Raw genomic sequence first — 288,358 nt, forward strand, 5'->3', positions numbered from 1 at the left:
CTAGACATGTATTGAAATGAAGGTGGCCATGCCCGCCTTGATTGTGCAAAAATAAAATAATAAGATAGAATAGATAATAAAATAGATATGATAAAGTAATAAGAATAAAATACAATAAAATACAATACAGTGCTAAGCTAAGAAGCATTGTAACCAGGCATGTGCACACATAGAGCCCAATGGGTGCGCAAGCACCTGCCCTTTTGTGCCTCATAAAAAAGTGCCTTTTTATGCCAATTATTTCTTTTTTACCTCCATATAGAGAGAGTGATCTGCAAAAATTCCTAACAGCCTCAACCATATGGATAAAAGTTCCCATATTATGTGCATTACACAAACTAAAAACAGATATTACATTACACAAACTAAAAACAGATATTATGTGTGTTTTACGCTCCTCACGGGAGTGGTCGATCCAACGGAGGATGGCCTCGAACACCGTCTCCTCATTCTTCACGTTCAGGTCATCCCTCTCGATGATGTCCACCATTTGCTGCAGGGACAGCTCCACAAACTCCTGTGAGACGTGCAACATCTCCTCAAAGTGGCACACGATGATGAGATGGGCCTTGCGCCTCAGGTCAGGGCAGCAGTAGCAGTCCGGCAACCTCCAGATGCCGACACAGTTTTCCAGAGACAGCTGGCCTTCTAGGAAGTCAGAGCACGCTCCTACTATGCCAGTGACTTGAAGCTGGTCTGCAGCCACCAGAAGCTCTTCCACGTTCTCTGCTGTCACCGGCACAAAGCATGTGTAGGCATACTCTATGATGAGCTGCATCATACCCGGGGACACCCCAGGGATAGTGTGGACTGCTTTCTCTGAGTCACTCCAGCGATTGAAGAGGGCTCTGTGGGATGCAGAATATAGAGATATGTGATGAGTAAACAGTAAGCAACATTCTGTCCTGTGTAGTAATATATTTTCACTGTAGAAGTATAGGGTCTTAGCACAGTAGAAGTATAGTATCTTTTTACAGTAGAAGTACAGTATAGTATCTGTTTACAGTAGAAGTACAGTATAGTATCTGTTTACAGTAGAAGTACAGTATAGTATTTGTTTACAGTAGAAGTACAGTATAGTATCTTTTTACAGTAGAAGTACAGGATAGTATTTTTTTACAGTATAGTATCTGTTTACAGTAGAAGTACAGTATAGTATCTGTTTACAGTAAAAGTACAGTATAATATCTGTTTACTAACCAAGCTAACCTGAACCAAGCTAACCTGAACCAAGATAAACTTAGATGAAATAGTGACTGCAGTCACACAGGATTTTCTTGTGGGCGTTAAACTCAGTGCTGTTGACTTTAATGACCACATCACATAACATTCCCTCCTGACACAGTTCATTCATTGTACGGGACATTGTTAATTAAATTGTATCTACAAAATATATTCAAGCTTACAGACAAGTAGCCGGAAACAACAAGTGATATCTTCACTTGTCTTCTGAGATCTGAGATCTTCTGAGAGAATATGTTGACAAATGTTCTAGAATGTTCTATTATGACATCATACTGTGACATCACAAATGTCTAGAATGTTCTAATATGACATCATACTGTGACATCACAAATGTTCTAGAATGTTTGATTATGACATCATACTGTGACATCACAAATGTTCTAGAATGTTTGATTATGACATCATACTGTGACATCACAAATATTCTAGAATGTTTGATTATGTCATCATACTGTGACATCCAGTGATGGGAATAATGGCATTATAAATAACGGCGTTACTAACAGCGTTCGTTTTTTCAGTAATGAGAAAATCTAACGGATTACTCTTCCAATCTTAATAACGCTGTTACCGTTACTGCCAAAAAATGCGGCGCGTTACTATGATTGAAGCTGTTTTTTTAATCAGACAGATCTCTGCGCAGAGAAGCAATACTTTTTTTCCTTGGTTAGTGGGCAGTGCGCGATTGGCTGAGGTTGAGTAAAATGTTATGGTAAGCCAATCAGAGGTAGAGGTGGGCGGGTGTTCGAAAGAATCCAGAGTCTGACACACAGCGACAACACAAGCGACTCAGTCAACGACAGACCGCGGTTCTGTGTACGTTTTAATAGTTTGTTTAGCGAGCCCAAATAATCCAAAACTAATCCAACGAACAACGAGCAGTCAACGACAGACCGCGGGTCCATGAGCGTTTTTTGTTCACTCTTGTGTTAGTTGTGTTGCAGCGCAGGACACTACAGTAGTGGAGGCTACAGCCTTATCAACAGTACTGCACTTCCTGGTTTAATAGCACAGTCTTCAGGTGCTCAGAGATATATATATATCTGTATGTCATTGTTATGTACCAGGAGCCTGATCACTCCTGTGCACTGTTCAGGCAGGCCTGATCACTCCTGTGTCACGGGGCATGCAGGTGAGGGCTGCCAATTAGCAATTAGTGCTGATTGGTTACCTGCTGGGAGCTTTAAAGCCAGGCCTAGTAACACACATGCAGGTCTGTGCTTAGAGGGAGAGCTGTCAGGTTCTTCCAGTCCTTGTCCGTTGGGTTTACATTAGTACATTAGTTTACAATTACATTAATAGTTCCTTGATATAGTAGCACGTTGAGTTAGAGCACAGGGTTTTGGTGTCGGTTTGCACATAGGTTGCGTGCCCATGAGCCAGGGTCGTAACAGTTGGGCGCTCGTCCGGGATCTTTACCCCTAGAAATTTGTTTGGTGTTTTTTTTTTTTGTGTTACACGGGGTGTCATGGTATTATGGTTTGGGTGGTGTTCGTTACATATGGTGTAGCGTGGGGGCTTGAGCCATTTCATCAAACAGGTGAGTATGCCATATTTGTTTGTAATTTGATGTGACTACTTATGCTGTTAAAATATATAGTTTAGTGGGCACCACATGTAGATAGGGACATTATTTTCTGGTTGTTGGTTAGCGTCCTGTGCACCACGTACTCCTGGGGCAGTCAGAGAAGGGATTAGCACCATCTGCTTGTCTGGTACCGTATCATGTACTGGACGGGTGGATGGTCAAGTATGATCTTTGACTGGTAGCAGGTGTGGTTGAAGATGGTTAGGTCTACAGGGCATTAGTTTAAGGGTAGGTAGATTAGGGCGGCCAGAAAACACAGGTAGTGTGGTAGGGCTTGATTTAGTGTTTCTTAGGGTAGACATGTGGTGGGCCGGTTTTGACTGCAGTTTAGACGTAGAAGCATATGTAGTCACATCAGGTTAGAAGGCGCACCTGTTTGGGATTGTTTGTTGGATTTATTTGGTTTGTTTGAGTGTTTGGTGAGCATACCTGGTAGCACCTAACACCCTGCGTGTATGACACGTCTATTTAGGGTGGGTGTGTTTTTTTTTTTTTTTTTTTTTTTTTTTTGCAACCTAGAAAGGTGCGCTCCGTAGAGCTCACATTTCCACCGTGTTCCCTTCTGGTTGTTATTATTGGCATTTAGCATTCTTCAGTGGTTCTTCAGTGGTTCTTCATGGTTCTTCAGTGGTTCTTCGTGGTTCTTCAGTGGTTCGTTGGGGGGGTCTTCGTGGTTCGTTAGTGGTTCTTTGTGACCGTGAGGTAGGGTGTGTAGCTTGGGGTGGCTGGTTCAGTGACAATGGCTTCCATCAGGGACTTTGTTGATCGCCCGTCTCATGACTTGTTAGAGAAGTTTTCCAAAGAACAACTGCTAGAACTTGCTGTACACTACAGGGTGGAGCTTTCTGCAGGGGAGAAACGTTTGAAGCCGTCTGCCTTGAGTGCGTTAAGGGTGTTACTCGTTAGGGAGCAGGTGCTTGAGGAGAGGGTGGAGGAGCCTGCTTCGTCTGGCGCGTCTCCGCTATTACCTGGTGTGGAGGGTGAGTAGAGGATAAGGGAGTTGGAGTTTAAGGAAAGGCAGCTAGAGCGAGAGCGTGAGGAGAGGAGAGAGGAGCGTGAGATTAAGGAGAGAGAGAGGCGTGAGGAGCGTGAGTTTAAGGAGAAACAAATGTTGTTGGAGCACGAGCGTGCACAGAAGGAGCTTGAATATAAGCATGCTGCCTTGCAGGCGGGTGCTCTGCATCCAGAGTCACGTTCCGGGTTTGATGTAGGCAGGAATATTAGGATGGTGCCACCATTTTTTGAGAAAGACGTGGAAAGATATTTTCCCCTTTTTGAACGGGTGGCAACCACATTGAAGTGGCCTGATACCGCCTGGACACTGCTGCTGCAATGTGTTTTAGTTGGTAGGGCACAAGAAGCCTACACTGCTCTGTCCCTTGAACAAAGCGCTGATTATGAGTTGGTTAAAGCTTCCATTTTGAGGGCTTATGAGTTGGTCCCCGAGGCCTATCGTCAGCGTTTTAGAGGTTATCGCAGGTCGGAGGGGCAGTCTTATGTTGAATTTGGAAGGGAGAAGGAGAACCTGTTTGACAGGTGGTGCACTTCTCAGAAGGCAGAGTCAAGAGAGCAGCTTAGGCAGTTGATTCTCCTAGAGGAATTTAAAAGATGTGTTCCTGATACTGTTTCCACACATCTAAATGAGCGTAAGGTATCGAAGATAGGCGACGCCGCTGTCTTCGCTGATGAGTTTGTGTTGACACACAAGTCCGTGTTTTTGGAGGACTACCGTGTTGAGTCCGGGGATAGGCGTCCTGTTCAGGGGGGCCGTTTCCCAAAACCTGTGTCTGCTGGTCAGTTAACTTCACCTCCTAGGCGGGGTGGTACTGCTGGTGCATTCCCAGAAGGGATTATCTGTTTCTACTGTAAAGAACCTGGTCATATCGTTGCTGGGTGCCCGGTGCTTGAGCAGAAACATTTCAGAACCGTGGCTCTGGTAGAAACCATATGCAAAACGCCTATGCCAACGTTAGATGGGGATGGGGGAAGTATCAAACGTGTGGACAAAGAGCTCGAGGGTTCCTCAAGGTTTATGATGAATGGATTTGTTTCCCTGACTAATGCACTAGAGTCCAAACAGGCTATAACAATTTGGAGAGATACCGGTGCTTTTCAGTCCCTCATTCTGGAGGGGGTTTTGCCGTTTTCAGAAAACTCTTCTTTGCATTCCGGTGTCGTTGTTCGGGGCTTTGGGGGTGGATTTGTGGATGCACCTTTGCATGAGGTCACGCTCAATTCTCCCTTAGTATCAGGCAATGTTGTTGTGGGGGTATGTTCTCACATTCCCATAAAGGGGGTGTCCTTCATTCTAGGGAATGATTTGGCTGGTGACAAAGTGTTGGCTACTCCGGTTGTAACTCCCATTCCTGTGGTTTCTGAGGTCCCTAATGAGCTGGCACAGAAACATCCAGGAGTGTTTCCTGTGTGTGCTGTGGCTCGGGAAATGTCAAAGGACAAAAGTGATGTTGTTGATACTTCGACTTGGGACATTACACTTAGTGACACATTCTTTGTTGAATTAAAATGTGTACCTGTTGAGAATTTTGGAAAGCACACTGTGGATCTACCTCTGCATAATGATTCTCTTGATTGTGGCTTTGAGGTGCTGTTGTTTCATGTGACACCGTTCTAGTTGGAGAGACTACTAAGCCTGACTTAGGCTGCCAGCCTTCCCACAGTAGCTATATTGTCCCTAATGTTTCACTTGTGGGCAGGGATGGTCCCAGTATGTCAGTTGATGATTCTGACATTGATCCACATGTCCACACTGATTCTCTGCCATGCACTAGGTGTGATGGTCAACCTAGTTACCTGTGTCCTGTGGAGCAGGAGCCGCCTTCGCGACCTGGTCTGTCTAGTGGCAGCCATTTTGATTTTGATCAATACAATGTTATTTTGGGTGACGCCATTTTAGATGGTGTTCCAGACGTTTTTGTGACTGTCGTACTGCCATGTTCCAGGTACGGTGGGGCTGTACCTGAGGCGGTACATCCTACTCTGGATGTTCACGGTTTGCAGTATCCTGGACTGCCAGTGCCAGGTGGGATGGATATGGGCGCGGTGGTGGTATCAGTGATCTAGGGTTTTTGTTTTGCTGTGTTCTGTTCTGTTGAGCGCAGTTCTCAGGTTGATTTTGGTTTGCAGTCTATTTTTGACAGGTCGGTATCGGTGGAGGGGCCTGTTGAAAGGGAGCATACAACACGGTTGGTGGTCGTGTTCGACAGGGGCCGACCCGCTATCACTGTTGTGGTGGTGGCCCTGACAACTAATGGGTTTTTTTTTTTTTATGGTTTGTTGTGTGGTGGTTGCCTCTGGGGCAACCAGTTTGGTGGGGGAGGTGTTATGTACCAGGAGCCTGATCACTCCTGTGCACTGTTCAGGCAGGCCTGATCACTCCTGTGTCACGGGGCATGCAGGTGAGGGCTGCCAATTAGCAATTAGTGCTGATTGGTTACCTGCTGGGAGCTTTAAAGCCAGGCCTAGTAACACACATGCAGGTCTGTGCTTAGAGGGAGAGCTGTCAGGTTCTTCCAGTCCTTGTCCATTGGGTTTACATTAGTACATTAGTTTACAATTACATTAATAGTTCCTTGATATAGTAGCACGTTGAGTTAGAGCACAGGGTTTTGGTGTCGGTTTGCACATAGGTTGCGTGCCCATGAGCCAGGGTCGTAACAGTCATGCATGTCTTAAATGTCATGACGGTTACCACCATCACCACCATCATCATCATCACCACCACCACCAGCTAAGTACCTATCTTAGCTTCAGTTTAGCCTAACCTGAAAAGACAGGAAATAAGGGAATATGCCGGGACTCGGCTCTCCCACAGAATGTACTAATTGCTTGAAGATGAGTATGAAGATTGTAGAGCTGGAGGCTCGGGTTTCTACCCTGTACCAAATACAGCAGAATGAGCAATTCCTTGACTCTATGTTTGAAGCTACTACAAATATAGCCAACAATACCATGATTGAAACCTGGCCTATGCTAGTAGCTACAGAACAGCACCACCCAAAAGACGGTCCTTGGCACAACCAAGGAGCTAGACCAAAGCAGTGGATCACCGTCAAGGAAAAAAGGAGAAAAAAAACGAACCAGGACCTCACCCCCGGTACCGCCAGGAAATAGTTTCAACCTACTCTCAGAAACATGCATATCAACACCCAAAGCAAAGAGACATAGAAGCGTGGCTAACAACGCTAACGAAGCAAACAGCGGGCGAAACGGAGCTCACGCTAACGACGCTAATAGCAAGAATACCGGAGCTCACGCTAACACTAGCGAAGCAAACAGCTGGCATGCCGGAGCTCACGCTAATGCTAGCGAAGCTAACAGCCGGCACATCGGAGCACACGCTAACGACGAGACGACGAGGAAAACAGAGCCACTAGCGACACGGCTAGCAAACACGACCCAGACCGAGCGAACGGCTAACAGCGAAGAGACTATCATGCGCCGAGAACGTTGCGGTAGCCAACGCCGAAGGTACGGGACCAGCGTTAACATGCCGGCTATAGAGAAGGCTAACGAGGCTTCACCAAGGCCACAGGACTGTGGAAAGAACCGGCAGACTAGGCCTAGCCCAAAAACAAACTGCCCCAAAACTGTTGGAAAGAAAAATGCTAACCTCACACAGAAAATAGACTGTATACTGATTGGAGATTCCACAACAAGGTATGTGGAGATGGCAAACACAGAAAATATCTGTCTAGACAATACATCTGTCAAAGAGCTGACCGAAAAACTTCCAACACTAATCAGACCGGGAATAACAAAAATTGTCATTCACTCTGGATCGTTTGACATCCTGCGAAAGAAGACTGGCACAGAGACTTTGAAAGACGATTTCACACGTTTAATGAACACACTAGACAAACATCAGTCTGTGTACACAAACACTGATGTGTCCATCAGTGGACCAATTGCATGCTTTCGCAGAGGACAGGAAGCATTCAGTCGACTCCTAAATTTTAATTCATGGTTAGGGGCTGCATGTCTCGTACACGGCCTGAAATTCATTGACAACTTCAATGTTTTCTGGAATAACCCAGAACGTTTTCAAAGAAATGGCTTCTTCCCAAATCGCTTAGGTTCAAAGCTCCTATCAGCAAACATGCGTCATGCCTTGATGGCCTCCAAGAATATTAAGCTCATACCAGCACGAGAGATAGTCATGAAGGACACAATCTCACCACGGATTACAGCAGCACAAGACGTCCCCCCCCCCCCCCACCCCCCCATATCACACAAGGCCATCTCGTCTGATCAAATGTCCCCGAAAGCACAGTACAGTCAGTACGGTGCAGAATAGCACAATTGCCATGCCATCTCTCAAAACATACAAGTAATCCTAACCAGCCAATGGCATGGTGAAAAATATACACCATCAATGCGTTTACCTGCTATTAACCTCAGGGCCATCACGGTCAAGCCAAAATTAGCTTTCCTAAATGTCAGATCACTGAATAATAAAACTTTCTTAGTAAATGATCTGATTAAAGAAAATAACTTAGATTGCATCTGCCTAGTAGAGACATGGCTAAATAATGACACAGCTACATCAATAATGATAGAAGCTTGTCCACCAGACTATAACTTTTTTCAAATACCCAGAAAAAATAAAAGGGGCGGAGGAGTTGCAGCAATCTTCTCCTCAAAACTCTTGTTTAGAATCACAGAACTAGGCGAGTTCATGTCAATGGAATATCTTGCCATTGAACTAAAAACAGAATCAACTATTATTGTCACAATATACCGCCCGCCTAGACACTCACCAGTATTTATACAGGAGCTCTCTGAACTGATCTCACTATGTGTTACCGGATATGATAAGGTGATCCTAAATGGAGACCTGAACATCCATTTTAATAAGAAAACAGACTCCAAAACTATGGAACTAAATAATCTACTGGATAGCTTTGACCTAATACAGCATATAACAAATGCAACTCACCGGCTTGGGAATACACTAGACTTAGTTATAACAACAACTGGGCTAAGCATAACAAATATCTCAATAACTGAATTACCTCTCTCCGACCATCACTGTATATTTTTTGATACTCAAATAACCCTTACTAAAACAAAAAAAGAAATCATAGTTAAAAAGAGGCTCCTAAATGACAAAGCTGAATCAAAGTTCATTGATCTTATCAGACTACATGAACCACACAATCATGACAGCTCTCTAAATGAAATGGTAGAAAATCTCAATGATGCAATGTCATCTATATTAAATTCTGTCGCCCCATTAAAAACGAAAAAGATGAAAACTAGAGCCTCGCCCTGGTTAAACTATAATACGGTCAACGAAGAAAAAAGGAAATGTCGTGCAGCGGAGCGAAAATGGTGAAAAACAAAAACCACCATATGCTGTGATATATACAAAGATGATTTAACTGCTTATAATAAAACCATCCGCTTAGCAAGGAAAGATTACTTCTCTAAAATCATTACAGAAAATGCTGGAAACTCCAGAATCCTCTTTTCCACTATTAATGTACTACTCAACACTGCCCCTACACCTCCTCAGTCATCAACGGTTAAGTGTGAAGAACTTGCACTATTCTTTAACAACAAAATAACCTTGATCAGGGCCAGCATTACTCATGATGGAAATAAAGTTGATTGCGGCAAACCGTGCAATGTAACCATGAGAAGTTTCACATGCATCACATTAGATGTACTCTGCAAAACTGTCTCAGAATGTAACTCCTCCACCTCAGACATTGACCCTATACCTACAGCTTTCTTCAAACGGGTATTTAATAGTGTTTCAAGCCCTGTGCTAGATATCATAAACACTTCCCTTAGGACTGGTATTTTCCCGGATGCCTTTAAAACAGCAGTTGTAAAGCCATTACTAAAAAAACCTAACTTGGATAGTAATGAAATGGCAAATTATCGTCCAATATCCAACCTACCATTCATTAGTAAAGTACTTGAAAAGATAGTTTCAGTTCAAATAAATTCCTTTCTTGAAGAAAACAACATCTTAGAAGAATTTCAGTCAGGATTCAGAAAATATCATAGCACTGAAACTGCCCTCACCAAAATAATCAGTGACCTCAGACTAAAGATCTCCATCCTTATCCTGTTAGATCTCAGTGCAGCATTTGATACAATCTATCACGATATTCTAATCGATCGTCTTGAAAACCATGTCGGTTTCTCAGACCATGTGCTAGGCTGGTTTAAAACATACATCAGAGGGAGGAAATTCTATGTTAAACTAGGAGATCACATGTCTGATATATACGACAACAACTATGGAGTTGCACAAGGGAGTTGCTTAGGTCCTTTACTCTTCTCCCTTTACATGTTACCGCTGGGTGATATCATCAGAGAACATAATGTAGATTTCCATAGCTATGCGGATGATACACAACTGTACATATCTGCTGAACCAAATGATACAGCGATTAGCTCCATTACAGACTGCTTACTGGCAATAAATAAATGGATGAGTAAGAACTTCCAGAAACTAAACGAGAACAAAACTGAAATTCTAATTATCGGCTCCAAAACTAAAAAAGAAACATTAATAAAGAACCTGGGGGGACTAACCCCTTGGATCAAATCTGAGGTCACTAGTCTTGGGGTTGTCATAGATTCAGAACTGAACTTCAATTCTCATATTAGCAAAGTGACGAAAACATCGTTCTTCCATCTCAGAAATATAGCAAAAGTACGACCATTTATTAATCAGAACGATGCTGAGAAGCTAATTCATGCATTCATATCTAGCCGGTTAGACTACTGTAATGCACTTTTCACAGGTCTCCCTAAGAAAACCACAGAGAGGCTTCAGCTAATCCAAAACTCTGCAGCCCGACTGCTAACTAGAACCAAAAGGAGAGAGCACATTAGTCCAGTCTTAGCCGCTTTACACTGGCTTCCTGTAACATTTAGAATTGACTTTAAGGTCCTTCTCCTTACATACAAAGCTCTAAATGGACAGGGACCTAGCTACATCGCCAACACTCTAATAAATTACACACCAGCAAGAACACTGCGATCATCAGCTGCTGGACTACTAGAGGCTCCCAGAAGCAGTCAAAAGAGGATCGGTAATGCAGCCTTTATCAACTATGCCCCAAAACTATGGAACAAACTACCCCAAAACATCAGGGAAGCCAACTCGCTAGACATCTTTAAAAGACAGCTTAAAACCTATCTCTTTGCTCAGGCATTTCACTGATAGATATCTGCTACCACCTAGTGGCAAGAGGAAACATCAGGGATATCCTGACACAACTTGTATTTATTCTTACCCTGCCTACTCTTTTACACTGCCTATCAAATTCATGTGTCGGTTATTGCACTTTTTACTTCTTACTGATGACTATTTTTAAACTGAATCATTTTAAACTATTCTTATTATTTGCTATACTCGCTCATGCCTGTATTTTTTATGTCCGTCGGTTATTGCACTTTTTACTTCTTACTGATGACTATTTTTAAACTGAATCATTTTAAACTATTTTTATTATTTGAATTACAGGAGTATTACTGAATAGAGAGCCTATTAGGATGCTAGATCCTAATGTGAAACACTATGATTTGCTTATGGCAGATCAATCAGCATGGATTGTCTGTAAACTTTAATACATGGCAGTTTGGTTTGTTAGAACAGACTGTAATCTTATGCTTATGGCAGATCAATCAGCATGGATTGTCTGTACACTTTAATACATGGCAGTTTGGTTTGTTAGAACAGACTGTAATCTTATGTCTATGTCACTTGCTTATGGCAGATCAATCAGCATGGATTGTCTGTAAACTTTAATACATGGCAGTTTGGTTTGTTAGAACAGACTGTAATCTTATGTCTATGTCACTTGCTTATGGCAGATCAATCAGCATGGATTGTCTGTAAACTTTAATACATGGCAGTTTGGTTTGTTAGAACAGACTGTAATCTTATGTCTATGTCACTTGCTTATGGCAGATCAATCAGCATGGATTGTCTGTAAACTTTAATACATGGCAGTTTGGTCTGTTAGAACAGACTGTAATCTTATGTCTATGCATTGTTGTCACTTGCCATATCTTGCTATGCTCGCTCATGCCTGTATTTTTTATGTCCGTTCTATTTTATAATTTTTATTTTATTTTATTTTATTTTTATTTTACTATTTTTAAACTGAATCATTTTAAACTATTTTTACTATTTGTGTTACTGAAAACTGTAAGCGGAGAGCCTATTGGGATGCTAGATCCTAATGTGAAACACTGTGATTCTACCTGTCTATCTTTTTATGCTCGCTTATGCCTGTATTTTTTACTGTTGTGAAGCACTTTGAACTGCAACCTCTGTATGAAAAGTGCTATACAAATAAAGTTATTATTATTATTATTATGATTAGATTAGTAGATGATTAGATTAGATTCTTATAACTGTATGTTGTGTATGTCATAAATGTCATGAATTGAAAATGGGGGACCCTGATGTAAACAAGACGAAAGTCTCTCTGGTCTGCATCCCCTTAACAATTGTGTGTATTGAGCTGTACTGTACTGTACCCATTCTGCAATCTGTTAATTAAAATGTTCAATCAATCAGTATATATTTGTTATTTATTTTTGGTATAGTGCTTAACAAGCATAATTTAATGTTGCCCAGTTGTTTCCTGTTGAGCGGCAATACATATCAAAAGTTCCAAAATATCTATTGTGTTTGTATTTGTATATCTACATGGCATTTGATTGGAGGCTAGTCTCACTTTGTCCCACAGCAACATTCAAATAGTTTAGATTTGTGTATGTTGTTTATGTAACAAATTTACTTGAAAGTAACACAATAGTTACTTTCTGAAGTAACTAGTTACTTGTATCATTTGTAACTGAGTAAGTAATTGAGTTACTTTTTGGAAGAAGTAACTAGTAACTGTAACTAGTTACTTTTTAAAAGTAACTTGCCCAACACTGGTGACATCACAACGGAACATGTTTGAGTTGCATTTGAATAATTTAAATAATATGTTGACATTAAAAAAGAACAAATAAAATGATAAAAAAACTACATAAAACAATGATACAAATTATAATAAAATATTTAAGTAAAATTTATAGAAATAAAGAAAAATAAGACAATGAAATAAAGATAATAATTCATTTAAAAGCTATTTTAAAAAGGTAAGTTTTGAGCAGTGCCAACCGAGTCTGCTGTCCTAACAGACTTGGGGTCTGTAGGGTAAGCACTTATTCCCTCCGCCCTGAACATTTATGGAGATGTATGGGCATTTTAAGTCAGTGATAAAAGTGTCTTTCAAGGATAAGTGAGCTACCGCACTGATTATTATAGTTTAATATTCAATATTTGATCACCAAAACCCCCCAAAAAGCATAAAAAGGCCCCTCCCCACCCAAAAAGGCCCCCCAAAAATAGCACAGGCCCAGTGCCCTTTTCAGCCTTTGAGCACCTGCCCATCTAAAGTCCTGTGCACGTCCCTGATTGTAACACACTATGTACTTAAGCATTACATCACACGCAGGAGTGGTTTGTGACCAATAAACCATGCCTAGGGGTGGTTGTTAGGCCCGAGGCGCAGCCGAGGGTCGTTAGACCCCCCTAGGCATGGTTTATTGGTCACAAATCACGACTGCACGTGGTGTAAAGCTTTTATACAACTGCCAGATTCATCCAACCTTATTTCTATACAATAAACACACATTAATCGAAGATTTATTGAAAAAACCATCCGCCAGAAAAAGTAGTTCCCACAACTCCATGTGGAAGCAGCTTGAAGTGCATCCAACCAAACTAACACATCCAACTGTGTATTATTGGAATGATTGAGAGAAGTTGCCTCATGTGGAAGCAGCTTGAAGTGCATCCAACCAACTAACACATCCAACTGTGTATTATTGGAATGATTGATTGAAAATTTTATTACCAGATGCAGAATGGGTACAATACAGTACGGCTCAATACACACAATTGTTAAGGGAATGCATAGGAAAAAAACGTTTTCTTCGCCCTATTTTTTTATTTATTTCTTTTAGCCTAAACTTAACCAGTTGGAAACCAGGGGTACAGTAATAAAATTAGCAATCAACCAATCAATCAATTCAATAGACCATGCTCACTTAAAACAGCGCTGCTTCTCTCTCAGTCTGACTCCCCCGCTGTTGCAGACAGGAGTGTGTGTGTGTGTGTGTGCGTGTGTGTGTGTGTGTGTGTGTGTCACAGTGTGTGTGTGCGTGTGTGTGTGTATGTGTGTGTGTGTGTGTGTGTGTGTGTGTGTGTGTGTGTGTGTGTATGTGTGTGTGTGTGTTTGTGGGTACGCCAGCGTCGGACAGTGAGAGAGAACGCTGCAGTCAGTAGCAAGAAGGAAGTAGAAATTTAAATCAATCAATTAATCTATCAATCAAACCGCGATTTTTCTTTTGTTCTAGATTGCCTCAAGACCCATCAATTACATCATCCAACATTGTTTAAAGGGCTAACACATTCCCCTTGACAGAATCGCTTCATATTTAGTCGTTTAGTCGCCATTAACATATCCATTTGTAAATATTATTGGCCACCTTCTTGTGATCCGGCGGAGTGATGTGATGTGGGTCGGTTGTGGGCGGGTCCTGGGCCAGCAGCAGTGATGCCACAGATTACTTGTAAAAGTAATCCGATTACTGATTATTGATTACTCCTTTAAAAAGTAATCCAAGTTACTTTACTGATTACTTGATTATCAGAGTAACTTAGTTACTTTGAAAGTAACTAGGTTACGAAGTCGTCGTCGTTCCCCCAACCGTTTTTTTTAAACGCTTTATTGAAAGTGCATAAATTGTTTTTAACTTGTTTCTCTGCACATAACGTAAATTGTTAAACTAGTGCTTCAGCTTCTGTACCATCAAGTATGGTAAAGCAACAGTCTATGATGCTCACAGCATTAGAGCAGCCAGCCAGTGGTTTTACAAAACCAGTGTATCTATTCACATCTAACAAATGCAGGCTGAACTATTCAATTATATCAACTGTAACTATTAAATTGTTTTTATAAATGTCTCTCTATAAACATACAATCAGTCTGAATGAATGAATGAATGAAAACTTTATTAACAGATTGCAGAATGGGTACAGTACAGTACGGCTCAATACATACAATTGTTAAGGGAATGCAGACCAGAGAAAGACTTTCGTCTTGTTTACATCAGGGTCCCCCATTTTCAATTCGTCTCTCTTTAACATGTAAATTAACTGTAAATCTGGCAAATAAGAGCTTTTGCTCTGCCACCATCAAATATACATTAATCAAAAGGGAAAGAAACTATCTCTCTCTTTTGCTGTTTGGCTGGCCTCCGATTCCTCCTGTACCTAGTCGAAGCGTCGGCTAGTGTTGTGATTCCAGATGCTTTCAATGCAATTGGATGTGCTGTTTTTAGCGGTAGACAGTATTTTGTTTCCTCCGCATATGAACGTGAAGTAGTGACTGACGAGCGTTTTGGGATGGAAGTCTGAACAGAAACTCACACTGGAATTCTCCGACGACGGAGCCCTGCTGTCACACAATTGGCGCATATGTCACATGACGTGCTGTGAAGACCCGCCCTACTCTGCCTCTGATTCGCAGACTGTGGATGGGGAATGTGATTGGACCAAGGCAGAGTCACTCACAGACAGAGTGTCCAGTCACGCCGCGGCCCGCGGGACACATTCTTGTGTAACCCTTTCACTGCCACACTACGTCACTCCCAAAAGAAAAACAGCTCAAAATGTATTTTTGACTGTCGAAAACGAAATAAAATACTGCATTCCCCCTGCATTATGAATTTATGATGAGATAGTAACGAAATAGTAATGCACAGCCACTTGGACAAGTAACTGCAATCAGATTACTGGCTTTTAAAGATTAACGCGTTAGATTACTATTTTCGGGGGAAAGTAATCAGATTACAATAACGCGTTACTTAGTAACGCGTTACCGGCATCACTGGCCAGCAGCGTGGATTGTTGCCAATAAAGACGTGTAAAATGACTGTTTCAGCCAATCAGAATCGAGAAATTTGCATGCCGTTGTATAAAATAATATACAATATACAGTTATGTATTTTTAAAGTGACCTTTTTTGTAGTGTATTTGTGTGTGAGAGAGTGCAAGTGAGGATGTGTGTGTTCATGTGTGCTTGTGTGTGGAGACTCTGAGAGATCAGTGTTCAGTGTTCTGATGGCCTGGGGAAAGAAGCTGAGTCTGAGTCTCTCTGTTCTTGCAGCGTGTAGGCTATGCGAGATTTACCTTTAGATTCATGCCGTGCAAATCTAAAGATTGTGTCTTCCATTTCACTGACATTATTCCATTTGACTGTTTTCATAGTTTGTCTGGTTCAATGGGGTTGTTGTAGTGATTGTACATAATTCACACAGAACTGTTGTTGGGAATCTTGGTTCCCCCTGAACGATTTAGGGTGTGGCACTTCCTGCCACCGGCATTCATTCTAGCTTTCCAGTAACGTACTGTAGTTTGTAGTTGTGCTGATGAATATTAAAGGAGTTACATTCAACTTTGCAACACTGTCTCCGACTCCCGTCTCTCAGCACCACACTGTTCTGTTTTTTGGAACCCTGGCCCTATTTCTTACTGACCAGTGATGTTGTTGTTCCGTAGAGTCATTCCTCAGCACAATCCATGCTGTTCCTCTAACTAAAGGGTGGATGAAAAGTTGCACATGGGCTGACAGCAGCAAATAATTTTCTGTCCATTGAAATACCGCCTCGTTTCATATCACATGAACTGATTTATGGGAGGTGTCACGGTGATTCTGCCTGTGCCTCTTCGTCTGTCACTCACTTCCTGTTTCCTAATGCTAATGCAAACAAACACACAGACAAACACACTGGCCGACAAACACACTGCCCACGCTCCAGTTATAGTTATTAGCAATAGCATTAGCATTATTACGACCTCAGGCTCTACTCCCCTTGTTGCCCTGTACAGTGACCAAACGTCCTCTTTTGCCCGGACATGTCCTCTTTTCACGCCCTGTCCGGGGCGTCCGGGGGGGTTTTATAAATTCATGTAAATGTCCGGGTTTCATTGTTTTTAAGTTTCAGTTTCGGTTTCACAGCATTTTGCAAGCGTCTGAAGGCTCGGGGCTGCGATTTTCGTCATTTATAAATGACCGAATTAAAGCGCTATTTGTTGCCATTCGAAAGCCACATCAATCCGTCCCTTGGTTCTCGAGTTAAATGCCGATATGTCAGGCGTGCAACTTTTTACGCAGGCGCATCAGATTATCACCCCGGACTCCCGAGGCTCCAGAAGTCAATCATCCGCCGATTGCGAAAATTATTGGTCAGCGTTGTAACTTGTAGCAAACAATGAGTGTAGCTTTCCAGTGATATATTTCAAGATTCAAGATTCAAGATTCAAGAGTTTTAATTGTCACGGCATACAGGTATACAATGAAATGCGGCTGGTCTTGCCCGCGACGATGTGCAATACAGTGGTACAACATATAATAGAATCCAATAAAATACAGTGGTACAACATATTAATAGAATCCAATAAAACAGTGCAATAAACAGGTACATGGTGTGCCATCTCGGTATCTGTACATTAGTATTTCCTGTGCGAATCAGGGATCTAGGTGAAAATTGACAAGCGAAGACGACAGAAGTGATACAAATTCCGAATGAATTTACTTGGATGAGGAAATGGAGAGATAGAGAGCTTTTTTCTTGGCACACGGTTTACCTGGATGTATCTAGAAGACTCATTCCTGAACGGATTTTTATAAAATTTGGACCTGTACTACATAAGACTTCAGGGCTATGGATTTGCGGTGTTTTCCAGCTTATACAAAAATATATATATTATTTTGGAATATTGCAACTACTACACAAAAACGTGAGTACTGTCATGTTCTATTCGAACTTATTTGGTCATTGTGTTTTTCCCTCTTGTGGATATTTTGAGTAGTGCACTCATTTTATTGAGCTCGTTCTAGCTTTGACGCTATTGGCTGATTCAATCATGTGACGCTGCCAGGTCAGCTATTCTCATTATCCAGACGGTGTTTTGCCATGAGGTCTGCTCTCAGCTGCAGCTCCTGTTTTCCAGCTCTGTTTGTGCCTTGGAAATTATTGCTTGTAAGTTTGTATTGTGCAAGCATCATATTGTATTTCATTTAAGGTGTGTGAGTCATCTGTGAATGCTCAGTTAACATTGTCATGTACAAAGGTCTAAGGACCACACAGAATAATAACTGGAGCCGGCTGCACATGAGCAAAAAACAGCCTCTCTCAGTAAATGCGTTTAAAGCAATGTCCCAGGTAGGTAAGAAAGCCACAACACAAGATGTTTTCCAAATAGTAAATTATATATTTAATGGAGGTAGGGCTTTAAACCTCCTCCATGGTGCACATGGAAAAAGGTAGGGGAGAACAAACAAGGTATACATACAGACAAACAAACACTTAGCAAAATACTAACGTGTCCATCATAGGACACCACAACTAGTACAGGATTAATCCACACCAAGTGGTAAATGGCACCAAGCCACACAGTATCGCTCCACAGCTACAGCTAGGCAAGAAGGCAACCTCCTCACTCCACTCTGGAACGTGGCAGTGATCCAAATGAGGCGCCCTGTGTGTGTGTCATCTTCCAGGTTATATCCACTCATCCAACTGACTGCCCACAGGTGCAATCAAGCAGGTGCAATCAGCTCAATCAGGGGGATGAGTGGTATCTGGGAAGGGAGAAAGAGAAACAGGATTAGAAGATGACACATCACACAAACAAAAATAACATAACACATACTAATTATACTAACCTGATGTTCACATGGTCTTCCAAATACAGTAATAATGATAATGACCAACCCACGTACGTCACACCTCCCCCCATAAGAGCGAACCCGCAGGGTTAGCAAAACATTATCACTTATTATTAACCAACATCAGATTAGCACCAACAGAACAGAAATAAATAAAAATCACCCTCCATATAGGCCACATGCCCCTATTTCGGGCCCACACGGTCAACCACCACATCACCCAAAACACATATACCGGCCTTAGGCACACCTCCCAATACCAGATGCATCAGCCGTCGGACGTGGCTGGTGCATTCCTCATACCGAGGCCATGACGGTATACTGTAGTCATAGTCACTGTAGTTGCTCAATGGGGTTCGCACTCCCAACAGCAACACCGTGCGTCCTGTAAGGCACATTAGAACACAACACAGCATGTGAAACAACAGTCCTGTCACATCTCAACTCCGACGAGACGCGGGCAGGACCTTTCATTAGCCTATTCACATGACACCAGCGTGTCCTTCTCCGCCGCTCGGGCGTACACAACTTATACTTAGTGGCAGACACCCTTCTCTTTACCACATAAGGTCCTGAGAACCGGGCAGTGAGCACAGTACCAGGCGTGGGCAGCACAATAAACACCTCATCCCCCGCCTCAAATTGTTGCTCCACCGCCAATTTGCAAAACTCACCACAGACAGAGTCACCCAATGCTAGACCTCGGTCTCGCTTCCGCTCCTGTGCCCTAGTGACAGCACAAATGGAAGAAACATTGGGGTGATTATCAATCAACGCATCACACAATGAGTCAGTAAATGGAGCGTTTTCAACCTCCAACACAGGGACGACTTTACCCCCAGCGATATCATTCCCCATGACGAAATCCACACCCTTTACGGGAAAACATGGGCGAACCGCGACCGGAAAACAACCTGTGATCAGTGCAGACTGTACATGCACCTTCTGCAACGGCACGCACACACACCCCATGTCAATACCTCTCACCAATTCACTCGACTGACAGGAGTCCACATCCAATGGTAATACATCAGCCAGGATGAACGATTGAGAGGCTCCTGTATCACGGAGTATTCTCACCCGTTGGTAGTCCCCAACTTTACCCGACAGGGACACATAACCATCAAACAAAAAGGGTTCAAAAGAGCTATTCTGGTCAGGACATGACACTGTACCAATCAACCCCACCCCTTTCGGTTCCTGGGCTGACTCCCTGGTCTCCTGTCGATCCCTTAGCGCATGACAGTCCCTCATAAAATGCCCTTCTTTCTTACAATAATGACACACAAAGGTGGCCTTTTCAGACGGCGGTGAGCGTGGTCGGAATGCTCGCTCGTCACCCAAGGCATTTCGAGACGGCGGTGAGCGAGGCCGGAATGCTCGCTCGTCACCTCCCTGATACGGCGACTCAGAAGGAGAGAACGCACCACCTCCTACATACACATTATTTCGCACAGCAATATTCTTGTGGATCAATGCGAACTCGTCTGCTAAAATTGCAGCTTCCTGGAGGGTAGAAACTTTGCGTTCCTCTAAGTACACTAAAATGCGTTCGGGCACGCATTTCTTAAATTGCTCAATGAGGACTAACTCGCTCAAAACTTCGACACTATCCATGCTACATGCTGCACACCAACGATCAAACATAGTCCGTTGTTCACGGGAAAAATCAACATGTGTTTGAGAGGGAGCTTTACTTAGTGCCCTAAATCGTTGCCTATACGCTTCCGGCACCAGTTCATATACGCGCAAGACAGCACTTTTCACTTTCTCATATACCATGCTGTCTTCATTCGATAATGACTGGCATGCCCCCTGAGCCCTATCAGTGAGTCTGTATCGCAATAAAATTGCCCACTGGTCCTTTGGCCAATGCAAAGCCCACGCTATTTGCTCAAAAACAGAGAAATATGATTCCACCTCAGACTCCCGAAAGACGGGAACTAAAGAAATATGCTGCCCAATATTAAAAAGGCCCTGGGAGACTTCAGTTGAGGAGGAGGAAGAGCCACCACTCTCCAACTCCATCCTTCTTATAGTCACCTGGAGCGCCCTGTCCATCTCCTCCTTTTCCCTCAGCAGCGCCCTGTCCTTCTCCTCCTTTTCCCTCAGCATCTCTCTTTCTTCCCTTCTCTCTTCCCTGTCTCTCTCTTCCTTCCTCTCTTCCTTCTCTTCCTTCCTCTCTTCTTTCCTCTCCTCCCTGACTCGCATAGCCTCTCTTTCCTCCATCTGGAGATGGGCCAAACGTCTACTTGATTTACGAGTGGGAGAAGAAACAGAGGCACGCCCTGAGTGTACAGAGTCATCACTATCATTCTCCTCCCCCTTGGAAATGCCACCTCTCCGTTTTTGTACCGCACCAGCGTTTCGATCTAAACCACCAGTGTCCTCAGCTGCCTCGCCGTGCGCGACGTTCTCAGAGACATTTCCCTGGGCTATGGGCAAACTAAATATATTTGTATCCAACAACCCAGCCAGCACGATTGTTTTCAACTCCTCCTTACTTTTCGAACTTTGGACAGTAATGCCATAATGAACATGTTCTAATTGCTGATGACATCACTGGAGGAGGACTTATATATATGTGTGTGTGTGTGTGTGTTCTAGGCAGGAGTGTGTGTGGGTGAGAAAGGCCATGCCTCTGTCCAGCTACATGGGGATGGTGGAGTCCTTCTCCAGCTACCAGGCTCTGCTGAGGAAGGACCCACAGGAGGCAAAGACACTCTCCACAGACATAACCCAGAGGTAAAGCGTGCACACACACACACACAACGTTTTGCATCTGACTACTAATTCAAGCATCAAAAATCTTCAACTCGTGCAAAATGCGGCTGCACGGATACTAACTAGAACTAGAAAATTTGATCACATCACACCAGTTTTGTCCGCCCTACACTGGCTTCCTATCCAAGCCCGATCTGACTTTAAAGTGCTACTCCTCACCTACAAAATTTTAAATGGGCTTGCACCGCTCTATCTATCCGATCTCATCTCCCGATACTCGCCCGCTCGTGCTCTGCGCTCACAAAATGCGGGGCTTCTATCGATCCCTAGGGTTAAAAAGAAATCCGCCGGCCACAGAGCCTTTGTCTACCGCGCTCCCTACCTGTGGAACAAATTACCATCATCAGGTGCGCCTGCTCTGTCGAAGCTTTTAAATCCCTGCTTAAGACTCATCTTTTCTCTCTCTCCTTCAACCTACCCTGATCTCACCTGGTCGGGGAGCGTGAATATTTTAGGCAACCAACTTGTGTTTAGCGTTTCTCTGATTGGCCAATACGCCCATGTGACCACGGCAGCGCGAGAGAGCGGCAGCGCGGAAATAGGCTGTCTATTGCCTCGCGCTGCAGCGCGGAAATAGGCTGTCTATTGCCATTCTCTAAGTCAAACTCTAACCTTAACCAGCTCCTTAACAGCGCCTAAACTTAACCCTTCTAACCTTAAGCAACTCCGAAACAATGCCTAACCTTAACCAACTCCGAAACAATGCCTAAACTTAACCGGCGAAATGAATGCACGTTAAAAAATATTGCCATTCTCTAAGTCAAACTCTAACCTTAACCAGCTCCTTAACACTTTGAACGCCACTAGGGGGAGACGGCAAATCCCTCACCGTGCCAGACTCTTAAGAGGCTGATTTAGCGAAAACACATGATTTCCGCGGATAGATTTCTATATTATATATTTTAGCTATGTGGAAATGGTTGGGCTCATTTGACAATATGCTAGTTGATGTACAATACGCCAAAAGCCGTTTGTTGATCCATGCCGTCGTTCGTTCACAATTCCACGCCAAAAAAGGTAAATATTGGCCCAATTCGAGGCGCATTTCCTCAAAGTCGAGATATGAGCGTTTTGCTGCAGCAGCGCAAAATCATATTTCCTCGTCTGAAACACATTGTCCAAGTGCAATAATGTCATGAACTGTACACACAACACTTAGTGGTGTTTATCATTCATGAAATGCAATGCATATATTATATAGAGATATTTGTATCGATCACGTTGTATGCCTATATGCATTTTTATAATAATGTGTAGCTGTATGCTTCAAGTCCACACAATTACCGTACACATCTCTCGGCATACTAATATTACATATAGACATTTTCAAGGTAAATCAAAAATATGTATAGAAAACGCAGCAATTTAGCAAAACTGTGCATACGCTTCACATTCGATAAATGGGGGGGGGGGGGGGGGGGGGGGGGTAGATCATGATTGCATTTATTCCAAGTGCATAATGTCACACATTGTACACTATGCACTTGGAATAAATTCAATCATGATCAACCCCCCCCCCCCCCCCCCCATTTATCGAATGTGAAGCGTTGTCATCAAGTAAAGTATAAAATATCCCTATATGCATTGCATTTCATAAATGCTAAAACACTAAACCACTTCGTGTTTTACCATTCATGAAATGCAATGCATATAGGGATATTTTTTATATAGATTACGTTGCATGCCATATGAATTTTTATAATAATGTATATATATATATTATATTGCTTCAATTTCACACAATTACTGTATATATCAGCATACTAATATGTCTTCACAGCTGTTCGTGATGAATTTACCTGCATATCATGGTGTAGTCGTCCACAGGTATTCTGACATGTAATGCATGATGCCTGAATTTTCCCCAAGGGGATCAATAAAGGAATATCTTATCTCATTTTTGCATTGCATTGTATTCTGTATATTATAATCTAAGACACACAAGTTATAAAAATCATTGCATTATAAGTATATAATACACACTTGACACTTGATGGAGAGGAAGAAATGTCTTTACTTCAGATAAGTAGTGATTGCATTAGCAAGTGCACCATGTGTTCAACAGATACTCGACACACATGTTGTAAAAAACACATTGCATAATAATGTTCTGTATATACACACTTGACACTTGAAGTGTACAATATTTATTCACCATTGGGTACGCCATGTAAAGTGCATTCACATTCATGCTATAATATAAAAGCATAACGAACTATTTATAACACTTGAAGTGGACAATATGTGTTCACTTCAGGTAAGGCACACCGTGTACAGTGCATTACAGTAGCAAAAACAACATACAATGTGTATATATTCAAGTCCATTCATTTTCGACCTGTCAAAATGGTCGCTGCACATGTAAAATATGTTTAGTGTTGACCTGACAAAATGGCAGATAACCATTATGTGTGTGCATCAGCACACATGTACATTTATAAAGGTATTGTGTTCAACCCATCCTCTGCACACTATAAACACTTCTTCAGAGAAAAGCACCATTGGGTACGCCATGTAAAGTGCATTCACATTCATGCTATAATATAAAAGCATAACGAACTATTTATAACACTTGAAGTGGACAATATGTGTTCACTTCAGGTAAGGCACACAGTGTACAGTGCATTACAGTAGCAAAAACAACATACAATGTGTATATATTCAAGTCCATTCATTTTCGACCTGTCAAAATGGTCGCTGCACATGTAAAATATGTTTAGTGTTGACCTGACAAAATGGCAGATAACCATTATGTGTGTGCATCAGCACACATGTACATTTATAAAGGTATTGTGTTCAACCCATCCTCTGCACACTATAAACACTTCTTCAGAGAAAAGCACCATTGGGTACGCCATGTAAAGTGCATTCACATTCATGCTATAATATAAAAGCATAACAAACTATTTATAACACTTGAAGTGGACAATATGTGTTCACTTCAGGTAAGGCACACCGTGTACAGTGCATTACAGTAGCAAAAACAACATACAATGTGTATATATTCAAGTCCATTCATTTTCGACCTGTCAAAATGGTCGCTGCACATGTAAAATATGTTTAGTGTTGACCTGACAAAATGGCAGATAACCATTATGTGTGTGCATCAGCACACATGTACATTTATAAAGGTATTGTGTTCAACCCATCCTCTGCACACTATAAACACTTCTTCAGAGAAAAGCACCATTGGGTACGCCATGTAAAGTGCATTCACATATGTACATAGTGTGTTAGTTAGTAAAGTGAGCCATATGTACTCTGTGAAACTCTGTGAAAATAATCAGCAGCTAACACCAGGACACTGATGAACGGCATTGACAATATAGACCAACATTGCTACTCTGAAAGTGGACCAAGAATAGTGTTTCAAATATATCCATGTGCACAGTAAATTTTGCAGAGTAAATTTTACTCAAACTGAGTCCATTTGAGCCCAAATGGACTCAGTCTATGCTAATATTCTGGTCTGGCTGAAATAGCTCCTGTAATCGGTTGACAAGGTAATCTAGGACCGGGCGTACTTTGTACAGTTTATCAGCCTTGTCTGCTCTCTCGTTGTTGCTAAAATGTAGAAACCTCCAAATGACCTGGTATCTATTACGTGCCATTGTTTTGGAGAAATAGGCGCAATGGAAACATTTTAGAGTTGACCAGTACAGTTTGAGTAAAATGTACTCAGTTTGAGTAAAATATACTCAGCAAAATTTACTGTGTGCCAACACCTTTGTTCTGTACAACCAGTAATACCTATATTGTGAAATACTTACACTATTTACAAGACACTATACAATATACTACACACCCTCAATAACCCTACGCTCTGCATCGTCTGGCCGCCTCAGACACACATTGTTACTCAGCTGATAGAGTTGTGCCCGTCCTGATGACTTGTCGTACAGAACCTGTAAGTTACTTTGGATAAAAGTGTCAGCTAAATTACTAAATGTATACACTCATATATTGTTGTGAAGGATCAGATTAAACCGAATATGTATATTTATTTATATATATATTTAATTGTATTTGTATATCGTTTGATATCCCCTGTATATTCCTTGTACAATATGCATTGAATATCCCCGTTTCTACTAAACAGCCCATAATAGTTTCATTCTACCATTGGACGAGAACCTGGCGCCAGGTTGCCATACCCCTAGGTCCAAGTTCAATCGTGCCGCCTAACATGTCGAGGCAACCCCCGGTTCCGCGCAGTAATATGCTGGGCGAAATACGAATGGTACTATTTGTTCATAGCGCATATATATATGGCGCTCGTAAAGTAGAACTTTCTTTTAGTCCAGTTCTTTACCCTCCAACAGAGTGACAGACGCAAAAGCCTCCCCACGACGCACGTGCGGTGTAGTAAGGCCTACTTGGCCCAGAATAGGCATTGAGATATCGTGTAGATTAATAGTTGAATGGTCATAGTTTGGCACCATACCGTCGAGTTGGACGTATTCTATTAAGCTAATAATAGTCTATTTATGTATGGTGCATCGTTCGGTTAGAGTTCTACAGTTATCAGTACCCCCATCGTTCCTGACGTTATCTGGACGCTTAACCAGGCTGGTCAGACCCCTAGTGGTGATTGCATCCGAGGAGCTCCGGGCCAAGAGCGACTGGACCTGTATATTGGATTACTCTACCCAGACGACGGCGAGCCTTCCACGGCTTGGATTATGCTTTGTGTGCTTTGATTATTCCATGGATAAAGGCCAACACTGCCGAGTGTTGGAATTACCCCCCGGAGAGGACTCCAGGTGAGACGGCGCTCTACACGTGAGGTCGCCTCACGTCTCTCCATTGTGGACCGGCAAGATACCATTCCACAGAGGGTCCAGCTGTATTCGTCTGTGGCCCGAGGTTCTGTGGGCACCGTGTCCAAGACTTTGGATTCTCCCAAGACACCGTCGGCCAGATGGGATACCGCCAGTGACTTCTCTAACCCCCCCCTCCTACTGTCTTACAACCAGCGGGACCCCCCCCCCCCCCCCTTAGTGTATCCAGCTATAATCATTTAAGTACCATCGCTATCGTTTCCTAAATATTCCAGGTTGTATACTTACTCCCTGCGCAACCAGAGATTGGACATTCAATGTTGATTTACCTACGAATACTCATTTGCCATAAAAGTGCATATTCCATATTTCAAATCATAATTGTAATTAAGTGATCGTTGTATACACCCTTTGCTGTATTAAACCTTCGATTTGGTACATTTGTGTTGGTTCGTTTCATCAGGTGGGAAAGTGTTCATCATACTTATATCTTGTACTGGGTGGCCAGAAGTTAAAGTACATGAGGTAGTGGTATTAAATATCATATCTAACAATACAGTCAGGGAATTGTACCCCTCAGTTACAATTGGTCCTTCGAGCCGGAGGGTAACTAGTGTAATATTAATATAGTGTTATTAATATCGAAATGGCCTATGATGAACACTCCACGAAACGATCCTCCTAACCTAGAACGCCCGCGGCGCAGACGACATACACCTCAGTACTTAGAGGCTTACACTGTCAGTCAACTACCTAGCCTTCGACAAACGGTAAACGTGGTAAAAGTAGAAAGTAAAATTATGTCTGACCTTGACGACCAGGTTTCCCCGACCACAGAGGCCCTAGTAGGTCCTAATGTAACTGACCAGGCCCACGGTGGGGACCAGGAGGGAATTGACATGCCTTTACCCCCCGCCACTACTAAAGAAGTAGTCCCCGACAAGCCCCGGGAGGAAGACAACCCTACAGAGAGAGAACTCTGCACGGAAGAAGAGGAGGAGAGCGCCGAGGAACTAGAGCTCCAGGACTCCCCAACGAGTACCCCCAGGAGCGGCTCACGCAGGAGCGGCTCACCTCCACAACCGCCTTCCCCCAGAGAAGCGGCGAGGATGCTACAACAGGCGTTCCTCGTCCGCCTGACAGCCTCTACCGAACGCGATCGACTTCAGGGTGAACGCGACCGTCTCCAAGCACAGGCGCTTAGCGAGCGCGAACATTTTACTATTGAAAGAGAACGCCTCCAAGCGCAGCAACGGAGCGAAGAAGAGCGCATACGCCGGGAGATGAGACGGCGGGAGATGAGACGCCTTCAGACGGAAATTAATATGATAAGAGACCGGGCCGCAGCAGAGCGCGCCGCCGCCGCAGCAGAGCGCGCCGCCGCCGCAGCCCAGCGCGCCGCTGACGGTGCCCAAAGAGAAGCCCAGCGCGTCGCTGACTATGCCCAAAGAGAAGCAGAGCGCGCCGCCGCCGGAGCCCAGCGCGTCGCTGACTATGCCCAAAGAGAAGCAGAGCGCGCCGCCGCCGAAGCCCAGCGCGCCGCTGACTATGCCCAAAGAGAAGCAGAGCGCAACATCGATCTCATCCCGCGCCAAGCCGAGCGCGACACACTACAAGCCGAGCGCGACAAGTTAATGGCGCAGCTAAGGAAGCGGCTGATGATCCCCAGGGCAACACCCTCTCCCTCCACCAGGGGTTCAAGGAACTCGTCGAGACAACAGTCAAGAGCAGCGCCTCCTAAACGAGCAAGCGACCCTGAACTTGACCAACAGACAAAGCCTATACCCCCCGCAGACCCCCTTCCCAGACCGGTCCAAGCGAGACCCAGCTACAAGGAAGGAGTGGCATACACTGCGGAGAAGCAAGATAAACGATTACAGGATCTGGAAGATCTGATAGAGGAAGAAGAGGGAGAGGAGGAGAACCAAGCCCGACGACAGCACAGTACTCCACCGGACCAGGAGGTCCCATACAGTCCAGGCTATAACCCCGCGGCGCTGCGCTACAGACCCCCGACTCTATTCACGGGTGAGCACGACGCACGACCAGCCCCGAGGAATAGCACCTGGACCAGCTGGCTATGGTGCCCTGCCGGTACCAGCCCACAGAGAGACCAAGAGGACCCAGCAGCAGATGAAGAGGTCCAACACAGTGTGAAGAACAGTTTCTACGTGGACAACTGTTTACAAAGCGTCTCGACTCAAGAAGAAGCCGAGGCTCTCCTAATCAAGTTACGCGCCTCCCTAATCAAAGGCGGCTTTGATCTCAGGCAGTGGGCCAGCAGCGACCCGCACGTATTGCGCAGCCTCTCCTCCGCAGACAAGGCTGCCAGCAGCGAGACCTGGATGGCGACAATCCCAGGAGAAGCCCAAGAAATGACACTAGGATTAGTCTGGCGCTTCAAAACAGACTCGCTCCACTATAGACACAAACCCTTGGCTCCAGAGCAAGGAAGGTCGGCGGCGATACCGACCACCAGACGGAGTGTGTACAGAACACTCGCCAGACAATATGACCCGTTGGGATGTATTCTACCTTACACCACCAGGGCAAAGATGATTGTACGAGCACTATGGGACAAGGACCAGGGCTGGGACGACCCAATACCTGCACACCTTGCCTCAACATGGAGAGAGTGGGAGACGGAACTCCGCTCACTCCCAGGTGTCAATATACGCCGCAGCTGCTTCCCATCCACAGTGAGGCCAGAGACATGCGAGATTGAGCTACACGTCTTCAGCGACGCCTCCGAAGTAGCCTACGGATCGGTTGCCTATTTGCGTGCCCAAGAGATGGGAGGAGAGATACACACTGCTTTCATACTGGCCCGCTCAAGAATAGCCCCACGTAAGCAACAATCTATCCCACGTCTAGAGCTCTGCGCAGCCCTCGCAGGAGCGCATCTAGCCACGTTAATCCAACGTGAACTCACCATTCCGGTGCATAGAACAATCTTGTGGTCAGATTCCACGACAGTACTCACATGGATTAAGTCTGATTCATGCAGATACAAAGTCTTCGTGGGAGTCAGAGTCACCGAGATTCAAGAATTAACAGAAGAAGCAAGCTGGAGGTATGTGGATACCAAACACAACCCAGCTGACGTCATCACCCGGGGAATGTCCCTGGATGACCTAACCCGTCGCAACATCTACAGTGACGGACCAGCATTCCTCCAGCTCCCGGAAGGAGATTGGCCTACGCCCACCCCGAGGGAAGCAAGTAACGAGGAGGCTGAGAACAAGAAGCCTATGTTCTGTGGACTGAGCACTGTCGCCTCCACAGACCCCAACATAGATGACTGCACTACCCTAGAGAGTGCGCAACAAAGAACATTCCTGCGGCACCACCCAGAGATTCAGTCCACCACTGACATGTCAGCAGCTGACTACGAAGAAGCAGAACTTCTTCTACTACAACGAGCCCAGAGAGACTCGTTCCCCGATGAGCTAGACTGTCTACAGGGAGGAAACCCCGTCCCATCAGACAGCAGACTGATTCACCTGGCACCAGAGAGTGACGCACATAATCTCATCAGAGTGGGTGGTCGCCTGCGGAGAGCCCCCGATCTACCAGATGACATTAAGCACCCGATCGTCTTGAACAGCCGACACAAGGTCACAGAGCTGATCATAAAGAAATACGACGAGGATGTACACCACGCAGGAGCAGAGAGAGTCTTCGCGGAGATCAGACGTCGTTATTGGATATCGCAAGGGAGAGAAGCAGTACGGCGCTTCCAGCGAACCTGTCTAGACTGCCGTAAGTGGCGCGCGCAGCCCAGCATACCACGGATGGCTGACCTACCCCCCTGTCACCTCCGAATCGGCGACAAGCCATTCCACTCCACAGGCATGGACTGTTTTGGCCCGTTGTATATAAAGAGAGGAAGAGGCACCGAGAAGCGGTGGGGTATTGTATTCAAATGCATGACCACCAGAGCGATACATATCGAGCTCCTTCCGACCATGAGCACAGACTCATTCCTTATGGCCTTCCGGAGATTCACATCACGGAAAGGAAAACCGTCTACATTGTTGTCTGATCACGGGACCAACTTCAAAGGCGGAGAAAGAGAGCTGAGAGAGAGCTTCCAAGCTATGGGCCCAGAACTTAAGACCCACCTCGCTCCAGCCCAGATTGACTTCCAGTTTAATCCCCCGAACGCACCCCACTTCGGTGGAACCTGGGAACGAGAAGTACGTTCTATAAAGACAGCCCTGTATGCCGTACTCGGAGCCCAGACTGTGGCAGAGGAAGTCCTAATGACAGTCCTCACGGAGATCGAGGGAGTATTGAACTCAAAGCCCCTCGGTTACGTCTCCAGTGATGTAGCAGATGTCGACCCAGTCACCCCCAACACACTCCTAATGGGGCGGCTGGACCCCGCGCTACCCCAGACAATGTACAGGCCCGAAGAAGCGAACGGCCGAAGAATGTGGAGGTACAGCCAAGTACTCACTGACAAGTTTTGGAGCAGCTTCCTACTTCACTACCTACCGTCTCTACAGACCCGCCAGAAGTGGGTAAAAGAGAGAGACAATTTGACAGAAGGAACAGTCGTCATGATAATTGACCAGTCACTACCCAGAGCTATGTGGCCGGCTGGCCGCGTAAGCAAAGTGATCACCGGTGCCGATGGCAAGGTCCGAGCAGCTGAAGTACTCGTCCAAGGGCGCACTTACACACGTCCCGTGGCGAGGCTCATAGAACTGCCCCGACTCCCAGATACTATCGATGATGACCATGACCCTATGACTTTGTGAGTTGACTGACCCTTACAGCGGACCTTGAGTGGAAGACAGTGCGGTTAATCTGTCTCTGCTTAGCTAATTAGGTGGGACTAATTAGGGGGCGGCTGTTGTGAAGGATCAGATTAAACCGAATATGTATATTTATTTATATATATATTTATTGTATTTGTATATCGTTTGATATCCCCTGTATATTCCTTGTACAATATGCATTGAATATCCCCGTTTCTACTAAACAGCCCATAATAGTTTCATTCTACCATTGGACGAGAACCTGGCGCCAGGTTGCCATACCCCTAGGTCCAAGTTCAATCGTGCCGCCTAACATGTCGAGGCAACCCCCGGTTCCGCGCAGTAATATGCCGGGCGAAATACGAATGGTACTATTTGTTCATAGCGCATATATATATGGCGCTCGTAAAGTAGAACTTTCTTTTAGTCCAGTTCTTTACCCTCCAACAGAGTGACAGACGCAAAAGCCTCCCCACGACGCACGTGCGGTGTAGTAAGGCCTACTTGGCCCAGAATAGGCATTGAGATATCGTGTAGATTAATAGTTGAATGGTCATAGTTTGGCACCATACCGTCGAGTTGGACGTATTCTATTAAGCTAATAATAGTCTATTTATGTATGGTGCATCGTTCGGTAGAGTTCTACAGTTATCAGTACCCCCATCGTTCCTGACGTTATCTGGACGCTTAACCAGGCTGGTCAGACCCCTAGTGGTGATTGCATCCGAGGAGCTCCGGGCCAAGAGCGACTGGACCTGTATATTGGATTACTCTACCCAGACGACGGCGAGCCTTCCACGGCTTGGATTATGCTTTGTGTGCTTTGATTATTCCATGGATAAAGGCCAACACTGCCGAGTGTTGGAATTACCCCCCGGAGAGGACTCCAGGTGAGACGGCGCTCTACACGTGAGGTCGCCTCACGTCTCTCCGTTGTGGACCGGCAAGATACCGTTCCACAGAGGGTCCAGCTGTATTCGTCTGTGGCCCGAGGTTCTGTGGGCACCGTGTCCAAGACTTTGGATTCTCCCAAGACACCGTCGGCCAGATGGGATACCGCCAGCGGCTTCTCTAACCCCCCCCTCCTACTGTCTTACAACCACCGGGACCCCCCCCCCCCCCCCCTTAGTGTATCCAGCTATAATCATTTAAGTACCATCGCTATCGTTTCCTAAATATTCCAGGTTGTATACTTACTCCCTGCGCAACCAGAGATTGGACATTCAATGTTGATTTACCTACGAATACTCATTTGCCATAAAAGTGCATATTCCATATCTCAAATCATAAATGTAATTAAGTGATCGTTGTATACACCTTTGCTGTATTAAACCTTCGATTTGGTACATTTGTGTTGGTTCGTTTCATCAGGTGGGAAAGTGTTCATCATACTTATATCTTGTACTGGGTGGCCAGAAGTTTAAAGTACATGAGGTAGTGGTATTAAATAACATATCTAACAATACAGGAATTGTACCCCTCAGTTACATATATCATAACACATACTACGGGGAAGTACGCACCCATCCATATATATATATATATTTCATGGAGAGTGTTTCAAGAGAGTTTATGCTAGCGATAATGCTCAGCTAGCATAATCTCTCTTTGTGTGGTAGGGTGTGAAACACTCTTGATGTAGGGGGACTCCACACTTCGAGCAGTATGATCTGGTTTCCCGCCTAATGCCTTTTTTCTTACAGACCCGGCACTCTCTCGTGGGATGCGTCTTTTTTGGGGTGGGTGGATACTTCTCCATAACATGAATTTTTAGCTTGCCATCCAACCTGCAGTGTGGATCTGTCTTTTGGGCCCTGGAAGCTCCCTCCCACCTCACACCCCCCACCCCCCCACCTGCGGCACCTGCCTCTGCCTCATCTGCCTCACCTGCGGCACGTGCGGCACTGGCCACTGTGCGAGCTAAAGCGGCTGCATCTGCCACATCACACAAGTCAGCGATGACTTGTATTTGAAACTGCATGAGTGACTTGTGCGGTCCTGTTGGCTGTCTGACTCTGTACAGAACATAGGCATTGTTCATGGCTATTTGAAGCAAATATACTACGAACTTCTTGGTCCACTTTGCAGTCTTCCTAATGAACGGATAGTACGAAATGTGTTGATCTAACTTGTCGACTCCGTTCATGCACACGTTATACGTGAGCACGCAGTCTGGCTTCATTGCCGGTACCTTAGTCCTATGACCCTTCTTCCAGACGAGTGTTTCCATTAGAGTGCCATGGTGAAAGCTGCTGATCATTTTGACAATCCGCTTGTCTCTCCAGGCGATAACCATGACCCGATTGTTGTGCAGGGCCATGGTCTCGCCCACCGGCAGCTCAACATTGGTTACACGCTTTATCTGCACCGGTTCTCCCCGGTGCATCCTCAAGGTACCGCAGATGTGGGTCCTCAACTGTAGGAGTATGTCAGACAAGGCCACAGAATTGTAGAAATTATCCATATACAAAAAATAACCTTTGTTCGACAGACGTCCTAGGAGCCCAACAACCGTGTCCTTGAGGGGTACATAGTCCCCACAAAATGGTCGCAGTGAAAAGCAGTAACCAGTGTGAGAATCACAGAGCACATATGACCTGATCCCATATTTGGTGGGCTTCAGGGGGCTGAACACTCTGAATTTTTGTTTGCCACGCCAGGCCAGCATCCCCTCGTCTATGCTAATATTCTTGTCTGGCTGAAATAGCTCCCGGAATCGGTTGACAAGGTAGTCAAGGACCGGGCGTACTTTGTACAACAATTTTAGCAGACTGTCTGCTGTCCCTGGTGCAAAAAATTAGAGTCCTGAAGCCCCACCAAATGACCTGGGATCTATTACGTGCCATTGTTTTGGAGAAATAGGCGCAATGGAAAAACTTTAGAGTTGACCAGTACATATATAATTGCGGCTTCCGATCTATCCCCGTTAGGAATAGTATCCCTAAGAACTTCCACAATTCTGCAAGGGTGACAGCCGTCCAACTGCGTAGCCTGTTACTCTGCCTGTTGGGATCAATGACGGCCATTGTTTGTTCAGCATACAAGTTTGTTTCCTGTACAATGCCACCCATGAGTTCATCGGTGAGGAACAGCCGCAGAAAGGCAAGGGCTTGGTGGATGTGATGGTGGCCGCATCGTGTAGTGGTCCTGGCTCTGCGTCAAATGTAAATTTAAGTGGCACAAAACTGTCTGTACCTTTGATCCACTCATCGCTCCCACCAGCAGCTGTGCTTTTACGGCCTCGACCTCTGCCTCTGCCCCGACCTCTGCCCCGGCCTCGACCTTTGCCTGTAAATTATGAGATTACAATAACTAACTGGTATACTACAATGCACTGTAGACACATTCATATAATACATATTTAGAAACTTGTGTGAGTGAATGAGTCAGTATGAGATAGTGATCAAAACTCACCCCGCTGCTTAGCGTGGACATCCTCTTCTTCAGAAGAATCTGTATCTGCCTCAGCAGCTGGTCCTGCTTTCGCTGACGCTGAAGCTGAAAAAGGGACGTCAGCTTTGTCACAATGCATGAGAGAGAAAGAGAGAGATAGAGAGAGCGAGATATATACACACCTATCGGAGGTGTGCATGGTCTCCTTGCTGTACGCATGGCAACTTCGACATCGGAGTCAACGTACTCCATGTCATCGATTGCGCCTTCTGCAATCTCCTCCACAGAGTCTGTGTCAGAATCTGCAATAAAAAAACAGTAAAGTCAGATTTTTGAGAGAGAGGAGAGGACACACACCGTTTAGAGAGATAGAGAGAGAGAGAGAGAGAGAGAGAGAGAGAGAGAGAGAGAGAGAGAGAGAGAGAGAGAGAGATAGAGAGAGAGAGAGAGAGAGAGAGAGAGAGAGGAGAGAGAGAGAGAGAGAGAGAGAGAGAGAGAGAGAGAGAGAGAGAGAGAGAGAGAGAGAGAGAGAGAGAGAGAGAGAGAGAGAGAGAGAGAGAGAGAGAGAGAGAGAGAGAGAGAGCAGGGGTGGGGGGTGGGGATGGGGGTTACATGCAACATCAAAAGACAACTAACCCTAACACAGAGACAGAGACAGAGAGAGATAGAGAGAGAGAGTGCAGGGGTGGGGGGTGGTGGGGGGTGGTGGGGGGTGGGGATGGGTGGGGGGTGGGGATGGGGGTTACATGCAACATCAAAAGACAACTAACCCTAACACAGAGACAGAGACAGAGAGAGATAGAGAGAGAGAGAGAGAGAGTGCAGGGGTGGGGGGTGGTGGGGGGTGGTGGGGGGTGGGGATGGGTGGGGGGTGGGGATGGGGGTTACATGCAACATCAAAAGACAACTAACCCTAACACAGAGACAGAGACAGAGAGAGATAGAGAGAGAGAGAGTGCAGGGGTGGGGGGTGGGGAACTAACACCTGCAGGCTGCATGTATATATGCCCAGCAGATAGAGAGAGAGAGAGAGAGAGAGAGAGAGAGAGAGAGAGAGAGAGAGAGAGAGAGAGAGAGAGAGAGAGAGAGAGAGAGAGAGAGAGAGAGAGAGAGAGAGCAGGGGTGGGGGGTGGGGATGGGGGTTACATGCAACATCAAAAGACAACTAACCCTAACACAGAGACAGAGACAGAGAGAGATAGAGAGAGAGAGAGTGCAGGGGTGGGGGGTGGGGAACTAACACCTGCAGGCTCCAAGGTGGGGATGGGGGGTTACTAACTAACATGCCCAACATACATAAACAATTGAGCCATGCATGCGACATCAAAGCACATCAAAAGACAACGTGGCTACTGGCGCTACTTCAATCACTGCAATTTACCATGCTGCATTGAGACCAGATCAAAGACCACGTGGCGATATCATGCATGCAGTCACAAAACATTCTAAAATCAAATTGTAATTTGATATGCATAAACTTACCAATTCTCCGATTGTACGGCCAAATACCCTCCAGTTCTTGCATGGGTTCATCATCGTCGTCCATGTCTTCCATGTCCATTCTGCCTGGACCTATAAAGATATATAATAAATCACAGTTAGCATCAATGGTCAAACATTCAATCATGGACCAGGCCATATCTAGGCCGTGCACTTTGCTTTTCATGACATTGACTAAACACATGCATATATTCGCGTTACTGTGTATATACCCCGCGTTACAGACGCAATATAGCGACACAATAATAATAATTCATTGATTTTTATAGCACTTTTCAAAGACCCACATTCGCTGATCATATACATACGCTGCACATGCATATATTAGCTTTAGCTTGCAATGTATCTACAAACATTCGATCATACGAGATACATTCACGCACATGGATTCAATAAACACATGCATATATATATATATATATGTATTCGAGTTACACATGCCTTGAATTGACCATTTATTGAATTGAAATTACCTGGCATCCACTCGTCATTATCATCAGCGATGTCGATCTCAGACTTGTCCGTGGTGTGGGAGGACGGCGGCGACACATGCCGGGTCTTCGCAACCCTCTTCATTGTTGCTCTGACCGGGAGTGGCGCGATCGTTACCGGAGAACTGATCGGTGCCGGCCTCACCTGAGGCGGAGGTGCACGGCTTGTACCCGCTGTAGCTGCGGTAACCGGGGCCCTGACCCGCTTCTTTGTTGCTCTGACCGGGAGCGGCGCGATCGTTACCGGAGAGCCGGTGGCAGCGGCCACGACCAGAGAACTGATCGGTGCCGGCCTCACCTGAGGCGGAGGTGCACGGCTTGTCCCAGCGACAGCTGCGGTAACCGGGGCCCCAACCCGCTTCTTTGTGGCTCTGACCGGGAGCGGCGCGATCGTTACCGGAGAGCCGGTGGCAGCGGCCACGACTGGAGAACTGATCGGTGCCGGCGGAGGTGCACGGCTCGTCCCAGCGGCAGCTGGTGGAACCGGGGCCTGGGTGAACGGCAGTGTGGTCTGGACGTATCGGTCCGGGAGTTTGCCTCTCCTTACCGACTTCCTCGTTCTCCTCATTGTGAATACCTACTCTCAACTATTACTATGAAAACGGCTATGAAAATCTACTAACTAGTGTTACTAAAACACGGACTAAGCACTTATCTAAAAGTGCTGTACTTGCTACAGTACTGCAACTAATATTACCTGGTACTACAAAAGAAAATAAGTATTACAAAATGATGAAAATATATTATCAATCACTACTACTACTAGAAATACTATCACTACTACTATCAATGCTAAATGCTCAAAATCAAATCAAATCAAAACGCTAATCTCTCTATCTATCTATCTATCTATCTATCTATCTATCTATCTCTCTCTCTCTCTCTCTCTCTCTCTCTCTCTCTCGATCTCTCTCAATGATAACTGTATTCACAAAATCCAAAGACGCACTGAGCTCACGCTGGGTGTGTTCAGGTTAAATATCAGGTGGGCAGGTCAAGATCGTCACGATCTTTACTATCGACCAATCACAGCAGAGATCCATCATCCTTATAATAATGCAGGTAGATTGACTGATAACATTATACATGTGTTACAACATAGGGCTCTACTGCCACCTGGCGGAATCGAGCGAAGTTGCATGTCTAGACGTTCAGAAATGTGGTAGCAAGATGGCCGCCGATGTATAGTTCACGAAAAAAAAAGAAAAATTAAAATTAAAAAAATCCGAGAAATCTTGTGAGTGGCATGCAACCACCTTAAAAAAAACCAGAGAAATCTCGTGAGTGGCACTCAAAGTGTTAACAGCGCCTAAACTTAACCCTTCTAACCTTAAGCAACTCCGAAACAATGCCTAACCTTAACCAACTCCGAAACAATGCTTAAAGTTATGCCTAAACTTAACGGTGAAAGAATGCGAATGCACGTTAAAAAAAAAAATTAAAAAAATGTAAGGGAATCGAACTAGCCAGCAACGAGCCATAGGATCCACAGCCATGCAGCGTTGCCAATTGAGCTATTTCTGGATACTGAATAAGGGGCGGTTACTGGCATATAATGCTGCCGCGACGGAGCTCCGCGGCCGCTACGCTCTGCTGCTGCCGCGTCGCCGCGGGGGCGTGGCTAGACGCAAGTTGGGCGTGGTTAGACACAAGTTGGTTGCCTTTAATATTTAGGCGGTCGGGGACTGACCTTTAGATTAATCTGTCTAGTTTAGTTAGGGTACAGGGTACTACATGGTACTACTGGGTAGTTTACTACAGGGTAGTTTAGTTAGGGTACAGGGTGCTGCATGGTACTACAGGGTACTGCATGGTACTACATGGCACTACAGGGTACTACATGGCTCTACATGGTACTACATGGCACTACAGGGTACTACATGGTACTACATGGCACTACAGGGCACTACGGGGTACTACATGGCACTACAGGGTACTACAGCGTACTACAGGGTATTACATGGCACTACGGGGTACTACATGGCACTACAGGGTACTACATGGCACTACAGGGTACTACATGTCTGCTCTTTTGCAGCACCACAAACATGGGAACTCTCTAACTCTTCCCCCCTCACCCCCCTTCCCTCCCCCCTTCCCTCCCCCCCCTCCCTCCCCCATCTCTCTGAGTGCCTGTCTCCTGGCGCTGACTAAGGTGATGGATGCCTCGGGGTCTTGGCCAAGATTGTAGTGACTGCTCTACATGCACCTCCGAGGCCTTGGATCAGTTATTTACCGTCGTCTGTCCGTGGTCCTGTCAACTGATTAACAGTATTAACAGACTGTTAACAGATTAACAGTCAACACGGTTTCATTGCTGGGTTAAGTCCTTCTATTCTATTCACATAATATGCTTACTTCATATATCTACTCCATTCACATATATGCTTACCACTTGTATCTATTGCTATGTCCACCCACTACAATCACATGAGCTGTCTAACGCCTGTCCCGTCTCCCTGTCCCCCTATGACTTGCTGTCCTGGAGTGCTGACCGGAGTGTCGGACATCCCGTGATGAAGGCCGGGAGGTTGCGACCCCCTCTGCATGCCCCCCTGTCTCCGGAGGTCTCGTAGTGGTGACCGGAGTGCCGGACGTCCCGCGATGATGTCGGGGAGTTCACGACCCTCTCTGCGCCACCCCCTATCTCCCTGTCTCCGGCTGTCCCTGAGCAATGACCGGAGTGTTGAATGTCCCGTGACTAAGACGGGGAGGACGTGACTCTCTTTGCGCCACCCCTGTGCCTCAAATAGATCCGCTATCAGCTCTATCTTTAATCTTTCAAAATGTTCAGTTGCTATCGCTATTAGCTTTATCTTTAATCTTTCAAAATGTTCAGTTGCTATTGCATGCACTCATCTGTGTTTCACTACACACATGAGTGCATGCTTACCAACTGTCCGTCTGCAACACTACTATCACCAACATCTAAGAAGGGAGATCCCCCCTTGAATGGCCCTTCTAAGGTTTCTCTTTTTTTGCATTCATCTAAAAATGTTTGGACCTTATGGTGTTCTTGTTCTGTTCTTGACTTATTGTTATGTTTTCTTCTTGACTTGTTTAAAGAAGACCTGTACGGCCCATGGGGACATTAACGTGTGTTGTCGGGCCTTATAAATAAATTTGATTTGATTTGATTTGACTACACTGATGATGGCAGTTACGATGGGTGTGTTTACTTTAGATCTTAAAATGACGACACACAGACATCATCACCAACAACAATCACCACCAACACCGCTGTGAAGGAAGGGTGCACTGCATTTACAAACACAAGGCAAAATTAGATCATTTTATCTCAATTATCTTGTTTTCATGATCGTGGGAAGTCAAAATCATAATAGAAATTGAAACTGGATTAATTGCCCAGCCCATCACACATAGGCCTTTCACACCGGCCGGAGCCGGTTCCCGAACGTAATGTCAAACCGGCCGGCCTGTTCACACCGGGAATAATTGGTTCGGAACATGAAGAATTAGTGCTCAGTGTTTTCTTAGAGGGCCGAACTAAAGCCTCTGTCATGTTCCGAACCAATTATTCCTGGTGTGAGCGCGCCGGCCGGTTCGAGATTACAATCGAGATTACGTTTTCCCGGTGTGAAAGGCCTCAGCTCCCTGAACCAGGACTTGGTCCTGATTCTGTTCAGTAGCAGTAAAACTCTCTCTCTCTACCAGGTTGCTGTCAGCGATGGGAACATCCTCTACCGAGACTGAGGTTGTGGTGGGAGTGAGATATTTCTACCTGCTAGCCTGCAAACCAGGGGGAGACTGACTTCTCACCCGCACCAAGTCCTCCACTGGCTCACCTTTCCAATCCAGCCTCAAGACCCATCTCTTCTCCACTGCCTTCTTTTAGCACAGCGGTTCTCAAACTACGGGTTGAGTAGGTGATATATATAATTTTTTAATGTTCTGGCAACATACTTTGGCTAAATATGCCTAGTTTTATAAATGTGTATTTATAACATAGTGCTGTAATTAAAATGTCTAATAAATATGCATGATCAAGTTCAACAACGTGTGCCTTTATTTTGATATTCCTTAATTCCACGTTGAAATTACACGATACATTAAGTGTGGGGTCGCCAAAACAAATGCTAAATAAAATGGGGTCATGGTATAAAAAAGTTTGAGAACCCCTGATAGTGTAATGATATGACAGCACCACTAGAGAGAGCTAAACTTCAATCTATTACCTACGTCCTACGTACGGGTTGGAAAAGTTATTTTTAAAACTGTATATTTCGTTACAGATTACTGAGTGCCTGCTTACAATTGTAATTAGTAACATACTCTATTGTAACTTGATTAAGCCTACATTTGATTACTTTAGGATTACTTGGTCTCTTAAAAGGTACAGCATTGGATGGTAAAATGGACAATATATTCCAATGCATGGTGTAAATTGTATTTGTAAACCATTTTCAAAATGGATAAAAAGAAACATGGGTGGAAGTGTGTGCACTTAAATGATTCCATGGTGTTCCTTGCTTTGAGAAGTTCCATGGTCATTGTTGTGAGGGGACCCTGATGGAAACAAGACAAACGTCTTTCTCAGGTCTGCATCCCCTTAACAATTGTATGTATTGAGCCGTACTGTATTGTACCCATTCTGCAATCTGTTAAATAAAGTTTTCATTCATTCATTCATTCAGTTGTACATTCAGCAGCATTTTGCTAGGAGGGAGAAATAGACCATAACCATGTTAGAACCTACAGATCCAGTAGTGTAGTGTACACACAAACAGAACCACGTGAGAACCTACAGGTCCAGTAGTGTAGTGTACACACAAACAGAACCATGTGAGAACCAACGGGTCCAGTACTGACACCAAGTATCGATATAAAAAAAAGAACAATACAACGTATTTTGCTGCAATAAAAATGATGAGGTGAATAGACTGAAAACATTATCTTATTTGATAAAACAGATGATGTATATATATATTTTTTATTGCAAATGTTGACAACGTTTTCTGTTGGGGACATCATTTGCAGTGGAAACAATTGGTAATAAATCGCAATATCACCATATTATCGTGTCGTGACTCTAGTATTGTGACTGATAACCCTTTCACTACCACACTACCAAAGGGTTAACCCTTTCACTGCCACACGACAAATAGTTAACCCTTTCACCAGGGGCGTTTTTAGGGTTAGAAAACATTGGGGGCTTCAGCCCGGGGGGGTGGTTAAACACAGCCATCAGATGCACAAACACACCATTGCTTAATTGTAGATACACCAATCAGGTTTAAGCACTATAAAAATGTAGCAGGTGAGTTCACCTGTCTTCAACCAAAATGGAAAGAGAGTGAAGTACTGTACACAGAGAATGTGAAAATATACAATACATTCACCAAACACTACACAAGACAACCAATGATGCAGACTGATGAAAATATACATTTTCTCCCATTTTCCCAAATCCGTCAACATGTCAACATGGAGAATCACAACAAAAAATGATCTTGCCAGATCCATAGGCAAAGAGATAATGTCTAGTATTTCCTGTACTCTATTTAAATTTTTTCAAAATTGTTTTTTTTTACTGTAATTTGTACCTGTACTGGATACAGTATTTTATGTTTGTCTGATATTTGCTGAGCTTACAGTGTTATGCACATAGTAGCATGAAAACTGGGACATGTTTTGTTGTGATTCTCCATGTTGAAATGTTGACTGATTTGGGTATATGAAGAGAAAATGTTTTTTTTTAGCAGTCTGCATCATTGATTTGGGTATATGTAGATAAATAAATTATATTTTCATCAGTCTACTCTACAGCATTGGTCTTGTGTAGTGTTTGGTGAATTTATTGTATATTTGCACATTCTCTGCGTACTTCACTTACAGTACTCTAATCACTGAGAAGTAGAATTGCTAAATGTGTTTTAGGTTAAGCACAGCAGTGTGTGTAACTGGTTCAAACAGAATTGAGTCATATGAAACGTATGGTAACAAAACGTAGTTTTTATAAATTAGTGTATGGTTTTGACAAGTGTTTAATTTAGCAAAGGATCTGAGGTGTTCTGATAATTGTGTGTGTGGTTGTGCTAATTGTGTGTTTTGAAACACCGGGCCCCGTTTTCAAAATCATGCTTAAGCAATCGAAAAAAAACTATTGTGTGTTTCATTATAATTATGTTTCAGTCTTCTCATAAAAAAAATATTCGATTTTTGGGTCTTTTCCTGTCTTTGGTCCGCTTTGCATTCACATCTCAAATGAACCGTAGCAAGTTTCAAGTTCAAGTTTCTTTAATAGTTGTCATACAGAAGTACAGAATACTTTTATACAAAATGCTTCTTACTGTTACGCCCCAGAGACTGTGCAAGACAAGATAAGTATGAAATAAAATAACATAGTAAAATTAGAAGTAAAAAAAAATGAGGTCACAGTGTTCAGTTTAGACATATGTACAATGTTCGATGCAGAATAGACGTAACTGAGTTACCATACAATATACAATACTGTGCAGTGTACTAATATACAATACTATATAGTGCAAGGCAGAAATGGGACGATGTGCAATTTAGGTACAATTCACAGTAGGTTTCACTTGCAAGAGTGAATGAGCTTTCACACCACCCCAAACCAACCGGACTATCCGAGGAAATGAACCAGGGTTCGATTAAAGCTTATTATAGTTTATCACAGTATCATGAGCATGTCTTTGTCAGTGGACACTGGACATGGGTATGGATGGCTCCAGGTGCTGCTGTGTTAAAGTGCACATCTTCAAGTCCACAAATCGGTGAATGAAAGAATGATAGGATCAAATGAAAACTACTTACTAAAAATGGATTAAAAGTACTAAAAACCAACAAAAAATACCAAACACTAACAAACATTCAGCACAGACAATGGGGATGCTGACATAAAAAAATAAAAAAATAAAGTTAAAAAAAGAAATAAAAAAAAATGTAATTTTTTTTTTTTTTTTTTTTTTAAAGGTCCGGGGCTAGGAGAAAAACATCCGGGGCTAAAGCCCCGGAAGCCCAGGGCTAACGACGCCACTGCCTTTCACAACCACACTACAGAAGGTTAACCCTAGTGTGGTAGTGAAAGGTTAACCTTCTGTAGTGTGGTAGTGCAAGGGTTAACATCACATCGTGAGGCCTCTGGTGACCCTTGCTATATGTATAGTATAATGTAATATATTTAGGCATATCAAACACAATATGGATACTGTAATATTTAGGCATATCAAACACAATATGGATACTGTCACACTTACCCCCTCTGTTTTCATTCCATTGTTTTATCTAATGTATTCAACCTTTTTTGGAGGTTGAGGCAGTTATTTGTAACGATTGTTCTAATTAAGTACTTATAAAATTAGGCCAGCGTAATTATTGTTTTCAATACTATGAAAAGACCAAAACCCACAATGCATTTCTCCTGAATGGTAAATGGCTGCATTTATATATCGCTTTTATCCAAAGCGCTTTATTTGTTCCTCACATTTGACCCATTCACTCACACATTCACACACCTACGGCAGAGGCAACCATGCAAGGTGCCAACCTGCACATCGGGACCAATTAGGGGTTAAGTGTCTTGCTCAAGGACACTTCGACACTGCTCGGGAGGAGCGGGAGTTGAACCAGGAACCTTTGGATTACCAGACGACTGCTCTACCTCCTGAGCCACTGTCGCCCCCACTTACAAGTCTGGTCCGTATAGGGCATTCCCCCTCACAATCCAAAAGTATTGATCTACCAGTAAATCAATGACTGATATCATAACTCTCTCTTTGTCTCTCGTGTCTTACCTTGAGAGGACAACCACAGTTTGGTACAGCAGTCTGGACATTCACTCCAAAAACAAACTGCAAAGAATAATCAATAAATCCTCCAAAATAATCCGCATCCCCCTCCCGTCACTCGAATCACTTCACCGCCAAAGAACAATAAGAAGAGCAAGAAAAATCATCTCTGACCCCACTCACCCAGCACACCATGTCTTCCAGCTGTTGCCCTCCGGGAGGCGCTACAGATCTCTGACCACCAAAACATCTCGCTTTAAAAATAGTTTCTTCCCCACTGCCATACGGACACTGAACTCTCTATAACAATCCCCCTACCTCTGCTGTTACAGACATACATTGTGATATTGTGGTTTTTGTATTTATGTATCTATGTATTTAACTGCATGTAGTATGTATTGTAAGTGATGTTCTATGTTGGAACAATGTTATATCTCATTACTGGCATCGCGTCTCGCTCTGCCTTCTGACATATCATTATCTCCAGCACCTACTGTGCCACGGAAACCAAACACATGTGTGGTAAACATTGACTGTATTTCATAACTAATATGTGTGAATAATTAGAGAATCATAATGTAAAAGCCAGGCTCAGCCAAAGGTGATATTATTGGTGTTACAAGAGACAGACATTCCAAACCCCCCACTCTAACAGATGTAATCAGTGGAGAACAAAGACTGTATGTAAATATAAGTCACACCCAGCGCCTAACAGAATACAGGCAGAGAAACACAGACCAAACTTGCTTTTGCTAAGAGTTCATGGAAACAAATACATGTATCAAGTTATTCTTTATCACCGTTTGATATCAAAATGTAAGCCAAGAGTAAAACTGTGATAATATTAGAAGTGTGTAAATTCATATACACGGGAGATACATCTTGTAAAATGTTTATTGGAACATGCCTCTGTGCTCATCAAGAAGCCACAGCCGACGGGGGCCATGGGCCCCCCCTCTGATGCAGGAACAGGCCGACACCCACACAGGAGATCGATTAGGGACAGCCCCCACAGAAGACCACCGGATTGGATCAAAACATACTACTAGACTGTTATGATTGGGGGAAAATTATCGTATTTAAGATCGAACACAGTGTTAATTCAGGAGCCCAGACACCCCAGGTCTGTCGCTCCCCGACCCATCCAGAGAAGGCTGTCTGCTGATTTTTCATGTGAGTAAGCTGGATGGAGTAGTCACTGGTTGTGATATATAGATTTAGATGCTTATCTTAGAAACCAGGCTTACTCATGTGTAAAATGCTTACAGTAGATTCTCTATTTTCATTGAGGTTAACATGACTGTGTATGTACATGTGGGGTTTGATGTGCAAACCTTATTAATCCTTTGTACAAACATGTGTTTAATGTCCTCTGATAATCCTTGTATGTGAAAAGCAAACTTCTAATTCACTCTGAGCCGCCGAGGCAAATAAATGAGTTTGAACCATAGTTCCTCTTTTGTCTGGCTGCACAAGCGTATTTCTCATCTGACTAAGTCAGATGAGGAGACCATTTGAATCATTGATGACCTTATTTCCTCCTTCCAGATAGCAATCGCATTGTACTGTAAAATCACCTTAGATATTGAGTAAGAATATACCACACATGCACCGACTTGCACGTGACCACGCCACTCCCCTACATGCCCCTACAACAGGCAGGAAGTGGTCACGCCCTCACCCTTCCTCATTCTTTTCGAAACGCGGAAGCTGCTCATATGCACTTGCGAACAGGTGGAATTTTGTTATGAAGCGTAGGGAGAAATTCCGCAATGTTGGGCTTTCGCCAGAAGTACGCCAGCCCCCGGAACCTTCTCGGCACGTCGACAGCACGGCGGTCCTATCCTGTGTTTTCCTCGTCGCATGACAGCGGACCGATAGACTACGTGCGGCGCTTGGCAGTCGAGCCACGTCACGCTCAGGTAGGACCTGCGCTGGCATGTGTAATACTGCTTGTTGTCTCGTGAGACGACCGGGCGATGTATTGGTGCGGGGGGTGGGATATTTGGATAAACGTGGTCATCATGACTCACTGTTGGATGTTTTTCCAAGTATCCTAGCGCGCAGCTGATGCTAATGCTAAGATGTTTGGGGCGCCGTTCCCATGTGCCCCGCCGGGGTTGTCGCCACTCTTCCCTCCTCAAGTTTCAAGTTTCTTTAATAGTTGTCATACAGAAGTACAGAATACTTTCATACAAAATGCTTCTTACTGTTACGCTCCAGAGACTGTGCTAGACAAGATAGTATCAAATAACATAGTATAGCATGTAATTTAGAAGAAGAAAATGAGGTCACAGTGTTCGGTATAGACATATGTACAATGTTCTGAGTTACCATATAATATACAATACTATGCAGTGTACTAATGTACAGTACTATATAGTGCAAAGCAGAAATGGGATGAGGTACAATTTAGGTACAATTTACAGTAAGGTGTACGAGTTGTAGTGCAATCCTTCATCAATAAATATAAAGTGTGGGGAGTGGGTGCTACAGTGTGTTTGTTTAAAGTGGGTGTGTGCTATAAAGTGTGTGGAGTGGGTGCTACAGTGTGTTTGTTTAAAGTGAGTGTGTGCGTGTGGATGTGTGTGCTATGTGCGTTTGGTGGTTGTTGTTGTGTAGTGTTCATTGTTCGTTTAGCAGCCTGATGGCCTGGGGATAGAAGCTTCTTCTGAGTCTTTCTGTGCTCGCCTTGAGACTCCGGTATCGCCTCTTAACCGTTTCATTGCTGAAGGTCAATCGGTGTCTAATGTTGGGGGTTTAGCTGAGGCTTATTTACCCTTTACACGGGTGGATGGGCTGACGACGGGGCTTAGGACAGGTGTGCCATGCTTAGAGGAGCAGGTAGCATCGGTCCTTTGCCCTGGCATGGTTGAACGGTTTCCCACCCGGAGGCCGACGCCGGAGGGCGAGTCGGCCCGGCAGGTGGCTGAGTGGGCTGATGAAGCTTATACCGCCGCGGGACAGAATTTAGCAGCAACCAATAACATTGCTCAATTGGCTGCTTTTCTGTCCAAAATGGTGTCGGGTGGTGGGGCCTTAGGGCCAGCCGACGTTAAAAGTGGTATATTTGTGGTATATATAATGTAGATAGTAAATTATAACACTACTCATACTGCACCTTATGTGACACTGTGAATACTGTGAATATATTTTTCAGTTAGATAGTAAATTAGTTTCAAGTTTCTTTAATAGTTGTCATACAGAAGTACAGAATACTTTTATACAAAATGCTTCTTTCTGTTACGCTCCAGAGACTGTGCTAGACAAAAAAGTATGAAATAAAATAAGTATAGCATGTAAAAAATAGAATGTAAAAAATAGAAGTCACGTACGTAGACACAAGTGTTCAGTATGTACATATGTACAATGTTCAATGCAGAATAGAAGTAACTGAGTTACCATACAATATACTATGCAATATACTAATATACAATATACTATATAGTGCAAAGCAGAAATGGGATGAGGTACAATTTAGGTACAATTTACAGTACCTCCTAATAGACAGTCTCCTCCCCACCGCATGTATATATTCCCTCCCCGCCGTATGTATATTTCTCTCCCACCCACCCACCCCCCCCTAATGTACAGTCCCCTCCCCATCATATGTATATACTCTGTCAGGATCTAGGGGTAACAGTACTGTATATTGGAATACCGTTTATGTCACAAATGTATCAGTACTGAGGCGGTTAGGTGGCCGAGCGGAGATTGCGTTCGTCACCAACCCCGGAGCTGTGAGCTGGATTCGCCTGTTCGAATATAGCAAGCTATAACACTGAAGGAATATGTAATTCCGAAACATGTTTGTTTCAGGCTGCCATTACATTTTGAACCTGAGAGTGCTGGTCTGGCTTCACTGCTTCTTTTATATAATACTTAATGGGATTTCAGCACCCAGTGTCGTATCTTGAGAGCGCGGTCTAACTTGACATTTGTTGTGTATGTCATAAATGTCTATATGAATTGAAAATGGGGGACCCTGATGGAAACAAGACAAACGTCTTTCTCAGGTCTGCATCCCCTTAACAATTGTATGTATTGAGCCGTACTGTATTGTACCCATTCTGCAATCTGTTAAATAAAGTTTTCATTCATTCATTCATTCAAGGTGTACTGAGGTATGGGTTGTAGTGCAAATTCTTTGCCAATAAATATAAAGTGTGTCTAGGTGTTCTAAAGTGTGGAGAGTGGGTGCTGCAGTGTGTTGTTTGTTTAAAGTGAGTGTGTGCTTGTGAATGTGTGTGCTGTGAGTGCATTTGATGGTTGTTGCATAGTGTTATTGTTCATTGAGCAACCTGATGGCCTGGGGATAGAAGCTTCTTCTGAGTCTTTCTGTGCTTGCCATGAGACTCCGGTATCGCTTGCCTGACCGCAGCAGTTCAAAGAGGCAGTTGTTTGGGTGGCTGGAGTCCTTGATAATTCTCTTACCCCTGCACCGCTTGTTGTAAATGTTCTGGAGAGTGGGAAGCCCCCCTCCAATTGTGCGCTCGGCTGAACGGGCCACTCTCTGTAGTCTGCTACGGTCTTGTGCGGTGCTATTCCCAAACCAGGAGGTGATATTGCCAGTCAGGATGCTCTCTATTGTACATGAGTAGAAGTTCTTAAGGATCTTCTGACTGACTTGGAACTTCCTTAGGCGCCTGAGGAAGTAGAGGCGTTGCCGTGCCTTCTTCACAACACTGTCAATGTGTGTGGTCCATGTCAAGACCTCAGATATGTGGATTACGAGGTACTTAAAATTATATTATATTATATATAATAATAATATAATAATAATAATATATTATATTGACCTATTTGTTTACACTGCTTGTGTTGTTTTTACTACCTGTACCCCCCCCCCCTTCCCCCATGCTGCTATGATGCCTGAATTTCTCCAAGGGGATCAATAAAGGAATATATTATCTTATCTTAAAAACATTGCACAGGTTTTTGAGGTTATTCAGCTTTTGACCCAGCCGCAAGCTATAACCGCAGGGAGGGCTAGGATGCTGTCAACGCTTGTTCACAGGCATCTTTGGTTGGAGCAATCTCCTCTTGGGGAGAAGAGGAGACTTATTCCCCTCCTCAGGGCTCCCCTCTCCGCAGATGGACTTTTTGGTCTGTCCGCAGGGGCGCTGGCGGTATTTGACCTGGGCTCCACACCGCCCCACACCGCGCAGCCAGAGGTGAGAGCACGGCCTCGCCAGCGGCTGCGGCGCGGCCCCCGACCAGCGGCCATGTTTCCCCCGCCTGAGATACCCTGGGCACAAAGAAAACAGGTGATCACAAGGCCGACAGCCTCGGCGGCCGAGGGATCGGCTACATTAGATGGGCACGCCCTAAAAAACCGTTGCCATCTAGCACGCCATCTAGCACGCTCTCCGGTTACTCCCCCCTGCTACACTACGGGAAACAGGGCTCTGATTTGGCCCCTTTGGCTGCGGGCCGCGTTCTTCCAGTGAAGCACAAGCGGCCCCACATTTCGCTTCTCATGGAGACAGGGGCTGACACCCAGTTGCTAGCTAGGCCTGGGTCTGTCTATGAGAATGCTGTGCTGTCAAGCGGCTCCCACACCACACGTCCTGCGTCTGTGTTTGGTGAGCCTGGTGTTGTGTCTGTCGACGGCGCAGGGTTCCCTGTATCTAAAAGATTTTGTCAGAGGGGGAACTCTAGGCCCAGGAGGTTGCAGCATGCGTTCCCCGAGCCCCGCCCTCACCAGGCCGGGTATTACGTACCGGAAGACCGGCAGTGGTCAGTCAGGCACACAGGATTTGGGTGGTAGTAATATCACTACAGGGCTACGGTGTGTAGGGACTCACCCTATCGGGCAGCGTGGGGACCACACACCTTGCATGTCCGGCTGCAGAGCAGGCTGTCCTCAGCAGTTTATGCCGGGAAGATGCTCAGCGGGGGAGCCTATGTCACCAGGGGTGATGGCCGCTCTCCCCATATCAGGCCGGCCCTTTCTGTCGGGGTCCCCCCTTGGGTGCGATCGGGCCACCTATCTATGGTTCCTGGCGGACCAGCGCCAGTTGGCTGCGGGTGCGCTTTGGGATTATCATCACGTATGGTTACAGGAGTGCCATATGTCGAGGTGGATGGAGGGAACGCTGAGGATGGGGCTTGTGTTACAGTTTGCACAACCCCACCCTCCGTTTTTGGGTTTGGTACAGACCCTTTTGTCAGGGTCCGCAGCAGTGACAGCCCTGGCCGACGATATCCAATCTCTGTTGGCGAAGCAGGCCATCGTCGTGGTCCCAAGGGAGGACGCGATGTGTGGCGTTTACTCCCGGTATTTTCTGGTGCCCAAGAAATCGGGAAGTGTCAGACCTATACTGGACCTGTCTGCGTTCAATTGGCTGATTGTGGGGAGAAGGTTCAGAATGTTGACCGTCAAGTGCTGTCAGAGTGGGAGACTGGTTCACCTCCATAGACCTGAAGGATGCGTATTTTCACATCCCGATCTTCCCTCCTCTCAGGAAATTCCTACGCTTCCTGTTTCAGGGCATAGCGTACGAGTACCAGAGGCTGCCGTTCGGATACTCTCTGGCTCCTCGCACATTCACCAAGTGCGCAGAGATCGCGCTGGGACCGTCGTCAGGGGATACGAATTTTATTCTACCTCGATGACATTCTGGTCCTCAGCCGGTCAGAGGAGATCGCCAGGTCTCATACCAGGCTGGTGGTGGAATTCCTCACCAGTCTGGGTTTTGCTGTGAACTGGAAGAAGAGTACTCCTCTTCCCAGTCAACAGGTGGAGTACTTGGGCTTGGTTCTAAGCTCAAGGCCCATGAGAGCAACCCTCTCAGAGCGGCGGCGAGAGGATATTCGCGGTGCGCTCAGGAGGTTCCGTTCTGGCAGGACGGTTACGGTGCTGTCCGTGATGCGCCTGCTTGGTATGATGGCATCTGCTCACTCTGTGGTCCCTCTTCGCCTCCTCTTCATGAGGAGGATACAGAGGTGGCATGAAAATAGACTTGGTGAGAGACAAGTGGAAGCGGCTGAAGGTTCCCGTGTCTGTACTGGGGGATCTCGACCACTGGGGGGGGCCTCGGGCCCTCTCCAGCGGGGTCCCCATGGGCAGCAGGCTATCACACGTCACGGTCTTCACCGACGCCTCCCTCACGGGATGGGGGGGGACGTGTCGGGCCAACGCAGTAGGGGGCAGCTGGCAGGACCATGCTGCCCGGTCTGCACTACATATCAATGTGTTGGAATTGAAGGCAGTCCTTCTGGTCCTCAAGCGGCTCGGCCACTTTGTGGTGGGCGAGCATGTTTTGATCAGGACAGGGAGATGTTATATCAACAGACAGGGAGGAGTACGCTCCCCCCGTCTGCACCGGGCGGCGGTCGAGCTCTGGCTATGGGCGTCTCTCAATCTGTGCAGCCTGTGGGCTCTCCACATCCCCGGCAGGGAGAATGTGGGTGTAGATGTGATGTCGCGGGGCAGTCCTCACCCCGACGAGTGGGGTCTACGTCCAGACATAGTAAGACAGGTCTGGGACCGATTCGGGGAGGCCACGGTGGACCTGTTTGCGAGCAGACAGTCCCACCAGTGCCCCTTGTGGTTCTCGGTCAGTCGGAAGGACAACCCCTCTCTGGGGGTGGATGCCTTCTCGATGTATCCGTGGCCACCCGGGATTCTGTACGCGTTCCCCCCCATACACCTGATAGCTCAGCTGTTGGAGCGTGTACATCGGGAGCGCAGGACTGTTTCAGGATCCTGATCGCGCCGGACCGGGACACGGCTGTGTGGTTCCCGGTCCTGATTCAGCTCTTGGTGGCCCCGCCGTGGCCTGTTCCGTGGTCACCGCGGGCCCTCTCTCAGGCACACGGGACACTGTTTCTGCGTCCTGTTCTGGGGCAGCCATTGATGGTTGGCTGCTGAAAGGGTGAATCTGGAGGGGATGTGTCTTAACCCTCCTGTGGTTAACACCATCCGGAACATGCACACTCCGTCCACTACCGCGGTTTACGCTGGGAAGTGGCGTATGTTTCAGGAGTGGTGTGAGGTTGGGGGCCTGGACCCAGTGTCTTGCCCCCTGGACTCGGTTCTTTCCTTTCTCCAGTCTATCCTGAATAGGCTGTCGGCCTCGACAGTGAGGGTATACGCCGCGGCTATATCCTCTTGTCACAGGGTCCGGTTCCGGGTCAAGAAGGATGTGAACGTCTTTGAGCCACGCTGCCACTCCTGTACTTTTATTTTACTTTAAAAAGCCTATTTTTCAAGATAATTGAACCACTAATATACAACATCTGTATCTCTGCCTGTATTATTCGACCCAAAAGAAAAAAGAATAATGAGCGTGATGGCTGCGCGAGTCTTGAGAAGCGAGACCAGCCACGTGGATGGGGCTACCATGACTAAGCTAATGGAGGAACTCAAACAGGCCTTCACCACGGAGTTCAGAACAGAGTTCAGAGCGTTTGCTGCCTCGCTCGAGTCTAGACTTGACGGCTTCCAACTGGAGATCGCAGACCATACCCAAGCCTGACCTCCATGGAAGGCGGCCTGGATATGTGGTCGGATAGGATGGTGGAGCTGGAGGCAAGATGCACAGCTCAGGATGTAGTCATTGACAAGCTAAAGAACAAGCTAATTGATGTTGAATCGCGCAGTTGGCATTCTAACATACGCATCCTAGGCCTGGACGAATCTCTACACAGCAACCGTCCTAGTGTCTTTTTCGCAGAGGTCCTGGTGGAAATCATGGGGAAAGATATCCTCGCTACACCACCGGAGCTCGACCGATGCCACAGGACGCTAACACCCAAACCAGCGCCAGGCTCCAGGCCTAGGGCAGTGATCGCCCGCTTACATCACTACAAGATTAAGGAAACTATTATCCTGGAAGCTCGCAAAAGGAGAGTAAGTACGAATATTCGGCGTCCTGGATCAGAAGAGTGTTTAACGCAGTTCTGGTGGCCGTAAGCTCTATAAGCACAGCCGGGGCTGGGTTTGAAACATGTTGATTTTCAAGGTCGGCTAGTTTGGATTCAAGAAGTTTGCATTGTTCATTTTTCTTGCGTTTCTTGGATGATACATAAGATATAATCAGTCCGCGAGAAAAGACCTTGGATGTTTCCCAGAGTAGAGACGGGTTATCCGTAGAATGCGAGTTAATTGAGAGGAAAATGTAAAATTCCGATTCGAAATAGGAGACAAACATATCATCCTTGAGGGTTAGGTTAGCATCCTGCTACGGCTATAACACAGAGAGGGGTTGCATTTAATATTTTATTACATATGTGATTATGGATGAATACTTGACGTTAGGCTTCGCCTGGAAGGTTATCTTTTTATTTTCTCTTGCTATCTGATGTTACCTTTTTCTGTGTTAACTCGAACCTTAGTAAGAGTACAGGAGAGTGTTATCTTCACTCTAGGGCCGAAGTGGTCATGTACAGTCACGTAATTATTAACGTACTGTCCGGACTCCGGGGTAATTCCCTCTTGATGTGTGGTGGTGACAATAAACCACTGGAAACCGTTATCTTCAGGACTGTGCATTTATTTCCATTATATTCTTCATATCATGCTGTTGACTAACGTTACATATCTCACAACAAGCTACCTGCTTCTGTTGTTCTTCCTGTGTACACACTGTCTCATCACATTATTCGCTCCTTGCGTAGCTGACCTGTATGCGTGGGTGCCTCCCTCTTAAAGGAACAGACCATAATCTTATAACACTACCCCCACTCTGGATGGCAATTAACAATTAAATATAATAACATTCCAGCACCCCTATGACTACACACAAAATATCCTAAACAGATTACATAGACTTTTTTTCTTTTTGAACACCCCTTGAGTCTCTGGAGTCCTTTAGGGTCACAATGCCCAAGAACATCTCCCCTTGACGGAGTAACAGTCCATAAGAAACAGTCCATAGGAAACAGTCCATTATAATCCTTAAGATAGTTGTTTCCCTTGAGAACAGGGTGAAATTGTGGAAGGTAGTGCAGTGTTAGGAATTTAAACAGTCCACCTCCTTTCAGTGCTTCTGAGGTTCCAACACACTCTGAAAAAGAAGCATGAAACACACCTACAACGCAACGAATACAGCCCCAATATAACCACAGCTCTAACTCAATATTAAAGGCAACCTCCCAGTATCCTCTCTAGCTTCTAACTGAGTAAAACACCTGCTTCACCTGTTCACCCCAAAATAATTGTATGGTCTCACTTTTCTCACCGTAAACAAGATCACCACCAAAGTAAACTTACTCATGATGCCACAGTGCCTCAAGTGTTTTTCTTTAACCAAAACAATACAAAGTCTTTCAAACAACAAACTCCTTTCAACTATTTTTTTCTTTAAACAGGAGTAATATAACCCTTTTTTTTTTTAGTAAGTCACCCACTCTCCATATTTATCTGGAGGTCTCCTGGTCCTGCTAGACCTGCCCCTGGATGTTTGGCACTGAGTGGAGTCCATAACCGTTGCTTTTTGAGTACGTTGCACTGCACTACCCCCACTAGCATGAACCTCCTCTGTACTCGAGGAGACTTGGGCTGTGTGTGGCGAAGAGGGGAAAGCAACAGGGCTCAAGGGAATGTCTGTAGATGACTCTGCTTCCTGTCCACTATCACTCCCCGCCGCCGTATCCGGAAACAGATTAGCCAGGAACAGATCAGAGTCGATGAGGCTGGTATCTGGAATGGGTGGTAGAACCTCAGCAGGGTTCCAGACTTGTGCTTGTTCGATGACCCAGACATTATCCAACAGGGTACGGGAGTGGTATGGTTTGAGTTTGTCATGGTGCACTACTTTGACTTTTGCCTTAGGCCCCTTTTTGATGCGGTACACCAAGTCGTCCAGTTGGCCTAGGACAAAGTATGGCCCCTCGTATGATGGCAAGAATTTCCTCACCTTATCTCTTACTCTCTTGGTGCCTTTTACTAGGTGCCAGACAGCATCACCTGTGTGGTACAGAGTGCGGCAAACGTTCTTGTCATATTGCTTTTTGGCCCGTTCCACAGACTGACCTAGGGCATCTCTGGCGATCTGGTGAGCAAGCTCCAGCCTTTCACGGAGCTGAGTGACATACTGTGGAGGAGTCTGGGCACTTTCATGGCCGGGTGGCAGACCAGCCACCAGGTCAATTGGCTCAGTCACTTCCCGCCCAAACAACATCATGTTGGGGGTAAACCCAGTGGAGCTGTGCTTTGTTGCCCTATAGGCCATTACAGCATAGGGAATCATGATATCCCAATCCCAGTGGCAGCGTTCAGCTGTTGTGGCTAAGATATTTTGCAGAGTGGCATTGAAACGTTCAACCTGCCCATCAGACTGTGGCCTGAAAGAAGTGGTGCGCGTCTTCTCTATTCCAAGTAGTTCACACATTTTCTGAAACACTTGTGATTCAAAATTGGTGCCCTTGTCACTGTGCAAAGTCTGAGGTGCTCCAAAACGACATACCCATTCAGAGGTGAATACTTCAGCGACAGTTACAGCCTGCTCATCTGGTAGGGGATAGGCTTCCACCCATTTGCTGAAGTAGTCTTGAACTACTAACACATAGCGACTATGACGATCAGTCTCGTTGAGGGGGCCCATTATATCCAGAGCCACTCGCTCCATAGGTGCTCCAACGCGGACAGTGCCCATGGGGGCCTGGGGTGTCTTAGGGGGCCTGGCTCTGGCAGCACAGCTAGCGCATGTGCGGCACCACAGCGTGACATCTTCTCTCATACGATACCAGTAGTATCTTGTCTGCAGACGGGTGAGAGTCCGATCCACTCCAAAGTGACCCCCCACAGGACCATCATGCATTTGTCTCAGGACATCTGACTGGTACATACGAGGTAGTATTATCTGAGGGTAGAATATGGTTTCCTCTGCACAATAGAAGCGTCGCACCAGAATACCTTCTTTGAAATACAGTCTTTTCCACTGACTCCAATATGTTTTGGTGGCCGGGCTATGAGGTGAGATCTCCGCCCATGAGGGACGTTCTGTTCCCTGTTCCAGCGCTTTCCTGATGGGAGTGATATCAGGGTCAGCTATCTGAGCCTCCCTCAGCTGCTCAACGGTCCAACCGTGGAATAATTGCGCCTCTGTAGTCTCTGTGAGAAGAATCCTTTCTTCAGTTTGTGAATTTCCATCAGACCTTAAGTCCTCCACACCTGTGCTTCCCATTCCAGGGGATGGGGAGTCCACTACCCCCACTAAGCTCAACTCTATGGGATGAGCTTCAGTAGTTCCTGCTGTCACACTACCGCCCAGGTCACACTGCACAGCCTGATGTCTTGACTTTTCCATGTTCAACAACGGGTCTGGCACTTTGCAAGGGCAGAACTGACGACAAGGCCTTCTAGACAGAACATCGGCATTGCAGTGCTGCCGTCCTGGGCGATGGATCACCTTGAAGTTGTATTCACCAAGCTTCTCAAGCCATCTGGCTAACTGTCCCTCAGGCTCCTTCATCCGTATTAGCCAGCGGAGGCTACTATGATCCGTGCGGACGGTGAAAGATCTTCCCAGCAGGTACTGGCGGAAGTGTGATGTGAATTCCACCACGGCTAGCAACTCCCTCCGTGTGGTACAGTAGTTTTGTTCAGTCTGGGAGAGTCTTCTACTGCCATATGCCAGCACACGCTCCTCACCGTCCTGCATCTGAGAAAGGACAGCTCCGATTCCAGTGTCACAAGCATCTGTGTCTAGAATGAGGTCCCCGGTATCAAGGGGGTAGCCAAGGACAGGTGCAGTGGTAAGTAGTTGCTTTAGTTTATCAAATGCCTCCTGGCATTCCTGTGTCCAGTGGAAACGGGCATACTTTTTGGTCAGGGCATGTAGAGGTTGAGCGACAGCAGCAAAGTCTTTTACAAAACGTCTGTAGTATGACGCGAGGCCTACAAACTGGCGGACCTCACTGACGTCGGATGGTGTAGGCCACTCTCTGACTTTCTGGACTTTCTGTGAGTCGGTAGCGACCCCCTGCTCGGAGACGATGTGCCCGAGGTAGGCTACTTGCCGTTGGAACAGGCAACACTTTGCTGGTTTCAATTTCAACTTGGCTTGGCGCAGTCGGTCAAACACCTGGGATAGCCGCTGCAGCATTTCTGGTACATCTTTTCCCAGTGTAATGATGTCATCTAAGTATACTAAGCAGGTCTCCCATTGCATGCCAGCAAGGACGCGGTCCATTAGACGTTGAAACGTTGCTGGGGCGTTACATAGCCCAAACGGCATGACATTCCACTCAAAGAGCCCCTTCCTGCTGCAGAATGCTGAGGCCTTGCGTGCTCTGGGGGTTAGTTCCACCTGCCAATAGCCAGATGCAAGGTCCAGAGTGCTGAACCATTTGGCGCTGGATAAGGTGTCCAGAGTATCTTGAATACGAGGTAATGGGTACGCATCTTTAATGGTACAGTCATTCAAAGCCCTGTAGTCCACACAGAGACGATAAGTATCGTCCTTTTTGCGTACCATGACAATGGGCGCGGCCCAACTGCTGTGGCTGTTACGGGCGAGTCCAGTCTCGAGGCTCTGCTGTATCTGCTGGTCAGCATTCAGTTGTTTTTCCTGGGCCATGCGGCGGGGGTGTTGTTTCACTGGGACACCTGGCAGGGTTTGAATGTCATGTTGCACTAGGTTAGTACGGCCTAGGTCAGTGGGTCCTGTAGAGAAGATGTCGCCGTAGTCTTGCAGGAGCTTCGCTAGACTGCACTTTTCCCCGGTAGTTAGCTCAATGGAACTCTGGGCGTACAGAGTGGTGAGATGTTCTGGCACGGTGGGGAAGGCACGGTCGGACTGTTGGGATTCAGTGATGATGGTAGGGGGCTCCATTATCTCAACAGACTGGAGAAACCCTGCTACAGCTCCTTTCTTGATGGTAACATCAGTGGTTCCTGGGTTAAATACTCTGATTGGTATACTCTTACTGGGCTGGGCTCCTACTAAGACCCGGGCCACCAGCAATCGGTGCTTCTCAACAAAGCCTTTTGTAGGGCATAGCATCACCTCTCCTTTCACAGGGGTCCGGAAATGAGCATTTCCCGGTATAATGTACTCACGTCCTGGTGCTAGAACTGTGGTGCGAGCTACTCTTACTGCATGTGCTCTCGGCCTGTTGTCCGGATGGAAGTATTGTATTTGTTCACCGAACAACACAATCTTTCGGTTGCCAAAGTCCAGATGTGCTCTTGACTGCTCTAAGAATGGATGGCCCAGGATGGCCTCAGCACTGCCTGGCAGGTCGGCAAGTATGAAATCTACACCCACAGTCTGGCTGCCAATCTGAACAGGTAAGTGAACTTCACCCAAAGCAGGGACATTCCCAGGACCAATGCCATGCAGGGACTGTACAGTTGATGGCTGGATAGGTGGTCTGACCTCCGGGTGGATAGAATTATAGTATCGCAAAGGCAGCACATTTCTCCCTGCCCCAGAGTCTAAGATGGCACAAATCTCCATGTCATACATCAGCAGGTGGATACACATTTCTGGGCTCTCACCTTTACCACTGGACCCTCTGCGTGCATTTTGGTTTTTGGAGACATTCAAAACTGTGTCCGCCTGCAGCTTAGTTGGGTTTGTTAGAGAGTGGCAATTACGCCACATGTGTCCAATACCCGAGCAGTTGTGACAGCGGATGCTATCCCAATTTGTATCTTTTTGTCTCCTTTGTTTGTATTGCGCGGGGTGGTTCTGGTTCTGCTTTGTGGGTGCTGGTGCTGCACCATTATTTCCCTCAGCTTCATCAGAGTGGGCATAATCGCGCACCATAGCCATTCTGGTTCTCCGCTCAGCTACATTCCGTGCTCCAGTCTGCATGAGCTGTGCAACGCTGGTAGCTGCTCTCCTGGTAGTTTCATAACGACGAGCAATGTCGTAAGCTTGGGCTAATGTGCGAGGTCGGTCTTCTAGGAGCTTCTGAATAATGTTGGCGTCCCCCATAGCATTAGTGAACACCTCAACACTGATTGCATCCTGCTCCTTTTCAGAACGGTCAGCGTATGCAATAGACACTTTCTCATATATGTCGTCCCTCAAGATGTGTAGTGCCTCACCTGGCAGGCGGATTCGTTGCCTTAACTCGATGGCAACAGCCACTGCATACTCTGATGATGGGCCATAAGCAACCTCCACCTCCTCAACAATGTCTCTGTAGTCCCAGCGTGCTGACCTTGGGTTGCGGTGGACCACTGCTCCTGCTGCACCTATGAGACAGAACCTCAACTGGACAGCCATAGTGTTCTCTGACCAGCGATTAGCCTCAGCACAGCTCTCAAAGCGCTGCAAGAAGTCCTTCCATGGTGTGGTGCCATCATACTGACCCGGTTGTAGTGTAGGAATCCTCTCTCGCTGAACACTGTCGTCCTCGCTGTCTGAAGACGGGTTGTACTGCACACGCCGGGGCAGCCGGCCACTTGGATGGAAGCCTGCTCGCCTGCGATGGGACTGATCATAGCCATAAGTCACAGCTTCATTACCTCCATGGACCGGTGTACTCTGCCTGTGGTGTACAGCGCCCTCTGGCTGCACCTGACGGGAACACACACCCGGTGTCACAGGGGTGGAAAGCAGGGTTGCAGGTTCAATATGTGGGGAATAGACTGTCACATTGTTCATAGGTGTGCTCTCCATAAAGGCTGCTGGTTTAGCAGCAATGCAGGGGTTAATGTTATGGGTAGCTGCATCTCCTATGGTCATTGAATGCATTTGTCCATACAACATATTCATATGGGGAGGCTCAGTTCCATAATGACTTTGCTGCATTTCAATGCCACTGTCTCTCATACTTTGATCATTCATATGAGCAAAGGGGTTTGTGCTTGACAACGACAGATGAGCATGTGGGTAATTACGTGCAGTAAATGGGTTTGACATTGCACCAGTAGGGGGCAGCTGATCCTCTGTTATGAACGGGTTGAGGCTTTGTCCATGTTGGTACTTCATTTCACGTCTCAGGTTAGCGACATCAGACTGAGAGTACATGGTTGTAGTTGTGGGGGTTAACATGAATGGGTTAGAGTAGTTGATCACTTGCTCTTCATAGTTGGTCATTTCCCCGTCAACGTTACTTCCATGGGCCGTCATCTTCTCAACTCAGTTCATTGACTGACGAAATTGCCTCGTGCGTCTATTAGCATGAGCTAACTATACGTGTCCATAGTTTACAACTCATTGATGAAATCAGGATTTTTCATATCCCGGACTCGAGCCCCCAATGTTACCTTTTTCTGTGTTAACTCGAACCTTAGTAAGAGTACAGGAGAGTGTTATCTTCACTCTAGGGCCGAAGTGGTCATGTACAGTCACGTAATTATTAACGTACTGTCCGGACTCCGGGGTAATTCCCTCTTGATGTGTGGTGGTGACAATAAACCACTGGAAACCGTTATCTTCAGGACTGTGCATTTATTTCCATTATATTCTTCATATCATGCTGTTGACTAACGTTACATATCTCACAACAAGCTACCTGCTTCTGTTGTTCTTCCTGTGTACACACTGTCTCATCACATTATTCGCTCCTTGCGTAGCTGACCTGTATGCGTGGGTGCCTCCCTCTTAAAGGAACAGACCATAATCTTATAACACTGACATAAGGGGAGGAGGGGGACAATTCTGTTGTATATGACTTGTACTGTTGCACGGCTATAGCCACGGGCTAAGATGCTAACTGCTAAAGTTCCGTTTCGGAAGGAGCGGGACCTATTCTATTTTGTTTCGGATATTTCTGCCACGCTTATAACTTTTACGCGCTATACCAGCGCCCGGCCGTGTTTTGGTTCATTGCCACCGGGATGTGTTTACTGTTGCGTGCACGTTGAACGAACTGGGAACTCGTGGCTGCGCCAACCAGGCCACGGCCATTCGAATCCCAACCGGCTCATGCGACCCGCATGGCTCCCATCAATGTTTGCTGCTGACAACGTGCTCGCGGGAGCGGCAGACGAACCCCCGCACAGCGCCCTCCTCTGGCGGGGAGGCCTAATTGTGTAAGGTCAAACCAGCGTCAGGGGAGATAACAGACTCACGGACAAGGTATCGCCCCCTCCCGGCCTGGTGGATGTACTGCACGCCTGTTCTGTCGCAACATGCCTGGAAGATACACTCCCCCCCCCCCCTTTACCAATAGTTCTGGGTTCCAGCCGTTGACCTTACTGGCTAATTGAATTTAATTGAGCCTGGCACCTGGGAGGAATGGTGGCAGACGACAGGGATAGCAGTGGTCGCTAGTTTACTTGTATATTACTTTACATAGAGGTAATACTGCAGATTTTTTTTACAAGGTCTACCAAAGTGAAATACCCCTTTCAGTAATCTTAAAATCGCCAGATGTCACTGCCTTCTGGACTGTACTGAGCACGGTTACTTTGTGTTGAGTATGTGTTAATATGATAGTATGTAACTGCTTAACTGTTCCACAAGAGAGCGCTATAGGCGTAAGGAGCCGCAGCTGTTGTGGTTGACGTCAGGTAAGAGGGTATAAAAGGGATTGTTCCCTCCCCCTCTGTCTCTTCCCATCTACCTCTCACAGAGAGAAGGTCTCGTGGTACTTGTGTGCAATGTAAATAAACCACGCCGGTTAAAGGCTAAAGAAGGACCTTGTCGTCATGACCATATTATTGTTGCTCCTCAGGTGACTCTGTCAACACTTTGGTTACTTTCCTGGAGGTAGATCTATACTTTTGACTCTCTACGCTTTACTTGTATGTCACAAATGTAACAGTACTGTATACCTGTATGTCATGTATTGTCAGAAATGTCATGATATATATCTGTATGTCTGTATGGCCCCCGTAAATGTACAAACCCCCCTCCCACCCACCCACCACCTCCTAATGTACAGCTTCCTCCCCCTCGTATGTATATATTTTCTGTTAGGATAACAGTACTGTATATTTGCATATCTTGTATGTCACAAATGTAACAGTACTGTATACCTGTATGTAATTTATATGTCAGAAATGTCATGATATATATATCTGTATGTTGCGTATGTCATAAATGTCATTATGAATTGAAAATGGGGGACCCTGATGTAAACAAGATGAACGTCTTTCTCTGGTCTGCATCCCCTTAACAATTGTGTGTATTGAGCTGTACTGTACTGTACCCATCCTGCAATCTGTTAAATAACGTTTTCAATCAATCAATCAATCAATCAATCACTTTTGACTCTCTCCGCGGAACTATAGTTGTCGCTCCTTCGATATCTACCCGGACAATAATTGCGAACGGTACAATCACTGCACTTCCGCCGCTCTGTGACACCGGAGCGGAGTTCTGACAACTGATCGCTGACACTTTGTTTATATTATTTCACTATTTACAAGATTGTTCCAGCTTGAAGTGATTCTTCTCCAGGAGGCGGCAGCTCCGCGTCCCGAACAGAAGAAGCGTGTTGCTTGATGATGGAGGTTTAGAAGAAGGAGGTTCTCTGAGACACAGCAGGTAACAGAAACACAAGATACAGCAGCAGCTACAGATCTAGAAGAGACTGACTTCAGCTTAATAGAGAGACACTTCGCCAACAAGCTGCACCAATTCATTAACTGACCAGACAAGTTCTGTTTTGTGTGCAATTATTACATAATGCAATGATGGATACAAGTTGAGACACGCCTTTTAGTTTTTATTTTAGTTGGGAGGTGCTGCACCTGCCATCGCATCCTACCTTGCTAACGTTAGCTCTGCATGTCATAAATGTATAGATGTAGCAGTACTGTATCTGTTTGTCATAAGTTATGATGAATTGAAAATGGGGGACCCTGATGTAAACAAGACGAAAGTCTTTCTCTGGTCTGCATCCCCTTAACAATTGTGTGTATTGAGCCGTACTGTACCCATTCTGCAATCTGTTAATAACGTTTTCAATCAATCAATTAAATCACAGTTACTAAACGTTAGGTGACGTTATACCTGTGTAGTTGTTTTATATGGTTGACTAGCAAACGATGCCATACAGACTACAGTATATATTAAAATAGGCACTGGTGGTGTGTGAGATAGCCCAAGGCAAGTTAATTTGCCATGTATTTGATTAATAAAGCCAATTTATTCAGCTACCTTAATAACCAGGCTTTAGGTTCCCAGGTTGTGGGGATTTGCTTGTTTGTTAGATTTTATAGTTTAAACAACTCAATGCAGCTTAGTGGTTTTCAAACGTATGCTGGTGACCATTTGCTTATATTACGTACATTTCATGGCATTTTCTAATCTAGACTAATGCACCAACTGATTTAGCAGAATAGAAATATTAGCTTCTAGTCTGTTTCGGCAGCCTATAGCCCAATCCTGTCCCAAGCCTGTCAGTGGAGCTAGTATGAGGGCAAAGCTAGAAAGGAAGGAAAGGTGTGTTTACTGAATGAGCCCTGTTGCCCTTTTTCACCTGTATTGCCCTGCCCTGTGCCCTTGTTGTGATGAATGAATGAATGAATGAAAACTTTATTTAACAGATTGCAGAATGGGTACAATACAGTACGGCTCAATACATACAATTGTTAAGGGGATGCAGACCTGAGAAAGACGTTTGTCTTGTTTCCATCAGGGTCCCCCATTTTCAATTCATATAGACATTTATGACATACACAACATACATGACATTTATGGCATAGGGACATATAGGTATTTAGTACTGATACATTTGTGACATAGGCGGTATTCAAATATACAGTACTGTTACCCCTAGATCCTGACAGAGTATATACATATGATGGGGAGGAGACTGTACATTAGGAGGGGGTGGGTGGGTGGGAGGGAAATATACATACGGCGGGGAGGGAATATATACATGCGGTGGGGAGGAGACTGTCTATTAGGAGGTGGTGGGGGTTTTGGGCATTTACGGTGGCCAGTTTCGAATTGCAGCCTCCCGTAGGTGCTGGGCACTTTTCACAACAAACAACATACAGACATGTCATATGTGTAATATAGCTATTATGTGTGACTGGATCTGCTCCATTTAGCTGCTGTGTGCTGGTTACAGTGCCATGTAACGGCAAAGACTGAGCAAAGCACTTGTCGGCTAAAAGCAGAGAGCATGCACTTTTCAGTTGATCAAACTAACAGCAGGGGCAGGAGCTGTAGTAGTAGTAGGTCTCATAGTTTATGTAATGTTACCACAGCTGTGTGATTTAAGGCTGGAGTTACACCTAGGCTGTTTTCGTTTCGTTTTTCAGGTGAGTTTCGCTTTCCAGAGCGCAACACACGTGGCAGCCGAGTTAGACATTCGTTTTGCACCTTGAGCGCTTTCGTTTTGTCAGAACGAGGCTTGGTCAGACCACAACGGATCTCGCCTCGAATTCAGCACTGAGCATGCACAGGGAGGTAGTTACTCTCCCTCGTCCCCGCTGTCGTCCACACTCAGCTCAGCTGTGAGAGAATTGTTGAATAGATACACAAATGTTCTAGAATGTTTGATTATGACATCATACTGTGACATGATGACATCACAAATGTTCTAGAATGTTTGATTATGACATCATACTGAGCTGGACCTGTACTTTGTGACGTTATGTTATTTCGGGCATTCATAACATTATTTCGCGCGACTGTACATTGTAACTTTAACACAGCCCAGCTGTCAACTGTACTTTGTAACATTATGTTATTTCGGGCATTCATAACATTATTTCGCGCGACTGTACATTGTAACATTAACACAGCCCAGCTGTCAACTGTACTTTGTAATGCTATGTTATTTCGGGCATGCATAACGTTATTTCGCGCGACTGTACATTGTAACGTTAACACAGCCCAGCTGTCAACTGTGTGCTGTGTTAATGTTAATGCTACTCCAAAACGGAAAACACAATTTAGCGGTTTCAGTAGGGCCACAACGTATCCGGCAAAAACGGCATTTCTATGTAACAGGGACAGCAAACGTATTCAAAAACGAGCACAAAAACACTGTGTGTAACAAGGGCCTTAGTTTGAATGGCAGTTCTAGTGCACTAGTATGGCCTATAGTTGCTCACACATACTGTGTAGCCTATTATTTGCTCACATACACCGTAGCCTGTTTGCTCACACACACTGTAGCCTATGTTTGCTGACACACTGCAGCCTATGTGTGTGTTGTGTTGATGGCATATCCTTGTCAATCATGCAAGTTCAGGGAGACGCAGCCAGCATGTGCCGTGGAATGTTGTTGTTTTCAACTAGAACCGGAAGTTAGGAACCGGTTCCTATTAGAACCGGTTTTCGGTGCCCAAACCTACTCAGTACCTACACAATCAGACAGAAGCTACTAACCCTACTACACTCAGTACCACTACCTACACAATCAGACATACGCTTCTAACCCTACTATCCTCACTAGTCACTACCAGTACCTACACAATCAAACTTGAACGACTAACCCTACTACCCTCAGTACCTACACAATCAGCAGGGAACAAACTTAACTTTTTGCTTACCAGCCATTTGGCTGGTCGATTTTTAAAAGTACCAGCCGGGCAGATTTTTTACTAGCCAAAAATTATAAATAGCTTTTTAGTATATCGCCATGTGTTATTATTACATATAATACTCTCATATGCTATTTTCAATTAATATCATAAACAACATAAGGAATATTAGCATAATTTTGAGTGGACTGAAGGAATGAGTCAGCCTTAATAGTTTTAAATGCAAATAATTGATTGAAACATAGAAGTGGGGTCGGGACACAGACACACACACACTGTGTTTCAACTCACCACCCCCGCATCATATTGTAGTCTGTCTTCAAACTTCCACTCCTCTCAACATTTTTTATATTTGAATATCAACATTATCTGTCCATCCTCAGTAATCCTCAGTTTACTATAATATACTCCTGTCCTGAGTCCTGACTAGTGACTCCGTCGTCTTTCCAAACGCACGCACACACAGGGAAGGGGAGAGTGCCCCCCCCCCCATTTCCCTTTCCTCAGTGCTGTTTATGGCTCTGTCTCGTCTGATCATCAGGATTAGCTTGTAGTAATTGGTACATAAACGTTAATTTCGGGCGATGTGGGCATAAAGGAATGGTGACGGTGCAAAGCATGTAGCTGCATTGGACTCGTTGTGAGAAGAAAAAAAACATCACAGACTTATTTCGCGTCTGTAGGCGCACTGCTGTGTTAACGCTGCTCTGTTTACAACGCTGCTCTGTTTTCAAGAAACAACACTGAGTGGGCGGATATCATATGACTCGCGGAGTTGCTAAGGGTTTTTCAAAATAAGAGTATCATATGAACCTGAACGTTGCTAGCTGCCAGAGCCCAGATATGACTGGAGCTGCGCTTGGGGCGGCAATGAGACCCGCACAGGATTTTCAAAATAAGAGTATCGATATGAACTACACCCGCCAGCTGGCGGGCAGACTATTATTGTTCGACGCCAGACGGTAAATCTACACGCATTTGGCGATGGGCGCCCAGTTATTTTGTTCCCTGACAATCAGACAGAAGCTACTAACTCTACTACCCTCACGTATATACGCAATCAGACACAAGCTACTAACCTTACCACCCTCAGTACCTCCACAATCAGATCGAAGCTACTAACCCTTGGCTATCCTCAGTAGCTACACCATCAGCACTAGTACTACCCACCCATACTCCATGCTTTTAGAACCTACTGTTCAGTAGATTCGCCCAGTAGATCAAACATCATCTACTACTGTGCAGTAAGGAAGTTGTGGTTTTGTCCCGCCCCTTGTCATGGATATAAAAATCACATTACATGTTGTTAGTGTCAACAGTAGCAGTATGCAGCATCTAACTTGGTTGGTTGTTACATAATTTGTGATGAACAGACAAAAGTAAACAGTGAATCTACTTACACTTGAAATGTATATTGTCCGCATGGGGGTTTAAATTGTCTGCTTCTATGATTATTTTGGTTGTAGAGAATAGAACGTCAGTGAAGTCGCACCTTGTATTGTAATTTTTGCGAGTAAATCATAAATCAATCGAGACAGTTAAGATTACTGAATAGGTACCCAACAAATACCTACTGTCTCAAACCATCATACTGAACCTTCACACTGAAAGGACCGTACTGCTGGGGGTTTTACAGACACGTCACTGTCAAGATGAAGAGAGGTTGCCATGTTTGTTACTTTTTACCCATCTATGACAACCTCTGTTGCTTTGAAAGGGCTCCATTGCTAGTTGGCACTGTGTCAGTCTGCAGAAAGTAAGGGTAAGGGAAAATAATGTCTAAAGAAGTGTGTGTCTGTAGTCTCTATACGAAGTCTGGTCGCCAATTTGAGTGTCTGGCTGACTGTGGCAGGTAGCTAGTTAACAGCCTGGCTGTCATTCAGTACAGCTGGGCTGCAGTGACTGATGGCTGCAGCAGGTGTGTGTGTGTGAGATGGTTGGTTGGACTGACTCACTGATATCGGATCTTCTTCCCCCCTCTCTCTCTCTCTCTCTCTCTCTCTCTCTCGCTCTCTCGCTCTCTCTCTCTCTCTCTCGGACTTTACTGGACACACATGGACTCCTAACATGGAATGAGGGAAGCCTATTGGGTAGGGGTGGGAATCACCAGTTTCATCACGATACGATATCGATTCTTTGGACAACGATACGATATTAGTAGGGATGCCCCGATCGATCGGCCACCGATCGTTATCGGCCGATACTCAGTATAAATATGCAATCTGTGAATTCCGATAATTAGTCATATTCGCCGATAGCGGAAACCGATCAAGCGAAGCTCTCACTCGCTGTCTGTCTCAGACACACACGACCTGCAAACTGCCGCTGCTCCTCCTCCCTAGCCCCGCCCGCCCCCGTGTAGAGTTTGTAAACAAAGAGGTGCGGCTCCTCTGCTCGAGTCTGTAGTGCATTCGACCTGCGCTAACGTTAGCTACCTAGCTATCGTTACTGTTTAAACAAAATTACCCAGTCAACTATTCACGTTTAGTAGGCATTGTCTAACGGTATTTAGCCGGCTAGCTACCGATAGCTCCTGATATCAACAAATGATCCAGAAAGTCTAGTAGTTCATGTTCATACCTCAGTTAGCTTGCGTTAGCTGACGTTCGTTTACTGTCCAAACGAAATGTCCCATTGAACTAAAGTTCTGTCTTAACGTCATCTAGCCGGCTAGCAGTAGCTACAGATAGCTCTTGATATCAATGTCTTATAACATTGATTTAATGCGTATTCGAGCTGAGGGCTTGCTGAATGTGAAATGACCAAAGCACTTAACGTTACCAATGGGGTCCCGCTGCAGCGCCGGAGAATCCTTTTTGGAGCTGGGCTACTAGAGTACACACAGACAGTGGAGCTGTTTGCAGATAGTGAGCATTTTGACTTGTTGCGTGGTGGCGATGTCTCGCAGTCGCAGATAATACAAGTACAAGTCTAATTATATAATATATATATTTTATAAAAAATAAATAAAAAAAAACGTTATATAAAATAATTTTTAATTTCTTTTTAATCAAAAACAATCGGTATCGGATCGGTATCGGCCGATATGGCTCACGACGATCGGTGATCGGTATCGGTGGCAAAAAACGTGATCGGGGCATCCCTAGATATTAGCCGATATCACACAGTCTGCCACGATACGATTCGATTCAGGTGCCTGCGATCGATATGAGACTATATTATATGCCCATTTAACACAATCGGTAACATTTAAATCAACAACAAAAAAGGCAATGGAAATATCATTTGACATTTTTATTTTTGAGCTCTTCCAGACATTTAAATGAAAAACAATATTGTTTTTAATACAAATAGACCTCCTGTTCACTGTTTTTTGTTCGTTTTTCTTTTTTTTCTATATTAATATCCTATTCACTGTCACAGAGCTGTATTAAGGTGCAGTACCGGCCAGATCCTGTTAGTGGGGCTATCCCGAGAATGCACCCTCCTTCCCAGGCCCCACTTCTCTCTGCCTATGGCTCTGGGTTAGCTTGTTAGCTTACGCTCACGTAACGTTATCTTTGATCTTTAACGCGACGTGGGCATAATGGAGTGGCGAGGATTGCAAAGCAGGTTAGATGCATTGGACCCATTGCAGAATAAAACAGCAGGGACATGTTTTGGGTCACAGAATAGGCACACTAGTCTTGCTCTAGTGACGGTCTAGACGCTACTGCTGTGTGCTGTTGATGTTAAACGGAGTTTCACAACACTGGGCACGAGGCGATGACGTCGCCGTCGCCGGATTTTCAAAATAAGAGTATCGCAATATGAATCGATCTTTTTACGTTGCATCGATCCTATTTGATTATTGATAATATATCGATCTGGATCGATGTATCGTCCCACCCCTACTATTGGGACATTCTGATCACAAGTTTTGAGTCTTGCTTCCAGGGCTGTACCGAATAGTTCGAAGCTTCATTCATAACATTGACATTCGAATTCAAAATCAACATTATATATTTTTTTTAATTATATTTATTATTATTATTATTATTATTATTATTATTATTATTATTATTATTATTATTATTATTATTATTATTATTATTATTATTATTTTTATTATTATTATTATTATTATTATTATTATTATTATTATTATTATTATTATTATTATTATTATTATTATTATTATTATACATTTTTTTGATTAATCACTTTATTCAAATTGAGGATTTCATTTGAGGAGTTTTTATTTATTATAAAAAATTAAATAAAAATAAACAATGATTACGTCATAAAATATGACGACAGACATTCAAAGCTTAATTCGAAAACTTCAATAGAAGCTTTGAATGTAAAAAAAAGTACATTCGGTACAGCCCTACTTGCTTCTCTGGTTTTTGGCTTTGGGAAGAGAGTAGCTCTCTGTCTTTTCTTTCGAACTGCTTTGGCAGTTAGTGGCAGCAGGTGAATCCAAAACATTTCACCAGTCACTCAGAATATTTAACCGCTGAAATGGATCTCGGCAGTTTGACAGACTTACTGTAGCAGCTGGGGATGATGCACTGTCTACAGCCCAGTGACCATATCCATATCAGCCGGTATCTGGGATTTTCCAGCCATAACAGAAATATTAATATGGGTTATTTTCATGACAGAAATGTTAACACTTTGATCGCCAGGGTTAAATTCATAATTTACCATCTTTCGCCAGCCCTATTTAACATGGAGAAGTTCCCCTTCTTTGCAGGGCTATAACTTTTTAAATTGTATTGCTAAATTGACATTACTATGGCCCATTCAACATCCTATATCTATTGTTCAGGGTGTGGCAACGTTATACTTTTTCATTCACATATTCATACTAAAATACGGTCTAAAGTATAAGTATGTTTTTATTGTTTTCTGCAGCTTTCTCCAGAACTTGATTTATAGCCCCAAATGCATTATATTGATGATGAAATACAGTTTGATAGCAATCGGCGCGAGATAAAACATTTCAACTGGACGTACTTCTAGAAGTTACTAAGTATGATCTGATGATGACCGGATGGGGGGGGGGGTCGTTTATAATTCCGTGGCCAACGTTATATGATGCATCTAGTGTGGGTGATATGATCATTAGAGCAGTTAGTATCGAACACATTGAAAAAAAACGCTGAAACTCACCGTATCTTCCTCGCGCCGTTGGGCGATGAGCGTGGAACAGACATTTTCCTATTATGGGATGTAGCAATATCCGATCCATTTCCAGGTTGTATAATAGTATATACGTCCAAATCATGTTGTTTATCGAGTTATTTGCAACCGATCGATGTCCAGTGTAACAAGATGGAGTCCCACTAACGATAGCGAGTGCCCGGACGAAATATGGGCGAGCACCACTTCAGGCGCGTCACTTCCTGTTTGGGTGATCCGCCGATCGGCCACCAGATGGCGCTCTTGAACCGTTGGAGAGTTGAGAGGGGATCAACAGGAGATCTCAGGTTTCCGGGGGAGAAATATGATTTCGATCACAGATTTTTTAAATATTGATATCAAAGACGCTGTCCAGCGTCTTTGGCAGAATGAGCATGGCGGGGAAAGACGTGTCCCAGCGTTTTTGGCGATTAAAATGTTAATATGGGTTATCGGCCACAACAAAAATGTTAATAGGAGTTATCAGTCATAACTTAAATGTTAACCCTTTATTTGCCAATGACGTGTTACCACGTCATTCTCCGCCATGCGTAATCTGCCAATGACGCCGTAAGGCGTCTTTGAGATCAATATTCCAAAAATCTGTCATGTCGATCATATTTTACCCACGGAGACTTGAGACTTGCTGTTGATCTCCTCTCAACTCTCCAACGGTTCAAGACCGCCATCTGGTGGCCGATCGGCGAATCGCCCAAACCGGAAGTGACGCGGCAGGAAGTGGTGCTCAACCATATTTCGTCCGGCCACTCGCTATTGCTCCCGGGACTCGAGCTTGATACACTGGATAGCGATCCGTTGCCAATAACTCGATAAACAACATGATTTGGACGTATATACTATTATACAACCTGGAAATGGATCGCATATATCAACATCCCATAATCGCGAACTTTCTGCTCCACGCTGACCACCCAACGGTCAGAGGAAGCTGCGGTAAGTTTCAGCGTGTTTGAATATTATGATCCATATAAACTGCTGTGATCTATGTATCGCCCATACTACATGAATGATTTAACGTCGGCGACAGACTTATAACCCCCCCCCCCTCCGGTCACCAGCAGATGATGAGGCATGACGTTTAGGACCTTGTACAATTGACATTTTTAATCTGACGTCAATCAGTATCAAACTACATTTGATGATGTAATATATGTATTTATAGCTATAACTCGCGTTCGGCAGAATGCTGCAAGAAACCGATAAACATTTATACTTTAGACTTTAGTATTTTAGTATGAATATGTGAATGAAAAAGTAGAACGTTGCTACATCCTAAACGATAGATACTTGACGTTGAATGGGCCATAGTAATGTCAATTTAGCAATACAATTTAAAAAGTTATAGCCCTGCAAAGAAGGGGAACATCTCCATAGACTTACAGTACTGGCAGACAGTGGATTAAGATCAGAATAATCCCTGGCAGATAAAGGGTTAATATGGATTATTGGCCATAACAGAAATATTAATATGGGTTACTTATTTTCATAACTGAAATGTTAATATGGGTTATCGGCCACAACAAAAATGTTAATGAGTTATCGGTCATAACAGAAATGTTAATATGGGTTATTGGCCATAACATAAATATTAATATGGGTTATATCGGTCATAACTGAAATGTTAATATGAGTTATCGGTCATAACTGAAATGTTAATATGGGATATGGGTTATTTTCACAACAGAATGTTAATATATGGGTTATTTATCGTCCATAACAGAAATATTAGGCTAATCAAGTCAAGTCAAGAGTTTTAATTGTCACGGCTAGGCTCGGGCGGTATGACTTTTTTCATACCGTTATACCTTGATTACCTAATACCCCGGTTTACGGTATATGACGGTATGACTTTCATTATCATCAGCGCGGGGGGGGGGGGGGGGGGCGGGGGGTGGCAACCCGTGTTACCAAGTAAACAAATCACGGAGATGGCCAGTTCTCCTGCAGCAAGCTAGTGCTAACGTTAAGCTCTCAGAATGCTAGCAGTTCTCCCGCAGCAAGCTAGTGCTAACGTTAAGCTCTCAGAATGGTAGCAGTTCTCCCGCAGCAAGCTAGTGCTAACGTTAAGCTCTCAGAATGGTAGCATTTCTCCCGCAGCAAGCTAGTGCTAACGGTAAGCTCTCAGAATGGTAGCAGTTCTCCCGCAGCAAGCTAGTGCTAACGTTAAGCTCTCAGAATGCTAGCAGTTCTCCCGCAGCAAGCTAGTGCTAACGTTAAGCTCTCAGAATGCTAGCAGTTCTCCCGCAGCAAGCTAGTGCTAACGTTAAGCTCTCAGAATGGTAGCAGTTAGCCCGCAGCATCCTACACACAACAACAACACACACTATCGTCACAACGCTTTACGGTATTTTCACAGCACTGTCGCAACATTACCGTAAAGCGTGAACACCGTTGTGATCATACACAACACTACAGTTAGCTCTCAGAATAGCCAGTTAGCCCGCAGCACCAGCAACGGTAAGCGTGTCTCATTTAATTTCACTCACTGAAGCGGGGTTCCCCTCCTCCTCCTCCTCCTCCTCCTCCTCCTCCTCCTGTGTGTAGAGACAACCAGCTCTGCATGGCTCGCCCCACTAGTGAGGACTAGTCTCGCCCTCTGCTGGCGCGTGTGTGCACTACAACAAAACTCCGTTTAGACCAGGGGTGGGCAACTTTGTATATGGTGAGGGCCACAAAATGTCCACAATCAATCTGGGGGGCCGCATTGTTTATCGGCAGTCCCGCCAGTAGTACCCCATCACTCAAATAGCCCATAATAGTCACAGATGTGATAAATAAGGTATATAAACAATTATAATTTGTTGTAACTTTGTTTTTATTCCATTTCAAATGCATTTAGTAATGCAATTTCAACTTTATGAATTTATAAACAGCTGAATTTAAAAGTATTGCTGTAACCCCAAATATATACAAAAATTATCAATTATAATTAAGGCTTCTAATAAAATAAATGTATGAACTTAAAGCCCACTGCTCAACAAACACAAAGCAGCATTCCTGCTGCATTTCACTACAACAGTAAATCAAAAGTGCAATAATAAATGATTTTGTTAAATGTATAAACTTTTATCCTGCTACTAAACAAAACATTATAACACTGAAATGCATGTTATGGATATGAAGCACTCAGGAATGTTTTGTTTAGTAGCAGGATACAAGTTTATACATTTAACAAAATCATTTATTATTGCACTTTTGATTTACTGTTGTAGTGAAATGCAGCAGGAATGCTGCTTTGTGTTTGTGTTATTAGTGTTATCTGAACACTACAAAAGTAAACAAGTAAAGTGCAAGTAAAGTAAAGTGCAATACTACATGCCTCCCATTGACCCTTTATCAAACTGGCATGACATTCACCCTCGCCCCACAGTGGGTCAATAATGGTTATAATAATAATAATAATAATAATAATAATAATAATGGTCCCCTCTCTACACCTCTCCATCATCCCCCCCCTCTCTACACCTCTTCATCATCTCTCCCCCCCCTCTCTACACCTCTTCATCATCTCCTTCCCCCCCTCTACACCTCTTCATCATCTCCTCCCCCCCCTGTCTTTAATGAGACACTTGTGGTCTCTCCATTTGGCGCACAATAGCAGGAATGTCAACTTCAATGTTTGTGCATGCAATCTGTATCAGATGAAATAATGTTTCATCCGACAGCCTGTTTCTCTCCTTTGACTTGATGTGCTTCATGTTTGAGAAATTGCTCTCACGTATGTATGTGCTCCCAAACATACTGGCCATAGAGAGGGCAAAGTCCCTGAGGAGTGGGAAGCGGGGCTCAGGTAGCAGTTTCCAAAACGAAATTCCCCTCTCATTTCTCTTTGCTTGAAAAAAAGGATCTGACTGTAGCTCGCACAGTTCAAGCTGCAACGGTGGGGGCTGCTCTGACACCGTAGCGGTGAGGGGGCCGGCAAACAGCGCTATCCGTGACTGCATGCTGTTGAAATCTTCAAACCGATCATTGAATTGCATTTGCAGTGTTTCAATGTCGCTCCTGTACTTTCCAACGGCTCAGCCATCGGATTTCTGTGTGTAGCTGCAAGTCGCCATAATCAGTGTCCATCTCTTCCAAAAAGGAGACAAACTTTCTATGGTTTAGTGACCTGTTGCCTCCACGAATTAGATTGGTAACCTTGGTAACCAAATCCATAACATGGCTGTATTCAAGCTTCTTGGCACAGAGAGCCTCCTATATCAGATAAAAAAAAAGAAAAACGATTTAACGACTCTCGCATATAATTTGACTACACTCGACTCGCATTGGTCATTATAGTGACGCACAATAGATGGAAATTGTGTTAGTGTAGTGCCGAGAGATGGGAGTCGGAGACGGTAGCTCGAGGTAGAGCGAACAGCATTTATTTGTGAGACAAACACAACATGCTACTGCTACGTTGCTTGCAGTCGACTGACTCGTGGTGGCAGGAAGTGCCACCTCATATAATGTTCGGGCGGAACTCTTGTTCCTAACAATAGTTCCGTGGGTGAATTATGTACAATTAACAATCACTACATTAGCGAACTTACCTGATGTATAATGCAGTGCAGCATTGGACACTCAACGCCACTCTGCCTTAGAAGCCCGGCGAATCCATCGGTAACAACAGCCGACAGTTTATCAAAACCCCCATATTGCTGCACGGCACTTTCAACAGCGTTGAATATGTGCACACTAGGGCTGACCCCTATTAGTCAAATAGTCGACTAATCGATCGAAAGGAGTCATAGTTGACTGCCAACTCTTCTTAGTCGAATACAATACAAAAAAATAAAAAAATAAAAAAATAAAAAAATAAAAAAATAAAAAAAATAAAAAAATAAAAAAATATTATAATTTTTTTTTTTTTTTTTTTTTTTATATTGGCCTGGGGCCGCATGGAACGTCGGTGAGGGCCGCATGCGGCCCGCGGGCCGCCAGTTGCCCCTCCCTGGTTTAGACGGTATTAATAATAATAATAATAATAGATTGAATTTTAAGAGAGAAGCGCCTTTCTCAGACTCAAGGACACTGTACAAGGAAAGGATGGAAAAAAATAAAAGTAAGTAATAAAATTGAACAAATATATATAATAAAATACATAAAAGATCTGTGTATAGTAGCAACAAGAAAAAACAAATAAGATAAGAGATAAAAATAAATAAAAAAAGGAGGCAAGTTCTGTCCAATTGGATGAAGTGGTTAAAATTAACAAACAAACAAACAACAAAACAAAACAAAACAACGGAATCTGTGGCTTAAAAAGAGTCAGGGGTGGGCTACTTGGGAGCGGGGCCGCGTTGCGTGAAGGCAAGTGTGAACAGGTGGGTTTTTAGCTTGGTTTTGAAGAGGTTGATGGTGTCAGGTATTTTCAATACCGTCGGTATTTCGAAATACCCCGGTATACCGTAATACCGTCATACCGCCCAAGCCTAGTCACGGCATACAAGTATACAATGAAATGCGGGGGGGTCTTGCCTGCAGCGATTGTGCATAATACAATAATAATAATATAAATATAATAAGAATCCAATAGAACGACATTGTGCAATAATACAAGTAATCAGTAATCAAAGTAGGGCATATCGGTATATGTACATGAGTTTTTACAGAGCATGGTAGGACATGCTAGGTCCTGTGGTAGTGCAATACACGGTTAGCTACGGATGAGGCACTGGGTCTTTATGTACATTGCTATACAATGCTATATTATACAATCTCAAGTTATACTATACTATTCTTAAAGTGACCTTTCCTTTTGTAAAGTGGCCATAAGTGTGAGCGTGTACAGCATGAGTGTGTTGTGTGTGTGCTCATGTGTGCTTGTGTGTGGAGAGTTCAGTGTTCAAGGCTCTGATGGCCTGGGGGAAGAAGCTGAGCCGAAGTCTCTCTAGTTGCTGGTGTTCGCAGGCGTTTGCCTGACCACAGCAGCTTGAACAGGCTGTTGTTGGGGTGGTGAGGGTCTTTCATTATTCTGCAGGCTCTGGATTTGTACCTCTTGTTATAGGACCTGCAGGGGAGGTAGTGCAATACCCGTGGTGATGTTTCCAGTCAAGATGCTCTCTACAGCTCCGGAGTAGAAGGACTGGAGTATCTTCCCAGATACTCTGAACTTCCTTAACTGTCTCAGGTGGTAGAGGCGCTGCTTCGCCTTTTTTTTACGACTGAGTCTACTATATGTGTGTTGTCCATGTCAGATTAGGGGTGGACGGTATGGTCTAAAATTTATATCACGGTATAATTTGAAGCATAGACGGTAACGGTATATATCACGGTATCATCGTTTTTGATTATTTTTATTTTTTATTTTATATATATATATATTTTTTTATAAAATATATATATTATATAATTAGACTTGTACTTGTATTATCTGCGAGACATCGCCACCACGCAACAAGCTCCACTGTCTGTGTGTACTCTAGTAGCCTCCAGCTACGGCCAGGATTCTCCGGAGCTGCACCTGGACCTATACTCGAGTAGCCTCGAGCAGAGCTACGGCCAGGATTCTCCGGCGCTGCACCTGGACCCTATTGTATTGGTATAACGTTAGCAAGCCCTCAGCTCGAATACGCATCGAATCAGTGTTATAAGACATTGATATCAGGACCTATCTGTAGCTACTGCTAGCCGGATATATAACGTTAATACAACGCCTCAGTGAATTATTTAGTTCAATGGGACATTTTGTTTTGAACGGTGAACTAACTTGCGTTAACGTGAGCTAACAGCTAACGGAGCTATCATACACGTCTCTACTAGACTTGATGGAGCGTTTGTTGATATCAGGAGCTATCGGTAGCTGGCCGGCTAGATACTGTTCGGTTAGACAATGCCTCATCATGTATTAAACTAAAAGTGAATAGTTGACTGGGTCATTTTGTAACGGTAGCTAAGCTAACGTTAGCTCAGGGAGACGCCGTCGTCCTCCCGACCATGTTCTATAGATATCTATGCTCCCGACAGCTCCCGTGTCCCGTCCCACTAGACTACTAGACCCGTGTTTACATGCGTGCGGTAGGGGCTGGCACGCCCACTGCGCGAAGCCTCCTAAATAACTTTTTCCAGTTCGCACATATCTATTATCTATGACTAATTCTATCTATTTTTAGGGGCAAATGCGAGTGAAATAGTCGCGCTGTGGTTACATGACGTCATTGCTATTTTAGAGCTACTCTACCCGGTTACACGGTATAGTCAAAATCCATACCGTAGAGCAAATTCATACCGTTTATACCGTATACCGTTTATACCGTCCACCCCTATGTCAGATCCTCTGAGATGCCAGCGTTTCCGTTAGAACATATTCGTGCCGGTCTGGGTGTCCTGCAAGATTTCTATCCCCGGACATATTCGAGAAATTCCGGTCAGCCTGGTTTTCCTTTTTACCGGCTGAATGCCACAATCGGCGCCAATGTTAACGTTAATATCGCCTAATCTATGTTTTAAATTATGGCTATGTGTCTAATCTGCCCATCGCATTATCAAAGACTATTTTCCAGTCAGTGCTGTCAAGGCTGTTTATCGCGTCGTTTCCGTTTCAGAGCAGTTAGAAAAGCCCCCGTTTTCAGATAAAAAACAGCTCATTCTGGAGCATTCTATGAAAATCGTCTTTTAGTGGAATATTCCACAACGTTGATATTCGTCGGCCTTTTTATGAATCGTTTTCAAATAAACGCTAGATGATCAATATTATACGTGCACGCAAGCACATTACGGCCGCGCGCGGATAATCGCCCCGTTGATTTCCTCTCGGACTTTTACAGTGAAACCGAAAGAAGACATTTCACAAAACAGCTTATAACTTCATCAAACTTACTCTGATTATCCTAACACTGATAACATAGAGTCCTTACCTGACATCAGATGGTATCCAACTGGTATATTCCAATTCCTGATCACCATTCGAAAAAATCGATACGTGTATGGATCCAACGCGATACTGTAGAACTCCATGATCAGCGGGGATCTGAGGTTCCAGAATGAACTGTGGTAACCCTGGCTGGATCAGTGAACTGGAAAATGTGGATATAATGTCGCACCTCAGCCAGGAGAATTAAACTTTCCACTCGGGCCTGAACGCTCGACATTTCTGTTTCTGTTTTCTTTCACCACGGCATCAGCGGTCTCTGTGACTTCAAGTTCAGAAGACTCATCTTCATTGTCATTATTATTAGACCTGCTTGTGCTTGGTTTCATGAAATATTTGTTAAGCTTAGCTTGTTTTGGCCACCTCTCTCTCTCGCTCGTATACCTGTTTGTCGTTATGGTGGCCAGGCAGGCTCAAAAAAAGAAAGAAAAAAAGATTCACATCCGAGCGGCGCCATCCGCGCTTTATCAGAGTGAAGCAACATGTAATGATTGTTTCGTTCATCGCATAGGCTATTTAATTTTAGCCTATTTTAATACAATTCAAATAATAAAATTGTGCTTAGAGAAATTATTTTCACCGGACATTATGACCGGAGATATTTAAATATTCGGACTTCAACATATTTTGCCGGTCAAATACCGGTAATTACCGGCTAACGGAAACGCTGGTGGACCCCCAGGTACTTGAAGCTGCTCACCCTGTCCACGGTAGCCCTGTTTATCCTCAGTGGTGTGTGTGTCCCCTGCTGTCTCCTCCTAAAATCCACGATCAGCTCCTTGGTTTTACCAATGTTCAGGAGCAGGCTGTTGTCCTGGCACCAGCGTTCCAGTACCTCAACTAGAGTTGTTCCGATACCGATACTGCCTAAAATGCTGGTATCGGTATCGGCGAGTACCCTCTAATTCTGCGCTCCGATACCATATGACGTAATTTATCAACAACACTGCGGTCTGCTGAGTGAGGATTATAAAACAAACGTGTTTTTAACCGACCGTGAATTAAAGAGTCAATGCCATTTGTCATTTTAACAGCAGATACTTTCTTAAAATGCCATCGTCCCGACAGAGCGCTGTTGACAGGGGGGCTCTGATGCGTTCGCTTGGTGGTGTTATTAGCATTGAACAGCTAACCGAAAGCTAGCGTTAACTAACGTTAAAGTTTTAGCTTTAACGTTACCTTGGTTAAAGTTGGGGCTATTCATAATCCAGCAATAATGGCTGCAGACCTGCAAGCAAAGTACAGCAAGTTGGCAAAGGAGTATTCCAAGTTAAATCACATTTTCACCAGTTACAGTCTTTCCATCTACCGGTAGCCCATGCTAGCTAACCTAGCTCACGTTAACGTCGTCACTGATCGACCACCTCGCGTACACAATTAATGACATGTTGCGGACAGCCATATCGGTGACAATGTTTAGCTTTTAGTGCCAAATTATACGAGTCTGAGGCGGAGTCTCAAAAGAGAATGTTGAATATTTATTGTGCAAAAATCCCAACAGAGCCTCTGATACTTAAACGGAGCCTTGTGGAAGCAAGTGCAGCAACGAATAATGTCCGTGTGGAACTAATGTGCCAACAACCTTTCCGTGGGTGAACTCATTGAGATAGTTTTCAATTACTGATACTAATCTATACAATCACCTGTTGTTGAATAAATACCATTACTTTATAGTTATTACAAAAAAACAGTATATATAAAACAGTAGCTGTAAAAAAAAAAAAAAAAAAAAAAAAATTATTATTATTATTTTTTACTGTATGCACTGGTATCGGATCAGTATCGGTATCGGCCGATACCCAAAGCTTAGGTATCGGAATCGGATCGGGAAGGAAAAAATGGTATCGGAACATCTCTAACCTCAACCTCCTCCCGGTAGGCCTTCTCGTCGTTGTCCGAGATCAGCCCCACCACCACTGTGTCGTCCGCAAACTTCACTATGGAGTTGGAGCTGAACTTGGCCACACAGTCATGTCATGTGTGTATAGTGAGCAGTGTTGTGCTAGTTACTGAAAAATAGTAACTCAGTTACTTTACTAGTTACTAATTTCAAAAGTAACTCTGTTACGTTACTAGTTACTTACACCCAAAAGTAATGCGTTACTGTGAAAAGTAACTATTTAGTTACTTGAAGAAGAAAAAAATTACTCTCATACAGATACTCAAAATCGGTTGATCAACTTGACAGTTTCCATTCACATCACTGAACTCTGCTAAGCAGGGTTCGAAATTAACGGGGGCTTGGGGCATAATGCCCTTGAAAATGGACAAAATGCCCTCGAAAATCAGTTAAGGGGGGCACTTAATGCCCCCGACAGTTTACTAATTATATATATTTATCCGGTAATGGAGCGTCTGGTAATGGAGCGTTGTACGGTTCAGATGACGCGCAAATAAAAAAATTCATTTGGCGGAGCCGGTGTTCTGCACTGGCTGCAGCAGCAGCACTGCAGCCAGCCAGGTGCTAGTCAGTTTGTGTAAAAATGGCACGCACAATATAAATCAATTTTCATTACGACTTTAAAAACATAGCCAATAACATTACATAGGCCTACACACATCTTGCCATAGCGTTAGCAGTTTGTACAATGTTTGTAGCTGTTAGCTAGCTAGCCCTTCACAACAACAGCTAACACCGTAGCTACTAGCTACTGTAGCAGAGGAGGAAATGGGAGTCTGAGAGGCGGGGTGTTTAAAGACAATGATAGGCGTTTATTTAACATCCAAGAAGGCTAACATACAACTGTGTTTTACTAACTCCAACCGGGACTATTATCGCTTTCGCGCTGCTTGTTGATGTTATGAACTGCTCCTAACGTGACCGAAGCTGAAGGTGCCACACTCTAAAATGTCCGTGGGGACCCGGCGCCAACCCATAGATAGTTCCAACTCACCGAATTACGTAATCCACCACAGTTGCACTCAATATTTAAATAATGTTAGTCTAAATAAATGTAGACAGAAACATAATAATTTCAAGCAGAAAACGAATCTTTCCATTAAGAACTGACAATCAGGGAATTTAAACATGGTTGACATTGTTTTTGTGTGTTTATATTAATTAAAGAAAGGAAAGTCTAGTGCTGGCTGAGCATATTGTTTGTTTGTTAATACTGTTAATTCTCAGTCAGTTCGGTCTTTGTGTGCCAAACATTATTTAAGGCTGTAAACACTGTAAACCTTTTATTTTATTTTTAATAAATGAGAAGCATGTTTAGATTTGAGTGTTAAATTTTTTTTTAATAAAAATGTACGTATATCGAACTGAAAACCGTGACCCCAAAATCGTGATACGAACCAAACCGTCCATTTTGTGAACCGTCCCACCCCTACCGTTTATCATAAAAATTCAGTGCCCCCGAAATACAAAAAAAAGCCCCCGAAAATCAATTAAGGGGGGCAAAAAAAGCCCTTGAAAAAAATTTTTAATTTCTAACCCTGCTGCTAAGCAATGTGGTCTAGATACAAACGCAAATCTGACACAAACACAAATGTCCCGACGTAATAAGAAATGCACCGTGCCTAATTGCTCTGGGAGGTTGAGCGCAGGCACGTTTAGGTTGCGCCAGGGTTTCCGTTAGAAAAAATTGTTGCCGGCCTCAGTGTCCGGTAGATTTCAATCTACCGGTCAAATGAGAGACATTCCGGTCAGAGTTTATTGAGCTTAAAAACAATTGATAGGCAAAAGAATGACAACAAAACAAAAGAATGACATCATCAAGGCATGTAGATTTATAATATTTTTACTTAAAACTAGGCTACTTTTGCGTATAAAGTCATTATATTCCAAATAAAATAAGTCCCGAGACTCGTGCTGCTGCCGACTTTAAATCAAATAGGTGTCTGTGGGCAGTCATCCGACATTAATAAACAACAGTCTGTTATAATCACATTTTTATGAGCTAACGAATTCCGTTATATTGGACATTTGTATTAATTATATCAAGCGAAGAACTGAGAAATTTGGCAGAGAGAGACGGCAACATTATCGTGGGTCTGCGTGACGACTCTCTCTCCACCTCCCAATGACTTATTTGCGAGAGTATGGCGCTGCAGAGCAGCAGATTCAGCTGTTATTGGCTCTTTTCTGGGAACCGCACAACAGCGCCCCCCACCCAACATTGAATTGAAAATGGCTGAATTGGAGTACTGCTGGAGTACTGCTAGGGCTGGGCGATATGACCAAAAACATTATCGCGATAAAATTATAAAATTATTTTCATATAATTCGATATCGATAATTATCGTCGATATAATGTCCGTCAAGTTTAATTAACTTCTTATGCTGCTGCGAATGTCTCAAGTCGAGTTGATGTCGTCATCAGTCTGCGCACGTTAGCCGACAAGCGGAGTATCACATGACAATAAATATGACACTAAAATACTCTCTTCCGCCACAATATATTGAAACGACGTCCACTGTATATCCCACACTACCATAAACGTGGCCTCAGAATTCAAAACACACACATACTCGGCACGTAAATATATAAAACAGTGCCGTGCAAGCTAGTTATCCTAGCCAGCCTGTTGGTTCTAAGCGGTGGATTCCATGACAATGTGCTAAATATGACACTAAAATACTCTCTTCCGCCACAATATATTGAAACGACGTCCACTGTATATCCCACACTACCATAAACGTGGCCTCAGAATTCAAAACACACACATACTCGGCACGTAAATATATAAAACAACGCTGTGCAAGCTAATTAGCCTAGCAAGCCTTGTTGTTGAGTGAGTCCTACCTCCTTCCGGGTCTCGGCCATCTCCTTCACTGATTGGTTGTTAGCTGTTGTGCGTAAGCACGTCATCACGTAACGCTGGTTGTTGTGAGTGAGTGTGCTGAGCCGAGGCTGAACGGAGCCAAGCTTGGAAAATCGATATATCGAAACTTTGCGACCACGTTTCATGTTTATTTCGAGGAAATAATTTATCGCGATCGTTATCGTTTTATCGCCCAGCCCTAAGTACTGCATTGTGCTGCTGTTGCTCCGGCTCTGCAGCTTCACAAAAGTTCGCACACCCAGCACTAAGCCCTCGCTGACAACGTCGTTGTCATTATTAGAAGCAACGATGAAACAAATCATGTAATGATTGTTTCGTTCATCGCATAGGCTATTTAATTTTAGCCTATTTTAATACAATTCAAATAATCAAATTGTGCTTAGACTCAGGGAATTATTTTCACCGGACATTAAGACCGGAGAGATTAAATATGTCGGACTTCAACCGATTTTGCCGGTCAAATACCGGTAATTACCGGCTAACGGAAACGCTGGGTTGCGCGCATGCACGTTTAGGTTGCGCGCATGCACGTTTAGGTTCTAGGTTGAAAATAAGTGCTTGAGGAACAGCCTTGATATCTGTCGCCGGAGCGTTTCATTATAACCGTCTTGCAACGTTGTTTAAGATATCAATCGTGCATTGCAACGTTAGAATAGTTAGGATATCAATTGTGCATGAAAGGACTATATTTATATTGTTTGATTAGTATTGATGAGATTCCCTGGCAGATTTGTAGTCAAAATGCGTTGATCAACTTGAGTTTCCATTCATTTACATTCACATCACTGCACTCACCAGTGTCTGTCGAGATGTAATGTAACGTTAGTCCAGCAGCCCCTTAAACATTTTCTTTATCTCATTTCCATGTTGTACTGTATATATTCTCTCTCCAAGTAGTTGAAAAAAGTTTTCCGTCCCATTTGCTGTGTGTCGCCTGGTATCATTCTACGCGGGTGGCGAGTGGATTTGGATGAGTCCTGGTAGTTAACGTTAGACTCTAGTATCTTTGAGCCAAAACACAAATGACATAACTAAAACGTTATTTTCTTTTCGCTCGACAAAAGAGAAATACGCGAGTAGCTGGGCGCTGCCATTATCAGTCAGGATCAGGAATAGTAAACAAAACACGCCCCCAGCATAGCGTTTCCCCGCAGCCAGACAGGATATGAGGATAATAATAATAATAATCACTACCGCTCGCTATCAATCTACGCCGTATATAACGCAAATAACGCAGTAAGGAACCATTCAGTAACGTAAGTAGCGTTACTGAATTTCAAAAGTAATGCGTTAGAGTACTAGTTATCGCCAAAAGTAACTTCGTTACTGTAACGCGTTAGTCCCAACACTGATAGTGAGTACAGCAGGGGGCTCAGAACATGTGTTATCGTCCTTAACAGAACTGTTATGGGTTATTTTCACAACAAAAATGTTAATAGCTAGCCATCTAAGGATTCTAAGGAGAAGAGAGACTTGTTCATACATTGAAACTGAGATGTATTATGTTATAGAGCAGGGGTTCTCAACCTTTCTGCTGCCAAGGCACCCCTGTGTCCAACAAAATATTCCAGGGCACCCCTACATACGATAAAGACTTTTCCGGTCCTGTCTTTTTTGCTACAATGATGACAAAAGTGCTTGCTTTCAAAATAACGTTTATTTTACCCATTGAAACCGGGAAACACATTTGTGTGTATATGCAGGCTATATAATGCATTATTAGCAGGCGTTTCAGGTCTAAATGTATAAATAAATATAGCAATAGTGTGACCATTTCTCAAACAGAAAATCATGTATTTTTTTTTAAATACAGAAAAATATCAAAGTGCTCTTGCAGCTGCACTGTTTTCCATAAAGATTGTAATGGCCATGTTTTGTCTGTAAATGTCTGATTAACTTGGAGGGTGCCAAAGACTTGTTGGATAGCACTTGAGAACAAATGACACATTGTGGTTGTGGTGAGCTTTTGCTCCCAGGGAATACAACAAAGCCATAATTAAGGTAACCATCTTCATATTTCCGACATTTTGCCAGTTTTGGTTTAGCCGAACATTTTAGCTTTTTATTATTAACAGCTTCTGTGTCATTATGTATTATATTGTATTGTGTATTATAACAGTATTATGATGTTGGTTTCAGGAGAGCTGTATTATAACAGTATTATGATGTTGGTTTCAGGAGAGCTGTATAACAGTATTATGATGTTGGTTTCAGGAGAGCTGTATTATAACAGTATTATGATGTTGGTTTCAGGAGAGCTGTATAACGGTATTATGATGTTGGTTTCAGGAGAGCTGTATTATAACAGTATTATGATGTTGATTTCAGGAGAGTGCAGCGTGGGGCAGGGCAGCAGTGGAGCCATGCTGACGTTGGCCAGTAAGCTGAAGAGAGATGACGGGGGCAAGACAGGCCGCACCCCCGGACCCTCTGACTCCACCCACAGGATCTCAGTCAGAGACCGCCTCCTCACCAAAGGTAAGAGGAACATAAACTCTCCACGCTACGTCATATTTGTATGCTATCTGTTGTGTTTCAGTATGTGTTATAATAAATAATAATAATAAATTGGATTTGAAGAGAGAAGCGTCTTTCTCGGACTCAAGGACACTGTACAAGGAGAGAGAAGCTATATAAAAGAGAGGGTAGATAAAAATTAGGAAAAAAAATATTTAACAACAGGAAGCGGTAACAAGAAAATTAACAAACAAAAACTAAAAACTTGAAAATGTTCTTTAATATGAATGATAATGAATGATACATCTGATTAGCACTACACTCTGTAGTACTAATTTGCATATTTTGTACCGAATTTGACCACCTGTATATTGCTGTTGTGTGCTGTAAAATGATTGACAATACATTTTAATCTAATGATATAAAAAGGAATACTTAATCACTGTATCAAAATGTATAATACCCAAGAGGCATTGACTGTAGTTCAACACAGATATTTATTAGTACTTTGGCCTACAACAATCAGGATACACGATAGGTGAGGGGAGAAGAGGAGAGAAGTGAGCTAATGTTCATTTGTTAGGTCTTAAATGGAACAAGACAAATAAAGTCTTCATCTTCATCACATGTCATGTGGTACAATTTAGGATGCTCTTCCAGATCTGACACGCAGAGCTTAGAGCCATATGAAATCCGTTTTATTATTTTCCAAATTCCATTTTATTTTTTCCCAAATTCCGTTTTTTCCGTTTTAATATTTCAGAATTCTGTATTTTGCTTTTTATGCTCATTTTACCATCAGAAATAGTGTCTAATAAGTGGGAATGAATAAATGTCTACAATTGAATATGATATAACAGTCCATTTAATGTTTTTAAGTGCTGCAACTCAGAAATACAGTTACATTTTACACAATACTTTTCAAATAATATTGTGACAAAATAAAAATACACATTTCAAGTGTAAACAATAGATACAGCTAGCTACTACTGACATTATCACAATGTCAGTAGCCTAGCTATATCTATTTTATTGTGATGAAATATAGTAATGCATAATTTAGGCACCTTTAGTTTAGTTTATTTCGTTTATAAAGGACAGTGTATAATGACAATCGTTTGCATTAAACAAATGGATTGCAACAGATTTAGCAAGAAGCTATCATTTCCATCTATAGTCCTATGTACTGTAAAACGTTTCATAGCTATTTAAGTTTATTTCGATTATAAAGGGCAGTGTATAATGACTCGTTTGCATTAAACAAATGGATGAGTGCACTAGATTTAGCAAGAAGCTATCATTTCCATCTATAGTCCTATGTACTGTAACGTTTCATAGCTATTTAAGTTTATTTAGATTATAAAGGGCAGTGTATAATGACTCGTTTGCATTAAACAAATGGATGGGTGTACTAGATTTAGCAAGAAGCGATCAAACGTTATAGCTATTTAAACCACAAAATAGTGTCGCAAGTGTTTTTGTGGCTCCAGTCCACGGAACGTTGACAGAATTAGCAAAACACCTTATCGCCGGAGGCATAAAAGTCATTAGGATACTGCTCTGCTCTGAATTGAGGGCTTATTGGGGAATTTATTAGCTTCTTGACGATGTTAACACAAGCAGCCAGACGCTTGAGCACCGCGGCTGTGTTGTGTGTAACCCGCTCTAGCGTCCGCCTCCCCGGTCGCGTGTGCACCAAGCGTTCCACCCAAAAACGGAATTTCAGTCCAGATTAGGCCAAATTCTGCAATATTCCACGTTTTGCAGTTGATTCCATTTTTATTGGTCAATTCCGCGATTCCGTCCGCGATTCCGTGAACGCGGATTTCATATGGCTCTAGCAGAGCTCTCCCCAGGATTTTCAAACAGCAATGGTTGCAATGGCGTTGCAACAAGGGTGTGGTCCAGGAGGCAAACAAACGTGCAATTATTAAGAACCATTTGCTGTAATATCCTGCTACTTAAAACATAATTTCAATAAAATAGCAAACACACGGGTAAGTTATTTATTTAAGTACGTTTTGTGTTGACAATGACGTGTCTGTTTCAAAGGTGGCCCTTTACATGTCTTGATTTACCTGAGTTCTAACTTCTAACTATTGCTACAACAATAACATAGGCTGGTATGTTATTGACATAATATCGGCTTCAGACAAAAAGAAACACTGTGCTGCCCTCTTTATTGATCTGTCTCTTTATTGATCTGTCAAAAGTTTTTTATACAGTTGATCACCATTTACTCTTAAAAATGAGCTACTATTGGTTTGGATAGAAATGCATGTGATTGGTTCCAAGATTATCGGTCAGGGAGACGTCAGTGTGTAAAGTTGGGCTATGCCCAATCTGAATTATTATCAATAACCAAAGGTGTGCCACAGGGTTCAATTCTAGGTCATGTCCTCTTCACTATTTATATTAATTATATTGCGTCTTCGCTGAATGGTTGTCAAGCCCATCTGTAGGCAGATGATACTGTTGTGTATTGTGTTGCTGACTGTACAATTGGCCTTATTAAACTCTTATTAAACTTAAATTGGTTCTTAACACATTGTGCACCAAAAACCTGTATACTCGTTATTGCCCGCCATGCGCTGTGCGCCATCAACTAGGGATGTCCGATATTATCGGCCGATATTGGCATTAAAATGTGATATCGGAAATTATCAGTATCGTTTTTTTTTTTACATTTATTCCACCTTTATTTACCCAGGCAAGCAAGTAAGAACAAATTCTGATTTTATTTATTGTCAAAAGTATGCATAATGTTGTGTTAATTCCATGACAAGATATATGTAATGTTAATTACCTGAAATTATTCTGTTTTTTGGGGGGGGAATCCCTGCATATATCGGTATCGGTTGATATCGGTATCGGAAATTAAGAGTTGGACAATATCGGTATATCGGTATCGGTAAAAAAGCCAATATCGAGCATCCCTACCAACAACCAATAAACTAGTTTTTGGGATCGTTATTTCATTTTTTCGCCATGGCATTCATAATTCATCCAGCCTCCCTCCGGGACGCAGCTGGACCGTGTTCTGATATTGCAACGCCTCAATACCGCTGCCTGGTGGATTTCGGGCGAGTTACACTCCACGCCAAACCGGAAGTGGCGCTCGGTGCATCAAGGAAATTCCTCCGCCAGAGATATCTTGTAGCGTGGATCAATTTACACACTCGAGTGCATTGGGATCGCTTTCGAAACGCAATAATCAATATGATTTTGGCGTTTATTGCGTCATAAAAACGGGAAATGGATCTAGCAGATCGACGTCAAATAATTGGAATATTTTCCCTCCAGTCTCATCGGCGAACGGTAAGAGGAATCTAATGTTATTTTCAGCCCGATTGTTTATTTATTTCACAGCAATCCATCTGATCAACCCATAGTAAAAAAAGACGCTACTGACGATCAAGGAATTATAAACGACCCCCCCCCCCCCCTTTCCTTCATGCATGATGAAGCATAATGTATACCGATCATATACATTTGAATTTTTTAATATAGCGTGTATAGGAAAGAAACGCCAATCGATAATCTATCATATGCGTCAGGGCCTATAACTCACGTTTTAGGAATTACTGCAGAAAACTTTAAAGGAAAACTCCAACATTTTGGGAAATTAGCTTATTTAACATCTTCCCTGGAGTTAGACAAGAAGATGCATACCTTTTTTGTCTCTCTGCATGCATTAGGCTTAGGGAACGCCCGGACCGTTAGCCTAGCTTAGCTTCATCACTGTAAGTGGGTCAGACATTTACCCGAGTTCCCTACAGTCACGAAATACACACTCCAAATACAATCAAAATACAACTCCAAAACGTTCCTGTAAACATGTTGTGACCTGTGTATTTACCACATCTCCCAGTCACACAAGTCTCCCAGTCACACAAGTCTCCGTCACACAAGACTCCCAGTCACACAAGTCTCCCAGTCACACAAGTCTCCCAGTCACACAAGTCACACGAGTCTCCCAGTCACACAAGTCTCCAAGTCGCCAGACAGACACTTTGGGTGCCACGTTGTTTCCGGGGCCCATCTATTCAGTGCCAGCATTAAACTAATGGAGTCCTTCACCTTGTTTGTAGAGCTATAACTATATTCTATATTATAGCTATGGATACATTACTATGGTCATTTGACACTGAGTTTCTTCCGGTCAAGTTGCAAAAAATAATTTTTCCATCCATAGGTTCCTGTTTTATACTGTGGTGAATATAAGTATGGTTTTAGAGCGGTCTAGGGTAATTCCTGGGAGGCTGGTAATAGCATGCAACGTGTATTATACTAAATGCATTGGCATTTCGTCCCTACACAGGCTACAATTAAAAAATCAAATGCATATGATAGGTATTATGTTCCATCATGAATGCATGAAAGGGTGGGGGGGGGGGTCGTTTTTTGATGCTCTGATCGCCACCAACGGCATACGTTGTGGAGTAACGTTACAGTAACACTTTCGGATCGCAATGAAGGCATGCTTGGATAAAGAATATTTCAATTATCTGATCGCCATTCCAAGTAATTATGTCCATCGTATCGCCAACATAATCCATCACAAAACACGGATCAGGAGTACTTGATTCTTCTCAATCCGATCGGGACAACCGCTTCACTTGCCCGACAAAAGAAAAGTCCGCCTGGACCCATATAATCGACGCACAGCCCAAGACACAATGTTCAAAGGGTGCTCGATACCGCCGCCTGGTAGGATGCGGCCGGTACTGCACCTTCGGAGTCCCAGTATGTCTTTTACAGGCAACATACAGCTCCCTGACATTGAATAGGGTATTAAAATCGTAAAACTAAATGTATGCCGTTTTCTACAGCCAGAAACATTGAATATGATGGTTTACACATATCTACCGTAAATGGTTTTAGCATTGAGAGAATATAAATATATCTAAATATAGTGTGGCTCGATGAGAAATTTACATTCAAATTCCACGTGGACTTCCTTTCCTCCAAGTTTTGACCGAAAATTGGCTTCCTATACAGAAACAGAACCAGCTTTCCTTTGATTAGTAGGAAGAGAGTTGTTTAAGCAGTTTTCTCATCAGTCTTGGACTATGGTGATGTAATTTATAGGTATGCTGTTTTGATATTAAATATAAATATCAATACAGTATCGACTGTAGGGTCACTGTATCGATACAAATATTGATATTGCGATATATTGCTGTATGGATTTTCTCTCCCCCCCCCACACCCTAGTATCCTCCTCTTTCTCCTACTCCTTATACTTCATATCCAACTCTTCTAGTTGGATACAGGGCTTTTTGTTTTTTTCAAGGAGATCAGGAGATAAAAACACACTCATTATCTCATAAGGATAATGTGTTAATGGAGATCCTCATTTAATAGAGAGAGATACTTAAGGATTCATCTCAACTGAAGTGAAGGTGAAAAAGAAATACCAGAAGTTGCGTTGTCAGTCACAGAAGATCTCACAGAGTCGAGCCTCTTTTAATAACGGGAGCACTGACCCGCTGTACTACTTTTTCATTTCTGTAAGACTTAAAGTTCAACTGTTCTCAGGTCAGCGTTTCTAGATAAGTTAACATTTAATGAAGCATTGGTTTTCTCTCAAGAAAAGTGTGTATGTAGTGTGTTTTTGAGGAATATGCGGAAAAGACACATTCCACCAATTTTCTTATCTAAAATGTACAACTAGAAGAGTGCAGACCTCTGCCAAGACACGTTGCCTTTACCTTTTTTACCTTTACTTAACATTTTACTGGGTAGATGGCAGAAGCAAGAGTTGCCTATTTTGCCATTCTTCTGACAAAATAATGTTGAGATAACGAGATAATTACTCAAGAAAACACTTTATGTTGAGATCACAAGTTCATTCTTTTATTTATTTATTTAACAAAGACATGTACATTGTCTAACAGACAATATACAAAACAAAACCACAAAAAATGTACTAATACAAAATGAAATCAAGACATTAAAACAACATTGTGCTTCATTTTGGTGGTTCTACCTCACATCACACCGCCGTACGACAAACACGTTTCATGAATGTTCACAACCAGTTTTGTGACTACTAGTAACATTGAACGTTTTAAGTTTTCGCCTTATGGTGGCGCTAGAGACAAGGTTATAGGGGTTACCAAAATCAATAGGTTCCTCATTATCTATCCAACGGAACCCCTATAAACAGGGTTGTCTGTTCCCACCCCCCTACATAGTATACCATAGACAGAATTGTGAAATTTGACCCATAATAATTATTAATTACATACCATAACCATGTAAAGCCACTCTGGGTGAAATCCCGGGGTATGTGCCTGTGACCAATTATCTTTCTAGTGGCACTGGACAGATTCACGGTGGAGAATTACCAAATTGGTCACAGTCTGGAGCCCTGCTGCCCCTGAGTTCTGACAACACAGCACACCAGAGTTTTTTTTTATATTCCGACACACACAGAGCTTAAACTTTTAAAATCAAAACAGTCCTTTATCCGGCAGAGTCCATTAGTTCAGAGGTTCCAAACTAATTGTTGCGAGCTCCTTCCTTCTATGTCTGGTCTCTCTAGCCCCAGTCTCACTGTGAGATATGAGATAAGACCGGGTTAATTAGCCATACAGCTCGCACCTGTCTCGGTTAACTATTTTAAATTATTTTTTTTATTTGTTTCCCCCTCCTTTTTCCTCCGATTTTCTCCCATCCCAATGTTAGTCGTTATGCCAATTCCCAATCCCCTTCCTGGTCGCTGCGCACTTACCCCCCACAGTCGGTCTGGGAGAGTGGAGGCTATCACGTGCTTCCTCCGACATACGTCTAGCCAATCAACCGCTTCTTTTCACCTGGCAGCGTGGACTCTCACTGAGAGGGTGTAACGTGTGGAAGGATCACACTACCCCTGTTAGATCCTATCCGCGCTGAGCAGGTGCCCCGACCGAACTGTAGGAGTCGCTGTTTACAACGACCCGGACCCACCCCGCCAGCTTCTCCCACCCTCTAATACTGCCAATTGTATTAGTGTGAACGGCCAGCCAAGCTGGTGACAACCCCGGAGCTGTGAGCTGGATTCGAACAGGCGAATCCAGCGTCTCCGGTGTTGGTGACGAACGCAATCTCCGCTACGCCACCTGACCGCGTCTCGGTTAACTCTTAACCTATCGCTGCTTCAGTTAGTCATGGGCTGACCAAAAGCCAAGTCTAGCAGCGCAGTGTAGGATCTGTGAGGGAGAACCATGTGACCCTGGAAACAGCCGTGTGGCTGCTTTATGAACTGGTATATGAGGCTACCACACTGGTTTCTGAACTGGTATATGAGGCTACCACACTGGTTTCTGAACTGGTATATGAGGCTACCACACTGGTTTCTGAACTGGTATATGAGGCTACCACACTGGTTTCTGAACTGGTATATGAGGCTACCACACTGGTTTCTGAACTGGTATATGAGGCTACCACACTGGTTTCTGAACTGGTATATGAGGCTACCACACTGGTTTCTGAACTGGTATATGAGGCTACCACACTGGTTTCTGAACTGGTATATGAGGCTACCACACTGGTTTCTGAACTGGTATATGAGGCTACCACACTGGTTTCTGAACTGTTATATGAGGCTACCACACTGGTTTCTGAACTGGTATATGAGGCTACCACACTGGTTTCTGAACTGGTATATGAGGCTACCACACTGGTTTCTGAACTGGTATATGAGGCTACCACACTGGTTTCTGAACTGGTATATGAGGCTACCACACTGGTTTCTGAACTGGTATATGAGGCTACCACACTGGTTTCTGAACTGGTATATGAGGCTACCACACTGGTTTCTGAACTGGTATATGAGGCTACCACACTGGTTTCTGAACTGGTATATGAGGCTACCACACTGGTTTCTGAACTGGTATATGAGGCTACCACACTGGTTTCTGAACTGGTATATGAGGCCACCACACTGGTTTTCATAAGAATCTAGCGTCAATTGTCTCCTCAATATTAAATCGATGTTGTTTACAGATAACGGTCTTAAGAGATAATGTCCATCTTTGAGGACTGTTCTGTTGCATGTTTCCTATAGTTATGATTCAGATTCAGATTCCTTTATTGTCACTTATTTCAGTACTTTACAGCAAGAACAGTGAAATTATATTTATTGTGGTCCTCGACCATAGCAGCTTCTATCTTAATAATAAGATAGATTCTTAATAATAAAATCAGATTAAAATACAATAATTTTAGCATAGAATAAAATAAGATGACTAAAATAAAGATTACTGAGGTTCTAAAAGTGTGCAGTGCAGATACAATAAGATAATACAATACATTTAGCATAGAATAAAATAAGATGATAAAATAAAGATTACTATTAGGTTGGATATTTCCTATTTCCCACTTCAGTAGAATGTAGCCTCTACCAATGGAGCCGGAAAAAGGCTCTATCGGTCTTCTCCAGAGTCAGACAAGAAGATAGATACCAATTTACTCTGTGCGTTCAGCAGAAAGCTATACGGCTAACAGCTAGGCTAGCTGGTCCGTATCCACTTCCATTCATTTGTTAGCTTGCCGCCGGATAGCTTTGTACTGAACGCACAGAGAGGAAATTCAAGTTTCTTTATTAGTTGTCATACAGAAATACAGAATACTTACTATCTTCTTGTCTGACTCTGGAGAACACGCTAAGAGCATTTACCACAATGTCGGTGTGTTCCTTCTAACATAGAACTGACTGGAGAAGCCCAAATTACTTGCTTGTGGGCAAACTTGCAAAGTGTGTGTGTGTGTGTGTGTGTGTGTGTGTGTGTGTGTGTGTGTGTGTGTGTGTGTGTGTGTGTGTGTGTGTGTGTGTGTGTGTGTGTGTGTGTGTGTGTGTGTGTGTGTGTGTGTGTGTGTGTGATATACTGTGCATGATCTTGTCTGTCTGTATATCTCTCTCTCTCCTAATCATCATTCTCTTTATTTTCATTACACAGAAGTGGCTGAACTTGAAGCCAACCTCCCTAGTAAGTAACGTTACGCCTACAGCCTTCTGTCCACTGCATCCATTGAAACAGCTGAGTCACACACTTTATTCCCCAAAGGTTCATTATTACCCTGTCTGTGTTTCCTGTAGAGAGAGGTAATGACGTTTCCCTGCGCCAGAGCATGTTTACATTACAGATGCATACTTCTTTCATATACTAATAATGATAATAATAATAAATTGTATTTGTAGTGCACTTTTCATTCACTAGGATCCCACATTTTTTTATAATGATTAATAATAATAAAATAAAATACAGAATAAAAATGAAATAAAGGGGGTGCTCCAGTAGCACACCATGTTACCGCGCTGCGTCGTGGGACTCCGTGCTGCGTCACGGATCTGGTTGACTCCGAGTTCGATTCCCGGACTCGCCGTCATTTGCCGAATGTCTCCCCCTGCTCTCTCTCCCGTTTCACCCTACAACTGTCGGTCATGCTTGACCAGAAAAGCGATAAACGCTAAAAAAATTAAGTTTAAAAAAAAAATGAAATAAAGATAAAACATAGTATCAACAGAACATTAACACTTTCAGTGCCGGGCCGTGTTTTCCTTTTTACCCCGTTGATGCCATGGTCCACGGCCCATGTAATGTTAACACTTTGGTCGCCAGGCTTATTTTCTTAATAAACCATCCCACGCCAGCTCTATTTGTCTATGGAGAAGTTCCCCTTCTTTGCAGGGCTATAACTTTTTAAATTGTATTGCTAAATTGATATTACTATGGCCCATTCAACATCAAGTATCTATTGTTCAGGGTGTAGCAACGTTATACTTTTTCATATTCATACTAAAATACGGTCTAAAGTATAAGTATGTTTTTATCGTTTTCTGCAGCTTTCTCCAGAACGTGATTTATAGCCCTAAATGCATTATATTGATGATTGTATACAGTTTGATGGCAATCGGCGCGAGATAAAAAATTTCAAATGGACGTTGTTGTGAAGGGCCAGATTAAAGTTGAGAATCTACATTTATTGTTTTATATACTTTGTATATTATTTATATATACACGGTATATCCCTTTACCTGCGGTCGAACCATAGTAATATTCACTTTCCTTATAGATAATGCCCCCTGGCGGCGGCACCAGGCAGTCTCGCACTCAGACAGGTGCAAGGGGCGAGTTTGGGGCTAGTCAGGACATGCCCTTGGCAGTGTATTGATTCAGGGCAAGTGGTTAGGTTTGGAACTAGAAAGCCACTTAAGTATATATGCTGGCGCAGGTGCGCACAGCAGCAGTTTGTCTAAGCAAGCAGTGTGACAAGTTCGTCTAAGCAAGCAGTGTGACAAGTTCGGTAACAGTGAAGTGAGCAGCAGTGCGTCTAACAGAGCGTTGAGAACATGTGCGAATAGAATAGTAAAGTGTCAGAGTTTAATGCAGTAACGTCAAGATTGCAGAACCATTACTGGTTGGATTATATTGATTTGGAACGTGTTACCCGGAGAAGAGCATCGTTGATTCCACTATCGTTTGGGATTCAACCTCGTGAGGATTACAACTCGGGCTGGCCTCGTGGACAGAGGCTGGCTAGCTGTCATCAGTGCTATCGAGCATTTGGATTACAATTATTGCTTTGCTGCTGATCGTGGGATTTACAAGGACCGACTCCTGTACTTGGAGTCTCTTTATTCTTCATTGAATCAGACTGAGTATCCGAACATTCCTCTACCCTCCAGGCCTTACACCCCGGAGGGAACCCATTGTCTCCAGGCGGTACCAGCGTTGCCTTATATAGTTGCTATTATACGACAGGTGGTGTCAACTTAGACCCATCGTAGGATTCCTGCTATTCTTAGTGACTCATGCTATTGACTGACGTTACGCATATTCTTCGCCATACAAGCGCGACCCTAATTCTCATTCTGTAACCTAATGTTGCATAATAATAAAATACCCTCAAATACTATTTCCTTGTCAATGCCGTGTTCTTGTGAGTGTTCACCATCTATATTTGATGTACTGTCTGGCCAGTAATTAAAGTACATAACTAGCAGTGGTTTAATCTATCACAATCTTTAATACAGTCAGGGTTTTGTAACCCCTCAGTTACAGACGTGCTTCTAGAAGTTACTACTTATCATCTGATGTTGACCGGATGGGGGGGGGGGTCGTTTATAATTCCCTGGCCAACGTTAGATGATTCATCTTGAATCATCTAGTGTGGGTGATATGATCATCAGAGTAGTTTATATCGAACACGTTTAAAAGAAACGCTGAATCTCACCGTAGCTTCCTCGGGCCGTTAAGCGATGAGCGTGGAGCAGAAATATTCCTATTATGGGATGTAGAAATATGCGATACATCTCAAGGTTGTATAATAGTATATACGTCCAAATCATGTTGTTTATCGAGTTATTGGTAACGGATTGCTATCTATTGTGTCTAGCTCGAGTCCTGGGACTATTAGCGAGTGATCGGACCGAATTGGAATGAGCACCAGCTTCCATTTCCGGTTTCCGGTTTGAGCGATCCGCCGATCGGCCACCAGATGGCGCTCTTGAACCGTTGGAGAGTTGAGAGGGGATCAACAGTAGATCTCAAGTCTCCGGTGGAGAAATATGATTTCGATCACAGATTTTTGAAATATTGATATCAAAGACGTGTTACGGCGTCATTGACAGAATGAGCATGGCGGGGAATGACGTGGTAAGGCGTTTTTGGCGACCATAGTGTATTAATATCGCCTAATGTTGTTATGTTTATGTTTATGTGTTTGTTTAAAAAATTATAAAAAAAATTAAAATACCGCCTAATCTATGTTTTAAATTATGCTATGTGTCTAATCTGCCCATCGCTTATCAAAGAATCATTTTCCAGTCAACATTGGCAAAGCAGATTGTGTTTTTATCGCTTCATTTCCTTTTTATAGCATTTTGCAAACCACTCTGTTTCGAAGAAAAAACAACACATTCCATGATAATCGCCTTTTACTGGAATATTCCAGAACGTTATCATTTGTCGGTCTATTTATGAATCGTTTTCAAATAAACGCTAGATGGTCGATAGTATATGTGTGCGCACGCTTGTGCCGTGCGCTGATAATCGCTGCTATTATTTCCTCATGGCTTTTACAGTGAAACAGCCATATCACATATAGTGGAAACGCTTATATCACCATGAAAACTAGTCTGATTATCCTAACACTGATAACATAGATTCCTTACCTGACATCAGATGGTATCCAAATGGTATATTCCAATTCCTGATCACCATTCGAAAAAAATCGATAAGTATATTGATCCAACGTGTGTACAGTATAACCCATGATCGCCGCGGCTCAGGCTCCAGAATGAACTCTGGTAACTCCGGCTGCATGGGTGAGAAGTAAAATGTGGACTGGAATATTTTTTCCCCCATCCATTTTCATTGAGTCCATTCCAAAAGGGTGATTTACCATCTGGGAGACGATAGGGGGTGCTTTTTTCACATCTGATCGCCGGCGGCCCCTGGATCTCCACCGCTTGCGTGATGCAATATGATTTCAGATCGCTAATAAAAAAAAATCAGAGAAAAGCCGTGACGTGGCTTTCAACGTCACGATCGTAAACCCGAGATTAGCCGTGAGTGGCGCTCAAAGTGTTAAAAACAACAGCACAATAACAAATAAAATCACAAGAAATAGCTATAGCAATCAAAGGCAATATACTAATTCAAAGCACATGTTTAGTATTATAGTCATTCGTATGCTGCAAGTGTAATCTAAGTACAAATAAACTGAGATAGAAATAGAAGTAACCAAAAATACATCAAAAGTATACATAATATCCAGACAGTGTGATTTTCTTAGTTTGGAAGATATCTGCCGTAGAGATGCCTGCTGTCAATTTTACACAATTACATAATTTCACATAATAATTACACAATTATTCTGATTGATATTGAAATCACAATTATTAAACACGATTAATACTGGTTGACTTGAGAACATCATATGATGACGACTGGATTTGTTTTACCTTTCTTTTCGACCAAAGGCTGCCTTTCTGTTGTCTTCTACATGTTACCAAAGACGTTTCAAATTAACTGGGGAAATGCGCCGTGGCTCCTCCCTCCTCCCTCTCAACATGAGCTGAAACTACGGTACTGTTTGGGCCCGAGTGGAGGAGGGGCAGAGCGCACCGCTGTGAAGGAAGGGTGTGCTGCGTTTACAACACAAGACAAAAATGAGAGCAACACGGCATGTGGTACAATAATAAGCTATATCTCCATTATCTTGTTTTAGGCTTAGAAACGGTTAGAAACTCAGCCCTAACTCCAATAAAATGGGTCTGAATGCACTTAAAACGGCAAGAAAATACATTTGGAAAAATCAAAAGCAATTTATCTTTCCAGAGATCTCTACCCGGTTACTCAAGATAATGATTTATGGAAAGAGACATTGCTTTAGATTTTTCCAAATGTATTGTCTTGCTTTTTTAAGTGCAGGTGCCACAAACTGAGTGCCCTTCAGTGCCATTGTATTGGAGTGATGGCAGACATCTCACATTCCACGTGGGGAAATGGGAAGTAGGGAGGGGATACAGTCATGCACGCAACATGTAAACAACAAATTCATTTAGGACCTGCCAACATTTTATTAATTATAAATCCATTAATCAATCATTTTTTAAAGCAATACTTTTATTCTGCACCTTTCTAAAAGCTCTGTAGATGTATATATATTTAAATCTTTTTTATTATTACTCTACATAAAAAATAATCTGTATTTGTTTTTTCTAGTTAAAAGAACCTTAAGACTGTTTTGGACAGCCAATGGACAGCCCCTATATGCAGCCGTATATATTACAACAAACTACTCAATATTTGCTGTCTTTAACTATGAATGAACATAACACTTTAACTTGCTATCTTTAGATAATAAAGTTTGTAAGTATTTTTCCTCTGAAAACATAAAACAGATCTTCGCCTGACGTACTCAATAAGGGTATATTTTCATCCAACTTTTATCCCCAAATCTTTATAATACTGCTACAAGGAACAATGTTTAGATTCACTTAAAAAAAATACATATACTGTAATATTGCGATTTGTATATGTTGAGTATATATGATATCGTAAAAATCCATACCTTTGCATGGATCCATGGTGGTATACCTTCACATCCTGTGTACCTCCCAGCTCTACTTTTGATAGAATAATTGTCGTTGTCGTTGAATATTTTGGCACGTCCCTAGTTTACATGCAGACTGCAGCTGGATACAATACTGTAATGTGTACTATAATATATATTGTATATCACTTTATATACATGCCATATAACACACTATGTATTAATCATATTTATCCCATAAATACTGTATCATATTATAAATAATAAGCTGTGTATACCAACTATGGGGTGCTCTTTGCCATGTATGTGTGTATAGATATGTATGTATATATATATATATATATATATATGTGTGTGTATATATACAGAGCAATGCTATATACATCATGTATGAATATGGGTAGGTATGTATGTATGTAGACATGTAGACATGTGCACGTATATGTGTATAATGTATAGTAATGCATGTATGTAAATGTAAAAAAATAACTAAACGTAAGTCTTCAGGGGTAGGGCCGACAAGCCTAGTGCTTCTCCCTAGCCCTTTTCGGATATTTGTACAATGCTGCAATAGTAGCTGGTAAAACTTTGGCGATTTATGGAATGACCATTGTTATGTGTCCAATATCTTAAAAAAAAAATAATAACTGAACTGATACAACCTGACTGAACAGTTGTCAGACTCTCTCCATTTGGACAAACTCTTTCTATGGACAAGAAAAGCCCAAGTCGCTCACTCCAGTCTGGCCTGGGTGCATCATCATCAGCCCATAACCTAACTGGCTCCAATCGAAAGCTTCAAAGTCACTGCGTTTTACCCGCCCGCCCGCACACATGAAACAGAATGGTTAACCAGACATGTTTATTTTAGTATATTAGAATATTGATATGCCCCTCAAAGGCCCGTCCCTGACACGTCAGCGCTGGAGGCTGAAGGGGATGAGGGGCAACATACCATAGTGGCCTTTTTATATCATCACCACACATTTTAAAGGAACACACCACCAGCATTATGGGAAACGTGCTTACAGTCTTCTCCAGAGACTAAATAAATAAACGCAGTCCATTTACCATTTGGTTATCTTTTATAATAATAATAACTTTATTTGTATAGCACTTTTCATACAGAAATTGCAGTTCAAAGTGCTTCAGAGCAGTAACAAAATACAGGCATAAGCGAGCATAAAAAAGATAGAGGTAGCAAGGTAAGGTACATCACAGTGTTTCACATCTAGCATCCCAATAGGCCTCTCTGTTTACAGTTTCATTCAGTAATACAAATAATAAAATGGAATAGACAGAGTAAAAAAGTGCAGTTTAAAAATAGGCAATACTAAAAATAATTAAATAGAACAGACAAAAAGTGCGATAAAATAGTTATTTTTTGTTACAAAGTGCATTTATTTAGGTCATATTCCCTGTCCCCTTTCATACCTAATTAGACTGTATTCTGATGTATTTCTGTTGCCTAAAATAACACGCACATCCTTTTGTTTACAAACTAACATAATCTGTTGTCCACCATGCAAGTAACTGTAATAGTGCCGTTTGGACACCAGGGGGAGATGTAGAGCCATAGGTGCTCCGACAGTCACTCTTGCTCCCAGCTTTGCTCCTTACAGAGATTAAACAAACAGTGTGATTCAGGGTAATTGATTCTCGTCATTAGACGTGCCTCGCGGGCGGCAATAAGGTGTTTGTATTATTTTCTCGAGACCTTTCCTGCTGACTCCCAAAGAAAAGCAGTGAAGCACTTGTTAACTTGTAAGCTTGATTAAAAACAAGCTGCTCTAACGGCCGCTTTCTGTTCTCTCTCCTTCCCCCTCCCTCTCCCCCTCCCTCCTTACATCCCTCCCCCAGCTTGATGAGATATTGGTCAAAGGTTTAGGATTTGTATTATGCATTTTTTTTTTTTTTTTTTTTTTTTTTTTTTTTTGTCTTTTTCCCCCTCCATTTTCCTCCGATTTTCTCCCATCCCAATGTTAGTCGTATGCCAATTCCCAGTCCCTTCCTGGTCGCTGCGCACTTACCCCCCACAGTCAGATCATCTGGGAGAGTGGAGGCTACCACGTGCTTCCTCCGACACACGTCCAGCCAATCACCGCTTCTTTTCACCTGGCAGCGCGGATTCTCATCGAGAGGGCGTAGCGTGTGGGAGGACCACACTATCCCCCTCAAGTCCTATCCGCGCTTAGCAGGCGCCCCGACCGAACTGTAGGAGTCGCTGTTTACAACGACCCGGACCCACCCCGCCAGCTTCTCCCACCCTCTAATACAGCCAATTGTATTAGTGCAGACGGCCAGCCAAGCTGGTGACAACCCCGGAGCTGGATTCGAACAGGCGAATCCAGCTCACAGCTCCGGGGTTGGTGACGAACGCAATCTCCGCTCGGCCACCTAACCGCCTGTATTATGCATTCTAGGGCTGCTTGATTATGGTAAAAATTATAATAGTTTCCTCTCTCTCTCTCTCTCTCTCTCTCTCTCTCTCTCTCTCTCTCTCTCTCTCTCTCCCCCCCCCCCCCCCGTCACCAGGTACATGTAAAGCCAGTTTTCCAGATGAAGACAAGCTGCATCACTTCCACTTAGCAGTATCTCCAGGTGAGTCCAGCCAAGTGGTGATAACATGTTTAGCCAACTGTGTGGCTAAAGTGTAGGCTATGAATAGCAGTAACCTCCATAACACTGAATATTAACACCCTCCATAACACTGTGAATAGTAATACCCTCCATAACACTGTGAATAGTAACACCCTCCATAACACTGTGAATAGTAACACCCTCCATAACACTGAATAGTAACACCCTCCATAACACTGAATAGTAACACCCTCCATAACACTGAATAGTAACACCCTCCATAACACTGAATAGTAACACCCTCAATAACACTGAATAGTAACACCCTCCATAACACTGAATAGTAACAACCTCCATAACACTGAATAGTAACACCCTCCATAACACTGAATAGTAATACCATCCATAACACTGAATAGTAACACCCTCCATAACACTGAATAGTAATACCATCCATAGCACTGTGAATAGTAACACCCTCCATAACACTGAATAGTAGCACCCTCCATAACACTGTGAATAGTAACACCCTCCATAACACTGAATAGTAACACCCTCCACAACACTGAATAGTAACACCCTCCATAACACTGAATAGTAACACCCTCCATAACACTGAATAGTAACACCCTCCATAACACTGAATAGTAATACCCTCCATAACACTGAATAGTAACACCCTCCACAACACTGTATAGTAACACCCTCCATAACACTGTGAATAGTAACACCCTCCATAACACTGAATAGTAACACCCTCCATAACACTGAATTGTAATACCCTCCATAACACTGAATAGTAACACCCTCCATAACACTGAATAGTAACACCCTCCATAACACTGAATAGTAATACCCTCCATAACACTGGATAGTAACACCCTCCATAACACTGTGAATAGTAACACCCTCCATAACACTGTGAATAGTAACACCCTCCATAACACTGAATAGTAACACCCTCCATAACACTGTGAATAGTAACAACCTCCATAACACTGAATAGTAGCACCCTCCATAACACTGTGAATAGTAACACCCTCCATAACACTGAATAGTAACACCCTCCATAACACTGAATAGTAACACCCTCCATAACACTGAATAGTAGCACCTTCCACAACACTGTGAATAGTAACACCCTCCATAACACTGTGAATAGTAACACCCTCCATAACACTGGATAGTAACACCCTCCATAACACTGAATAGTAACACCCTCCATAACACTGAATAGTAACACCCTCCATAACACTGTGAATAGTAACAACCTCCATAACACTGAATAGTAGCACCCTCCATAACACTGTGAATAGTAACACCCTCCATAACACTGAATAGTAACACCCTCCATAACACTGAATAGTAACACCCTCCATAACACTGAATAGTAGCACCCTCCACAACACTGTGAATAGTAACACCCTCCATAACACTGTGAATAGTAACACCCTCCATAACACTGAATAGTAGCACCCTCCACAACACTGTATAGTAACACCCTCCACAACACTGTATAGTAACACCCTCCACAACACTGAATAGTAACACCCTCCACAACACTGAATAGTAACACCCTCCATAACACTGAATAGTAACACCCTCCATAACACTGTGAATAGTAACACCCTCCATAACACTGAATAGTAACACCCTCCACAACACTGAATAGTAACACCCTCCATAACACTGAATAGTAACACCCTCCACAACACTGAATAGTAACACCCTCCATAACACTGAATAGTAACACCCTCCATAACACTGTGAATAGTAACACCCTCCATAACACTGAATAGTAACAACCTCCATAACACTGAATAGTAGCACCCTCCATAACACTGAATAGTAACACCCTCCATAACACTGAATAGTAACACCCTCCATAACACTGAATAGTAGCACCTTCCACAACACTGTGAATAGTAACACCCTCCATAACACTGGATAGTAACACCCTCCATAACACTGAATAGTAACACCCTCCACAACACTGTATAGTAACACCCTCCATAACACTGAATAGTAACACCCTCCATAACACTGAATAGTAACACCCTCCATAACACTGAATTGTAATACCCTCCATAACACTGAATAGTAACACCCTCCACAACACTGAATAGTAACACCCTCCATAACACTGAATAGTAATACCATCCATAGCACTGTGAATAGCAATACAAATCCCAACCTCCGCCCTCACGTTGGTTCTGCTACAAGGAGCTAAGGCCCCGTTTAGACGAGCGTTTTGTGAACAGAAACCGCAAAAGTCATCTTGCGGTTTCACTTTTAATTTTACGTTTAGACGAGCGTTTTGGAGTGGAATTCTCCGTGCAGACGACGCTGTAACGACGGAGACCCGCTGTCACACGATTGGCTCATATGTCACATGACGTGCTGTGAAGACCCGCCCTACTCTGCCTCTGATTCGCAGACTGTGGATGGGGAATGTGATTGCACCAAAGCAGAGTCACTCACAGACAGTGGGTCCACTCACGCCGCGGGACAGATTCTTGTGTATTTAACCCTTTCACTGCCACACGACAGCCGGTTGTGTGATAGTAAAGGGGTAACCTTCTGTCGTGTGGCAGTGAAAGGGTTAAAAGTACTGCCAATGTAGCCTTCAGGTGATCTCCGTTGATATAAGTCAGACATACTTGCTTTGTTTACGTCTCGGCTACTGGCGCATACCTGCTACCTGTGACGTAAGCAGTACGCGCGACCAGAGCCGTAACAAACCTTTCGTCATCGTTTTAACAGATTTATACGGTTTGACAGTTTAGACGAAAGCGCAAAGCTTTTGCGTTTCTAGGAATTCCACCCTGGAAGGTAGTCTCACTTTTTTGCGGTTTCACCCCGTAAAAACGCCGTTTCCGTATAAACGAAAGGCACATCCGTAAAAATATTTTTGCGGATTCACCTGCTAGCGTTTCCGTCTAAACGGGGCCTAAGGCTGTCCCCGAAACCTGTTTTTGGGATTCAAACTTCGTCAGGGTTTTTCGAACGAACGTTCGAACCTTCTTTTTTAATAATTTTTTTTTATTGAAAATATTTGTTTTCAAAATACTTTTTTTAAACTTCGTTTTTACTTTTTTTTATAAATATCCTCAAACTAAATCCTCAATTTGAATAAAGTGATTAATCTGATTAAATTAGTTTCTTTTTTATTAAATCAACTTTCTTTAATGAATATAACTTAGCAGTTTTTTTTAATACTCTAATATTAGTGTAGCCTAATCTTTATCTGCAACTGTGAAGAAAAACCCCATTGGTTTAAACGGAATGAATAGACACATAAATTAAAATAATAAAAATAAAAAATTCGAATTTTGAACATTCAAACATTCGGGCTCAGCCTTACAAGGAGCCAAGACACAAACATATCACTCCTTTTATGCTGTAAAGTATGGATGACGTGACTAATAAATCTGAATCTGAACCAGAATCTGGACTTCACTACTACAGTTGTTTTGGGCTTTTTACTGCATGGACTTTGTGCTGGTGGGCTTGTCTAAAGCATAGGCTACTGCAGGGACCTCTTAAGTCATTTGAATGACTTATCATTTTACACTGCTTGTGATTTTGCCATGTATCAATTGTTAAGGTTGCCATGGTAACTGTAATACATTTCAGTAGCCCACTGGTACAGCATGCGGTACATGATGCTTTTTCATAGCTTGGAAATGGCCTGTTTGGGAGCGTGATGTTGGTTGAGAAACTGTTTTTGTAATGTGGCTCTTTTAAAAAAAAATTCTTTGTTGTCAGTGTGGCTCTTGAGTCGACCAAGCCTGAGTACATTTACATTTACATACATGATGAAATGCCATCTATGGTTATGTGTGGAGTAGGGATGCACCGAACCCACTTTTTCAGTCCCGATACCGATACCTGGGCTTTGGGTATCGGCCGATATCTAGTACCGATCCGATACCCATTGTTCAATTAATAAACTATATGCCTCACTAGGGATGGGAATTGATAAGATTTTATCGATACAATTCCATTATCGATTCTGCTTATCGATCCGATTCTTTATCGCTTCCCTTATCGATCCCTGATACATTTATAATTTAAATAAATAAATTGGAAATGCAACAGAACTAAGCTGGTTAGAATAACAACATGCGACTTGACATTTCTGATTGTCATTTATTGTTGAGCCCCCATGTCAGAAAAATACAAAAACTGTAAAAAAAATTTAATAATAAAATAAAATAAATTAACTATACACTTAAATAAAATAATGTATTTGAGATTCTCTTAACACTTTGAGTGCCAACGACGCTATATGTCGTTAGTTCATGCCGACCATTAAATGCCAGCGACGACATATAGCGTTTGTTTGTCGTATTTTATTTTATTAGCGATTTGAATTAATATTTCATCAATCTAGTCTCACGTTAGTGCTGCAACCTCTCTCTGAGCTCCATTGGGAAAATACCGCCCCCTATCGTCTCTCCCTGTTGTACTTCACCCCATTGGATTAGACTGATGGGGGGGGGGGGGGGAATCCAGTTTCCTCATTTTACTTATCCGGCAAGCCATCCGAAGAGATCCAAGTCTTCGCCGACCCTCAGAACAGCGTGGAATCGGTATTTCCAGTACCCAGCGCTGAATCAATAAACGCGATTGATATTTGGAATGGCGATCAGGAATTGGAATAATCTTTTTGGAGAACATCTGATCTGAGGTAAGGAATCTATTTGACCAGTCTTAGGATAATCGGATCTGTTTTCACAGAGATATCAGCGTGTGCCATATGTGTGTGTGTGTGTGTGTGTGCGCGCTGATCAGGAAATGAGAGAATCGATTTTTCAGCTCGCTTCTCTAGCGTGCATAAGTACACATACTATCAATAATCTAGCGTTTATTTGAAAACTATTCATAAATAGGCCGAAAAATGTCAACGTTTTTTGTGTGTTCCAGAATATTCCAGTAAAGGCCGTTTATCACAGAATCTTTATATTTTCCTGAAACTTTCAAGAAAACGAGGGTTTTTCAAAATGGTATAAAACGGAAATGAACCAATTATAAAAAAAAAAAAAAAATCCGTTTCGACAATGTTGACTGCAAACAAGTCATTGATAAGCGACGGCCAGATTAGACACATAGCCATAATTTAAGACATAGTTTATGCGTTCACAATGCTATCATTGAAGTGGGTGCTGGCATTCAACCATGTTTTGAGACGGGGACCCGTGGCACTGGAAGTGTTAAACTAATTTAATCTATTGAACTGTATGTTGCATTTAACAGGTCGTTATTCCTCTGACTCCTCTTTGTCCTCTGACTCCTCTGTCATCTGGCACACACACACACACACACACACACACACACACGTACACGCACACACACACACACACACACACACACAGAGAAAGGGCTCCGGAGAGATGGCTCCCTCCCCGCTCGCCCCCACCCTTTCTTTTGCTCAGTCAGCTGGTGTCTCTCTGTGTGTGTGTGTGTGTATGAGCATAGTTAGCTAGCGTTAGCTCCGCGGCTAACTTTAGTTTACGCCGAATTAAATTAATGACTAGATTGCAAAGCATTGGAGTAGTTTTCACTGCACATAGAAACAGTCAAACAGCGGGAGCATTTCGGGAGCAAATGCGACCAAAACCCAGCCAATTTCGAGCCCTTAACTCATTCAGCGCCATCGCTTAATCCACGAGATGGCGCTAGTGCACCACTGCTGTAAGTCAATGGGGGGACTGCGAGATTTGGGGGTCCTTAAAATATATCTTAAAGGGGAGCTCCCGTGGCTCACCGCATATCTCTGCGCTATTTCTGCGTCGGGGAAAACCGTGCTCGTCACGGATCTGGGGGACACGAGTTCGATTCCCGGACCCGCCGTAATTTCTCAGAATGTCTTCCCCTGCTCTACATCCCATTTCAACCTGTTTCTGTCGGTCATGCTTGACCAGAAAAAGCGATAAACGCTAAAAAATTAAGTAAAAAAAAAAAATATATATATATATATATCTTAAAGTATAGCTATGGGTCTAATACACCCGTCGATTATCAGTTAGTTGCATCCAGTCAACATGTACAAAACAGATAGTTTTTTCATCAGTACATTTTCGTTTTATAGCCTTGTGAATATGAGTATAACTTTGGGTGCCTCTGAGTAATTCCAGAGAAAGACGGATAATAGCGTTTTAGTGGAATACACTAAACACGTTGGAATTTTTCGCCTGATTATCGTATCTTCCTGAAATCAATGCCACACACACACACACACAGCCGTGATCGCGGTAGAAAGACATATCAGATCAACGATCAAATTTATATATAGTGTTCTTACCTTGTATCTGATGTAATGCAAAAGAAATAATCCAATTATCTCATCGCCATTTGAAGTACTGGGCGTGGAGGTCCGTGCCACGTCCAACAGCATTGCATATTGAGGGGGGGGGGGGGGGGGCAGCCTTGCAGATGTATCGTTGAAACAGGTTACCTCGCCTGAGTATTTCAACCACGCCCCCGCACGGCTTGGATCGTCCCAGAAAAGAAACCATTCCCAATGGGGTGCAATACCAACTGGAAGGCGTAGGCGGCGGTATTTGCCCTTTTGCGAGCTCAGACCCATTCCCAACGATAACATCAGGCTGGATGGATGAAAATGAATGGATATCGCTAATAAAAGAAATAACGATTACAACCTGACTACTCTGGTCTGGCGCTCAAGCGATGGCGAGTTAACCCGACTATCATCGTGACTGGCGCTGAATGAGTTAAGGAATCAAATAGTATGGCTGCATGCGTGGCGCTAATGTTATTGTTTTCAAATGCGGAACTGTCGGAAAAACATGGCAGCGATAAGAGGAATCAATAGTCACGGAGGCATGCGATTCCAGGAATCGGACAATTAGGAACCGGCTCCCAACGGGAACCGGTTTTCGATTCCCATCCCTATGCCTCACTGTGTGGAAGAGACTGGGATAATTATTTTGTGCAAGGCAACATCAGGCTTGACTTAAAGCATTACTTTCCTAACTTAGTGAAACAAAATGTAACAAATTTAATTAACACATAGATTATAAAATTATAATTTTATTTGTTATTATATTATATTATTATAAATATTTTTTTACGCCGATATATATATATTTTTTTACACAGATCCAGCTATTTTAGTCATATCGGGGCCGATATCCAATATCAATATCGGATCGGTGCATCCCTAGTTATGTGTGGAGTGGTGCTGAAATGTCATCTACGGTTATGTGTGGAGTGGTGCTGAAATGTCATCTATGGTCAAAATCTTTTTTTGCTTTAATCCCTGGCTGCAAGTGAATAAGGCAAGAGGTGTGTTCTGAGACTCCTAGACACAACACAAGGAGGTGTGTTCTGAGACTCCTAGACACACACAAGCAGGTGTGTTCTGAGACTCTTAGACACACACAAGAGGTGTGTTCTGAGACTCCTAGACACACACAAGAGGTGTGTTCTGAGACTCCTAGACACACACAAGAGGTGTGTTCTGAGACTCCTAGACACACAAGAGGTGTGTTCTGAGACTCCTAGACACACACAAGAGGTGTTCTGAGACTCCTAGACACACACAAGGAGTGTGTTCTGAGACTCCTAGACACACAAGAGGTGTGTTCTGAGATTCCTAGACACACACAAGAGGTGTGTTCTGAGACTCCTAGACACACACAAGAGGTGTGTTCTGAGACTCCTAGACACACAAGAGGTGTTCTGAGACTCCTAGACACACAAGAGGTGTGTTCTGAGACTCCTAGACACACACAAGAGGTGTGTTCTGAGACTCCTAGACACACACAAGAGGTGTGTTCTGAGACTCCTAGACACACAAGAGGTGTTCTGAGACTCCTAGACACACAAGATGTGGTTCTGAGACTCCTAGACACACAAGAGGTGTGTTCTGAGACTCCTAGACACACACAAGAGGTGTGTTCTGAGACTCCTAGACACACACAAGGAGTGTGCAGGTTGGCACCTTGCATGGTTGCCTCTGCCATCGGTGTGTGAGTGAATGGGTAAAATGTGAGGAAGAAATTGTAAAGCGCTTTCAATAAAAGCGCTATATAAATACAGCCATTTACCATTTATTCTCTTGTGTTTATGTCCTCTCTCTCTCTCTCTCTCTCTCTCTCTCTCTCTCTCTCTCTCTCTCTCTCTCTCTCTCTCTCTCTCTCTCTCTCTCTCTCTCTCTCTCTGTTTGTCTGTCTGTTTGTCTTTCTCTCTTGCTCTGTCACTCTGTCTCTTTCTCTCTCTGCCTCTTTCGCTCTCTGTCTCTTTCTCTCTCTGTCTCTTTCTCTCTTTGTCTCTCTTGCTCCGTCTGTCTTGTGTCTCTGTCTTTCTCTCTCTCTCTCTCTCTCTCTCTCTCTCTCTCTCTCTCTCTCTCTCTCTCTCTCTCTCTCTCTCTGTCTCCCCCACCTCTCTGTCTCTGTCTGTCTGTCTGTCTGTCTGTCTGTCTGTCTCGCTCTCTGTCTGTCTCTCTCCTGCTGTTAAAGGGTATTTTTCTCTTTACCTATACCCAGTACATCAATGATCTTACATTTGCTGTTTTTGGCTCTTCTAAACCCTGGTGTCTGGTAGGTCATTCACAGGAAAATCATCCAGCACACCGGAAGTGATCACCAGCAGCAACAGTGGTTAGTTTAGAAGGAATAGAAGACTAACTCAGTTAACTCAGAAGACTAACAAGTTAGCATGAATTGTCCAGATGGAAAGTAAGACAATACAGTGCAAAAACACACCAGCAATGATAGTTTATGACCAGTAGATGTCGCCAAAACAAAGAACAGATAATCTTGCCGATTACCGCTTTAATATCAATTAAATTGTATGGTTAATGTGTAAGCTCACACACCTGGAGAACTAAATTGATCACTTCTAAGTAGGGCTGACCCAAATGCTTCAATGCTCTGATGCTTCGATCGTTGACATAGTCACAGACGCCAAAATAAGTAATCGAATACTACTTTTTTTTACCTCTCTAAAAATAGGAATTAGCCAAGGAAATAATAATTAGCGTATTGAAATAATAACCCATCATTTTTTTTTATCCACTTTTTCTCCCATTTTCTATATTTTCTCCCATCCCAATTTCGTATCATCCAATTCAACCCTCCCCTGTCACGAACGCTGTTTTTTGCCTCCCACAAGCCGGCTGCAATGTGGACTAAGTCATACATAGCACAAGTCCCCTCCGGTACTTGAGGTAACAGCAGTCGCATCTTTTCACCTGCGCAGCTCGATCTCTCAGTGGCGAGGAATAACGCGTGGGAGGCTCACGCTGCCCCCGACACTTCCTGATTCTACTGCGCAGGCGCACCAACCGACCTGTAGGAGTCGCTGTCCACAACGCCTGATCCCCACCCATCAGTTTCCCACCCCCTAATATGGCCAATGTGTATTAGTATTAACGACCAGCTAAACTGAAAGCAATGTGGAGCGCTGGGCTCGAACAGGCAAGTCCAGCGTCTCCGTCATTCGTGGCGAGCACCTTGCCCACTACGCCACGTAGCCGCCCAATAATAACCCATCATTATGAATCAACATTTATCAATTCTTCTCAAACAAGGATATTTAGAACTTTCAGAAAGCCTATCTATCTAAAGCCTTTTAACCATTTAAATTCGTCCACTTCCATGATATTGACAGGTCTCTTAGGAGAGGCGACAGTGGCTCAGGAGCTAGGGCAATTGTCTGGTAATCCGGAGCTTCCTGGTTAGATTCCCGCTCCTCCCGGGCAGCGTGTCGAAGTGTCCCTGAGCAAGACACTTAACCCCTAATTGCTCCCGATGTGCAGGTTGGCACCTCCATCGGTGTGTGAATGTGTGAGTGAATGGGTAAAATGTGAGGAACTAATTGTAAAGTGCTTTGGATAAAAGCTGCTATATAAATGCAGCCATTTACCATTTATTCTCTTGTCTTGAGCAATGAATGAGACGGCAGCATCGGTTATGACTCACTCATCTGTAATGGGCGCTTCTTCATCATAGAGTCAAATGTTTTTTGTGAGACGCCGGTATGAATAAAAGAAAGAACTTTTTAAAAGATGGGTCAAAAACGGGATTCCGTTCCTCTTGAGTGGTGGAGACGAAATGTGGACCTGGCTGACGTTCGTACAACGTGTTTGTCTCTCATATGAATTCAGGGCATCACATAAACACAAGACAGAAATACAAAGTAAAACCACACAAATTCACTAGGAGCTCTTGTCAGGGCTGCCTTCTCACGTCAGCACTATTTCTATTGTCTTTCCTGCCTGTACCTCCCAGGGCTCTACAGTGCGACCAAATTGCTCGCATATGCCACTGAAAATATGTGTGTGCGAACAGCGGGAGCATTTCGGGAGCAAATGCGACCAAAACCCAGCCAATTTCGAGCCCTTAAAGGGGTTATGCACTGCTATTCCTAGCACTATTTGGGCAACTTTACACACTTCCTGTGAGTCTATGTAACACATCTGTAATTTTTATTCCAAAAATAATCATTGTTTTATATTTCTAATCTTGTACTCAAAACCAGCATTTTTCAGCCTCATGAAAGCAGGCTATTATTGGCTTGGCTCCACCCATTCTGGCAGAATGCTTTGAGTGACAGCCACCCACCAAATAGCTCCGCCCATCTCCCCGTCATTCCATCCAGGTGAAGGTCTTAGGTTTCAGGTTTTTATTTCGACACGCAAAAACATATACCGATTTTACTAACTAATACAACATGGCTGTACATTATGTTTGGGATCCAGAGAGCGACCCACAGTATGATTCAGAAGAATTAGAAGAAGGCGATTTGCTACAGCAAGGCTTACATTACATCGTTTCCGATTGGTAAGTTGATTGATTGCACTGTTAGTTAGTTACTGTTATCTAATAGTTGTGTACTTCTGTCGCGCGCGGCCCGTCGAAAACACACACTAACGTTAGATTGTACTGACCCCCCCCCCCCCAAACAACAGCGATCGAGGCTTACATTACATCGTTTCAGATTGGTAAGTTGATTGATTGCACTGTTAGTTAGTTACTGTTATCTAATAGTTGTGTACTTCTGTCGCGCGCGGCCCGTCGAAAACACACACTAACGTTAGATTGTACTATGTCATAGCAGTTGTTGGTATTGAGCAGTACTGTAGCAATACAAATATGGTATGTCATAAATATAGAGATGTAGCAGTACTGTCTATATATATGTTACCATGAATTGAAATTGGGGGACCCTGATGTAAACAAGACGAAAGTCTTTCTCTGGTCTCCATCATAGCAGTTGTTGGTATTGAGCAGTACTGTAGCAATACAAATATGGTATGTCATAAATATAGAGATGTAGCAGTACTGTCTATATATATGTTACCATGAATTGAAATTGGGGGACCCTGATGTAAACAAGACGAAAGTCTTTCTCTGGTCTCCATCATAGCAGTTGTTGGTATTGAGCAGTACTGTAGCAATACAAATATGGTATGTCATAAATATAGAGATGTAGCAGTACTGTCTATCTATAAATATGTTACCATGAATTGAAATTGGGGGACCCTGATGTAAACAAGACGAAAGTCTTTCTCTGGTCTCCATCATAGCAGTTGTTGGTATTGAGCAGTACTGTAGCAATACAAATATGGTATGTCATAAATATAGAGATGTAGCAGTACTGTCTATCTATAAATATGTTACCATGAATTGAAATTGGGGGACCCTGATGTAAACAAGACGAAAGTCTTTCTCTGGTCTCCATCATAGCAGTTGTTGGTATTGAGCAGTACTGTAGCAATACAAATATGGTATGTCATAAATATAGAGATGTAGCAGTACTGTCTATATATAAATATGTTACCATGAATTGAAATTGGGGGACCCTGATGTAAACAAGACGAAAGTCTTTCTCTGGTCTCCATCATAGCAGTTGTTGGTATTGAGCAGTACTGTAGCAATACAAATATGGTATGTTGATTGATAATTTCATTCACCCTCAAATCAATCTACTAGGTGCACGTGCGGAAATTGTGAACGGATGCCAACAGAGGCTGAGAATGTATGCTGCATGGAAGTTCCACAGGTAAAGTAGTAACACAAACTTGCATCTTGGTAGCACTGAAAACCATGCATATGGCTAACGATTTAATTTTCTATATATATAGGTCAGACGTCGAATTAACCAGGAACCAACTGGACTACTGTGCATGGTTGATCATCCGGGATTGGATCCAGTGTGCTTCAACCCCTATACCATCCAAATGGCAACTAATATCTACAAGGCAGATTTTGGCCGGATACCAGAAAGCGGAATCAATAAGTAAATAATATTTATTACAGATTTATATATTTTTTTACAGGTGTTTCTCCATCTTGCATCTCTCAGACTATACTAATCTTTCTTGCAAACACAATCTAATCCTTATTGCACATCACATATAATCAATGCTTGCTACTGTCCAATGACATGACATGACAAATGGTTATTTCCCAGCTTTTTTTTTATTTGATTTGTGCATAAATATAATACTTGTTTTTCTTTAGCCGTTTCAGATATATCGCGTACAGGTGCTTTGTCGCGTGGTGTTTTGGATACTTAGGCCGCAGAGTGAGGGTAGTAATCCCTTCCTGTGTAGTGGTTCGAATCCGCACCGAATTTCCGGATGCTGATGGTGTCTATACTGGCTTCAGACCGGTACAAGATTGAAGCGTGACACATAGGACGAAACCGCTTCGTCCATGGAAGGCCTGTCGAACTGTGCGCACAGATGTTCTGGGATGTTAATCGCCTCTACCACCTGGATATATTGTTGGGGGTCACGAAGGACGGAGTCAAATAGTAGCTCCATCAGCTGGTTGACATAGTCTGTAAATGAGAAATTGTTATTTGTTTTGTCATGTTAAAAAGGTTATTATTTATTCAATTTATTGTTATTAATGCATTTCCACTGTAAGTGGAAATATTTTTCTATTTATATAGGTCATGTGTGTGCAATAATAAATGTTGATATTTTGACTTACTGACTGTCGCTCGGATTTTCCTTGGTTTAATTGTGTGTCCACCCTTTTTGGCCTTTGGAAAACTCATCTTGTAAGCCGGCGCTCCAGAAGCGTTTCTGGCTTGCTGGCGATTGGAGTTTTCATTGAAATGCATTGCAGCTAGGTATAGTCTGAAAGGAAAATTTCAATAAGCACAAGCAATATATTTGTAGTTGATCTGAGGTTATCTAATGCAACATAATGAGTTATTTGACAAATCAGGAGTCCATAATTAGTCATTTGTACACAATATAAAATACCTGCAAAGCATTCCTATGTACGAAAAAAACACGTTTTTTGGGGCAAAACGTAAAATCACACTGTGATAGGACTCCAATGAAGACGTTTGATGGTGTGGACTCAATTTGGCGACATCTTTGATGATCCTTGTGTTTAGCAAAACCTTCTCGAGCTGGTGGGCCGGTTTTGAGTCTAAAGTAAAAAAGAAATTGCATTCAGATATTTCATTAGAGTATATTACAGTAGATTAGAATTATTCAAGCAAGTATACATTTGTAAATCACACCAATCTAGAATGAGGACATAAATAAATATGTTGAGTATATATTCATGATGAAAGACAGACAGACATACCAGGTTTAACCCACTTGCTACTATCTCTCGATACACGGTCAGCATGAAGACAACGCGGATAGAGTGGTTCTTCGTCGTGTTCATGTACATTCATCATGTGATTGAGACATGACTTCCACCTAGCAACCCTCTCAGCGGCCGTCTTAGATGTGGCAGCTGTCCAGTAGAGGTGGTTAGATATGTGAGGGCGCCATTTTTTTATGACCTTGCAGTCTTTCGCTTGTGCAATTTTGTCAAGCTTCTTAGACAGACCTTGAATTACATAACATAACATTACATAACAGTCGTATGACATACATGACATACAGATAGACAGTACTGCTACATCTATACATTTTTTGACATACCAGATTTGCAATTACAGTACTGGTTGGTTGGGTGGGTGGGGGGGGGGGGGGGGGGGTTGGTAGGAGGGGTGGGATTGCTCCCGATGAGCTGGTTTGCACCTTGCATGGCTGCCTCTGCCGTGAATGTGTGAGTGAATGGGTGAAAAAAGTGAGGAACAAATTGTAAAGCGCTTTGGATAAAAGCGTTATATAAATGCACCATTTACCATTTAATTGCTACATCTATACATTTTTTGACATACCAGATTTGCAATTACAGTACTGGTTGGGTGGGTGGGGGGGGGTTGGTAGGAGGGGTGGGATTGAATGTGGGATGCCTTTCGACATACCTTTGGCCACGTGCCACACATCGTAGAAGTGTTTGATGCCGTGATCTCTCAGGTACTTCTGAATCTGCGGGTGACGGTCTGTGACAATACAGTCCAAGGTCACGGATTTGTCGTCCAGAAGAGCGAGGCTTCTCCTCAAGCCCTCTAATTCCATATGGTAGCTGCCTCCCACCTCATTGCTCTGGAACAAGGAAGGGAAGAGCAATGAAATAGCCTTTTCAAAATTCCACAATTTCCATTTCCTAACCCCCGCTCACACACACAGCCAGCCAGACCACTTCACACCTACAGCGATTCAAGATTCAAGACCGAGAGCTTTGTGTTCGTTTGAGCACAATGAATGGTGCGGTGTCTCTTCAGACTTGTTAATTACCTGAATTAGTTGGACGTCTATGACATGATTGGTGGCGAGTTCCATCACAGAGTAACTTCCGTACTTAGCACTGTGGCCTGTTGAAAATAATAATAACAATTTCAATCAATGTAGTGCAATATTAAAAATGTATTCATAAAGTAGAAATTTGACATTGGGGAGCTTTTTCTAACCTGGAGAATCGGCTCTCATGTCACCGCCGATTATCACGGTCTCTTTCTCGCTTAATCTGGCGAGGGTAACGTCTTGGTCTTTAGACCACATACTTAGAACAGCAGGTTCCAAGAACTTCTTGGCGTGTTCCCGAAACGCTCTGTACTTTATTGTGGAGACGTGTAACGCATTTAGGACCTAAAAGAATAAATGAATAACGCTTTGTTAATATGCACGTGTGAATCACAAACAAAAACATAATGTATATCTGACTTGTCAATCAAATCAATCAAATCAAATACCTTCTCCATTTGGGTGAAAGATGAGCCAGTGAAAAAAACTGCTGCAGAAAGCTGAATATTTCCAGCTGGTGTGCTCCCGATGAGAGGCTGACTTGTCCATTTACGGCTGTATTTACAACCGGGGCAAACTTGGGAGACAGCCAAGAAGGTCCCTCGCGTAGTTTTGGTGATATGACATTGAGCATCGCACACCGGACACTGTTGAAATAATTCCAGTAGACTGTCTTCGTAAACGATGTATTTCTGGACCTCATAGATTGGTTTTGACGGTTCCCTGCTCGAGAAAAACACAAATAAATAACACGGCACAACTATACAGCTTTTGTATTTTTTAAGTTTAGGCATTCTTTCGGAGTTGGTTAAGGTTAGGGTTAAGTTTAGGCATTCTTTCGGAGTTGGTTAAGGTTAGGGTTAAGTTTAGGCATTCTTTCGGAGTTGGTTAAGGTTAGAGTTTGTCGCAGAGCATGGCAATAGAATGCCTGTCTTTCTTTCGCCGGAGCAGAAGCCTATTTCCGCTCTGCCGTGGCCAATCGGAGAAACGCGGAAGCACTCTTGGGCTGCCTTTAATATAGACACGTCCTGTCCTGTCCTGACTAGGGATGCACCGATCCAACTTTTTCAGTCCCGATACCGATACCTGGCTTTGGGTATCGGCCGATACAGAGTACCGATCCGATACCCATTGTTCAATTAACACATTGGTCGCCAAAAACGTCGTACAGCATTATTGCCCGCCATGCGTTGAACGCCAACAACGCTGTACAGTGTGTTTGGGATCAATATTAAATGTTTTCGCCATGGCATTCATAATTCATCCAGCCAACCTCCGGTGCTGCAGCGGGACCCTGAATGAGACTGCAACGCCTCAATACCGCCGCCTGGTGGATGGTCGGGCGAGTTACACTCTCAAAACCGGAAGTTGTGATCGGTGCGTTGAGGAAATTCCTCCGGCAGTAATATCTTGCTACGGGACTGCAGACAAACACTGGCGTGCATATGGATCACTGCCATAACGCAATAATCAATATGATTTCGGCATTTATTGCGCCATACAAACCGGAAATGGATGTAGGAGATCGGCGTCAAATAATTGGGATCTTTCTCCTCCAGTCTCATCTGCGAACGGTAAGAGGACAGTAACGTTATTTTCAGCCCGATTGTTTATTCATTTCACTGCAAACCATCTGATCAACATATCAAGCCATAGTAAATAAAGCCGTTACTGACGATCAAGGAATTATAAACGACCCCCCCCTTTCCTTCACGCATGATTAAACATAATGTATACCGATCATATACATTTGAATTTTTTAATATAGCGTGTATAGGAAAGAAACGCCAATGCTTCAGGGCCTAGGGCTGGGCGATAAAACGATAACAATAATTATCGCGATAAATTATTTCCTCGAAATAAACATGAAACGTGGTCGCAAAGTTTTGATATATCGATTTTCCAAGCTTGGATATCAGCACACGCACTAACAACCAATCAGGAATAGAGCTACGTTACGTGATGACGCGCTTACGCACCACAGCTCCAGATGTGCTACTGTTTTGGTTTCGATTTCCGAGGAGATTAGTTTAGCAACTTTAGTTAGGAAAATGCATGGAAATTCCAGTGAAGGAGATGGCGACAGCGAAGGAGATGACAACCCTACGCCTACGGCCACCGCAAGCCTTAGCGCCTCAAATGTAGAGGAAATTGTTAATAAGAAAGGTGTTTCGACGTCGGCAGTATGGACACATTTTGGCTTTTTAAAGTCGGACAAAAATCAGAGCAGCGTTCGCTGCAAACTGTGTCGACGACCGGTGCTAACAAAAACGGGGAACAAAATCTACACAGTTCCATTCTTATAATGCATATGATCCAGTGGCGGTAGGTTGCCCCCTGGTGGAATATAATAATCTATGCACTGGGCCCGGGGCGGTTACTGCGTTAGAAGAAGGTGCGCGGACTGATGACGACATCAACTCGAGACGAGACATTCAGTTGTTTTGGCGGTCGGAAATCACCCACAAGAAACATTCATTCAGATTGATCTAACAAAATGGATTTATATGGACACATTCATGGAGAATTCAAGCCGGAACCACAAAGCTTCTCAAAGGGTTGGCTCGACACGCGACGGCTCTCCAACTCGTCTCGTAGTGACGTCTTCGTTCTACCGCAGCAAAAAAAGTGAGTATCTATTAATAGCCCGCCGGTGCCCGGCATAAGAAGTTAATTAAACTTGACAGAAATAATTATTTCATGTATATCGACGATAATTATCGATATCGAGTGATATGAAAATAATTTTATTTGATCGCGATAACGTTTTTGGCCATATCGCCCAGCCCTATCAGGGCCTATAACTACTGTTTTTGGAATTACAGCAGAAAAGATTAGTAACACTTATATTCTCGAAGGTATTAACACAACAATGTATGAATGAAAAAACATCCTGAACGATAGATAATCGATGTTGAATGGGCCATAGTAATGTCAATATAGCAATACAATTAAAAAAGTTATAGCCCTGCAAAGAAGGTAAACATCTCCATAGGCTTTCAACGGTGGCAGACTGGCTATATTGATGGATATAACCCATGGCGCCCAATGTGTTAATAAACTGTATGCCTCACTGTGTGGAAGAGACCGGGATCATTCTTTTGTGCAAGGCAACATCAGGCTTGACTTAAAACATTACTTTCCTAACTTAGTGAAACAAAATGTAACCAATTAACACAGATATAAATGTACTTAATTGTTATTTCTTATTTTATTTCTTATTATATTATATTATTATATAAAAAAATATATAATAATTTTATTTCTTCCATATATATATATATATATTTTTTTTTTACCGATACCCGATCCAGCTATTTTAGTCATATCGGGGCCGATATCTGATATCAATATCGGATCGGTGCATCCCTAGTCCTGACCTGTCTTGCCCTGTCCTGCCCTGTCCTGCCCTGCTCTGTGTTCTTGACTCCGGGGCCGCAGGACACTAATAATCACACAGGAAAGATTACCACTGATTCATTCTGCCTCAGCCTCTATCTCTGGTGGCAGTGTTTGGTACGCAGCCTGGTCGTCAGCGGCTCGGTCAGAAGAGGAGCCGAGTGGTTTTAGTGAGGATGGGAGTACAGACCAGGCGTACAACATGGGGAAACAGTTATTGAGAATAAATTAGTTTGAATACGGCCACCAGTGATGTCATCAGGGGACCCGGGACATTGAATACTTGTGTTACTTATAGCAAGGATTCAATGACATCGCTGGTGGCTTTTTAGAAAGGTGTGTAATAAGAGTATTGGCTTTTACCCCCCCCAAAATGATTGGTTGCAGGTCCAAAATGTTTATATTGTTCATTAAAAGTAATGGATTGGATTGGTACTCTGTAACGGCCAATACCAAAAGTAGAGATGCACCGATCCGGTATTGATATCGGATATCGTCCCCGATATGACTAAAATAGCTGGATCGGGTATAAAAAAAATATATATATATATATCGGATACATATTTTTTTAATATATAATATAAGAAATAACAATTCAGTAAATCTTTTATTTATTTTTATTATCCTTTCCCCCCTTCTTTTTCCATTTTTCTCCCCTCCCAATGTTAGTCGTTATAGAAGAATAGAATAGAATAGAATGAATTATCTTTATTGTCATTGTTACAGTGTTACAACGAAATTTAAAATGCAGCCCTAGGTGCTAGCCGTCACACAGTCCTAGATCATAAAAAACACAGTCCTAAACACTAGGGGTGTAACGGTACACAAAATCCACGGTTCGGTACGTACCTCGGTTTTGAAGTCACGGTTCGGTATTTTTTCGGTACAGTGGGTACAAAAAAATTGCTTCATTTATCTATTTATTTAACTGTATTAAACAATATAAAACGAATTGGCATAATTGACTGAGCTGAGGTTGATCACATGATGTACTCGAGTACTCGTGGAGGAAACCGCTGTACAAAATAAACGTCTTTTCCGGTGTTTTAGACTTTTATTTTGAAGCCCACCGACCGGAGCTTTTCCGGTGTTTTAGACTTTTATTTTGAAGCCCACCGACCGGAGCGGAAGTATTGTTGTTGTTATCCTAGCTGCCTAGCAGGACGTATTGAGCGGACAACTTGTCTCGTCCGGTTCTGTGTTTTTGAGCTAATGATAAAACAAATGTTGATTGTTGGTGAACAAGTTTCAAGTTTCTTCAAGTTTCAAGTTTCTTTAATAGTTGTCATACAGAAATACAGAATACTTTTATACAAAATGCTTCTTACTGTTACGCTCCAGAGACTGTGCTAGACAAGATAAGTATCAAATAACATAGCATGTAAATTAGAAGTAGAAAATGAGGTCACAGTGTTCAGTATAGACATATTATGTACAATGTTCGATGCAGAATAGACGTAACTGAGTTACCATATAATATACAATACTATGCAGTGTACTAATATACAATACTATATAGTGCAAAGCAGAAATGGGATGAGGTACAATTTAGGTACAATTTACAGTAAGGTGTACGAGTTGTAGTGCAATCCTTTATCAATAAATATAAAGTGTGGGGAGTGGGTGCTACAGTGTGTTTGTTTAAAGTGAGTGTGTGCTATAAAGTGTGGGGAGTGGGTGCTACAGTGTGTTTGTTTAAAGTGAGTGTGTGCGTGTGGATGTGTGTGCTATGTGCGTTTGATGGTTGTTATGTAGTGTTCATTGTTCGTTGAGCAGCCTGATGGCCTGGGGATAGAAGCTTCTTCTGAGTCTTTCTGTGCTCGCCTTGAGACTCCGGTATCGCTTGCCTGACCGCAGCAGTTCAAAGAGGCAGTTGTTCGGGTGACTGGAGTCCTTAATGATTCTCTTAGCCTTGCCCCTGCACCGCTTGTTGTAAATGTTCTCATTCGATGCGTATTCGAGCTGAGGGCATGTTGTTGAATATGATCAATAGGACCAGCTGCAGCTCCGGAGAATCCTGGCCGTAGCTGCAGGCTACTCGAGTATAGGGTCCAGCTGCAGCTCCGGAGAATTCTGGCCGTAGCTGGAGGCTACTAGAGTACACACAGACAGTGGAGCTTGTTGCGTGGTGGCGATGTCTCGCAGATAATACAAGTACAAGTCTAATTATATAATATATATATTTTATAAAAAAAATAATTATAAAATAATTTTACATTTTTTTTAATCAAAAACTATCGGTATCGGCCGATATGGCTCACGACGATCGGTGATCGGTATCGGTGGCAAAAAACGTGATCGGGGCATCCCTAGGCATACAGTTTATTAATTGAACAATGGGTATTGGATTGGTACTCGGTATCGGTATTCATTATGAATTGAAAATGGGGGACCCTGATGTAAACAAGACTAAAGTCTTTCTCTGGTCTGCATCCCCTTAACACAATAACTGCCACGCAATATACGCATCCTTAGCAGCTGACGCCATCACTGTAAAAGGTGGGAGTCGCTCACCTTGTTTGCAGGGCTATAACTATTTAAATATTATAGCTATATATGCAATACTATGGCCCATTTGACATTCGGTATCTATTGTTCAAGATGTGGACAAGTTATATTTTTTCCATCCATACATTGTCATTTTATACCGTGGTGAATATAAGTATAGTTTTAGAGTGGTCTAGCATATTATACTTAATCGGTCCATTGGCATTTCGTCCCTATACACCAGGGGTAGGCAACCCTAGGCACGCGTGCCTACATAGGCACGCGGGGGCATTTGCATAGGCACAGGGGGCAGCAGTAAAAAAAAATATATATATATATATATTTTTTTTTAGCTTTGAAATATTATAGTGAAATATTTTGCACTGTTGTCGCATTTATCTTGTTGAAATCCTCCCACAGGTTCTTTTTACTACCACATATTTAATTGAGACCTTTTATTTGTTTATTATTTCAAGTTACCTGGAAATACATTGCTACATCATTCAGTAACATTTGCAGAGCCTTATAACAAAAACATTATTACGGTCACCATTGTGACCAGTGGGATTAATCAACACATTTTATTATTTATTTGTCTATTTCATTGAACATTGCACATGTTAAAAGCCTTTTTTTTTACTCAAAATGTGAGTATTACCAAGTCAACTTGTGCTCTTAAAACAATGACAATAAACATAGTTTTATTAGGTTGAAATAATGTGGTTGTGTACTTATTTTTCTGTTAACTTATTATGGATTGAAAACTGAAAACCTTAATGCACAGTAACTGAACTCAATATTTTCTGGTAACTTATTATTATTATTATTTTTACAGTGTAGTCTTGCGATCAATCAAAACTTATTTACACGATATACCTCACATTCACCCTCCATTCACATCCTGGTGTTCTCCTGGCGTTCTCCATTAGGCCTGTAGGTGGAGCTATGACAGCACACGTACAGTACACACACCGATTGTGTGTGATGTGTCCAAAAATGAATGGGCAAATGTGAGTGAAATGGTCGCACTGTATGCAGCTGTTTGTCTGCATTGCATCCCCCCCCCCCCCCCAACTCAGATTTAGGGTTGATACAACCATCATAATAATATTGTTAATAATAACAATAACAATAATGATGTAATAATGTAAAAATTATCATTAAAAATACCTGATTATGAGAAAAAAAATTACGATGCATGGAATATTGTTGAGGCACACTAGTTACAACTATATTTCCAACAGGCACTCCATGTCAAAAAGGTTGCTGACCCCTGCTATACACGCTACAATTAAAAATGCAAATGCATATGATCGGTATATATTATGTTCCATCATGCATGCAGGAAAGGGGGGGGGGTCGTTTATGATTAATTGATTGTCAATAACGGCATTCGTTAGTACAACAGCATACGTTGATCAGAGCGATGGCAATTATGGCAATGGACAATCAAGCTGAAATTAACGTTAGATTGCTCTTACCTCTGGCCGATGAGACTGCAAAAAGAATATTCCAATTATTTGATTGCCATCTGCTAGATTGTATGTCCATTTGGCCCACGCCATAAGCTCCAAAAGCATAATGATTCTGGCGTTCCGAAGGCGATTCAATGCAATCGAGTGTGTATCTTGATCCACGTTACAAGATAACTCCGCCCGGAAGACATTCAATGACGCACAGAGTCAAGCTTCCTCCAGAAAGTAAGTGCAACATCGGCCGCATACCACCAGGCGGTGGTATCGTGCCGTTGCGATCTCAGACAGAGTGCCAAACATTCCCATAGCACAGCAGGATGAATTATGAATGGAAATAGCGAATAAAATAAATAATGATCATAATAACGAGTATACTCGTTGGCATAATTCGATTGGCGGGCTATAACGAGTTAACTCGTTTTTGGTGCAGACACGGTTAACAATTGTGTGTATTGAGCTGTACTGTACTGTACCCATTCTGCAATCTGATAATTAAAATGTTCAATCAATCAATCGGCCGATACCCAAAGCCCCGGTATTGGTATCGGTATCTGGACTGAAAAAGTCGGATCGGTGCATCCCTAATTGTGAGGCTGAACAACAGGACCCATTGACTATGTAAATGTAGTTAAAAAAAATAACATTTACAGACTTTTTTTTAAATAGCTAAAAGCTAAATGTGATGTTGTAATTTTGCAACCGAGGGCCTCAGTTGTGAAAACGCCCCAAACGACCAATAGCCCCCTACAACCCGCCCAGCCACTCCCCTCACAAGAATGTAAGCTGTCAGTAAGTGCTGTCACTTAGCAGTCTTGTTATACAAGCTTAAAGTAGAAGAATAAAATACAATAGAATAGAGAATAGACGTGTATGTGCATCTTAAGGTGCAGGGTGAATGTGTGTGTGTGTTCAAGACTGTGGTCTCTGAGAATGGCGTCGCTCGAAACTCCAACTCGCCAACGAAAGCACTCGTCTTGATTCGCATGCAAATTTAATTCCGCCCAGCCCCTCACGCAATGACCAAAGTCACACGAAAACAGCCTTTTTTAAACAAAGAATTGTTACTATTAGAGATACTATAACTGTTCGCTTTTATAGTAAATATGTTCTTAAACATTCAAACTGTGATCATATGGGGGAAAAAAAGAAGAAAAACACGCAATTTGACTTGGAGGTTGAAAGCGCTGGCCGTGGTCGCATATAATTTCGTACCTGTTTGAATAAAACAATATCATGTCATACCTGTTTGAATAAAATATAATGTCATACCTGTTTGAATAAAACAATATCATGTTTACCTGCTTGAATAAAACAATATCATGTTGTACCTGTTTGAATAAAACAATATAAAGTCATACCTGTTTGAATAAAACTAATTTCGTACCAGTTTGAATAAATCAATATCATGTCGTACCTGTTTGAATAAAACAATATAATGTCCTACCTATTTGAATAAAACCATATCATGTTTACCTGCTTGAATAAAACAATATCATGTCATACCTATTTGAATTAAACAACATCATTTCGTACCTATTTGAATAAAACAATAGCAATAGCATGTAGTACCTATTTGTCAAAACAGCAAGATTCTTTATTTTTCTGTTTTAATTTCTGTAAAGTGGTGTTTATTTCAGCACATTGCTCTGTGTCTTTCCTAGTGTAGCAGCTAGGACATTTAGACCGTTTTGTTCTCTAATGAGGGAAATCTATGTAGATTGATGTCCTTGGTATAGTTGGATTAGGTGACTGTTGAATAATGTGTGTGTGTGTGTGGCCTTGTGTGTCCTGACAGATGAGATGGATTGCTCCATTCTACTGACGCCAGTTGTGACTTATGCATGTCCCCTGACTGTAGCGATTAGCCAGGAAACGCTACAAGCCCCTCTCTCTCTCTCTCTCTCTCTCTCTCTCTCTCTCTCTCTCTCTCTCTCTCTCTCTCTCTCGCCCTCTCTCTCTCTCTCTCTCTCTCTCTCTCTCTCTCTCTCTCTCTCTCCCTCTCTCTCTCTCTCTCTATCTCTCTCTCTCTCTCCTCCCCTCTTTCATTCTCTCCCACTCTCTCTCCATCCCCTTCTCTTGCTTTCTCTCTTCCTCTCACTCTCTCCCCCTCCCTCTATTCTCTCTCGCCTCTCTCTTTCTCCCCCCTCTCTCTCTCTTGTCCCTCCCCCCTCTCTCTCTCCTCTCTCCCCCCCCCCCTCCTCTCTCTCTCTCCCTCCCCCCCATTCCCCGGTCTCTCCCTCCAATCATCTATAATTCAAGGTAGACTGTTTGGCCTAATTAAATCCAGGGACCTTGACTCACAGGACAGGACACCCATATTATTTCAGAGGAAGCAATAATCCACACTGTGCTGTGTGATGATGGTGGCATCGTGTTTCATCTGTTAATCACCATCATTTCAGACATTATTTGTATTATGATCTTAGGAGGGCTCTCCCCTCTGTTCCTCGGTTGTTTTGTTCTTAGTCGACCAGGACTCATTGCATAAACTGATGCTTTTTGGCTGAGTCAGTGTTGTGGACACAACATGTCCCACACTAGACCACAGTTTCATTCAAATATCTTCGCTGCGGGGCTAACCCTAACAATAACAACAGCGCATGCAGGCCAGAGGTCAGGCAGGATCCAAGCTCAAGTGGACAGACAACACTCCCTCCTCCTAGTGGCTGACATTTAAAATGGCGTTTCAGTCAACACAGCTCTGGAATGTATTGGAGGCAATAAGCTGCATATAATAAAAAAAAAATAACAACCACATTATAAAACTCATATTTGATCCCCGTGGAATGATTATTTGTTTTTTCTATCTTTATTACCATTCCTATTTGTTAGTTGATTGTAATGCAATTGGTTTTGATAGCTTATCAGTGAGCTGGATGCAATCCTACCTGGAGGGGAGAGAACAGATGGTAGAGGTAAACGGTACTCTATCCCCCCCCCCTCACAGTGAGCTGTGGTGTTCCACAAGGAAGCATACTAGGACCGCTACTCTTCCTAATTTATGCAAATGACATGTCGTCAGCCTGTGACTGCAACTTGTTCCTGTTTGCGGACGACTCAGCCCTGCTGGTCTCTGACAAGAACAAGTTGCAGGTTGAAAAAACCCTCAGCTCGGAACTAGGCAAAATCTACATATGGCTCGCTGATAACAAACTATCATTACACATGGGCAAAACAGAGTCCATTCTCTTCGGTTCAAATAACAAACTCAACAAGACCGACGGCTTCTCAGTTACAGTGGGTGACAATATTGTCACAAGGAAAGACGAAATTACCTACCTGGGTTCCATCCTAGAGGCAAATCTTTCCTGTGACAAAATGGCATCCAATGTAATAAAAAAAGTCAACCAACGAACTAGATTCCTGTACCGGATCTCCTCTCTGGTAAACAAGAATACCCTGAAGACTCTGGCAGGAGCACTCATTCAAGGGTACTATGACTATGCATGCACGTCATGGTACCAAAGCACCTCAAAGGCGCTTAAAACAAAATTACAAACATCACAAAACAAACTGGTCAGACTACTACTTGACCTGAACCCCAGAACCCACCTCACCCCTGCCCACTTTGACAACCTAGGATGGCTTAGAGTAGACAACAGAGTACAGCAACTTGCAATGGGCCTGGTCTACAAGATACACTATACGACCGGGGTGCCCAAGTACATGTCAAAATACTTCCCAAAGGTCAGTGAATACCACAACCACTACACCAGAGGAAGCTCAACAAATCATGTTAAACCCAGATTCGGCTCAAACAAGGGACTAAACACGTTTCGCAATTATGCCACAACAATGTGGAACGCCCTACCCAAAGCTGTAAAGGAATGTGAATCCCTGCCCACATTCAAAACCGCTCTTAAAGAGCACCTACGGGAGGCTGCAATTCGAAACTGGCCACCGTAAATGCCCAAAACCCCCACCACCTCCTAATAGACAGTCTCCTCCCCACCTCATGTATATATTCCCTCCCCGCCGTATGTATATTTCTCTCCCACCCACCCACCCCCCCCCCTAATGTACAGTCCCCTCCCCATCATATGTATATACTCTGTCAGGATCTAGGGGTAACAGTACTGTATATTGGAATACCGTTTATGTCACAAATGTATCGGTACTAAATACCTATATGTCCCTATGCCATAAATGTCATGTATGTTGTGTATGTCATAAATGTCTATATGAATTGAAAATGGGGGACCCTGATGGAAACAAGACAAACGTCTTTCTCAGGTCTGCATCCCCTTAACAATTGTATGTATTGAGCCGTACTGTATTGTACCCATTCTGCAATCTGTTAAATAAAGTTTTCATTCATTCATTCATTCATGCTCCATGCTGAATGTTGTTTACAAAAAAATGCTAAACACATCTCTGGTAAGCAAGCACTGGATTAAAATAGGTCCTTTGATTGCTAGTGCAATATCCAAGTTGCGGCTTTCAATATTTGATGATGGCAAAATGTGCGTCAAGACACTATTGTAGATGAAGAGTGGTGGTGCTGCAGGGAAGTCATATCCTACTGACGTGAGAAAACATACAGATGGGCGGCTGGGTAGCGCAGCAGACTAAGCGCTTGCCTACGACCGCAGAGACAGTGGGATCGAATCAGGGGTGGACTGGGACACAAATTCAGCCTGGGACATTCAGACGCACCAGGCCACGCACCGGCCCCGAAACCGGCCCACGCACCGGCCCCGAAACCGGCCCACACAGCGGCCGTTATGAAACACTCGTCCAGTATTAAACAACCCAAGGCTGTGGCTAAGGAGTCAACATCAGGGAGACCAAATCTACACCCCATGACATTAGTTGCTTGCCGTTTAACACTTTCAGTGCCACGAGGTGGCGCCAGAGTTAGCGCTTGAATGCCACCATCGGCGCCAATGTTATCGTTAATATCGCCTAATCTATGTTTTAAATTATGGCTATGTGTCTAATCTGCCCGTCACTTATCAAAGAATCCTTTTCCAGTCAGTGCTGTCAAGGCAGATTTGTTTTTTATCGTTTCATTTCCGTTTGAGAGCATTTTGAAAAGCACCCGTTTTGAGGTAAAAAACTTTTTTACTTTTACTGGAATATTCCAGAACGTTGATATTTGTCGGCCTATTTATGAATAGTTTTCAAATAAACGCTAGATGATCAATATTATACGTACACGCACGCCCATTCGAGCCGCGCACAGATAATCGCCGTGTTCATTTCCTCTTGGATTTTTACAGTGAAACCGATAGAGGACATTTCACAAAACAGCCTATATCTTCATCAAAATGAGTCTGATTATCCTAACACTGATAACATAGATTCCTTACCTGACATCAGATGGTATCCAACTGGTATATTCCAATTCCTGATCACCATTCGAAAAAATCGATAAGTGTATAGATCCAACGTGATACAGTAGTACACATTCCGCGGGGCTCAGAGGCTCCAGAATGAACTCTGATAACCCCGGCTGCATCAGTGGACTGGAAAATGTGGAGTACAGGATTTGTTTCCCCATCCATTTTCATTGAGTCCATTCCAAAATCCCTTATGTCATCTGGGAGACGATAGGGGGCGCTTTTTTCCACATCTGATCGCCGGCGGCGCTCGGGTAGACTAGGGTAGGCTCGCGTGATGCAATATGATTTCAGATCGCTAAAAATAAAAATAAAAATCAGAAATCTCGTGAGTGGCTTTCAACGAGATATTAATAAATCCGAGAAAACTCGTGAGTGGCACTGAAAGTGTTAATCAACATCGAAAGACCCCCCACTTCCGCCCAGACACCCATTCCAAGAGCCTGTTCGCTTTCCAGGTCTCTCTCTCTCTCTCTCTCTCTCTCTCTCTCTCTCTCTCTCTCTCTCTCTCTCTTCTCTCTCTCTCTCTCTCTCCTCTCTCCTCTCTCCTCTCTCTCTCTGTCTGTCTGTCTGTCTGTCTGTCTGTCACTCTCTCTGTCTCTCCCCAAATTAAACTGTCCTACTCTACATCACCAGCATGTTTAGCAGAAAGTCACTTGTTCCTTCCTCTACTAAACAGGTTTGTAATTTTATATTGTTCTGCGTCTTTTACTAGCAATTTAAGTTTTTTAATTCTAGCTTTTTCAGCTCCGCCATTTCTTTTTTTTACGGGGGCCAATTTCGAATTGCATTTCATTCTTGGTTGACACTGAAGTTAGTAAAATGCCATCCGAATTATGAAAAAGCTTTCAGAAGGAAAGATTTACTGTTTGAAATTCTCCCAGTTGTTAGATTACTGCTTCCCTCTGCTGATCAGCTCTTCCACCTTAGAGCTATATCTCCAGGCTGCCTCACGTTGTTCACTAAGCACAACATTTGACGACACAGAAGCGAATCTTCATTCAAACAGCAATGGCAGGCAGCTCGCACAGTAGAAGCAATCGTTCGTGTTATCTGATTTGGAGAGTATTCCTTCATTAAAAGGACAACAAAAAACGTCTCTGAAGGCTTATATTGTCAGAGAATAGGCTACGGTGTCAAAGAATTAGGCTACGCGGTATGCTCCAAATGGCATCGAGTTTCTCTCGTTCGATGTCACGGATAGGCTAGGGCAGCGGTTCCCAAACTTTTTTTGCCGTGCACCCCCTGTCACCTCCCCACATAGCTGACGCACCCCCCAATGGGTTTCTGTTACAATTTTCTTTTGCTGGTCTCTGTGCACAGATTACATTTTTTTAGTTTATCTCTTCCCACGGCGACTATGGACTAATTTCTTTATTTAATTAAAATGTTCACAACAACATGGATGCATGTACTCTGCCAGCATGTTTAATATCCATAATACTAAAGGTTTGACTAAGATTTCTATGAAATTTTATTGTAAACATTTTATTTTTATTTTTTATTTTTTTATATTTACCACCATTAGCCTTTTCATGTCACGCACCACAGTTTGGGAACCACTAGGCTAGGGGACACAAATTCAGCCTGAGACGTTCAGAGTCGCTCCGGCCCGCACCCACACACGCACACACACTATTGTCACCTATGTGTGTCGTTGCGCTCTGGGTAGTGTATCAGTAGTAGAGCGCTGTGTCATCTGGATGGACTGTTTCTATGCGAATTTAATGGCAGGAATTTAATCCTGCCGGCGCCACTGCCGGCCCACACACCGGCCCTCACACTGGCCCACATACTGGCCCACATACTGGCCCACACACCGGCCCACACACCGGCCCACACACCGACTCACACTGGCCCACACCGGCCTGCCGTACAGACCACGTAGCCTGGGAGATGACTGAAATCACTGCAAGAGCTAGTAGGCCATTTTTAAGCATCTTTCTGTGGCAATTTTCATTTTTACATCTAACTTGTTCAGCCCTACCCTACCAAAGTGGGCCGATCGGAGTGGACTAAATGGGCCAGTCGAACCCCCCCACCAAAAAAAATTAATAATTCTAAAATTCAAAAAAAAAATCTTTCGTTGTCACGGATAGGCTAGGGGACACACATTCAGCCTGAGACGTTCAGAGTCGCTCCAGCCCGTGCGCACACACGCACACACACTATTGTCACCTATGTGTGTCGTTGCGCTCTGGGTAGTGTATGTAGTAGAGAGCTGTGTAGGCTACATCATCTGGATGGACTGTTTCTGTGCGAGCAAGCATGAATACTATGGAATTTAATCCTGCCGGTGCCACTGCCGGCCCACACTATGGCCCACACACTGGCCCACACACTGGCCCACACACCGGCCCTCACACTGGCCCACACACTGGCCCACACACTGGCCCACACACTGGCCCACACTCTGGCCCACACTCCGGCCCACACACTGGCCCACACACTGGCCCACACACCGACTCACACACTGGCCCACACACCGACTCACACACTGGCCCACACTCCGGCCCACACACTGGCCCACACACCGGCCCACACACCGGCCCACACACTGGCCCACACACTGGCCCACACACTGGCCCACACACTGGCCCACACACTGGCCCACACACCGGCCCACACACTGGCCCACACACTGGCCCACACTCCGGCCCACACACTGGCCCACACTCTGGCCCACACTCCGGCCCACACACTGGCCCACACACTGGCCCACACACCGACTCACACACTGGCCCACACACCGACTCACACACTGGCCCACACACCGACTCACACACTGGCCCACACTCCGGCCCACACACTGGCCCACACACCGGCCCACACACTGGCCCACACACTGGCCCACACACTGGCCCACACACTGGCCCACACACTGGCCCACACACTGGCCCACACACTGGCCCACACACTGGCCCACACACTGGCCCACACACTGGCCCACACACCGGCCCACACACTGGCCCACACACCGACTCACACTCCGGCCCACACACTGGCCCACACACTGGCCCACACACTGGCCCACACACCAACTCACACACTGGCCCACACACCAACTCACACACTGGCCCACACACCGGCCCATACACCGGCCCACATACCGGCCCACATTAGTGGCCCACACACCGACTCACACTGGCCCACACACCAACTCACACACTGGCCCACACACCGGCCCATACACCGGCCCACATACCGGCCCACATTAGTGGCCCACACACCGACTCACACTGGCCCACACACCAACTCACACACTGGCCCACACACCGGCCCACATACCGGCCCACGAAGCTTCGAAGTATTTAAGACAGCCCTAATCCGAGGAGACATGTGATAGTCTTCAACCCTCCCTAGACCGACAAGTGGGGGGCAAATGCGCGCAACGACCAGGAATGGAGGGAAGGGAATTGGCATAACGACTAAAATTGGGATGGTAGAAAAAATACAGAAAAAGGGGGAGAAAAGTAGATAAAAAAAATTTAAAAACATACAGATGAAAATCACGACTCAGAAAATACCATTCCCTCTAGTAAGAAGCAATATGCAATGTATATTTCTTCTAGGGCTGTACCGAATGCTTCGAAGCTTCGATCATAATGTTGACATTCGAATCACGGTGGTGTAGTGGTTAACACTGTCGCCTCACAGCAAGAAGGTCCAAGGTTCGATTCCCGCTTGGGGACCAGGTTTCCATGATGCCAGGTACTCAGGTGGGGTATCTCCCAGGCCTTTCTGTGTGGAGTTTGCATGTTCTCCCCGTGCTCGCAAGGGTTTCCCCCGATAAGATAAACCCAATGGAAAAACATGCACAACAATAGATCGCTAACGCTGTGGCGTCCTTGACGAAGACGGACAGGAGCACTTGGATTGGTCCCCTGGCGCGGCTCACGTTGACGCCTGTCTGCTCCCGGCTGCCCTTGGGGGGGAAGGACGACGGGATGGGTTAATCGCAGATACGAATTGCATGCATGCATCGCATGTGTGCCGATTGATGACCTCTGAGCAGGTCCTAAATTATTATTATTATTTATTATAAATCAACATTCGATTTTTTTTTTTTATATTTTTTCTTTTTTCTTTATAGACATTCGAAGCTTCGTTCGAATACTTCAATCAAAGCTTTGAATGTTAAAAAATGACATTCGGTACAGCCCTAATTTCTTCCATATCGTTCAGCGCTGGATCTTACACCATTCAATAGGCATAGAAAAATTACTATTAGAGACAAAGAGAGAGAGAGAGAGGGGGGTCACGCTAAGATGTGTACTGTATGTTCTACAGTATGACTACTATAGGGCAGCGCATACAGTATCTGCAATCTCCTAATAAAACAAGTCATTAGAATAATATAAGCCTACTGCTCATTCATTACGCACGTAGGCTATACAGTGCGTGTGGCAGGTGTCCAGGAGCGCGCAACAAGACGGAATATTAATATTCCACTATAGCTATATCCATGTGATTGGGTTTAGTTCTTATTTATTTATCCATTGTCATTTGCAGTGTTGGTTTAGTGCTTTTATTTATTTTCAGACATCATGATGCCTCTTGCGGCATGACTATAAATGTAAAACGTAATTTTTAATGAGACAAAGATTGTTGTATTTATTATTATAATTAAGTCCGATGATGTCTGTAGAATCAATGGGCCTCATTCAACAATACGCTCTTATTATTTTTCTTATATTCTTGCTTACCTGTCTGTTAAGAGAACAATAAGAAAAGCCACCGCCACATTCATCAAGCCGTTCTTAAAGTCCAAATCTGTTCTTACCCAGGTTTTTTGAATGGTGAATTCCACTCATTCTAAACTGGATGCGCGTTCTCGCGCAAGTCATTTGCATACAGAGAGACGCCTCGCGGGCTCATTATAATACGAGAGCCGTGGGTCTGCATCGGATCCCCGTATTCAAGCGCTAGAGCGCTTTGCGATAGATCAAAATTAGATAGGAATCAAATGTATTGTCATCATACAGCACCTATAGCTATATAGTGGAATATACTGTATTAATATAGTAATATAATAGTAATTGGCTAGTTGCGCGCTTCTGGCCACCTCCCGCAGTGCGCGCATACACACGTACTGTATACAGTACGTGCAAAATGAATCGTTCCAGCAAAATACTGTAGGCTTTGTCAATACTGAACGACTGTGCGTTGTCAAGAGCCAATCGCACAGGTTGCCACTCATCTGGCTCTGCAAATAGATCTAGAGTCTGAATATCTCCGCATATATACAGCCTGATGACTGGCAGTGCGCATACAGTGTGTGCTCCAAGTCAAACTGGATGACACATCTCTCTAAAATCCATTCTGAGGGGGGGAACTGTACATTGGTGGTGGTTGGGTGGGTGGGGGGGGGTGGGTAGGCGGGTGGCGTGAATACTTTACCCAAGGCAGTTGTCCTTCCGCGTTCGGTTTGCACTCCCTGATTGGCCTCTCAGCGCCCAATCGCGTTAGCCCTACTATCGCCGCACTACTCGCTCAATATACTACTATGCGCTGTGCTCTCTGTCTGAAGCGGAGCGGGGCTCTGCTGTGCTTACACTTGATGCAATACACGATACTAACTAGAGAGATTAGCGTCACATAGCTGGCCTTTTTCTGAAAACCCAAGCACATATTGTTCCATAGCATATGCCTTCAGTTGATCATGACATCCTCTCTTACCTTGACGATTAAAAAGCCTCCATACCGTAATTCCTCTAATAGTAACCGGGTCTCAAATACAAGCCGGGTCTCTATTAATGGCCGGGTGCGCTCTTGAGATAAGCAATTATAAGCCGGCCTAATACAAGCCGGGTTACTAATATACTGAGCTGCATACTGAGCTAGTTACTTGATTTCACTTTGAAAACATTGAAATGACCAGTGACCACCTGTAATTGCACTGTTTACTATTTCATACAGTACTTGGTTTCAATAAATGAACCCAGTACATTTTACTGGGTTCAAACTGACACAAAATGTTGATTTATTCATTATGATCCGTTTGAAAATTTGAAATATAGGCCTCCCTCTTATACAGGCCTCCTCCTAATACAAGCCTGGTACCCGCTACAGTTGAAACAAATACAAGCCGGGGTTACTATTAGAGGAATTACGGTAATTTAGTAAATAAAGCTGTAGCCAGCCAGCTAGCATTGATGCTATTCAAAATGCTATCCACATTAGCTACATAGCTAACCAACTAAATACAATACAGTGGTATCCTGAGACCTGAGGTAACGTTAAATACAACGTTTGCTAGTTGAAATTACTGGACACACACAGGGACAAGTTAAACATCAATCAATAAATGTATTCCAACAGGTAGTTTGAGCTGCGTGTGAGCCGAGGTCTTTCTCTCCTACGTTAGCTCGAAAAAGCACAGAGTAGTTAGGCGATAGGCGATAGCACAGAGTAGTTAGGCGATAGGCGATTGGGCGCTGAGAGGCCAATCGGGGCGTGCAAACCAAACGCGGAAGGACAACTGCCAATCAGGGCGCGCAAACCGAACGCGGAAGGACAACTGCCTTGGGTAAAGTATTCACGCAGGCGGGTGGGGGTAACTGTACATTGGATTATCGACGAAACCTACTTGGTCCAAGAAGAGGGTCTCGTGTATTACTGGGTTTAAGTCAGTTGTTTATTTATTTATGTTTACTGTTTGCATACGAGGTGGTCCGCAAATGTTCTTGATAACAATCTAGTGGTCCGCATAAAACAGAAGTTTGGGAACCACTGATATAGACGATCTCTAAAATATGCGTTCTATGCTACGTATACAGTACTGCATATCTGTATGTCATGTCATAAATGTCATGATATATATCTGTATGTTGTGTATGTCATAAATGTCATTATGAATTGAAAATGGGGGACCCTGATGTAAACGAGATGAACGTCTTTCTCTGGTCTGCATCCCCTTAACAATTGTGTGTATTGAGCTGTACTGTATTGTACCCATTCTGCAATCTGTTAATAAAATCTTCAATCAATCAATGGCCTGGGCGGCCAGAGCATAACTGTTGTAACAGCAATATATAATCCATTTCAGACAGAATGCACGCAATAAGTTATAATAATAATTATTATTGAAAAAAGTTCTGTATTTTTAAAGTCGTATTTGGGGGCAATTAACCAATGGTAGGCTTTTCTTTTCTTTTTTTTGGGGTAAGAATTTCTTATTTCGGTAAGAGTGCTCTCGACCACTCTTATAATTTGTTCTTGCCTGAGAAAAAAGCAACAATAAGAAAACTTTGCTGAATCCCAGGTAAGAACAAAGTAAGAGGAAATGAACGAAATCTGTTCTTATATCGCTTCATGCATGAGGCCCAATGTGAACACAATCACCATGATTCCTCCCAAATAAAGCCAGCTTGATGAGATATTGGTCAACGGTTTAGGATTTGTATTACTGCATTCTAGGGCTGCTTGATTATGGTAAAAATTATAATATTTTCTCTCTCTCTCTCTCTCTCTCTCTCTCTCTCTCTCTCTCTCTCTCTCTCTCTCTCTCCCTCCCTCCCTCCCTGTATCTCTCTCTCTCCCTCTCTCTCTCTCTCCCTGTATCTATCTCGCGCTCTCTCTCTCTCTCTCCCTGTATCTCTCTCTCTCTCTCCCTGTATCTCTCTCTCTCTCTCTCTCTCTCTCTCTCTCTCTCTCTCTCTCTCTCTCTCAGATGAGGGTTACTATCAGAGTGGGAAGTTTCAGTTTGAAATAGATGTCCCAGAAGCCTACAACATGGTGGTGAGTATCCATGCAGACGTTACACCACAACACTCCCCTAGTGAGTGACTTTCCCTCCTGTATTAAAGGAACACGCCACATTTTTGGGGAAATTAGCTTATTTGCCATCTACCCTGGATTTAGACAAGCAGATACATACCCTTTTCTTCTCTGTGCATGCATTAGGCTTAGGGAACAGCCGCACCGTTGAGGCCTCTGCATGCTACAGAAACTGCAAAGCAACTGCAACACAACATCAGCACGACTTCAACGCAACATGTTGCAGAGGGTGTTGTAGAGTGTGTTGTGAGGATGATGCGTACCTCTCCCCAAAATCGAATCTAAACAACCTTGCGTTGATGTTGCGTAGCAGTGATTGGTTGGTTAGCGAATGGGGGCGGGGCTGTCATAGAATAATATTGGTCCCGCAGGGAGGAATACCATCCTCCATTGTTGTAGCCAGCCAGCAGGTGATGCTATTCAATGCTATCATACCCAACTAACGTTAATGCCATTCAGAATTTATTAACATAGATACAACAACACACAGTAACGTTAATATAATTACATGCATCATTGTTTACAATGAACGGTGGGGCAGTTCGAAAGGACTGGACACGGACAAGTTAAACAGCAATCAATTAATTTAATATAACAGGTAGTTCGAGCTGCATTTTCGTGCCTACAACCACAGCCACAGGGATATATCAAGCTTTGACGAGCTCTCTTTCCTCCTGCCGATTAAATTCAGCAGCTCTTCTCGACCTTGAGTGCCTGTAGCTGCCTGCATTTGCACAAAGGCGTCCATCCCTGCTGCTAGCTAACGTTAAAACTAACCTAAAGTTACACAAGCAGAATACATCACAAATACTTCCGGTCGGGGGATTTCAAAATAAAAGACAGACATCTAAAAGCACCGTAAATACATTTATTTTGTACATTATCTAACGTTAACACGAACCTAAACTAACTGTAGATTAGTTTAGGTTCGTGTTAACGTTAGATAATGTACAAAATAAACTTATTTACGGTGCTTTTAGACGTCGCTCTTTTATTTTGAAATCCCCCGACCGGAAGTAAAAATAATGCTTCTTTTTCTGCTTGTTATCAATGGGTTGGTTGAGAAGGGAAGTTCCATCTATCTAGGGAACCTAGCTACATCCGGGGTACAATGTTGCATAGGCTGCACATCGATGTTGCAGAAGCATAAAGGCAGAGTGTCTGCAACACCGTTGGTTTGTCGATGTTGTGTTGCAGTTGCTTTGCAGTTTCTGTAGCATGCAGAGGCCTTTAGCCTAGCTTAGCGTCATTCACCGGAAGTAGGTGTGCCAGTGTAGCCTAGTTCCCAACAATCATGAAACACATTCCAAATCATCCTGGCTAGTGTCCTGTTTAATGCTGTTCTCTGCTGGGGGGGCATCACGGTTACTGACAATAACAGTATAAATAAAATCATAAAAGGCTGGCTCAGTGATTGGCCTCCCTCCTGATTCCTTGGAGATTATTATTGCCAAGCGAACTAGAACTAAATTGAACACCATTTTATCTTTTGAAGGCCACCCACTGTACAATATTTCTTATGCTCTGCGAAGCTCATTTAGTGATAGGTTGTTGATGCTCCTTTTGTTTCTGCTGTGGTTACATTCTTTAACGAAACACTGCTAGTTCTGTGTTGAGAGGCTCTCCTCTTCTTCTTACTGTGTTGTGTATCTTGTACTGTATGTAATTGTTTCTTTCATGTTTGTGTATTTGTATTCGCTCTGGTGGCAAACCATGTTTCCCCTCTGGGATTAAGAAATAAACCATACCATACCACCTAGGGGCTAGATCCACAAAGAATGGATTGCACGGAGCAAGTTGCACCCTTACTTACAATTCATTATGAATTGAAAATGGGGGACCCTGATGTAAAGTTTAAACAAGACGAAAGTCTTCCTCTGGTCTGCATCCCCTTAACAATTGTGTGTATTGAGCCGTACTGTATTGTACCCATTCTGCAATCTGTTAATAAAATTTGCAATCAATCAATCTGCACGGTGATTGATTGAATGAAAATTTTATTAACAGATTGCAGAATGGGTACAATACAGTACGGCTCAATACACACAATTGTTAAGGGGATGCAGACCTGAGAAAGACTTTCGTCTTGTTTAAACTTTACATCAGGGTCCCCCATTTTCAATTCATAATGAATTGTAAGTAAGGGTGCAACTTGCTCCGTGCAATCCATTCTTTGTGGATCTAGCCCTAGGTCTACACAGAGGGATGGACCTCCAGAGCTAAGTTACTAGACTGACCACAGCTCTTTCATTACACCGCAGTAAGACAAATAATTACAGACACGCCCCCTTATGAGAGCCACTTAGAAATAACAAATAGATTGATAACAGACTAAGTTCCTCATGCTTTCAGCTAATATGCATAAACAGATAATTGAATAAAACAATTGATCACAAATTGATCAAGATGCATGGATAATCGTTTCATCATCGCATCGTAGCCCTCTGAATCATAATCGTGAGGTGGCCAGAGATTCCCAACCCGTGTGTGTGTGTGTGTGTGTGTGTGTGTGTGTGTGTGTGTGTGTGTGTGTGTGTGTGTGTGTGTGTGTGTGTGTGTGTGTGTGTGTGTGTGTGTGTGTGTGTGTGTGTGTGTGTGTGTGTGTGTGTGTGTGTGTGTGTGTGTGTGTGTGTGTGTGTGTGTGTGTGTGTGTGTGTGTGTGTGTGTGTGTGTGTGTGTGTGTGTGTGTGTGTGTGTGTGTGTGTTGGTCAGAGTCTGTGTGTGTTTGTTGGTCAGAGTCTGTCTTTGTGTTTGTCTGTCAGTGTTTATGTGAGCTCCACTGGCCTGTGAGACATACATCGATCTTACCGTCGTCCTTAACAGCTTCAGTAGAATTTATAACCAATCTACACTCAATCACACACACACACCGCTCTTTTTCTTAATAGGAGGCTAATGAGAGAGGCCATACGCTGTGTTTAGTGCCTCTATCATATGGATGTACGGTTTATTTTATGAGAGGGTTGTAAGACAGACCCTGAATGGCCGTGGCCACGATAAAACAAGCTTGAGCACATTCTCTCAGCCGGCTGTTTCTTCTCCTCTGCTCTGACATATGGCAGAGACACATTAAAATCACACAAAGGGAGGTTTTTAACCTTCACATGAAAGCCTCTTATCTAGGAGTCTACAGCTCTTAAATCTACATCTCTATTTTGAGATTCAGTCATATTTCAATTAAAAGCAAAGAAATACAAAACATAAAAAATACTCGAAGTTGAACTCAAGGTTTTCACACGCCATTAGCAGGAGGGGAGGAATTTTTTTTTAACCTGAATGGATACAATATAAAAATGTAAGACAGGAGGACCATATAATACACAGAATAATTTTTTTGATCTACTTTTTCTCCCCATTTTCAATTTTTTCTCCCATCCCAATTTCGTATTTATCCAATTCTCCCCTCCCCTGTCTCGAATGTTGTTAGACTATGCCTCCCACTGGTCGGCTGCAATGTGGACGAAGCCTTGCATCACGTGTCCCCTCCGCGTCTATTCTTTTACCAACGGATTTCCAGTTCTGCGATCTGATTGGCCACTGACGTTTCTGGTGCGGCCCAATCGCGTGACGCGCCCATTTCCGCAAACTACGCAACGCCTAGTTTATCACTGGTTAAGCTTAGGCGACTCTTTCGAAGTTGGTTAAGGTTAGAGTTTGGAATCAGGGCTGGTGTTCTATCGCCCTGCTCTAAGACAAACTCTAACCTTAACCAACTTCGAAAGAGTGCCTAAGCTTAACCGGTGAAAGAAACACGCGAGGCAGCCTAGTAGCTAACGTGAGCTCGTGCTACACTCAGTGTATGTAGCCTAGTAGCTAACGAGGGCTTGCGCTACAGTGTATGTAGCCTAGTAGCTAACGTGAGCTTGCGCTACACTCAGTGTATGTAGCCTAGTAGCTAACGTGAGCTCGCGCTACACTCAGTGTATGTAGCCTAGTAGCTGACGTGAGCTCGCGCTACACTCAGTGTATGTAGCCTAGTAGCGAACGTGAGCTTGCGCTACAGTCAGTGTATGTAGCCTAGTAGCTAACGTGAGCTCACGCTACACTCAGTGTATGTAGCCTAGTAGCTAACGTTAGGGATGGGTACCGAATTCGGTACTTTTGAGGTACCGAACCGAAACACGTCGGTACTACCGAGTATCGAATCAAGTGAGAAACCAAAAAAAATATAAAAATATTTTTTATTAATTCTTTTTTTTACTTTTTTATTTATTTTTAATTTTTTTTAACTTTTTTCTTTTCATGTCAACGTTCACACGCACAATATATGCTTACCTAGGATTTGACTTGATTGAACAACAAAGCAGTCGGAGCAATGACGAGCCGAAAACTGTCGAAATTGTAGTTATTTGAAGTTTGGATTTTTTTTTTACGTCTGAGGTAGGTAAATTAAATTTCTTGAGACTAAAGTACCGAAAAAAGGTACCGTTGGGTACCGGTATCGATTCACAGGTACCGGTACCGGTATCGGTTCAAATGTGAAAGGTACCCATCCCTAGCTAACGTGAGCTCGCGCTACAGTGTATGTAGCCTAGTAGCTAACCTGAGCTCGCGCTACACTCAGTGTATGTAGCCTACTAGCTAACGTGAGCTCGCGCTACAGTGTATGTAGCCTAGTAGCTAACGTGAGCTTGTGCTACAGTCAGTGTATGTAGCCTACTAGCTAACGTGAGCTTGCGCTACAGTGTATGTAGCCTAGTAGCTAACCTGAGCTCGCGCTACACTCAGTGTATGTAGCCTACTAGCTAACGTGAGCTCGCGCTACAGTGTATGTAGCCTAGTAGCTAACGTGAGCTTGCGCTACACTCAGTGTATCTAGCGAGGTATTTAAAGATGGCGGATTTCTGTTTTGACTGAGCAGGATGTGTAGTGACACGTTCTGTTCTTCTGATTGGTTGAAAATGGCCTTCATGTTTGAACTACATCGCCACCTACTGCTTTGGCATTGTACTACATGTATATACTTCACTCGGTGCTCACGAGACAAACGACGTCTAACTTGCCTGCCAATACACAGCGTTCTGAAAAGCGAATGAAAACTAAATAGTTTTGGCTATAATGTAACCACAGCCTGAGCTCCAAGGGCTTCGAGGCCACATTATTTTATAGATGAAGAACACCACGCTCTACAGACGGACAGCGGCCTGCACAGGGGAGGGGAAAGGTCGAACATACAGAGAGACAGTCCTAATGAGACGGGAAGATAACCAGTCACAGAAAAGGGAGTTGTAGATCGCTCATTACTGTAGGTTCAGTTGTTTTTTTGCTACTGGAGCAGAACAGAGAAAGAACCAGAAAGAGCGAACCATGAGCGAGAGAGCGAGCTAGGAAGGAGAAGGCCGCACATCCACAGAGCGGATAGCGAGACAGATAGAATGGAGCCTTATTAGGATAGCGAGACAGATAGAATGGAGCCTTATTAATTTGGTTTCCTCTGTTAAACCTTTTAAAGACTTTCAATTCGTTTTGCATTCTGTGTGAGACCTTGGTTTATGTAAATAAACTTTTTTTAATTTTTTTATTGATCTTTTTCCCCCTTCTTTTTCCTCCGATTTTCTCCCATCCCAATGTTAGTCGTTATGCCAATTCCCAATCCCCTTCCTGGTCGCTGCGCACTTACCCCCCACAGTCGGTCTGGGAGAGTGGAGGCTACCACGTGCTTCCTCCGACACACGTGTAGCCAATCAACCGCTTCTTTTCACCTGGCAGCGCGGACTCTCACTGAGAGGGTGTAACGTGTGGAAGGATCACACTACCGCCCTTAGATCCTATCCTCGCTGAGCAGCCGCCCCGACCGAACTGTAGGAGTTGCTGTTTACAACGACCCGCACCCACCCACCAGCTTTCCCGCCCCTAACACTGCCAATTGTGTTAGTGTGAACGACCAGCCAAGCTGATAGCAATGCCAAGAGCTGGGCTCGAACCCAGCGTCTCCTGCATTTGTGGCGAGCGCCTTGCCCACTACACCACCTAGCCGCCCATAAACTATCCTTTTCGATATGAATGGGCGACTCAACGTACGTTATTTTCCGAATGCAACAGGGGAGAACAGATGGGTGTTTTACCCAGTAAGCCGTGGGAGGACAGAATTCCACCGAACGATTGCCTCAAACAAACAAACAAACAAACACAACGTAGAGATCAGAGACAACACGGACAGAGGCTGATAACGATCGACGACCAGGCTGAAATGACAGAAATCTAACATAATATAATGATATATATAATGCTATATATAATGATATGTCTCCTAACTTTTTCTCTTCTCTCACTTTCTCTCTTTCTCTCTCACTCTCTCTTCTCTCACACAGTGAATACAGATTATAATGATCCCTGCCTTTTCATATCTTATCTGGTATCTGACATCTCCCTCTTTCCTCTCTGCCCCCCCTCTCTCTCTCCCCTCTGCCCCTCCTCCCTCTCTTTCCTCTCTGACCCCCCTCCCTCTCTCTCCTCTGCCCCCCCCCCCCCTCTAGCCTCCTAAAGTGAAATGCCTGACTAGAATATGGCACCCTAACATCGCAGAAACGGGAGAGATATGTCTGAGGTAACTCGAATGTCCTTTTCTTTGTCTCCTTTTTGTTGTCCCTCTCCTTCTACACACATGTTTCTCTACACAGACAGCGACACGCAGCTTAGTTACAGTTGCAGATTGCAGACTGTCATGTTCAAGTTCCAGATAGTTGTTACTGTAGTTACACCATGCAACTCGCATGCAAGTTAGCTCCATTTATTTACCCACATTGCATGTACACGCTTGCTTGTGTAACGGCAGCTTAAAGGTAGAATCTGTAATGCCGTCAAACAGCGGACCTCTATGGAAAAGAGCACCGCTTGGTATTGTTATTATTTTTAGTTATTATTGTACTTTCTTTACAATTATCTTTGACCGCGGCAAAGAAACTGCCTCTACATCTAGTCTTTTTTTTTTATGTTTTATCAGAAATTACAGAACTTTAGTAACTATATTTAATGTTTTACTTGTGTTGAAACAGTTTTGAAACGGTGTTTCTCTCTCTCTCTGTGTGTGTGTGTGCGCTTGCAGTTTGTTGCGGGAGCACTCTATTGATGGGACAGGCTGGGCCCCCACCAGAACGCTAAAGGTACATCACACACTTCATTTATTATGTAATCGGCTGCTTCTCTTACTTACCAAGAGATTGACCTTAAAGGAACATTACGCCAACATCATGGGAAATGTGCTCACCGTCTTCTCCAGAGTCGGACAAGAAGATGGATACCGATTTCCAAAATGAATGGAAGTAGCGGATACGGACCAGCTCGCCTTAGCTGTGGGCCAAGAACACCTCTCCCGGAGTTTTAAGCTAGGCTAGTGGTCCTTATCCCCTACCATTCTCTCTCTTCTCTGAGGCCTAACAAAAATAATAGTTGGTTTCAGGTTGGTTGTCAGTTTGGCCATGGGTAGGTAGGGAATTTTTTTTTTTTTTTTTTTTTTTTTTTATTCTTTCCCACGGCGACTATGGATAGGGAATTTCTTTATTTAATTAACCCTTTCACTGCCACACGACAGAAGGTTAGCCCTTTACTATCACACAACCGACGGCGATGCTCCATCATTAGCATCATTAGCTCCGCGGATTATTTTTGTTAGGCCTTATCCCCTACCATTCTCTCTCTTCTCTGACTCTGGAGAAGGTGGTGAGAGTGTTGTCCCATGATGTTGGCGTGTTCCAAAGTTCTACAGGTTGGGATAACGATATTAGTCCAGCCTCCTTCTCTCTGCTGGAAGTAGAATGAAACAGCTTTACACGAGTTACTCCAGAGTCCTGCAGGTCAAGTTCAAGTTTCTTTATTAGTTGACATGCAAAGATACAGAATACCTTCACATGGAATGCTTTTTTCTGTTATGCTCCTATGAGGATCATAGGACGCTTGGATCATACACATACAGCTCATTACAGTAATATTCCACAATTATTACATTTTAGATAGTAATAATGGTACAGAGCTTTGAGACAAACATATGCATATTCACCACCGCAAACAGACTGGCAGCCGCCATAGGCAGCGCCATTTACGGAAGGAGGGGGGGTGGGTTGGGGTTGTTACAGGGCTGTAGGGGGGGGGGGGGGGGGGGGGGGAGTGATACCTCACACGAGGCAGCCGACAGTGCAGCGCCAATGCAGAGGAAGGGGGGGGGGGGGGGGGGAGGTGGGGGGGAGTGCACAAGCCAAGTCCTGGGTGGGGGAGGTAGGGATTGCGGGTGGGAAGCCGCTCGCCACTCTTATCTCCCAGAGGGCCTTCGACTCAAGCAGCTCCCCGTTTCGACCTTGGTCCAGGAATTTGTTTTGGCTGACTGATGGTAGGACCTGATGAACTAACCAAACATTAGGCACACGGACTGAGATAGAAAGACACAGGTTTGTGTGTCGCCTATAGATCAGCCAGCCCAGTCCCCTTCCCATGGAAGAGTCATATATCATATATTATATCATCATTATGGTCATATATTAATTCACACAGCAGTGTTATTGCAATGGAGGCTCTGACTGTAGAGGCCTTAATGGTAAATGGTGTGTGTGCACACATGTCTGATTGCTTGTGTGTGTGTATGTAGGTGTACCCGTAGATATATATAAAGACTAGATGACTCACCTGCGCTGCTGGCCAACGGAGACCGACGTTGCCACATGGCGGCCATCTTGCTACAGGGTAGCACGCCCCCTCATAACATGAATGTCTATAGTGCACTATTGAAATAACCATAGCTTGCTAAATGTTCAACCGTTTGGTTTGTTAAAAACGTCAGAGATGTAGTTGTCATACTGCATACTTATAATGGACTTTCATATGAAAAAAAAACTAAAACATTACTTCCAAGCAAGAAGACGTTAATAACGTTTGTAATAAACCAAACCGTTTGTAAATCCGTCAAGATTTCAGCGAGTTAAGAGTATTTTTGTTTGTGCAGATCACTCACCTTAAAGCAGTAGTCCACTGAAGCAAGATGGCCACCGGTGTGAACTACACGGGAGACTCCGCCTTGTGCCATCTAGTCTTTATATATATCTATGGCTGTACCTACATGTAGGGGCAACCAGGGACAATGTTAATTTGGGTAAATGCACTTTTTTTGCCATCTTCCCCCAGAATCAATTTCATATTTGTGCGTCAGTTTTGGAGTTGTTGGAAAGTTTCTTCACTTTCGATGGCTAGCTGCTGGGCGAGGGCTGAAACGCTGTGTCAGTTAGGTGTTTGTTTAAACAGAGTCATGGTGTCACTGTTTAGCTAACTGCATGCACTTACTTCTCTTCTTAAAGGGGACCTATTGTGAAAATAGCCTTGTCCTGTGTTTTGCATAGTTTTTACAGAATGATTCAGATTCAGATTCCTTTATTGTCACTTATTTCAGTACTTTACAGCAAGAAGAGTGAACATCTATTCATTGTGGTCCCTCGACTATAGCAGCTTCCAATAATAAAAATACAATCAATTTTGCATAGAATAAAATAAGATGACTAAAATAAAGATTACTATATACAGTTCTAAAAAGTGTGCAGTGCAATACAATAAATTTAGCATAGAATAAAATAAGATGACTAAAATAAAGATTACTATATACAGTTCTAAAAAGTGTGCATTGCAGATCAGGATGTAGATATTATACTATATGAAATTTGAATAACACAATGGCTATGTACAGTTCCATGTTGTGTGATGTGCAATGATCAATGTGCAAATAAGGGCTTGTCCCAACACTGAGAACATTTTTAATGTGCATTATGCTTTTTCTGCAGTTCAACTGTGAAAAGAACCATCCCTCTTGAAATGAACCATTCAGAATTGCAGCCACACATGCCGTAGTTAATAATGTGCGTGTGAAGATATCTTTTTTTATATTTGATATTTTTATTAGTTTTTTTAGACATTACAGTAGACACTACGAACGTGACATACACATTATTTTTTTTATTTTTTTTAAACAGAACACTAAAAAAGATGTAGAAAAAAATATATAGATGTATATAATAATAATAATAATAATTAAAAAGAAATATATATATATATATATATATATATATATATAGAAATAAAAAAAGATCAAATACAAAGTTCTCAGAGCACTTCGTGTTACAGAGTCGTTCCTATACAGTGTCCTTGTTTCAGGAGGTGAGAGACGTAGTCAACCGTTCCACATACGAGATAAAGGGTCGCCACACCACATCAAATTTCCCACTTGATCCCTGCAAAGTATATTTTATCTTTTCAACTTTTTAAATGGTACATTACATCGCAAATCCACCTGCCAAATGAGGGAGGTTGTTCATCTTTCCAGTTCATAAGAATGAGACGTCTTGCTAGAAGGGAGGAGTAAGCGATGCAGTTCAGTTGTGCTTTTGGTAGATGTAAGTCGTCGGAAAGAACACCAAAAAACCCAGAAAGTGACATGGTTCCAATACCCGACCTGCCAGGTCTGAGTAGAGCTTAAATATGGACGACCAGAAGTCTGCTAGGCTGGACATGACCAAAATGTGTGATACAGACCGGCCGGGGCTTGTTTGCATCTGTTACAAGTAGGACTAACCTCAGGGAACATTTTTGACAGTTTGAGTTTGGATATATGTAGCCGATGTACAATCTTGAATTGAATAAGCCTGTGTCTCGCACAGATAGATGAAGCGTGAACATTTTTAGTATTCTTGACCACACCTCTTCTGATATGTCTATTTCAAAGTCCTTTTCCCAGTGCCCCTTTATTATTGAGAGTGACGAGTCCTCCATCTTGAATATGTTCATATAAAGCTTAGACATAGTTCCCTTAATCTCAGGTTTTGTCTCCAGGATTGAGTCCAGAGATGTATTTGGAGGCAGGGATGGAAATGTAGTGGATTGACTACGTATAAAGTTTCTAACTTGTAGGTAACGAAAGAAGTGGTGTGATGGCAAAACATACTTGTTCTTAATTTGTTCAAATGACATAAATACGTTGCTTTCATAGAGCAGTCTCGTGTTCAAAACTCACTTTTTGAACCACTGATCAAATACTGTACGTTATCTAGGAGGGAGGCCGGAAACATATGATTCGCTGCAATTGGAGCATAAGTAGACATGGAGATTAAACCATAACTTTTTCTAAATTGGGACCAAATGTTCAGGGAATGTAACACTACAGGATTTAGACAGGATTGGGGAGATTGCAGGGGAGTTGAAGAGCACAAAAGAGCGGAAAGTGAAATGCGGGCGGCAGAACTAGCTTCGATGTGTAACCAGGCAGGAACGTCCGGGGCAGATGTATCATGTAGCCAGGACAGTAAACTTATTTTTTTTTTGTATTGATCTTTTTCCCCCTCCATTTTCCTCCGATTTTCTCCCATCCCAATGTTAGTCGTATGCCAATTCCCAATCCCCTTCCTGGTCGCTGCGCACTTACCCCCCACAGTCGGTCCGGGAGAGTGGAGGCTACCACGTGCTTCCTCCGACAATCACCGCTTCTTTTCACCTGGCAGCGCGGATTCTCATTGAGAGGGCGTAGCGTGTGGAAGGATCACACTATCCCACTCAGGTCCTATCCGCGCTTAGCAGGCGCCCCGACCGAACTGTAGGAGTCGCTGTTTACAACGACCCGGACCCACCCCTCCAGCTTCTCCCACCCTCTAATACTGCCAATTGTATTGGTGTGAACGGCCAGCCAAGCTGGTGACAACCTCGGAGCTGTGAGCTGGATTCGAACAGGCGAATCCAGCTCACAGCTCCGGGGTTGGTGACGAACGCAATCTCCGCTACGCCACCTAACCGCTCAGAACAGTAAACTTCTAATATTTGTGGCCCAATAATATATTTGGAAGTTTGGTAGGGCCAAACAGTCTTTGTAAAAATATTTTCCGGATTCTGGGTGGTTTGTTGTTCCAAATAAATGTTGAAATTAGTCTGTTAAGTTTTGTAAAGAAGATTTTGGTGAGAAAGATCGGGACACATTGGAAGAGGTATAAAAACTTTGGAAGAATGCTCATCTTAATTATATTAATTCTCCCAACTAAAGATAGGGGCATGGTGGACCAACGTATAAGATCTTGGCGCGTTCGGTCCAGGAGCGGTGTGAAGATATCTTGATAACATGCGTATGTACAAGATGCCGGCTCGCATGGAAATATTTTTCTAAGTTGAACCGAAAATGTAAGTTCGATCTGAGTTTCGTTCAACTTTTACAGGTCTGTGCACCAACTGCTAGATGTAACAGTAATGTTCAAGTTCCTCCCGGCAACTTGTCCAAAGAGTCCTTGAGCGAGACACTTAACCCCTGACTGCTCCCGATGAGCAGCTCGGGCACCTTGCACGGTCGCCTCTGCCCGTGAGTGTGTGAGTGAATTGGCCGAATGTGAGTGCTTTGGATAAAAGCTGTTCTATAAATGCAGTACATTTACCAATTTACGGAGCTTTGAATTTATCTAAAATTGCCTCTGCCAATCCGTCGGTTTTGTGATTGTGTCGTCGTGACAAAGTCTGGGCAGCCGGCAAAGTGCTTCAAGCCTGATCTCTGTGCAGAGGGGAGGTTGCATAGAGAGAGAGATCGAGTGTGCGACCCCCGTTTCACTCAGTAAGAGTCTGCAGTCTCTTAACCCTTTCACTGCCACACTACAGAAGGTTAATAAGATAAGATATTCCTTTATTGATCCCCTTCGGGAAATTCAGGCATCATAGCAGCATGGGGGATGGGGGTGGGGGGGGGGGGGGGGGGGTACAGGTACTGTAGTAAAAACAACACAAGCAGTGTAAACAAATAAGTCAATATAATTTACTATCTAACTAACTGAAATATATAGTATTCACAGTGTCACATAAGGTGCAGTATGCATAAGGTAGTGTTATAATTTACTGTCTAACTAACTGAAATGAAATATACAGAATTCACAGTATCACAGTATTCACATAAGGTGCAGTATGCATAGGGTGGTGTTATTGTCCTCCTTGGGTTCCTATTAGTTCTAGTTGGATGTCTGGCAGCAGTCCCTGCCCACTTTTGTGGAGCTTGATGGCCGCTGGTATGAAGGACTGTCCAAGGCGGTTAGTTGAGTGTCGGGGGGGGGGGGGGGGGGGGTGAGTCTGTGGCTGAACGTGCTTCTCATCTTGACTAGCTCGTCGTAGAGGGGGTGGGAGGGATTATCCAGGATAGCAGCCAGCTTCCTTCTCATCCCCCTCTCTGCCATCACCTCTAGTCTGACCAGCTCGACTCCCACCACGGAGCTAGCCTTCCTCACCAGCTTGTTCAGTTTGTTGGTGTCCCTCGAGTTGATGTAGCCCCCCCAGCATGCCACAGCATAGAAGAGGACGCTGGCCACTACAGACTGGTAAAATGACTGCAGCAGTCTATTTTTCTATAAAAATAGTATAGTATAACCGGAGATTGTATAAATTAGCATGTACAGGAAGACACTACCAAAGGACCTAGCATGTCCTCCATGCTCTGTAAATAACTTATGTACATATACCAATATGCCCTAACATGTTACTTGTTTATTGCACAATGTTACTTGTTTATTGCACAATATTGATTCTATTATATGTTATTTGCACATCGTTGCAGGCAAGACCACCCGCATTTCATTGTATACTTGTATGCCGTGACAAATAAAACTCTTGACTTGACTTGACTTGACTTGACTTGACTTGACTTGACTTGACTTGACACACGTTGAAGGACCTGAGTCTCCTCAGGAAGAACAGCCTGCTCTGTCCCTTCTTGTAGAGGGCCTCTGTGTTGTCAGACCAGTCCCGTTTATCGTTCAGGTGTACCCCAAGGAACTTATATGACTCCACCACCTCAACCTCCTCCCCTCGGATGGTGATGGGAATTGGGGGGGGCCTCTTCTTGAACAATGAACAATAAGCAAACCATCAACACACCCACAGCACACATACACTCACTTTAAATAAACAACACACTTTACACTTTATATTTATATTTATATTATTGGTAAGGAAATTGCACATCATTCCCATTCCTTATTGCACCTCACCACTACAAGGTGGCACCGCAAGCTAAGCTACAGTATACCTCACCTTTTTTTTGTACCAGCTGTACATACTGTATATATACTCTAGATACACTGAACAATTTTGTTGTTTACACTTGTTTACATACTTGTATTCTTGACTTCCTATTTTATACTTATTATACTTATTTTATACTATCTTGTTATTATCTAGCACACTCTCAGGAGCAACACAGAAAGAAACATTTCATGCAAAGTATTCTGTATTCTGTATGACAACTAATAAAGAAACTTGAACTTGAAACGTGAAACTTCTTGCCCCTCCGGAAGTCCACCACCAGCTCCTTGGTCTTACTGGTGTTGAGTTGGAGGTGGTTGCTGTCGCTCCACCCCACAAAGCTCTCCACCAGGGCTCTATACTCCTCCTCATCATCGTCGGTGATGTAGCTTACGATGGAGGAGTCGTCAGAGAACTTCTGCAGGTGGCACCCGCTTGAGTTGCGGCAGAAGTCTGAGGTATAGAGGGTGAAGAGGAAGGGTGACAGCACAGTTCCTTGGGGGGCGCCGGTGTTGCTCACCAGTACGTCAGACTGACTGTCCTTTAGTCTGACGTACTGTGGCCTCTCAGTGAGATAGTCCTTGATCCAGGCCACCAAGCCGTGCTCCAGCTGCATCACAGAGAGCTTCTCCGCTAGCAGTGACGGCTGGATGGTGTTGAAGGCACTGGATAAGTCGAAGAACATAATCCTCACTGAGCTGCACGGCTTCTCCAGGTGCGTGGACGCTCTGTGGAGCATATAGATGATGGCGTCCTCCACCCCGATGTTTGCCTGGTAAGCAAACTGCAGTGGGTCGAGGGAGTCACGCACCAGGGGCTTGAGGTGTTGCAGGACCAGCCTCTCAAACGTCTTCAACCCCTTTACTATCACACTACCGACACACACACACACACACTCACACTCACACTCACACACACACACACTAACAGAAAATGGCAGCCTGAGTATTGACCTATTGCTGTAGGTTCTTTAGAACTCATCATGATCCACATTAGCAGACTCAGACCAACATCAGCTCCTGGCTCTTCTTGACCAGGCCGGATGCCCGACCAGATTTTTGGGATACCATATTTGATACAGTATTTGCATACAATTTTAACAAGGAAACTCAAATATGGTTATCAAAGAGTTGTGACGGAAATATGTACTAGAGGTGGGATATTTGACAAACGTTATTATAGTATTCATAGATATTAGCCTCCTTTATAAAAGGTGAAGATCACCTATTTGTACTGCAAGGTTTGGGCCTGTGGGCCTGCAAGGTTTGGGCCTGTGGGCCTGCAAGGTTTGGGCCTGCAAGGTTTGGGCCTTTGGGCCTGCAAGGTTTGGGCCTGTGGGCCTGCAAGGTTTGGGCCTGCAAGGTTTGGGCCTGCGGGCCTGCAAGGTTTGGGCCTTTGGGCCTGCAAGGTTTGGGCCTGTGGGCCTGCAAGGTTTGGGCCTGCAAGGTTTGGGCCTGCAAGGTTTGGGCCTGCGGGCCTGCAAGGTTTGGGCCTTTGGGCCTGCATGGTTTGGGCCTGTGGGCCTGCAAGGTTTGGGCCTGCGGGCCTGCAAGGTTTGGGCCTTTGGGCCTGCAAGGTTTAGGCCTGCGGGCCTGCAAGGTTTGGGCCTTTGGGCCTGCATGGTTTGGGCCTTTGGGCCTGCAAGGTTTGGGCCTTTGGGCCTGCATGGTTTGGGCCTCAAGGTTTGGGCCTTTGGGCCTGCATGGTTTGGGCCTTTGGGCCTGCAAGGTTTGGGCCTTTGGGCCTGCATGGTTTGAGCCTTTGGGCCTGCATGGTTTGGGCCTCAACGTTTGGGTTTTTGGGCCTGCATGGTTTGGGCCTGCAAGGTTTGGGCCTTTGGGCCTGCATGGTTTAGGCCTGCAAGGTTTGGGCCTGCGGGCCTGCAAGGTTTGGGCCTGCGGGCTTGCGGACCTGCATGGTTTGGGCCTGCATGGGACTAGCTTGAATCGGGCGAGCAAAGAGGAGACTCGTATGGTTCCACTGAGCCCATTTCTATTGAGATATCTTGAGGGGAGAGACCCCTGTAGGGTCATTGTTATTTGGTGAGGTCTCTATTGATGTGAAGTATTGTTTTTATTAGGGATGCTCGATATTGGCTTTTTTACCTATACCGATATTGTCCAACTCTTAATTTCCGATACCGATATCAACCGATACCGATATATGCAGGGTTTCCCCCCCCCCCCAAAAAACTGAATAATTTCTGGTAATTAACATTACATATCTCTTGTCGTGTAATTAACACAACATTATGCATACTTTGACAATAAATAAAATAATAATTTGTTCTTACTTGCTTGCCTGGGTAAATAAAGGTTAAATAAATGTAAAAAAAAAATAAAAAAATTTAACCGATACCGATATTTTCCGATATCACATTTTTATGCCAATATCGGCCGATAATATCGGTAGGCCGATAATATCGGACATCCCTAGTTTTTATATATTGTATCTTGTATATATGCACACTTGCATTCACTTCACTTCACAAGGACCACAATGGAAACAAGCTCTAGGGCTTTATTGTGTTTTTATCCTTTTATCCTCAATATTCTTTGTATTGTATTGCACAATCCTTGTTTTATTGCTTCAATAAAGATATCAATCAAAAAAGGGACCTGTTGTTAACATAAGAGTATTATCAATAGCCAATACATTGATACAATGGGATTATATCAATAATCCATCAAATCAATATGTTTGAGGTGCCAGCATACATGGGATTTAATTAGTTGAATCAATTAACATGAGTGCATGCTCTCTGGGTTCTGTAACCTTCAGCTGACACACACACGCACACACACACAGACACAGCATAAATACACAGGAAGCACACAAACAGCTGTTAGTCACTGTGACACAGTCTAATCGCAGTAATGTATTCTAGCTGTTGTTTATGCTCCAGTTACTTAGCGGTTGAGTTCATGAAGCACCAGGAGATGAGCAGATTTGCATAACGGCGTATGCTTATCTGCATGTGTCCATTAGGGCTCGTCTGATATGGACCTCTGCGATAATAATTCACTCTGTAATTGCCGTTTGTGAGATTATTATACATTTATATTTGTGGCTGCGATCAGCAGCTCTATAGTTAACTCTGTCTGTTGGTTTCCCCACCCTCTAGCAGCTACAGGTTTACACCTAGGAGGCTGGAATTGGGCACGGAGGTCAAGTGTGTGTGTGTGCATGTGTGTGTGTGTTGGTGTGTGTGTGTGTGAAGGTGTGTGTTTGTGTTGATGCCAATTGGCTTAAAGGGGGTGTGGCAATGGGAATGGCCTATCGCTAAAAAGGTCACAGCTAATTAGCAAATGTGTACTGGTCTTTAATGTCGACTATTAGTCACAATTCAGACATCTCATTGTTTTTATTGTCATTTAAATATCGGTGGTGATAGGGCGGGCAGAATGTCGGATGAAAAGCTGGAGGACAGGTGGAGTTGAATATAATTCATGTTTTAGTTTATTAACACTTTGAGTGCCACGGGTCCGGTGCCCCGGAACCCCGTTGCGTGCCACCACCCACTTCAATGATAGAGCTCTCATATTTGCGAACTCATAAACTATATATATATATATTTTTTTTTTATTGGTCTTTTTCCCCCTCCATTTTCCTCCGATTTTTCTCCCATCCCAATGTTAGTCGTATGCCAATTCCCAGTCCCTTCCTGGTCGCTGCGCACTTACCCCCCACAGTCAGATCATCTGGGAGAGTGGAGGCTACCACGTGCTTCCTCCGACACACGTCCAGCCAATCACCGCTTCTTTTCACCTGGCAGCGCGGATTCTCATTGAGAGGGCGTAGCGTGTGGGAGGACCACACTATCCCCCTCACGTCCAATCCGCGCTTAGCAGGCGCCCCAACCGAACTGTAGGAGTCGCTGTTTACAACGACCCGGACCCACCCCGCCAGCTTCTCCCACCCTCTGATACAGCCAATTGTATCAGTGCAGACGGCCAGCCAAGCTGGTGACAACCCCGGAGCTGTGAGCTGGATTCGAACAGGCAAATCCAGCTCAGCTCCGGGGCTGGTGACGAACGCAATCTCCGCTCGGCCACCTAACCGCCTTCATAAACTATATCTTAAATTATGGCTATGTGTCTAATATGGCCGTCGCTTATCAATGACTTGTTTGCAGTCAACATTGTCGAAACTGATTGTTTTTTAATCCGTTCATTTCTGTTTTATACCATTTTGAAAACGCTAGTTTTTTTAAAGTTCCAGTAAAAAATTAAGATTCTGTGATAAACGCCCTTTACCGGAATACACTGGAATACACAAAACACGTTGTCATTTTTCGGCCTATTTATGAATAGTTTTCAAATAAACGCTAGATTATCGATAGTATAGTGTGTACTTATGCACGCTATAGAAGCGGGCTGAAAAATCGATTATCTTATTTCCTGATCGCACACACACACACAGACACACACATACACACATATGGCACACGCTGATATATAGGTGAAAATAGCTCTGATTATCCCAAGACTGGTCAAATAGATTCCTTACCTCAGATCAGATGTTCTCCAAAAAGAGAAGAGCTGTTCTGGTGGTAGGCGATTACTTGGATCGTCTCTGGTTACTTGTCTGACAAGTAAAATGTGGAAGCAGGACTTTTTTTTCTCCATGCGTTTCATTCAATCCAATCCAAAGGGGTGCAGTACCATCCAGAGAGACGATAGGGGCGGTATTTTCCCTGTTCGAGTTCAGACAGATCCCCACTGGTAACGTGAGGCTAGATTGATGAAACATTTATGGAAATCGATAATAAAAAAAATAAACAAGATCTCTCGTTGTTGGCACTCAACGGTTGGCATGAACTAACGAGAAATCTCGTTGTTGGCACTCAAAGTGTTAAGATGGGATAATCAACAGGATCTAGGTAATGAAAAGTACCCTCAGGTTCCTGAGATAGAAATTAAACATACCCTCAGGTTCCTGGCATATCAATTAAACGTACCTGGTGATACTAAATCCAGATTGAACTCTGCCATTGGAAAGGGGAGATTTGGCCCGATCCATAGATGTGCGACTTGGCCAGGTAATTTATAGGCCTGATATTCTATATTCTAAAATCATATTTCAAATTGCATGTGTCCGGATGGCAGAATTCAGTACTGTATCTACAAAACCTTCTGTTTTAATCATATCCAACATGTGGGATCGATGTAGCGTTGCTACACATCATTCAGAGGAGACGTCGCAGAGACTACCACCAAAGAAGGAGACCGTGAACTCTGATGCTTCCTAGATTAGGTACTATATAAAGTTCGATTGCGTTCACACCAACAGCAAACCGCACCATGCTCCACTTTGAAAGGGTCAAAGTCCCAACTTTTCAAGAGGACCATGGTTCGGTTGTTTGGTCCTCACAATAGTTTGGTTTGTGTTCACACCTCTCCAAACGAAACGGACTATTGATTTAAAGGGACCATGGTTCACTTAAAACGGACCAAACAGGGTAGGTGTGTGAACGCGACCTAATTTACTGAGAGTAAATGGTTTCTAGTTTTAGAGTTCTGCTGAGTGCTTTTCTTTGGAAGCTCTAGTCAACATGATTTTCCTTTGTCTAAATTGAACAGTTGGCAGGAAAAGTCCCTTTTTTGGGCATCAGCAGCATGCAGGGTCTGGAGCCTCATCTTGTTTTGGGCAAAACCATAAACAAGCTTTTTGTAGAGACAGCGCAATTATTAAATCGAGGCCTTGTTTTTACGTGTTCTGTTAAAAAGAAAAAAATATGTTGTTGACCCGTTTAATTGAAATCCAAATCCCAGCTGTCAATCCGGAAGTCGGCATCAGAGCCGACGTCAGCGTTTCCTGTTGATTTGTTTCTGTTGTTTTTCCAATGCACTCCAGGTAGGGCTGGGCCATATATCGAGTACACTTGATGTATCGCGGCTTGTTCTACATGAGATGTAGTAAATTACCATATCATGAACATCGAGTATATGTTGTCACGTCAGTTTCTAAGCCGCCGTGGCTGAGACTTGCTTTAGCGTAGAGCTTTCCTCTCATTTCATTATGGACACAGACCAGCGCGGACCTTCAATGACATGCAATTAAATTGACGCGAGCAACGGGCTAACTTTATCTGCTAAACTAACTAAGTTATCCCATAACTAGGCTAAGCTAACTAACGTTAGCCGCTAACCCTGTAACCGCTCAAGGCAGAGTGACTCCACGTCCACGACACCAGTTCAACACACACACACACACACACCGGAACACACACGCATGCATTGTCTCTGTAGGATCGCCGATGCGATTAGTCTCTGCGATTAACCCATCCCGTCGTCCTTCCCCCCCAAGGGCAGCCGGGAGCAGACAGGCATCAACGTGAGCCGCGCCCGGGGACCAATCCAAGTGCTCCTGTCCGTCTTCGTCAAGGACGCCACAGCGTTAGCGATCTGTTGTTGTGCATGTTTTTCCATTGGGTTTATCTTATAGGGGGGGAAACCCTTGCGAGCACGGGGAGAACATGCAAACTCCACACAGAAAGGCCCGGGAGATACCCCACCTGGGTACCTGGCATCATGGAAACCTGGTCCTCAAGCGGGAATCGAACCCTGGACCTTCTTGCTGTGAGGCGACAGTGTTAACCACTACACCACCGTGCCGCCACGGTGGTGTAGTGGGGGGGGGGGTATATTGACGAGGCTTGACAACAAAGGTTCAAAGACTTCACATTTATTGGCTATTTATTTCTTTATATCGCTTCATGCATCGGGCTCATCCAGATTCCATCTCCGTGTGTTCATCTGTTGACATTCTAGTTTGACATCATCAACTACGGCAACTTAGATGCTCAAAACGCAAACCTAAAACAAAACCCCGGGGGGGGGGGGGAGCTGGCTTTCTCACGCGCTCTCTCTCTCTCTACATTCAATGATTTAAAGTAGCCAAACGTTACACTATAAATACTAACTGGATAGTTGATGATATAAACATTTAATTTCATTATCTGAAATATTCTAAAATCGTTAAGTCTGCTATAAGCCATTATCCCTTTGTGTGTGATTTATTATTTTCTCACAGTAGTGTGTATATACAGTATGTGTGTGTGTTTGGCTAAAGTGGATAGAAAACACAGTACTGTGCAAAAGTCTTAGGCACCCAAGAGTTTTTATATAAATTGTCTTAGATGTAAATTATTTGTATTTAAAAAAAAAAAAAAAAAAAAAAAAAAAAAAAAATATTAGTGTGTCAGTAGACTACTCTTAGTACATTTTCATTTAATATTTTTTTTAAAGCATCTTCATGGTTTAATGCAAACATACAGTATGTTGCAGGGACTATTATAATCATCATTGGCGTGACTGTATGCATAAGGGTTAAATCAAGCATTTTTAAGTGCTTTAGAGGAAATGTCAAAATATCGCGATATATATCGTGTATGAATGAATGAATGTATTCGCACACACACACAATACATTACATGTAAATATCCTCATGTGATACAACAACGTCGCAATTGTGTGCATGTGCCAGGTCTCCCAAGAAGCTATTTAAAGCTTTTGGACGGAGCCTGAACACAGATATAAACAGAATATAAACAACAAAACAATAAACAAAAACAAAACAAAACATACAACTGGGGTAGGTTTACACACCTACCTACTAACTGACATATAACATAGATACATAATACAGACAATTTATATACCTAAGTTATCATTTTAATTAGAGATATGATTTAAGCAGTTCCTCTTTCAGTGATTTTTTTAAATGTTTTAAAGGATTTAGACACTTTCAGATTCTCGTCAAGCTTGTTCCAGATCTGTGGGCCCCTGCAGGCTAAGCTTAGGCTGGCACATTTGAGCCTTCTCCTCTTGCCAAATATAAGATGCCTATTTCTTGTGTTATGGGTGTGCAGTGGTTGGCAGACTGGGACAAGCTCAGACAGTCTGTGATTCATGTTGTTGACAACTTGATACATAATTGATGCGTTTTGATCAGTGGTGCAGTGGCAAATTGACAGTAGGTCAAACGCTCCGTGCGCGTGCGCGCGCATGCACAGTTTTTTTTGGCTGCTCTCGTCCTGCAGCTGGATACTATTGCCTCACAGCGCGGCCGTCAGCGCGCGGCCCAGAGAGCGCCGCTGGCTCTGCGGCTCTGCAGCTGCATGCTTCTCCGGGAGTCCGGTTGGATAATGCCATGTAAAAAGCGATTGCGCGTACTTCAGCCTCAGTGAGCGAGGTATAACGCCGTTATACCGAGTTATACCAGCACTGCAACACTGGTTTTGATGAATGTTAAATTCAGCGAGCCTCAGGAGACCAAAGCGATGGAACAGAGGTTGTGAGGGAGCTTTATACCCGGACCATGATAGTACTCATAGTATTTTCTTTTGTAAGCTTTCAAGTTGCTTGAGATGGCTGGGGTAAGTGTTGCACCATATGACATTACAGTAATTAATGAGGGGTTCATACAAGGTTTTATATAGAGTGAGAAGGGCAGGCATATGGCCAAAATATATTGCGATATCATTTAGAGGCCATATCGCCCAGCCCTAACTCCAGGTTCAGAGTGATGAGATAGAAAGATATATGGATGGATGGATGGATGGATAGATACTTTATTCATCCCATTGGGGAAAACATTGAATACATAAATACCGTACAACTTATAATAGAAGCAGAGTCTCAAACAGTAGCGGCTCGTGGATGCTTCGCCACTAGGGGCGCTATACCAAACATTTTGCAAACATGTACAAGGCACGCATTGGCGAATATTATCACCATTGCCATCGATCAATACAGTCAGTCAAATGCAACCACGTTTCCAATAGCCCAACACAAACACGCACATCTCTCTCTCTCGCTCTCGCTCTCTCGCTCTCTCTCAGATGATGTCAGATCCATTCAATAATAATCACATTTGTATATCTCGTCATTTTAAACAAGTTACCATTCATTGTCTGAGTGGTTATGCCCCACACGCGGCGAAATTAGAGAGAGAGAGAGAGAGAGAGAGAGAGAGAGAGAGAGAGAGAGAGAGAGAGAGAGAGAGAGAGAGAGAGAGAGAGAGAGAGAGAGAGAGAGAGAGAGAGAGAGAGAGAGAGAGAGAGAGAGAGAGAGAGAGAGAGAGAGAGAGAGAGAGAGAGAGAGAGAGAGAGAGAGAGAGAGAGAGAGAGAGAGAGAGAGAGAGAGAGAGAGAGAGAGAGAGAGAGAGAGAGAGAGAGAGAGAGAGAGAGAGAGAGAGAGAGAGAGAGAGAGAGAGAGAGAGAGTTAGTTAAGCATTAGCTGAGTGGCTAACAGCAGCTAAAGTTAGCTGAGTTGGCTAAGAGAGAGAGAGAGAGAGAATTAACTCACTTTGTTTAATTGAAACGTGGTCCAAAAAGTGTATGTCCACTGACTGTCCCCCAGACTGTTGTCGATGTATATCCATTCCACTCACTGCCCACTGTCCAGACTCCAGACTGAATCACAAGTTCACAACACACAGCTTCGAACATGTTGCAAACTGTGGCTAAGGAAAAAACGGGCATCGCCGCGTCGGCCAATCAGAGAGCGTCTCCGCGAAATGCGGCTATGGAAATTCTAGACGGAAATTCTAAACGCTTGACTAGACCGCTTCAAATCGCGCCCGGATTCCAACATAATAGTCATATTTCAACGCACAACGCGTTACGCACTGATTGGCTGTGACGGATACAGCGATCGAACAGTGACGCGCACTCAGAGCGCTATCGCGTCTAGCCCGGGCCGAGAAATACAAAAAAAGAAAAAAAAAAAAAAAAAGTGAGTCACTTCCTGTTCCTGAAAACAAGTATTTTTTTATTTTATATAGTAACGTTATATTGTGCATTGGAAACACAAACATACTTAAAATGAGTAAATATTATTCATTTTAAACATGTTTATATTATTTATAGGGCTATAAAACAAAAAACAAAAAGATACTTTTTCTTGTTGGCCTGAAGGGGGGGCGGCGCCCGTGCGCCCCTAGTGGCAGAGCCGCCACTGGTCTCAAATGATGTGGCTTCACCTTCTGAGCCACCACTATGTCACCAACATCTTGGCAAGGTATCCAAGATGATCACTGCATTAATGGAAGAGCAGCAGCTAAGTCTTATCCGCCATCTTTTCCTATGCACCACTGGGGATCTGGTGCAGTGAAGTGTTAATGTTGGTACATGTCATACAAGTAATATTCATACTGGTTTAAATAAACAATTTGATATTTCCCATCTTTGCTGAGCAAGATTTCTGCGCAAAGGTAATTAGAGGTCTGTCCCATATACAGTAGACACCTGTCCCAAATATAGGTGTGTGTGTGCATGTGTGCGTGTGTATGTGTGCACGGCAACATATCTTGCCAACTAAAGGCTGACAGCAGGCCAGGGACTTGGATTCTGGAATATTTTGGTCAACGACAAGTATTTTATTTTAATTAACTTCCATCATTGTCCATTGAAATACTGTAGATAGTATGAAGGAAAGGAATTAGAAGCCTATCCCATATAGACACCTGTCCCAAATAAAGGTATGGGCTATTAATTGGAGTTTTATGGTACATAAATAAACACATAACGTTTTGGGTGCTACTGCAGTAAATAAATTTGTCGCACAGACAAACAGATTAGCTAGCTGTCGTCAATGCTGTCGAGCATCTTGGATTACAACTATTGCTTTTGTCTGCTGATCAAGGGAGTACAAGCACCGACTCCTGTACCTGGAGTCTCTTTATTCCTCGTTGACTCAGACGGAGTACCCGAACATTCCTCTACCCTCCAGGCCTTACACCCCGGAGGGAACCCATTGTCTCCAGTTGGTACCAGTGTTGCCCTATATAATTGCTACTATACAACAGGTGGCGTCAGCTTAGACCCATCGTAGGATTCCTGCTATTCTTAGTGACTTATGCTCTTGACTGACTTTACGTATATTCTTCGCCATACAAGCGCGACCCTAATTCTCATTCTGTAACCTAACGTTGCCTAATAATAATAAATTACCCTCCAATAGTATTTCTGTGTCAATGCCGTGTTCTTGTGGGTGTTCACCATCTATATTTGATGTACTGTCTGGCCAGTAATTAAAGTACATAACTAGCAGTGGTTTAATCTATCACAATCTTTAATACAGTCAGGGTTTTGTAACCCCTCAGTTACACCTGCCGTCATGGATCCATGGTATGGACTTTTACTATGACGTCGCCTACGATACATCTTGTAAATAATAGACACACTGTATATTTCTACACTAATCATTTACTTTTTCAAAAAAAATGGCAGCAGGTTAAAGAAAATAGAAAATGTTTAATGAAATAGCACCATGACAATTAGATGAATATAAGACAATAGCATAAAAATTACTTTGTACTGGAAAACTAAATACAATCAAATACCTGTCAAAAAACGATGAGACATCTTGTGATGTGATGCGCTAGTTTCAGTGGCACGTTTGGTGTGACATTAGGGTACAGCTACAGTTGATGTCATGTCTGGTTTGTTGCCGTGATTGCTAATGTCAACACCTGGCCAAGAAGACCGTTATTCCACAGTTTAGCTAAATAGCGCTCTTTTTAAACGGGGAGTCCCAAGTCACCTCAGCTCAGCGTGGTCTTCCATCTCGACAGCAGTCATCGAAGACGTGACTTGTTCCTTGTGGCCGCGGTGGCGGCTGACTGGAATTAATCAGCTGGAGAGGTCGGTGTTGTCAGGTTGAAAAACCACCTCTTTCAAAGTATTCCATCACAGACAAAAGGTGATTGTAATCAAATACAGGTGCATCTCAATCAATTAATATTAGTTGCCTCCACACCATGCTGCATTGATTCACGCAAAAGGAGCCATGACCAAGTATTGAGTGCATATACTTTTCAGTAGGCCGACATTTCTGTAATATATATCTATTTTTTTTCTTTTTATTGGTCTTATGTAATGTTAAAACTTTATCAGATACTGAATTTTGGGTTTTCATTAGCTGTAAGCCATTGTTACGTGTGGGGTGTGTTTGTACCCTGATCAGGTGTTCCCAGTGTGATGTGTTATGTCTAGTTGTAGTTCCCTGTCCTGGTCTTGTAGTCCTTATCGTTTCCCTCCCAGGTGTATCCATTTGTAATCAGCCCAGGTGTGTCTTGTCTCGTCATCCCCTCGTGTATAACTGTTCTGTTCTCCCCTGTGTGAGATGCTGATCCTGTTTGTACAGTTCTGTGTTTTGTTTGTCGTTATGTTAGGCATAACAAAAAATATTGTTTGTTTCCTGTTGGTTGTCAGTTAAGGCCATGGGTAGGTAGGGAATTTATACAAATTTTTTATGTTATTCTGTCCCACGGCGACTATGGATAGGGAATTTATTTATTTAATTAAAATGTTCACAACAACATGGATGCATGTACTCTGCCAGCATGTTTAATATCCATAATACTAAAGGTTTGACTAAGATTTCTATGAAACTTTATTAAAATATATATATATATATATATATATTTTTTAAACTCATAAAATATATTGGGTCGCACCTAAATCGGCAGGGTCGGTCGGCAACCGGAAGCAAACCATAATTTTTTTTAGGCCTTACTCCTTTTTGATTACGGTACAAACCATGGCAAATATAATTAAATATCTTTTGTTGGTTACTTTGGCTACCATCTCCTAATTATGTTACATTGACAAGACAACGAGCACTCCTTCAGTCAATGGTAACGTACTAGCCATACTCATCAAAATTGAAAGAAATAAAGGCTTGAAATATGTGTGTAATGAATCTATATAATATATGATTTTCGGTTTTTGAATTGAATTACTGAAATCAATTAACTTTTCCTCGATATTCTATTGAGATGTACTTGTGTATACAGTGTTTATTTTTTGTCATTTTTAAGCGACTTACAAATTGTTTACAGCAGGAGGGCTACACCTCTGGCGGCTACGGTTAATTGCTGTTGTTCATCTAGCAAATGGCAGGTGATTATCATTAAACGACGAGTGAGCTGTGTTATTGCACCACATTTTATGGCGAAAAACGTAGTAGAACGTGCTCACCTCACTTGACTTGACACTGGGTGCTGTAACTATACATAAAAAAATAGGGAAACAAGTCCAGGCACGCACTCCAGGGTTTTCAAATTTATTGGCAGCCTGAAATTCGGTGTGAACACACCTTCTTCAGAAAATGGCTTGCATGAAGCATGAAGGGTAAGTGACCAAATGTATACAAATCAAACAGGAAGTGACAACCCATTCCAACAAGAATTCTGCACAAAATACAACTTAGAAGCACAACCTCTTCAGAAGCATGAAAATCAGAAAGATCTATCTATATATATATACAGAGTAGGACTACATCTGAAACGACTGAAATATAAACAGTCATGACCCATAGCAGCAGTCTTTAAATTATAAATATAAAGAATGATAAATGAATATAAAAATAATTCATTATTACTTTATTTTCAATTTACACGTCATGGGAATACCATGAATGAGAGTTATGGTGATGAGGATGCCTTTGAGGAGGGCTTTTCATCCCCACCTTGTCCTCTGCTGGTCTCACCATTTCTACTCTCCTTTAACACTTTCCGTGCCAGCCGTGCCAGTCCTATATACCCCGTTGAGTGCCAACGCTCTATTCAATGACAGAGCGCTCACATTTGTGAACGCATAAACTATATCTTAAATTATGGCTATGTGTCTAATACGACCGTGGCTTATCAATGACTTGTTTGCAGTCAACATTGTGGAAACTTTCAGAAAAAAAAAAGATTCTGCAGGAATCGCACTTTACTGTAATACACAAAACACGTTGTAATTTTTCGGCCTATTTATGAATCGTTTTCAAATATACGCTAGATTATCGATAGTATATGTGTACTTATGCACGCTATAGAAGCGGGCTGAAAAATCGATTATCTTATTTCCTGATCAGCTACACACACTCAGCCACACACAAACACATGGGACACGTTGATATATAGGTGAAAACAGCTCTGATTATCCCAATACTGGTCAAATAGATTCCTTACCTCAGATCAGGGCCCTCATTCATCAACGTGTCTTACGCACAGATTTGTGCTTAACCTGTGCGTACGACCATTTCTAAGCAAAGAGTGGGATTCATCAATTTCAACTTGAACTTCACTTCGTGCTTATGTGTACGCACAGCTCGGAGCACACTTAGCTGACGCCCAGTGGTAGAATATATTATTACAACAAGGAAATGAGCTTCTGTGCATTAGTTTCAACACTGGCATGTTCTGTATGAACCGTAATTCATTATAGTTCATTGTAAAATAGCAACAGTAGTGTAATTATGGTCAAAACCCTATAAATAGCATTTGGAATAATAGATCTTTCTCTCAGAATGAATGCAGCATGGTTTATATAGCGTTATCGGAATATACGGGGTGTACTGACTGACTGCGCTCCGCGTAGCTCAACTCGTTATTATTTTGCGCACAGACCGCAGAAACACGGGAACGTTTTGATTATATTTAAAAGGCTTTACGTTAAACGAAACAAGTGGAATTTCGAAGCTGTAAGCAGAATACAAGTCATATGAACACCCACGATATAGTGTTCTTCCCCCTTTTTACTGTATAAGAAAGAATAAAAAACGCATTGCAATGACACCAGATAGTGGACAGACTATGTACATGATGGGATTCAAGTTCGCGTTTTTGTTGATCATAGGCATGCTGTCAGAGTATGATATCTTAATCAAACATTCTAGAACATTTGTCGTCACAGATCATGTCCTAATAGAACATAGGCTATGGCATGGTCCATCGTGATATTGTGTGGACTGTTATTACTGTACCGGTACCACCCATTGTGACAACAGCCTTGTGAGTCCCGCACACAAACATGATGGAATTCAAGTTCATGTATTGAAAGGCAGGCTACATCATACATGCAGTGAGATTCATTGTTCTTGTATATGCCCTCGTATTATTGTTTATATAGGCTACCCAATACTGACATCAAAATAGATTGTAGTATGCCTCTAGAAATCATATGCAGCAGGTAGAAAATTGACGGAAAATTCATCGCGATTTGGAATAAAATTGAGGAGAACTTTAATCCCTGGGTATTAATCAAACAACACGGGAAAAGGCAGTCATATTCCAGCACGGTCTTTATTAGTGTTTGCGCTGCCCAGGCAGCAATGGTTAATAGATATCATATCCGACATCACCGTTCTCATAACACGCTTCCTTCGGCTTAGTCCATTTTTCCACATTTCATGGGGGTATTCCATTACCGTATATGGTTAATCGGGGCGGTTCTGGTATGCAAATACTTAAAACAGTGCACGAGCTCAAACGTAGGATCAAAGTCATATTTATCAAGACAGGTGTGCGTAGAACCTGTGTACGCACGTGTGATGAATCCCGTTATTTTCGTGCGTGCACTGATTCAAAATTCTGTGCTTACGTGTGGAAATAGAACATATTCTACGCCACGTTGATTAATGAGGGCCCAGATGTTCTCCAAAAAGATTATTCCAATTCCTGATCGCCATTCCAAATATCGATCGCGTTTATTGATCCAACGCTGGGTGGTCGAAAGACATATTCCACGCTGTTCTGATGGTGGGCGATGACTGCAATAGGCTCGGATTACATGCCTGACAAGTAAAATGTGGAATCCGGACTCTTTCTTCCCCATCCATTTCATTCAGTCCAATCCAATGGGGTGCAATACCATCCGGAGAGACAATAGGGGGCGGTATTTTCCCTGTTCGAGCTCAGACAGATCCCCAATGGTAACGTGAGGCTAGATTGATGAAAAATGAATGGAAATCAATCATTAAAAAAATAATGATTTAAAAACGAGATAACTATCCCGATGGTTGCCTTGTTTTCCCTCTCGTGGACCTTTATGTGACTTAGGCTGAGCTGTGGCTCCTTGATCTGCCATTTGTCATCGCAGCTGTGTTGCTCATTAGAACGGTAACCTTTAATGGGGAGATGGATTATATCAAACCAGTATCTCCAGGAAGCCTGCCTATGATTTTTCACATCAAGTCTTGTGCATTTTCAATGGGGACATATTTGAGTCCTTTTCAACAAGTTAATATATGTCTTTAACCTCTTAACAGGCGCCCCAAAAAGTGGCCATTTTGTGAGAACTGCATACTTTTTTTGCAAACCGAAATACTATACTTTATACTTATAGCACATGCATAAGCCTGGTCTCTTTTGAAAGATAACATTCTGAAGTTTCTGATACAATAAAGAAATATCACTCTTAGTGCTAATGAAATAGAGTAACATAGGTCTGAACTTGAGTTGTAGAAAAACGTGATACTCACATTTTTCTGTAGCAGTTGCAATATCCAAATATAGTATTTCCAAAAAAGATTGTATGATTGACTCCAATGCATTCTGCGTTTTTTTCTCCCTGTTTTCGCTCATGACTTTTCACCTAGATCACTGATTCACAGATCCCCAAATGGGGAATCCTTGGAAAGCCACTCTCATTGGCTACAAACAAACCTGTCCAATAATTTTCGAGATTGCCAAATGATTGACGGAGCTAGAGCCCCAGGAGTCGGGAGTGGTAATCAAAAGGAAAATAAGTCTACCGTGTACTTTGGCGCACGCCTCACATATCGGCATGTAACTCGAGAACCGGCAATCGACAGGCAACAAATAGGGCTTTAATTCTTTATATATATTGTATTTATAATAAAAAATCACACCCGAGCCGCTAGAGGTCGGCAAAGTGGCGCGTCGCGCCGGTGAGCAAATCGTCCCCAAGAGGGGCCGGGCCGCTGCACGTTAAGAGACATTGTCAGAAACATGTTTTAGGTTCAACTTTAGGTAGAAAATAAGATTTCCGCGCGACTGCAGGCTCTGCCAACAGAGGCCTGGTGAAATTTGCAGTATGATAAATTACTAAACTCAAATCGGACACAAACAAAGAAATGTAAACAAAGTGCAATATAGCGGGGCTCTTTTGCATAGAGGTCGCTAGGGCTGGGTTCCAAAAATATATTTCCCGATTCTGAATCGATCTTCATTTGAATGAGCGATTTTCATAATCCCGAGATTATAAAAAAAATAAAAAATAAAGTCCCCCATCCCCCAATTTAGTCATTATGCCAATTTCCTTCCTGGTCATCTCGTGTCCAGATCTCGTGCAACGTGTTTGAATCTAAAAACATGGATCAAGGGAAAGCATCACTCAAGTCACCGCCAGGTGCAAAGGTCTGGTTGCATTTTGGATTTAAAAAACATAACCACAGAGAAGAGCTGGACAAAAGCGAAGCCATTATGTAAGCTGTGCAAAGTGGAGGTGAAATATTGTGGGAAATACAACAAATCTACGAAACCACTTACTGAGACACTGTTATCCAGCCTGCGAACCATCTTTGTGCTGATGTAGATATCTATAGGGTGCCCTTCAAAACTCTATGATTCAGCAAACTAACCGTAGCTCAAATATGCCCTATTTACTGTCTAATCGACCAGCACTCAGCACTCAGGGTGAGAGACGGCAGCTTCTGCCTGTGTCCCGTGGTGCAGTCCGGGGTGCTGACCGGTCCAATAAAGTTGTGTTTCACTGGTGTGTGAAGCCATAGGCTTCAGGTAGATTACTCTAATCTAGTCTCTACTCTCATTCTCTCTCTGTTTCTCTTCTGTCATTCTCTCTCTGTTTCTCTTCTCTCATTCTCTCTGTTTCTCTTCTCTCATTCTCTCTCTGTTTCTCTTCTGTCATTCTCTCTCTGTTTCTCTTCTGTCATTCTCTCTGTTTCTCTTCTCTCATTCTCTCTGTTTCTCTTCTCTCATTCTCTCTCTGTTTCTCTTCTGTCATTCTCTCTCTGTTTCTCTTCTGTCATTCTCTGTTTCTCTACTTTCATTCTCTCTGTTTCTCTGTCACATTCTCTCTCTGTTTCTCTCTCATTCTCTCTGTTTCTCTACTCTCATTCTCTCTGTTTCTCTTCTCTCATTCTCTCTCTGTTTCTCTTCTCTCATTCTCTCTGTGTCTCTACTCATTCTCTCTCTGTTTCTCTTCTCTCATTCTCTCGGTTTGTTTCTCTACTCTCATTCTCTCTGTATCTACTCTCATTCTATCTGTATCTACTCTCATTCTCTCTATCTCATCTCATTCTCTCTGTTTCCTACTCTCATTCTCTCTCTGTTTCTCTTCTCTCATTCTCTGTTTCTCTACTCTCATTCTCTCTCTGTTTATCTACTCTCATTCTCTCTGTTTCTCTACTCTCATTATCTGTCTCTCTTCTCTCATTCTCTCTCGGTTTCTCTACTCTCATTCTCTCTGTTTCTCTACTCTCATTCTCTCTCTGTTTCTCTTCTCTCATTCTCTCTGTTTCTCTTCTCTCATTCTCTCTCTGTTTCTCTTCTGTCATTCTCTCTCTGTTTCTCTTCTGTCATTCTCTCTGTTTCTCTTCTCTCATTCTCTCTCTGTTTCTCTTCTCTCATTCTCTCTCTGTTTCTCTTCTGTCATTCTCTCTCTGTTTCTCTTCTGTCATTCTCTGTTTCTCTACTTTCATTCTCTCTGTTTCTCCTGTCACATTCTCTCTCTGTTTCTCTCTCATTCTCTCTGTTTCTCTACTCTCATTCTCTCTGTTTCTCTTCTCTCATTCTCTCTCTGTTTCTCTTCTCTCATTCTCTCTCTGTTTCTCTTCTCTCATTCTCTCTGTCTCTACTCATTCTCTCTCTGTTTCTCTTCTCTCATTCTCTCGGTTTGTTTCTCTACTCTCATTCTCTCTGTATCTACTCTCATTCTATCTCTATCTCATCTCATTCTCTCTGTTTCCTACTCTCATTCTCTCTCTGTTTCTCTTCTCTCATTCTCTGTTTCTCTACTCTCATTCTCTCTCTGTTTATCTACTCTCATTCTCTCTGTTTCTCTACTCATTATCTGTCTCTCTTCTCTCATTCTCTCTCGGTTTCTCTACTCTCATTCTCTCTGTTTCTCTACTCTCATTCTCTCTCTGTTTCTCTACTCTCATTCTCTCTCTGTCTCTACTCATTCTCTCTGTTTCTCTACTCTCATTCTCTCTCTGTTTCTCTACTCTCATTCTCTCTCTGTCTCTACTCATTCTCTCTGTTTCTCTACTCATTCTCTCTGTTTCTCTACTCTCATTCTCTCTCTGTTTCTCTGTCTCATTCTCTCTGTTTCTCTACTCTCATTCTCTCTGTTTCTCTTCTCTCATTCTCTCTCTGTTTCTCTTCTCTCATTCTCTCTGTGTCTCTACTCATTCTCTCTCTGTTTCTCTTCTCTCATTCTCTCGGTTTGTTTCTCTACTCTCATTCTCTCTGTATCTACTCTCATTCTCTCTGTATCTACTCGCATTCTCTCTGTCTCCTCATTCTCTCTGTTTCTCTACTCTCATTCTCTCTCTGTTTCTCTTCTCTCATTCTCTCTGTTTCTCTACTCTCATTCTCTCTCTGTTTATCTACTCTCATTCTCTCTGTTTCTCTACTCTCATTCTCTGTCTCTCTTCTCTCATTCTCTCTCGGTTTCTCTACTCTCATTCTCTCTGTTTCTCTACTCTCATTCTCTCTCTGTTTCTCTACTCTCATTATCTCTCTGTCTCTACTCATTATCTCTGTTTCTCTACTCATTCTCTCTGTTTCTCTACTCATTCTCGCTGTTTCTCTACTCTCATTCTCTCTGTTTCTCTACTCTCATTCTCTCTGTTTCTCTACTCTCATTCTCTCTGTGTCTCTCATTCTCTCTGTCTCCTCTCATTCTCTCTGTTTCTCCACTCTCATTCTCTCTGTTTCTCTACTCTCATTCTCTCTCTGTTTCTCTCTCTCGGTTTGTTTCTCTACTCTCATTCTCTCTGTTTCTATACTCTCATTCTCTCTGTTTCTCTACTCTCATTCTCTCTGTCTCTCTTCTCTCATTCTCTCTCTGTTTCTCTACTCTCATTCTCTCTGTTTCTCTACTCTCATACTATCTCTGTTTCTCTACTCTCATACTATCTCTGTTTCTCTACTCTCATTCTCTCTCTGTTTCTCTACTCTCATTCTCTCTGTTTCTCTACTCATTCTATCTGTTTTTCTTCTCTCATTCTCTCTGTTTCTCTTCTCTCATTATCTCTGTTTCTCTACTCTTATTCTCTCTGTTTCTCTACTCTCATTCTCTCTCTGTTTCTCTTCTCTCAGTCTCTCTGTTTCTCTTCTCTCATTCTCTCTGTTTCTCTACTTTCATTCTCTCTCTGTTTCTCTACTCTCAGTCTCTCTGTTTCTCTTCTCTTATTCTCTCTGTTTCTCTACTCTCATTCTCTCTCTGTTTCTCTACTCATTCTCTCTGTTTCTCTTCTCTCATTCTCTCTCTGTTTCTCTTCTCTCATTATCTCTGTCTCTACTCCCATTCTCTCTGTTTCTCCACTTTCATTCTCTCTGTTTCTCTTCTCTCATTCTCTATGTTTCTCTACTCTCATTATCTCTCTGTTTCTCTACTCTCATTCTCTCTGTTTCTCTACTCTCATTATCTCTGTCTCTACTCCCATTCTCTCTGTTTCTCCACTTTCATTCTCTCTGTTTCTCTTCTCTCATTCTCTATGTTTCTCTACTCTCATTATCTCTCTGTTTCTCTACTCTCATTCTCTCTGTTTCTCTTCTCTTATTCTCTCTGTTTCTCTACTCTCATTCTCTCTCTGTTTCTCTACTCATTCTCTCTGTTTCTCTTCTCTCATTCTCTCTCTGTTTCTCTTCTCTCATTCTCTCTGTCTCTACTCTCATTCTCTCTGTTTCTCTACTCTCATTCTCTCTGTCTCTACTCTCATTCTCTCTGTTTCTCCACTTTCATTCTCTCTGTTTCTCTTCTCTCATTCTCTCTGTTTCTCTACTCTCATTATCTCTCTGTTTCTCTACTCTCATTATCTCTGTTTCTCTTCTCTCATTCTCTCTCTGTTTCTCTACTTTCATTCTCTCTCTGTTTCTCTACTCTGTCTCTCTGTTTCTCTTCTCTTATTCTCTCTGTTTCTCTACTCTCATTCTCTCTCTGTTTCTCTACTCATTCTCTCTGTTTCTCTTCTCTCATTCTCTCTGTTTCTCTTCTCTCATTCTCTCTGTCTCTACTCTCATTCTCTCTGTTTCTCTACTCATTCTCTCTGTCTCTACTCTCATTCTCTCTGTTTCTCCACTTTCATTCTCTCTGTTTCTCTACTCTCATTCTCTCTGTTTCTCCTCTCATTCTCTTTGTTTCTCTACTCTCATTCTCTCTGTTTCTCTACTTCCATTATCTCTCTGTTTCTCTACTCTCATTCTCTCTGTTTCTCTACTCTCATTCTCTCTCTGTTTCTCTACTCTCATTCTCTTTGCTTCTCTACTCTCATTCTCCCTGTTTCTCTTCTGTCATTCTCTCTCTGTTTCTCTTCTGTCATTCTCTCTCTGTTTCTCTTCTCTCATTCTCTCTCTGTTTCTCTTCTCTCATTCTCTCTCTGTTTCTCTTCTGTCATTCTCTCTCTGTTTCTCTTCTGTCATTCTCTGTTTCTCTACTTTCATTCTCTCTGTTTCTCTGTCACATTCTCTCTCTGTTTCTCTCTCATTCTCTCTGTTTCTCTACTCTCATTCTCTCTGTTTCTCTTCTCTCATTCTCTCTCTGTTTCTCTTCTCTCATTCTCTCTCTGTTTCTCTTCTCTCATTCTCTCTGTGTCTCTACTCATTCTCTCTCTGTTTCTCTTCTCTCATTCTCTCGGTTTGTTTCTCTACTCTCATTCTCTCTGTATCTACTCTCATTCTCTCTGTATCTACTCTCATTCTCTCTGTCTCATCTCATTCTCTCTGTTTCTCTACTCGCATTCTCTCTCTGTTTCTCTACTCTCATTCTCTCTCTGTTTATCTACTCTCATTCTCTCTGTTTCTCTACTCTCATTATCTGTCTCTCTTCTCTCATTCTCTCTTGGTTTCTCTACTCTCATTCTCTCTGTTTCTCTACTCTCATTCTCTCTCTGTTTCTCTACTCTCATTCTCTCTCTGTTTCTCTGTCTCATTCTCTCTGTTTCTCTACTCTCATTCTCTCTGTTTCTCTTCTCTCATTCTCTCTCTGTTTCTCTTCTCTCATTCTCTCTGTGTCTCTACTCATTCTCTCTCTGTTTCTCTTCTCTCATTCTCTCTGTTTGTTTCTCTACTCTCATTCTCTCTGTATCTACTCTCATTCTCTCTGTATCTACTCTCATTCTCTCTGTCTCCTCTCATTCTCTCTGTTTCTCTACTCTCATTCTCTCTCTGTTTCTCTTCTCTCATTCTCTCTGTTTCTCTACTCGCATTCTCTCTCTTTTCATCTACTCTCATTCTCTCTGTTTCTCTACTCTCATTCTCTGTCTCTCTTCTCTCATTCTCTCTCGGTTTCTCTACTCTCATTCTCTCTGTTTCTCTACTCTCATTCTCTCTCTGTTTCTCTACTCTCATTCTCTCTCTGTCTCTACTCATTCTCTCAGTTTCTCTACTCATTCTCTCTGTTTCTCTACTCTCATTCTCTCTCTGTTTCTCTACTCTCATTCTCTCTGTTTCTCTACTCTCATTCTCTCTGTTTCTCTACTCTCATTCTCTCTGTCTCTCATTCTCTCTGTCTCCTCTCATTCTCTCTGTTTCTCCACTCTCATTCTCTCTGTTTCTCTACTCTCATTCTCTCTCTGTTTCTCTCTCTCGGTTTGTTTCTCTACTCTCATTCTCTCTGTTTCTATACTCTCATTCTCTCTGTTTCTCTACTCTCATTCTCTCTGTCTCTCTTCTCTCATTCTCTCTCTGTTTCTCTACTCTCATTCTCTCTGTTTCTCTACTCTCATACTATCTCTGTTTCTCTACTCTCATTCTCTCTCTGTTTCTCTACTCTCATTCTCTCTCTGTTTCTCTTCTCTCAGTCTCTCTGTTTCTCTACTCTCATACTATCTCTGTTTCTCTACTCTCATTCTCTCTCTGTTTCTCTTCTCTCATTCTCTCTCTGTTTCTCTACTTTCATTCTCTCTCTGTTTCTCTACTCTCAGTCTCTCTGTTTCTCTTCTCTTATTCTCTCTGTTTCTCTATTCTCATTCTCTGTTTCTCTACTCATTCTCTCTGTTTCTCTTCTCTCATTCTCTCTGTTTCTCTTCTCTCATTCTCTCTGTTTCTCTACTCTTATTCTCTCTGTTTCTCTACTCTCATTCTCTCTCTGTTTCTCTTCTCTCAGTCTCTCTGTTTCTCTTCTCTCATTCTCTCTCTGTTTCTCTACTTTCATTCTCTCTCTGTTTCTCTACTCTCAGTCTCTCTGTTTCTCTTCTCTTATTCTCTCTGTTTCTCTACTCTCATTCTCTCTCTGTTTCTCTACTCATTCTCTCTGTTTCTCTTCTCTCGTTCTCTCTCTGTTTCTCTTCTCTCATTCTCTCTGTCTCTACTCTCATTCTCTCTGTTTCTCTACTCTCATTCTATCTGTCTCTACTCTCATTCTCTCTGTTTCTCCACTTTCATTCTCTCTGTTTCTCTTCTCTCATTCTCTCTGTTTCTCTACTCTCATTATCTCTCTGTTTCTCTACTCTCATTCTCTCTGTTTCTCTTCTCTCATTCTCTCTCTGTTTCTCTACTTTCATTCTCTCTCTGTTTCTCTACTCTCAGTCTCTCTGTTTCTCTTCTCTTATTCTCTCTGTTTCTCTACTCTCATTCTCTCTCTGTTTCTCTACTCATTCTCTCTGTTTCTCTTCTCTCATTCTCTCTGTTTCTCTTCTCTCATTCTCTCTGTCTCTACTCTCATTCTCTCTGTTTCTCTACTCTCATTCTCTCTGTCTCTACTCTCATTCTCTCTGTTTCTCCACTTTCATTCTCTCTGTTTCTCTTCTCTCATTCTCTCTGTTTCTCTACTCTCATTATCTCTCTGTTTCTCTACTCTCATTCTCTCTGTTTCTCTTCTATTATTCTCTCTGTTTCTCTACTCTCATTCTCTCTCTGTTTCTCTACACATTCTCTCTGTTTCTCTTCTCTCATTCTCTCTGTTTCTCTCATTCTCTCTGTCTCTACTCTCATTCTCTCTGTTTCTCTACTCATTCTCTCTGTCTCTACTACTCTCATTCTCTCTGTTTCTCCACTTTCATTCTCTCTGTTTCTCTACTCTCATTCTCTCTCTGTTTCTCTACTCTCATTCTCTTTGTTTCTCTACTCTCATGCTCTCTGTTTCTCTACTTCCATTATCTCTCTGTTTCTCTACTCTCATTCTCTCTGTTTCTCTACTCTCATTCTCTCTCTGTTTCTCTACTCTCATTCTCTTTGTTTCTCTACTCTCATTCTCTCTGTTTCTCTACTTTCATTATCTCTCTGTTTCTCTACTCTCATTCTCTCTGTTTCTCTACTCTCATTATCTCTCTGTTTCTCTACTCATTCTCTCTGTTTCTCTTCTCTCATTCTCTCTGTTTCTCTACTCTCATTCTCTCTGTTTCTCTACTCTCATTCTCTCTGTTTCTCTTCTCTCATTCTCTCTGTTTCTCTTCTCTCATTATCTCTGTTTCTCTACTCTCACTCTCTCTGTTTCTCTACTCTCATTCTCTCTCTCTGTTTCTCTACTCTCATTCTCTCCATTTCTCTACTCTCATTATCTCTGTTTCTCTACTCTCATTCTCTCTGTTTCTCTTCTCTCATTCTCTCTCTGTTTCTCTACTCATTCTCTCTGTTTCTCTACTCTCATTCTCTCTCTGTTTCTCTACTCTCTCTCTCTGTTTCTCTACTCTCATTCTCTCTGTTTCTCTACTCTCATTCTCTCTCTGTTTCTCTACTCTCTCTCTGTTTCTCTTCTCTCATTACCTCTGTTTCTCTACTCTGATTTTCTCTCTGTTTCTCTTCTCTCCTTCTCTCTGTTTCTCTTCTCTCATCCTCTCTCTGTTTCTCTTCTCTCATTCTCTCTCTGTTTCTCTTCTCTCATTCGCTCTGTTTCTCTACTCTGATTCTCTCTGTTTCTCTTCTCTCATTCTCTCTCTGTTTCTCTTCTCTCATTCTCTCTCTGTTTCTCTACTCTCATTCTCTCTCTGTTTCTCTTCTCTCATTCTCTCTGTTTCTCATCTCTCATTCTCCCTGTTTCTCTACTCTCATTACCTCTCTGTTTCTCTTCTCTCATTCTCTCTCTGTTTATCTACTCTCATTCTCTCAGTTTCTCATCTCTCATTCTCCCTGTTTCTCTACTCTCATTCTCTCTGTTTCTCTACTCTCATTCTCTCCGTTTCTCATCTCTCATTCTCTCTGTTTCTCTACTCTCATTCTCTCTCTGTCTCTACTCATTCTCTCTCTCTGTTTCTCTACTCTCATTCTCTCTCTGTCTACTCATTCTCTCTCTCGGGTTCTCTTCTCTCATTCTCTGTTTCTCTACTCTCATTCTCTCTGTGTGTCTACTCTTCTCTTCTGCGAAGCTCAGGTTAAAGATTGTATCCATAGTCAGTTATACGTGTGTGTGTTGATCAGGGTATGAATGCACAGTGTCTCATAGGTAATGATTAATATTACAGTCAGAGCAGTCAGACCTTCTGTTGACATTCAAGTTTTTCTTTGTTTTTGTTAGTCATTATCTTAGCAATCTCTTCTTGCTGCACTGTTGTGTGACGTGCAACCAGGGGTATTGTAAGCATGTCTGTTCATGAATGTTACCTGTTACCTATCCACTTCGTGCATAGTGGCACATAAGGCCTTCACAGAGCGTTTCCACTTCTCCCGGTCAGCTGCCGTTGTTCTTGCTTCAGGCCATGAGCTCCACCCTGCCTCTTTTCTTTCTTTCTCTACTGTGCATATTCCTCTGGTTGTCATCTCTCTTGCTACTATGGCAATGTTGCCGCTCCTGTACAGTGTTCGTACGTTCCAATTCCCAATTTTCATGGTTTCCTTCGGATGCACTAGTGGCCTATTCGGCCCAAAGGCGTCCCCTCGGCTTTGGCCCTTGGGTGTCATGGTGTCTCTCCTGTTGCAAGAAGGACTGGCTATGGCGTCTAGAAGATTGTGTGAATTTGCTCTGTTTCTGGTTTCTGTAATAAAGTGTTTTTCCGGGAGCGGGTTATCGGCCCTCAGCCCAACCCCCAACCTGGAGGACCAGTTGGATCACTCTTCGTCTGGTCTCTCTCCTTCGACCTGTTCGGCTTGTGTGACCCTGCTAGGAGTACAAGCCTCCTGCCGACATAGCTCTAGGGCTCATTGAGACGCACAAACTGCCCCACCGCGTTAAGGTGGTGATCCGTTGGAGCTGCTGTTCATGAATGTCCAATAATAACTCTTCCTTTTTCTTCATCTTTTCCAGGACGTGGTTTGGGGATTAAACTCCTTGTTTACCGTAAGTTGAACATGAAATGTACCTTTTGTTTGTTTGTTTTAAAGACGAGACAATTTCTTTAATAATATATATATGTATATATATAACACACATACATGAATGGTTTACATGTTGAACAGTAGGCCATTTGCACAAACTTAACAGGTTCCCACTCACATCGAAGTGCTAACATGGTAATTGTCATCCCCTTTCATTCTCCCTCAAATTGAAGGTGTATTAGGGCTGTCAGAATTAATTTCAATATTGGAATTTAATTGGGCGGCCGGGTAGCACAGCGTACTAAGCGTCTGTCTACCACCGCAGAGACACTGGTATCGAATCCGGCTGTCGGCAGTGCCTCCGGCTTGGCCGGTCGTCATACTGGCACAATTGGCAGTGTCAGCAGGAGGGAAGCCGGTGGGTGGTAATCTGGTCGTTGTAAACAGCGACTCCTACAGGTCGGTCAGAGCGCCTGCACAGCGAGGGAGGGAAATGGTGAAGGTAGTGTGACCTTACACTTCACCAATGAGAGTCCTCGCTGCCAGGTGAAAAGATGCTGCTGGCTGTCTCCTATGTATTGGAGGAAGCATGTGATAGACTTCAGGGCTCCCTAGACCGGCCAGTGGGGGGCACATGCGCGCAACGACCAGGAAGGGGAGGGGGGAATTGGCATAACTACTCAAATTGGGATGGGAGGAAAACTACAGAAAATAGGAGGAGAAAAAGTGGATAAAAAAAAGATATTGGAATTTAATTCAAATTTGAAAAAGATACATGCATTTTAATATCAAAGTCCCATTCTAATGTAAATAAATACAAAACATTGATGTGAGGTGAACTTAAAATGCACCTTTTTTGGTGATTGTGGAAAGATTTACCGGCAATACAAGTCAATCCATGTGTGTTACAAAGAACAGCCCTATGCCTAATGATAGTGTCCTATTGGTACTACCCATAATAGTAAATACTACACACAATGAACTTGTCAATTAAAAGTATTTTACACCTCGATGTGGTAATAATATGTATGTTTCACCCTTAATATTAAAATGTCATTAGAATTTGCTTAACTTCAACCTATTCATATTGTAATGGTATTCTTGATTGACAGCCCTAACATTTTGTGTTAAAGTGTAGGGCTGGGAATCACCAGAGGCCCCGATACAATACTATAAATACTGATCTATTGCCTTTTTCAACTGCAAATTACCTCCCCAATGGAAAACATCATCTGTTTTATCTAATAGGATAACGTTTTCACTCTGTTAACCTCACTCCAATCATCTCATTGCAGCAAAATGGGATTGTCAAGGGGAGAAAAAAAGTATTATTGTTTTTAATTTAATAAAAAAATATTTCAGTGTAGCGGCATAATATCAGCATGCAAAATATTGCCATATATCAATGTATGGGTTTCCCCTCCACCCCTAATAAACAGTCAGGGGAGAGGAGGTATGCTCCTTGGTACTGGAGCACAAACCATGAAACCTCATCCCCATTGTTAAAGGTATAATCTGTAATGCTGTCAAACAGTGACCTCTAGGCGTAAAATAGCCTCGCTTGGTATTGCACTTAATTTGCTTTTTTTGTCTTGGTCTGACGTGTGGGTTGGAGTTCAGTAACTTAATTATACTGTGGATCTCTCCAGAGCTCTCTTGGTACATTATTAGAGCCTGAAGTGTGGCCAGGAGTAGCAACACCTCCCCTATAATACCCACTGAAATCCAATCCACACATCAGACAAAAATCTAAAATTGTAAACAAAGCTCAGTACCATGTTGTCATTGTTCGCCTAGAGGTTGCTGTTTGACCACTCTACCTTTAACGATAGGGTTGTGAGAGAAATGTACCTGCCGACCATCCGCCCCCTTTTGCATGCAACAATAACGATAATGCCTTTCTGAGCACCCAATGAGACCAAGAACAATGAGACCAAGAACCTTAATCCAATCATACCATGCCCCCCCTCTCTCATCTGTAAACATAATCAAGGGGGAAATTATCATCGTGAGCGCCTAATTCATGCATGTTATTTCCATGGCCTTAGATGGCAATATGGCAATGGATGTCAATCAATGGTAATAGATGGTATTAGATAGGGCTGGGAATCACCAGAGGCCTCACGATACGATACTATCACCATACTTGAGTCACAATACGATAGTATTGCGATATTAACACATTGAGTGCCAACGACGAGAAATCTCGTTGTTGGCCGCCATGCGTTGAGTGCCAACAACGAGAAATCTTGTTATTTAATCGTTATTTCTTTTATTAGCGATATCCATAAAATTTTCATCCATCCAGCCTCACGTTATCATTGGGACTGGCTCTGACCTCGAAAAGGGCAAATACCGCCCCCTATCGTCTCCCGGATGGTATTGCACCCATTGGATTGGAGTCAATGGAAATGCATGGGGGGGAAAAACTCCGAATTCCACATTTTACTTCTGAGGCAATGTAACCTGAGAATATTGCATTCATTGATGGGACTGGAAGCAGTGTGGATTATGTGTTTCGAGGTTGGATCGTTGGATCAATAAACGCAATCGATATTTGGAATGGCGATCAGGAATTGGAATAATCTTTTTGCAGAACATCTGATGTGAGGTAAGGACTTTATTTTACCAGTCTTGGGTACTAATCAGATGTTTTTTCACGTATTTCACAATGTGTCTCATATGTGTGTGTGTGGCGCTAGCGTCAGGCAGGGCATAGATAATCGATTTTTCAGCCTGCTTCTCTAGCGTGCATAAATACACATACTATCGATAATCTAGCGTTTATTTGAAAACGATTCATAAATAGGCCAAAAAATTACAACGTGTTTTGTGTATTCCAGTAAATGGCTATTTTCACGGATTTTTCTGGAATCACTAGAAATCTTCAAAACTATACTCGTATTCAAAACGGTATAAAACGGAAATGTACTGATGAAAAAACAATCCGTTTCGTACATGTTGACTGCAAGCAAGTCATTGATAAGAGACGGTTGTATTAGACACATAGCCATAATTTAAGATATAGTTTATGCGTTCGCAAATATCCCCGTCCTCTCATTGACTAAAGCGATAAATAGCTGGCAATCAAAGTGTTAATATTGCGATATATTGCGATTTATTACCTTTTTTCAACTGCAAAGTAAAACTTTGTCAACATGTTTTATCTAATCAAATAAAGTGTTCAGTCTGTTCATCTCACTTCAATCATTTTTATTGCAGAATATGGTATTTTCTCAAGCAGACAGATGTAAACACTGTAATCTGTGTCGCATGTACCTGACAAACTGAACTGTTTGTATTACATTCCAACTTAACTGAATGCACATGTTTGCGTGTGTGTGGACTACTGTACTATTACAGGTATTGAAATTAACAATGCAACTTCCTTATACAAAAAGATTTTTTTTTTTTTATAAATAATTAAATATCGATACTTGGCGTCCCTGTATCGATACAGTATCGCCACGCAAAGTATCGCGATACTACTACGTATCGATTTTTTCCCCCACCCCTAGTATTAGATGGTAATATGGAAAACTGGAAAATGATATTAAGTTTTACCGGAACCATAAGTTAGCTGTTAAAGGAACACGGCAGGGAAATGCACTTACCGTCTTCTCCAGAGTCACACACTAGTGATGATGATGATGAACCCCAGTGCCTGGTCATAGCCCAGAGCTTAACTCTTTAATGAGGGAGCATGCTCTCAGGCTAGACACCATTTTATCTCTTGGTAACAGTCCAACGCCTCACACTCTCTGCATATGGTGTCGCCACGGCAACAGGGGCTGATTATGGTGGTTTGTTAAATCCAAGATGACAATACCACTGGCTAACAGGATAAGAGGACCGGGGGGGGGGGGGGGGGAAATAGTTGTGGGGTGTCTGTGAAGGGGCGCTTTGCAAGATGGTTTCTAAAGTGTATTACTTTCACTTAGAAGTGTCTTGTACTTTCTTTCTCTCTCTGTCTCACTCTACTTTCTCACTCTCTCTTGCTCTCTCTCCCTCACTCTTGCTCTCACTCTCTTTTACTCTCTTAATCTCTCACACTCTCTCTTACTCTCAGCTCTTTTCTATCTCGCTTTCTCTCTTATTCTCTCTTTCTCTCTTCTATCTTACTCTCTCTTTTCCTCTCTCGCTCTCTCCTCTGTCTCTCTCTCTGGCTCTCTCTCTCCCCCCCCCTCCTCTCTCTCTATCTGTCTCCTGTCTCTCTCTCTCTCCCCCCCACTCTCTCCCCCTCTCTCTCTATCCCCCCCTCTCTCTCTCTCTCTCTCCCCCTCTCTCTCTCTCTGTCTCTCTCTCGCTGTCTCTCTCTCTCCCCCCTATCTCTCTCTCTCTCTCTCTCTCTCTCTCTCTCTCTCTCTCTCCCCCCTCTCTCCTCTCTCTCTCTCTCTCTCTCTCTCTCTCTCTCTCTCTCTCTCTCTCTCTCTCTCTCTCTCTCTCTCTCTCTCTCTCTCTCTCTCTCTCTCTCTCTCTCTCTCTCTCTCTCTCTCTCTCTCTCTCTCTCTCTCTCTCTCTCTCTCTCTCTCTCTCTCTCTCTCTCTCTCTCTCTCTCTCTCTCTCTCTCTCTTCTCTCAGGACCTACTGACTTTGATGATCCATTGAACATAGAGGCTGCAGAGCATCACCTGCGAGATAAGGTTAGAGAGATGCATGCTTGGAGGAGGGCACAGCCAAAACCCTCGTTGGGTCAGGTTTTTCTTTCTTTGTGGTTTGCCTCCACGAGGCCAGATTAGATGTGAACGAGCATTTATAGATCAGAAAGATAGATAATTTATTCAACATAATATGATGTCGTCCACACTCTCTGAGTAGGAGTGTGGGAAGTGGCTGCGCTGGTCGCTGCAGGAGAAATGCAACATGATCTGGTGCAACAGTAGATTAATAATACTCTGGTACAACAGTAGATTAATAATACTCTGGTACAACAGTAGATTAATAATACTCTGGTACAACAGTAGATTAATAATACTCTGGTACACCAGTAGATTAATAATACTCTGGTACAACAGTAGATTAAAAATACTCTGTACAACAGTAGTAGATTAATAATACTCTGGTACACCAGTAAATTAATAATAACCTGGTACAACAGTAGATTAATAATACTCTGGTACAACAGTAGTAGATTAATAATACTCTGGTACAACAGTAGTAGATTAACAATACTCTGGTACAACAGTAGTATATTAATAATACTCTGGTACAACAGTAGATTAATAATACGCTGGTACAACAGTAGATTAATAATACTCTGGTACAACAGTAGATCAATAACACTCTGGTACAACAGTAGATTAATAATACTATGGTACACCAGTAAATTAATAATAATCTGGTACAACAGTAGATTAATAATACTCTGGTACAACAGTAGTAGATTAATAATACTCTGGTACAACAGTAGTAGATTAACAATACTCTGGTACAACAGTAGTATATTAATAATACTCTGGTACAACAGTAGATTAATAATACGCTGGTACAACAGTAGATTAATAATACTCTGGTACAACAGTAGATCAATAACACTCTGGTACAACAGTAGATTAATAATACTATGGTACAACAGTAGATTAATAATACTCTGGTACACCAGTAGATTAATAATACTCTGGTACAACAGTAGATTAATAATATGCATGTACAACAGTAGATTAATAATACTCTGGTACACCAGTAGATTAATAATACTCTGGTACAACAGTAGTAGATTAATAATACTATGGTACAACAGTAGATTAATAATACTCTGGTACAACAGTATTAGATTAATAATACTCTGGTACAACAGTAGATTAATAATACCCTGGTACAACAGTATTAGCTTAATAATACTCTGGTACAACAGTAGATTAATAATACTCTGGTACACCAGTAGATTAATAATACTCTGGTACACCAGTAGATTAATAATACTCTGGTACACCAGTAGATTAATAATATTCTGGTACAACAGTAGATTAATAATACTCTGGTACAACAGTAGATTAATAATACTCTGTTACACCAGTAGATTAATAATACTCTGGTACAACAGTAGTAGATTAATAATACTCTGGTACAACAGTAGTATATTAATAATACTCTGGTACAACAGTAGTAGATTAATAATACTCTGGTACAACAGTAGATTAATAATACTCTGGTACAACAGTAGTAGATTAATAACACTATGGTACAACAGTAGATTAATAATACTATGGTACAACAGTAGATGAATAATACTCTGGTACACCAGTAGATTAATAATACTCTGGTACACCAGTAGATTAATAATACTCTGGTACAACAGTAGATTAATAATACTCAGGTACAACAGTAGATTAATAATACTCTGGTACACCAGTAGATTAATAATACTCTGGTACAACAGTAGTAGATTAATAATACTCTGGTACAACAGTAGATTAATAATACTCTGGTACAACAGTATTAGATTAATAATACTCTGGTACAACAGTAGATTAATAATACTCTGGTACAACAGTATTAGTTTAATAATACTCTGGTACAACAGTAGATTAATAATACTCTGGTACAACAGTAGATTAATAATACTCTGGTACAACAGTAGATTAATAATACTCTGGTACAACCGTAGATTAATAATACTCTGGTACACCAGTAGATTAATAATACTCTGGTACAACAGTAGATTAATAATACTCTGGTACAACAGAATGACCTCCTAGACCAGGGCTATTCAACTGGCGGCCCGCGGGCCAGATCCGGCCCGCGGGATGATTCTGAACGGCCCGCCAAAGATTACATGATAATAATAAAAAATAAATAAAAAAAATTTAATATTTTTTTTTTTTACTTTTTTCTTTTCATGTCAACGTTAACACGCACAATTGAGCCAAAAGTCACTCAATTAATGACAGATTTAATTGATAAATTGAGGGAAAACTTTGCAAGTCGATTTGATGAATTTGACATGTCCAGAGAATTGATGCATTTTGTGAGCAACCCATTTGCCAATGTAGCTGCTATTTCCACAAAAGGACAAGAGTTCCTTGCATCACTTCACATTGATGAAGGTCTCCTGCAACTTGAAATAATTGACATGCAAGCATCATCTGCTCTGAAGCAAGCACTTGAGAATGAATCCACCACAACATTTTGGATAAAGTGTATTCATGTCAAGACATTCCCCAAAATAAAAACGCTGGCAATATCTGTGCTAACAATGTTTGGCTCAACATACACCTGTGAATCCAGTTTCTCTCACATTAATGCCATTAAAACAAGCAACCGTGCCTCCTTGACAAATGAGCATTTGCATCACTGTTTGCGGGTAGCCCTCACTTCCTATGAACCCTCTTTCTCTGCCATTGCCCAGTCAAAGAAGTGCAATCGCTCTCATTAGATGTGTGTATGTAGGCTAGGCCTGTCTGCCCCCCACCCCCCTGATGTTTGAGAGTTAAGAGTGGACAATAAGTGCTAATAAGATGCTGTGATTTGCTGTTGTTGCACAGACATGAAGCACTTTTTCATAAGCTCAGCTGCACTATAAATGTGTTTTTTTGTTCAAGTGTTGATGTTAGAATGTTCAGATGCACATCATGCACTTGTTTGTTTTTTATTTTATTTTTATATTGAAATGTTGAAGAGGAGATGTTGCAGTTGTTGCACAGTCATAAATGAAGCACTTTTTGCAGGAGATGTTGCAGATGTGGCACATAAATGAAGCACTTTTTTTGAAAAGTATACTACTTTTGCAATGTAGTTAAATAAAAGTTGTGAAAATGTGGTTGCGTGTTGTGTCGGGGTGTAAAAAGTACCCAGAAATTATACTTAAGTGAAAGTATGGGTACCGTCTCAAAATCTGACTCAAGTAAAAGTCAAAGTATCTGGCTAAAAACACACTTGAGTAAAAGTCAAAAAGTCCTACTTTTAAATGTACTTAAGTACTAAAAAGTAAACGTAATTTTTTTTTTGAAAGGGATAGACCAGGGGTCTCAAATTCATTCCATCGTGGGCCAAGTTTTCATTTTAACTATACATTGCACCAGGTGAGTTAGTTGAAGAGGTGAGCCAATTAGTGAAATCATCAGCTGGTGTTTAGGCAAGGCTGGAATGAAACCAAGCATACACTCTGCCCACAATGGAATGTGTTCTGCGATAGACAATGCTGAAGACAGACAGAAGACAGAATACTGGAGTACCCTGAATAATATCACAATATTAACCACAGCATAATGCGGATCTGACTGTCTATTCTTCTGATAGCAGGTGTTTAATCAAAGATCCCTGCTTTCTAGTGTTGCACAAGGACCAATCAGCATGGGTATGGGCGGGTTCATTTTCCATTGATGGGGATTTGATTGGCTGTTTACCTGCGGTCGCAGGATTAATAACGTTAACGTTAGTTCGGCCAGATAAACAATTAAAATATACTAATTAAATGGTTGGACCTGTGAGATTTGTACTTTGTACTTTGTAGGTCTGCATTTTAAATGTAAGGAGTAAAAAGTATGTATTTTTTCTCTGAAATGTAATGGAGTAAAAGTACAAAGTATACAAACCTAATAATACTCGAGTAAAGTACAAATCCCCCAAAACAGTACTTAAGTATTGCAACGAAGTACAATTACTCAAGTACTTTACACCCCTGAGTGTACATATATTCATAGCACGGGGAGGCGCCGTGGCAGTCCGGCCCCTGGCCCCTTGGGTTTCTGACAATGTGGCCCCCTGAACAATTTAGTTGAATAGCCCTGTCCTAGACCCTAATCAGTCAGGCTTCAGGACTGGTCACTCCACAGAGACAGCCCTCATTGCGGTCACAGAGGCACTTCACTTAGCAAAAGCGAAAGGCCTCTCCTCTGTCCTGATTCTCCTAGATCTATCTGCAGCCTTCGACACAGTCAACCACCAGATCCTCCTCGCGGCCCTCGCAGGAATGGGAGTGGCTGGCTCTGCGCTGACATGGTTGTCATCATACCTCAATGACCGCTCCTACCAAGTGTCATGGAGAGGGACCCTGTCGGCCACCCGCCCCCTGCGGACGGGTGTCCCCCAGGGCTCGGTTTTAGGACCCCTTCTCTTCTCCCTCTACACTAAATCACTGGGTAACATTATCACATCTCATGGCTTCTCCTACCACTGTTATGCCGACGATACTCAACTCTTCCTCTCCTTCCCTCCCTCAGATATCCACGTCTCTGAGCGGATCTCGGCCTGTCTGTCCGACATCTCCGCCTGGATGACGACCAACCACCTCAAACTGAACCTAAGCAAAACAGAATTGCTCCACCTGCCGGCCAAATCCTCCCCCCTGACCGACCTTTCCATCACAGTCGAGAATGCAGCTGTGACCACGTCCCCGACCGCCAAGAACCTTGGTGTTGTCCTCGACGACCAGTTGAACTTCTCTGCTCACATCGCAGCGACAACCAGAACCTGCCGATTCCTCCTGAGCAACGTCAGAAGGATCCGCCCCTTCCTGACAAAAGAAGCCACCCAACTCCTCGTCCAATCAACAGTCATCTCCCGCCTCGACTACTGCAACGCACTGCTCGCTGGCCTCCCGGCCACTGCCACTAAGCCTCTTCAACTCATTCAGAACGCAGCGGCCCGCCTGATCTCAAACCTACCGAAGTCGGCCCATGTCACCCCACTTCTTAGGGACCTGCACTGGCTCCCCATTGCTGCACGAATCCGCTTCAAGGCCCTCGACCTAGCATACCGTGCGGCAAAGGGAACTGCTCCCGCCTACCTCCGGTCAATGGTCTCTAACTACACACCCTCAAGACCCCTACGCTCTGCATCTTCTGGCCGCCTCAGACCTACTCCTATCCAAGCTCCGGGAGGGTCATCAAAGAGAAGTCGCCTATTCTCAGTCCTTGCCCCACAATGGTGGAATGAACTACCCACCCCAGTTAGGACAGCCGAAACACGTCCAATCTTTCGCCGTCGACTAAAGACGCACTTCTTCAACCATTATCTGAATTAAAAAAAGAAAAAAACAGTAGATTAATAATACTCTGGTACACCAGTAGATTAATAATACTCTGGTACAACAGTAGATTAATAATACTCTGGTACAACAGTAGATTAATAATACTCTGGTACAACAGTAGTAGATTAATAATACGCTGGTACAACAGTATATTAATAATACTCTGATACAACAGTAGATTAATAATACTCTGGTACAACAGTAGTAGATTAATAATACTCTGGTACAACAGTAGTAGATTAATAATACTCTGGTACAACAGTAGTAGATTAATAATACTCTGGTACAACAGTAGATTAATAATACTCTGGTACAACAGTAGTAGATTAATAATACTCTGGTACAACAGTAGTAGATTAATAATACTCTGGTACAACAGTAGATTAATAATACTCTGGTACAACAGTATTAGATTAATAATACTCTGGTACAACAGTAGATTAATAATACTCTGGTACAACAGTAGATTAATAATACTCTGGTGCACCAGTAGATTAATAATACTCTGGTACAACAGTAGTAGATTAATAATACTCTGGTACAACAGTAGTAGATTAATAATACTCTGGTACAACAGTAGATTAATAATACTCTGGTACAACAGTAGTAGATTAATAATACTCTGGTACAACAGTATATTAATAATACTCTGGTACAACAGTAGATTAACAATACTCTGGTACAACAATAGTAGATTAATAATACTCTGGTACAACAGTAGTAGATTAATAATACTCTGGTACAACAGTAGTAGATTAATAATACTCTGGTACAACAGTAGTAGATTAATAATACTCTGGTACAACAGTAGTATGTTAATAATACTCTGGTACAACAACAGTAGATTAATACTACTCTGGTACAACAGTATATGAATAATACTCTGGTACAACAGTATATGAATAATACTCTGGTACAACAGTAGATTACTAATACTCTGGTACAACAGTAGTAGATTAATAATACTCTGGTACAACAGTAGTAGATTAATAATACTCTGGTACAACAGTAGATTAACAATACTCTGGTACAACAGTAGATTAATAATACTCTGGTACAACATTAGATTAATAATACTCTGGTACAACGGTAGATTAATAATACTCTGGCACAACAGTAGATTAATAATACTCTGGTACAACCGTAGATTAATAATACTCTGGTACACCAGTAGATTAATAATACTCTGGTACAACAGTAGATTAATAATACTCTGGTACAAGAGTAGTAGATTACTAATACTCTGGTACAACAGTAGATTAATAATACTCTGGTACAACAGTATATTAATAATACTCTGGTACAACAGTAGTAGATTAATAATACTCTGGTACAACAGTAGATTAATAATACTCTGGTACAACAGTAGTAGATTAATAATACTCTGGTACAACAGTAGTAGATTAATAATACTCTGGTACAACAGTAGTAGATTAATAATACTCTGGTACAACAGTAGTAGATTAATAATACTCTGGTACAACAGTAGTAGATTAATAATACTCTGGTACAACAGTAGTAGATTAATAGTACTCTGGTACAACAGTAGTAGATTAATAATACTCTGGTACAACAACAGTAGATTAATAATACTCTGTTACAACAGTAGTAGATTAATAATACTCTGGTACAACAGTAGTAGGTTAATAATACTCTGGTACAACAACAGTAGATTAATAATACTCTGGTACAACAGTAGTAGATTAATAATACTCTGGTACAACAGTAGTAGATTAATAATACTCTGGTACAACAGTAGATGATTAATAACACTGGTACAACAGTAGTAGATTAATAATACTCTGGTACAACAGTAGATGATTAATAATACTCTGGTACAACAGTAGATGATTAATAATACTCTGGTACAACATTAGATTAATAATACTCTGGTGCAACAGTAGTATATTAATAATACTCTGGTACAACAGTAGTAGATTAATAATACTCTGGTACAACAGTAGTAGATTAATAATACTATGGTACAACAGTAGTAGATGAATAATACTCTGGTACAACAACAGTAGATTAATACTACTCTGGTACAACAGTATATGAATAATACTCTGGTACAACAGTATATGAATAATACTCTGGTACAACAGTAGATTAATAATACTCTGGTACAACAGTAGTAGATTAATAATACTCTGGTACAACAGTAGTAGATTAATAATACTCTGGTACAACAGTAGATTAACAATACTCTGGTACAACAGTAGATTAATAATACTCTGGTACAACAGTAGATTAATAATACTCTGGTACAACAGTAGATTAATAATACTCTGGCACAACAGTAGATTAATAATACTCTGGTACAACCGTAGATTAATAATACTCTGGTACAACCGTAGATTAATAATACTCTGGTACACCAGTAGATTAATAATACTCTGGTACAACAGTAGATTAATAATACTCTGGTACAAGAGTAGTAGATTACTAATACTCTGGTACAACAGTAGATTAATAATACTCTGGTACAACAGTATATTAATAATACTCTGGTACAACAGTAGTCGATTAATAATACTCTGGTACAACAGTAGATTAATAATACTCTGGTACAACAGTAGTAGATTAATAATACTCTGGTACAACAGTAGTAGATTAATAATACTCTGGTACAACAGTAGTAGATTAATAATACTCTGGTACAACAGTAGTAGATTAATAATACTCTGGTACAACAGTAGTAGATTAATAATACTCTGGTACAACAGTAGTAGATTAATAGTACTCTGGTACAACAGTAGTAGATTAATAATACTCTGGTACAACAACAGTAGATTAATAATACTCTGTTACAACAGTAGTAGATTAATAATACTCTGGTACAACAGTAGTAGGTTAATAATACTCTGGTACAACAACAGTAGATTAATAATACTCTGGTACAACAGTAGTAGATTAATAATATTCTGGTACAACAGTAGTAGATTAATAATACTCTGGTACAACAGTAGATGATTAATAACACTGGTACAACAGTAGTAGATTAATAATACTCTGGTACAACAGTAGATGATTAATAATACTCTGGTACAACAGTAGATGATTAATAATACTCTGGTACAACATTAGATTAATAATACTCTGGTGCAACAGTAGTATATTAATAATACTCTGGTACAACAGTAGTAGATTAATAATACTCTGGTACAACAGTAGTAGATTAATAATACTATGGTACAACAGTAGTAGATGAATAATACTCTGGTACAACAGTAGTCGATTAATGATACTCTGGTACAACAACATTAGATTAATAATACTCTGGTACAACAGTAGTAGATTAATAATACTCTGGTACAACAGTAGTAGATTAGTAATGCTCTGGTACAACAGTAGTAGATTAATAATACTCTGGTGCAACAGTAGTAGATTAATAATACTCTGGTACAACAGTAGAGATTAATAATACTCTGGTACAACAGTAGATGAATAATACTCTGGTACAACAGTATAGATTAATAATACTCTGGTACAACAGTAGTAGATTAATAATACTCTGGTACAACAGTAGTAGATTAATAATACTCTGGTACAACAGTAGTAGATTAATAATACTCTGGTACAACAGTAGTATATTAATAATACTCTGGTACAACAGTAGTAGATTAATAATACTCTGGTACAACAATAGATTAATAATACTCTGGTACAACAGTAGTAGATTAATAATACTCTGGTACAACAGTAGTAGATTAATAATACTCTGGTACAACAGTAGTAGATTAATAATACTCTGGTACAACAGTAGTAGATTAATAATACTCTGGTACAACAACAGTAGATTAATAATACTCTGGTACAACAGTAGTAGATTAATAATACTCTGGTACAACAGTAGTAGGTTAATAATACTCTGGTACAACAACAGTAGATTAATAATACTCTGGTACAACAGTAGTAGATTAATAATACTCTGGTACAACAGTAGTAGATTAATAATACTCTGGTACAACAGTAGATGATTAATAATACTCTGGTACAACAGTAATAGATTAATAATACTCTGGTACAACAGTAGACGATTAATAATACTCTGGTACAACAGTAGATGATTAATAATACTCTGGTACAACAGTAGATTAATAATACTCTGGTGCAACAGTAGTAGATTAATAATACTCTGGTACAACAGTAGTAGATTAATAATACTCTGGTACAACAGTAGTATATTAATAATACTCTGGTACAACAGTAGTAGATTAATACTACTCTGGTACAACAGTAGATTAATAATACTCTGGTACAACAGTAGTATATTAATAATACTCTGGTGCAACAGTAGTAGATTAATAATACTCTGGTACAACAGTAGATGAATAATACTCTGGTACAACATTATAGATTACTAATACTCTAGTACAACAGTAGAGATTAATAATACTCTGGTACAACAGTAGATGACTAATACTCTGGTACAACATTATAGATTAATAATACTCTGGTACAACAGTAGTAGATTAATAATACTCTGGTACAACAGTAGTAGATGAATAATACTCTGGTACAACAACAGTAGGCGAATAATACTCTGGTACAACAGTAGCAGATTAATAATACTCTGGTACAACAGTAGTAGATGAATAATACTCTGGTACAACACTAGTAGATTAATAATACTCTGGTACAACAACAGTAGATTAATAATACTCTGGTACAACAGTAGTAGATTAATAATACTCTGGTGCAACAGTAGTAGATTAATAATACTCTGGTGCAACAGTAGTATATTAATAATACTCTGGTACAACAGTAGTATATTAACAATACTCTGGTGCAACAGTAGTAGATTAATAATACTCTGGTGCAACAGTAGTAGATTACTAATACTCTGGTACAACAGTAGAGATTAATAATACTCTGGTACAACATTAGATGAATAATACTCTGGTACAACAGTATAGATTAATAATACTCTGGTACAACAGTAGTAGATTAATAATACTCTGGTACAACAGTAGTATATTAATATTACTCTGGTACAACAGTAGTAGATGAATAATACTCTGGTACAACAACAGTAGGTGAGTAATACTCTGGTACAACAGTAGTAGATTAATAATATGGTACAACAGTAGTAGATTAATAATACTCAGGTACAACAACAGTAGATGAATAATACTCTGGTACAACAGTAGTAGATTAATAATACTATTTTACAACTGTAGTAGATGAATAATACTCTGGTACAACACTAGTAGATTAATAATACTCTGGTACAACAACAGTAGATTAATAATACTCTGGTACAACAGCAGTAGATTAATAATACTCTGGTACAACAGTAGTAGATTAATAATACTCTGGTACAACAGTAGTAGATTAATAATACTCTGGTACAACAACAGTAGATGAATAATACTCTGGTACAACAGTAGTATATTAATAATACTCTGGGAAAACAGTAGTAGATGAATAATGATCTGGTACAACAACAGTAGTAGATGAATAATACTCTGGTACAACAGTAGTAGATAAATAATACTCTGGTACAACAACAGTAGGTGAATAATACTCTGGTACAACAGTAGTAGATTAATAATACTCTGGTACAACAACAGTAGATGAATAATACTCTGGTACAACAGTAGTAGATCAATAATACTCTGGTACAACAGTAGTAGATGAATAATACTCTGGTACAACAGTAGTAGATTAATAATACTCTGGTACAACAACAGTAGATTAATAATACTCTGGTACAACAGTAGTAGATTAATAATACTCTGGTACAACAGTAGTAGATTAATAATACTCTGGGAACACAGTAGTAGATGAATAATGATCTGGTACAACAGTAGTAGATAAATAATACTCTGGTACAACAGCAGTAGGTGAATAATACTCTGGTACAACAGTAGTAGATAAATAATACTCTGGGAAAACAGTAGTAGATGAATAATGATCTGGTACAACAGTAGTAGATAAATAATACTCTGGTACAACAACAGTAGATGAATAATACTCTGGTACAACAGTAGTAGATAAATAATACTCTGGTACAACAACAGTAGGTGAATAATACTCTGGTACAACAGTAGTAGATAAATAATACTCTGGTACAACAACAGTAGGTGAATAATACTCTGGTACACCAGTAGATTAATAATACTCTGGTACAACAACAGTAGATGAATAATACTCTGGTACAACAGTAGTAGATCAATAATACTCTGGTACAACAGTAGTAGATTAATAATACTCGGGTACAACAACAGTAGGTGAATAATACTCTGGTACAACAGTAGATTAATAATACTCTGGTACAACAGTAGATTAATAATACTCTGGTACAACAACAGTAGGTGAATAATACTCTGGTACAACAGTAGATTAATAATACTCTGGTACATCAGTAGATTAATAATACTCTGGTACAACAACAGTAGGTGAATAATACTCTGGTACAACAGTAGTAGATTAATAATACTCTGGTACAACAACAGTAGGTGAATAATACTCTGGTACAACAGTAGTAGATTAATAATACTCTGGTACAACAGTAGGAGGAGATGTGGGGCAATATAGAGTCCTTTAAGCTTACGGGTGACTGATGGTGTGTCATTAGTGCGCTGGTCGAGGCTGAGTCTGTTGTCCACTCAGAGGTTTTAAAAACTGTCAACCACTTCAACCGTTTGATGAGAAGCGGTGCTGAGGTGAGCGGGGACCAATTATTACTTCCTTTGTCTCTCGCTCACACACCACTGAGTGAAGTGTGCGACTGTGGTGTGATACTTCAGAGCAGAGTGGTCGTCTGTGAGCAGGGCAAGAATGTCTGCGTTGTCTGAATATTTAAGGTAAGTAGTGACGGGTGACGGACCGGTGTGTTTCAACCAAGCGACAAAATCGGGAGTGGAAAATGAAATCAGAGTGAAAAGTGAGACGAACCTGAGGGGAGAAGATGGTGACGGTGGCGCTGGGCTCCTGACGTCAACGTCTCATTAACCGCGTCTCTCCTCACACCAGCTGGGGGGGGGGGGGGGGGAGAGAGGAGAGAGAGAGAGAGAGAGAGAGAGAGAGAGAGAGAGAGAGTGAGAGTGACTCTCTCGGGTTTTCCCTGAAACCTGAACCTTCCGTCTTTTAAAGAAAACACATTTGTCGTTTTTGCGTGGGTATTTACAGTATATGGGTGTATTGGTTAGTGTGTGTATTTAGTATTACAATATATGGGTGTATTGGTTAGTGTGTGGGTTTTTGCGTGTGTATTTACAATATGTGTGTGTGTGGGTTTTTGCGTGGGTATTTACAGTATATGGGTGTATTGGTTAGTGTGTGTATATTTATGCGTGTGTATTTAGTATTACAATTAGGGATGTCCGATATTGGCATTAAAATGTGATATCGGAAAATATCGGTATCTGTTTTAAAAAAAAAAAAATTATTATTATTATAAACTTTATTTACCCAGGCAAGCAAGTAAGAACAAATTCTGATTTTATTTATTGTCAAAAGTATGCATAATGTTGTGTTAATTCCACAACAAGATATATGTAATGTTAATTACCTGAAATTATTCTGTTTTTTGGGGGGGGGGGGACCCTGCATATATCGGTATCGGTTGATATCGGTATCGGAAATTAAGAGTTGGACAATATCGGTATCGGTATCGGTAAAAAAGCCAATATCGAGCATCCCTAATTACAATATATGGGTGTATTGGTTAGTGTGTGTGGGTTTTTGCGTGTGTATTTACAGTATATGGGTGTATTGGTTAGTGTGTTTGTGTGTGTGTATTTTTGCGTGTGTATTTAGCGTATATAGGTGTATTGTTAGGAGTGTTGTAGCAGCCTCTGAACCATCACATCTCACCAACATGAAACAAAGACATCATAACATATTTGAGAAGGACAGAAAGAAAGAAAGAAAGAAATAGACAGACAGACTGATACAGAGACACTGATGGAGTCAGAGAGACAGGATGAGAAGAAAGAGACAGACAGATACAGAGACACACTGATGTAGTCAGAGCGACGGGATAAGAACCACACAAGAACCACACGTGCTGAAAGGGAGAGATTTCTATTGACCGAGACACACAAGGTGGGAAACACAAACACACACTGACCAGGTCCAGATACACACTCTAGTTGGAACCACGATGGGTTCAGGACTCCATATGATCTCTATTTTTTTATTTGTATACATTTGTTTATTGTTTTTCTTTTTTCATTTTACATATTTCACAAAAGAGGAGATTTGGCCCAATCCATAGATGGCCATAATAAGGTAATTTATAGGCCTGATATTGTATATTCATATTTCAAATTGCATGTGTCCGGATGGAAAAATTCAGTACTGTATCTACAAAACCCCTGTAAATCATCTGTCCTTTATTCATTTGCTTAGATTGTTTGTACAATTGACAATGGTCAATGTTAGCATGGTGTTATTCACCATCAAAGATGGGGGGGGAATAATAATAATAATTTATATTCTCCTTGGGTTTATTACAATTTACTCAAACTTAGTAACAGACTATTTCTGACACTGTGAATACATTCCCTGAGGTCCATAGATGTCCCTAGATACCAAGAACATGCAAATGGTCCTTGTAGAAGTGGAGCAATCTTCCATTTACTTGGGTATGTACTTTTAGCCGAATTTTCTGAAAATATGGCTTGGGCTCAAGAGGTTAAGCGTCTGCATAGCATTCATACGGTACACTGAACACTCAGCTGATAGCTGAAATGTTGGTGTTGAATGTATTGTCACGTTTATCAGGCTTTGTTAAGGACATAAGGCATGTCACACACATGTACACACACACAACCATACAGAAACCAGAGTGTTGATTGAGACGTCGTCACTTTGTTTATTCATTCATATATTCATATATTCCACTTTGCCAATTATGTCTCTCTCCCCGGCAGCAGCTGAAGTCCCGGGGGGGGGGGGGGGGGGTTCTCTCACTCAGTACACGTGCTTCTCTGCTAGTCAGCACTGTTGATCCTCTCACTCAGTACTAGTGCTGTTCTGCTAGTCAGCACTGTTGATCCTCTCACTCAGTACTAGTGCTGTTCTGCTAGTCAGCACTGTTGATCCTCTCACTCAGTACTAGTGCTGTTCTGCTAGTCAGCACTGTTGATCCTCTCACTCAGTACTAGTGCTGTTCTGCTAGTCAGCACTGTTGGTCCTCTCACTCAGTACTAGTGCTGTTCTGCTAGTCAGCACTGTTGGTCCTCTCACTCAGTACAAGTGCTGTTCTGCTAGTCAGCACTGTTGATCCTCTCACTCAGTACTAGTGCTGTTCTGCTAGTCAGCACTGTTGATCCTCACTCAGTACAAGTGCTGTTCTGCTAGTCAGCACTGTTGATCCTCACTCAGTACAAGTGCTGTTCTGCTAGTCAGCACTGTTGATCCTCACTCAGTACAAGTGCTGTTCTGCTAGTCAGCACTGTTGATCCTGGCGCCAGCACTGCTGAGACGGAGAGCTGTTTGTGTTTATTGCTAACGGTAAAGGTCCCCTATCTTATAAATGCCCTTTCCAGTGGTTTGCATTGTTTTCTAGCAATGTGGGGTTGTACCAACACTGACTAGGTGTGACATTCTCATTCAGGCGCATTCCTCCCCCCCCCCCCCCCCCCCCCGGGACTTCAGCTGCTGCCGGGGAGAGAGACATAATTGGCAAAGTGGAATATATGAATATATGAATGAATAAACAAAGTGACGACGTCTCAATCAACACTCTGGTTTCTGTATGGTTGTGTGTGTGTACATGTGTGTGACATGCCTTATGTCCTTAACAAAGCCTGATAAACGTGACAATACATTCAACACCAACATTTCAGCTATCAGCTGAGTGTTCAGTGTACCGTATGAATGCTATGCAGACGCTTAACCTCTTGAGCCCAAGCCATATTTTCAGAAAATTCGGCTAAAAGTACATACATTCCACATTCCCCTCGCTTGTGTGGAGGGGTTAGTGGAGGGGTTAGTGGAGGGGTTAGTGGAGGGGTTAGCTCTCGTGTGGAGGGGTTAGCTCTCGTGTGGAGCGTTAGCTCTCGTGTGGAGCGGTTAGCTCTCGTGTGGAGGGGTTAGCTCTCGTGTGGAGGGGTTAGCTCTCGTGTGGAGGGTTAGCTCTCGTGTGGAGGGGTTAGCTCTCGTGTGGAGCGGTTAGCTCTCGTGTGGAGGGGTTAGCTCTCGTGTGGAGGGGTTAGCTCTCGTGTGGAGGGGTTAGCTTTCGTGTGGAGGGGTTAGCTCTCGTGTGGAGGGTTAGCTCTCGTGTGGAGGGGTTAGCTCTCGTGTGGAGGGGTTAGCTCTCGTGTGGAGGGGTTAGCTCTCGTGTGGAGCGGTTAGCTCTCGTGTGGAGCGGTTAGCTCTCGTGTGGAGGGGTTAGCTCTCGTGTGGAGGGGTTAGCTCTCGTGTGGAGCGGTTAGCTCTCGCGTGGAGGGGTTAGCTCTCGCGTGGAGCGGTTAGCTCTCGCGTGGAGGGGTTAGCTCTCGTGTGGAGCGGTTAGCTCTCGTGTGGAGGGGTTAGCTCTCGTGTGGAGCGGTTAGCTAGCTTTCGTATGGAGGGGTTAGCTCTCGTGTGGAAGGTTAGCTCTCGTGTGGAGGGGTTAGCTCTCGTGTGGAGGGATTAGCTCTCGTGTGGAGGGGTTAGCTCTCGTTTGGAGGGGTTAGTGGAGGGGTTAGCTCTCGTGTGGAGGGGTTAGCTCTCGTGTGGAGCGGTTAGCTCTCGTGTGGAGCGGTTAGCTCTCGTGTGGAGGGATTAGCTCTCGTGTGGAGGGGTTAGCTCTCGCGTGGAGGGGTTAGCTCTCGCGTGGAGGGGTTAGCTCTCGTGTGGAGCGGTTAGCTCTCGTGTGGAGCGGTTAGCTCTCGTGTGGAGCGGTTAGCTCTCGTGTGGAGGGGTTAGCTTTCATGTGGAGCGGTTAGCTCTTGTGTGGAGGGTTAGCTCTCGTGTGGAGGGGTTAGCTCTCGTGTGGAGCGGTTAGCTCTCGTGTGGAGCGGTTAGCTCTCGGGTGGAGGCGTTAGCTCTCGGGTGGAGGGGTTAGCTCTTGTGTGGAGCGGTTAGCTCTCGCGTGGAGGGGTTAGCTCTTGTGTGGAGGGGTTAGCTCTTGTGTGGAGGGGTTAGCTCTCGTGTGGAGGGGTTAGCTCTCGTGTGGAGCGGTTAGCTCTCGCGTGGAGGGGTTAGCTCTTGTGTGGAGGGGTTAGCTCTTGTGTGGAGGGGTTAGCTCTTGTGTGGAGGGGTTAGCTCTTGTGTGGAGGGGTTAGCTCTTGTGTGGAGGGGTTAGCTCTCGTGTGGAGGGGTTAGCTCTCGTGTGGAGCGGTTAGCTCTTGTGTGGAGGGGTTAGCTCTCGTGTGGAGCTGTTAGCTCTCGTGTGGAGGGGTTAGCTCTCGTGTGGAGGGGTTAGCTCTCGTGTGGAGCGGTTAGCTCTCGTGTGGAGGGGTTAGCTCTCATGTGGAGCGGTTAGCTAGCTTTCGTGTGGAGGGGTTAGCTCTCGTGTGGAGGGTTAGCTCTCTTGTGGAGGGGTTAGCTCTCGTGTGGAGGGGTTAGCTCTCGTGTGGAGGGATTAGCTCGTGTGGAGGGGTAAGCTCTCATGTGGAGGGGTTAGTGGAGGGGTTAGCTCTCGTGTGGAGGGGTTAGCTCTCGTGTGGAGGGATTAGCTCTCGTGTGGAGGGGTTAGCTCTCGCGTGGAGGGGTTAGCTCTCGCGTGGAGGGGTTAGCTCTCGTGTGGAGCGGTTAGCTCTCGTGTGGAGCGGTTAGCTCTCGTGTGGAGGGGTTAGCTCTCATGTGGAGCGGTTAGCTCTTGTGTGGAGGGTTAGCTCTCGTGTGGAGGGGTTAGCTCTCGTGTGGAGCGGTTAGCTCTCGTGTGGAGGGGTTAGCTCTCGTGTGGAGCGGTTAGCTCTCGCGTGGAGGGGTTAGCTCTTGTGTGGAGGGGTTAGCTCTTGTGTGGAGGGGTTAGCTCTTGTGTGGAGGGGTTAGCTCTCGTGTGGAGGGGTTAGCTCTTGTGTGGAGCGGTTAGCTCTCGTGTGGAGGGGTTAGCTCTCGTGTGGAGCGGTTAGCTCTCGCGTGGAGGGGTTAGCTCTTGTGTGGAGGGGTTAGCTCTTGTGTGGAGGGGTTAGCTCTTGTGTGGAGGGGTTAGCTCTTGTGTGGAGGGGTTAGCTCTCGTGTGGAGGGGTTAGCTCTCGTGTGGAGCGGTTAGCTCTTGTGTGGAGGGGTTAGCTCTCGTGTGGAGCTGTTAGCTCTCGTGTGGAGCGGTTAGCTCTCGTGTGGAGCGGTTAGCTCTCGTGTGGAGCGGTTAGCTCTCGTGTGGAGGGGTTAGCTCTCGTGTGGAGCGGTTAGCTCTCGTGTGGAGCGGTTAGCTCTCGTGTGGAGGGGTTAGCTCTCGTGTGGAGGGGTTAGTGGAGGGGTTAGCTCTCGTGTGGAGGGGTTAGCTCTCGTGTGGAGGGGTTAGCTCTCGTGTGGAGGGGTTAGCTCTCGTGTGGAGGGGTTAGCTCTCGTGTGGAGCGGTTAGCTCTCGTGTGGAGGGGTTAGCTCTCGTGTGGAGCGGTTAGCTCTCGTGTGGAGGGGTTAGCTCTTGTGTGGAGGGGTTAGTGGAGGGGTTAGCTCTCGTGTGGAGGGGTTAGCTCTTGTGTGGAGGGGTTAGTGGAGGGGTTAGTGGAGGGGTTAGTGGAGGGGTTAGTGGAGGGGTTAGTGGAGGGGTTAGCTCTTGTGTGGAGGGGTTAGCTCTCGCATGGAGGGGTTAGCTCTTGTGTGGAGGGGTTAGCTCTCATGTGGAGGGGTTAGCTCTCATGTGGAGGGGTTAGCTCTTGTGTGGAGGGGTTAGCTCTCGTGTGGAGCGGTTAGCTCTCGTGTGGAGCGGTTAGCTCTTGTGTGGAGGGGTTAGCTCTTGTGTGGAGGGGTTAGCTCTCATGTGGAGCAGTTAGCTTTTGTGTGGAGGGTTAGCTCTCGTGTGGAGGGGTTAGCTCTTGCCTGGAGGGGTTAGCTCTCGTGTTGAGCGGTTAGCTCTCGTGTGGAGCGGTTAGCTCTCGTGTGGAGGGGTTAGCTCTCGTGTGGAGCGGTTAGCTCTTGTGTGGAGGGGTTAGCTCTCGTGTGGAGTGGTTAGCTCTCGTGTGGAGCAGTTAGCTCTCGCGTGGAGGGGTTAGCTCTTGTGTGGAGGGGTTAGCTCTTGTGTGGAGGGGTTAGCTCTTGTGTGGAGGGGTTAGCTCTTGTGTGGAGGGGTTAGCTCTCGTGTGGAGGGGTTAGCTCTCGTGTGGAGGGGTTAGCTCTTGTGTGGAGGGGTTAGCTCTCGTGTGGAGCGGTTAGCTCTCGTGTGGAGCGGTTAGCTCTCGTGTGGAGGGGTTAGCTCTCGTGTGGAGGGGTTAGTGGAGGGGTTAGCTCTCGTGTGGAGGGGTTAGCTCTCGTGTGGAGGGGTTAGCTCTCGTGTGGAGCGGTTAGCTCTCATGTGGAGGGGTTAGCTCTCGTGTGGAGGGGTTAGCTCTCGTGTGGAGCGGTTAGCTCTCGTGTGGAGGGGTTAGCTCTCGTGTGGAGGGGTTAGCTCTCGTGTGGAGCGGTTAGCTCTCGTGTGGAGCGGTTAGCTCTCGTGTGGAGGGGTTAGCTCTCGTGTGGAGGGGTTAGCGAATGCGCTGTGTGGAGGGGTTAGCTCTCGTGTGGAGCGGTTAGCTCTCGTGTGGAGGGGTTAGCGAACGCGCTGTGTGGAGGGGTTAGCTCTCGTGTGGAGGGTTAGCTCTCGTGTGGAGCGGTTAGCTCTCGTGTGGAGGGGTTAGCTCTCGTGTGGAGGGGTTAGCGAATGCGCTGTGTGGAGGGGTTAGCGAACGCGCTGTGTGGAGGGATTAGCCAACGCGCTGTGTGGAACTAGAGATGCTTGAATCCCTGCGAGTTTAACTTGAGATTTACTTAAAGGTGCTGTAGATAATGTTTTTATTTTACATTACATCCACAGAGCTTTTAGAAAGGCGCCGAATAAAAGTATTGCTTCCCCCCCAAAACAATGATTGATTAATTAATTGATAATTTTAAAAGAAAATGTGCAGGTCCAAAATTAATGTTGTTGCCATTTCCCAACATGGAATACACCTGATTGGATAAATGGCATGCTGGTGCTCTAGTGCGACATTTAGTGGCTGAATGTTATCTATAGCACCTTTAACACTTTGGTTGCCTAAGGTTAAATTCATGATATACCATAGATTGCCAGCGCTATTTGTCTATGGAGAAAGTCCCCTTCTTTGCAGGGCTATAACTTTTTAAATTCTATTGCTACATTGCCATTATTAGGGCCCATTCAAAGTCCTATATGTATTGTTCATTGTGTAGCAACGTTAAACTTTTTCATTCACATATTCATAGTAAAGTATGGTCTAATGCAGGGGTTGCCAATTAGGTTTTGCCGCGGGCCAGATTTTCCCCAAGCCGTTGCTTCGCGGGCCAGGATCAAAAACAATGGCTAATTTAATATACTGATATTGAAAAAAGACAAACGTTTTTCTCTGGTCTGCATCCCCCCAACAACCGTGTGCACTGCGCCGCACTGCACTGCACCCACTCTGCAATCCGCCAAACAAAGTTCTCACTCATCCATTCATTCATGAACAACTCTCAGCTGTTGCAGATCAGCTTAACAATTGTGTGTATTGCGCCGTACTGTATTGTACCCATTCTGCAATCTGTTAAATAAAGTTTTCATTCATTCATTCATGAACAGCAGATCAGCTGTTGCAGATCACCGCGGCGGGTGATGAACAGATCAGAAGACAGAATGCATGAAAACACGACTCACCATACCTTGTTTGTTGTTCAGTCCTCCAAAATCCCTGCTAATGTTTGAAACATGTCACATATCCACTCGGCGCCCTCCAATTCCAGATTGGCGTTGAATGCAGCTACTTTATCTGCCAACTTGAACACAGTTGTAATAACAACCATTTTCTCGTTGTTGTTGTCGCCACATATTATGCAGAGAGGACGTCGGCTCGGCACGCAAGAATCACCGACCTGTTGCAATAAACCCGTATTTTAAGTATGGCTCCTGTTTATTAAAAGAAGCGTTATATTTCCCTGTTGCATTTCCCTATCCAAAGATGTTTGTTTTGTTTTTTAACACATTTTGTTACTCGCTCCATCTCGAACGCGGAAGTGAAAGTTCGTTAGGGACTATTCCATTGGTTCTCCCAGTCCACGTGACCATTTCTAGCATTTCAATTGGCTATAGTGCTATTGATGACTACCGGTAGATAGATACAGCTTCACAATAAAAGACACCCTGGCGTCCCGAGTGAATATTTCCTGCGCGTAAAATAAATATTGTTCTGAAGGATCAGATTAAACCGAATATATATATATTTATTTATATATATTTAATTGTATTTGTATATCCCCTGATATCCCTTGTATATTCCTTGTACAATATGCATTGAATATCCCTTCTAGTCTACTGAACATCCCATAATAGTCTCCATTCTACCATTGGACGAGACCTTGGTGCCAGGTCGCCATACCCCTCAGACCAGGTTCAATCGTACCGCTCAACATGTATGGACAAGTCCTAGTTCCGCGTAGGAATATGTCTACCGCACCACTAATGGTACTATTTGTTCATAGTGCGTATATATACTGCGCTATTAAAGTAGAGCTTTCTTTTAGTCCAGTTCCTTACCCTCCAACAGAGTGACAGACGCAAAAGCCTCCCCGCGAACCACGTGTGGGCAGTAAGGCCAATTCGGCCCAGTATCGGCATTGAGACATCGTGTATATTAATATTTGAATAGTCATATTTGGCACTATATCGTCGAGTTGGACGTATTCTATTAAGCTAATAATAGTCTATTCATATGTAGTGCCTCGTGCGGTAAGAGTTCTATAGTAATCAGCACCCCCCATCGTTTCGGGCATCAGCTGGACGCTTATCCAGGGTGGTTGACCCCACGTGAAGCTGCACCCGAGGAGCTCCAGGCCAAAGAGCGAGTGGACCTGTATATTGGATTATTCTACCGACGACGGCTAGCCTTCCCCGGCTTGGATTATGCTTTGAGTACTTTGATTATTCTATGGATAAAGGCCAACACTGCGGTGTGTTGGAAATACCCCCCCCGGAGAGGACGACAGGTGAGAAGACGCTCTACACGACGAGGTCGCCTCACGTCTCTCCATCGTGGACCGGAGGACGCCGGCCACAGAGAGTCCAACTGCTTTCATCTGTGGATCGAGGATCGCTGGGCACCGGGTCGCACGACTGTGGGCTCTCCCAGGATACCCTCGGCCAGACGGGATACAGCCAGACTCTACCCCCCCCCCCTCCAGCTGTCCTACAAGCAGTCGGAACCTCCCCCTAGTGTATCCAGCTATATAATCATTCAAGTATCATTGCTATTGTTCCCTAAATATTCCAGGTTGTATATTTGCTTCCTGCGCAATCAGAGATTGGACCTTCGATATTGATCTACCTACGAATACTCATTTGCCATAAAAGTGCATACTATTTCAAATCATAAATGTAATTAAGTGATCGTTGTACATACCTTTTGCTATGTATTATTATTAAACGCAGACTTTCGACTTGGTACATTTGTGTTGGATCCGTTTCATCAGGTGGGAGTGTTTATCATAATTATTTATACCTAGTACTGGGTGGCCAGAGTCTAAAGTACAGGAGGTAGTGGTAGTAAGTATCATATCTAACAATACAGTCAGGGAATTGTACCCCTCAGTTACAATTGGTCCTTCGAGCCGGAGGGTAATCAGTGTAATATTAATATAGTGTTATTAATATTAAAATGGCCTATGATGAACACTCCACGAAACGATCCTCCTAACCAACAACGCCCGCGGCGCAAACGACAGCTCCCTCAGTACCTAGAGGCTTACGCTGTCAGTCAACAACCTAGTCTTCTACCAACAGTAAACGCGGTAAAACTAGAAAGTAAAATTATGTCTAACCCTAACGACCAGGCTACCCCGACCATAGAGGCCCCTATGGGTTCTAACGTAACTGACCCAGCTCACGGTGGGGACCAGGGGGAACCAGACATGACTTTACACCCCGCCAATACCGAAGAAGTAGTCCCCGACGAGTCCCGGGAGGAAGACAACACTACCGAGAGAGAACTCGGCACGGAAGAAGATGAGGAGAGCACCGTGGAGATAGAGCTCCAAGACTCCGCACGGAGTACCCCAAGGGACGGCTCCCCTATACAACCGTCTTCTCCCAGCGAGGCAGAGAGGACACTACAGCAGGCATTCCTCGTCAGCCTGAAAGCCTCTACTGAACGCGATAGACTCCAGGGTGAACGCGATCGATTGCAGATACAGCAACGGAGCGAAGAAGAGCACATACGCCTGGAAATAAGACGCATTCAGATGGAAGAGAATATGGCAAGAGACCGGGCCGACGCCCAGCGCGCCGCCACCGGTGCCCAGAGAGAATCGGATCTCACCAAGCGCGAAGCCGAGCGCGACAGAGCACAAGCGCAACTAATAGAACAGCTGATCAGAAGGACAACACCCCCTCCCTCCACCAGAGGCTCCAGGAACTCGTCTAGACATCACTCCAGGGCGGCATCCCCTAGCCGAGTAAGCGACCCTGAACTTGACCAACAGACGAGGTTTATACCCCCCGCAGACCCCCTTCCCCAACCGGTCCAAGCGAGACCCAGCCACCGGGAAGGAGCAGCATACACTGCGGAGAGGCTAAATCAGAGACTACAAGCCCTGGATGACCTAACGGAAGACGAAGAGGAAGAGGAGGAGAACCACGCCCGACGACAGCACAGTACTCTACCGGACCAGGAGGTCCAGTACAGCCCAGGCTATACCCCCGCGGAGCTGCGCTACAGACCCCCGACGCTATACACGGGTGAGCACGACGCACGACCCGCACCGAGGAACAGCACCTGGACCAGCGGGCCATGGTACACAGCCGGTACCAGCCCACGCCAAGGAGCAGGAGGAGACTCGCCTAGGAGGCCTCTCCCCCAACGCTCGCCGATGTATCAACAATCCGCGTCATACATTGGCACACCTATGGTACCAGACTTCACCCAGGAGAACCGGGCCCAGTATACGGAGCTCCGCATGTGTCTGGAGACAATGTTGGTGGATGTCATTGATGAACGCCATAAATACGCGATACTACTGAAGCATTTAAAGGTACCCCGCGCGCACAACATAGCGCTCGCCTACGCGACTTCCACGACCCCATACACCGCAGCGCTGGTAGCGTTGGACCAGAGATATGGACGTATATGGGATTACGTGATCCAGGAGATCAGGCACATCGACCGCCTACCCCCAGCAACAGACAATCGAGCACTGGACGACCTGTCCATCAGAGTGCAGTCCCTGGTAGGGATGCTGGGAGCGCAGAGGGAAAAGGGTAGGCATGAACTATACGCCAACTCAAATGTAGAGAGGATCTTGGAGAAGCCACCGCCCGCCCGACAGGAGCGCTTTAGGCGGCAGAGAGACCACCGAGACCCTAATGGCCCCGAACCGAACCTCCTCGATCTAGCCGACTTCCTGGCGAGAGAAGTCAGCAGCTTACGGCTAGATACATTCGGACGGAGCACCCCTGGCTCCAGAGAAGGAACCAGGAGACTAAATGATGGAAGAAGATCGGTGACTGTCATGCACCAATCGGAGTCAGTGCCAAGCAGTAGGAGCCACAGTACCCCCTCAAGAAAGGAGAAGTGGAAGATAGTGTGCCCCTACTGTGAGAAAGAACACTGGCTGTCACAATGTGACTCATTCCCCAAGATGAATGCGGAGGAAGCGAGTCAATGGATAAAGTCCAACAGACGCTGTTTTCGCTGTGCGCGATCACACATGGCAGCCGAATGCCGCTTAAAGAAAAAGTGCAGTCGGTGCGATGGAGCCCATCTGGACATACTCCACGACAGTAACAGACGGCGGCCTCCACCCGCACCATCAAGCAGCAAAGCAAGCGTCATGTACATCGACCCCGCCAGCAGCAGCGGAGCCAGAGTGCTCTTAAAGGTAGTCCGTGTGACATTGAGCTACCAGAATAAAGTCATGGACACTTACGCCGTCCTTGATGACGGGTCAGAGAAGACCCTTCTGCTCGCGTCCGCTGCGGCCCAGCTAGGGCTGCGGGGGAGCGAAAACCAAATGACAATTCGGACAATAAGAAGAGATTTGAAAACGATAAAGGGCGAGAATGTCTCATTCTCTATCGCAGCAAGCGGCCAGCCCGAGCGACGGTACAGGATTACAGACGCTTTCACCAGCCAAGAAATAGGACTCTCGCGGTACACATACCCCGTAGCCAAGCTGATGGAGAAATATGTACATCTACGCAAGCTACCGATCCCACTCATAGGCGGTGCTACCCCGACACTGTTGATAGGCTCCGACCATGCAGACCTCATTGTCCCGATAGACCGGGTTCATACCGGACCCAGAGGCTGTCCTGCAGCAGTCGAGACCCGCCTAGGATGGACTCTCCAAGGCCCACTCGCCAAATCTCTCAACCGAACCACAGCCACTAGCTGTCTCCACTCCCGAGTCACAGAGGGAGACACCGCACTCCTGCAGCATGTAGAGAGGCTATGGGCCTTAGAACAAATGCCCTTTAAGAACGAAAAGAAAGACATTCGCTCTAAAGACGACATCTACGCCATTAACCTCCTCGAGACGGGAACAAAGAGAGTCCCAGTCAGCGGCGTGTTGAGATACGCCACGCCACTCCTGCGGCGGGAAGGGATGCCTACCTTTCACGCAAAGAAAGACGCCACAGAGCGGTACCTACTAAACACAGAGCGGCGCTTAGCCAAGGACCCCGCCCAAGAAAGTGTATACCGCGCTGAGATTGAGAAGCTCATCACAGCGGGACACGTCACAAAGATTGACATTAAAGAGGCCGACCAGACGACTGAATCGTGGTACGTGCCCCACCACAAGGTTCATCACAACGGCAAAGACCGCATCGTGTTTAACTGCAGCTACCAGATCGGATCCCAAAATCTGAATAAAGAGCTATTGCCCGGTCCTACACTCGGCCCCTCCCTACTAGGCGTACTACTCCGCTTCCGCCAGGACAAGGTGGCTATCAGCGGGGATATCAAAGGGATGTTCCTGCAGGTGAGATTAGTAGAGGAGGACAAGCCCCTGTTGCGGTTCCTATGGAGAGAGAGGCCAGGAGATGAGCACCCAGCCATCTACCAATGGGAAGTCCTCCCTTTCGGAACTACATGCAGCCCATGCTGTGCTACATTTGCACTACAGAGACATGTCGCAGAGGACCCAGCAGCGGACGAAGAGGTCCGACACAGTGTGAAGAACAGCTTCTACGTAGATAACTGTCTACAAAGCGTTTCGACCCAGGAAGAAGCCGAGGCTCTCCTACATAAACTCCGCGCCTCTCTGATCAAAGGCGGCTTTGATCTCAGGCAGTGGGCCAGCAGCGATCCGCACGTACTGCGCAGCCTCTCCTCCGAGGACAAGGCAGCGAGCAGCGAGACCTGGATGGCCACAATCCCAGGAGAAGCCCAAGAGATGACACTAGGACTAGTGTGGCGCTTCAAAACAGATTCGCTCCACTATAGACACAAACCCCTGACCACGGAGCAGGGAAGGTCGACGGCAATACCGACCACCAGACGGAGTGTGTACAGAACACTCGCCCGACAATATGACCCGTTAGGATGTATACTACCGTACACCACCAGGGCAAAGATGATTGTACGAGCATTGTGGGACAAGGACCAGGGCTGGGACGACCCCATTCCCGCACACCTTGAATCCACCTGGAGAGAGTGGGAGATGGAACTCCACTCACTCCCAGGCGTTAATATACGCCGAAGCTACTTCCCACCCACGGTGAGGCCAGAGACATGTAAAATGGATCTACACGTCTTCAGTGACGCCTCCGAGGTCGCCTACGGATCAGTAGCCTACTTGCGGGCCCAAGAAGAGGGGGGAGAGATCTACACAGCATTCATCCTCGCCCGCTCGAGAATAGCCCCACGCAAGCAACAGTCTATCCCACGTCTAGAGCTCTGCGCAGCCCTCGCAGGTGCGCATCTAGCCACGCTCATCCAACGTGAGCTCACCATTCCGGTGCATAGAACAATCCTGTGGTCAGATTCCACGACAGTACTCGCCTGGATCAAATCGGATTCATGCAAATACAAAGTCTTCGTGGGAGTCAGAGTCACTGAGATTCAAGAGTTAACCGGAGAGTTAACCGGAGAAGCAAACTGGCGCTATGTTGATACAAAACACAACCCAGCTGACGTCATCACCCGGGGAATGTCCCTAGATGACTTAACCCGTCATAACATCTACAGTGACGGACCAGCATTCCTCAAGCTCCCGGAAGGAGATTGGCCCACGCCCACCCCGAGGGAAGCAAGTGACGAGGAGGCTGAGAATAAGAAACCCATGTTCTGTGGATTGAGCACTGTTGTCTCCGCAGACCCCAACATAGACGATTGCATTACCATAGAGAGTGCGCAGCAACGGACATTCCTGCGGCACCACCCAGAGATTAAGTCCCCCGCTGATATGTCAGCAGCTGACTACGAGGAAGCAGAACTGCTTCTACTGCAACGAGCCCAGAGAGACTCGTTCCCCGATGAACTAGACTGTCTACAGGGAGGAAAGCCCGTCCCATCAGACAGCAGATTGATTCATCTGGCCCCCGAGAGTGACACACATACCCTCATCAGAGTGGGTGGTCGCCTGCGGAGAGCCCCCAATTTACCGGATGACATTAAGTACCCGATCGTATTGAACAGCCGACACAAGGTCACAGAGCTGATTATAAAGAAATACGACGAGGATGTACACCACGCAGGAGCAGAGAGAGTCTTCGCGGAAATCAGACGTCGTTATTGGATACTTCAAGGAAGAGAGGCGGTGCGACGCTTCCAGCGAACCTGTCTAGACTGCCGAAAGTGGCGCGCGCAGCCCAGCATACCACGGATGGCTGACCTACCTCCATGTCGCCTCCGACTCGGCGACAAGCCATTCCACTCAACAGGCATGGACTGTTTTGGCCCGCTGCACATAAAGAAAGGAAGAGGCACCGAGAAGCGGTGGGGTATTGTATTCAAATGCATGACCACCAGAGCGATACATATCGAGCTCCTTCCGACCATGAGCGCAGACTCATTCCTTATGGCCTTCCGAAGATTCACATCACGGAAAGGAAAACCGTCTACATTATTGTCCGATCACGGGACAAACTTCAAAGGCGGAGAAAGAGAGCTGAGGGAGAGCTTCCAAGCTATGGGCCCAGAACTTAAGACCCACCTCGCTCCAGCCCAGATTGACTTCCAATTCAACCCCCCAAACGCACCCCACTTCGGTGGAACTTGGGAACGAGAAGTACGTTCTATAAAGACAGCCCTGTACGCAGTACTTGGGGCCCAGACTGTGGCGGAAGAAGTCTTAATGACAGTCCTCACGGAGATTGAGGGAGTATTGAACTCAAAGCCCCTCGGTTACGTCTCCAGTGATGTAGCAGATGTCGACCCAGTCACCCCCAACACCCTCCTGATGGGGCGGCTAGATCCCGCGTTACCCCAGACAATGTACCGGCCTGAAGAAGCGAACGGCCGACGAATGTGGAGGTACAGCCAAGTATTAGCCGACAAGTTTTGGAGCAGTTTCCTACTGCACTACCTACCGTCTCTACAGACCCGCCAGAAGTGGGTAAAAGAGAGAGACAATTTGACGGAAGGAACAGTCGTCATGATTATTGACCAGTCACTACCCAGAGCTATGTGGCCGGCTGGCCGCGTAAGCAAAGTGATCACCGGTGCCGATGGCAAGGTCCGAGCAGCTGAAGTACTCGTCCAGGGGCGCATTTACACCCGTCCTGTGGCGAGGCTCATAGAACTGCCCCGACTCCCAGACACAATCGATGATGACCATGACCCTATGACTTTGTGAGTTGACTGACCCTTACAGCGAACCCTTGAGTGGTAGACAGTGCGGTTAATCTGTCTCTGCTTAACTAATTGGGTTGGGACCAATTAGGGGGGGCGGCTGTTCTGAAGGATCAGATTAAACCGAATATATATATTTATTTATATATATATATTTAATTGTATTTGTATATCCCCTGATATCCCTTGTATATTCCTTGTACAATATGCATTGAATATCCCTTCTAGTCTACTGAACATCCCATAATAGTCTCCATTCTACCATTGGACGAGACCTTGGTGCCAGGTCGCCATACCCCTCAGACCAGGTTCAATCGTACCGCTCAACATGTATGGACAAGTCCTAGTTCCGCGTAGGAATATGTCTACCGCACCACTAATGGTACTATTTGTTCATAGTGCGTATATATACTGCGCTATTAAAGTAGAGCTTTCTTTTAGTCCAGTTCCTTACCCTCCAACAGAGTGACAGACGCAAAAGCCTCCCCGCGAACCACGTGTGGGCAGTAAGGCCAATTCGGCCCAGTATCGGCATTGAGACATCGTGTATATTAATATTTGAATAGTCATATTTGGCACTATATCGTCGAGTTGGACGTATTCTATTAAGCTAATAATAGTCTATTCATATGTAGTGCCTCGTGCGGTAAGAGTTCTATAGTAATCAGCACCCCCCATCGTTTCGGGCATCAGCTGGACGCTTATCCAGGGTGGTTGACCCCACGTGAAGCTGCACCCGAGGAGCTCCAGGCCAAAGAGCGAGTGGACCTGTATATTGGATTATTCTACCGACGACGGCTAGCCTTCCCCGGCTTGGATTATGCTTTGAGTACTTTGATTATTCTATGGATAAAGGCCAACACTGCGGTGTGTTGGAAATACCCCCCCCGGAGAGGACGACAGGTGAGAAGACGCTCTACACGACGAGGTCGCCTCACGTCTCTCCATCGTGGACCGGAGGACGCCGGCCACAGAGAGTCCAACTGCTTTCATCTGTGGATCGAGGATCGCTGGGCACCGGGTCGCACGACTGTGGGCTCTCCCAGGATACCCTCGGCCAGACGGGATACAGCCAGACTCTACCCCCCCCCCCCCTCCAGCTGTCCTACAAGCAGTCGGAACCTCCCCCTAGTGTATCCAGCTATATAATCATTCAAGTATCATTGCTATTGTTCCCTAAATATTCCAGGTTGTATATTTGCTTCCTGCGCAATCAGAGATTGGACCTTCGATATTGATCTACCTACGAATACTCATTTGCCATAAAAGTGCATACTATTTCAAATCATAAATGTAATTAAGTGATCGTTGTACATACCTTTTGCTATGTATTATTATTAAACGCAGACTTTCGACTTGGTACATTTGTGTTGGATCCGTTTCATCAGGTGGGAGTGTTTATCATAATTATTTATACCTAGTACTGGGTGGCCAGAGTCTAAAGTACAGGAGGTAGTGGTAGTAAGTATCATATCTAACAATACAGTCAGGGAATTGTACCCCTCAGTTACAAATATCATATTCTCAAAATAATCTGACGGGCCAGAAATTATTGCTGGCGGGCCAATGTCGGCCCGCGGGCCGCCTATTGCCGATCCCTGGTCTAATGTATAAGTATGTTTTCATCTTTCTGCAGCTTTCTCCAGAACGTGATATATAGCCCCAAATGCATTATATTGATGATGAAATACAGTTTGATGGCAATCAGCGCGATATAAAAAATTCCAACTAGACGTACTTCTAGAAGTTACTACACGTCATCTGATGTTGACCGGATGGGCGAGGGGGCGTTTATAATTCCGTGGGCAGCGTTATACCAATCATCTAATGTGGGTCAAATGTTGATAATAGCAGTTAGTATCGAAGACGGTAACGTTACACGCTGAAACTCACCCCAGTCTCCGCGCGCCGTTGGGCGATCATCGTCGAGTAGAAATTTTATCATTATGGGATATATTTTTACCCGGTCCATCTCCAGCTTGTATAATGGTATATACGTCCAAATCATGTTGTTTATCGAGTTATTGCCAATCGATCACCGTGTAGCGTGACGAGCCAGAGTCCCATGAACTATAGCGAGCGCCCGGAAGTACTACGGTCGTCATGACAACCTCTATTCAACATCCTGTTTGGCGATTGCGCCGATCGGCCACCAGATGGCACTCCTGAACCGCCAGAGAGCTCAGTGGGTCCTGCTGGTGGATCTCAGGCCAGCGGAGGGGACATATGAATCCGATCGCAGATTTTTGAAATATTGATATAAGGACGCTGTACAGCGTCCCCCGGCAACTTGAGCATGGCCAGCAATGACGTGAAAAGACGTTTCATGGCAGTCAAAGTGTTAACAGTATTTCTATTTATTTTTTATTTCATGATGCTCCTTATATCCAACAGTGTTATCCATATTTCTTTTGTTGTGGGTGTTTAGGCTAGTTTTTTTTTTCATTCTTTTTTTTATACCTACAGTATATTTAGCAAACCGGGCGGCCGATGGCCAATATAATAGAGATATAATGATAATTAATGTTTGCAACTGATAAAATACAACAATATAATAATAGCAATTGAGACACATAATTGCTGAAGTCCAATAATGTCACCTATATTAGCCAGCTAGCTTAGCTGGTTGATAGCGAGGTTTGCACTTGCCAACATTAGTCTAAATAAATATAAAGCTAAGTTAAAGTTAGCCTGAAAAAATATTGCTAACCTAAAATATTGCTAATATTGCAGTATTTTTTCCCTTCAAAATACTTGTGAACATTGGAGCCCTATTTAGCCTCTTTGCGGGTAAGTTACCACGGAGTAGATTAGTGTCAACGGATTCCTTGTGATCTCTACTTTGATATGGCTCCCAGTGCACTTTAGGATTCATTTTAAAATTATTTTATTTGCTTTTAAAGCTCTTCATGACCTTGCTCCACCCTACCTCTCTGAGCTGTTGCAGGTCTATACACATTCTCGCTCTCTCAGGTCAGCTGACCAGCTGCTCCTTGTAGTGCCTACAACTAGGCGTAAACTCAGGGGGGACCGTGCTTTCTCCGTTGCCGCCCCCAAAATGTGGAATGAGCTGCCACTGCAGATTAGGCAGGCCTCATCACCAGTGTTGGGACTAACGCGTTACAAAGTAACGCGTTACAGAAACGAAGTTACTTTTTGCCGCAACTAGTACTCTAACGCATTACTTTTGAAATTCAGTAACGCTACTTACGTTACTGAATGGTTTGTTAGTTCGTTACTGCGTTCTTTTTATGTAGATTCATAGCGAGCGTCCTTATTTCGCCTGCGTTTGTTTTGTTTACTGTAGACTGAAAGGCGCTATATAAAACGAAGTATTATTATTATTATTATTTCTTTCCGTAGCCTCATTCTGGTTTCGCACTTCTGATTGGCCACTGACGTTCTGAAAGAAATAGGCGCTCTCTACAGTAAACAACAAGAGGACGCTCGCTATGAATCTACATAATAAGAACGCAGTAATAATAACGAACTAACAAACCATTTAGCAACTACTTGGAGAGATAATTAATATACAACATGGAAACGAGATAAAGAACATGTTTGAAGGGCTGCTGGAGTCAACTGGACTAACGTTACATCTCGACCACCGCAGACTGGTGACGGTGAGTGCAATGTGTTCACTGAAACTCAAGATCAACGGATTTTGACTGTACGAAATCTGCCAGGGAATCTCATAATACTAATCAAACAATATAAATATAGTCCTTTCATGCACAATTGATATCCTAACTATTCTAACGTTGCAATGCTTTGATAACAACGCTGCAAGATGGTTATGAATGAATTAATGAATGGATGAATGAATGAATGAATGAAAACTTTATTTAACAGATTGCAGAATGGGTACAATACAGTACGGCTCAATACATACAATTGTTAAGGGGATGCAGACCTGAGAAAGACGTTTGTCTTGTTTCCATCAGGGTCCCCCATTTTCAATTCATATAGACATTTATGACATACACAACATACATGACATTTATGGCATAGGGACATATAGGTATTTAGTACTGATACATTTGTGACATAAGCGGTATTCAAATATACAGTACTGTTACCCCTAGATCCTGACAGAGTATATACATATGATGGGGAGGGGACTGTACATTAGGAGGGGGTGGGTGGGTGGGAGAGAAATATACATACAGCGGGGAGGGAATATATAATGAAACGCTCTAGACCACATTGCTTAGCAGAGTTCGGTGATGTGAATGGAAACTGTCAAGTTGATCAACCGATTTTGAGTATATGGGGCATGGGACTTGAGCAATTTTTTTTTATTTTATTTTTTTTAAATAACTAAATAGTTACTTTTCACAGTAACTCATTACTTTTGAGTGTAAGTAACTAGTACAGTAACGAAGTTACTTTGAAATGAAGTAACTAGTAAAGTAACTGAGTTACTATTTTTCAGTAACTAGCACAACACTGCTCATCACTGCCCCGTTTTAAAGGCCTCCTTAAGACCCACCTTTTCTCTCTGGCTTTCGACACCATGTAGCTTGTTGATTTTATGATCTTATTGTCTTACTGTGTTGTTGTTGTATCGTTTTGTTACTGTGTCCTTTGCTTTTAAATATTTCTTTTTTTAAGTACTCTGATCTATTTTAACTTGTATTGCTGCCTATATTTACCTAATGTTTTTTATCTCTGTTTTGGTACTCTTGTTTTTTTGTTTATATATCTATTTTTAGTGCTGCTAATAGTTTTAATATGCTCCCCCTGTACAGCACTTTGTGCCCCTGTGGCTGTTAAAGCTCTTTATAAATAAAGTTGGATTGGATTGGATGATGCCATCGTTTCCACACTAGCGTTAACATGTTGCCCCTAGAAGCTACGTCTGTGTTAGTTATATTGTGAACAATCAGTCCCACCTCTCTGTCATCTATTCACACCTAACTCCTCATGCGGAGAGAAGCTCAGAGGCTCTCAGGCTCTGTGGATCTCAGGCTCTGTGGATCTCCATGGAGGTTTAGTTTATTTTAATTATTTATCCAAGGATTCCATGCGAGCCTCGAAATGTGACCAAACGTGTGTGTGTGTGTGTGTGTGTGTGTGTGTGTGTGTGTGTGTGTGTGTGTGCGTGTGTGTGCGTGTGTGTGTGACAGAAGTCAGAGGAATAACGACCTGTTGAATGCAACTACGGTTCAATAGATTAAATTAGTTTAAGATATTGAACTGTAGTTACATTCAACAGGTCGTTATTCAATAGATTAAATTAGTTTAAGAATAAAAAAATTCAAAAAATTAAAAATAAATTAAGAGAATCTCAAATACATTATTGGACAGTTTTAGTATTTTTCGGACATGGGGGCTCAACAATAAATGACGATCAAAAATGTCAAGTTGCATGTTGTTATTCTAACCAGCTTAGTTCTGTAGAATTTCCAAGTTATTTATTTAAATTATAAATGCATCAGGGATCGATAAGGGAATCGATAATGGAATCGTATCGATAAAATCTTATCAATTCCCATCCCTACCCATAAGCACACTGGCATGATAGAGTCAATTTATTTCACCATTGGTCAATAGAATCACCATTAATAGTTGAATAAACGGCTGCCTGCCTAATGTTAGCAAGCAAGGATGCTCCACAGGCACTCTTAGCTTGTCAATCCAACCACACTAACTTGTAGTTTGTCAATCCAATCACACTAACTTGTAGCTTGTCAATCCAATCACACTAACTTGTAGCTTGTCAATCCAACCACCCTAACTTGTAGCTTGTCAATCCAACCACACTAACTTGTAGCTTGTCAATCCAACCACACTAATGTCAATCCAACCACACTAACTTGTAGCTTGTCAATCCAACCACACTAACTTGTAGCTTGTCAATCCAACCACACTAACTTGTAGCTTGTCAATCCAACCACACTAATGTCAATCCAACCACACTAACTTGTAGCTTGTCAATCCAATCACAACAACTTGTAGCTTGTCAATCCAATCACAACAACTTGTAGTTTGTCAATCCAATCACACCAATTTGTAGCTTGTCAATCCAACCACACTAACTTGTAGCTTGTCAATCCAATCACACCAATTTGTAGTTTGTCAATCCAATCACACCAATTTGTAGCTTGTCAATCCAATCACACCAATTTGTAGCTTGTCAATCCAATCACACCAATTTGTAGCTTGTCAATCCAATCACACTAACTTGTAGCTTGTCAATCCAATCACACTAACTTGTAGCTTGTCAATCCAATCACACCAACTTGTATCTTGTCAATCCAATCACACTAACTTGTAGCTTGTCAGTCACATGGGATGTTCTTCACAGCACATGGCTGCATTACCTAAACATTGACCTGTAAAGTAGGAGCTAGAAGGACAACGTTTAGTTTAGTTTCTTTATTATTTGTCACAACAAAATACAGAATACTTTATGATGAAATGCTTATACAGAGACACAGAGGATACATTTGTGGTAGAAAAATGCCTTTTTCCACTTAGACCACCTACGCATGCACACCTGCCACAGAGTCCTTAGTTACCATGGCAACCACTCGCAGAGATCGTGATTCATTTAACGCATCTTTTGAAATTCATATCTCACCTCGGGTTACGGTACAATATAATCACATTTGATTATTATTTTCTCTGGGTGTGTTTGTTTTGTAGCGAGTGGTTTTGTTGTTGTTGCTGCCATCCTTAGCGTTACAGGATTTCTCAGTTCAAAGCCACCGCAGTGACACTGCTCGTTATATATTCTGTCGACTCGTCAACAGTTCCAAATGTAGATTCAGTGGCTGTGCTGTCAGCTGTGTCTCTAGGTGTGATAATGACGCCAGGCTAACAGGGTACACAGGCTGTGGTCAAGTTGAAAGGATTGTTTTCTGAAAGGGAAAAAAATATATATTTTTCTTACCCTTTCATGTTTTTTATCATTCTGTTTCTCATGTTTCTCGCCTCAATGTCTTGTATTTCTTTTGAAAATGTACGTCAAGAATAATGGCAAAATGTGTCACGTCTGTCAAAATAACGGTATAAATAAGGCTGAAATAATGTTGTTGGAAACATTAGTCATTGTCAGAGTTAGTCAGGTGGATGACACAAGGTGTGAAATTAAATATTTTTAGCCCTAAACGGTTATTAATCCCCCCAGGTGTATTTTAACACATTGACCGCCACAGCAGGGGGCGCTAATACCCCATTCATTGCCAGGTCTTTATTCAATGGATATAGTTTTAGACTGGCATTTGCGAGTGCTTAAAATATATCTTATATTATATCTATGGGTCTAATAACGCCGTCGGGTCTCAGTGAGCTGCTTCTAGTCAACATTGCCGAGACAGATTGTTTTTTCATTCGTACATTTCCGTATTATACCGTTTTGAATAGAGTATGGTTTGGGTGTTTTTCAGTCATTCCAGGAAAAGGCGAGAAAAATGCATTTTACTGTAATCCAGTCATCACGTTGTAATTTTTCGGCTGATTATCTAATCATCCTGAAATCAACGCTAGATTATCACTATTATGTCTCCTCGTCCATACATGAAATTACCGTCGTAATGTAGAAATCTCGATTGCATAATTTCTGGTAGTGGGGGACTGCCTTCGCGCTCTCCCCAGAAAAAAGCGATAAACGCTAAAAAATGAAGTTTAAAAAAAAAATATTGTCAAAAGTAAATACAGAACTTGACTGATAGGAGCAGCATGTTTGCTTTTAGACTCAGTCTCTTAACATGAAACACTGAATGACACAGGAAGTCTTTCATACCAACAGCCATCTGACTGTATATCGCCTCACTGAGTACAGATTAACAATCTATCAATGTGATTTGATACAGTCCCCCCCCACCCCCACCGCAGCCAACGGTAATAAGCACATACACCTACACACAGATCGCTTTGATCGCGGTAGAAATAAATCTCAGATCAACGATCAAATTCATATATGATGTTCTTACCTTGTATCTGATGTAATGCAAAAGAGATAATCCAAATATCTTATCGCAATTCCAAATAATGCTCGTGGAGGTCCGCACCACACTACCGACCGTTTCACAATGACGGGCGTGCGGGCGGAGTTACTTATGCCATCGTTGTATAGAAGTGGCTCGCCTGAATATTTAAACCCCGCCCGCCCGGCTCAGATCACCTCCTAAAAGACACAAGCTCAATAGCTCCGCCTGGCACTAGAGGGCGGTGTTGACCGTCTGCCAGCTCAGACAGGGTCTGAAGACTATACCAGAGGCTGCGGCTATGAATTATGAATAGATATAGCGAATAAACGATATATCATATAACGATCCCAAAAACGAGTAAACTCGTTGTTGGCGCTATTCGATTGGCGGCCAATAACGAGTTAACTCGTTTATGGCGCAGAATGTGTTAAGGCGAGACAGTACCCCCTAATAGGCAAAACAAATATTTGAATAGATATCACTCTGAAACTTTCCCAGTTTGTTATGTACATATAAACTAAGAAAAAATATATTCCAAGTTTTCTGAATTTTATGTTTATATATGCAAATGAGGCACTTACCATTAAATATGCACACATTTGCATGTATCGCCAAGTCTCGCATCACCAACATGGATAATGCCAGATTCAAAAACTTGGTTTCAATTTGTTCATACATTCAAAACTAGTTTTGGTATAAAATGTACTATAAACCCGGTTTTACCCCTCTGAAATAAGAAGCATAATATGGATGGGAAGAAATGTGGAAAGTTTGGTGTGTGTAGGTACTAGGGAAATAGAGTTCAGTGTCTTTGTGTGTAAGTCAAATGCATAAAAACTAGTTTTTCAGAAAACAACCTCAAAGTTCTGTATTGTAATTGTGATCTATGGACACAATCAGACAAAATTAAGCAAAATATAACAAAATCTCTATCGTCTGGGAAAATGAAGCAAAAAGGCGATTTTGGGGGTACTGTCTGGCCTTAAACCCTTAAAGATCCCCTCCAGGTGTATTTTAAACCCTTAAAGATCCCCTCCAGATGTATTTAAACCCTTAAAGATCTCCTCCAGATGTAAACCCTTAAAGATATAATAATTGTTAGACTAGAAGTCTTTATTTGTCATGCAGTTTTTAACACACGCGAGATGGGCGACCCACAGGAACACACACACACATGCACTGAGTCGCCGATGAAATGTCTCTCTGCACTTTTCCCATCCCGTTGTCCTTCCCCCCCATGGGCAGCCGGGAGCAGATAGGGCGTCAACGTGAGCCGCGCCCCGGGGACCAATCCAAGTGCGCCTGTCCGTCTTTGTCAAGGACGCCACAGCGTTAGCGATCTGTTGTGCATGTTTTTCCATTGGGTTTATCTTATCGGGGGGGAAACCCTTGCGAGCACGGGGAGAACATGCAAACTCCACACAGAAAGGCCTGGGAGATACCCCACCTGGGTACCTGGCATCATGGAAACCTGGTCCCCAAGCGGGAATCGAACCCTGGACCTTCTTGCTGTGAGGCGACAGTGTTAACCACTACACCACCGTGTCGCTGATCCCCTCCAGATGTATTTTAAACCCTTAAAGATCCCATTCGGGTGTATTTGAAACCCTTAAAGATCCCATTCAGGTGTATTTTAAACCCTTAAAGATCCCATTCAGGTGTATTTTAAACCCTTAAAGATCCCCTCCAGGTGTATTTTAAACCCTTAAAGATCCCATTCAGGTTTATTTTAAACCCTTAAAGATCTCCTCCAGATGTATTTTAAACCCTTAAAGATCCCATTCAGGTGTATTTTAAACCCTTAAAGATCTCCTCCAGATGTATTCTAAACCCTTAAAGATCCCCTTCAGGTGTCCAAGTGTGTTTTTAAACCATTAAAAATATACTAGATTGAACAATAATAATTGTCCCACTAAATTGTTCAACAAACACCTGGAAATGTCTCAGCAGCATCTCTAAGCCTTGACCCTCACTGAGAACACAAGGATCTATGAATATGCAAATTGGCAACAAGCAGCCATTGATATTTACCAGGAATTCAAAGTTGACAGCTTAAAGGGGAACTATTTTACTATTTCTTTCACTATTTGGGCACTTTTACACAATTCCTGTGAGTCTATGGAACACCTCTGTAATATATATATTTTTTTTATTCATTGTTTTGTATTTCTAATCAAGTCCTCAAAAACAGCATTTTTCTACCTCAAGATTTCGAGCTGTTTTGCAGCCGCAGCTGCAGGTTCCACCTAAACCACTGTGCACCGTCGTGTTCGCCTGAACATTAACATGCAGCAGTGACTATATGACATCACATATAGGCACATTTTCAAACGACTCAGTTCAGTGAGGGTGAATATTGTGAGAGGAGAATTGGAAGAATGCGCCAATATGAGAATTTTGAGACATAGATCATATTAATATAAGTTCACATAGCTAGGAAACAATGCTAAACACTCAAAAAGGCCATTTATAAGATAGTTCCCCTTTAAGACACATTCTGTGTAGCTGAAGATAAAGGTGTCAAGTGAGCACATATTGGACCATGGGAGATTCAAGTTATTAGTGACATCACACAGGCAACTCAGGGGAGTACAGAGAATGGAATAGAATACAACTTTATTGTCCACACAAGGTGGAAAACTATCTTTGGCCCACAGAACATTTAATTAAAAGCATTAACAAAAATACAGCCCATCACAAAGAACACAGATTGTGCAAATAACCTAGGTAATAGATGCAGTAGAGAAGATAACCTCGGTAATAGATACAGTAGACAATTATCTAGCACAGTGGTTCCAAAACTGTGGTGCACGCACCCCTTGTGGTGCGCGAGAGCCCTCTTGGGGGTGCGTGACATGAAAAGGCTAATGGCTGTGCTATGGTGTTATTTTACCAATAAATATAACTAATATACATTATTTCAAATTGGGATTTTCACTGTGTAAATCATGAAATTTACTAAACTTTTAAATAAAAAACGTACGTTTTAATAATAATAATAAAAAAATATATGTATCCAAAATGCACTTTACTTCCTGCCAAAATGCCATAGGCGCGCGACTGGGACCGGTGTGCTATTATTGTGGCAGCGTATTATGCTCATGTGTTTCCCCCTATACACTTCATGCGTTCTTGGAGTGACACAAAGTTGTCATGGGTGAACCTGTAAAAAGCCTAATAATAGAACACCTCAACCAACTCGCTGAGCAGCTACGGACATATTTCCCACCTATGGATGCATCTCAGACGTGGATTCAACCAATTTTTTTGTTTTTTGGCCAATTTTGTTCTTTCGTGTGGTGCAGTATTTTATTTTGTTTGTCATACTTTGGTATGTATTCTTATTGGATTAAACCTGATGCCTTTAGTGCGCCTATGAATAGACTGGGTTGTCTTTTTTATGTTGGGCATTGGGGGGTGCATGGCCAAAAAAGTTTGGGAACCGCTGATCTAGCACAATCTCTGGGGCAAAACAGAAAGAAGCATTTTATATAAAAGTATTCTGTACTTCTGTATGACAACTAATAAAGAAACTTGAAACTTGAACTTGAATATGATAATCTAGGTAATAGATACAGTAGACAATAATGATAATTTAGGTAATAGATACAGTAGACAATATGATAATTTAGGTAATAGATACAGTAGACAATATGATAACCTAGGTAATAGATACAGTAGACAATATGATAACCTAGGTAATAGATACAGTAGACAATATGATAACCTAGGTAATAGATACAGTAGACAATATGATAATCTAGGTAATAGATACAGTAGACAATGTGATAATCTAGGTAATATATACAGTAGACAATATGATAATCTAGGTAATAGATACAGTAGAGAAGATAATCTAGGTAATAGATACAGTAGACAATATGATAACCTAGGTAATAGATACAGTAGACAATATGATAATCTATGTAATAGATACAGTAGAGAAGATAAAAAAAATGAAAAAATATTATAATATATATATATATTTGTTTTTGTGCAGTCAGGCCACTGAACTTAGAAGCAGGCCAGGCCAGTGTTTCTAGTTGTGGTGGCGCGATAGTTAGATAACCTAAGTGGGGAACAACCAGGAGATCAATGTGACAGAGAGTAATGCAGTCTAAACAGTCATAAATATTTTATTCAACTTCAGCCCTGATCATAACCATTTTTATTTTTAGATTTTTTTGTAATGTCAGATAAAAAATTAAATACTCCCACTTTTCTGAAAAGAGTTGTTGTTAAATCTGACATTACAAAAAATCCATCAAAATCTGTGTTGTTGCTAATCATTGACACATGCCTAGCCTGTAATAATCCCCTCCAGAAAAATTTACTTTGCATTTGATATATTGAAAATATTTTACTTTTTGTGTTTTTGTGTTTTTTTTTTTTATACAATAATTTGTGATGCCATCACACACACTGGCATTTAAATGGTTACAATTCGAAAATGTATTGAATGTGTGTTTTTTTTATTTTTATTTTTTACAATAATTTGTGATGCCCATCACAAACACTGGAATTTAAAGGTTAAAAATCCTGCACCAGAATGCAGGAAATTAAGTCTTTGAAAGTGGCCTGACTGGGGCTATATTTCACACTATATTTCCCAGCCTGAATTATTTCCCCAGTCCGGCCCATTGTGTGTGTGTGTGTGTGTGTGTGTGTGTGTGTGTGTGTGTGTGTGTGTGTGTGTGTGTGTGTGTGTGTGTGTGTGTGTGTGTGTGTGTGTGTGTGTGTGTGTGTGTGTGTGTGTGTGTGTGTGTGTGTGTGTGTGTGTGTGTGTGTGTGTGTGTGTGTGTGTGTGTGTGTGTGTGTGTGTGTGTGTGTGTGTGTGTGTGTGTGTGTGTGTGTGTGTGTGTGTGTGTGTGTGTGTGTGTGTGTGTGTGTGTGTGTGTGTGTGTGTGTGTGGGTGGGTGGGTGGGTGGGTGGGTGGGTGGGTGGGTGGGTGGGTGTGTGTGTGGGACAATTGCTTGCTGTGTGTGAGAGAGAGAGATAATTAAGTAAATTTGCTGAAATACAGTTGTTCTTAATTTTCTCACTTGCTATGTGAGAATGTTAGTTATTATGTTCTCAATGCCCCTTGCATTGTATGAGTTGTGTGGAAGAGTTTGCTAGTTCTAGTGCTACCCCTTTATACATTGTGGCTGTGTCTAACCAAAGTTAACAATAAATAATGGTATGAGGAATACATTTGCCTCCTGCGTGAACTGTGCATAGCTGAATAGACTGTATTTTAACACCGGTCATATGGTGGTACTTGGAGAGCCAGCTACGTTCTCAGGTGGTACTTGGTGTAAAAAGTTTGTATCTAGGTAATAGATACAGTAGACAATATGATAACCTAGGTTGGTATGGTAACTACGTCTATTCTGCATCGAACATTGTACATATGTCTAAACTGAACACTGTGACCTCATTTTTTTTTACTCTAATTTTACTATCTTATTTTATTTCATACTTATCTTGTCTTGCACAGTCTCTGGAGCGCAACAGTAAGAAGCATTTTGTATAAAAGTATTCTGTACTTCTGTATGACAACTATTAAAGAAACTTGAAACTTGAAAACTAGGTAATAGATACAGTAGACAATATGATAACCTAGGTAATAGATACAGTAGAGAAAATAATCTAGGTAATAGATACAGTAGATAATATTCACATCACTGCATTCATGTCCACACAGCACATCGCCATGACTGCAAAATACAATTAAAAGGGAAGTGTCTAAGAATTGAGCAGGTGCACTGCACTGCATGGAGAATTGGACTCCGCATGGACTGAGCAGAGAACGGACTCTGACTCTAACCGATTGAGCCAGAGGAAGACGTATGTAATTAGTAAAGCCCTCCAGTGAAACAGAATTACTGCAGATGTTGGTCGTCCTGGTAACGAGAAATGTGGTGGAATAGACATTAGGGATGGGAGCAAAAGTGCTATTCGAAAACCGCTGGTTCTTAACAGTTTGAGTGCCAGCCATTTAACATTGGAAACCCCCGTTGAATGCCAGCACCCACTTCAAAGATAGCGTTGTGAACGCATAATCTCTCTCCTAAATTATGGCTATGTGTCTAATCTGCCTGTCGTTTATCAATGACTTGTTTGCAGTCAACATTGTCAAAACGGATTTTTTTTTATCGGTTCATTTTCGTTTTATAGCATTTTGAAAAGCCCTCGTTTTCAAGGAAAATATATAGATTCCGTGATAAACGGCATTTACTGGAATATTCTAGCATACACAAAAACGTTGTAATTTTTCTGCCTATTTATGAATAGTTTTCAAATAAACGCTAGATTATCGATAGTATATGTGTACTTATGCACGCTATAGAGGCGGGCTGAAAAATCGATTCTCTCATTTCCTCATCAGGAATCACCGCGCGCGCACACACACACACACACACGCATAGGGCAAAAGCTTATATCTCTGTGAAAACAGGTCTGATTATCCTAAGACTGGTCAAATAAATTCCTTACCTGAGATCAGATATTATCCAAAAAGATTATTCCAATTCCTGATTGCCATTCCAAATATCGATCACGCTTATTGATTACAGCGTTGGTACTGTACATTGAAATAGAATAGAATAGATTTTTAATTGTCATTGCACAGTATACAACGAAATTTCAGGGGAGTTCTCACAGACCGTAGTACAATATATACATACATGAACATATAACACTGTACATAACAGAATATTTTAAATAATAAAGTGCATGATGAGTGGTAACAGTGATTATCAAGTCCAGGTAAGTGCATGGTGCACGTGAGGGGACAGTCAATGAGCGTTTAACAGTCTGACTGCTTGGGGGAAAAAGCTGTTCTTAAATCTTGAACTCTTGGCATGTATGGACCGGTATCTCCTCCCTGAGGGAAGGAGCTGAAAGAGGTGATGTGCTGGGTGAGACTGGTCCTTGATAATACACTTGGAGCGGTGGAGGCAGCGGGAGGTGAAGACGGAGGTGATGTTTGGTAGAGGAGTCCCGACGATCCTGCCTGCCGCCTTCACCACCCTCTGTAGAGCCTCTTGCTCTGCCTTTGTGCAGCTGGAGAACCACACAGACACACCGTAGGTCAGCACACTCTCAACCGCACAATGATAAAAGAAATACTTCATCTCATCCCTAATAGACATGCATGCAGGCTCCGTGACACAACGGTCTCTAACTAGCAGCACAAAGCACGAGTCCATCCACCAATTGCACGAGTCTGCTGACTGTGATGTCATCAGAGTACCTCCAAAGAGTTTCAGATCTCAACCGGTAGATGGCAGCGCGAGGGCACTTGTCTGCCCGTATTCTCGGCTATGTGACTTTGAGCAGGGTTGAAGAAAGATAACATTATGCCTAGGGATGCCCCGATCGATCGGCCACCGATCGTTATCGGCCGATAATCAGTATAAATATGCGATCGGTGATCGGTGATAATGCTTTATTTTCGCCGATCGTCAAAACGATCTCACTCGCTGTCGCGAGTTCTGTCTCAGACACCGGGAGCTGTGCGGCGTCTGCTCATCCCTCCAGCCCCTCCCGCGCGCATGTAAACACGGGTCTAGTCTAGTGAGACGGGACACGGGAGGACGGCGTCTCCCTGAGCTAACGTTAGCTTAGCTACCGTTAAAAAATTACCCAGTCATATTCTGGGGATGTCAGAAGCTGAAGGGATATTGGGAGGAGATAGGGGAGGCAATGATCAGAATATTAGGATACGGGTTACCACAAACAGGACTGGTGCTTTACTTAGGAGACCTGACACACGAGGGAATACAAGGGGGGGACAAATATTTAATAAAGATAATGTTGATAGCGGCCAGAAAAGCAATAACAAGACTGTGGTACAAAGAAGACCCACCGACAATAGCACAATGGGTAGGAATAGTGGAGGAGATACAGGATATGGAGAGGATAACACACATGCTGAGGTTACAGGAAGAGAAATTTGGAGAAAGATGGGGAAAGTGGGAGGATTACAAGGGGAACGAAAACGACATCACAGAGGAAGAACCAAATGCATCACAAGAGGGCGAAGGGTAAAGGAGGAAAGAGGTTCAAGGAGGGTCTCTGAACCCATGTCACACACTTTTGACCTAGTTAGTTTTTTTTTTTTTTTGGGTATTACAATTGTATTACATTTTTTGTACTTTATTATTTATGTCTGTTTAACAATGTTGTATTAATAATCAAGGAATATGTGGTTTGTAAATGGGTGAATCAAAAGGCAAAGAGAAATTTGGTATAAAAGAAATAGAAAGGGCGAAGGATAAGAGAAGAAAGAAATTCAAGGAGGGTCACTGGACCCATACCATACATATTTACCTTAGTCAGTATCTAATCCTTTTGAGTAGGTATTAAATTTGTCTATACCTGTTCAAGGGCGGTATACAATCAGTCTTTGTATTAAGTGCCTGGAAAAACAACTGTAGTGGAAACATATAACCAACAATGCTATTCATGTAACCATTTATGTTCACTGCAATCTTTCATGTTGTGTTATGGGATCCATTTTTGTGTAAGTGTTTGTCTATAAATGTTAATAAAAATGTGAGTAAAAAAAAAAAAAAAAATGACCCAGTCAACTATTCACTTTTAGTTTAATACATGATGAGCCATTGTCTAACCGAACGGTATCTAGCCGGCCAGCTACCGATAGCTCCTGACATCAATAAACGCTCCAGCAAGTCTATGGTGTATGATACCTGTTAGCTCGCGTTAACGCAAGTTAGTTCACTGTTCAAAACGAAATGTCCCATTGAACTAAATAATTCACTGAGGCGTTGTATTAACGTTATATATCCGGCTAGCAGTAGCTACAGATAGCTCCTGATATCAATGTCTTATAACACTGATTCGATGCGTATTCGAGCTGAGGGCTTGCTGAGCACAGTTAAGTTACGTTATACCAATAGGGTCCAGGTGCAGCGCCGGAGAATCCTGGCCGTAGCTCGAGCCTACTCGAGTATAGGTCCAGCTGCAGCTCCGGAGAATCCTGGCCGTAGCTGGAGGCTACTAGAGTACACACAGACAGTGGAGCTTGTTGCGTGGTGGCGATGTCTCGCAGATAATACAAGTACAAGTCTAATTATATAATATATATATTTTATATAAAAAAAAAATTATATAAAATAAAATTTAATTTCTTTTAATCAAAAACGATCGGTATCGGATCGGTATCGGCCGATATGGCTCACGACGATCGGTGATCGGTATCGGTGGCAAAAAACGTGATCGGGGCATCCCTAATTATGCCTTGCTTGCAATACAATATGTGTCCCTGACCAGCGATTGTGGCCACATGTCTCCATTTTCATTTTACAGATTGTGAAAGTACAGAATGTAAGCTTTCTAATGATGTGTCTGTCATACGTTGAAATCTGAGAATGTTTGAAGATGATGTGCTAATTAAAATCGTGTAAAGCAGTCTTTTTCCTAGAATATTGAAGCAGAGAAATAGCCTCTCAAAGGCAGGCCAGATTTGAACACTTCTGCCATTTTGGGCTGGGCATCAACAATACCCCCCAGCCATTCCTCTCTTGCAATACAATAGACAATTGTATGCTTTTAACCACAAATAAAATCAGCAAACCTTTACCCCGCATGCCTCCTCCACACACACACGCACACACATCCACACATACTGTACACACACACACACACACACACATCCACACATACTGTACACACACACACACACATCCACACATACTGTACACACACACACACACACACACACACACCCAGGGGAGCGTGTCCCAATTACAGCTTCTGTGGCTCCTCTTTTGCTGAGCCGTGCACTTCCTCTCATATCGATTGAAGAGGAGAATTGTTTTCTAAAAGGGAACGCGAGGAGTCGATCCTGCCTGCTGCTGCCCTTTAACCAGTTCACTACCACACTATAGACTGTTAACCTTCTGTAGTGTGGTAGTGAAAGCATTAACCTGTAGTGTGGAAGTGAAAGAGTTAGCCTTCTGTAGTGTGGTAGTGAAAGGGTTAACCTTCTATAGTGTAGTAGTGAAAGGGTTAACCTTCTGTAGTATGGTAGTGAAAGGGTTAGCCTTCTGTAGTGTGGTAGTGAAAGGGTTAACCTTCTGTAGGGTGGTAGTGAAAGGGTTAACCTTCTGTAGTGTGGTAGTGAAAGGGTTAACCTTCTGTAGTGTGGTAGTGAAAGCATTAACCTGTAGTGTGGAAGTGAAAGAGTTAGCCTTCTGTAGTGTGGTAGTGAAAGGGTTAACCTTCTATAGTGTAGTAGTGAAAGGGTTAACCTTCTGTAGTATGGTAGTGAAAGGGTTAGCCTTCTGTAGTGTGGTAGTGAAAGGGTTAACCTTCTGTAGGGTGGTAGTGAAAGGGTTAACCTTCTGTAGTGTGGTAGTGAAAGGGTTAACCTGCTGTAGTGTGGTAGTGAAAGGGTTAACCTTCTGTAGTGAGGTAGTGAAAGGTTAACCTTCTGTAGTGTGGTAGTGAAAGGGTTAACCTTCTGTAGTGTGGTACTGAAAGGGTTAACCTCCTGTCCTCCTGGCCCTCTGTCCTCCTGTCCCTCTGTCCTCATGGCCCTCTCTCCTCCTGGCCCTCTCTCCTCCTGGCCCTCTCTCCTCCTGGCCTTCCTCTCTCCTCCTGGCCCTCTCTCCTCCTGGCCCTCTCTCCTCCTGGCCCTCTCTCCTCCTGGCCCTCTGTCCTCCTGGCCCTCTCTCCTCCTGGCCCTCTGTCCTCCTGGCCCTCTCTCCTCCTGGCCCTCTCTCCTCCTGGCCCTCTCTCCTCCTGGCCCTCTCTCCTCCTGGCCGTCCTCTCTCCTCCTGGCCCTCTCTCCTCCTGGCCCTCTGTCCTCCTGGCCCTCTGTCCTCCTGGCCCTCTCTCCTCCTGGCCCTCTCTCCTCCTGGCCCTCTCTCCTCCTGGCCTTCCTCTCTCCTCCTGGCCCTCTGTCCTCCTGGCCCTCTGTCCTCCTGGCCCTCTGTCCTCCTGGCCCTCTGTCCTCCTGGCCCTCTCTCCTCCTGGCCTTCCTCTCTCCTCCTGGCCCTCTCTCCTCCTGGCCTTCCTCTCTCCTCCTGGCCCTCTCTCCTCCTGGCCCTCTCTCCTCCTGGCCCTCTCTCCTCCTGGCCTTCCTCTCTCCTCCTGGCCCTCTCTCCTCCTGGCCCTCTCTCCTCCTGGCCTTCCTCTCTCCTCCTGGCCCTCTGTCCTCCTGGCCTTCCTCTCTCCTCCTGGCCCTCTCTCCTCCTGGCCCTCTCTCCTCCTGGCCCTCTGTCCTCCTGGCCCTCTCTCCTCCTGGCCCTCTGTCCTCCTGGCCCTCTCTCCTCCTGGCTCCTCTCTCCTCCTGGCCCTCTCTCCTCCTGGCCCTCTCTCCTCCTGGTCCTCTCTCCTCCTGGCCTTCCTCTGTCCTGGCCCGTTCCCAGGGTGCACCGTCTCACACGTGAGATTAGAACGGGAACATTTCCAATGATGATGTCGCAGACCGCTACTATTAAACATATATATACATATATATATATCAAACCAAGTTTCCACAAACAAGCTTGAAGGTGATTTATGATGTTTTTGATGGCATGCGGTAGAGAAAATTATTGTGTCCATTTAAGTCAAAACGGCTCATTCCTTTGCATTCCCAGTGGAAGGCCAAGTAAAGACTTAGCTATCTGACCTCTCCTGGCCTTTGGTGCTCTACTGCTGTCTCCCTCCGTCTGTCTCTCTCTCCGTCTCTCTCTCTCTCCCTCTATCTCCCTCCCTCCATCTCTCTCTCTCCCTCTGTCTATCTCTCCCCCTCTGTCTCTCTATCCCCCTCTGTCTCTCTATCCCCCTCTGTCTCTCTATCCCCCTCTGTCTCTCTCTCCCTCTGTCTCTCTCCCTCTGTCTCTCTCCCTCCGTCTCTCTCTCCCCCTCTATCTCTCTATCCCACTCTGTCTCTCTCTCCCTCTGTCTCTCTCTCTCTGTCTCTCTATCCCCCTCTGTCTCTCTATCCCCCTCTGTCTCTCTCCCTCCCTCTGTCTCTCTCTCCCTCTGTCTTCCTCTCCTTTCCTCTGTCTCTCTCACCCTCTGTCCATCTCCCCCTGTCTCTCTCTCCCTCTATCTCTCTTTCTCCCTCCTTCCCTCTGTCTCTCACTCATCCCCGCTGTCTATCTATCTCCCTCTGTCTCTCTCTCCTTCCCCCTGTATATATATCTCCCTGTCTCTTTCCTTCCCTCTGTCTATCTCTCCCTCTGTCTATCTATCTCCCTCTGTCTCTCTCTCCTTCCCCCTGTATATATATCTCCCTGTCTCTTTCCTTCCCTCTGTCTATCTCTCCCTCTATCTATCTATCCCTCTGTATCTCTCTCCTTCCCCCTGTATATCTATCTCCCTGTCTCTCAATTGAATTAAATTCAATTCAAATGGGCTTTATTGACATGGGAAACATACGTTTACATTGCCAAAGCCAAACAAAACAAAACAATCAAACAGAGAAATCAGAAGAAATCAGTACAGTACAGAAGGAATGTTTTGTGTGATTGACATGTTTGCACATTGTTGTATTTCTCCCAGTAGGTATGGGAGTTTTGAGTTATTTGTAGGGCTGACCCCTATTAGTCGAATAGTGGACTAATCGATCGAAAGGAGCCGTAGTCGACTATATATAATTATTATTATTATTATAATAAAAAAAAAATGTCAGTCGAATCTATCGGCTAATTTCGGCCAATCATAGTCGACTATCCAAATCCTTAGTCGGGGACAGCCCTAGTTATTTGCCATGTTTTCAAAGTCTCTTTGGGTGTTTGCAATTTGTAGGAAGTGTATGTCTTTGATCTCTTGGTATAGTGGGCACTAAGAAGTGTAGCTCGGTTTCCACCTCTTCTTGTGTGCAGTGGGCGCATAGTCTGTCTTCTCTTGGGAGCCAGGTCTGCCTCTGGCGACCTTTCTCGATGGCTAGGCTGTGCTCACTGAGTCTGTACCTAGTCAAGGATCTCCTTAGTTTTGGGTCAGTCACAGTGCTCGGTATTCTGCCACTGTGTACTCTCTGTTTAGGGCCAAATAGCATTTCAATTTGCTCTGGTTTTGGGTTGTTTCTTTCCAATGTGTCAGATAGTTTTCTTTTTGTTTTCTTATAATTTGGTTTAGTCCAGTGTGGTTTCTGTCTGGTGGCTCTGCTTGTGTTTGTGATCAGAGTCCCAGAACCATCTGGCTGAGTGGGCATCTCTCAAGGGTCTCTCTGTAGGTGAGGGCTATGTTGTGGAGTGTGTGTGTGTCTCTCTCTCTCTCTCTCTCTCTCTCTCTCTCTCTCTCTCTCTCTCTCTCTCTCTCTCTCTCTCTCCCTCTGTCCCTCTCTCTCCCACTCTATCTCTTCCACTCTCTCTATCCCTCTCTCTCTCGCCCCCTCTGTCTATATCTCTCCCTCTGTCTATATCTCTCCATCTGTCCCTATCTCTCCCCTTCTCTCTCTCCCTCTGTCTCCCCCTCCTTCCCGCTGTCTCTCTCACCATCTGTCCATCTCTCCCTTTCTCTCTATCTCCCTCCGTCTCCCTCTCCTTCCCTCTTGTCTATCTCTCCCTCTCTCAATCTTCCACTCACTATATCCCACTCTCTCTGGCCCTTTCTGTCTATCTCTCTCTCTCTCTCCCTCTGTCTATCTATCTCCCTCTCTATCTCTCTCTATCCCTCTCTCTCTCGCCCCTTCTGTATCTCTCTCCCCCTCTCTCTCTCCCCCTCTGTCGATATATATCTCGCTCTCTCTTGCCCCCTATGTCTCTATCCCTCTCTGTCTCTCTCCCTCTCTCTCTCCCCCTCTGTCTATATATCTCTCTCTCCCTCTCTCCCCCCCTGTCTATATATGTCTTGCTCTCTCTTGCCCCCTCTGTCTCTCTCTCTCCCATGTCCAGTGTAATAACTATATTTATATAAAGTGAGTCCAATCAGTGTAGAGAGTAAGACAAGGTCCAAAGGTCCAATAATGAAGTGATATAGATGGAACATCTCCAACAACATTTTATATAGAAGCAGATGCTCTCTCTCTCTCTCTCTCTCTCTCTCTGTCGCTGTCTCTCTCTCTGTCTATATATATATATCTTTCTCTCTCTGTCTCTTTCTCTCTCTCGATTCAATTAAATTCAAAGAGGCTTTATTGTCATAACCATGTTAAAATACATTAGTATTTTAAAGCACACTGTACTAGGTAGTACAAACAGGGAAAGGAGATATACACAATAAAACATAGATCAAAATCATGTCAACAATATTTTGTGATGCAAATAAACATTAATTGAGCTTGAAGGAGAAAAACTAGCAAGGACAAGAAGCTGAACATAAATGATGGATACCAGCAACAATATGAAAATAATAATACGTGTGTGTGCGTGTGCGTGTGCGTGTGTGTGTGTGTGTGTGTGTGTGTGTGTGTGTGTGTGTGTGTGTGTGTGTGTGTGTGTGTGTGTGTGTGTGTGTGTGTGTGTGTGTGTGTGTGTGTGTGTGTGTGTGTGTGTGTGAGTGAGAAGACATACTCTGCCCCTATAGATCTCTATGTCTCCAAACAGGATTGGTATTTTATTTATGTTGGTTGTCTGGTCAAATTCAGGATGTTTTTCTTTGAACTTTGTGAAATATCTAGTTGGGACTGGCTGGAGTTTTATGTGTTCTGTTAGAAAGTGTAGCTCTGTCTCGGTTTTGTCTTTCTTTGCACAGCTGACGGAACCGCTCCTTTGGGGAGCCGTGGTTTTCTGCATGGGCCTGTGTCTGGAGGACCAGGCTGTCTGGAGGGCCAGGCCGTGTTACTGAGTCTGTCTGGAGGGCTGTGTTACTGAGTCTGTCTGGAGGGCTGTGTTACTGAGTCTGTCTGGAGGGCTGTGTTACTGAGTCTGTCTGGAGGGCTGTGTTACTGAGTCTGTCTGGAGGGCCGTGTTACTGAGTCTGTCTGGAGGGCTGTGTTACTGAGTCTGTCTGGAGGGCCAGGCTGTGTTACTGAGTCTGTCTGGAGGGCTGTGTTACTGAGTCTGTCTGGAGGGTCAGGCTGTCTGGAGGGCCGTGTTACTGAGTCTGTCTGGAGGGCTGTGTTACTGAGTCTGTCTGGAGGGCTGTGTTACTGAGTCTGTCTGGAGGGCTGTGTTACTGAGTCTGTCTGGAGGGCCAGGCTGTGTTACTGAGTCTGTCTGGAGGGCCAGGCTGTGTTACTGAGTCTGTCTGGAGGGCTGTGTTACTGAGTCTGTCTGGAGGGCCAGGCTGTCTGGAGGGCCAGGCCGTGTTACTGAGTCTGTCTGGAGGGCCAAGCCGTGTTACTGAGTCTGTCTGGAGGGCCAAGCCGTGTTACTGAGTCTGTCTGGAGGGCCAAGCCGTGTTACTGAGTCTGTCTGGAGGGCTGTGTTACTGAGTCTGTCTGGAGGGCCGTGTTACTGAGTCTGTCTGGAGGGCCGTGTTACTGAGTCTGTCTGGAGGGCTGTGTTACTGAGTCTGTCTGGAGGGCCGTGTTACTGAGTCTGTCTGGAGGGCTGTGTTACTGAGTCTGTCTGGAGGACCAGGCCGTGTTACTGAGTCTGTCTGGAGGGCCGTGTTACTGAGTCTGTCTGGAGGGCCGTGTTACTGAGTCTGTCTGGAGGGCCGTGTTACTGAGTCTGTCTGGAGGGCCGTGTTACTGAGTCTGTCTGGAGGGCTGTGTTACTGAGTCTGTCTGGAGGGCCGTGTTACTGAGTCTGTCTGGAGGGCCGTGTTACTGAGTCTGTCTGGAGGGCTGTGTTACTGAGGCTGTCTGGAGGGCTGTGTTACTGAGTCTGTCTGGAGGGCTGTGTTACTGAGTCTGTCTGGAGGGCTGTGTTACTGAGTCTGTCTGGAGGGCCGTGTTACTGAGTCTGTCTGGAGGGCTGTGTTACTGAGTCTGTCTGGAGGGCCAGGCTGTGTTACTGAGTCTGTCTGGAGGGCTGTGTTACTGAGTCTGTCTGGAGGGTCAGGCTGTCTGGAGGGCCGTGTTACTGAGTCTGTCTGGAGGGCCAAGCCGTGTTACTGAGTCTGTCTGGAGGGCTGTGTTACTGAGTCTGTCTGGAGGGCTGTGTTACTGAGTCTGTCTGGAGGGCTGTGTTACTGAGTCTGTCTGGAGGGCTGTGTTACTGAGTCTGTCTGGAGGGCTGTGTTACTGAGTCTGTCTGGAGGGCTGTGTTACTGAGTCTGTCTGGAGGGCTGTGTTACTGAGTCTGTCTGGAGGGCCAGGCTGTGTTACTGAGTCTGTCTGGAGGACCAGGCTGTCTGGAGGGCCAGGCTGTGTTACTGAGTCTGTCTGGAGGGCCAGGCTGTGTTACTGAGTCTGTCTGGAGGGCTGTGTTACTGAGTCTGTCTGGAGGGCCAGGCTGTCTGGAGGGCCAGGCCGTGTTACTGAGTCTGTCTGGAGGGCCAAGCCGTGTTACTGAGTCTGTCTGGAGGGCCAAGCCGTGTTACTGAGTCTGTCTGGAGGGCCAAGCCGTGTTACTGAGTCTGTCTGGAGGGCTGTGTTACTGAGTCTGTCTGGAGGGCCGTGTTACTGAGTCTGTCTGGAGGGCCGTGTTACTGAGTCTGTCTGGAGGGCTGTGTTACTGAGTCTGTCTGGAGGACCAGGCCGTGTTACTGAGTCTGTCTGGAGGGCCGTGTTACTGAGTCTGTCTGGAGGGCCGTGTTACTGAGTCTGTCTGGAGGGCCGTGTTACTGAGTCTGTCTGGAGGGCCGTGTTACTGAGTCTGTCTGGAGGGCCGTGTTACTGAGTCTGTCTGGAGGGCCGTGTTACTGAGTCTGTCTGGAGGGCCGTGTTACTGAGTCTGTCTGGAGGGCCGTGTTACTGAGTCTGTCTGGAGGGCTGTGTTACTGAGGCTGTCTGGAGGGCCAGGCTGTGTTACTGAGTCTGTCTGGAGGGCCAGGCTGTGTTACTGAGTCTGTCTGGAGGGTCAGGCTGTCTGGAGGGCCAGGCTGTGTTACTGAGTCTGTCTGGAGGGTCAGGCTGTCTGGAGGGCTGTGTTACTGAGTCTGTCTGGAGGGTCAGGCTGTTACTGAGTCTGTCTGGAGGGCCAGGCTGTGTTACTGAGTCTGTCTGGAGGGCCAGGCTGTGTTACTGAGTCTGTCTGGAGGGCCAGGCTGTTACTGAGTCTGTCTGGAGGGTCAGGCTGTCTGGAGGGCTGTGTCTCTGAGTCTTAAGTGAAGCAAACCATTCTTATTTAACACATGTTTATATTTAGAGGCAGCCTAATTTTCATAGCCTAATTGATCTAAAAGATGCACATGCTACTGTTTCTGTTTGTTTATTAAAACCGGTTGATGCAATGCTGTTATTATAGGCTACGATGGTGAATGGTGTCATTTTGATTTATTGTCGGTCAGCTGAGCCGATCGACGTTCTGAAGGATTATCTGAAGTGCCTATTTATGTGCAATACCCTTTGATTTTAATTATCCATTCTATTAAAGAGAATAACTGAATTGAACTGAAACTGAACATTTTAACTGAATTTAAACTGAAACAGAAAATAACAATTGCGTGTTATTGATATGAATTCTGATGTATGATGAGAAGTGGCCTAATCTCTCTCCATCTGCCTCTCTCCCTCTATCTATCTCTATCTCCCTCTATCTCTCTCTATCTCCCTCTATCTATCTCTATCTCTCTCTATCTCCCTCTATCTTTCTCTTTCTCACTCTGTCTGTCTCTTTCTCACTCTATCTCCCTCTATCTTTCTCTTTCTCACTCTGTCTGTCTCTTTCTCACTCTGTCTGTCTCTCTCTCCCCCTGTCTCTCTGTCTGTCTCTCTCTCCCTCTGTCTCTCTCTCTCTCTCTCTCTCTCTCTCTGTCTCTCTCTCTCTCTCTATGTCTCTCTCTCTCTCTGTGTGTCTCTCTCTCTGTGTGTCTCTCTCTCTCTGTGTGTCTCTCTCTCTGTGTGTCTCTGTCTGTCTCTCTCTCCCTCTGCCTCTCTGTCTGTCTCTCTCTCCCTCTGCCTGTCTGTCTCTCTCTCCCTCTGTCTCTCTCTCTCTCTCTCTCTCTCTCTCTCTCTCTCTCTCTCTCTCTCTCTCTCTCTCTCTCTCTCTCTCTCTCTCTCTCTCTCTCTGTATGTCTCTCTCTCTCTGTGTGTCTCTTTCTCTGTGTCTCTCTCTCTGTCTGTCTCTCTCTCCCTCTGTCTCTCTCGCTCTCCCTCTGTCTCTCTCCCTCTCGCTCTCTATCTCTCTCTGTATGTCTCCCTCTCTCTCTGTCTGTCTCTCTCCCTCTGTCTCCCCTTCCGTCTCTCTCTTTTTCTCCATCTCTCTCTCCCTCTGTCTCCCCTTCCGTCTCTCTCTCTTTCTCCATCTCTCTCTCCCTCTGTCTCCCCTTCCGTCTCTCTCTTTCTCCATCTGTCTCTCTCGCTCTCTCTCTTTCTCCATCTGTCTCTCTCGCTCTCTCTCTTTCTCCATCTGTCTCTCTCGCTCTCTCTCTTTCTCCATCTGTCTCTCTCGCTCTCTCTCTTTCTCCATCTGTCTCTCTCGCTCTCTCTCTTTCTCCATCTGTCTCTGTCTGTCTCTCTCTCTGTCTCTGTCTGTCTCTCTCTCTGTATCTGTCTGTCTCTCTCTCCAGGAGGATTTCCGTAATAAAGTTCAAGATTACATCAAGCACTACGCCAGATGATAGGAGCCCAAAGTTGCAACACTGGTTAACTGCAATTACCTGCATCCACCCACCACCCAACCAACCAACCAGCCCACCAGCCCACCTTGCCTCTATCTGCAGCTGACCCCTGACCTCTTCCTTGACCGATCATACGCTGACCCCTCCACCCTGGACTCCAACTGCAATAACTCCCTGGTCTCGCTGGAAAGAAAGGAAAAAATAAATGAATAAATAAAAGAAAAAGAGAAAGAATCCTGCTTGTTTGAGGAGGGACTTGTGTTAAGAGAATAATACATGCTTTAACTGTCCTGATTTGATTGGACGAGAGTTAATGAAAGCTGCCTGTCACAACGTGGATCATCCAATGGCGTTTGTGTTTGTGTGTGGGGGGAGGGGGCTTCCCCCTCGGGCTGTGTGTCTGAGCCAATCAGTAGGAAGCCATGATGACGCCACCTTTGCACACAGCGCCACCTCTTGGGAGAATTTATTTAACCAATCACATTTAGCCGTTGTTTAACAATCGACAAATGAAGAGAGAGAATGAATCGTCCGTTAGTCTTTTCTCAGTTTCAGTGCCTGCCGTGTTTGTGTTGTCGCTGAGGAGAAAATGCACACACGAGCGCGCACACACACACACACATGCACGCACGCACACACACACTATACCCCCTCACGCAATGGAGAGTAAACAGACACACAATACTCGAACACGAACATATCTGTGCATGCAATGCAGACCAGCCCAACGACCTACACACATACACACACGTTGTCGCTCACGTTAAATTGCCTGCCCCCCCCCCCCCCCCCCCCTGACAGCATGTGAATGAGCAATGTCACCATGTCTCTCTCAAACACACACACGGCTCCAGTGGAACACAGCTGGGAGAGCGAGGTCAGAGGAGACACAATGGGACTACTATTACTACTCTAAACCAATTAGCACTACTACTGCAATTACTTCTACTACTACTTCTACTATTACTACTAGTGCCACAGCCAAACTTATACTACACAGTGCTCTGTTTCTCCCCCAATTATGACTCTCCTGCTCGACCCCCCATTCTGTCTCTATGGCTCTCTGTCTCTTTCTCTCTTCCTCTCTCTCTCGCTGTGGGAGAGATTCCCTGGTGTTAAAAGATGCAAAGTGTGTTTATCTAATTTCCCCCTAAAGGGTCCACCACACGCTCCCCACGAGTCTCTAGTATCTAATCACTGTTGAATGTGTCTGACGGGGTGTGCATGTTCTGTTCTGTCGCTCTGTGTGTGTACGAGCAGGCTATGGTCCCCTATTGATTTGACCCTATTGACTCCACTCCGGTCAGGATGGAGAGATGTAGAAGAGGAAGAGGAAGAGATGTGTCGAAGGCACCAATAGGAGGGGTTTCACATCTCATAGTAAATCCAATGTCCAGAACCTCGGCAGGATTACTGCAGAACCACATGGAGACCAATGAGGACGAAGGACCGTGTACGAGGCCACGCCTCTCTTTCGTCTTGATATTGTGAGCGACCCGGTCGGATGCACAGGAGGTCTGCCGAAGGCATTACGGCGCAAAGGAAACCTTTCCACGCAAAACTTTCTTTATCAACAAAAGAAAACCTCCATGTTTCACACGTTAGCAAGGCCTGTTCACCCTCTCCTCTTGTCATTGAAAACAAATCCCAGGCAAAAGGCAAAACAGGAAGCGATTGGCCTTAGGGCAATGGTCTAATTTGTTTACTGTAATCGTACCAAGGTATCGCAGCCAATCTGACGATGGTAGATTATCCTTGTAGTAGCTTTAAAGAAAGATTCTTGTACTCTTGAGACAACAGAGTTTGTGGAAAAGTGGGTGAAATTCAATATCATGAAGATGTTCCTAACGCAAACCTGCCAACCTGTACACATGTTGACATCAAAGAGCACGTGCGGAAAACATAGCATGTGTCGTTATTGTGCCGCCATCTGGCCAAATGGTACCACATTCGACACGGCACTTCCTTGGGTCCTCGGCAATACACCCACCGAGCGCAAAGTCGATGGGATGAAACACTCAAGATACAATATGCAGAGATTCTGAACCACTCTGAAGATACAATATGCAGGCAGCAGAGATTCTGAATCACTCTGGAGTAGGGCTGACCTCGACTAGTCGACTAATCGATCGAAAGGATCCATAGTCGACTGCCAACCTCTTAGTCGAATGCAAAAAAAAAGGATCATATATATTTTTGTATCATTCTTTCCAAAAGCGAAGAGGCATAGAAGCATGGCCAACGCTTAAGGATGTGCATACCGGAGAGGCAAACTGCCTAAGAAAACGGGCACAGAGGCACTGAAAGAGGATTTCACCCGTCTAATGAACACACTAGACAAATATCAAGATGTATCCATCAGTGGACCAATTGCATGCTTTCGCAGAGGACAAGAAGCCTTCAGTCGACTCATTCAGACATTAAGCACCCCCCACAGCCCAAATGGAATGATAAAAAAAAAGAAAAATTATAATTTATTTTTTATTATTATTATTCAGGGACGTAGTCGACTATCGGCAAATTTTGGCCAATCAAGGTCGACTATACAAATCCTTAGTCGGGGACAGGCTTCCTCTGGAGATACAATATGCACACCGCACAGATTGCTGCCGTTATAGTTAGTTGGTTATGGTTCTGATTTTCACAAATGGAATTGGCTGAAAGTGATTATTGTGGAGGTGTAAACATTGTAAACCATATTCATAGTGGCGGTAGGCTAGTGTGTAGTCTTAAGTGAAATTGTGTTCCTTGATCACCTACGTTGAGGCAGGTGAAAAACAAATTGACAAACAGGCATAAATGGCTAACATTATTGTTATCTATTCGAAAACAATATGTCAAGAATCTTCATAACTGTGCACCCCTCTATTTCTTGCCTGTTTGACAATATAACTCATTTGCATGCAAATTATTGAATTAAATGATGTACAATAATTGTCTGTGTGAACAGCACTTATTCACATCTTGACGCATCTACTGTATCCGTCGAAAGTGGTACTCAAAAAATGTATCTGGGGTTGGCAGGTCTGCTAATGTGTATGCGTGTGTGTGAGAGAATTATTGATTGTGTGTGCCTGTGTGTTGCTTCTGCTAGGTACAGGCATATCTGAACATTTTGAATTGTTAAGTCACGCCATTCAACTTCTTTCACAGGTTTGCATCAAGCAAAGTGTCTGTGGCCCACGGATGGTGAGGAGACTTCCTAAAGATGTCAAGACATTTTATGTTCAAGATTAGGGATGCACCGATCCGACTTTTTCAGTCCCGATACTTATACCTGGGCTTTGGGTATCGGCCGATACCGAGTACCGATCCGATGTTCAATTAATAAACTGTATGCCTCACTGTGTGGAAGAGACTGATCATTCTTTTGTGCAAGGCAACATCAGGCTTTACTTAAAACATTACTTTCCTAACTTAGTGAAACAAAATGTAACAAATGAACACATAGATATAAATGTACTGAATTGGTATTTATTATTCAAATTAAATAACAAAAGAATTATCTCCGATACCCGATCTAGCTATTTTAGTCATATCGAGGCCAATATCGGATCGGTGCATCCCTATTCAAGATTAAGACTGAGGCTGTGGGGTTCTGTGCATGTGCATACATGTGCACAAGTAAAAATGTGTGTGTGTGAGTACATTAAATCAGTAGGGTAAAGTATGTTTCTTTTTCTGCAGTGTGATATGGATTTAACAAAAAAAATCACACTTTGGATTATGGCATTTAAAGACTAATAATGTGTCTAGTCAATGATGACTTTGACTTCCATGTAAAATGTAAAAAAATAAGAAGAAATACAGTCTTTAGCTCACTATCCCAATACTTCAGGCCTATTGACTGTGTGGGTGGGTGCAGGTGTGAAGACAGAGCTTTGACTAGACAACCTGACTTGCAAACATCTGTTTTCCTGTTGTACCGGCCCAAAACTGACTGTCCCCGAAATATGGTTTAGGCCCAATCAACGCCTTCATCGCTGAAGTTGAACGCCAATAAAGTAATCACTGTTACCAATGCCAAAAATATTTGTACCATATTTTTTCCCCCCCATCTCTTAATTTCCCTCTTACCTCTTCATTTCCCCTCCTTCATTTCTACTCTTTTTCTTTTGTCTGAGAGTCAGGGTCTTATATGACACAAAATAGTCACTGAATGGTTTTTCTGGGCCTGGGAAATTGGTGGAAACCGAAATGCCACAGTGGCCATCTTGAGTCGGCCAGATCTCAAAAGCGACCGGATACATTATGACCACATGAGATCTTGCTTCTCCGCCATCAACAAAACACACAAAAAAAGACAGAATTCGGTGTCGGCGTCAAAGTGGTCCGTCTGGCAACTCGCGGTGACCGAACGCCCCCCATATATGAAGACTCTTGACAATGCTGTTTCTTTCATGTTGGATTCAGGTATAGTACCTGTACCTAAGATGTTTTTGGGGGGAAAGCGTCTCTTGGTTTCGTTCGGTCTGACTTCCCCTTTTCTTTCCGTTTTAAAATCTGATGACCCTTTTCTTTTACAGATTGTATATCAATTTTTTTAAGATATATTAAAAGAGGATATAATAAAAGGTAAATCTGTGTTTGTTGTTTCTTTCTTGCCTGCATGCGCTGCACTTGTAGCTCTCACAGACGCTGTTCCACCATTCAGTGTTCGGTAGTCAACATCACAGACACTTTCACCATTCAGTGTTCGGTAGTCAACATCACAGACACTGTTCCACCATCCAGTGTTCGGTAGTCAACATCACAAGCTAGTAAATGCATGTTTTAGCGGCAGAATGTATCATTTCGTTGTCTTTCAGCCACTAGCTCAAGTCAAGTCACGTATTTGTAGAGCACAAAATCACAGTTCCTGCATCAAGGGGCTCCTGGTTTAACCCCCAAGGAAGATCAGGAAAAACCCATAAAAACCTTCATAGGACCAAATCTCATGGGGATTTCAATGAGAGATCCACCCAACAACGATGGCCAGACATGCAATAGATTATATTAAAATGGATTGTCATCATACAGAACAAAGAAAATAAGTTTGGCATCCAACCAAGAGTGCACATGTAACAGTAAAGTGAAATAGTAATATACAATGTGCAGGTGATTAAACTGGATATAAAATATATAAATGCTCTTGAAGTGGGCAACAATTTGGTAAAGATATACAGTAAGGGAATAATAATTAAGTTCATAAATGCTTTAACATTTTATCTGTGTTGTGTCTGTATTTTGTCTTTAATTATTGCCTAATGTAATCTCAGCATCATTGGAAATGAGGGCTGCTCAATGTATTCCAGAGAATTAAATAAAGGTTGAATTAATAAAGTGAATGACCCCTGGTCCGCTTGATAACTGCTGCAACGTATAGGAAGCGGTTAACTCCTTTAGACCTAAAACGCCTTGTAATAATGCATTATATAGCCTGTATATACACACAAATGTGTTTCCCGGTTTCAATGGTTTTTTTTTTTTTATATATTTTTTATTATTGCAAAACAAAAATTATTAAAAGTCAGTACTCAACACATAATGCATAATGAAACTATCAGTCAAGGTGGTTAAAATTACATGCAAGTACAGAAACTAGAAAAAACATAAAGAGTCTATAATAACATTTTAACCGTATACAGTGTATATCCAGCGAAATTACAATTATATAAATGTTTATATAGAACATACCCCTAATACCTATTTTCTAAAACCCTACACACATATGCTCCAGCTCGAACCCCCCCCTCCCGGACCCCTCCTTGGATAGTACCTCCATTATCCCTCACTCCGGATGTCTCTGTGTGTCTCTCTCTCTGTCTGTCTCTCTCTCCCTCTGTCTCTCTCGCTCTCCCTCTGTCTCTCTCCCTCTCGCTCTCTATCTCTCTCTGTATGTCTCCCTCTCTCTCTGTCTGTCTCTCTCCCTCTGTCTCCCCTTCCGTCTCTCTCTTTTTCTCCATCTCTCTCTCCCTCTGTCTCCCCTTCCGTCTCTCTCTCTTTCTCCATCTCTCTCTCCCTCTGTCTCCCCTTCCGTCTCTCTCTTTCTCCATCTGTCTCTCTCGCTCTCTCTCTTTCTCCATCTGTCTCTCTCGCTCTCTCTCTTTCTCCCGGTTTCAATGGGTTTTAATGATGTCAGACCAAGGTCGCAAACAGAAACTGACCACAAATGGCGTGGGCCGTCTATAAGCCAGTCTCTCACCCCAGCAGAGAAACCATGGCGACCGGAGAGGGGCCGTCTAAACCAGTCTCTCACCCCAGCAGAGAAACCATGGCGACCGGAGAGGGGCCGTCTAAACCAGTCTCTCACCCCAGCAGAGAAACCATGGCGACCGGAGAGGGGCCGTCTAAACCAGTCTCTCACCCCAGCAGAGAAACCATGGCGACCGGAGAGGGGCCGTCTATAAGCCAGTCTCTCACCCCAGCAGAGAAACCATGGCGACCGGAGAGGGGCCGTCTAAACCAGTCTCTCACCCCAGCAGAGAAACCATGGCGACCGGAGAGGGGCCGTCTAAACCAGTCTCTCACCCCAGCAGAGAAACCATGGCGACCGGAGAGGGGCCGTCTATAAGCCAGTCTCTCACCCCAGCAGAGAAACCATGGCGACCGGAGAGGGGCCGTCTATAAGCCAGTCTCTCACCCCAGCAGAGAAACCATGGCGACCGGAGAGGGGCCGTCTATAAGCCAGTCTCTCACCCCAGCAGAGAAACCATGGCGACCGGAGAGGGGCCGTCTATAAGCCAGTCTCTCACCCCAGCAGAGAAACCATGGCGACCGGAGAGGGGCCGTCTATAGGCCAGTCTCTCACCCGAGTCACCCCAGCAGAGAAACCATGGAGTCTCTCACCCCAGCGGAGGACGTACTGTAGTCGCCTCTACAGTCCCTGCAGAAAGCATCCAGGGTTTTGGGGGCTCTGGATAACATTGTTAGGTTGAAACCTAGATGGGCAAATTATTATCTACGTAAAAAAGGAACTGAGTAAAAAACAAATGGAAGAATTATGAAAAATAAGAGAAGCGCCCACTAAAATTCACACACAATTTAGAAATATTGTCTATTGATAGCAGGAAGCTCTGCTCTTTTTTCGTTTGAGAGAGAGATAGGGGGAGGAGCGATGATGATAAGACGGGGGGGAAGAAACCATGGTCTTGTGGAGTGAATTAGCAGTGAGTACATGTGAGAAGCACATGCTTTGAATTAATGAATGAATGAATGAATGAATGAATGAATGAAAACTTTATTTAACAGATTGCAGAATGGGTACAATACAGTACGGCTCAATACATACAATTGTTAAGGGGATGCAGACCTGAGAAAGACGTTTGTCTTGTTTCCATCAGGGTCCCCCATTTTCAATTCATATAGACATATATGACATACATGACATACAGATAGGAGAAGCATAACTTGAACAGGGGACACATCACCTTACTGTTCGACTACAATGCTACTGGTATGATACATTATTTTTGTGATTAAGTGATTGAATAAGTTTCAGACTTAAATTTGTATTTATTTATTTGTATTAATAATGAAAAATGTCGGGGGGGGGGGGCAGGTGGCGCACGGAGATTACGTTCGTCACCAACACCGGGAGACACTAGGATTCGCCTGTTCGAATCCAGCTCCCGGCGTTGCTATCAGCTTGGCTGTCCTCTCACGCTGATACAATTGGCTGTATCAGGGGGTGGGAAAGCTGAAGGGTGGGTCCTGGGCGTTGTGGACAGCGACCCCTACAGTTCGGTCGGGGCGCCTGCTCAGCGAGGGTTGGATCTGAGGAGAGATAGTGTGGCCTCCCACACGCTACACTCTCCCCGGTGAGAACCTGCGCGGCCAGGTTGGCCTGCCCCAGGCTGCACATGCGTCGGAGGAAAGCATGTGACAGTCTCCGGTCTCCCGGACCAACAGTAGGGGAAAGTACGCAACAACCAGGAAGGGTGGGATGGGAGAAAAATCGGGAAAAAGGAGGGGAAGAAAGATAAAAAAAATAAATAATAATAATAATGAAAAATGTATGGTAACATACATAAAGATGAGACAAATGTAACTATGTTTAGCTAGTTAGCGTAATGTGTCATGCTAGCCCATTGGCATAGGCTTTAGTCTTTTGTAATTACATGTCATGTTTATTTGTTGTAACATCATGATTTTTTTAATTTCCTTTTAAGGTTACTTATAACTGTCTGCTGGTGAATAAAAATAAAAAAAGATAAAGGGCTTCATCAGTCATCTTTCAAGCATTCAGGAGTTCCAATGTGTCTTTTTAGAGTTTGAGCAGATTAGAGACAATTAGTTACATTTGTTCATATTAATGCAAATACAATTTAGCTATTATTTTAAATCCCAGAATAAAGATTAATACAGGGGAATAAACAATATTGAAAAACAAAAACATAGCTGTACTGCTACTGATTTTAACAGCAACTCTAGGGGGCCAAGCAACCAATCCAAAACACATATAGCACATAACACACAGCAATTTACCTATAGCACACGTCTATTCTAGAATAGAAATACTTTAATCATCCCGAGGGAAATTTGGCATTACAAATCGCTCACAGTAAACAGTAAACATTTAGGTAGACAAAACAAAAGTCATGAATAAGAATTCAAATAAGCCTAAGAATAAAATACGGTCCGGGATATACATTTCCTATGTTACATTCTAATATAAAATATACACTAAAAATATACAGAACTATACAGTAAGTGTGAAATTGTACTATGTTCGGTTTCAAAGTAAAAGTCCAGGAAGTCATCCTGTGTTCATTGATACAGTGAGGCACAGTGATGCATTGTAAAGCCTGATGGCTGTCGGAATGAAGGACTTCCTATTCTAGGGGGGAAATCATAACCACTATTGCTGAGCCTAAAAAATATATAGTTTTAATAATAATAATAATAATTTAATAATAATAATAATAATAATAATAATAATAATAATAATAATAATAATAATAATAATAGCTTCATTTTATATAGCGCCTTTCAAAAGACCCAAGGTCGCTTTACATAGGGGGGGGGGGGGGGAATAACAAAAGTAACAAACATAGTGGACAGACACAACATACAAAGTGAGAAATTAGGGGTTAAAGGCCAAGTTGAAGAGGTGGCTTTTGAGCAGTTTTTTTAATGAGTCCAGAGTTGGGGCGTTGCGGAGTTCTGCGGGGAGGGAGTTCCATGAGGTGGGAGCTGCCACGCTGAAAGCTCTGTCCCCGAAGGTCCGCAGTCTGGTTCGGGGAATGGAGAGCTGACCAGTGTCCGTGGATCGCAGGGACCGTGGAGGGGTGGAGGAGGTCAGTGAGGTGCCAGAGCGTGGAGGGATTTGTAGGTGAGCATGAGGGTTTTGTAGGTGATGCAGGATTTGATGGGGAGCCAGTGGATGAATGAGGGTGGGGGTGATGTGCTGCCAGGGTTTGGTGCGGGTCAGAACCCTGGCAGCTGAATTTTGAACATACTGGAGCATTTGAACATCCCGTTTTACATTTAGATTTAATTTAGATTAAACATTTCAAGCGATAATCATAATTTAAACCAGCTGGAGCCGTTGTACTTATCAAGTAAATCCGAAACATTTATCTCAGAGAGTAGCTTTGCGGTATTACCACCTCTGACTGGATTGGACACATCACTCTATGAAGCAACGGAGCGTAAAGATGACAGAGATTCCATGGTTGGCTTCATGATAATGTTTGGCCATTGAATATTCCATGTTTCCTGAGCATATAGCCACTTGTGTTCAGATAACGTTTTGTCTGGCTCACATGGATTTACATACTGTACCTTGTTGGACCAGGACAGGAAGGAACCCTAACACAAAGTACTGTACCAACCATCCAACTGCTCTACTGTCAACCCTTTCACTACCACACTACCAAAGGGTTAACCCTTTCACTGAGACAATACAGAAGGTTAACCCTTTCTACTGCCACACGACAAAGGGTTAACCCTTTCACTGAGACAATACAGAAGGTTAACCCTTTCTACTGCCACACGACAAAGGGTTAACCCTTTCACAACCACACTACATAAGGTTAACCCTTTCACTACCACACTACAGACGGTTAACCGTGTAGTGTGGCAGTGAAAGGTTAACCTTCTGTATTGTCTCAGTGAAAGGTTAACGATAGGTTATGTAGATAACCTAGTTATATTAGTATTGGCTAAGCGTCCCGCTCTGAGCCTTACGAGATACTCTATATCTCCTGTGATACCTAATGTATCTCCCACGAACAAAAAACACATGCACCCCACCTGTATGGGGCCCCGCCCCTTATGGTGGTACCACCCATATAACCATGACTCTGGTCATGAAACACCCTTCCTCGCCAAAAACCCGTCCCAGGAAAAGACCCCTCAAGAGGGAACTCAGGGCGCGCAGAGCGGGACGCTTAGCCAATACTAATATAACTAGGTTATCTACATAACCTATCGTTATATTTCGTATAGCATCGCGTCCCGCTCTGAGCCTTACGAGATAATGGGGAAGAGCGGGCGCGAGACCCGACAGATGTACCCCCTGAGGACCCGTAAGCCCACATCAAGGGGTGCGGGGAGCCCTGTCACCCCATCCTTCCTAACGAAGGGGGGGCGCAGTCAACTCCACCTGAATGCGAACAAGAGGGAGCCAGAACCCCTTGAACACACCGTACAGGCGGAACCACGTGTGACTCAACACACTGCGGCCCATACCCATACACTCCTGCTACCCGACCAAAGGACGGGAAGCAGGAAAGGCCACAGACCCCAGAACCGCCTGGGAGACAGAACCCCCGGTCATGTCCATGAGGTAAAACCTTACAAAGGGGCCCGGTGAGGACCATGAAGCTGCAGCACAGATGGCCTCCACCGAGGCCCCACCCAGGAGAGCGGCAGAGGCAGCCACCCCACGAGTGGAGTGCGCCCTGACGCCCCCAGGGGGATCCTGCCCAGCCAGCGTGTAGCAGAGGGTAACACCCTCGCACAACCAATGGGACAGGCGCTGCTCCGACAGTGCCTTACCAGCACGAGCCCCACCGTAACAGACAAAAAGCTGGTCGGTAACCCTGAAATCCTGAGTACGGCTGAGGTAAATCCCCAAGCACGGACTGGACATGACAGGTGAAGGCCCGCATCTAACTCACCAGTGTGAGGAGGAGGACGAAACGCCTGAACCACAATATCCCGGGAGCGGAAGGAACTCCGGATATTCTTAGGCACGAAAGCAGGATTAGGTCGCAGAGTGACACCGCAATCGGTCCGAAAAGACAGGCACTCTGGACGTACCGAGAGAGCACAGAGCTCACCTACGCATTTAGCGGAAGTGACAGCCAGAAGGAACGCGGTCCTGAAGGACAGCTGTCCCAACGGCGCCCGCTCGAGCGGCTCAAACGGGGCCAAGGACAACCGACCGAGGACCAATTGAAGATCCCAAGTCGGAGCCAAGGAGCGTTGCACCGGCTTAACGCGTCGAGCGCCAAGCAGGAAACGCTTCACAAGAGGGTGGCTGAACAAGACATCCCCTCAAACCCCTCATGATAGGAGGATATAGCTGCTGCATATACCCTCACCGTCGAAGCCGACAGTCTATCAAGGAGAGACTGGAGGTAACTAAGGACAGCAACCAGGGGGCAGGAGACTGAGTCCTGGCCCCCCGCCTTACACCACACTTGGAACATACGTCATCTGCCCGCGTAAGCGCGACAGTGGAGGGAGCATGCGCATTCCAGATGGTAACACCATCAGGATCAAGGACCTGCGCCCCTCAACGTACCCGTCCCAACAACTGACCTAACAGATGTATGGGGAAGAATCCCTGGCGGCACGGCATCGGTCCCAGACCTGCCTGGCCATGTCCAGACGCAATCCTCACCCGTCAGGATGAGGGCCGCCCCGCGACAGTACACCTGCACCCACATTCTCCCTGCCGGGGATGTGGGGAGCCCTTAGGCCGCGCAGATGGAGGACGCCCATAGCCAGCCGCCCGCCGCCTGGTGCAGACAGGGGGAGCGTACTCCTCCCTGTCTGTCGATACACGACACTGACGTCGTATCGTCCGTCCTGATCAACACCATTTGTGGACCAGAAGGACCGCTTTCAACACCAACACATTGAACGTAGCGCAGACCGGGCAGCATGGTTTGCCAGCTGCCCCCTACTGCGTTGGCCCGACGCGTCACCAGCGAGGGAGGCGTCGGTGAAAACGCGACGTGAGACAGCGCCGTAACCGTCCTAGGACGGAACCTCCCGAGCGTGTTGACAACACGCTCTGAGATGGATGCCCATAGCCCTCCAACCGTTGACTGGGAAGAGGAATACTCTACATCCAGTCTACAGCAACCCCAGGCTGGTAGAGACCTGCCTGGTACGAGACCTGACGATCCACCTTGACCGCGAAGGACCAGAACGTCATCAGGGCAGAACACTCCGTAACCCCGGATGACGCAGAGGCCCCAGTGCGGCCTCCACGCACTTGGTGAAGATGCGGGGAGCCAGAGAAAACCGAACGGCAGCCTCTGGTACTCATACGCTAACCCTGCAAAGGAAGCGTAGGTAAGCCCTAGGATGGAAGATCGGGGATGCGCATACGCATCCTACAGGTCTATGGAGGAGAACCAGACCCTCACCTGACAGTGTTCAACAGGTAGGAGACGATCCAAAAAATGCTGAACCTTCCCATGGGACAGGTCCAGCCTGGGTCTTACACCCCTCCCTCCCGACTTCTCGGGCAGAGAACACCGGGAGGAGAACGCCACGACGATGGCTTGCTTCGTCCACAGAGATTGGATCTCGTCGACCAGAGCTGTCCCTGCTGGAGACCCCGACAACAGGGTCTGTACCAAACCTGAAAACGGGTGGGGTTGTGTAAACACAAGTCCCCGCCTCACCATTCTCTCCATCTACCTCGACATATGGTACTTCCGTAGTCATATGTGACGACACTCCCAACGCACCCGCCGTCACGTGGCGCAGGTCCGCCAGGAACTGTAGATAGTTGGCCCGGTCCCCCCCGCTGTGCGAAGACAACCCTGGAATCGTGCGAGGAGCGCGTTCCGTGTCGGAACACCTGACCCTGACACCACCCACGAGGCAATCGCACCCAAGGGGGAACCCCGACAGAAAAGGGCCTGTCTGATACGGGGGGCTTCCGATCAAAAAAGCCCCCCCACTGAACACCCCTCCAGAACATGCTGAAGGAGTTGTTCTGCAGCCGGACATGCAAGGTGTAAGGCCCCCATGGGTTCCTACACACCGTAGCCCTGCAGTGATATCACTACCACCCCAAACCATGTGAGCTGCGACCACTTGCCAATATTCCAGGAGTGGGAGCACCAACATGATACCTGGCCTGGCGAAGGCGAGGCCGGGGAAGCCCGCACTGTGTGCCTCAAAAGGTTTCGAGCCCCCCTGCTGACAACACTTAAGTTGACAGACGTAACACCAGGCTCAACCAACACAGTTCAAGGTGTGGGAGCCGCTTGACAGCACAACATTCTCACGGACAGACCCAGGCTCAGCCATCAACTGGGTGTCAGCCCCTGTCTCCATGAGAAGCGAAGAATGGGGCCGCATACGCTTCAAGAAGGTCCGCGGCCCGCAGCCAAAGGAACACACCCAGAGCCCCGCTTCTGAGGGTAACAGAAAGCGGACTGAGCGGGGAGCGGGCTGCTCGCGGCAAAATGACGACGGAGTGGTTTACCAACACCGAAATCACCCAAAATGGCCGATCCCTCGGCCGCCAAGACTGTCGGCCTCGCGATACCCTGTTGATTCTCCAACCAGGGCACCACTGGCGGGGGAAACATGGCCGCCTGTCGAGGGCCCCGTCATCGCCGCTGACGAGGCCGTGCTCTCTCTTCTTCTGGCTGCGCGGTGTGAGGCGGTGTAGGGCCTAGGACAATACCGCCCGCGCTCCAGCAGAAGACCAAAATCCCCTGCGGAGAGGGGAACCCTGAGCGGTTATAGCTTGCGGCTGGGTCAAAGCTAATAACGTCAACATCCTCGACGGAGTGGTTTACCAACACCGTGCGCGATGTGTCGACGTCGGCCGGCCCTCAAGGCCCCTCCACCAGACACCATTTCTGTAATAGAAAAAACACCAATTCGAACACAGTTCTAATCGTTGCCAATTCCATACCGTGGCGGTACAAGCCTTAACAGCCCACCAGCCACTCGCCAGGCCGACCCATGGTGTCGGCCGGGCGGGGCATTGTTTCAATATATCAAAAACAAAGGACTGACGTTAACATGGAGCACCAGTGGTGATTGCAAACAGCACCCTCCACTGTGGTGTGGACCATGAAAAGGTTAAATGAATAAAAGAGCTAAACCACAAAAACTGTAGAATGAGCAAACCCATACACACAAAGTTTAAGGGGAGACGGACCAGACCCGTCTTCATTCAAAATATTCACAACAGAACACCAGCCCTAGTTTAGCCCATTTACCAAAAAAGGTAAACAAAGCCCCCCCCCCGCACTACTCCCCCAGTATACCGATTGACCGTCAGTATGAATGGTTTGAGAGGAGAGAAAGCTTGTAGCAAGACAGACCTTCTCATAGCAGAGTGACAAAATGAAACAATAGCCCCCTACACAGGGCCGCCCCAGGAGATGGGGGGCCTCGCGTCTAAAAATGCACAGGGCCTCACATTTCTCCCAAGCGGCCCTGCCCTTACACTACTGCAGCCTAACGCCAGGCAATGTGGAACCCAAGACAACAATTGCCTGTGCACAGACACGCAACATGTTTACCATGTCGGCTGGACCCATAGCCCCACTACCCGACGCCAACCCAGATGGGAACACCGTTCAACAAACCCCGCCGGAACACAAGGTAATACCTGGCTAGAACCTAGCCACGACCTACCCCGTTGTCAACCCATTTACCCAAAAAAGGTAAATAGAACTCAAAACCCCACAACAGCTACCGACTGACCTTCATTGATGAACCGGGCAAGAGGCGGGAGAGTGACAACATCTCACGGCGGAGACATTAAAACAGCATAGCAATTAGCAGTAGTGATAGCATGCGGCAGTAGCGATAGCATGTTAGCATAGCTTTAGATGTTTTAGCAGCACGCCCAAGACAGCTTGGAAACCGTTCCCTGCAGAGAACGTTCACCAAACCATCTTGCCCCTGGCGCCAACACACAACAAGGTTGTGTTAACAACACAAACCAGCATTACTAACACTAATACCCATGCCTGAAGACACAGGGCCTACCTGAGTACAAGCTGGCCCGACAGCCAGCCTTGTACAGCTGAACCTCGATGTGCAGTCATCAAACGAGGAACATCACAGGCCCGTCGTGTCGCCGAAAACATGCGTCGAAGATGCCAGGGGCCAGCAACCTCCGGTAAGCTTCCAACATTATTAATCTTCCTTAATCTTTTCATTCCGCTAGCTCGTATGGTGCAAGCATCCAGTACGCTGGGACGAAAATAGAGGAAGGGTGTTTCATGACCAGAGTCATGGTTATATGGGTGGTACCACCATAAGGGGCGGGGCCCCATACAGGTGGGGTGCATGTGTTTTTTGTTCGTGGGAGATACATTAGGTATCACAGGAGATATAGAGTATCTCGTAAGGCTCAGAGCGGGACGCGATGCTATACGAAATATAACCTTCTGTAGTGTGGTAGTGAAAGGTTAACCTTCTGTAGTGTGGTAGAGAAAGGGTTAACTGTCTGTAGTGTGGTAGTGAAAGGTTAACCTTCTGTAGTGTGGTAGTGAAAGGTTAACCTTCTGTAGTGTGGTAGTGAAAGGTTAACCGCCTGTAGTGTGGTAGTGAAGGGGTTAAACTTCTGTAGTGTGGTAGTGAAGGGGTTAACCTTCTGTAGTGTGGTAGTGAAAGGTTAACCGTCTGTAGTGTGGTAGTGAAAAGTTAACCTTCTGTAGTGTGGTAGTGACAGGTTAACCTTCTGTAGTGTGGTAGTGAAAGGTTAACCTTCTGTAGTGTGGTAGTGAAAGGTTAACCGTCTGTAGTGTGGTAGTGAAGGGGTTAACCTTCTGTAGTGTGGCAGTGAAAGGTTAACCTTCTGTAGTGTGGCAGTGAAAGGTTAACCTTCTGTAGTGTGGCAGTGAAAGGTTAACCTTCTGTAGTGTGGCAGTGAAAGGTTAACCTTCTGTCGTGTGGCAGTAGAAAGGGTTCAAATTAGGTGAGGGCTTATATACAGTACACAGGGGCAGGTCATCAGCACACCTGTGACAGATAAAACACAATTAGCTGGGAGAAGCAAGGGACAGTCCACAATTTACAACACAAATCATCAAAAGCATGCAAAATAGAATCACTGTAAACCGAGGAATAATAAAAAATCAAACAAATCTAAAAACATGCCAAATTAAAACACTGCACACTCAAATTCTAATTAAAAACACCAAACAATCAGGTTACATATTTATATTAATATTGACTCTTCTTTGAATGGTTGTCAGGCCCATCTTTATGCTGATGACACTATTGTGTATTGTATAGGTAATTCTGTAAAACCAGCTATGGAGAACCTGCAACTTTATTTTAATGCTCTCCAGGAAGCTCTCCAGGAAGTTTTCTCGAGATGCAAAAACATATACAACTGTAATCTGCACATCTCTACTGTTAATGGATTAAACATTAAAAGGATTAAAGACAAGTATCTAGGCATCTAGCTTGATGACAAATTTACATTTAAATACATCAATAACCTTGTTATAATGGCGGCACGGTGGTGTAGTGGGTAACACCTCACAACTAGAAGGTCCAGGGTTCGATTCCCGCTTGGGGACCAGGTTTCCACGTTGCCTCCCGGGCCTTTCTGTGTGGAGTTTGCATGTTCTCCCCGTGCTCGCAAGGGTCCCCCCCCCCCCCCCATAAGAAACCCAATGGAAAAACATGCACAACAGATCGCTAATGCTGTCGTGTCCCTGACGAAGACGGACAGGAGCACTTGGATTGGTCCCCGGGGCGTGGCCCCACGCCGCAGCCCCTATCTGCTCCCGGCTGCCCATGGGGGGAAGGACAACGGGAGAGACTCAATCTCATCGGCGACCCAAAAAATAATTGCATGTGTGTGTGTTCTTGTGTGTGTGCCGCCCGTTGCATGTGTGTCACTGCATGACGAATAAAGACTTCTTCAAAGTCCAATTATTATTATTATTATTATTATTATTATTATTATTATTATTATTATTATTATTATTATTATTATTATTATTATTATATTATTATATTATTATATTATTATTATTATTATTATTATTATTATTATTATTATTATTATTATTATTATTATTATTATTATTATTATTATTATTATTATTATTATTATTATTATTATTATTATTATTATTATTATTATTATTGTTATTAGAAATTACAAATCCACACTTAGGCCCTTAGATTCTGTTTACCACTCAGCCCTGAGGTTGATTACTGGTGATGCTACAATACCCACCACTGTATTCTCTATAATACGGTTGGTTGGTTGGTTGACTTCCGGTTACGCTACAACATGTAGCACACGCATTTTGCAATTGCTCCGCTCCCACTAACGCTAATTTCGTTTAAAAACATTATTTGGACAGTAAAGAAAGAGAATAGACCACATCGTATGTATTGTTAAGACCCTCTACTAACCATATCAAAAGACAATATGGTTAAAGGTGGAAAGAAGGCAGAGAAAATAACTACGGCAACTCCAACGGCGCAGGACGTAAAAATACGAGATAGACGCGTCCGAACCGTCGCTGGTTCTGAGCCGACGGCGACAAGCTCCGAGGAGGAGAAGGAAGAGGACAACGTACCGGGATCATCGATTACGGTCCCCGAAAGAGAGTCAATAGAGACCAACATAAAAGAAGGTACAGATTCAAGCTCCGTGAGAGGGAGAGCAGCCAGATTTATGGATTCCAACGTCACTGCATCTATCTACCATTTGCCGTCAACTGAAGTAAGCAGAAATCCACCCGATTTCAACACATTGTCTAACCTGATGGTAGAACAGTCTAACATGATGAAAGAACAGTTAGAACAGTCTAACCAGATGAAAGAACAGATGGTAGAACAGTCTAACCTGATGAAAGAACAGATGGTAGAACAGTCTAACCTGATGAAAGAACAGATGGTAGAACAGTCTAACCTGCAGATTACACACATCAAGGCGCTCGAGGCAAACGTCGAGGCTAAATTCGATCGCATCGAGGCTAAATTCGATCACATCGATGAGAAATTAGAAGAAGTCAAGAAAGCGTTCGATGCACAGTCAGAGCGAATCACGACAGTGGAGATTTCGGTGACAGAAAACACAAAAGCAGTCAAGGCGAACGAAGGTATCATGACAGTGATGGGAGAAGAGATGGAAAAAGTTAAAGATGAATACCGGAGGGAAATAAAACTGCTTAAAAACGAAGTGATGGAGAGGCAACTAGAAACCCATCGTTACCACAGGCGGAATAACATCCGCATTGTGGGGCTTGATGAATCAGTGAACTGCGATGACATCAACTTTCCAAACGAGTTATCAACGATTTTGAATAACTCCGACCCAAACAAAGTGCCAGAAGTGGAACAAGTTTACAGAATTGGTTCCCAGGGGCAAAATATCAACGGGCCGAGAGTCATCATTGTCACTCTGCGGAAGACTACAACAAGGGATGAAATCATCAAATATGCTCGCAACCAACGTGGGAAGCTGAAGTATGGTGATAAACCAATATTTATCTACGAAGATTTGAGCAGAGAGGCCATCATCCGACGTCAACCATACAAAGTTGTGATGCAAAAGCTGTACACAGCCGGCCACAAGCCAAGGCTAGCATATCCGGCGCTGTTATCATACTTGGACAATAACGGCCGCAGGTCAGGTCCATTTACACCCTCTGATGCTGAGGATTTCCTGATTCAAAATGCAGCAAATAACCCAAAGCATGACGGAAATGCCGGATTCAGTTAAGCCTCTCTCTAAATATATACCAGTGTAGGAATGACTTTATTGTGTTCATCAATGAGGTCATTCCACCAGTGTTGGAATAACATTGCTGTGTTCATCAAAGTAGCAAACGATATGCAAGTCGTCTATAACAATGTTTATTGTGTATAATACGATTCATAATACATTATAATTTCAGTCTCTGGTCTCTGAGGGGACAAATAAATAAATATCAATGCAAAAAGATCTATCTGGAATATTCTGGGTTTATCGCTCAAATGCCCTGGGTCTCTTAGATCATTCTGGAATGTAAAATAGTCTAGGCACTAGTATATTCTACAACCTTCTAGAATATAAGGCACCATGACAACGAAGTAAAATAGTCTAGGCACTAGTATATTCTACAACCTTCTAGAATATAAGGCACCATGACAACGAAGCATACAACTCTAACAATAACATTCGGTGTGCATACACATAGCATATATAAATTAAATGAAGTGCAATCAGCCCTTAATAATACTTTAAAATTATCCACACATAAACGTATGGGCACAGCAAGGTTACTCTAACAATTTAAGTAATCACTCCATTAAAGGCACATTGAAGCGCTAAAAGGCGCTGCTTTTCTATCTTATCTAATCAGTTAAATCGGTTCTAGTGGCTTCTCCACGTTGATAATTATTTATCTCTTATTCATTATCTATATCTTTCCATTGATTTTTATTTTATCAAATTTTTTCTTCTCATCACCCTATATTTTTTAAATATAATTTAACTTACATTGTTCTTTTCCAATGTTCTTCACATTAAGGTGTCAATATTACTATATATTTTTTAAATATATTGTAACTTACATTATTCTTTTCCAATGTTCTTCACATTAAGTGTCAATACTGATCTACAATCTTTTCCTTTTTTTTTTTCCCTCACACGTTGGTGGAGGGTTCAAAGGAATATGTCGATAAAGGTTTATTCTCTTTTTATTTTATTTTTTATTTTTATCTTTAGTTATTTATCACAATACTTCATTACAGTAAGGGAAGGTGCAAGACCAAAAGCGACATTCTATTGCAATAGAATGGAAATGTTAGATCCTATGGCAATGAGCATAGGAAAATTAGGATTACAATGCTCAGGTTGGGCAATCCGGTGGACCATGGGAGAAAGTCAATCGCGGAGGATGTGTTCTTGGAACACAGGCATGTTCGACTTTCTGGGAGAGGGGAAAATAGGGGATTTTTATTTGTATATATATATGTTTTTAAGCTCAGCTCTCAACGGGACCTCATTAATTGGATGTGCATCTATTGTAGCTTCATACTCCAGAAACATTACCAAAAACTACACGAAAACATGCATAGACTATGGCTAGTTTGAATATAATGGTATGGAACACCGGTGGGATAAACAAACAACACAAGCGCAAAAGCGTGCTTACACTGATGAAAAAAGAACATGTGGACGTGGCACTATTAAGCGAAACGCACATTTTAGAGAGAGACATAAATACGTTAGCGGATAACATATACCATAATATTGGTCACTCTTCTTTTGCTACGAGAACTAGAGGGGTAGCCATAGTCGTCAGACGCAAATTAAATATCGAATTGAAAGGGGTATGGTCGGATGCTGAGGGGCGCATAACTATAGCTAGGATTATACACAATAACAGGAAAATTGCATTGGCAGCGGTATATGCCCCGAATTTGTACGAAGTGGGTTTCTTCACTTCACTAACAGGAGAAATGTTAAACCATCCCGAGTACTCATACATAATAGGTGCGGATTTTAATGCCATTTGGAACCCAAGGATGGACAAAACTTACCTTTCCTTCTCCAGCGAACAAAAGAATTCATCTAAAGCATTAAAAGATTGGTCGAAATCAACAGGAGTAACTGATTTATGGCGTTCACTTAACCCCATGACCCGCAAGTACTCCTGTCGTTCGGCGAGACACAACACACTATCCAGAATTGATTACGTCTTTGCATCCCCGAGAATATTTGATAAATACGAAGTGGAAATGACACCCAATGCGCTATCAGATCACTGCTACTTAATCCTGAAAGCAACATTTGGTACATTATCTACCCGGGCCCCAAGATGGCGTTTTAATTCGATGCTGCTTAACAACAAGGAATTCATTACACAAATTAAAGAAGCTCTCACAGTATTCCTACAAGTTAATGCTAACTCGGTGCAAGATCCCAGAATATTATGGATGTCGGTAAAGAGTATGATCAAGGATTTCTCGGATAGATTTACCTCCATATTGCGCAAAAATCAAAACACAAAACTGTCTGAAATGGAAACGCTTTACTCAACGCTTTTTAATTCTTTAAAATACAACAACTCTACTAGACTAGATAACCAAGTTAACATTCTAAAGACCGAGATCAAAGCAATGTACAGACAAAAATCGGAATTGCAAATACGCAGCACTAGACAACAGCAGTACTTCCAAGGTTCTAAACCTAGTCACCTATTAGCCATGCGACTAAGAATTAATGCAAAATTTGCAGATATAACTGCCATTAGGAAACAACAAGCTCTAGTAACAGAACCCAAAATAATAAACGATACATTCAAAGAATTCTACTCCGATTTATATAACTCAGAAACGACCTTTGATCAAGACAAATTAGACACATATCTTAATCAAATTACTCTCCCTAAACTTACAGATGAAGACGCTAAACGGTTAGAAGTACCGATCACATTAGAAGAACTCAAGAAGGCCATATCCGGAATGAAAAACGGCAAAGCTCCGGGAATTGACGGTATCCCATCAGAAATGTACATTTCTTGCTGGGACATATTTGGACCCTTATTACTAAATATGATCTTATACTCAGTCAAAGAGGGAAGCTTCATCGAACACCAAAATACCGCACTCATTTCAGTTCTTCACAAAAAAGACAAAGACCCCACTGAATGCGGTAGTTACCGTCCTTTAAGCCTCCTCGGAACCGATGTCAAACTGTACTCTAAGATATTAGCCATCAGATTGCAAAAGCATATGACGTCTTTAGTTCATACGGACCAAACAGGCTTCATAAAAGGTCGCCTGATCAATGATAACATAAGGCGAATACTGCACGTACTAGATACAGACAAAGAGGACATCACACCTAAGGCGATACTATCCCTGGATGCTATGAAAGCATTTGACAGGTTGGAATGGTCGTTTCTATGGGCAGTATTGGAAAGGATGGGGTTAGGAAAAGGTTTCATTGATATGATTAAAGTACTATACAAGGACCCATCGGCCATGATTACAACAGGCACAATCATCTCCAAAATCTTTCCGGTATCACGCTCTGCCAGACAGGGTTGCCCTCTTAGTCCCGGACTATTCAATTTATCATTAGAGCCTTTAGCACAATATATAAGACAATCCCAATCCATAGAACCAATCGTAATCAAGGGCACACAACAAAAAATTAGTTTATATGCGGACGACGTAATATTGTTCATGCAAAACCCCAACACCACATTGCCTCACCTGCTCAAGTTGATTGAGAACTTTGGTGATTTATCGGGATTTAAGATAAATTGGCCGAAGTCGGCTTTCCTTCCACTTAACACCCCTGCAAAAAAAGATATAACCCTCCCAGGTGCGATACCGATGGTAAAACATTTCAGATGCTTGGGAGTGGAAATATTCCCCACCATAAGACAAACGGTGAAGCACAATTACACAAAAATACAGAACAAAATCAAGGACGACCTGGACAGGTGGGCAAAACTTAAAAACTCAGTACAGGCAAGGGTATCAATAGTTAAGATGGATGTATTACCAAGAATCAATTTCTTCAGCTCAATGCTTCCGTTACCTCCTCCAGAGGGCTACTGGAAAAGATTACAAACCTCCACATACAAATTTATTTGGAATAACAAACCACCTCGCATAAAAAGATCCACCGCACAGAGAAGTAAAGCAGACGGTGGCATGGCAGTCCCAGATTTTTTACAATATTTTAATGCCTTCACATTAAGACCATTGAAGAAGATATGGTTTGACCCCGAGGCTTTGGTATCTTGGAGAAATTTAGAAGAAAACATAGTAGCCCCACAGAGATTGAAAGACATAGCATACACTAAACTTTCAATCAAGCATTGTGAGCGAGAATTTGGCCCAATAATAACCCATGCAATCAGGACATGGCGGGAAACTCAAAGGAAATTTCCTAACAATCAAGTATGGCATAATCACACTCCCATATTCAATAACAATGCTCTCTTAATGGGAAAACGACCTATAAGATTCCCTGTATGGGAAGAAAGAGGCATACACTCATTAGGGGATATTTTTAATAACAAGGGCCTCTGTAGTTATGTCGAAATATGCATAAAGTTTAACCTCACCGAGTCCACATGGCTTTTTTACATACAGTTAAAACTTTGTATGAGATCCCACGGTGTTCCATTACACATACCAATTGAACACCACAGATACCACAAATTTTTCTATGACAGAAATACATTGGGAGGTTTTGTATCAGGTTTTTATTCACAATTACTAACGTCCTCGTACGAAACCCTTCAACTAGACAATGTCTGGAGGAGGGATATACCAGACCTGGAAAATGACTTTGATTGGCAAGGAGCCTGGGCAAATGTCCGACTTACATCAAGGAACCCGGATCATCAACAAATCAATCTGAACTATATTCACAGGACATACTTGACTCCTATAAGGCTGTGCAAAATGGGGCTTATACAAAACTCCAAATGCTCCCAATGTACAAATGGGGACGAAGGAACATTTATGCACATGTATTGGGACTGCCCACCAGTTAAGACATTCTGGGAAGATGTGTCCCAACAATTATCAATACTCGTATTTTGGAATATACCTGTACACCCCGCGGTATTGCTATTGAATGATGTTTTTGAGTTTGCAGTGAACCCACAACTAAAAAGATTGGTTTTATCGGGTATCACAGTAGCTAAAAAACTGATTGCATCACGTTGGTTTCAACCGGAAAAAATGTGCCGGAAAGTGTGGTTTCTTACATATCTTGATGTGATATATCAAGAAATATCAACAGCAAGAATTCTAGGGCTCAATGAATCCAAAATGTTAATGTGGTTAGAAGTGGTGGAGAGAATAAAAGCTAGCCTATAATGGTGATGTCTGGTTAGGAGTGAGGGATAATGGAGGTACTATCCAAGAGGGGGTCCGGGAGGGGGGGATTTGAGCTGGAGCATATGTGTGTAGGGTTTTAGAAAATAGGTATTCGGGGTATATTATATACTAACATTTATATAATTGTAACTTCGCTGGATATACACGGTATACGGTTAAAATGTTATTATTGACTATTTTTGTTTTATCCTGTTTCTGTACTTGCATATATTTTAACCACCTTTACTGAAAGTTTCATTATACATTGTGTGTTGAGTACTGACTTTTAATAAGTTTTGTTTTGCAATAATAAAAAAAATTAAAAAAAAAAAAAAATACGGTTGGTTGGTCTTCTCTGACTTAATCACTGGTATCTGTATATCTATAAAACCGATTAAGTGATTGTTTGCTGTATGTTTTTGATCTTGTATGTTTGCACTTGTATTCTCTGCTTCATTGTAAAAAGAGCTGCCCTCAATTGATTCTCTGAGAATTGTAAAGGTGCTATAGATAACATTATGTAGAGTAATCATTAAACATAAACCATCCACAGAGCTTTTAGAAAATATTGCTTTCCCCCCCAAACATGATTGATTATTAATTTATCATTTAACTCAATCAGTGCCACCCACGTAATATTACGTGATTGCCCGACAACCGTTGGGTGCCAGACCACGTAATAGTACGTGTTTGATTCATCTTTCTTTTTATTTTATTTTAATATCCTATTTAATGCCAGGGACCCGTATGTTGCCGTTAGAAGCCCTACTGCGACGCCGAGGGTGCAGTACCGGCCAGATTCTCCCAGGTGGCGGTATCGAGCTGCAGTAAACCCTGTTCCAGTCCCTTGTTTTACACTGTAAGGTCTCCGGTTGCAGATTTACTAGACGGCAAGGCTATAGGTTCAATCGGTCGCATCCAAACGTCTACGGGACATCCGATGCATATGCTGTGATTGATTATGCCGTGGCCCTAATCGACATTGGATGTACCAGATGGCGATCAAACAATTGGAATATTATTTTTGGAATACTCCTGGCCACCAGGGCTCGAGACTAACGACGTCGATCAAACATTTATTTTGGACGAACAGAAATCCTTGCCGGGACACAAACTGGACGAAGAACATTTTTTGTTTTTACAGGAAATGTCAATTAGCCGACTGTCAGTGCGCGCATATATTGCTGTCAAACGGTGCGTGTCTCGTGCTGACTGTTAGTTGACAGAGAGACGGCAACATTATCATGTGGGGTTCACTGAAATCTAAACGTTGCGTGATTTGCCGAATCCAATGACTATCTCCGCCTCCCAACGCAGCGATACGCTAATCCAGCTGCAGCTCCTTCTCATCAGCAAACCACAGCTCGCGCTGCAGCAGCGTCACACCCCAAATTAATCTCGATATCGAAAAAGAAAAACTATAGGGACATCTCTCTTACCTTTCTCCACTGGTTAAAAATGCCAGGAACTGGTGATACTTGCTGTGCGTGTGAACATAATCCCTTGGACATGAACTGACAGTACGTTTTTATTGATATATCATTGGGATCCCCCTCCGAAATTGGTCAACACGTCACCACGCATTTGGGCCGGAGCTTAAAAAAAAGTGTTGATAGAATTTGACGTTCTGAGCGCGGTGGACACCTTACGTCTGTGTTTATAATGAATGAATGGTAAAATGGATTATATTGAAACATGGTGCGAGTACTCACAACAACTATTCACACAATTTAAAACAGCCCATATTTATTATAATTGACAGTCGCACGAGACCACTGTACAAGAATGGTGGTGAATATGCATATGTTTGTCTCAAGGCTCTGTACCATTATTACTATCTGTAACTGAGGGGTACAATTCCCTGACTGTATTAATAAGTATGGTATCATTAAACCACTACTGTCTTATGTACATTACTACTGGCCATACAGTACACAGGTATATGATATGAACACATCCACAATGACACGGTTCCACACAAATCTGGGTTATAATAATATTTATTAGCAGCAATGATAGTATATAACAATACTTTACGTAGGGTCGCGCTTATAAGGCGAAAGAATGTGCGTGAGCAAATCAATAACGTAAGTCCATTATCATATTACGCAGGAGATAATGAATACCACCTGTATCTTAGGAATTATATCTATGGTACACTAGTAAGGCAGCGGGAGATACTAGTAGGGTCCCTCCGGTTGTAGGCCAGCAAGGGGAGAGGATTGTCGGTAGCACAGTCTGGATCAACGGGGACTCAATAAGCTCCTGCCAAGGGAGACGGTACATTTACTCCCTTGATCGGCAGACGAAAGCAGCAGCTATTCTCCGGTATGCAGCTCTGCATTGAAGAAAGCTAGCCAGCCTCGGGCGTCCTAGAGGCGGGCTCGACGATGCTCCTCACCGGGTAAATCCCACACAATTGTGGGTGTAGACGGTTCTCCGCTCCATCAGATACAGGACCAAAGCAAATATAATCCAGCCGAAAAGGGCTATGTAGTCGTCGGGTAGGTTATCCAGTGTACATAATCCACACGGTCCTCGTCTAGGGCTCCTCGGATGAAGGCGCCAGGTTAAGCTGCCCAGCCTGGATAAGCACACTAGCTGGTGCGAGGAAACGTTGGTGATGCTGGTCACTGTAGAACGGTAGCCGCACGATACACTATACATAAATAGACTATTACTGAATTAATAGAATAGGTCGAACTCGACGGTACAGCGTTAAACTCTGATACTTCAGCTATCAATTCGCACGCGGTCTCAATGCTCTATTTGGGGCCAAACGGGCCCTACTTCACCGCACGTTGTATCGTGGGTGAGGCTTCACTTGGGTAACTCGAACTACTTCTGTATTCACCTGCGCCATATTTATACGTTAGGCGAACAAACTAGTACCAGCCTTATTCCTGTCTCGTATTCTTGCGCAGAGCCGTTCATGTGCAGGCATGTCTTTGGCGGTGATTTTGAACTAGACCTTGGGGGTATGGCAGTGGCGCCTAAGGGACCGCTGTCCAATAGGAGAACGAAATATTATGGTCTGTACTAGGTCAGTCAGCCAAAACAAATTCTTGGACCAAGGTCGAACCGAGAGCTCTGGAGTCGAAGGCTCTCTGGGAGATAAGAGTGGCGAGCGGCGTCCCACAACCCCAATCCCTAGTCCCCCCCCCCCCCCCCCCCGCTTCCTCTGCATTGGCACTGCACTGTTGGCTGCCTCGTGTGAGGGAGACCTCCCCCACCCAGGACTTGGCTTGTGCACTCCCCCCCACCTTCCACCCCCCCCCCACTCCCCCCCCCCCCCCCCCCCCCCCCTACAGCCCTGTAACAACCCCAACCCACTCCCCCCTCCTTCCGTAAATGGCGCTGCCTATGACGGCTGCCAGTCTGTTTGCGGTGGTGAATATGCATATGTTTGTCTCAAGGCTCTGTACCATTATTACTATCTAAAATGTAATAATTGTGGAATATTACTGTAATGAGCTGTATGTGTATGATCCAAGCGTCCTATGATCCTCATAGGAGCATAACAGAAAGAAGCATTCCATGTGAAGGTATTCTGTATCTTTGCATGTCAACTAATAAAGAAACTTGAACTTGAAACTTGAGGTTAAGGGATATTCCGTGTATATGTACAAAGAATACACAAGGGATATCAGACGATATACAAATACTATGCAATATATATCAAGTAATAAATATATATATTCGGTTTAATCTGATCCTTCGTAACAGCCGCCTCCTAATTAGTCCCACCTAATTAGATAAGCAGAGACAGATTAACCGCACTGTCCACTACTCAATGTCCGTTGTGAGGGTAGGGCAGTTCACAAAGTCAGGGGTCATGGTCGTCATTAAGCGAGTCGGGGAGCCTTGGCAACTCTATCAGCCTCGCCACGGGTCGGTTGTATGTCCGCCCCTGGCCGAGCACTTCTGCCGCTCTGACCTTTCCGTCGGCACCAGTGATCACTTTGCTTACGCGGCCGGCCGGCCACGCAGCTCGGGGTAGTGACTTATCTTGTCTTGCACAGTCTCTGGAGCGTAACAGTAAGAAGCATTTTGTATAAAAGTATTCTGTACTTCTGTATGACAAATATTAAAGAAACTTGAAACTTGACTGGTCTATGATCATGACGACTGGACGGGATGAAGGGGGGCTTAGGAGGAAGCGGGCCTGAGACTGCTTTGATCTGTGCTTGGCTGTGCCTCCTCCTCCTCCGTCTGTTTCTCTTGTTTGCTCTGTACCCCGTCTGAGGAGGGGCCGGTTCCAGCCGCCCCGTCAATGAGTCGCTTGGGGTGCTGGGTTCGAGGTCAGCTACGTCTGAAGCGCAGCTGAGGGGGGTGGAGTTCCGAACTCCCTCTTGTGCCCACGGTTCTCTCACAGGCCTCTCGCTTAATGTCAATAGCCTCTCAACGGGCTGTACGAGGGAGTGGCCGGTGTCGCTCGCCTTTGTGTGTAGGCAGCGTGTAGACGTGGGTTGACTGTCAAGTCCGTAGAGGGGGCCCTGGAGCGTCCACCCCAGTCGGGTCTGAACCGCGACTGGGCATCCTTTGGGTCCGATGTGGGCCGCCTCAATTGGGAGAATGAGGTCCGCGTGGTCGGAGCCGATGAGCAGGGTCGGTGTGGCGCCGTCGATAAGCGGTATAGGTAGTTGACGTAGGTGCACATACTTCGCCATCAGCTGTGGGATGGGGTAGGTGTACTGAGACAGGCCTATGTCGTGGCTGGTGAAGACGTTGGTTATACTATACTGCTTCTCGGGCTGGTCCACCGCTGCTATCTTGAAGGAGACCTTTTCACCTTTTATGGTCTTCTGGTCCCTTCTGATGGTGCGTATGGTCATGGTACCTTTGGCACCCCGCAGGCCCAACTGGGCTGCTGCGGAAGCGAGGAGGAGAGTCTTTTCAGACCCATCGTCCAGGACGGCGTACGTGTCCAGGACCTTGTCCTCGTAGCTCAGGAGCACTCTGACCACTTTGATGAGCACTCGGGGGGTCCCGCTATGCTGGTCAATGTGGAGCACTCCTGTGCTTTGGATCGTCTGGGGTGGTGCCGACTCACGGTCGTCCGAGTAGCACCGTGACTCCCAGTGTCTGCTGTAGCAGTCGGAACAGTAGGGAGCGGTCTGGTGGATCTTCGGTACTGGTGCCACCGCCTCGGCATGGTACATTACCGCGACGGGCCCACTCTGTTGTCCTGGCTGACGCCTGTTGATGTCATGCAGGACCTCCAAGTGGGCGCCGCCGCACCTGCCGCACTTCTTCTTCAAGCGGCACGCAGCTGCCATGTGGCTGCGCGCGCAGCGGAAGCAGCGGCGGTGGTCCTTGATCCACTGACTCATCTCATCCGTGGTCAGCTTGTTGAAATCGTCGCATTGATACAGCCGATGTTCCCCTTCACAGTACTGGCATTCAATCTTCCACTCCTCTTTCGTCGAGGGGGTGTCGTGGTTCTTGTGCTGCGGTACTGATTCGGCTTGGTGCATAACGGTCACCGACCGGCGGGTATCATTTAATCCCCGAGGTCCTGGTCTTGGGCTTGGTCCACTCCATACGAACGTGTCCAGTCGTAAGCTGCTGACCTCCCTGGCGAGGAACTCAGACAGGTCTAGGAGGGATGCCTCTGGGCCGTTGGGGTCACGGTGGTCTCTCTGCCGCCGAAAGCGCTCTTGTCGGGCGGGAGGGAGCTTCTCTAATATCCTCTCTACATTAGAGTTAGCGTACAGTTCATAGATCCCTTTTTCCTTTTGGGACCCCAGCATCCCTACCAGGGACTGTACCTTGATAGAGAGGTCATCTAGTGCTCTGTTGTCTCTGGCTGGGGGGAGACGGTCAATGTCTCTTATCTCCTGTATCACGTAGTCCCATATGCGTCCATAACGTTGGTCGAGGGCTACTAGAGCCGCGGTGTATGGGGTAGTAGAGTTGGAATATGCCAGCGCTATATTGTGCGCTCTGGGCACCTTCAAGTGCTTGAGTAGGATAGCATACTTGTACGTTTCATCTGGTACATCGGACATCATTGTCTCTAAGCACATTCGTAGCTCTGTGTACTGTGCTCTGTTCTCGTGTGTGAAGTCCGGGAACGTCGGTGTGCCAAGGTACGATGCCATGGATGGCTGGCACATCGGTGAGCGTTGGGGGAGAGGCCTCCTGGGCGAGTCTCCCTGTGCGTGTCGTCTTGGGCTGGTACTTGGTGGGTACCGAAGGTCGGGTACCCAGGTGCTGTTCCTCGGTGCTGGCGGTGCGTCAAACTCACCCGTGAGTTGAGTCGGGGGTTTGTAGCGCAGTGCCTCGGGGCTGACGTCTGGGCTGTACTGGACCTCCTGGTCCAGAGTACGTTGCTGCTGGTCGGGGCTGTACTGGGCCTCCTGGTCCAGAGTACGTTGCTGCTGGTCGGGGCTGTACTGGGCCTCCTGGTCCAGAGTACGTTGCTGCTGGTCGGCTTGACATTCCTCCTCTTCCTCCTCCTCTTCCTCTGCTAGGTCCTGGAGTCTTCTGTTCAGTCTCTCGGCGTGGTCCGGTTCTTCCCGGTTGCTGGGTCTCGTATGGACCGGCCGGGGAGGGGGTTCGGAGACGTGGACAGGATCCTCCTGTTGGCGGGGTCCCGGGTCGCTTGGTCGGGTAGGGGAATGTGTCCTAGACCCTTGTCTTGACGATCTCCGGGAGCTCCGTGCGGATTGAGGGGGTGTCGCCATGGCAATCAATTTGTCCATCAGCTGCGCCTGCAGCCGGTCGCGCTCTGCCTCGCGCTGGGCATGGGCGGCTTCGCGCACTGCTTCGCGCTGGGCATTGGCGGCATCGGCGCGGCTTCTTTCGATGTTCTCTTCTGTCTGAAGGCGTCTGGTCTCCAGTCTTATGCGGTCGTCTTCACTCCTTTGTTGCGCCTGGAAGCGCACTCGCTCGGTTGCAGAATGTTCGCGTTCACTGAGGGCTTGCGCTTGGAGTTGCGCGTGAAGGCGCTCTCGTTCGTCTGCAGCTTGTTCGCGCTCGCTCGTCTGTTGCGCTTGGAGTCGATCGCGTTCACCCTGAAGTCGATCGTGTTCGGTGGAGGCTGCCAGGGTGGCGATGAGTGCCTGCGCCAGCATCTTGTCCGCTTCGCTGGGGGAAGACACAGGCGGAGGTGATCGGCTTCTGGCAGTGCTCGTTGGAGATCCGTTCTCCTGTCGCGCTCCGAGGAGATCCATCTCCTGGGTGTGCGTCTCTTCTGGTAGTGGGTCGTGTTCCGTCCCTGGAGCGCTGTCTTTATCCTGGAGCTCTCCGGGGACTGTCCCGTTGGCGTTGTCGGGGGGTAAAGTCATGTCATGTCCCTCCTGGTCCCCCCCGTGAGCTTGGTCAGTTACGTTAGAACCCACTAGGGTCTCTACTGGCGGGGTCGCCTGGTCGGTAGGGTTTGGCATACTTTTACTATCCGCTTTAGTTATTTTATCCGCATTTAACTTCCTTTTAAAGCTAGGTATTGGACTGACAACGTATGCCTCTAGATAGGGAGGTGGCTGCTGTCTGCGCTGCGGGCGATCTAGTTTAGGAGAACCGTTTGTGGAGTGTTCATCATCGGCCATGTTAATATTAATATTATATTAAAGGATAACTCCACTATTTTGGGAAATTAGCTTATTTAACATCTTCCCTGGAGTTAGACAAGAAGATACATACCTTTTTTGTCTCTGTGCGTGCATTTTAGCTTTGGGAATAGACGCTCCGTTAGCATAGCTTAGCTTCATCACTGGAAGTGAGGCAGGACAGTAGCCTTACAGTGCCTTACAGTGTATTGCAAGGTCTGACATTGACCAAACTTGATATGCATGACCTTGGTGGGCTCTAGGTCAACTCCTGCACAGGGGGTCAATGTCAGACTTTGCAATCAAAAGTTAGGGGGCTAATAACCCTTGCCATAATTTCAGTGCGCCCCCTAACTTTTGATTGCAAGGTCTGACATTGACCCCCTTTTCAGGAGTTGACCTAGAGCCCACCAAGGTCATGCATATCAAATTTGGTCAATGTCAGACCTTGCAATACACTGTAAGGCACTGTAAGGCTACTGTCCTGCCTCACTTCCAGTGATGAAGCTAAGCTATGCTAACGGAGCGTCTATTCCCAAAGCTAAAATGCATGCACAGAGACAAAAAAGGTATGTATCTTCTTGTCTAACTCCAGGGAAGATGTTAAATAAGCTAATTTCCCAAAATAATGGAGTTCCCCTTTAATATTACGCTAATTACCATCCGGCTCGAAGGACCAATTGTAACTGAGGGGTACAATTCCCTGACTGTATTAATAAGTATGGTATCATTAAACCACTACTGTCTTATGTACTTATTACTACTGGCCATACAGTACACAGGTATATGATATGAACACATCCACAATGACACGGTTCCACACAAATCTGGGTTATAATAATATTTATTAGCAGCAATGATAGTATATAACAATACTTTACATAGGGTCGCGCTTATAAGGCGAAAGAATGTGCGTGAGCAAATCAATAACGTAAGTCCATTATCATATTACGCAGGAGATAATGAATACCACCTGTATCTTAGGAATTATATCTATGGTACACTAGTAAGGCAGCGGGAGATACTAGTAGGGTCCCTCCGGTTGTAGGCCAGCAAGGGGAGAGGATTGTCGGTAGCACAGTCTGGATCAACGGGGACTCAATAAGCTCCTGCTACGGGAGACGGTACATTTACTCCCTTGATCGGCAGACGAAAGCAGCAGCTATTCTCCGGTATGCAGCTCCGCATTGAAGAAAGCTAGCCAGCCTCGGGCGTCCTAGAGGCGGGCTCGACGATGCTCCTCACCGGGTAAATCCCACACAATTGTGGGTGTAGACGGTTCTCCGCTCCATCAGATACAGGACCAAAGCAAATATAATCCAGCCGAAAAGGGCTATGTAGTCGTCGGGTAGGTTATCCAGTGTACATAATCCACACGGTCCTCGTCTAGGGCTCCTCGGATGAAGGCGCCAGGTTAAGCTGCCCAGCCTGGATAAGCACACTAGCTGGTGCGAGGAAACGTTGGTGATGCTGTTCACTGTAGAACGGTAGCCGCACGATACACTATACATAAATAGACTATTACTGAATTAATAGAATAGGTCGAACTCGACGGTACAGCGTTAAACTCTGATACTTCAGCTATCAATTCGCACGCGGTCTCAATGCTCTATTTGGGGCCAAACGGGCCCTACTTCACTGCACGTTGTATCGTGAGTGAGGCTTCACTTGGGTAACTCGAACTACTTCTGTATTCACCTGCGCCATATTTATACGTTAGGCGAACAAACTAGTACCAGCCTTATTCCTGTCTCGTATTCTTGCGCAGAGCCGTTCATGTGCAGGCATGTCTTTGGCGGTGACTTTGAACTAGACCTTGGGGGTATGGCAGTGGCGCCTAAGGGACCGCTGTCCAATAGGAGAACGAAATATTATGGTCTGTACTAGGTTAAGGGATATTCCGTGTATATGTACAAAGAATACACAAGGGATATCAGACGATATACAAATACTATGCAATATATATCAAGTAATAAATATATATATATTCGGTTTAATCTGATCCTTCGTAACACTATCTAAAATGTAATAATTGTGGAATATTACTGTAATGAGCTGTATGTGTATGATCCAAGCGTCCTATGATCCTCATAGGAGCATAACAGAAAAAAGCATTCCATGTGAAGGTATTCTGTATCTTTGCATGTCAACTAATAAAGAAACTTGAACTTAAACTTGAAGAACTGCGAAAATATCAGAATGTTATAAAAAAAAAAGCGCTATACTGGCATCCTCTCAGTGAAGAGAACACCGCAAATATGCTGCGCTATTTGAAGAGGATAAACACAGCAGAAGAAGATGGAGAACAGACACAAACTGACCAACAGGGACCTGCATCCAACAATACAACCCCTGAGTCTAAGGTAAGGACACATTTAAATCACAGAAGTGTAATGTTAGTCTATTGGAACTGTATACAGTTATCAACACGTTCTAGTTATAGCAGCTTATTATCTTTGTGCTTACAATAATCAAAAGGTACGGTACACAGTTGGTCTCACCTCTGTGCCATTATCAGCACAAAATATGTCCCCATATGATCAAATCGACGTTGATAGATTATATATATTTAATATTTTTTGGGACGGTGGTGAAAAAAGTTAGTCTGGAGCCCTGCCGGCCACAGGTAAGGACTATCTGACGTAAATTCTGGCTTGATTGTGCAATGTTTTCATACCGATCCAGCTGATTAGCGTTTTTAGCATTCAATACTAATGGCGTTACTGGTAATCAATAATCAGAAACGACACCCCCCCCCCCCCCCCCTTTCATGCATTCATGGTGGAACATAATACCGATCAAATGCATTTGGATTTTTAACTCTAACTTGTGTAGGGCCGAAACGCCAATGGATTTAACGTTATTAGCTTAGCGCCTTATAAATGGCTTTGCAGGAATTATCCCAGATCATTCCGATATAACACTCATATTCATCACGGTATAAAACGGGAACGTATTGATGAAAAAAATATTTCTTTATGGCATATTTAACGGAAGGTTCATACTGTCAATTGACAATGACATTGGATACATAGCTATAATATAGAATTTAGTTATAGCTCTTCAAACAAGGTGACACACTTCTATCTTTTAAAGCGTGGCATTGCTACGACGGGCCCGTCTAATAGCTGGCACTGATTGAGTTAAGGTCCAAAATGTATGTTGTTGTTTACATGTATCTCTGTTATGGTTTGTAACCAACCCCAATCGCACAACACAAGACAGGTATGAGAGTAAGCCAAAACAGGGCATTTATTCAAATACAAACAAAAAGCGGCACTGTCCCTTTAAGGGAGAACACAAAAATACTGGAAACAAAGAAATAGGGAAAAATGTGGCACTGTGCCTTTAAGAGGCGAGCAGGCTAAGGGGCTAAGGCTAAAGGACAGGGCCAGGGCAAAAAAGGTCAGGGCAGGAACAGGGGCACTGGAGAGGGGGAAACAGGGACAGAGGCCCGGGGAGGCGGGCTGGAGACAGGGACAGAGAAACAGGGTTAAGGCCTTGGACAGGGCGAGGGCCAGAGCTGCTTACAGGGATGGCAGGGTTCAGACGGCGGAGGCCTGGCAAGGAGATCCTCCTCGGAAGTGAAGAGACGCATCCTCCCGTGGGATAGGAAGCGATGCGCGCCGGCTTGAGCGTCTGGAGTAGGAGCGCGCCGGCTTGAAGAGACGCATCCTCCCGTGGGATAGAAAGCGATGCGCGCCGGCTTGAGCGACTGGAGTAGGAGCGCGCCGGCTTGAAGAGACGCATCCTCCCGTGGGATAGGAAGCGATGCGCGCCGGCTTGAGCATCTGGAGTAAGAGCGCGCCGGCTTGAAGAGACGCATCCTCCCGTGGGATAGGAAGCGATGCGCGCCGGCTTGAGCGTCTGGAGTAGGAGCGCGCCGGCTTGAAGAGACGCATCCTCCCGTGGGATAGGAAGCGATGCGCGCCGGCTTGAGCGTCTGGAGTTGGAGCGCACCGGCTTGACGTCTGGAGTGGGACACTGGAAAACCTTGCATAGAGGATTAGAGAGCGTAGACGGTGTCCCACTCCAGGCAAACGGCGACAGGTGGTGATGGCTGGCACCTCGTCTCACGCCGGAGACGCGGCAGGTGATGGTAACGTCCAGGACTCCATGAACACTGAACACAGAAAAGGATAAAGAGTCCAGAACAAAGAACCAGCATACAGAATGGCACAACGTCTCCCAGTGAGAACAAAGGAATCCTCCCGTGGAAGAATAGAGAGCGATGACGATGTCTCACCAGGAGCGCGGCGGTAGATGGTAGCATACAGAACGACCCGACCAGGACTGGAGGGGAGGTCCAGGTATTTAAAGCCCTCCGGGGGCGCTAATCATAACTTATCACAGCTGTGAAAGGTAGTCCAAGGGTGGGGGCTGGTGAAGAGCAGAGGAGAGTAAAACATCGCGAGGGTGGGGGCTGGTGAGGTGAGGAGACAGGGAATTAAAGGTCCAGGGAACAGGCGAAACCTCACAGTACACCCCCCTCCACGGGAGCCACCGGGCGACCCAAAAAATCAGACAGCGGGGCAGGGGACATGACAAAGCAACAAACAAAAAAAAAAATTGGGCCATGCTAGCAGGGGAAGCTACACCAAAAGTGGGGCTAGCAGAGGGACAGGGTAGCTGCCAGGGCACTGCTAGCTACAGGGCCTATGCTAGCTGTACTGCTACATTAACATAGAGGCTGCGCTAGCTGCCGGAGCTAGGCTAGCAGACAGGGCTGGACCAGCATGAGAGAACAAGCTAGCTGGAAGGACAGTCCTAGCTGTGGGGAAACTGACCTTGCTAGCTGAAGGGGCAGTCCTAGCAGTGGGGAAACTGACCTTGCTAGCTGAAGGGGCAGTCCTAGCAGTGGGGAAACTGACCTTGCTAGCTGAAGGGGCAGTCCTAGCAGTGGGGAAACTGACCTTGCTAGCTGAAGGGGCAGTCCTAGCAGTGGGGAAACTGACCTTGCTAGCTGAAGGGGCAGTCCTAGCAGTGGGGAAAACTGACCTTGCTAGCTGAAGGGGCAGTCCTAGCAGTGGGGAAACTGACCTTGCTAGCTGAAGGGGCAGTCCTAGCAGTGGGGATACTGACCTTGCTAGCTGAAGGGGCAGTAGTAGCAGTGGGGAAACTGACCTTGCTAGCTGAAGGGGCAGTCCTAGCAGTGGGGAAACTGACCTTGCTAGCTGAAGGGGCAGTCCTAGCAGTGGGGAAACTGACCTTGCTAGCTGAAGGGGCAGTCCTAGCAGTGGGGAAAACTGACCTTGCTAGCTGAAGGGGCAGTCCTAGCAGTGGGGAAACTGACCTTGCTAGCTGAAGGGGCAGTCCTAGCAGTGGGGAAACTGACCTTGCTAGCTGAAGGGGCAGTCCTAGCAGTGGGGAAACTGACCTTGCTAGCTGAAGGGGCAGTCCTAGCAGTGGGGAAACTGACCTTGCTAGCTGAAGGGGCAGTCCTAGCAGTGGGGAAACTGACCTTGCTAGCTGAAGGGGCAGTCCTAGCAGTGGGGAAACTGACCTTGCTAGCTGAAGGGGCAGTCCTAGAAGTGGGGAAACTGACCTTGCTAGCTGAAGGGGCAGTCCTAGCAGTGGGGAAAACTGACCTTGCTAGCTGAAGGGGCAGTCCTAGCAGTGGGGAAACTGACCTTGCTAGCTGAAGGGGCAGTCCTAGCAGTGGGGAAACTGACCTTGCTAGCTGAAGGGGCAGTCCTAGCAGTGGGGAAACTGACCTTGCTAGCTGAAGGGGCAGTCCTAGCAGTGGGGAAACTGACCTTGCTAGCTGAAGGGGCAGTCCTAGCAGTGGGGAAACTGACCTTGCTAGCTGAAGGGGCAGTCCTAGCAGTGGGGAAAACTGACCTTGCTAGCTGAAGGGGCAGTCCTAGCAGTGGGGAAACTGACCTTGCTAGCTGAAGGGGCAGTCCTAGCAGTGGGGAAACTGACCTTGCTAGCTGAAGGGGCAGTCCTAGCAGTGGGGAAACTGACCTTGCTAGCTGAAGGGGCAGTCCTAGCAGTGGGGAAACTGACCTTGCTAGCTGAAGGGGCAGTCCTAGCAGTGGGGAAACTGACCTTGCTAGCTGAAGGGGCAGTCCTAGCAGTGGGGAAACTGACCTTGCTAGCTGAAGGAGCAGTCCTAGCAGTGGGGAAAACTGACCTTGCTAGCTGAAGGGGCAGTCCTTGCAGTGGGGAAACTGACCTTGCTAGTTGAAGGGGCAGTCCTAGCAGTGGGGAAACTGACCTTGCTAGCTGAAGGGGCAGTCCTAGCAGTGGGGAAACAGACCTTGCTAGCTGAAGGGGCAGTCCTAGCAGTGGGGAAACTGACCTTGCTAGCTGAAGGGGCAGTCCTAGCAGTGGGGAAACTGACCTTGCTAGCTGAAGGGGCAGTCCTAGCAGTGGGGAAACTGACCTTGCTAGCTGAAGGGGCAGTCCTAGCAGTGGGGAAACTGACCTTGCTAGCTGAAGGGGCAGTCCTAGCAGTGGGGAAACTGACCTTGCTAGCTGAAGGAGCAGTCCTAGCAGTGGGGAAAACTGACCTTGCTAGCTGAAGGGGCAGTCCTTGCAGTGGGGAAACTGACCTTGCTAGTTGAAGGGGCAGTCCTAGCAGTGGGGAAACTGACCTTGCTAGCTGAAGGGGCAGTCCTAGCAGTGGGGAAACAGACCTTGCTAGCTGAAGGGGCAGTCCTAGCAGTGGGGAAACTGACCTTGCTAGCTGAAGGGGCAGTCCTAGCAGTGGGGAAACTGACCTTGCTAGCTGAAGGGGCAGTCCTAGCAGTGGGGAAACTGAGTAGCTAACAGGGGAGCTAACGAGGCTAACAGGGAAGCTAACAAGGCTAACAGGGAAGCTAACAGGGGAGCTAACAAGGCTAACAGGGAAGCTAACAAGGCTAACAGGGAAGCTAACAAGGGAGCTAACGAGGCTAACAGGGAAGCTAACAAGGCTAACAGGGAAACAAAAAAAGGGCAAACTCAACATACACTGTCTGTGCTGGCTGGGGTCGTCGACAGGTCGGGTCGTACTGTTATGGTTTGTAACCGACCCCAATCGCACAACACAAGACAGGTATGAGAGTAAGCCAAAACAGGGCATTTATTCAATACAAACAAAAAGCGGCACTGTCCCTTTAAGGGAGAACACAAAAATACTGGAAACAAAGAAATAGGGAAAAATGTGGCACTGTGCCTTTAAGAGGCGAGCAGGCTAAGGGGCTAAGGCTAAAGGACAGGGCCAGGGCAAAAAAGGTCAGGGCAGGAACAGGGGCACTGGAGAGGGGGAAACAGGGACAGAGGCCCGGGGAGGCGGGCTGGAGACAGGGACAGAGAAACAGGGTTAAGGCTTTGGACAGGGCGAGGGCCAGAGCTGCTTACAGGGATGGCAGGGTTCAGACGGCGGAGGCCTGGCAAGGAGATCCTCCTCGGAAGTGAAGAGACGCATCCTCCCGTGGGATAGGAAGCGATGCGCGCCGGCTTGAGCGTCTGGAGTAGGAGCGCGCCGGCTTGAAGAGACGCATCCTCCCGTGGGATAGAAAGCGATGCGCGCCGGCTTGAGCGTCTGGAGTAGGAGCGCGCCGGCTTGAAGAGACGCATCCTCCCGTGGGATAGGAAGCGATGCGCGCCGGCTTGAGCGTCTGGAGTAGGAGCGCGCCGGCTTGAAGAGACGCATCCTCCCGTGGGATAGGAAGCGATGCGTGCCGGCTTGAGCGTCTGGAGTAGGAGCGCGCCGGCTTGAAGAGACGCATCCTCCCGTGGGATAGGAAGCGATGCGCGCCGGCTTGAGCGTCTGGAGTTGGAGCGCACCGGCTTGACGTCTGGAGTGGGACACTGGAAAACCTCCCGTAGAGGATTAGAGAGCGTAGACGGTGTCCCACTCCAGGCAAACGGCGACAGGTGGTGATGGCTGGCACCTCGTCTCACGCCGGAGACGCGGCAGGTGATGGTAACGTCCAGGACTCCATGAACACTGAACACAGAAAAGGATAAAGAGTCCAGAACAAAGAACCAGCATACAGAATGGCACAACGTCTCCCAGTGAGAACAAAGGAATCCTCCCGTGGAATAATAGAGAGCGATGACGATGTCTCACCAGGAGCGCGGCGGTAGATGGTAGCATACAGAACGACCCGACCAGGACTGGAGGGGAGGTCCAGGTATTTAAAGCCCTCTGGGGCGCTAATCATAACTTATCACAGCTGTGAAAGGTAGTCCAAGGGTGGGGGCTGGTGAAGAGCAGAGGAGAGTAAAACATCGCGAGGGTGGGGGCTGGTGAGGTGAGGAGACAGGGAATTAAAGGTCCAGGGAACAGGCGAAACCTCACAATCTCCTCCCTATTTCCCATTTCCCCATGTGGAATGCACTTGATTGGATAAATGACATGCTTGTGCTCTACTGTGACATCTAGTGGCTGAATGTTATCTAAAATAGCGCCTTTAAATAGAGGTTGACGATTATGTCCAATTTGTACTTGGAAAAAGTCAATTGGCCAGTTTACCCAAGTGTGACTCAACTTACCATTTGACTGGAGCAACTTACCCCGAACCTGGGGCATGGGACCCCGTTTATGGGAAGTCATATTTTCATACCCCCTGTTGTGCATAATGTATTCTTATAATTTCATTTTGTAGTAAACATCATGAAATATAGTTAGATGTACTTGTTTTACTTCAGTCTCATTATTCCTCGCTGAGAGGTTAATTTATATAAATATGCCTCACCTTACCCTCTCCCCTCTACTCCATTCCTGTAGATTGTGACAAACCATTTTAACCCTTCCACTACCACACTACAAAGGGTTAACTTTTCACTACCACACTACAGAAGGTTAACCTTTCACTACCACACTACAGAAGGTTAACCTTTCACTACCACACTACAGCAGGTTAACCTTTCACTACCACACTATAGAAGGTTAACATTTCACTACCACACTACAGACGGTTAACCCTTTCACTACCACACTACAGAAGGTTAACCTTTCACTACCACACTACAGAAGGTTAACCTTTCACTACCACACTACAGAAGGTTAACCTTTCACTACCACACTATAGAAGGTTAACCTTTCACTACCACACTACAGACGGTTAACCCTTTCACTACCACACTACAGAAGGTTAACCTTTCACTACCACACTACAGAAGGTTAACCCTTTCACTACCACACTACGGAAGGTTAACCTTTCACTACCACACTACAGACGGTTATATTATCGTACTTGGCCATCGCGTCCCGCTCTTAAGCCTATCGAGATATTCCTTATCTCATGTACCTACTGTACTCCACTAACGAAAAACAAATACGCCCTCACCTGCCGGGTCCCGCCCCTATGGAGGCGTAGCCTATAAGACACTAGGCATGGTCACCAAACACTCTTCCTCTATTTCGTTTCCATCATAACGGTCGCAGTGCGCCTTATGTAACTAGTTGTTATGAAAACCGACAGCGCTAGCCAACATCCATCCAGCGGTACACTCCCTACCGGTCAATACCAACAAGCCCAATAAACAAGAAATAAAAAAGGCCATTCAAAAACTGAAAAACAATAAAGCACCAGGACCTGACGGAATACCCCCAGAGGCCATAAAAGCAGACCCAGAAATGGCAACAACACTACTCTACAAACTCTTTGGACAGAAGCTCCCCAAAAAAGGCAACCTGAAGGACTGTAACAATTACAGGGGCATCATGCTCACATCTGTGCCAAGGAAGATTTTGAGCAGGATCATCCTGGAAAGACTGTCCAAAGAAGTGGACAAAGAATTCCGAGAAGAACAAGCAGGTTTCCGACAGGACAGATCATGTACAAATCACATTGCCACCCTCCGCATTATCATAGAACAGACCCTGGAATGGAACACATCTCTCCACCTCACATTCATCGACTTCCACAACGCATTCGACAGTTTAGACAGAGACACTATATGGAAACTCATGGCACATTACGGTATCCCAACGAAGTTCATAACCATCATCCAACACCTGTACCTACAATCATCCTGCAGAGTAATACACAACGGCCAGCTCACAGACAGCTTTACAGTAGAGACAGGAGTCAGACAGGGCTGCCTACTGTCCCCTTTCCTCTTTCTTCTGGCAGTCGACTGGATCATGAAACAAACCACAGCCGAACAAAATCTGGGCATTCAGTGGACAATGTGGTCTCAATTAGAGGATTTAGACTTTGCCGACGACATAGTCCTCCTCTCACACACACAAACACAAATGCAGACCAAACTCACAAAACTTGCCACAATTGCAGCTACCACAGGACTACACATCAATAAAGCAAAAACAAAGGAGATGAAGATGAAACACAATTTAGAAGAGGCCGTACAACTGGACTGAGAAGCACTGGACGAGGTGGACACCTTCACATACCTGGGAAGCATCGTGGGGAAGGACGGAGGCAGCGACAAAGAAGACTACAAAGGAGGCACCGAAGCAGACTACAAAGAGTGACACGTTCAGCCGAACGCACAATTGGAGGGGGGCTCCCCACCCTCCAGAACATTTACAACAAGCGGTGCAGGGGCAAGGCTAAGAGAATCATTAAGGACTCCAGTCACCCGAACAACTGCCTCTTTGAACTGCTGCGGTCAGGCAAGCGATACCGGAGTCTCAAGGCGAGCACAGAAAGACTCAGAAGAAGCTTCTATCCCCAGGCCATCAGGCTGCTCAACGAACAATGAACACTACACAACAACCATCAAACGCACATAGCACACACATCCACACGCACACACTCACTTTAAACAAACACACTGTAGCACCCACTCCCCACACTTTATAGCACACACTCACTTTAAACAAACACACTGTAGCACCCACTCCCCACACTTTATATTTATTGATAAAGGATTGCACTACAACTCATGCACCTTACTGTAAATTGTACCTAAATTGTACCTCATCCCATTCTGCTTGCACTATATAGTATTGTATATTAGTACACTGCATAGTATTGTATATTATATGGTAACTCAGTTACGTCTATTCTGCATCGAACATTGTACATATGTCTATACTGAACACTGTGACCTCATTTCTACTTCTAATTTACATGCTATACTATGTTATTTGATACTTATCTTGTCTAGCACAGTCTCTGGAGCGTAACAGTAAGAAGCATTTTGTATGAAAGTATTCTGTACTTCTGTATGACAACTATTAAAGAAACTTGAGAAACTTGAAACTTGAAAGACATCAAAGCAAGAATAGGGAAGGCAAGAACAGCATGTTTAATACTGAAGCAAACATGGAATTCAAACCACATCTCCACAAAGACCAAACTCTGCATCTTCAACACCAATGTCAAATCAGTTCTATTATATGGAGCAGAAACATGGAGAACCACAAAAGCAACCTCAAACAAACTGCAAACCTTCATAAACAGATGTTTACGACACTTCCGGTTAATCTACTGGCCAAACACCATCACAAACGAACAGCTCTGGCAAACCACTCAACAAGAACCACTTGAAACCCTAATCAAACGCAGGAAATGGGGCTGGATTGGACACACCCTGAGAAAACCATCCTCCAACACAACCAGGCAGGCCTTAACCTGGAACCCACAGGGGAAGAGAAAGCCAGGAAGACCCAGAAACAGCTGGAGAAGGTCTGTCGAGGCGGATCTCAAGGAAAAAAGAACATCATGGAAGGAAGCAGAGAAAATCGCCCAACACCGAACCAGCTGGAGAGATTTCATGAATGACCTATGCTCCCCAAAGAGCAAAAGGGTTTAACAAAAAACAAAAAATGAAAAGATTTGAGAAATTGCGTAATGTTGAAAGCTTACCGGAGGTTTGTTTACCCCTGGAATCTTCGGGGCATGTTTCCTTTTTTTTAAACTTTATTTTTTAGCGTTTATCGCTTTTCTGGTCAATCATGACCGACAGAAACAGGTTGAAATGGGATGTAGAGCAGGGGAAGACATTCTGAGAAATGACGGCGGGTCCGGGAATCGAACTCGTGTCCCCCAGATCCGTGACGAGCACGGTTTTCCCCGATGCAGAAATAGCGCCGAGATATGCGGTGAGCTACGGGAGCTCCCCCTTCGGGGCATGTTTCAGCGACACGTAGGTCCTGTGTCATCAGGCATTGATGTTGGTGTTAGTAATGCTGTGAAGTGTGTTTCGGCGCCAGGGCCGGGGTGGCTTGGTGAACTTTCTACTGCAGTGGACGTTTTCCTGGCTATCCTGGAGCATGCTGCTTACACTAATGCTACTAATGCTAATGCTAATGCTAATGTTGATGCTGAAATGGGTCGTTGTTCTAATACTCCCCGCCGAGGGACGTTGTTGCTTTTCCCTCCTCTTGCCTGGTTCATTGATGAAGGTCAGTCGGTTGCTAATGTGGGGGGTTTCGCTGAGTCTTATTTACCTTTTTTACGGGTAAAGGGGCTAACAACAGGGTGCAGGCCGAGTGTACCGTGGCTGCGTAGCCAGGTAGCTTTGATCCTGTGTCCCGGCGGGGATGAACGATGACTCAGTCGCAAGCTATAACTGCGGGGAGGATTAGGATGCTATCAACGTTTGTTGTTAGGCATGTTTGGTTGGAGCACTCTCCTCTTGGGGAAGAGGATAGGTTTTCTCTCCTCACGACTCCTTTTTCCACTGAAAGTCTTTTTGGTCATTCTGTGGAGGCGCAGGCAGTTGTTGATCTGGGTCCCACATCGCCTCACGCTGTGCAGCCAGAGGTGGGAGCACGGCCTCGTCAACGACTGTGGCGAGGCCCCCTCGACAGGCGGCCATGTTTTCCCCGCCAGTGGTGCCCTGGGCGGAGAGTCAACAGGGATCCACAAGGCCGACAGCCTTGGCGGCCGAGGGATCGGCCATTTTGGGTGTATGCGGCTTGGATAAAACAAGCCGTTGTCATTCTGCCGCGAGCAGCCCGCTCCCCGTTCAATCCTCTCTCTGTTACCCACGGAAGCGGGTCTCTGATCGTTTTCCTTTGGCTGCGGGCCGCGAACCTTCGTTTAAGCGCATGCGGCCCCATTCTTCACTTCTCATGGGGACAGGGGCTGACACCCAGTTAATGGCTGAGCCTGGGTCTGTCCGTGAGAATGTTGTGCTGTCGCGTGGCTCCTGCACCACACAGTGTGTGATGGGGGAGTCTGGTGTTATGGCTGCCACTAGCTACAGTGGTCAGCAGGGGGACTCGAGGCCTCTTCTGTTGAATGCACAGCAAGGGTTACCCCGGCCTCGCCTTCGCCAGGCGGGGTATCGCGCTGATGCCTCCCACTCCCGTGAGAGCGGCAGTGGTCTGCAAAGAAGAGGCGAGCGTGATTTGGGTGATAGCAATATCACTGCAGGGCTTCGGCGTGTAGGAGCCCAGGGGACTCTCATGCCTTGCGTGTCTAGCTGTAGAACAACTCCTCAGCATGCGCTAGAGGGGTGTTCAGGGGGGGGGGGGGTGTGTCAACCAGTTTGATGACAGTATCAAACCGGCCCTTTCTGTCGGGGTCCCCCCTTGGGTGCGTTGCACAGCGGGAGGGACCGGGCCAACTATCTACTGTTCCTTGCGGCCCAGCGTCAGTTGACGGCGGGTGCGCTGTGGGATTATTGTCACATATGGCGACAAGAATGCCGTTTGGGGGTGTGGATAGAGAAAACGTTGACAGAGGGGCTTGTGTTGCAGTTCGCGCAACCCCAACCTCCGTTCTCAGGTTTGGTGCCGACCCTATTGTCAGGGTCAGAAGCAGTGACAGCCCTGGCCGACGAGATCCGATCTCTGTTGGCGAAGCAGGCCATAGTCGTGGTCCCGAGAGAGGACGCGATGTCAGGCGTCTACTCCCGTTATTTTCTGGTGCCCAAGAAAAAGGGGGGGGGTCAGACCTATACTGGATCTGTCCGCGTTCAATCGGTTGATTTTAGCGAGACCGTTCAGGATGTTGACCGTCAAACTCCTTCTGCTTGCTGTCAGAAGGGGAGACTGGTTCACCTCCATAGACCTGAAGGATGCGTATTTTCACATCCCGATTTTCCCTCCTCACAGGAAGTTCCTGCGGTTCCTGTTTCAGGGCGTAGTGTACGAGTACCAGAGGTTGCCGTTCGGCTATTTTCTGGCTCCCCGCACATTCACCACGTGCGTAGCAACTGCGCTGGAGCCTCTACATCGTCGGGGTATACGGGTTCTATCTCGACGACATTCTGCTCCTCAGTCGTTCGGAGGAGGTTGCCAGGTCTCATACCAGGCTGGTGGTGGAATTCCTCACCAGGCTGGGTTATGCTGTGAACTGGAAGAAGAGTACGCCTATTCCCAGTCAACAGGTGGAGTACTTGGACTTGATGTTGAGGTCAAGGCCCATGATTGTAACCCTCTCGGAGCAGCGGCGGGTTTCTATCCTTCGCGCGCTCGGGGGTTTCCGTCTGGGAGGGACGGTCACGGCGTCAAGTGATGCGTCTGCTCGGTATGATGGCATCTGCTCACACGGTGGTTCCTCTTGGCCTCCTCTTCATGAGGAGGATACAGAGGTGGTTTTTCAATATGGGAATAGATCCGGTGAGGGACAAAGGGAAACGGTTGACGGTTCCTTTGTCGATATGGGGGGATCTCGCCCATTGGAGGAGGCTGGGTATCCTCACCATTGGGGTCCCCATGGGCAGCAGGCGCTCACACGTCACGGTTTTCACCGACGCCTCTCTCACGGGTTGGGGGGGGACATGTCGGACCCACGCAGTGGGGGGCAGCTGGACGAAGGTCCATGCTGGCCGTCTACCCCGCACATCAATGTGTTGGAATTGAAGGCGGTCCTCCTGGTCCTCAAACGGTTCGACCACCTGGTGGTAGGCGAGCACGTTTTGGTCAGGACAGACAGTATGACGGCAGCGGCGTATATCAACAGGCAGGGTGGGACTCGTTCCATCCGCCTGCACCGGGCGGCGGTCGAACTTTGGCTATGGGCATCTCGCAGGCTGCGCAGTCTGAGGGCGCTCCACATCCCTGGTGCAGAGAATGTGGGCGCGGATATGATGTCTCGGGGCGGTCCTCGTCACGACGAGTGGGAACTCTGCCCCGACATAGTCAGACAGATCTGGGATCATTTCGGGGAGGCCTCAATAGATCTGTTTGCGAGCCGACGCTCTCACAAGTGCCCCTTGTGGTTCTCGGTCAGTCGAGCAGATCATCCCCCCTTGGGGGTAGATGCCTTCTCGATTTTTCCATGGCCGCCCGGTCTTCTGTACGCCTTTCCTCCTGTACAGCTGTTGGGTCAGCTGTTGGAGCGGATACGGAGGGAGCGCAGGACGGTGATCCTGGTCGCACCGGACCGGGGCACGGCAGTGTGGTTTCCGGTCTTGATCCAGCTACTCGTCGCTCCGCCTTGGGTTATTCCTTGGTCGGCGACGGCCCTCTCTCAGCAACGCGGGTCGCTGTTCCATCACCCGGCGTTGGCCAACGCCTGTCGGTGTGGCTGGTGAGAGGGTAGGTCTGGAGAGGATGGACCCTTCTGTGGTTAATACCATCCGGAATGCGCATGCTCCCTCCACTGTCGCGCTTTACGCGGGCAGGTGGCGTATGTTCCAAGAGTGGTGTAAGGCGGGGGGCCAGGACCCAGTCTCCTGCCCCCTGGATGCTGTCCTTAGTTACCTCCAGTCTCTCCTTGGTAGACTGTCGGCTTCGACGGTGAGGGTATATGCAGCAGCTATATCCTCCTATCATGAGGGGTTCGAGGGGGATGTCTTGTTCAGCCACCCTCTTGTGAAGCGTTTCCTGCTTGGCGCTCGACGCGTTAAGCCGGTGCAACGCTCTTTGGCTCCGAGTTGGGATCTTCAATTGGTCCTCGGTCGGTTGTCCTTGGCCCCGTTTGAGACGCTTGAGCAAGCGCCGTTGGGACAGTTGTCCTTCAAAACCACGTTCTTGCTGGCTGTCACCTCCGCTAAACGCGTGGGTGAGCTCTGTGCTCTTTCGGTACGTCCAGAGTGCCTGTCTTTTCGTTCCGATTGCGGTGCCACTCTGCGGCCTAATCCTGCTTTCGTGCCTAAGAATATCCGGAGTTCCTTCCGCTCCAGGGATATTGTGGTTCAGGCATTTCATCCGCCTCCTCACGCTAGTGAGTTAGATGCGGGCCTTCACCTGTCATGTCCGGTCCGTGCTTTGGGTATTTACCTCAGCCGTACTCAGGACCTCAGGGTTACCGATCAGCTTTTTGTCTGTCACGGTGGTTCTTGTGCCGGTAAGGCACTATCGAAACAGCGCCTGTCCCATTGGTTGTGCGAGGGCATTGCCCTCTGCTACACGTTGGCCGGGCTGGATCCCCCTGGGGGGCGTCAGGGCGCATTCCACTCGTGGGGTGGCTGCCTCTGCCGCTCTGCTGGGTGGGGCCTTGGTGGAGGACATCTGTGCTGCAGCTTCATGGTCCTCCCCGGGCCCCTTTGTAAGGTTTTACCACATGGACAAGACCGGGGGTTCTGTCTCCCAGGCGGTTCTGGGGTCTGTGGCCTTTCTTGCTTCCCGTCCTTTGGTAGGGTAGCAGGAGTGTGTGGGTATGGGCCACAGTGTGTTGGTTCACACGTGGTTCCGCCTGTGCTGTGTGTTCAAGGGGTTCTAGTTCCCTCTTGCTCCCACTCGGGTGGAGTTGACTGCGCCCCCCCTTCATTAGGAAGGATGGGGTGACGGGACTCCCCAACCCCTTGATGTGGGCTTTCGGGTCCTCAGGGGGTGCATTTGTCGGGCCTCGCGTCCGCTCTACCCCATATCTCGATAGGCTTAAGAGCGGGACGCGATGGCCAAGTACGATAATATAACGTAAGGTTATGTATATAACCTAGTTATATGAGTACTGGCTGAGCGTCCCGCTCTTAACGGCCCTGAGTCCCCGTTTTGAGGAATCTTTTCCTGGAAACGGGTTTTTTGTGTTTGGTGACCATGCCTAGTGTCTTATAGGCTACGCCTCCATAGGGGCGGGACCCGGCAGGTGAGGGCGTATTTGTTTTTCGTTAGTGGAGTACAGTAGGTACATGAGATAAGGGATATCTCGATAGGCTTAAGAGCGGGACGCTCAGCCAGTACTCATATAACTAGATTATATACATAACCTTACGTTAACCCTTTCACTACCACACTACAGAAGGTTAACCTTTCACTACCACACTACAGAAGGTTAACCCTTTCACCAACACACTACAGAAGGTTAACCTTTCACTACCACACTACGGAAGGTTAACCTTTCACTACCACACTACGGAAGGTTAACCTTTCACTACCACACTACGGAAGGTTAACCTTTCACTACCACACTACAGAAGGTTAAACTTTCACTACCACAGTACAGAAGGGTAACCTTTCACTACCGCACTACAGAAGGTTAACCTTTCACTACCACACTACAGAAGGTTAACCCTTTCACTCCGTGGGAATTAGATATCAGCAGTGTGAAAGTTTACCAACAAAGACAGAAGAGACGTTAAAGTCAGCTCTACAAACATGGATCAAAAACAGTGAAGCAGCTGAATAAAAAACTAAATCAAAAGGATAGAAGGACGTGTTGCTACCGAACGTTGATTTTGATCGGAAGGTCGATTCCCGCTCCTCCCGGGCAGCATGTCAAAGTGTCCTTGAGTAAGACACTTAACCCCTAACTGCTCCCGATGAGCAGGTTGGCACCTTGCATGGTTACCTCTGCCGTCGGTGTCTGAATGTGTGAGTGAATGGGTGAATGTGAGGAACAAAAATTGTAAAGCGCTTTGGATAAAAGCTGACATCGATGGCTGAAACGCAAAACCTCCTATCTGAAAATTTCACTTTTTTGAAAAACTAAAAAAACGTGTTGTTTTCTTGCAGAATGCTATTTTTTAAGGGTACTGTGGCAATTCCAGGTGTAGGGGTGGCAGAATAAACAACACACAGACAGGTTGCAGTTCCCAAAATCATACTCTTTATTTTCTATTTAAATAATGATCGCTTGCTGGCGTTAATCTGTCGGCCGGGCGGCGTCTCCGCTCTGTGGCCTCTCGCCTTGCGCTGCTACGGGGGACTGAGAGGAGGCTCCTCGGCTCAGTTAAGTCCCCCCTCCCCAACAGGCGCACCGCGCCGTGATTCGATAATCACTCCTGATGGTTCTCTAGTGACAGGTGCGTCCGGAAGCGGACGCCCAAACATGGGCAGCGCCCAGCCATTGGGTCGCCACGTAACGCCCATCAATCACCAAGCCCAGGGGTGGCTTGGGGTTGCCACAGTACCCAATGCAATACACTGCTTTTGGCTTTTGGAAATCATCATCCAAAGTAAAAGAAATCCAAAATCAGACATTGTTGACAGAATCTGGCTATGGGGCGACAATAATGTGGTCAAGAGGCATGGTTTCTATCTTTAGCCTTTGGCGTGGTTTATTATTATTCACATGGTAAGCAGCAGTACTAGAGTTCTCCTCTCTCTGAGAGGCAGGTGGAGAAGAGGTAGAGGGGGAGGAGACGCGTCTATACTTTCCGTAGCCGCATTTCTGCAGACCCCTCTCTGATTGGTTGAGCCCATTTCTGCAGACCCCTCTCTGATTGGTTGAGCGAAGCCCCTCTCTGATTGGTAAAATGAAGCTCGGGGGTAGACGCCGGCTCGTGTGGTGAGCACAGACCATCGCTATAGTTTCCCAACAGGAGTAAAGTCCGTAGCAATCCGAAGTGACATTGACCACCAGACTCTTTCTCTTAAGGCATTAACGAGTTATATGAGTACTGGCTAAGCGTCCCGCTCTTAAGCCATACCGAGATATACCTCAACTTATGTACCTATTGTACTCCATCAACAAATAAAAAACCAAATACACCCACCACCTGCCAGGCCCCGCCCCTTTAGTAGCGTACTATAAAGTACTAGGTGTGGTCACCACTCACTCTTCCTCGGAAAAAAATCTTTTCCAGGAAAAGATTCCCCAAGGGAACTCAGGGCACGCTAAAAGCGGGACGCTTAGCCTGTACTCATATAACTAGGTTATATACATAACCTGTCGTTATATAGCGTACTTGCATCGCGTCCCGCTCTTAAGCCATACCGAGATATGGGGTAGAGCGGACACGAGGCCCGACAGATGCACCCCCTGAGGACCCGTAAGCCCACATCAAGGGGGAAGGGGAGTCTTGTCACCCCATCCTTCCTAATGAAGAGGGGGCGCAGTCAACTCCACCCGAGTGCGAACAAGAGGGAACTAGAACCCCTTGAACACACAGCACAGGCGGAACCACGTGTGACACAACACACTGTGGCCCATACCCACACACCCCTGCTACCGCACCAAAGGATGGGAAGCAGGAGAGGCCACAGACCCCAGATCCGCCTGGGAGACAGAACCCCCGGTCATGTCCATGAGGTAAAACCTTACGAAGGGACCCGGGGAGGACCATGAAGCTGCAGCACAGAGGTCCTCCACCGAGGCCCCACCCAGCAGGGCGGCAGAGGCCGCCACCCCACGAGTGGAGTGCGCCCTGACGCCCCCAGGGGGAGCCAGCCTGGCCAACGTGTAGCAGAGGGCAATGCCCTCGCACAACCAATGGGACAAGTGCTGTTTCGATAGTGCCTTACCGGCACGAGAACCACCGTGACAGACAAAAAGCTGATCGGTAGCCCTGAAGCCCTGAGTACGGCTGAGGTAAATCCCCAAAGCACGGACCGGACATGACAGGTGAAGGCCCGCCTCCAACAAAGGCAGGATTAGGCCGCAGAGTGGCACCGCAATCGGAACGAAAAGACAGGCACTCTGGTCGTACCGAAAGAGCACAGAGCTCACCCACGCGTTTAGCGGAGGTGACGGCCAGCAAGAACGCAGTCTTGAACGACAGCTGTCCCAACGGCGCTTGCTCAAGAGGCTCAAACGGGGCCAAGGACAACCGACCGAGGACCAATTGAAGATCCCAACTCGGAGCCAAAGA

At 44.3% G+C, this 288,358-nt stretch overlaps 1 protein-coding gene and 1 pseudogene across 2 annotated transcripts in view; both read left to right on the forward strand.

Annotated features, from left to right (window-relative positions):
* The window catches only part of LOC311229262, a 146,400-nt pseudogene extending 106,298 nt beyond the window's left edge, over nucleotides 1-40,102 (forward strand). The window contains exons 10-11 of the transcript in view: nucleotides 21,223-21,360; nucleotides 40,006-40,102. The product of the transcript in view is annotated as an uncharacterized misc_RNA (transcript). The remainder of the gene's footprint in view (nucleotides 1-21,222; nucleotides 21,361-40,005) is intronic.
* Nucleotides 40,103-62,317: 22,215 nt separating this feature from the next.
* Nucleotides 62,318-241,521, forward strand: ube2f (ubiquitin-conjugating enzyme E2F (putative)). The gene is given in 11 exon segments (XM_084315096.1): nucleotides 62,318-62,500; nucleotides 85,577-85,726; nucleotides 94,651-94,680; nucleotides 102,290-102,355; nucleotides 137,348-137,415; nucleotides 143,931-144,001; nucleotides 144,500-144,557; nucleotides 177,629-177,661; nucleotides 182,221-182,227; nucleotides 182,230-182,282; nucleotides 236,913-241,521. Coding segments are annotated over 10 exon segments (552 nt in total). The 5' UTR covers nucleotides 62,318-62,500; nucleotides 85,577-85,611; the 3' UTR covers nucleotides 236,964-241,521.
* Nucleotides 241,522-288,358: the final 46,837 nt, after the last annotated feature.

Source organism: Notolepis coatsorum (genome assembly GCF_963971535.1).
Source record: "Notolepis coatsorum genome assembly, chromosome: 5".
NCBI classification, from domain to species: Eukaryota; Metazoa; Chordata; class Actinopteri; order Aulopiformes; family Paralepididae; genus Notolepis; species Notolepis coatsorum.